This window comes from Bombina bombina, chromosome 3 (genome assembly GCF_027579735.1).
Source record: "Bombina bombina isolate aBomBom1 chromosome 3, aBomBom1.pri, whole genome shotgun sequence".
Taxonomy (NCBI): domain Eukaryota; kingdom Metazoa; phylum Chordata; class Amphibia; order Anura; family Bombinatoridae; genus Bombina; species Bombina bombina.
The window spans coordinates 1,237,339,227-1,237,586,588 of record NC_069501.1 but is presented as its reverse complement, the minus strand read 5'-3'; the positions used below and the strand labels follow the sequence as shown (position 1 = coordinate 1,237,586,588).

General features: G+C 40.3%; 2 protein-coding genes across 5 annotated transcripts in view; one reads left to right on the top strand and one right to left on the bottom strand.

Annotated features, from left to right (window-relative positions):
• The first annotated feature begins 4,409 nt into the window (after window positions 1-4,409).
• P4HA3 (prolyl 4-hydroxylase subunit alpha 3) lies at window positions 4,410-160,619 on the top strand. Its single transcript, XM_053708742.1, has 13 exons — window positions 4,410-5,062; window positions 55,968-56,110; window positions 60,730-60,953; window positions 79,549-79,698; window positions 114,089-114,140; window positions 120,532-120,698; window positions 127,607-127,783; window positions 129,298-129,362; window positions 135,523-135,682; window positions 136,095-136,157; window positions 136,496-136,564; window positions 150,207-150,303; window positions 157,565-160,619. The coding sequence occupies exons 1-13, from the start codon at window positions 4,860-4,862 to the stop codon at window positions 157,633-157,635; spliced, it is 1,641 nt and encodes a 546-aa protein (XP_053564717.1). The 5' UTR covers window positions 4,410-4,859; the 3' UTR covers window positions 157,636-160,619.
• An 86,173-nt stretch (window positions 160,620-246,792) lies between these two features.
• Window positions 246,793-247,362, bottom strand: part of PPME1 (protein phosphatase methylesterase 1) — a 188,222-nt gene continuing 187,652 nt past the window's right edge. For all 4 annotated transcript variants that reach the window (XM_053708738.1, XM_053708740.1, XM_053708739.1 and 1 more), the window contains exon 15: window positions 246,793-247,362. This exon is cut by the window's right edge and continues 65 nt beyond it. The gene's annotated coding sequence lies outside the window, so the exon portion shown is untranslated.

Here is a 247,362-nt window from a genome sequence, read left to right as displayed (position 1 = left end):
ACACCTAGATAGCTTTATGTCCCTTTAACAGAATGCATATGAGTCAGTTAAAGGGACATAAAGCTATCTAGGTGTAAGGTGCATATGAGTCCCTTTAACTGACTCATATGCACCTTACACCTAGATAGCTTTATGTCCCTTTAACTGACTCATATGCACCTTACACCTAGATAGCTTTATGTCCCTTTAACTGACTCATATGCACCTTACACCTAGATAGCTTTATGTCCCTTTAACTGACTCATATGCACCTTACACCTAGATAGCTTTATGTCCCTTTAACTGACTCATATGCACCTTACACCTAGATAGCTTTATGTCCCTTTAACTGACTCATATGCACCTTACACCTAGATAGCTTTATGTCCCTTTAACTGACTCATATGCACCTTACACCTAGATAGCTTTATGTCCCTTTAACTGACTCATATGCATCTTACACCTAGATAGCTTTATGTCCCTTTAACTGACTCATATGCATCTTACACCTAGATAGCTTTATGTCCCTTTAACTGACTCATATGCACCTTACACCTAGATAGCTTTATGTCCCTTTAACTGACTCATATGCATCTTACACCTAGATAGCTTTATGTCCCTTTAACTGACTCATATGCATCTTACACCTAGATAGCTTTATGTCCCTTTAACTGACTCATATGCATCTTACACCTAGATAGCTTTATGTCCCTTTAACTGACTCATATGCACCTTACACCTAGATAGCTTTATGTCCCTTTAACTGACTCATATGCACCTTACACCTAGATAGCTTTATGTCCCTTTAACTGACTCATATGCACCTTACACCTAGATAGCTTTATGTCCCTTTAACTGACTCATATGCACCTTACACCTAGATATTTATTTTGGCAGGTGACCAAGCTGAACAATTTACCCCGCACCCCCATCTCAAAATGAAAATGCACCATGAAACAGTGCAGCCTTTAAAGTCAAAATTAAACATGATTCAAATATTATTATTATTTGTTCTCTTGGTATCTTTTTTTGAAGAGCAGGGATGTAAGCTCAGGAGCATGCCCATTTCTGGAGCACTATATGGCAGCAGTTTTGCAAGAACGTTATCCATTTGCAAGAGCAGTAGATTGTAGCACTATTTCCTTTTTTAAGGCTTTATTACTTACCGTATCGCGCTCTGGAGAGTGCGCCAACCCGATGCTCTTCTTGCCAGGTCCCTGGCCACGCTGTAGCTTCAGAACATTTAAAGACATTTGAACAAAAACGAATGTAAATGTTTAACAAAAATTAGATCTTTGTTTCTTTTTAAACGAAATGAAAACGAATAGTGCAGGGAACGAATATTCGGGGAAATGAATTTCCTTGAATATTCATTATAAAAATTTAGTCTAAAACGATTTTGTTTCCCCTGCACATCCCTACAATACTTTATATTAAATGATTGCCTCATTAATCATTAAATTATACATAGGCTGTAAAGTGCCGAGTATTAATTGTATTTAAACTACAAATCAGTGTAGATACTGACTAGACAGAATTCACTTATAATATTAGCAAACTATTGTCCCTTGTTTTTCTTTTTGTGTTAGAAGCGTATTTATACTCTGATGCAGTTTACTTCTAGTATAAAAATTGCTTTGTTCCCTTGGAGTCCTTTGTTGAAGAGTTAATCTGGGTAGGCTTATAAGACTGGGCGCCAAAGTCTCTATCATAGCCTATGATGATTCATAGATAATCATTGACGTAAATTGTATATTTGTGTGTTTGTATATATATATATATATTATAATTTAATATTACCCTACAATTATATTATTAATCTTTTGATAAAATTCAGGAAAAGAATAAAGATTAATTTTTATGATTGATAAATTATATTGATGGTTTTTTTTATCAAAATAAAACTGAGGGTGAATTGATAGAGCAAGAGTATGCCAATAAAAAATCAAAGAAAATATAATAATACAAAACCTATAAACTATTACATTATTCCATAAATATTTTTTTACCTTTGACTTATATGGGGGAATAAGTTATCGAGCGCAATATTCCAAATTCGCGGTATTGTTCACAGCAGGGTGTGGTTATTAATTAAGTGATAAAATGTCACCACACAGTGTAGCTCGAGAGCAATAACGTTTTACTTTCAAATTATTATACAAACGCAACCCGATGTGAGCAAAAAGTTTACTTCTAGCGCAATTAGCACTCTAGCGTATTGAATATCTTAAGGAAATAAGTAACGGGACTCTTCTTTACTCTTCATCCAATAAAGATGGTAGTATATGCGTATAAGTCATAGTATAAAACTGGTTTACCCTTAATATGCTTCTAATTACGTTATGCAGAGTATAAAATGCAATGTTCTCTAATAAAAATGTTGTCTGATAGTTGGGGGAAGTATAATACTTTCCAAAATTATAACATTTTCTGTTATTTGTAAATATTAGTTAATTTTTCCAAGCACCTTACCCCTTGCTAATAAGATACCAGCATTTATTAAAAGACGCATAGATGCAAGAGAAGAAAGCATAATTCTGTCCCTGGTTAGAGCTCATCTTGAGTATGAAGTGCAGTTCTTGGGACCAATTTTAAAAACGAACATCGCAAAGTTAGATAAAGTTCAGAGAATGGCCATAAAACTAATGAGGGTAACAGGATTTAAACTATGAGAAGTTTGCCAAATTGGGGAACTAGGGATCAAAAAACAACTGAATAGCCCCCCATTTATCATAGCTTCAACTGTGAATTCCCCCAAAACTTATGTCAAATTCTGCGCATATTTTGCAGTGAAAAGTTATGTAGCTGTCAATTAATGAAAAATGCAGGAGAATTCGATGCGATCGAATGTTCGTTGTCAAGCCTTGTTTATCGGCTTATTTCAGTCTATTTTCCACGTAACAAGTGACTATCCGACAGAATTTGAAGCTACCAATCCTCCAACTTGTTCATCTGCGAATCGAACAACATCACAATCTGACTTGAAATCCGTGACCTCAGAGCTTGCAAATAAGGAAATAATCGTCAAGAGATGCCTCTCCTACAGTAAACATTATCATAGGCTAAAAAACGCTATAGCATTACATCTTTATTTCAGATTTCTGCTATACATTTAGTCTTAAACATGAATATTTCGTGTTATTGCTGCATCCTTATGAGACGCAGGAGAAGGCGACTGACCAGAACACGCCAACTGATCAACCAGTCCACGTGTTATTTATATAAAGCTAGACATAATGCTATTAGCGCCATTTATCTGCCTTTTAGTTTAGTTATAAATGTTTATTGATAAATGCAGCATGAGTTTTGCATAATAATTATTTACTTTTATCTAAAATGCAAAAGGTCACATAATTAATAAAAGTTATAATAAACATAGTTCCCATTTTATGTTTTAGATAAGGAAGTTTTAAGCGCTGTTTCCCCCTTGTACAAACATCTTTAAAGGGACATAAAACCCAATTTGTTTCTTCCATGATTTAGATAGAGCATGCAATTGTAAACATCTTTCTAATTTACTTCTATTATCTAATTTGCTTCATTCTCTTGAAATTCTTTGCTGAAAAGCATATCTAGAAAGGCTCAGAAGCTGATAATTGGTGGCTGCACATAGATGTCTTGTGTGATTGGCTCATCCATGTGCAATGCTATGTTTTCAACAAAGATATCTAAAGAATGAAGCAAATTAGATACTAGAAGTAATTTGGAACGTTGTTTAAAATTGTATTCTCTATCTGAATAATGAAAGAAAAAAATGGGTTTCATGTACCTTTAAAATCATTTTTAAAAAGACAAAAAAAGTTTCACACGTTTGCGTCTGATATAGCTAATAATAAATGTCACGTGGTAAATATTCAATTGATTTAGAATGAAGTCTTGATAAATTGGATACATCACGCCTAAAGTTATGAAGATATTGTTACACTTCTTGTCGAAATTGCCACAAGTTAATAAATAGGCTCCTTTATTATAACTTTGACTGCTGAACAGGCGAATAATGGCAGACAAACTTTGCTTTGATAAAGAGAGAGCTCTGCTGTGTGACATACTGTTCTTTACACATTCATAGGTGATTTAGAGCACACTGTAACATTAGAAGTTACTGTATTACAGTTTTTATTTGAAAAATCAATTTTTAGTTTACATTTTCCAACAGCCTCATAACAAAAAAACCCTCAACAATTTATTAATTAACAAATATAAACAATGATTTTCAAATACAATTGATATATTCATTAAAGTTAATTTATTGTGGGAAGAAATAAAGAATGGGAAGAACACACAACAATAGATGGTATAGAGCTGAGAATGAATGGAGCAATTAGTCTGCAGGGACTATCTCAGTTCCCCTCCTCCCAGCCCACACAGTCTGGGCTATCCCACAATTGTAGCCTTGCCGGGAGCAGCTGCCAGCACAAACCACACACTCTCTCTGTGCCAGCAGCTAATACTCAGAAACCTAACTTGCTACACATGGAGAGGCATCTGTTTCTCATACATTGGATTTCACTTTCTTAAAACATTACATTCATGTATACAGCCTGCTGCCTGCTATCTGGAGAAAGAGTGGAGTATTTAGCTGACATCTGAGAAGAAGGAATATTGCTGGAACAGTTGAGTTTTGTGCTGAAGACTTCATGACTGAAAATAATCTGCTATCTTCAAGAAATAAAAAGATGCAATAAAAAAGGACAAACTATCTGTTGTTCATAGACAAGTTTTTTTTTATGTCTTGTGTATTAGAGCAGTTATATGCACTATATGAGGCAGCACTTGCATCTCAATAGAAAGGGCTCAGTCTTGGTCTAGTACAAGTTACTGAAGAAAGGACGGTACCTAGAGGCTTCTTATAGAGTACAGAATAATAAGGTGCAGGAGCCATGCAGACAACGTTTCGGGGCTTTCATCTCCTTCTCAAGCTGACCACTGTATTAATTCTCCTGGGATTGTTCCGAGTTTTGTTAGCGGATATGTACAGCTCCATGCTAAGTATCCAGCAGGCTCTGACCACCGAGCGGGTCCTACTGCAGCACCTGAAGACTTATATCGAGCAGGAAAGTCACAGGCTCAATGACTTGAGAAGGTAATGTCATAGTTCTGGTTAGAATCCCTGGGTTTTTACGGAACCACCACAGTATAGAAGAATTTTTTAATGCACTCATTAGACAAATATATATATATATATATGTTATAATAACATGACAAGAACTTGTGATCTATTATTCTAATCCAGTACTGGATAAAACAGTAAAACTATACTTAAAGGGACATAAAACCCAATTTTTTTTTTCTTCCATAATTCAGATAGAGCATACAATTTTAAACAAATTTCCAATTTACTTCTGTTATCAAATTTTCTTCGTTTTCTTGTTATCCTTTGTTGAAAAGCTGGGATGTAAGGTCATGAGTGTGCACGTGTCCACAAAACTATATGGCAGCAGTTTTGCAACAATGTTATACATTAACAGGAGCACTAGACGGCAGCACTATTTCCTGTTATGTAGGGCTTCAGGCATGTGCACGCTACCTACCTAGGTATCTCTTCAACAAAGAATAACATGAGAATGATATAAATTTGATAATAGAAGTAAATTGGAAACTTTTTAAAAACTGTATTCTCTATCTGAATCATGAAAGAATTTTTTGGGTTTAATGTCCCTTTAAACATATTTTGAAATTAAACTGAAATTAAAGTAATTGCTATATATGCATCATAAATTAAAAATGAACTATAAAAAAGCTCTGTATACATTTACAAAGCATTTTAAACTGCATTTTTTTTTAACGTGTACATGCCCCTCTGAAAATCCTCTGAAGTGTTATATTCCCATTTAAGTGGCCAATTGGGGACTGAATACCTGTGTTTCTGCCAACTAATCACTGTGCATCATGTAGTAGTGTCAGGATTCTGCATTCTATGGAATGCTCCCAGGCCCATAATGTTCTTGCTTAAATCACAGAAAAAGCAGGCAAAATAAATAATGACCGTGGTTTGTAGTGTGTGTTTTTCCCCACTATGCAGAATCAAGCATTTTATGAGGAATTACATTTTTAGTTCAATGCCCCTTTAATAAAAAACAAGACACTCATATATGTAGTCTATTATTTCTTTTAAAGGGCATTCAGTCTCTAATTTAGTGAATGTAGCCTATACATCTCACACTGCAAAAAGCACATTTGATGTCTTACCCACTCATGATCTGAAAATCTGAAAAGTATTAATAATATATTGAATGCAGATTGGGTGGCAGTTTTTAGCTTAAAGGGACACTAAACCCAATTTTTTTTCTTTCATGATTCAGATAGAGAATACAATTTTAAACAACTTTCCAATTTACTTCTATTATCTAATTTGCTTCATTTTTTAGATATCCTTTGTTGAAGAAAGGGCAATGCACATGGGAAAGCCAATCACATGAGGCATCTATGTGCAGCAACCAATCAGCAGCTACTGAGCCTATCTAGATATGCTTTTCAGCTAAGAATATCAAGAGAATGAAGCAAATTAGATAATAGAAGTAAATTAAAAAGTTGTTTAAAACTGCATGCTCTTTCTAAATCATGAAAGAAAAAATGTGGGTTTCATGTCCCTTTAAAGTGGGTTTCATGTCCCTTTAAAGTGGGTTTCATGTCCCTTTAAAGTGGGTTTCATGTCCCTTTAAAGTGGCATGAAACCCAAAATTAGTCTTTCATGAGCCAGAGTGAGTGTGCAGTTTTAAACAACTTCAAATTGTCTTTGTTCTCATGGTATCTTTTGTTGAAAAGCAGGGACATAAGCGTCTGGAGCACTATATAGCAGCAGTTTTGCAAGAATGTTATCCATTTGCAAGAGCAGTAGATGGCAGCAGTATTTCCTGTAGTGCTCCAGACATCTACCTAGGTATCCCTTTATCAAACAATACCTTGGGAACAAAGCAAATTTGAATTTTAAATTTTGTTCTCTGTCTGAATCACAAAATAATTTTTTTTTTCTTCAGATCCCTTTAAATTGGATGTCATTTAAACAGATACTTTTCTCTGTTCTTTTTTAAGCAAATTCAGCTTTTTTATTGCTTGAACAAAAGTTTTTAAAAAGTGAAACTCCTTTAGGAATAGTTGTATTGTTGGCAGCGCATTAAAGGGATTTAGGTCATAGTTTGAAACTATTCATCAAACTCTAAGAATTCCTACACAAGAGACAGATATTAGACTCTGCTCAGAGTGTTCATTAGGCAGACTGTATTGATGATACGTGCAGTATATTTGTGCTGCTTTAATCAGGCTCTAATCTATAAGTACATTAAAGAGACAGTGAAGTCAGAATTCTAAGCAGCTTCACAATTTACTTCTGTTGCCTAACTTGCTTTGTTCCTTTGGTATCCTTTGTTGGAAAAACATATGTAGGTAGCCACAGAAATTGGCTCACCCAGTGTGTTCAGCTAGCTCCCAGTAGTGCAATGCTACTCCTTCAACAACAAAAAAAGGATACCAAGAGAATGAAGTAAATTAGATAATAGAAATAAACTGGAAAAAATGAGTGCACAATAAACACCAGGGGGCCGAATTATCAAGCTCTGAATGGAGCATAGTAACAAATCGACAGTTTTGACAATAAATGTATATTTAACAGATTTTTCTTTGAAGTATCTTTGTGTGATATTTTTTCAGCATTGATCTTACCTTTACAGCTATGAATCTGTGATGTTTTGCAAGCAAATACTATATAGAGTCCTAGGGGCCGATTTAACAGTGTGCGGGCGTACATCGATAAATGCCGACAGCATATGCTGTCGGCATTTATCATTGCACAAGCAGTTCTAGTGAAATGCTTGTGCAGTGCCGCCCCCTGCACATTCACGCACTAACGGCTGCTATCAGGGGATGTCAATCAACCCGATTGTATCCGATCGGGCGGATTGCTGTCCGCTGCCTCAAAGGTGGCGCATGAGTTAAGGAGCAGTGGTCTTAAGACCGCTGCTTCTTAATTCCTGTTTCCGGCGAGCCTGAAGGCTTGCGGGGAAACATATACTTGACGGGTTGATAAATCGACCCCTAAAGTGTTTTTGCAGAACTGACAAGCGCAAGCTTAATGTCAATACCACTTTATGAACAGACCACCATGCCAATACCAGATATCTAACTGTAGAGTAGCGTTTTGTTAGAGGCGCCCCAAAAAAGGCTGACTGTTAAAGTGGCTAGAATGTGAAAATTCAAGAAATAAAAATAATAATAACTACTCGAATGTGGAAATTCAAAAATACAAAAAATACTACTATAAATGAAAAAATATTTTTTATCTTAGTGCGAGTTACTATGTTAACTGTGTTAAATATAAACCTGGTTTGGGTAATCTAAATTAGAATTTAAAACTCAAAGAAATTTCCTCTTACGGACCCAATGTTCACTCTAATTGAAACTTACAGGAAAGAAAAAACTTACATTAATAGATAGAAATATAAATTTAATAAATATAAAAAGAAATTGACACTCAAATATCTCGGTAAATACTATGATTATTATAAAAATCAATAAAAATATAGACACCGGTGTCACTAACAATTAAAATTCAATTTACTGTTATTTATAACTTTGCATAAAAACATTAATACAATCATCTACTGATATAGGCGTCTCAAGAATATCTGCAACTATCAGCCATGTATTACATGCAGAAGAAAATTTCAGGCACTTGCGATGTATTCAAATGCTCAATAAATGTGTTCTTATATTCAGTGAAATTTAGGTAATAAGTCAGTTCATTAATTTTGACTCTCTTCTTCAGCGTGTGAATAATAAATCTTTAATGTCCAGGTCTGTACCGTAGTGTGTTTGGGTACAATGATGTTGAACTGTTCGATTGTTTCAACAGTTCAACATCATTGTACCCAAACACACTATATATTAAAAGCTCAGGCCCAGGTGCCTGGAAAAGTCTTGCAATCTGCTGCTCTACTGAGATTATAGCAGGTATAGGGTTGCCATCTTTTCTGAGAAAAAATACCAGTTATGCTCATTAGCATACATTTGCATGAATAATTATGCAGCATAAATCAAGAACTAAAGCCGCTAGGACTGATTTGAAATGATTATGTGTTTGTAATTAGATTCCAATAAACTTAGAATACGTTTGGCCATGATAGCATCTTTATTTCTATATTTCATTTTTATTTTCCACTTTGGCCTGATCCTTATAAATACCGGACATGTTAAAATACCAGCTGGGTGGCCAACCTAAGCAGGTATTGAGGGCATTCAGTGGCCATTTACACAAGTGTCAGGTCACCCTATTAAATATGCCCAGAATAAAGCAATATAGCAAATGGGAGTGAAAACTAAATAAATATTGCATGTGTATGTTGTCACGTACGCAATACTTCCACTCATGCATTTATTGTTGTTTCAGGGAACAATACAAGCTTGCAGTTTTTTACATCTCCGACAGCCATATTGTCTGGAAATGCTATTCAAAAACCATGCAGATGTGAGTGTGATCATGGGCTAAAGTACTAACTTGAGCCACATACAGCAATGTTATTGGATTACTGCTGCGCATCACATAATCAATAGAAAGTTCTTTTTTTTAATATAACTACTGTGCAGCGCCGAGTGGCCCAGGGACAATGGGGGGGACTGAACGGTGTACTTTTGGAAAGTATGGGACTGGTATGTTTACTGAAACCTCAGCGCCACTAACAATAGCCAGACACAGGGGAGTCACAAGGGGTTTGTAGTCACCCCTCCCCAGGGTGCCACCCGGTGCGGTCCTCACCCGCACCCCCTAGTGATGCCACTGTGTGTAATGGACACAAAAAGGTGCCTAATTGTGCTAAACTTGTTCCCTATCTGTTTGCTACAGAACTTCCTTGTGAGCAATGGGTCAGACAGAGCCAAGACAGCGTTAAACACAGAAACCTTATTCATGTGTGTTGTATGGCTTCAAATTTTCATCTGAGCACCCAGTTACAGCAATTACATATAACTTAAGTATAAATGGAAGAAATGTTACATCCTTTTATAGATACAGAAAACTTGTTTTTGTAAAATAACTGAATAAATGACAAGTCACAGTTTTCACTCAAAGATAAAAGCTTTCATACAGGGAGTGCAGAATTATTAGGCAAATGAGTATTTTTTTTTTTTATTTTTTTATTTTTTTTTTAAATAGTTTTTATTGTTTTAAAAGATAAATGAACATAAGAGCATCAAAAGCATGTACATACATATCAATAGTACATACAACAGGAATAACAAGATTAACCAGAGGTAGTATTATATAAAACAATCACATAAAATGAGGAGCACAAGAGAGAGAATGCTGGATGTTTAAGTCCATGTTTGGTGTCTGTTGGTCAATAATCTTATTCCCACCTCTCCATGGGAGGGTGCAAAAGTCCATTTGTTGTGGAAAAAGACCCATATTATTAATAACCCATATAAGTCAGCAAACTCCTTAGTGTATAGAGGTTTCTTCATCATAAATGTTCATACCAAAATTATAGCTTAAACATAGAATATGACAATCAGAAATGTTAACCAGATTATACATAGAAAAAAGAAAAAAAAAAGAAAACTGTGTCAAGCTATCCAAAAAGGGGAAAAAAAAAAAAAAAAAAAAAAAAAAAAAAAAAAATAATAAGGGAGGGGGGTATACATCGACAAGGGATAGGAGCGGGGGAGATTGGGAGGGTTCAGATAAGGGGAAGAAAGGGGGAATGGGCAGGAGGACATTAGTAGCACCGGTTACAGCTAACCTGAGGAACCTAAAGTCCCCAAAGTGTTTGTAGGGGGAATTACTTTGGGCGAAGTGCCCAAATTTGGGACTGAAGGTCTGTGGACCCGTGGACATGGGAGACATAGGACTCCATTCTTTTAACAAAATCCAGTATGTCCATCACTTGTTCCCACGAAGGGACAGTGCGTTGCAGCCACATACGCGCTACAGCTAATTTAACAGCTAGAAATAGGTAAATGCAGAATAGTTTCTGAGGTAGAGTCAATTTCCTAGGCAAGATGTGGAACAGGCATGAACTAGGGGACAGAGGTAAGTGGATATTCCCTGAAGAGCAGTATCGGATTGATTTTTGCCAAAGCGGCTGAATCTGACTGCAAGACCACCAAATATGTTGGGGCGTTCCCAACTCCTCGCAGCCCCTCCAACATTTGGGTGAATTGACTGCCGAGATTTTAAACAAGCGGATGGGAGTCATATGCCATTGTAGCATAACCTTGAGAAATAACTCGTACAGGGTTATGCAGTGTATAGCTTTCTTGGTTAATTGGACAGCCATCCGCCATTGTTGTGGTTCGTTTGAAACCATCAGGGAAGATTCCCATCGCCTTACTGTAGGGGATTTATAGAAAACTGGAGGCTTCATGAGCGTGAGATACGAGATGGACAGAAGTTTACCGGGGGATGTCATAGAGTCCCAGCGAACTTCCCAAGCGGTTTTAGACCTTAGTGGGCCCGCACCAAAGCCCCACGAGAGGAGAAGGCTACGTAGTCTCCAGAATTCAAAGTGCAATCGAGGAGGCGGATTAAACTTCCGAAGAAAGTCCTGGTAGTTTAGTAGCTTATCCCCTGCATAGAAATCTGCTATTCTAGTCAGCCCCAAAGCGAGCCATAAGTTGGGATGGGAGTCTGGCAATGACAATAGCAGCCCCCTAAGGGAATGCGATGGCGAGGGATGCGGCGCTACGGTCGAAAGGTTGCGAACCTTATCCCAAAACTGCAAATTTGATTTGACAATAGGATTAGTCAAAAGGGCTGGCGTCCTAGAGTGTCTAGGGATCCACACTAGATCTTGTAGGGTGAATCCAGCCGGAAGGGATGCTTGTTCAATCTCTGCCCATCGGCTCTCCAACGGCAGCTTCCATTGGGTTACATGAGAGAGTCTGGCAGCCTCATGGTATTTTAGGATATTGGGGGCAGCCGCCCCACCAGCCAGAAGAGGTTGTTGTAGAATATTAGTAGCAAGTCTCGGAGCCTTATTGCGCCAAATGAATTTGTTACATAGTTGTTGGAATTTGTAAATTGTAGATCTAGGAATCGGGATGGGTAGGGAGCGGAATAGGTAGGTAAGCTTTGGTAGGAGGCTCATTTTGAAGGCCGCGATTCGACCCAGCCATGACAGTGATGGGACATTCCAAGTGTCGGTCGATTTTTCAATAGTTGACAGTAAGGGATTGAAATTCAATTCTATCATCTTCGGAATACTATGTGAGAGATAAACCCCGAGATGTTTGATATGAGTCGTAGACCATGCGAACTTATAAGTGCGTTTCAGTTCATTAAGAGTCCCGTCTGAAATGTTAATAGCATATGCCTCAGTCTTGAGGACATTTAGCTTGTAGTAACTGACTAAGGAGAATTTATTCAGTAGGGAAAATAGATGGGGAAGAGAAGTAATAGGATCCGACACAAGCACCGTTAGATCGTCTGCAAACAAAGCAGTCTTCTGCTCCGTGTGATGGACACATACCCCTCGGATTAAGGGGCATGACCGGATGGCCTCGGCTAAGGGTTCCATCATGAGGGCAAAAATAAGTGGGGACATTGGACATCCTTGTCTCGTGCCGTTCGTTATTGAGAAAGTTCTGGAGCAAAACCCCAGACCCCTGACTACTGCCGATGGGGTAGAGTAAAGAGCCGCGATTGCTGTGATGAAGGGCTCCGGAAGACTAAAGCGCCGCAGCACCATATATTTCCAGTTCACCCTGTCGAAGGCCTTCTCAGCGTCCAACGACAGGGTGACACAGGGCAAGTGGGAACCATGAGCTTCAAGATAGACATTCAGGAGACGTCTTGTATTGTCTGGGCCTTGCCGATGTAGGACAAAGCCCACTTGATCTGGTCTGACCAGTGCTGGTAGTAAAGAATTGAGGCGCGAGGCTAAAATCTTAGCGTACAGCTTAACGTCTAGGTTCAACAGTGAAATCGGCCTATAGCTGCCACAAAGGGTCAAGTCCTTTCCCTGCTTCGGGAGAGTAATGATAGTGGCCTGTAAAAATTCGGCCGCAAAGGTGCCCCGTTTGCTTGCTAGCGTAAAGAAACGTCCTAGAACGGGAAGTAGTTGGGTTTGAAACTTTTTATAAAATAGGTCAGAGAAGCCGTCTGGTCCTGGTGATTTAAAGGCCTTAAGAGATTTAATAGCTTTTTTAATTTCTATTAGTGAAATGGGGTTCTGCAAAGAGTCAATGCAGTCTTGTGGGGCCGAAGGGAGGTTCAGCGAGGCTAAAAATGTCTCAATATTCTCAGATGTTGGAGGGCTAATTGAGCCGTCCTGTTGTAGATTATAGAGGGCGGCATAGTAATCTGCAAAAGCATTGCCAATATCTGTGGGTTTTATAACACACCGTCCATCTATCTTCAGCATGGGGATGCGCGCTGCCGCCGTTTTCTGGCGTAATCTATTGGCCAATAATCTATCAGCTTTATTACCCTTATGGTAGTATAATTCTTTAAGCCGTAGGAGTCTCACGGCTGTCCTCTCGGACTCCAACTGTACTATACGGGCCTTAAGATCCACTAGTTGTTTGGACAGTGTATCTGTGGGGTTCATTTTATGTTCCCCGGAAATCTTTCGGAGGCTCGTAGTGAGTTGTGCAAGGGTTTCTCCTTTGCGTTTTTTCTCGGCTGCTGCTATTTTTATAAACGACCCTCGGATATATGCTTTCAGTGCAGCCCATAAAGTGAAGTCGTCAACTTCACCATTGTCATTAGAAGCTAGAAACTCGGTAATGTCTTCAGCAATGGAAGCCTCCGTTCCAGGATTGGAAAATAAGTGAGGATGCAAGCGCCATGTTGCCGCTCGTTGAAGTTCTATGGAGGATCGTAAATTAATATATACAGGATCATGGTCGGACCATGGGCATTGAGGAATCCAAGTACGAGTCACACCATCCAGAAGACCCGGGTCACAGAAGAAAAAATCTATCCGCGAATATGAGCGATGTACTGGAGAGAAATAAGTATAATCCCGAGCAGTCGAGTTAAGGGCACGCCAGATGTCAAATAGATTGAAGCGGTAGATTAAGTGTCGGAATTGGTGCGATAATTCAGCCATTGGCTTAGGGAATTTGCGGGGGGTGTCCGATCGTCTATCCAGATTGGGGTCCCATATAAGATTGAAATCCCCGGCGAGGAGCAAAAGGCCCTGACGCAGAGTCTCCAGTTTCTGGAGAAACTTGCGTAGAGACCGAATGTGTTGTTTATTAGGTCCATAATAAGAGGCTAGCGTATACAGCGCACCGTCCAGTTTACAGACTAGAATCAGGTATCGTCCCTGAGGGTCAGAGTCGACAAAAATTTTCTCATAAGAGACATCTTTATGTATGAGGATAGCCGTTCCTCTTGATTTCTGAGAGAAACTGGCAGTTTCAACTATCGGATACAATTTAGACTGGATGGGTGTCTTTGTACCTTTTACCCAGTGGGTCTCTTGAAGGAAAACCAGGTGGGCCCGAGCCTTGGCTAAAGATCTAAGGCAGAGACTGCGCTTAGTCGGAGAGTTGAGTCCTCTCACATTGTGAGTGACACAACAGTATGGCATAGTTACAAATGTGCGTCCTCTCGCTATAGACTGGGGTCGGGCGGATTGTCAGGACAGTGGTGGGTAGTTGGGGAAGGGACAAAAAGGGCGGAGGACACGAAAGGAAGAGGGGAAGAAAAGGGAGAAAAAAAAAAAAAAAAAAAAAAGAAGGATTGTTTAGGATAAATACAATTCAACACAGTCTTATAAATAAAAGAAAATAATACTGGTATAAACAATATTCAAGTTAAAACGTACAAACAGTCAAATAAGAGTACAAGGTGCAGTATATAATCAAGATAAACCGCGTATGCAGTCTCTAGAATACTTTTCCAGAGTACTTTAAGTGGGGGGAGTGGTAGCCAGTGTTAGCTGGCAATTTAGTTATTAAATCTGCATCATTGGGAGAGCTTGACAAGGGAAAGAAAGAGTAAAGTGTGAATGGAAGAGAAGAGGGAGGGGTAAGTACACACACAGGCCCCGGATCCAGGGGGGAAAGATTGACAGAGTGGGTAGAAAAGAAAAGAGAGGGTCAAGATGGGATAAAAGGAAGAGGGAGAAGAGAAGAAGAGAAAAGAAAAAAAAAAAAAAAAAAAAAAAAAAAGGGGGGGAAGAGAAGAGGGGGAGATTGGGGGGAAATAGCATCAATTTCGGACCAAATCTATTAATGCAATAATAGTGAATGTTAAACATCAACATAACAGTGAGAATCTAAAGCAAAAGGGTAAACCAGCCCCCTGTTCAGCACCCCACCTCCACATCCCGAAAATCGCAGGTAGTTCGTCAACCCATCTAATAGAAGATGGGACTGATAGTATGCTAATGGTGGAGGAAGCATGCATCACAGGATGGCCCAGGTATTGCAAAATATATCAGCCAAGATGTGGCTCCACATAACCATACACCATATAAAGGGTAGTACAATGTAAGAAAACATCAACAGTATTGATATATTAGGCCATCAGTTGGCGGAATGTGTCCGCCCCGCCAACCGAGTAAACTTTTGTAGTACCCAACAATAAAATAACCGCTATGATAAAAACAACATATAATCTGTACATTGCAGTAAGTTCACGGCATCTTCAAGCACTATCAATTAAATACTAGAGAACTATTATGCCAGTTGGGAAGCACGATACTTCCCGGTGTTGCGGGCGGCAGACAATGCCCGAACCCATTGTAAGATAGATGGGAGGGGATGTCACCGAAAGAGGTACCGTGGAGCACAAGTGGCATGTACAACACAGCATACATTATCTGTAATTTAGGTGGATTAGACAGTAAATGACAAATCTGAGAGAACAATGCATATGAGAGCGAGGTCACCACAAAATGGTGCATTCAGTGATGCATCTCCATTATGCGGCCATCTCACGCTCTAGATAAACAAAGCATGCTAATAATAAGAGAGTAAAATATGCTCTTAAAATCTCAGGTGTTTCCCGGGTCCCCATAGCAACTAGAAAAGGTTATCCCCAGTAGGAGGTGAGACTTGGAGAGAAGAGAGAAGAAAAAGAGAAGGAAAAAAGAGGGGAAAAAGAGAGAGAAGAAGAGAAAAAAAAAAAAAAATGGAAGAAAGAAGGAAAGAAAGAACAAAAAGATAGTAAGTAGAATAGAGAGTAGACACATATACACTTTAAAATAAAATACTTTGCATATATCAAACCTAAGGAGGAGGGAAAAAAAAGAGAAAACATTGAGCAATGGAAAGTCACTTGTAAATTATATTGACAGATGGTTAGTGAGCAGTGGGGAGGTGGAGATGCTCCACCACCCCTATACCTCATGTGCAGTCATCGTCATCTGCTCGTGCCTGAGTAGTTGTAGCTAAGTCACTGGATGGTCTTTGGGGTAGAGGACCCCATTGTGGGACCATAGGGTTCAAAGAGCTTTGTAGTGGAGAGTCAGGTGAAGATGAAGATGTGGCACTCCATTTTTGCAGAAGGTTGTGACTTTGTTCGAGAGTGGTCACAATATACTGCTGGTTGTCCTTGAGAACAAAAAGTCTGGTCGGATGACCCCATCTGTACTTTATGTTGTTTGTCCTAAGAAACTTGGTGAAACTTCCAAAAGACTTTCGCTGCTGGAGGGTGTGGTGAGAGAGATCAGCAAAGATGTTAATGTCCTGAAATTGTTCAGGCAAGGTGGGTTTGGACATAGAGGCTCTTACTAACCTCTCTTTGTATGTGTAGAAGTGTAGCCGAACAATGACATCTCTTGGTTTATCAGTTGCTAGGCTTCTAGGGCGTAGAGCCCTGTGTGCCCTATCAATGAGTCCCTCATTTGGATTTGCCGGTGGTGCCAGATGATTGAAAAATTCAGAGAGGTGGGTGACCAAGTCACTAGAGGATATGCTTTCAGGGATCCCCCTGAGGCGTAGATTATTCCGGCGGGATCGGTCTTCAGCATCCGCCACTTTGTTTTCTAGCATAATAAGCTGTTCCGCCAAACTCTGGGCATATGCAAGGACATTACCCTGTTCAACTATCATGTCTTCCTGCTTCCTCTCAATTGTGTCCACTCTTTCAGAAGTAGATGTCAAATCTCGCCGCATCTCAGCCAGCGAGGCAGTTATTTGGGACTGAAAAGAGGAGTGATGTGCCTCAAGCAAAGTTTGCAGTGATGATAAAATAAACGAAGGTGTCACCGTTGTTGGGGCAGCATCTTGGAGGGCTTGGAGGGTATTGGATACTAAATCTGATCCATGTGTTGAGGTATTAGTGCTATCTTGTGAATCTTCATTTGTAGATAATATCATAGGATTGAAATGGTCCACCACAGTCCTTTTAGGGCCACCTACCGGCTTTGGTTTCCATTTGTTGGATTGTGCCATCTTCAGGACTTCAAATGGCACACCTGACAATTAAGAGCACAGGACACAGCTAGAAGATCAAAATTTTATAAACTGATGTTGCAGAGTAAGCCAGAGTAATGTGTATATGTAGTAGGATCCGGAGCCTGAGGGTCTTCCCCTCCCCTTAGGCAATACAATTAGCAGCACATTTTAGGGTAGAGGAGTGCTGTTGATTCTCTTAAGGCGATTCTTGTGTTTCACCTATGTTGCTGTTGGTGTAATATAGGATTTCCCGACCTCCGCTGGGGTAGTTGTCACTCAGGGTCAGGTATCATGTATGGCACCCTCCTGAGGGAGTGCCCCCTTTTGGGCGAAGCAGGAAAAAGGAGATGGGGTATGACCCGTCACCACTCAGGATAGCGGGAAAGGGAGGAGGGTGTCACATCTGGCCCTGGGAATCAATGAAGTCTGGTATTACAGCAGTACTTTAGAATAATGTTCACCATCAATTTTGGCACTGAGGGTCTTATCCAAAAAGAAAAAATACACAGCTGTACAGTAACTTGTAAAAAAAAAGGCCACAGTTCTTAATGTTAGTAAGAGAGCTTTTGCTGCACAGAGGCTAATGTTATCTGATTTAGGCGTGTGGAGGATCAGTATAGAGCAAAGTGTCCAAATATGAAGGCAAAATAAATGAGGTATATTGCAGTCTACACACTGGTAATTAGAGGATTTCACATTATAAAGAGCGGCAGTAGAGTGTGTAAAGATTTAAAGTAATGGTTTCCATTTGCCACCCACAGAGTTGTAAGGCTTATTCAAATAAAATCGCAGTGAGGTAGCAGTTGTATACAATGCTTCAACAGAAGGTAGAATGATGGCTATAAAACCAAATCTAAGGAACCGGGATTGAATGTCTCTTAGTGAAAGAAAGAAAAAAAAAGCAAGTTGTTGGTTACTTACAAACTGCCACGTGGGATGCCGTTAGGAGTGTTGAGTTTCTAGTACCATAAAAAACTGGTTGTTAACCAGTATATTCACCTCTCCCAGTGTGCTTGGTAGTCCGGTAGTTCAATGAGATGGTCCTGCAGTAATCAGGTGTAATTCCGCCATTGAAGGCTTAACTGCGTGTGCCGGTGTAGGCCGCGACCACGGCCTTTCCTGAAAATGGTCTGGAGCTCCCAAGCGGGTGTTATTTGCGATTGTAAATTTTTGCAAAAACGAGCAAGAAACAGTGCCGGGTGGTTGTAGTAGCTGCCCTAGATATATTTTGGGCAATTTCGCTGTATTTAGCAGGTTATATGAGCTAAAATAACACTTTTGTGGCCAGAGCTCTGTCTCCACACTTCCTACCAGTTTGGCTGCCGGCTCCGCCCCCCCGCAAATGAGTATTTTGACCACATCATCCTCTTTATGCATGTTGTCTTACTCCAAACTGTATAGGCTCGAAAGCCTACTACCAATTAAGCATATTAGGTGATGTGCATCTCTGTAATAAGAAGGGGTGTGGTCTAATGACATCAACACCCTATATCAGGTGTGCATAATTATTAGGCAACTTCCTTTCCTTTGGCAAAATGGGTGAAAAGAAGGACTTGACAGGCTCAGAAAAGTAAAAAATAGTGAGATATCTTGCAGAGGGATGCAGCACTCTTAAAATTGCAAATCTTCGGAAGCGTGATCATCGAACAATCAAGCGTTTTATTCAAAATAGTCAACAGGGTCGCAAGAAGAGTGTGGAAAAACCAAGGCGCAAAATAACTGCCCATGAACTGAGAAAAGTCAAGCGTTCAGCTGCCAAGATGCCACTTGCCACCAGTTTGGCCATATTTCAGAGCTGCAACATCACTGGAGTGCCCAAAAGCACAAGATGTGCAATACTCAGAGACATGGCCAAGGTAAGAAAGGCTGAAAGACGACCACCACTGAACAAGACACACAAGCTGAAACGTCAAGACTGGGCCAAGAAATATCTCAAGACTGATTTTTCTAAGGTTTTATGGACTGATGAAATGAGAGTGAGTCTTGATGGGCCAGTTGGATGGGCCCATGGCTGGATTGGTAAAGGGCAGAGAGCTCCAGTCAGACTCAGATGCCAGCAAGGTGGAGGTGGAGTACTGGTTTGGGCTGGTATCATCAAAGATGAGCTTGTGTGGCCTTTTCGGGTTGAGGATGGAGTCAAGCTCAACTCCCAGTCCTACTGCCAGTTTCTGGAAGACACCTTCTTCAAGCAGTGGTACAGGAAGAAGTCTGCATCCTTCAAGAAAAACATGATTTTCATGCAGGACAATGCTCCATCACACGCGTCCAAGTACTCCACAGCGTGGCTGGCAAGAAAGGGTATAAAAGAAGAAAATCTAATGACATGGCCTCCTTGTTCACCTGATCTGAACCCCATTGAGAACCTGTGGTCCATCATCAAATGTGAGATTTACAAGGAGGGAAAACAGTACACCTCTCTGAACAGTGTCTGGGAGGCTGTGGTTGCTGCTGCACGCAATGTTGATGGTGAACAGATCAAAACACTGACAGAATCCATGGATGGCAGGCTTTTGAGTGTCCTTGCAAAGAAAGGTGGCTATATTGGTCACTGATTTGTTTTTGTTTTGTTTTTGAATGTCAGAAATGTATATTTGTGAATGTTGAGATGTTATATTGGTTTCACTGGTAAAAATAAATAATTGAAATGGGTATATATTTGTTTTTTGTTAAGTTGCCTAATAATTATGCACAGTAATAGTCACCTGCACACACAGATATCCCCCTAAAATAGCTATAACTAAAAACAAACTAAAAACTACTTCCAAAAATATTCAGCTTTGATATTAATGAGTTTTTTGGGTTCATTGAGAACATGGTTGTTGTTCAATAATAAAATTAATCCTCAAAAATACAACTTGCCTAATAATTCTGAACTCCCTGTATACTTTTCACAGCAGTATACAAGTTTTTACATGTTTGTGTAGCACAGAGTTATGAATTGCAGCAATATACGCATATACAGTATATATGTGATTTAACCATGCCTGGACGATTTGCTGCATTTCTTTTTAAATAAGCAACAAAGTGCCCATAGGGCTTGTCCTGTATGGACTAATATTGTAGCAAAATATCTGTGTACTCAGATGACTGATCTTTGTGTTGCTGAAAGATATAGTCCAAGTTTATAGCACGTCCGCAGGGCACTCAGCAGGCATAGTAATGAGTGGCTAGGCTGTAAGTCAGATGCAATGAGCAGAGAACCTTCACTTTTATTGATTTATTCTTCTTTAATATTTAAAATGACAATGTCCCTCCAAAAACCATTCAGCCTATTCACTTCATCAACATATGTCCTGCATTGCAGCAGCATAATGCAGAAATCTTAGCCCTATTACATCTGACACTTTTCCTGTCCTACTTGTGTCTCAGTTCCTATAAAAGAAACTGCATTCAGAAACATCCAAACTCAAATATTATTTCTCCTTTTATGTCCCTTTAAAGCCCAGATTTCCAGAATAATGTATCATACACTGTGCATGTAACTAAGACTCGTCTGTGAAGGGTGCTGACCCAAAAACACAAACATTTTTTTCAGTGTGAAATCTGTATAAAAAAATAAATATTTGTATGACTAGACGACAGCTGTATTTTCCCCAATAAAGCAGAAATAGGTCAGGATTGTTTCCTAATTTACTTCATTTCCGAGTTAAAAGAGCTTAGAGATCTCATTAGTTTTCTGTTGGTTTTAGAGCAGGGTATTTAGTAACTCATAGAAAAATGAGTTACAAAGTCTGTAACAAAAAAGAGTGCTTTACCTCTACAATTATATAGGAAAATTTCTCACTGAATAATACAGGAACGATTTTTAACCATTCCTACTTTATCATTACTGGTTTAACTATTCAATCATACACGTTTAAAAACACTTAAACTCTCTAGCTATCAATATATAGCATAGGGGGTTGAATAATACCTCTGAGAATCATGTATCTAGATGTGAAACATTGTACTTGTTTTGTATAATATCAAGCAATTAGATAAAGTAAAGTCCCTGCTTGGACAGTTAACTTTAGCACAGCTGTTCAGTGTAATAGATTCTGTCTTAAGCCCCTTCTATAGTGGGAGCTAGATTAACGTTTAACTGACTTGTTTTAATATCATAGCATAATGTCTGATCTCAGAATATAACACACATTTACAAGCTATTGGCAATCAACAATTATCATAGGGAGTAAGCGGTTAAAAAATGAGAGTATGAACTCTCTGAAGCCAGGCCCCTGACACGTGTTTTGCTCACGCTTTCTCAGAGGGGTTACACGCCGGCTGTTTGGTAAATCTATTTACTGGTTTATAAGCCCCACCTTGTGTGTGGGATTGGATGATCATGAGGAATTATCTTGGTTTTGATTGGTATGACTGCATGTCAATCATGTTTAGGTATCCAATGGGGATACATTTTTCATTTGGAAGCCTTATGCTATACTCAGTTACAAGTTGCAAACTTATGCATGTTGGTTACGATAATATATGTTACTTTATCAGGGAGCTCTTTATGATGCTGTTGAAGAATAAGCTCTAAATTTTCTTATTGTACATACTTTCACTTGTGGTGTGTACTTTGTATTATACCACAGAGATATTGTTTGGCAATAGGACAATCTGTAGGGTTTTCAATCTATTTATTACAGGTTGGTATTTATAATGAACGTATTGAATACATCAGTAGCATGACAAAAATGACAGATGTTTTAAAGACAGAAGCAAGATTACGTAGAACACTGTATACCATTTCTGACATATTTTAAGAGTGTCATAGGAGTATGGTATCTATTCAAGTTGGTATTTCTCTACAGTTAAGTGGGTTGTTTATACATTTCTAGGGCAATAGATACCAGTGCTGTTTTGAAGAATTTTAAGGGTGCAGGAATAGATGTTTCCAAATATTATGTGAAAGTCAGTTTCTATGAATTTGTTACTTAAAAGTGTGTTGAAGAGAAGAGTGGTTGTGTGCACATATAGTTAAAGAGGTAGGTCACATAAATACAAATTATCGTAATAAAGTGAAGTGGATGGGAAGTATATGAAAAACTTAGTGATGGAGTGTCACAAATGAATTGCATTATTAAATATTGTGTATTGTTGCTTACAAAGTATGCATACTTGGATAGTAAAGTGTTAAGTAATTAACACAAATAATTATTTAGAGAATAAGTAAAAATATTCCTAGGAAAGGGATGAAATCCTTAATCAAACATTATTAAGTAAGTAGTAATGAGCTGCGGTCAATGTGCAGAATTAAATATATTTGGTTGGGATGTACTATAATTGTAGGTATACACAGTAATTGTTATATTCATTGAGTCCTTTTGGTTGTATGGAGTCTAATAGATATATCCATCTACATTCTGACTTTAAAATTACTTCTTCCAGATTTCCTTCTCTTATGCCCAGAGAGATTTTCTGTATCACAGCATACTTCAAGTCAGTGATTCCACTTTTGTGAATTTTTAGAAAATATCGTGCCACTGATGTGATAGTTTTGCCTTTGGGTACATCCTTTGTGGCATTTTTGATATTATTGGCAGGCTCCAAAATTCTTACTGGCTTCGCGGGTTGTCATGCCTACGTAAACGTTCTTGCATGAACAAAAAAGAACATAGATCACTCTGTCGACCGACATGTATGGTGTTGTTCTAATTTATGCATTTTGTCTGTTTTGTCAGTGATTTGTTTGATTTTAGTTACATATGTACATTCTGAACATGAACCACATGAATACATTCCTGGGTCTTTTGGTGTTTTCTTTGGGATATGAATGTAGTGGCTTTGAACCAATTGATCTTTTAGATTTCAGGGTCTTTTGTACCCTGTGGTTATTTTATGCTGCCCTATCATAGGTGCAAGCTTGGTATCATTTTGTAGTATGTGCCCATTTGTATTCATAATCCCAATATCTTTTGCATTTGGGGATTGTATGTGGTAATTAATCTTGGACATATTTCTTCTTGTTTTTTTGGCTTCAGGTTTTAATAAGTTGTTTCTATCTTGTTTTAAAGCAGCCATTCTGGCTGATTTCACTGATCGTTTACTCTATCCTCTTTGGATTAGTCTCTCCATCTTTTTAGTACTTTCTTGTAAATATGTTTGTACATTGGAGCAATTTCTTTGCAGTCTTATGAATTCCCCTTGGGGTATTGCTTTGAGTGTACTTGGAGGGTGGGCACTGGTATGGTGCAATAAGGTATTTGTAGATGTTTATTTTCTATACATTTGTGTGTCAATGCTGCCATCTTCATTTTTTCTGATGGTCTGATGGTAAGATCTAAGAAATTCACTGTACTTAAATCTGCTTGATAAGTCAGTTTAATGTTTTTATCATTAATATTGAGTATTTGTATGAATTTTTCCAATTCTGGTCTTAAAGGATTCCCAAAATCCAAGGAACAGATTTGCATATGTGGGTGCACATGCTGTCCCCATGGCTGTTCCTTGGACTTGGAGATAATATCGATCCTGAAATGTAAATACGTTGTGTGTTAATAAAAAAATTAGCATTTGCAGAATAAAGGCATTATGTTGTTGGTTGTTATTAGTATTGGTGGATAAAAAATAACTGATTGCTTTTAAACCATCATTATGGCGAATGCTGGTATACAGTGATTCAACATCCATAGTTAATAGCCAGTTTGTGTCTGTTACTTTGAGATCTTGTAGTACTTGTAACACTTCCATTGTGCCACAAATATAAGAAGGTAACATAGGCCTAGATTTGGAGTTTGGCGGTAGCCGTGAAAACCAGCGTTAGAGGCTCCTAACGCTGGTTTTAGGCTACCGCCGGTATTTGGAGTCATTCAAAAAAGGGTCTAATGCTCACTTTTCATCCGTGACTTTTCCATACCGCAGATCCCCTTACGTCAATTGCGTATCCTATCTTTTCAATGGGATCTTTCTAACTCCGGTATTTAGAGTCGTGGCTGAAGTGAGCGTTAGAATTCTAACGACAAAACTCCAGTCGCAGAAAAAAGTCAGTAGTTAAGAGCTTTCTGGGCTAACGCCGGTTCATAAAGCTCTTAACTACTGTACTCTAAAGTACACTAACACCCATAAACTACCTATGTACCCCTAAACCGAGGCCCCCCCACATCGCCGACACTCGATTAAATTTTTTTAACCCCTAATCTGCCGACCGCCACCTACGTTATACTTATGTACCCCTAATCTGCTGCCCCTAACACCGCCGACCCCTATATTATATTTATTAAGCCCTAATCTGCCCCCCACAACGTCGCAGCCAGCTACCTACAATAATTAACACCTAATCTGCCGACCGCAAAGAGCCGCCACCTACATTATAGCTATGTACCCCTAATCTGCTGCCCCTAACACCGCCGACCCCTATATTATATTTATTAACCCCTAATCTGCCCCCCTCAACGTCGCCTCCACCTGCCTACACTTATTAACCCCTAATCTGCCGAACGGACCGCACCGCTACTATAATAAAGTTATTAACCCCTAATCCACCTCACTAACCCTATAATAAATAGTATTAACCCCTAATCTGCCCTCCCTAACATCGCCGACACCTAACTTCAATTATTAACCCCTAATCTGCCGACTGGAGCTCACCGCTATTCTAATAAATGTATTAACCCCTAAAGCTAAGTCTAACCCTAACACTAACACCCCCCTAAATTAAATATAATTTTAATCTAACAAAATTAATTAACTCTTATTAAATAAATTATTCCTATTTAAAGCTAAATACTTACCTGTAAAATAAATCCTAATATAGCTACAATATAAATTATAATTATATTATAGCTATTTTAGGATTAATATTTATTTTACAGGTAACTTTGTATTTATTTTAACCAGGTACAATAGCTATTAAATAGTTAAGAACTATTTAATAGCTAAAATAGTTAAAATAATTACAAATTTACCTGTAAAATAAATCCTAACCTAAGTTACAATTAAACCTAACACTACACTATCAATAAATAAATTAAATACAATTCCTACAAATAACTACAATGAAATAAACTAACTAAAGTACAAAAAATAAAAAAGAACTAAGTTACAAAAAATAAAAAAATATTTACAAACATTAGAAATATATTACAACAATTTTAAACTAATTACACCTACTCTAAGCCCCCTAATAAAATAACAAAGCCCCCCAAAATAAATAAATGCCCTACCCTATTCTAAATTACTAAAGTTCAAAGCTCTTTTACCTTACCAGCCTTGAACAGGGCCCTTTGCGGGGCATGCCCCAAGAAGTTCAGCTCTTTTGCCTGTAAAAAAAAACATACAATACCCCCCCCCTAACATTACAACCCACCACCCACATACCCCTAATCTAACCCAAACCCCCCTTAAATAAACCTAACACTAAGCCCCTGAAGATCTCCCTACCTTGAGTCGTCTTCACCCAGCCGAGCCAAATTCTTCATCCAAGCGGAGCAAGAAGAGGTCCTCCATCCGGTAGAAGTCTTCATCCAAGCGGGGCAGAAGAGGTCTTCCATCCGATTGAAGTCTTCATCCAAGAGGCATCTTCTATCGTCATCCATCCGGAGCGGAGCGGCAGCATCCTGAAGACCTCCGACGCGGAACAACCATCCTGGCCTACGACTGAACGACGAATGACGGTTCCTTTAAATGACGTCATCCAAGATGGCGTCCCTCGAATTCCGATTGGCTGATAGGATTCTATCAGCCAATCGGAATTAAGGTAGGAATATTCTGATTGGCTGATGGAATCAGCCAATCAGAATCAAGTTCAATCCGATTGGCTGATTGGATCAGCCAATCGGATTGAACTTGATTCTGATTGGCTGATTCCATCAGCCAATCAGAATATTCCTACCTTAATTCCGATTGGCTGATAGAATCCTATCAGCCAATCGGAATTCGAGGGACGCCATCTTGGATGACGTCATTTAAAGGAACCGTCATTCGTCGTTCAGTCGTCGGCCAGGATGGATGTTCTGCGTCGGATGGAAGATGATGGCTCCCGAAGAAAGAAGATTGAAGATGCCGTTGATAGAAGACTTCATCCGGATCATGGACCTCTTCAGCTCCCGCTTGGATGAAGACTTCAGCCGGATCATGGACCTCTTCAGCTCCCGCTTGGATGATGACTTCAGCCGGATCATGGGCCTCTTTAGCCCCCCGCTTGGGCTTGGATCAGGACATCGGAGGAGCTCTTCTGGATCGATCGGTGAACCTGGTATGGTGAAGATAAGGTAGGAAGATCTTCAGGGGCTTAGTGTTAGGTTTATTTAAGGGGGGTTTGGGTTAGATTAGGGGTATGTGGTTGGTGGGTTGTAATGTTGGGGGGGGGGGTATTGTATGTTTTTTTTTACAGGCAAAAGAGCTGAACTTCTTGGGGCATGCCCCGCAAAGGGCCCTGTTCAGGGCTGGTAAGGTAAAAGAGCTTTGAACTTTAGTAATTTAGAATAGGGTAGGGCATTTTTTTATTTTGGGGAGCTTTGTTATTTTATTAGGGGGCTTAGAGTAGGTGTAATTAGTTTAAAATTGTTGTAATATTTTTCTAATGTTTGTAAATATTTTTTTATTTTTTGTAACTTAGTTCTTTTTTATTTTTTGTACTTTAGTTAGTTTATTTCATTGTATTTATTTGTAGGAATTGTATTTAATTAATTTATTGATAGTGTAGTGTTAGGTTTAATTGTAGGTAATTGTAGGTATTTTATTTAATTTATTTATTGATAGTGTAGTGTTAGGTTTAATTGTAACTTAGGCTAGGATTTATTTTACAGGTAAATTTGTAATTATTTTAACTATTTTAGCTATTAAATAGTTCTTAACTATTTAATAGCTATTGTACCTGGTTAAAATAAATACAAAGTTACCTGTAAAATAAATATTAATCCTAAAATAGCTATAATATAATTATAATTTATATTGTAGCTATATTAGGATTTATTTTACAGGTAAGTATTTAGCTTTAAATAGGAATAATTTATTTAATAAGAGTTAATTAATTTCGTTAGATTAAAATTATATTTAATTTAGGGGGGTGTTAGTGTTAGGGTTAGACTTAGCTTTAGGGGTTAATACATTTATTAGAATAGCGGTGAGCTCCAGTCGGCAGATTAGGGGTTAATAATTGAAGTTAGGTGTCGGCGATGTTAGGGAGGGCAGATTAGGGGTTAATACTATTTATTATAGGGTTAGTGAGGCGGATTAGGGGTTAATAACTTTATAATAATAGCGGTGCGGTCCGCTCGGCAGATTAGGGGTTAATAAGTGTAGGCAGGTGGAGGCGACGTTGTGGGGGGCAGATTAGGGGTTAATAAATATAATATAGGGGTTGGCGGTGTTAGGGGCAGCATATTAGGGGTACATAGGGATAATGTAAGTAGCGGCGGTTTACGGAGCGGCAGATTAGGGGTTAAAAATAATATACAGGGGTCAGCGATAGCGGGGGTGGCAGAATAGGGGTTAATAAGTGTAAGGTTAGGGGTGTTTAGACTCGGGGTACATGTTAGAGTGTTAGGTGCAGACGTAGGAAGTGTTTCCCCATAGGAAACAATGGGGCTGCGTTAGGAGCTGAACGCGGCTTTTTTGCAGGTGTTAGGTTTTTTTCAGCTCAAACAGCCCCATTGTTTCCTATGGGGGAATCGTGCACGAGCACGTTTTTGAGGCTGGCCGCGTCCGTAAGCAACTCTGGTATCGAGAGTTGCAGTGGCGTTAAATATGCTCTACGCTCCTTTTTTGAAGCCTAACGCAGCCATTCTGTGGACTCTCAATACCAGAGTTATTTTAAAGGTGCGGCCAGAAAAAAGCCAGAGTTAGATACGCAGGTCGTTACCGACAAAACTCTAAATCTAGCCGATAGTTAGGTATTCTCTTAGTCTCAAATCTATGTAGTTACTGGCTAGTTCATTTAAGTTTGCATTTCCTGATACTATGGGCCTTCCTGGTGGCTCAGATACGTTTTTATGTACTTTTGGTATGAAGAAGATTGTGGCCATCTTTGGATTGGTTTTCATCACATAATTTTTCTCTCTTTTAGTAATAATACCTTCTTTCCAAGTTTTAGTACCATTTTGTTGTATTGTTCTGTATATGTTTCATGTGGATTAAACATTAATTGTTTATAGCATGTTGTATTATTCAGTTGTTTTAGTGTTTCTGCTAAATATCTGTCTTTAGGCCATAGAACAATATTTCCGCCCTTGTCAGATGGTTTTACCAAACAACTGGCATGTAACCCATGTGAGGAAGCGTGAGCGAAACACGTGTCAGGGGCCTGGCTTCAGAGAGTTCATACTCTCATTTTTTAACCGCTTACTCCCTATGATAATTGTTGATTGCCAATTGCTTGTAAATGTGTGTTATATTCTGAGATCAGAAATTATGCTATGATAGTAAAACAAGTCAGTTAAACGTTAATCTAGCCCCCGCTATAGAAGGGGCTTAAGCAGACAGAATCTATTACACTGAATGACTGTGCTAAAGTTAACTGTGCAAGCAAGGACTTTATAATTACAGAAAGAGTATTAGCTAGATAGCTTTAATCACGGACACCCCACATATTAACAGGTCCTCTTGTTACAGTATTATTTCTGAATTATTTTAATAGCTGGCTAAAAAATATTGTTTGTATCTAACTGTTTGATATTATACAAACAAAGTACAATGTTTCACATCTAGATACATGATTCTCAGAGGTATTATTCACACACCTATGCTATATATTGATATCTAGAGAGTTTAAGCAGACAGAATCTATTATTACACAGAGCAGCTGTGCTAAAGTTAACTGTGCAAGCAAGGACTTTATAACTACAGATAGAGTATTAGCTAGATAGCTTTAATCTTATAATTTGACATCCCACATATTAACAGGTTCTCTTGTTACAGCATTATTTCTGAATTTATTAATAGCCGGCTACAAAAGATATTGTTTGTATCTGACTGCTTGATATTATACAAATCAAGTACAATGTTTCACATCTAGATACATGATTCTCAGAGGTATTATTTGCACACATATGCTATAAATTGATATCTAGAGAGTTTAAAGGGCCATGATACCCAAATGTTGAAACACTTGAAAGTGATACAGTGTAACTGTAAAAAGCTGACTAGAAAATATCACCTTAACATGTCTATGTAAAAAAGAAAGATATTTTACCTCAAAATGTCCTAAGTATTCAAACCCCATTGCAAAGGACTTTAAGCAGCAAATCAGTATGCCTGTCCCGGGACAGGCAAGGGAGTGAGACTTGTGCACACTCATTTTATTTCCCTATTCAGTTTAAGGAAGTTTACTATAAAATCTCATGAGAGTTGTGTGAAATCTCATGAGATCACAGCAAAAGAGTTCATGACCTCAGCACTGCTGATGCTGATTGTCTGCAGTTCATTTTTTCATTCTTTTTTTTTTTTCTTTTTTTTTTTTACCTGCAGCTGGACAGCAGCTGAGTATAACTTTTTACACAGCACTTACTCTGCTGAGCTGAGGAGATTGTGAGGTAAAATATCTTCCTTTTTTACATAGAGATGCTCAGGTGATATTTTCCTGTCAGCTTTTTACAGTTATACTGCATCAGTTTCATGTGATTTAGCATATGAGTATTATGTCCCTTTAAGTGTTTTTAAACATATATGATTGAAAAGTTAAACCAATAAAGATAAAGTATGAATAGTCGTTCCTGTATTATTCAGTGAGAATTTCTCCTATATAATTGTAGGGGTAAAGCACTCTTTTTTTTGTTACAGACTTTGTAAATCGTTTTTCTATGAGTCTCCTTAGTGCTATATTGCCCCCCTAACAGGTGCTTGTTGATTATAAAAAATATTTGGCACCTATAGGTACTTACCATTAGTACTACTTTACCTACTATCTTGTTACTATAGTATTTAGTAACTCAGCCTAAGGCTACTTCTTTATTCTAAAGACAAACATTTGCTTTTAGCAGGTATGTTTAATATGTCATCCTCATGCTAATTGTATCTTACACCAGATGCCAGAAGGCAAGAGATAGGAGCCTTTCATTCTACTCAACACAAAAATGTATGCAGGTCTATAACCTATTTAACCCATTGGCTGTCAATGAAGGCAGTCACATGGTTTTAACTGGAGATACTCTTGATTTCTCAATACTCAAATATCAAGCGCTAATGATATGGTTAAACGTTTTCAAGGTTTTTCATTATATGCATATGCTTGAATTTTAAAGGGACAAAGTCAAAATTAAACTTTAATAATTTAGATAGAGCATGCAATGTTACACAACTTTCCAATTTACTTCTATTATCTAATTATCTAATTTGCTTTGATCTCCTAGTATCATTTGTTTACGGGAATACCTAGGTAGGCTCAGGTGCACCAATGTACTACTGGGAGCTAGATGCTGATTGGTGGCTGTACATGTATGCCTCTTGTCATTGGCTCCCCTGATTTATTGCTCTAGCTCCCAGTAGAGCATTGCTGTTCCTGCAGCGACTGATGCCCAGAGAATGAAGCAAATTTGATAATTAGTAAATTAGAAATTTGTTTAAAAATGTTTGTAATTGTATGTTCTACTTCAACCTCCCTGTCGAAAATCCAACTGCCTCTTCTGCAAAACAACTTCTGCAACTCGCTTCCTCTTTCGGCCTTTCTCAATGGACTGACTCTCCCACTCCCTTGATCTGATTTTCAGCTAATAACGCACTCTCTCAAACTTCACAAATTCCCCTTCTCACTTGCAACATCACATCCCTCCCTACAACTCTCCCTCCTCCTATTCCTCACACCAAACTCCACAGAAGCATTAAGCTACTAGATCAGCAACAGTTCTCAAGCTCTCTCAAACCTCTCCTCTCTTCCATCTCCTTTTCCTGCCCTGACCAATTTATCTGCCATTACAATTCCACCCTTACATTGGTCCTTGACAATCTGGCCCCTCCTACCAGAGCTCGGAAGTCACGCACTCATCCTCAGCCCTGTCATACTCCTCTGACACAGTACCTACGCAGATGTTCCTCCACTGCTGAGCGACACTGGAGAAAATCTCGGAGCTCAGCTGAACAGCATGTTCATCTTGAACTCCTACTATTCTGCCCTTAACCTTTCTAAACAAGATTACTTCTCTACTCTTATCTCTACTTTCTTCAAACCCAAAACGTCTGTTCTCCACTTTCAATACTCTTCTCAGCCCACCCTCACCTCTTATTACAACTTCTCTCTCAGCTCAAGATTTTGCCAGCCATTTTATTAACAAAATTGATTCCATTAGAAACAATACATACTACCAGTCTCCAACCCCTCAAAAGCTTGCAATCATCCAAAACCACATAGCCATAAATTCAGCTCTTTCTCCCCTGTTACTGAGGAAGACGTTTCTGCCCTTATACTAACCTCTTACCTCACTACCTGTCCCCTCGATCCTATCCTGTCACAGATACACCCCTTCCTCTCTTCTACCGTTACCCCTATACTCACACACATTTTCAACCTCTCCCTTAGCACCAGTATATTTCCCTCATCTCTAAAACATCCACTGGTCACACCTATCTTCAAAAAACCTTCTCTCGATCCAACCTCCCCATCCAACTACTGCCCTATTTCCCTACTCCCTCTTCCCTCAAGACTTCTTGAAAAGCTAGTAAATGCACGTCTATCACATCTCCTTACAATAAACTCCTTCCTTGACACACTGAATTATTGATTTTGCCCTTGTCACTAGACAGAGACAGCAATCAACCTATTTACCAATGACCTTTGATACTGTTGACCACCCTCTTTTGCTCCGAACCCTCCAATACTTCGGCATTTGCAACACAGCCCTTTCATGGTTCTCTTCCTACCTGTCTAACCATACATTAAGTGTAGCCTTCTCTGGTGCATCCTCCGCCCCTTTACCACTTTCTATTAGGGTACCGCAAGGCTCTGTCCTTAATCCCCTTCTCTTCTCAATCTAAACGTCATCATTAGGTTCCTTAATAAAGTCCCATAGGTTTTAACATCATTTGTATGCTGATGACACTAACATATTTCCTTTCTGCACCAGACCTATCTCCTTTCTTACTAACGTGTGTCACTATCTTTCTCATATCTCATACTGGATGACCTCTCACTACCTTAAGTTAAAGCTCTCCAAAACTTAGCTCCTTATTTTCCCCCCTTCTTCCAAAATCTTCACCCCCAAATTTTTTATAACTGTTGATAACTCAATCATTACCCCAACCCCGCATGCCTGATAGCTTGAGGTCACACGACTCAGATCTTTCTTTCACTCCTCACATTCAATCTTTGGCCAATTCTTGCTCCTTCCAAATTAAAAACATCTCTAAAATTTGACATTTCCTTACACAACTAAGATTTTAATCCACTCTCTCATCCTTTCCAGCCTTGACTACTGCAACTCCATCCTCTCTGGTCTCCCTAGCTGCTCGCTAGCTCCTTTACAATCCATAATGAATGCCTCTGCCAGGCTAATCTTCTTTACACGTCGCTTTTCATCTGCTGCTAATCCCTTCACTGGCTTCCTCTAGAATCCAGAATTTAACACAAAATTGAACACAGAATTCTGACTCTGACATACAAGGCCCTCAATTACACTGCTCCCCCACATGGGGTAGATTTATCAAGCAGAAATGCTTGTGCAATGTTAAATGCTTATGCTGTTGGCATTTAGCGATGTCAGGTAGACATGATTCGTCACAGGGAATCATGTCTGCCCGCCACTTGATAATTCGGCCCCTATATCTCAGACCTTGTCTCCAGATACATTACTCTCTCTCCCCTCCCCTTCGCTCTGCTCACAGTCTCCTCCTATCTTGTTACCTCCTCACATTCCCGTCTACAGGACTTCTCCAGACTGGCCCCTATTTTGGGGAACTCTCTGCCTCGCTCCCCAATACTCTCCGCTAGTTTTGAAAGTTTCAAGCACTACCTAAAGACTCTATTGTTCAGGGATGCATATAATATGCACTAACCTTTCCAAACCCCAGTTCCTCTCCTCCTTTGTTATCCCCTTGAACCCCCTTAGCATGTAGCCTATGAGCTCAGCTGTTTGTAGATCACCTTCATAAGAGCTGACTACAATAGTGCGACACCCGGCAGGGCCCTCTACCCACATGATCCCAATAAATGTTACCTTGCATATCTCATAGGCGTCACTACAGGGGGGCTAGGGGGGGCAAACGCCCCTCCAAAATTTTTCTTTGCCCCCCCTGTGGCCCCCCCACCAGCGCCGGCACTTGCATAATCCTAGCTATGTGCCCCAGCAGGGAGGCGCAATCATGCAGCATAAACTGATATTTATGTTATGTAAATATTAGTTTTACTGTTTGAGGTGCTGCAGCACCACTCCAATACCCATGCTGGCTGCTGCTATATTCTAGCCTCCTCTACTTCAGTTCCAGCCAGGTCATGTTCCTACACAGTACAAGGAACATGACCGGAGACTGGAGAGGAAGAGGGAGGAGTCAGACTCAGCACCAGTGTGCAGAACAGATGAGCTACAGAGCGCGGGAAGGAAGAGCACCAGCAGGCAGTGACACTAGCAGCAAAGATGAAGATTTGTGGTAAATGTAAGTCACAGGGTTAATTTATACTGTTTATGGTCACACACAGCCTGCAATGAGGTCAGCCAGCACGGCTGCCCCATTAGCACAACAGCCGTTATTAGAACTTCCTGCACGGGTTGGTTTGCCTCAGTAATAAATTAGGAGCTGCAGAGACACTGGCCTAGATTTGGAGTTCGGCGGTAAAAGGGCTGTTAACGCTCCGCGGGTTTTTTTCTGGCCGCACCATAAATTTAACTCTGGTATCGAGAGTTCAAACAAATGCTGCGTTAGGCTCCAAAAAAGGAGCGTAGAGCATATTTACCGCAAATGCAACTCTCGATACCAGAGTTGCTTACGGACGCGGCCGGCATCAAAAACGTGCTCGTGCACGATTCTCCCATAGGAAACAATGGGGCAGTTTGAGCTGAAAAAAAACCTAACACCTGCAAAAAAGCAGTGTTCAGCTCTTAACGCAGCCCCATTGTTTCCTATGGGGAAACACTTCCTACGTCTGCACCTAACACTCTAACATGTACCCCGAGTCTAAACACCCCTAACCTTACACTTATTAACCCCTAATCTGCCGCCCCCGCTATCGCTGACCCCTGCATTACACTTTTAACCCATAATCTGCCGCTCCGTAAACCGCCGCCACCTACGTTATCCCTATGTACCCCTAATCTGCTGCCCTAACATCGCCGACCCCTATGTTATATTTATTAACCCCTAATCTGCCCCCCACAACGTCGCCGACACCTGCCTACACTTATTAACCCCTAATCTGCCGAGCGGACCTGAGCGCTACTATAATAAAGTTATTAACCCCTAATCCGCCTCACTAACCCTATCATAAATAGTATTAACCCCTAATCTGCCCTCCCTAACATCGCCGACACCTACCTTCAATTATTAACCCCTAATCTGCCGACCGGAGCTCACCGCTATTCTAATAAATGTATTAACCCCTAAAGCTAAGTCTAACCCTAACACTAACACCCCCCTAAGTTAAATATAATTTTTATCTAACGAAATAAATTAACTCTTATTAAATAAATGATTCCTATTTAAAGCTAAATACTTACCTGTAAAATAAATCCTAATATAGCTACAATATAAATTATAATTATATTATAGCTATTTTAGGATTAATATTTATTTTACAGGCAACTTTGTAATTATTTTAACCAGGTACAATAGCTATTAAATAGTTAAGAACTATTTAATAGTTACCTAGTTAAAATAATAACAAATTTACCTGTAAAATAAATCCTAACCTAAGATATAATTAAACCTAACACTACCCTATCAATAAAATAATTAAATAAACTACCTACAATTACCTACAATTAACCTAACACTACACTATCAATAAATTAATTAAACACAATTGCTACAAATAAATACAATTAAATAAACTATCTAAAGTACAAAAAATAAAAAAGAACTAAGTTACAGAAAATAATAAAATATTTACAAACATAAGAAAAATATTACAACAATTTTAAACTAATTACACCTACTCTAAGCCCCCTAATAAAATAACAAAGCCCCCCAAAATAAAAAATTCCCTACCCTATTCTAAAATACAAATATTACAAGCTCTTTTACCTTACCAGCCCTGAACAGGGCCCTTTGCGGGGCATGCCCCAAGAATTTCAGCTCTTTTGCCTGTAAAAAAAAACATACAATACCTCCCCCCCAACATTACAACCCACCACCCACATACCCCTAATCTAACCCAAACCCCCCTTAAATAAACCTAACACTAATCCCCTGAAGATCTTCCTACCTTGTCTTCACCATACCAGGTTCACCGATCCGTCCTGGCTCCAAGATCTTCATCCAACCCAAGCGGGGGTTGGCGATCCATAATCCGGTGCTCCAAAGTCTTCCTCCTATCCGGCAAGAAGAGGACATCCGGACCGGCAAACATCTTCTCCAAGCGGCATCTTCTATCTTCTTCCATCCGATGACGACCGGCTCCATCTTGAAGACCTCCAGCGCGGATCCATCCTCTTCTTCCGACGACTAGACGACGAATGACGGTTCCTTTAAGGGACGTCATCCAAGATGGCGTCCCTCGAATTCCGATTGGCTGATAGGATTCTATCAGCCAATCGGAATTAAGGTAGGAATTTTCTGATTGGCTGATGGAATCAGCCAATCAGAATATAGTTCAATCCGATTGGCTGATCCAATCAGCCAATCAGATTGAGCTCGCATTCTATTGGCTGTTCCGATCAGCCAATAGAATGCGAGCTCAATCTGATTGGCTGATTGGATCAGCCAATCGGATTGAACTATATTCTGATTATCTGATTCCATCAGCCAATCAGAAAATTCCTACCTTAATTCCGATTGGCTGATAGAATCCTATCAGCCAATCGGAATTCGAGGGACGCCATCTTGGATGACGTCCCTTAAAGGAACCGTCATTCGTCGTCTAGTCGTCGGAAGAAGAGGATGGATCCGCGCTGGAGGTCTTCAAGATGGAGCCGGTCGTCATCGGATGGAAGAAGATAGAAGATGCCGCTTGGAGAAGATGTTTGCCGGTCCGGATGTCCTCTTCTTGCCGGATAGGAGGAAGACTTTGGAGCACCGGATTATGGATCGCCAACCCCCGCTTGGGTTGGATGAAGATCTTGGAGCCAGGACGGATCGGTGAACCTGGTATGGTGAAGACAAGGTAGGAAGATCTTCAGGGGATTAGTGTTAGGTTTATTTAAGGGGGGTTTGGGTTAGATTAGGGGTATGTGGGTGGTGGGTTGTAATGTTGGGGGGGGGTATTGTATGTTTTTTTTTACAGGCAAAAGAGCTGAAATTCTTGGGGCATGCCCCGCAAAGGGCCCTGTTCAGGGCTGGTAAGGTAAAAGAGCTTGTAATATTTGTATTTTAGAATAGGGTAGGGAATTTTTTATTTTGGGGGGCTTTGTTATTTTATTAGGGGGCTTAGAGTAGGTGTAATTAGTTTAAAATTGTTGTAATATTTTTCTTATGTTTGTAAATATTTTATTATTTTCTGTAACTTAGTTCTTTTTTATTTTTTGTACTTTAGATAGTTTATTTAATTGTATTTATTTGTAGCAATTGTGTTTAATTAATTTATTGATAGTGTAGTGTTAGGTTAATTGTAGGTAATTGTAGGTAGTTTATTTAATTATTTTATTGATAGGGTAGTGTTAGGTTTAATTATATCTTAGGTTAGGATTTATTTTACAGGTAAATTTGTTATTATTTTAACTAGGTAACTATTAAATAGTTCTTAACTATTTAATAGCTATTGTACCTGGTTAAAATAATTACAAAGTTGCCTGTAAAATAAATATTAATCCTAAAATAGCTATAATATAATTATAATTTATATTGTAGCTATATTAGGATTTATTTTACAGGTAAGTATTTAGCTTTAAATAGGAATCATTTATTTAATAAGAGTTAATTTATTTCGTTAGATAAAAATTATATTTAACTTAGGGGGGTGTTAGTGTTAGGGTTAGACTTAGCTTTAGGGGTTAATACATTTATTAGAATAGCGGTGAGCTCCGGTCGGCAGATTAGGGGTTAATAATTGAAGGTAGGTGTCGGCGATGTTAGGGAGGGCAGATTAGGGGTTAATACTATTTATGATAGGGTTAGTGAGGCGGATTAGGGGTTAATAACTTTATTATAGTAGCGCTCAGGTCCGCTCGGCAGATTAGGGGTTAATAAGTGTAGGTAGGTGTCGGCGACGTTGAGGGGGGCAGATTAGGGGTTAATAAATATAACATAGGGGTCGGCGATGTTAGGGGTAGCAGATTAGGGGTACATAGGGATAACGTAGGTGGCGGCGCTTTGCGGTCGGAAGATTAGGGGTTAATTATTTTAAGTAGCTTGCGGCGACGTTGTGGGGGGCAGGTTAGGGGTTAATAAATGTAATACAGGGGTCGGCGGTGTTAGGGGCAGCAGATTAGGGGTACATAAGTATAACGTAGGTGGCGGTCGGCAGATTAGGGGTTAAAAATTTTAATCGAGTGGCGGCGATGTGGGGGGACCTCGGTTTAGGGGTACATAGGTAGTTTATGGGTGTTAGTGTACTTTAGGGTACAGTAGTTAAGAGCTTTATAAACCGGCTTTAGCCAGAAAGCTCTTAACTCCTGCTATTTTCAGGCGGCTGGAATCTTGTCGTTAGAGCTCTAACGCTCACTGCAGAAACGACTCTAAATACCGGCGTTAGGAAGATCCCATTGAAAAGATAGGCTACGCAAATGGCGTAGGGGGATCTGCGGTATGGAAAAGTCGCGGCTGAAAAGTGAGCGTTAGACCCTTTAATCACTGACTCCAAATACCAGCGGGCGGCCAAAACCAGCGTTAGGAGCCTCTAACGCTGGTTTTGACGGCTACCGCCGAACTCTAAATCTAGGCCACTGGCAGCTGACATTTACACACTGCTCTGAGAACTTAACCCTATACATTTATTAATCTGTGTGCACAGCAAATAGTGTTAAGTTCTCAGAGAAGTGAGGGTTTAAAGTGTAGTACTTTTTTTGCTTTGTTTATGTGATCTGTATGTACAGGCAAATGCAGGGCAAACATTTATTTTAAAATCTTGGAAATTTGTTTCTCTAGCAGATGTTCCTTTCTCTAGCACCAGAATTCACCTTCAACCTCCTCCCCTTACCCTAAATCACAGCCTTCACCCTTTTGTTCTCCTTAAGGTGGAATAGTAAAGTTGCTTCTCAGTTCTTGTATGTGTATATCTGTTTTTTTCCAGTTACTCAGCTTTCCAAAAGGATATAGTGCATCAAATGTGCAGTAAAAGAAATTGAGAAAAATCAAACAAATGGGGAGATAAGTGGACAATTGATTATTAGATGTCTTCATTATAGTTTTCTATGCACACTTTATTCTTAATTGTCTTCAGCTGAAAAGGTTAGATAACTAAAGCTTATGTATGTCTGCGTCTGTAACTGTGTATGTATATGTGTGTGTACTGTTGTAATTGTTTTATCATCTTTGTGTGTGTGTATGTATGTATGTGTGTATTTATGTATATATTTGTGTGTATGTATGTTTGTGTGTGTGTGTGCGTCTGTGTGTATGTATTTGTGTGTGTCTGTGTGTATGTATGTGTGTATTTATGTATGTTTGTGTGTGTAGTTATGTATATGTGTATGTATGTGTCTGTGTATGTATGTGTCTGTGTGTGTATGTGTCTGTGTATGTATTTGTGTGTATGTATGTTTGTGTGTGTGTAGGTATGTATATGTGTCTGTGTATGTGTTGTGTGTGTGTGTGTGTATGTATGTTTGTGTGTGTGTAGGTATGTATATGTGTCTGTGTGTGTGTTTGTGTGTGTATGTATGTTTGTGTGTGTGTAGGTATGTATATGTGTCTGTGTGTGTGTTGTCTGTGTGTGTATGTATGTCTATCTTCTATATATGTCCATGCATTTTATGTTATAAAGGAAGACATAAGATGCATTACTGTTGTATTTTTAATACTTGCGTTCCTTTTCCATTTATATCTGTGTTTTATCTTCTTATGAAAAAAATATAGACTGTTGTAATTGTTTTGTTGTCATCTTTGTGTGTATATACGTATGTGTGTATGTACGTATGTGTGTATGTATGCGCGTGTGTGTATTTGTGTGTGTGTGTATGTGTCTGTCTGTGTGAGCGTATGTATATGTGTGTGTCTGTCTATGTATGTATTTGGGTGTGTGTGTTTTTTCAGTGGTATGATTAAGTGGTGAAAATTATCAGTGCCCCCCCAGTTTTGACTGTGGTATCTTATGTGCCCCCCCTATATATTGTTCCTAGAGTCGCCACTGCATTATCATGCCTATGTTTATAGCATCTGTTGGTGCTCTACAAATAACTGATAATAATAATATATGAATCATGAAAGAAAAATGTTGGGTTTTATGTCCCTTTAAATGTAATCTTCAAACTTTATGATAATTTGAGAGTTTCAGTACTGAGTAGTATGGAAGCTCCAAAACTTGTCTCAAAATTGAATTTGTAATATCTGCCATCACTGTAAAACTTGCTGTCACTAACCGTTACCCACATGGTGGAGCCCATGGACCTGCCTTGAATGTTGTCCATGAAGAATTTCAAGTTTGACATCAAATAAAATAATAGACTTTACTACTTCATACTGGGCTTAAATAATTTGGCAAAACACCTCGCAAGATACTTCACAAAATCGTGGGAGTGTGGATTTTCCCCCTGATTCACTTTATGAAATGTGGACATATAAAGAAAAGAGAAAGCAGGAAGCGGGGCATATAGATGATATAGCTTCCGAACAGTGCCTGTCCTGCAAAATGTGAGCTCTGTGCACCCCAGTTATCCATAGGTAAGATGGCCAGGGGACCAAGCACAATTGCTTCTAATACTTATACTTACTACATAATAATTGTCTGAATAAATATAAAACTCAGAGATAGCTGCCCTGCCTGAGTTCTGCTTCAGATATGAGTGATCTGTGGGACAAGTTTAAACAAGGTGAGAGGAACAGCTGTTTGTACAGTACTATGTGGCCCCAGGCTTAGTGAGATTTACTGGGCCCCATCAGGACAAACCACATTAGGGAAACTACTAAACCTATGTAACAGTGCAAGAGGTCAATTTCCTACATGTGTTAAATTATAATGTTTAGATGAAGGCTACAATGGCATCATAAAGGCTAAGCCAAAAGGTATATTGAATGACTTGGCTATTGATACCAGTTGTGTATTTTATTGGCCTACAATTATCCTGTGCAGCAAACAGTGTTTAACCTGTCCAGCGTGCAACCGAATAAACCTTTTTAAAGGGACACTCAAGTCAAAATTAAACTTTCATGATTAAAATAGAGCAGCAACTTTAAACAACTTTCCAACTTACTGCCATTAACAAAATGTGCACAATCTTTTTATATTTATACTTTTTGAGTCACCAGCTCCTACTGAGCATGTGCAAGAATTTGCAGAATATACGTATATGAATTTGTGATTGGCTGATGGCTGTCACATGATACAGGAGGAATGGAAATAGACATAACTTTGAAATTTGTCAGAAAAAAATCTACTACTCATTTGAAGTTCAGACTGAGGGGTATATTTATCAAGCAGCGGATGCTGCTTATTCCACGTGAGCCTTCTGGCTCACCGGAAAACAGTATTTAGGAAGCAGCGTTCTTAAGACCGCTGCTCCTTAACTCGTCTGCCTCCTCTGAGGCGGCGGTCTGCCATTATCCCAATCAGATAAGATCAGGATGATTGACACTCCCTGCTAGCGGCCGATTGGCCGCGAATGTGCAGGGAGGCACTGCACAAGCATTTCGCAAGAAATGCTTGTGCAATGATAAATGCCGACATTGAATGCTGTTGCTATTTAGCGATGTTGGCGGACACGATTTGCTACAGCAAATCATTTCTGCACAACATTTGATAAATTGTCTTTTTATCATGTATTTGATAATTATGCAAATCTACTGTATTTACTGGTCCTTTAAGAATAATTTATCAGGTCAAGACTCACATCCCTCAGACTGTGGTGCCAGGGACCCCCCATGCCTGGTCCAGCAAGGCAGAGAGTTTGCTTGTGCTTGCCTGCCAGACGAGCAGCAAGTTACACTAATGATACGTCTTTATGAAAGTTACTGATGCTGATAATACATTAAAGAGTTAGATAGACAATGTACCTATATACACATACCTGATTCAATATTGTACGAATGTTACTAGGTCATGTCCGGGGGCAGATTTGTTTATTTTACTATGTGTTAATGTTTGATTTTATTGTATTTAGTTTTTATTGTCCAGCATGTAACACAGAACCTACAAGAATAAATGTTTGCTAATATAAATATTCTGATCTGTACACCTTATACAAGCCTAGCACACTGGGTAGCAAGTATTGTTTTATGTGTTTAGACACACACAGATACAAACATGCGCATACACATGCATACCCAAGCACACATACACATGCACACACAGCGCACACATGCACACACAACGCACACATATATACATACACCTTTACACACACATACAGACACACACATACAAACGTGCGCACATGCACACACATACGTACACATACATGCACCTCCTCACACACATACAAAAGTGCATACACAAGCATGCATACACATGCACATGCATATGCACATGCATACACACACATACAAACGTGCACATGCACACACATACGTACACATACATGCACCTCCTCACACACATACAAAAGTGCATACACAAGCATGCATACACATGCACATGCATATGCATACACACACATACAGACACACACATACAAACGTGCACATGCACACACATACGTACACATACATGCACTTCCTCACACACATACAAAAGTGCATACACAAGCATGCATACACATGCACATGCATATGCACATGCATACACACACATACAGACACACACATACAAACGTGCACACACGCACATGCACACACATACGTACACATACATGCATCTCCTCACACACATACAAAAGTGCATACACAAGCATGCATACACATGCACACGCATATGCACATGCATGCACACACATATACATACAAACACTTTCACACACACATACAAACGTGCACACACGCACATGCACACTCATACGTATCCATATACATATTCACACACACATACAAACGTGCATGCACACACTTTTCAACAGAGGATACTAGGAGAACAAAGAAAATTTGATAATTGAAGTAAATTAGAAATCTATTTAAAATTGCTGCTCTGTCTGATCCATAAAAGAAAAATGTTGGATTTCATATTTGTCCTTTTAACTAGTTAACAAATCTGTGGAACCAAAAATAGTCAGTATGTGCTTGCTGTTGAGACGTTAAACCAGCGGATTAAAAATAGTTAAATATTTTAGCTACACAACACTGTTATCATGGTAATAAATCTGACATTATTATGCTCATATATTTATAAAATTCCTAATATCTGATGTCAGTGAAAAAGTGGTCAGGCTCCCAGTTCCAAACACTTAGGCCTAGATTTGGAGTTCGGCGGTAAAAGGGCTGTTAACGCTCCGCGGGCTTTTTTCTGGCCGCACCATAAATTTAACTCTGGTATTGAGAGTTAAAACAAATGCTGCGTTAGGCTCCAAAAAAGGAGCGTAGGGCATTTTTACCGCAAATGCAACTCTCGATACCAGAGTTGCTTACGGACGCGGCCGGCATCAAAAACGTGCTCGTGCACGATTCTCCCATAGGAAACAATGGGGCTGTTTGAGCTGAAAAAAAACCTAACACCTGCAAAAAAGCAGCGTTCAGCTCCTAACGCAGCCCCATTGTTTCCTATGGGGAAACACTTCCTACGTCTGCACCTAACACCCTAACATGTACCCCGAGTCTAAACACCCCTAAACTTACACTTATTAACCCCTAATCTGCCGCCCCCCGCTATCGCTGACCCCCTGCATTACAGTTTTAACCCCTAATCTTCCGCTCCGTAAACCGCCGCAACCTACGTTATCCCTATGTACCCCTAATCTGCTGCCCTAACATCGCCGACCCCTATGTTATATTTATTAACCCCTAATCTGCCCCCCACAACGTCGCCGACACCTGCCTACACTTATTAACCCCTAATCTGCCGAGCGGACCTGAGCGCTACTATAATAAAGTTATTAACCCCTAATCCGTCTCACTAACCCTATCATAAATAGTATTAACCCCTAATCTGCCCTCCCTAACATCGCCGACACCTACCTTCAATTATTAACCCCTAATCTTCCGATCGGAGCTCACCGCTATTCTAATAAATGTATTAACCCCTAAAGCTAAGTCTAACCCTAACACTAACACCCCCCTAACTTAAATATAATTTACATATAACGAAATAAATTAACTCTTATTAAATAAATTAATCCTATTTAAAACTAAATACTTACCTGTAAAATAAACCCTAATATAGCTACAATATAAATTATAATTATATTTTAGCTATTTTAGGATTAATATTTATTTTACAGGCAACTTGGTATTTATTTTAACTAGGTACAATAGCTATTAAATAGTTAAGAACTATTTAATAGTTACCTAGTTAAAATAATAACAAAATTACCTGTAAAATAAATCCTAACCTAAGATATAATTAAACCTAACACTACCCTATCAATAAAATAATTAAATAAACTACCTACAATTACCTACAATTAACCTAACACTACACTATCAATAAATTAAATAAACACAATTGCTACAAATAAATACAATTAAATAAACTAGCTAAAGTACAAAAAATAAAAAAGAACTAAGTTACAGAAAATAAAAAAATATTTACAAACATAAGAAAAATATTACAACAATTTTAAACTAATTACACCTACTCTAAGCCCCCTAATAAAATAACAAAGCCCCCCAAAATAAAAAATTCCCTACCCTATTCTAAATTTAAAAAGTTACAAGCTCTTTTACCTTACCAGCCCTGAACAGGGCCCTTTGCGGGGCATGCCCCAAGAAGTTCAGCTCTTTTGCCTGTAAAAGAAAACATACAATACCCCCCCCCCAACATTACAACCCACCACCCACATACCCCTAATCTAACCCAAACCACCCTTAAATAAACCTAACACTAAGCCCCTGAAGATCTTCCTACCTTGTCTTCACCATACCAGGTTCACCGATCCGTCCTGGCTCCGATATCTTCATCCAACCCAAGCGGGGGCTAGACATCCACTGAAGAAGTCCAGAAGAGGGTCCAAAGTCTTCCTCCTATCCGGCAAGAAGAGGACATCCGGACCGGCAAACATCTTCTCCAAGCGGCATCTTCTATCTTCTTCCATCCGGTGCGGAGCGGGTCCATCTTGAAGCAGGCGACGCGGATCCATCCTCTTCTTCCGATGTCTCCCGACGAATGACGGTTCCTTTAAGGGACGTCATCCAAGATGGCGTCCCTCGAATTCCGATTGGCTGATAGGATTCTATCAGCCAATCGGAATTAAGGTAGGAATTTTCTGATTGGCTGATGGAATCAGCCAATCAGAATCAAGTTCAATCCGATTGGCTGATCCAATCAGCCAATCAGATTGAGCTCACATTCTATTGGCTGTTCCGATCAGCCAATAGAATGCGAGCTCAATCTGATTGGCTGATTGGATCGGCCAATCGGATTGAACTAGATTCTGATTGGCTGATTCCATCAGCCAATCAGAAAATTCCTACCTTAATTCCGATTGGCTGATAGAATCCTATCAGCCAATCGGAATTCGAGGGACGCCATCTTGGATGACGTCCCTTAAAGGAACCGTCATTCGTCGGGAGACATCGGAAGAAGAGGATGGATCCGCGTCGCCTGCTTCAAGATGGACCCGCTCCGCACCGGATGGAAGAAGATAGAAGATGCCGCTTGGAGAAGATGTTTGCCGGTCCGGATGTCCTCTTCTTGCCGGATAGGAGGAAGACTTTGGACCCTCTTCTGGACTTCTTCAGTGGATGTCTAGCCCCCGCTTGGGTTGGATGAAGATATCGGAGCCAGGACGGATCGGTGAACCTGGTATGGTGAAGACACGGTAGGAAGATCTTCAGGGGCTTAGTGTTAGGTTTATTTAAGGGTGGTTTGGGTTAGATTAGGGGTATGTGGGTGGTGGGTTGTAATGTTGGGGGGGGGGTATTGAATGTTTTCTTTTACAGGCAAAAGAGCTGAAATCCTTGGGGCATGCCCCGCAAAGGGCCCTGTTCAGGGCTGGTAAGGTAAAAGAGCTTGTAACTTTTTAAATTTAGAATAGGGTAGGGAATTTTTTATTTTGGGGGTCTTTGTTATTTTATTAGGGGGCTTAGAGTAGGTGTAATTAGTTTAAAATTGTTGTAATATTTTTCTTATGTTTGTAAATATTTTTTTATTTTCTGTAACTTAGTTCTTTTTTATTTTTTGTACTTTAGCTAGTTTATTTAATTGTATTTATTTGTAGCAATTGTGTTTATTTAATTTATTGATAGTGTAGTGTTAGGTTAATTGTAGGTAATTGTAGGTAGTTTATTTAATTATTTTATTGATAGGGTAGTGTTAGGTTTAATTATATCTTAGGTTAGGATTTATTTTACAGGTAAATTTGTTATTATTTTAACTAGGTAACTATTAAATAGTTCTTAACTATTTAATAGCTATTGTACCTAGTTAAAATAATTACAAAGTTGCCTGTAAAATAAATATTAATCCTAAAATAGCTACAATGTAATTATAATTTATATTGTAGCTATATTAGGATTTATTTTACAGGTAAGTATTTAGCTTTAAATAGGAATAATTTATTTAATAAGAGTTAATTTATTTCGTTAGATTAAAATTATATTTAAGTTAGGGGGGTGTTAGTGTTAGGGTTAGACTTAGCTTTAGGGGTTAATCCATTTATTAGAATAGCGGTGAGCTCCGATCGGAAGATTAGGGGTTAATAATTGAAGTTAGGTGTCGGCGATGTTAGGGAGGGCAGATTAGGGGTTAATACTATTTATGATAGGGTTAGTGAGGCGGGTTAGGGGTTAATAACTTTATTATAGTAGCGGTGCGGTCCGCTCGGCAGATTAGGGGTTAATAAGTGTAGGCAGGTGTCGGCGACGTTGAGGGGGGCAGATTAGGGGATAATAAATATAATATAGGGGTCGGCGGTGTTAGGGGTAGCAGATTAGGGGTAAATAGGGATAACGTAGGTGGCGGCGCTTTGCGGTCGGAAGATTAGGGGTTAATTATTTTAAGTAGCTGGCGGCGATGTTGTGGGGGGCAGATTAGGGGTTAATAAATGTAATATAGGGGTCGGCGGGGTTAGGGGCAGCAGATTAGGGGTACATAAGTATAACGTAGGTGGCGGTCGGCAGATTAGGGGTTAAAATTTTTAATCGAGTGGCGGCGATGTGGGGGGAGCTCGGTTTAGGGGTACATAGGTAGTTTATGGGTGTTAGTGTACTTTAGAGCACAGTAGTTAAGAGCTTTATAAACCGGCGTTAGCCAGAAAGCTCTTAACTCCTGCTATTTTCAGGCGGCTGGAATCTTGTCGTTAGAGCTCTAACGCTCACTGCAGAAACGACTCTAAATACCGGCGTTAGAAAGATCCCATTGAAAATATAGGCTACGCAAATGGCGTAGGGGGATCTGCGGTATGGAAAAGTCGCGGCTGTAAAGTGAGCGTTAGACCCTTTAATCACTGACTCCAAATACCAGCGGGCGGCCAAAACCAGCGTTAGGAGCCTCTAACGCTGGTTTTGACGGCTACCGCCGAACTCTAAATCTAGGCCATAGTCTGCTTAGTAATCAGAGTCCATTAGTCACACACATTTGTATCTGGCAGAAATGATAGCTTTGTATATGTATACATGTCCAAGGCTGATGTATAGCATTTAAAGGGAAATTAAAGGAACAGTCTACACCAGAATTTGTGTTGTTTAAAAAGATAGACAATCCCTTTATTATTACCCATTCCCCAGTTTTGCATAACCAACACAGTTATAATAATACAGGTTTTACCTCTGTGATTACCTTGGCCTCTAGTTATCAAGTCGTCAACCGCAAATACACTGGAATTCCGCAGCGTATTTGTGGCGAGGTTGAGTCGCCGTAGTTATCAAGCCCTACAGCCCGGCAAAAGTAGAATTTAGTGACGTAACATACAATCCGCCGGACTCAGTCCGACACAGATCGATGGTTACGTCACTACAGATGTTCCGAACGCAAGTTCGGCACAATCTGACTACTTTTGGTAGTTATCAAATACCTACCAGGTACGCTCGCCACTATTCTGGCCCAGCATACCTGGTTTTCAATCCGCCGCCCTGGAGGCGGCGGATCCCATAGGAATCAATGGGAGTCTGACAGCAGCGAGAGCTCATGTTCGCTGCTGCCCGATATCCCATTGATTCCTATGGGAAGTGTCTGCACCTAACACCCTAACATGTACCCCGAGTCTAAACACCCTTAATCTGTCCCCCCTACACCGCTGCCGCCTACTTTATACTTATTAACCCCTAAACCACCGCTCCGAGACCGCCGACACCTACATTATACGTATTAACCCCTAAACCACTGCTCCGCCACCGCCGCCACCTACATTATACGTATTAACCCCTAAACCACCGCTCCGACACCGCCGCCACCTACATTATACGTATTAACCCCTAAACCGCCGCTCCCGGACCCCGCCGCCACCTACATTATACCTATTAACCCCTAAACCTAAGTCTAACACTAACACCCCCCTAACTTAAATATTATTTAAATAAATCTAAATACATTATTCCTATTTAAAACTAAATACTTACCTGTAAAATAAACTCTAAAATAGCTACAATATAAATAATAATTATATTGTAGCTATTTTAGGATTTATTTTTATTTTACAGGCAACTTTGTATTTATTTTAACTAGGTACAATAGCTATTAAATAGTTATTAATTGCTGCTCATTGCTCCGTACTTGGTGCGCGGCTTCTTGACAGCTTTCTTGATAACTTTGGCGAACGTATTCAGGTCCGCGGCGGCAATGGTAGGCGAGCTAAGGCGAGTGTATTGGGCCGGCGAATGCAGGTAAGTAGACGGCATGATAACTAGAGGCCCTTGTATCTAAGCTTTTGCAAACTGACCCCTAATTTCAGTTCTTTTGACAGACTTGCATTTTAGCCAGTCAGTGCTCACTCCTAGGTAACTTCACGTGCGTGAGCTCAATGTTATCTATATGAAACACATGAACTAATATCTCTAGTGGTGAAAAACTGTCAAATTGCATTTAAATAAGAGGCGGCCTTTAAGGTCTAATAAATTAGCATATGAGCCTACCTAGGTTTAGCTTTCAACTAAGAACACAAAGCAAAGCAAAATTGGTGATAAAAGTAAATTGGAAACTGAAAATTGTTTAAAATTACATGCTCTATCTGAATCATGAAAGTTTATTTTAGACTTGACTGTCCCCTTAAAAACATTTTTTTTTCTTTCACAAGAAAAAAAACACTTTTCAGTTAACTTTTATTATCAAATTTGCTTCAAGTTCTAGGTATCCTTTGTTGAAGGAGCAGCAATGCATTGCTGGGAGCTAGCTGATCATACCAGGAGAGCCTATGACATAAGGCATATATGTACAGTCACCAATCAGCAGTTAGCTCCCAGTACTGTAGGGTTATAATATAGCATAAATAAAAAGAGAGAAGCGCTCAACCTGTGAATGAACAATAGCATAATAGCTTGTTCTATGGCTTGTTACCACCCAAGAAGCAGCCTCTTTTTGCTCAACATGTGCCGTTCACAGAGAAGAACTTTCCTGAAGCATATCAGTCTGATCCTGACTTAACAGTACAGTCCAGCCCCGAAATACCAGGCAATCCTTCTCTGAACGAGAGAAACAGCAAAACCCCAGACATACGTTTCGGCCTATTGTGGGCGTCGTCAGTGAGGTGCAGCCATATCCCTCTAGGCACACTGAGCAACGGGTCCACGTCTGGATTCCCACATCAGACTTAGGGAGACTTCCCTCTGGGTCATAATTTGCATAAATAAAAAGAGCGAAGCACTCAACCTGAGAACTAACAATAGCATAATAGCTTGTTCTATGGCTAGTTACCACCCAAGAAGCAGCCTCTTGTTGCTCAACATGTGCCTTTCACAATCAGAAGCTAGCTCCCAGTACTGTAGGGTTGTAATATAGCCCTTTTGATCTGGCCTTAACGTCTCTAAATTGTACTGTTAAAGGGACAGTGTAAACATAGTAAATAAGAACTGTTATGTATTTACTGCTCTGTGTATGTCCTAGTATGAAACCTAAGATAAAGGTTTTGGGAAAGGCCATCGTGTGAACCCATCTACCATATGTTCTGGGTCACCCGCTGTTCACCCAGTGTTTTGTTGGTTGTAGCTGATGTTGGCACTACACCTATCCCGATCTATCCCAGTCACAATGAACAGACAGATTACTTTATAAAACTGGGGGCGGAGCTAGCCACAGCACAGGTTGGACGTGCATGCACTGAACTCCTGAGATATATTATATATAATTGTTCCTTAAACTGAATATTTTGCTGCCTATTTGACCCAAAGTGTGGACACAGACAGTCTATCCCCTAATCCTGCAGACTACCTAGTGACTTTCAAACTCAAGGGCCCACTTTGAGGATTTTTTCAACCAACTTACTAGCTAGCTGTATACAGCCCTCTTGCTGAGCTGGGGGAGACCGCTATCTACGCTTCACGGGGGAGCTGTCCCATCCCAGACCTATTGGTCACTTTTAACAATATACGGAGCCCGTCTGCAAACTTGTCATCGACGAAGCAGTAACCTGAACAACTGTGGGCTCTAAGATCTCTCTATCTTTCAGGCCTCAGCGGTTCCCTGTCTCCGGAGGGTCGGGGCTCCGCTCCGGAGAACAGGATTCTGCTCCCTTGTTTTGCCGCCAGCCACCAGCTTACCATTTACTGAACTGTTCCGGAGAGCCGGGGATCCGCTCCGGAGCACCTGCCCAGCAGCTCAGACATCAGCCGTGAAAAGGTTACAGGTTCGGGTGTCCTACCTGATTCTACCCAGCAATACCTGAAGATAAGTGCCACTGTGAGGAGGTTACTAGCGGACACCCTCTTACCTTGACTGCTGCGGAAGAGAGCCGACTGGGACGAGCAGAATCCACTCCGACAATAGCTGGGCCTTACCGTTGCGCAGCTTACCCTGAAAGGCGCGAACTTCCGCCATCTTGGGTCTCAGCGCCCCTACATTTGCAGCTCCGTCACCACCTAGACAGAAGGAAACCAGAGGAGATCTGCTGCCACCACTGGACCGTTGCTGATCACCAGACACTCACCTCTAAGTGTACCGGCTAGAGCAATCAGGGGGTAAAAGCCTCAGGAATAACCGTCCATACTCCTCATCTACAAGAATCTGGCGGACGGATTACACCCACGCGGGAATAAAGGTACAGTCCCCTTAAAGTCTGGTGCCCACGAGTGTTAGCCTCATATCCCTACTCTTGCATAGCACTACAATTAAGCCCTGAAGTACTCCCTCCTCTTTCACTAAGCTCACTACCCTCTTGCCCTCCTCCTCACTGGGACCGCCATCAGACCAGCAATCATAGTCCCTGCTGACTTTTATTAAAAGCAAATAAAATAAAAGAGAGTTGGACACTGAGGGGGCATTACATCTGAAGAAGTGGTGTTACTTGGTCTCATTAGCGGGCCACTATTTATTTATTTTTTATTTTTTTATTTTTTTTCTTCCCCCTCTGGTAGCCTATAAAGTGTTTGGGAGGAATATATAGACACAAATAACCAGCACTCCAGGAGGACTCACATATACTGCAAGGGCTCTGGAAAATATAAAGTCCTTGAGTTCCCTGTCTTTACCTCCTGCTCATAAGGACATATTCTGTGTGCAACCCCCTACATACATTTCCATCCTGTCTGATCAGTTCTAAGTGATGGACACTGCATAACTTCTAGCTGCTGCGACAGCTTAGGTACCTTTGGGTTCATAGCCCAAAGTGGAGTGTAGTTTTATTTTGTTGCTGTGTTAACCATTTCTTGCTTTTTACAGGTCCTACCTACTGCGACTGACTTAGTTGAATTTTAAGCAAGTGTACCCTTTAATACCAACTCACCACACTTTCTCCCCTTTACTAACCAGCCACAAGTACTCCCACGCTTCATTCCACATTCTCACCTACAGGTTCTAGCACACAAGACTCACAACACATCCTAATATCCCTAATTGTTTAGGCCAGATTTCCTACTCTCTCCTCACTTCTTACCTGCTTGTGCATGCAAACTTAAGCTTCTCCTCCTGAGGCCTGTGTATATTCTAAGGGCATATTTGCTGAGGTTCACTCTGACTATTATTGTATTGTATTGGTTTTTATTGCATATTCAGCCCATTTAATTGAGTTATCGCGACAGAGGGCCCGTGAGCGGAGACTCTAGTATACTACCTCATATACCAAGGTGGGTTTGCCCTGTCACTGTAGGTGGTGTACCATCCTGCCCTGCCCACGCAAGGACTCTGTCTGAATATTTTTAGCGGGTGACCCCCCCTTTCTGGCCCAGCTTGTCTGGGCTGGTCACTTCCCTCTCCCCTTTTCCCTTCCGCAAGGTCGTATCCCCTATTCCCCGGCCAGAAGGGGACTTACCACAAACTTACCCATAACTTTTGGAGCGAATTTGCCTTTGACCTGTGTCTGGGAGGTCTCGCTGGCCCTTGCCCCCCGGTGGCGGCCTATCCTTTTACAAACTGGACCTGTGGTCATTTAATCCTTAGCAGGGTGGCCGTCATGGAGGGGTAGGGGTCGGGGAGGCCGTCTGGGCCCCTCTCTGTGTACTGTTTAATGTGACTTCTTGTTCATGCTCTTATTTTTGTAACCACCTGTGAATCTAACCTCTGGTGCCTCCACCGCTTGACCTGTCCTGTGTCCGCTTTTGTCCCATTGACTCTCTTTTTGCCACAAATTTAAAATGCCTCATATGATCAGACGAAACACAAAAACACCTGGATCAGTGAAAAAAACGGTGATAGATCACTTCTCCCTACCACGCAAGGAGCTGGAAGATGACTCCAATGACGGCCTGAGTGGGTCAGAGTCTCTAGGAGATGGCTCCCAACATGAAGCCTTGTTAAACCCCAGGTCTCAGCACTTCATTACTGAGGATACCCTTCAGAAGATGCTCGCTAACCAAACTCGCTTCATCACCAAAGAAATTCAAAAAAGATATTTCGGAAATTGGTGAACGGGTGGACTCCCTGGAAAGGCGACAAGATGATATCGTTACAGACCAATCAAACCTTTTGGCTTACTCTGAATCCTTGGCTGACCAGCTGAGTCAGCTTGAGTTTAAGCTGGCGGATGTCGAAGATCGGGCCCACAGAAACAATATAAGATTTCGGGGTATACCGGAGGACATTACATCAGCAGACCTGCAAGGTTTTCTCCAAGAGCTCTTTGGCAGCCTGTTGGGTCCTATGGAGGGTCTAACTGCTACTATTGAAAGAGTGCACAGAGCTCTACGCCCCAGTTCTGTCTCACAAGAAAAGCCAAGAGACGTTATAGCCTGTTTTCACAGTTTCCTCTTTAAAGACAAGCTGATGCAGGACGCCTTCCGTAAGCCTCAGTTACCAGAAAAATTTCAAGCCATCCAGCTTCTTCCCGATTTGTCGGCCCACACCTTACAATTCAGAAGGCAATACCAACCAGTTACACTGGCTCTCAGAAATGCTGGCATCCGATACAGATGGGGGTATCCGTCTAGGCTGCTGATTACAAGGGACAATCAAACCCATACAATCTCTTCACTGGCCCAGGGCACTGCATTGCTGGCACAGTGGGGTCTTACTAAAGGTGACACGACGGAATCCGTTCCCATTAAGGCGAAATTGAGGGCCACTGCTCCAGAATGGACCGCTAAGGACCAGCGCTCCAAGAGGCAAAAAACGCAGCAGACACAGGACTCTCTGGGTCCCCAAGATCCCTCCTCCTGAATGCAGGGCACCATTGGTCAGCAACAACATCAATCTGCCATCATGTCCTAACATAGGGCCCATCTTTTATGGATGGCCCTACAGCGACAATGGTACTTAGTTTGTACTGGACTCTTTGCGGCCCACGTTGGGTCTAACGTTAAAGTCAATATTATTATCTTTCCCTTTTGTAATTTATGTGTATATTTGCATTACCAGAGTTTATACATACTTTCTAATACTTTATGCGGTCAACCCAGCACAGGTCATTCATCTCTAAATGGGTAGGCATAGTATCACCTCCACTCTTTAGATAACATAAGTATTGTTTTTCCTTTACCAAGTTATGACTGATTTTATGTTTGCCTAGACTGCATGCTTTGTATCTTACTCAGGTTTGTTGTTGCTGTATGTACATATTCATTGCTGTTTTCACAGGTTCAATATATGTTTATGGACTTATCTGCTTCCTTCCTCTGTGCACAGGGGGGGGGCGATGGCTTCGGCTCTCTCTCTGTACCTATTCCTAGCTCCCCCCCACATAGGTAGCCCACGCCAGGGTTCCACTTAGGTGAACTATTTTCACCTCATTTCCTATCACAACACCTCAGAACTTATTTCTTGTCCTAATCTCCCCCCCTAACCTCCTTTCTCCAATTTCCATCCTATCCCTTGTCCTCAGGCCTAGGTCGTGAGATGGCGCACTCTTTAAAAGTGCTCACACATAATGTCAGGGGGCTTAATTCCCCCTTTAAAAGGAGTCTTTTGTCCCGTGAACTTAATTTCCACAATCCTGACGTAGTCTTCCTGCAGGAGACTCACTGGCAGTCGGGCACCCCTCAATATTTTCACTCTCGTTCCTATAAAGTCCTGGAATACTCACCCTTCTCCAAAAAGGCTAGAGGGACGGCCATCCTGCTTCACAACAGGATCGCCTACGAGCAAATTCATGCACTTACCGATCCCCAAGCCAGATATACAATTCTGGTTTGTAAACTGGACCATGTTCTTAATACATTGGTCTCCATCTATCTTCCCAACTCCCGACAGCCTGCATGTCTTCGTACTATTTTACAGACACTTGATACGATTAGGCAAGGGAGGGTTCTGATCGCGGGAGACTTCAACATGACATGGGAGCCAACTCTCGACCGCAAACAACTTCAAGCTGGCAGTAAACATTCGCAAGAGACATATGTCTCTGCCCAATTTAGGGCAGTAATGTCACAATATGGATACTTCGACATTTGGAGAAGTCTACATCCTAACGATAGGGACTTTACTCATTTCTCCATCCCCCACAAAACTTACTCCCGACTGGACTATATTTTCTGTCAGGCTGGGTCTTTGGATTCAGTTTCCCGCTCCAGTATCCCACTCTGCTCTTGGTCGGACCATGACCTTGTAACGGCAGATCTATTCCCCTCAGATAAAACACTTTCTAAATCCAATTGGTGCCTTCCTAGACACATTTTGGCCGATATTCCGTTAAGGGAGGAATTAAGACGGGATCTGGCTGAATTGTTAGTCTGTAATGACAACGGCCAGACCTCAGACGATATTCTCTGGGGCGCGATCAAGGCAACTACCAGGGGCCTTATCATTCGCAAACAAGGTGAACTGAGAAAGTTAGCAGTCCTTACCCTTGCACAGGCACACGCAAAACTCAGATCCCTGGAATCCCTCAATCGCGCTTCCATTAGCCTAGACGTAGCAGCGCAGATTGCTACAGTTAAGGAGCATATCAACCTCCTAGAGCTATGCCGTACACAAACTAATCTCAGCAAACTAAAACAATTATACTACTACAAAGGTAATAGACCTGACACTATGCTTGCTAATAGGCTTAGGCATAAGCATAGCAATTCCCGTATTTCCCAGATTAATTATAACGGTAAATTGCATAAGAGGCCCTCTCAGATTGGAGAATGCTTTGCTGACTTTTATTCCAAACTTTACAATATCGAAAATTCAGAGACTCTCACCCCCACTACTAGTCAGGACATCAGAGACTTTTTGTCCTCCGCTAACCTCCCCACTCTTACTACAGAGCAACAAGACTCTCTCACAGCCCCTTTATCTTTGGCAGAGATTAAGCAAACGATAAAAAATCTAAAACCCTTTAAGGCCCCAGGACCTGATGGCTTCTCTGCCCAGTTTTATAAGGTGTTTGTCAACGAACTATCCCCCTATTTGCAGAGGTTTTTTGCCTTAGCGAGTGAAGAAGGCTCCTCTGGTCTGATCCGTAACCGTATATCTATGTATGCTATTGATGTTTGTGTTTGGGACCTGCGTGTCCCTCATTGTTACTTCTATAAGTTTGAAAATGAATAAAAATCTTTAAAAAAAAAAAAAAACACCCAGTAGAAAAGGACTAGGCCCCAATATAATTTTACCATTACCCCAGAAGCTTACCCTGCAACATGCTATATGCTGATTGCTTGATAAGTGCATGCAATTATTTATATTTGTCTTTACCTTATCACAATAAATGCAAATTTTATTCAGATTGTATTTTTAAATGCTTTTAACACATGTATATTGTTTACAGAATTGCATATATTTTACAATGTAGTGCTTAATTGCAGAATGTGCACATATAAAATGACTTTAATATTCTTTTTAATGATGGATAGTGCATATGTCTTATATAAGCACTGTCAATGGTTCCCGCAAATGCTAAACCTTTTCTGTTTTAGAGTACATTTCCGTAAAGACATAAGACACATGGTAACTTATCCATGTCTTCTAGGTTCTATGAGAAGGTTGACGCATTTCACCATGGAGCAGACACTCCAATAGCAGACCCTATTCATGCCTACACCCTGTTAAAGAGGCTGCAGTTAGAATGGATGAATGTGGTACACAGCCTGGAGGCCAGCGAGAATATCCAAGGTAATGAATGGATGCTGCAGTGGTAGTTATAGTGGGGTGACCAGGTATCATTGAGATAAACTTTTATGTCAGATCCTTTTTTACGTGTCTTGCAGGACATAGAGTCAGTTACATGGAGGCAAAACTAGACAACACTAACAAAGTGCCATTGTATAAGTATATAAAGGTTATACAGTCTAACTCCTTCCCATCCCCTTCTTAATGCCTGCTGACCAATGGACATACAGTCATTATAGCTCTGCTGTTCCCACATGCCACTGCAACATGCACAATGTTATTTCATTGTAACACTGATTCATGCATATGTTGTCTATATGTGACCCATGCACACTTCATTCAGGTCATGTGCACAGCCCTCTACATTATATTAGAGATGTGCATTCGGTTTTGGACAAATGCACATTCGTCATGAAAATCTAAATGAATGCACCAGCGAAAATCGCCAGTATTCATCCGCTTCCTTTGATTTTTTTGTTAAGTGGTTAATACTTACCTTAATGTACTCTCCATGCTCTTCAGAGCACATTAAGGTAAGCATTGTAGCTACAGGTGAACTCTTCACATGTAGATTTGAAACATTAACCCCTTAATGACAACTGACGTACCAGGTACGTCATGCATTAACAAGCAGTTAATGACAATGAACGTACCTGGTACGTCAGTTGTCTGAGAGAGTGCTGGAAGCGATCGCAATCGCTTCCAGCAGCTCTCAGGGTATTGCAGTGATGCCTCCATATGGAGGCATCCTGCAATACCTTTTTAGAAGACTCCGATGCAGAGAGAGCCACTCTGTGGCCCTCTCTGCACCGGTAGCGATGGTGCCGGTTCGTTGGTGGGTGGGAGCGTAACAGGGAGGCGGGTGGGCGGCCCATCGCTACCAGGCATCCGGTTCCTAGAAGTGCAATGTGCACGCCGGGTGCCGGGAGCGTGCGGGGGGCTGCGCGCACATTAGCTGGCCACTGACACCAATGAGGAGGGAAGGGGGGGGGGAAAGATTTTTTTAAAAAATAATATAAAAGGATCTGGGAGGGGGATAGGGGTATTGTGGGGGGCTGCTACACTACAGAAAACATAAAAAAAAGCAAAAGAGCAAAAAATACTTTTGTTTTTGGGGCAAATTGGGTACTGGCAGACAGCTGCCAGTACCCAAGATGGCCGCAATTAGATAGGGGGGAGGGTTAGAGAGCTGGGGGGGGGATCATGGAGGTTGGGGCTAAGGCAGGAGTCCATCACAGCTAAAATATTTTTTTTTTTTTTATAAAAACAAAAAACAAACTCCTTTTATTTAGTACTGGCAGACTTTCTGCCAGTACTTAAGATGGCGGGGACATTTGTGGGGTGGGGGAGGGAAGAGAGCTGTTTGGGAGGGATCAGGGGGTGGGATGTGTCAGGTGGGAGGCTGATCTCTACCCTAAAGCTAAAATTAACCCTGCAAGCTCCCTACAACCTACCTAATTAACCCCTTCACTGCTGGGCATAATTTACGTGTGGTGCGCAGCAGCATTTAGCGGCCTTCTAATTACCAAAAAGCAATGCCAAAGCCATATAAGTCTGCTATTTCAGAACAAAGGGGATCCCAAAGAAGCTTTTACAACAATTTGTGCCATAATAGCACAAGCTGTTTGTAAATAATTTCAGTGAGAAACCTAAAATTGTGAAAAATGTAAAGTTTTTTTTTTATTTGCTCGCATTTGGCGGTGAAATGGTGGCATAAAATATACCAAAATGTGCCTAGATCAATACTTTGGGTTGTCTTCTAACAAAAAATATATACATGTCAAGGGATACCCAATGTAACTAGCGCTAATTTTGAAAAAAAGTGGTTTGGAAATAGCGAAGTGCTACTTGTATTTATGGCCCTATAACTTGCAAAAAAAGCTAAGAACATGTAAACATTGGGTATTTCTAAACTCAGGACAAAATTTAGAAACTATTTAGCATGGGTGTTTTTTGGTGATTGTAGATGTGTAACAGATTTTGGGGGTCAAAGTTAGAAAAAGTGTGTTTTTTTCCATTTTTTCCTCATATTTTATTATTTTTTTGTAGTAAATTATAAGACATGATGAAAATAATGGTATCTTTAGAAAGTCCATTTAATGGCGAGAAAAACGGTATATAATATGTGTGGGTACAGTAAATGAGTAAGAGGAAAATTACAGCTAAACACAAACACCGCAGAAATGTAAAAATAGCCATTGTCATTAAGGGTAAGAAAATTGAAAAATGGTCCGGTCATTAAGGGGTTAAAGGGACACTGAACCCAGATTTTTTTCTTTCATGATTCAGATAGAGCATGCAATTTTAAGCAACTTTCAAATGTACTCCTATTACCAATTTTTCTTCATTCTCTTGCTATTTTTATTTGAAAAGCAATAATGTATGTTTAGAAGCCAGCCCATTTTTTGTTCACACCCTGGGTTGTCCTTGCTGATTGGACAGCGCCACTAAACAAGTGCTGTCCAGTGTTTTGAACCAACAATTAGCTGGCTCCTTAGCTTAGATGTCTTCTTTTTCAAATAAAGATAGCAAGAGAACGAAAAAAATTGATAATAGGAGTAAATTAGAAAGTTGCTTAAAATTGCGTGCTCTATGGTAAAGATAAAAAACTACACTTTATAAACATATATTATTATTATTATTATCAGGTATTTGTAGAGCGCCAACAGATTCCGCAGCGCTATGATCATAGGTGGTATTATATAAAAACGATTACAGGTATCAAATGGGGAGAGAGGGTCCTGCCGAGAGTTGCACTGTTGTAGTCGGCTCTTTTGAAGGTGAACTACAAACAGCTGGGCTCATAGGCTTACATGCTATGGGATTTTAGGGGATAGCAGTGGAGATAGGAAGGTTAGTGTAGGTTGTAAGTGTCCCTGAATAGTAGAGTCTTCAGGGAGCACTTGAAGCTTTTAAAACTAGGGGAGATTCTTGTGGAGCAAGGTGGGAGCCAGTCTGGAGAAATCTTGTAGACAGGAATGTGAGGAGGTAACAAGAGAGGAGGAGAGTAGGAGGTCATGAGCGGAGCGAAGGGGACAGGAGGGAGAGTATCTGGAGACAAGGTCTGAGATATAGGGGGGAGCAGTACAGTTGAGGGCTTTGTATGTCAGAGTGAGAATTTTGTGTTTAATCCTGGAGGCAAGAGGAAGCCAGTGAAGGGATTGGCAGAGAGGTGCGGCAGATGAAGAGCGACGTGCAAGGAAGATAAGCCTGGCAGAGGCATTTATTATGGATTGTAAAGGAGCTAGGCGGCAGCTAGGGAGACCAGAGAGGATAGAGTTGCAGTAGTCGAGGCGGGAAAGGATGAGAGAGTGCAACACACACTTTTAAAAACACAGCTATGTCATCAGATATAAGTGGGTAAATCACTTCCACTTCCACATTTCAGAGATTTATCTGAAGTCTAGCTTAAAATTAAAAATATGACTGATGGTTGTATGTAGAGAGAAGATTTCTTGTGTAATAAAGCTGATTACAGACTCGGGCATGGGTTGTGAGGCAAGAGGGTGAAGGGGGGAACAAGAGGGCATGAAGACGGCATTGCAATTAGAAAAATGCTGCTCTAGGATTGGTTGTAGAGAGGATGAGAGTGAGGCAAAGTACATTTGCTTGGATGGGGTAAGATAAGTAGAATGTGACCATTACATTTAATAAAGTCTGCTTGAGTGTGTGACGTCTCCAGAGAAGCTCATACATGTGAGTGCCTATTGTGAGGTAACAAGTCAGCTTTGAATACCAAGACCAAGGCTTAGAGCATGTAGAAGTGAAGCCTACCAAGGACAGAATCTAGCAGTAAGCAGCTGTAGTGAGCAGCAGCAAGGCTGAGGCAGGCAATGGAGGAGATGGTTGAGATAAAGGGCATGGAGAGGGTCTGTAACTTTGAAGTTCCTGCAGATATAGAATAGCAGAGAACATTCTTTTTTAGATATAAGGGAAAGCTATTTAGTCCATTTAAAAAAAAAGAAATTAAAATATCTTTTTGAACACTGGTATTTTTCTTGGGAATTATTAGCTCACTCTGCATAACAATTGGCTGGACAGTGTCAATCAGACAGCAGCTGGCAAACAGATGTGCCTGAAGAAATAAATACAACATGGGATACGTTCTGTATATGTGAATAATATTTTCCCCATAGGCTTACAACAGGGGATTTATTTATTTTTGCTTATTTTTACAAGAAAAAATGGTTAAATATTGTTATGTAACATGTTGCTGATGATACAAGAGAGTTACTTATGCAAAGGGAAAATAATTCTGCTAAAAGAATAGCAGATTTAAGTTACTGGGAGCAAAGTGCACTTCTTTTATTACAAAGATATCTGTCTGTTATAATTAAAGGAATATGAAAGCAAAAAAATGTCTTTCATTTTTGGTTCAGCACCTGGCTAGCACAATTAACAAGCGCTGATCAGGTTCTGAACCAAAAATGGGCCATCTCCTAAACTTACATACGTGCCTTTTCAAATAAAGATACAGAGAACGAAGAAAAAATTTGATAATAGGAGTAAATTAGAAAGTTCCTTTAAATGTATTTCATATAGATTACTTAGTAACTGATGTAAAACTGAATGACACTAGAGGTTTTAAGATGCCTCATTGATATTTGTTTGCCTTACTACAGCCCTGCAGAATGGCTATGAGCAGGTGAGCAAGTATCTGCCCATAACTGAGGATGTTGAAGGTGCTGCCAAAGCACTTATGAGGCTGCAGGATGTCTACTCACTGAACGTGAAGGGTTTGGCGAAAGGAATGTTTCAAAGAGACATCAGCTCAGACCTTAGGTTCCTCTACAGCCCAGAGCAACTCTCTGCTATGTCTGCAGACGACTGCTTTCATATTGGAAAGGTAGGTACCCACAACCCTCACTGCCTTGCATATATGCCTGCACAAGTCCTCAGACCACACCCATGACCCTGCAGCTTCTGTTAGTTCTATTCCAACATCCATATTAATATCAGCCCCTGACAATTATCTGTCTACAACTGCAGGTCTCAGATCAGACCCATCGCCCTGCAGCATCTGGCCCCCACTGCAAGGACCTCTCCCACTGCTACAAACCTTCTAACTGCTAGATCGCTACTGTAATCACAAGATCCTGTCCACTGTAAGGACCTCTCTCACTTCTATAAACCTTCTAACTGCCAGATTGCTACTGTAACCACAAGATCCGTCCACTGCAAGGACCTCTCCAACTTCCATAAACCTTCTAACTGCTAGATTGCTACTGTAACCACAAGATCCCGTCCAGCTGCAAGGACCTCTCCCAATTCTATAAACCTTCTAACTGTTAGACCGTTACTGTAACCACAAGATCCCGTCCACTGTAAGGACCTCTCCCACTGCTATTAACCTTCTAACTGCTAGACTGCTACTGTAACCACAAGATCCCGTCCACTGTAAGGACCTCTCCCACTGCTATAAACCTTCTAACTGCTAGACTGCTACTGTAACCATAAGATCCTGTCCACTGTAAGGACCTCTCCCACTGCTATAAACCTTCTAACTGCTAGACTTCTACTATAACCACAAGATCCCATCCAGCTGCAAGGACCTCTCACACTGCTATAAACCTTCTAACTGCTAGACTGCTACTGTAAACACAAGCTTCCGTCCACTGTAAAAACTTCTCCCACTGCTATAAACCTTCTAACTGCTAGACTGCTACTGTAACCACAAGATCCTGTCCACTGTAAGGACCTCTCCCACTGCTATAAACCTTCTAACTGCTAGACTGCTACTGTAACCACAAGATCACGTCCACTGCAAGGACCTCTCCCACTGCTATAAACCTTCTAACTGCTAGACTGCTACTGTAACCACAAGATCCCGTCCAGCTGCAAGGACCTCTCCCACTGCTGTAAACCTTCTAACTACTAGACTGCTACTGTAACCACAAGATCCCATCCACTGCAAGGACCTCTCCCACTTCTATAAACCTTCTAACTGCTAGACTGCTACTGTAACCACAAGATCCCATCCAGCTGCAAGGACCTCTCCCACTTTTATAAACCTTCTAACTGCTAGACTGCTACTGTAACCACAAGATCTGGTCCACTATAAGGACCTCTCCCACTGCTATAAACCTTCTAACTACCAGATGGCTACTGTAACCACAAAATCCTGTCCACTATAAGGACCTCTCCCACAGTCCACTGCTATAAACCTTCTAACTGCTAGACTGCTACTGTAACCACACAATCCCATCCACTGTAAGGACCTCTCCCACTGCTATAAACCTTCTAACTGCTAGACTGCTACCGTACCCACAAGATCCCATCCACTGTAAGGACCTCTCTCACTGCTATAAACCTCTTCTAACTGCTAGACCGTTACTGTAACCACAAGATCCCGTCCACTGTAAGGACCTCTCCCACTGCTATAAACCTTCTAACTGCTAGACTGCTACTGTAACCACAAGATTCCGTCCACTGTAAGGACCTCTCCCACTGATATAAACCTTCTAACTGCTGGACTGCTACTGTAACCACAAGATCCTGTCCCCTGCAAGGACATCTCCCACTGCTATAAACCTTCTAACTGCTAGACTACTACTGTAAGCACAAGATCCTGTCCACTGTAAGGACCTCTCCCACTGCTATAAACCTCTTCTAACTGCTAGACCGTTACTGTAACCACAAGATTCCATCCACTGTAAGGACCCCTCCCACTGCTATAAACCTTCTAATTGCTAGACTGCTACTGTAACCACAAGATCCCGTCCACTGTAAGGACCTTTCCCACTTTTATAAACCTTCTAACTTCTAGACTGCTACTGTAACCACAAGATCCCGTCCACTGTAAGGACCTCTCCCCCTGCTTTAAACCTTCTAACTGCTAGACTGCTACTGTAACCACAAGATCCCGTCCACTGCAAGGACCTCTCCCACTGCTATAAACCTTCTAACTGCTAGACTGCTACTGTAACCACAAGATCCTGTCCACTGTAAGGACCTCTCCCACTGCTATAAACCTTCTAACTGCTAGACTGCTACTGTAACCACAAGATCCCGTCCACTGCAAGGACCTCTTCAACTGCTATAAACCTTCTAACTGCTAGACTGCTACTGTAACCACAAGATCCCATCCACTGTAAGGACCTCTCCCACTGCTATAAACCTTCTAACTGCTAGACTGCTACTGTAACCACAAGATTCTGTCCACTGTAAGGACCTCTCCCACTGCTATAAACCTTCTAACTGCTAGACTGCTACTGTAACCACAAGATCCCGTCCACTGTAAGGACCTCTCCCACTGCTATAAACCTTCTAACTGCTAGACTGCTACTGTAACCACAAGATCCCATCCACTGTAAGGAGCTCTCCCACTGCTATAAACCTTCTAACTGCTAGACTGCTACTGTAACCACAAGACCCCATCCACTGTAAGGACCTCTACCACTGCTATAAACCTTCTAGCTCTTAGATCGCTACTGTAACCACAAGATCCCTTCCACTATAAGAACCTCTCCCACTGCTATAAACCTTCTAACTGCTAGACTGCTACTTTAACTACAAGATCCCGTCCACTGTAAGGACCTCTCCCACTGCTATAAACCTTCTAACTGCTAGACTGCTACTGTAACCACAAGATCCCATCCACTGTAAGGAGCTCTCCCACTGCTATAAACCTTCTAACTGCTAGACTGCTACTGTAACCACAAGACCCCATCCACTGTAAGGACCTCTACCACTGCTATAAACCTTCTAGCTGTTAGATCGCTACTGTAACCACAAGATCCCGTCCACTGTAAGGACCTCTCCCACTGCTATAAATCCCCTAACTAAACAAGATGATAGCAGCACTCCTCTTCTTAATCAGTATAAATAAGGAGGGCTGCTGTCATCTTGTTTATTTGGAGCAGGCATGGTGTTTTAATCCTAATGCTCTAGTATCACATAGCTTATGTGCTTATGCTGCTAAAACAGTAATAACTTTTACTACCAACATTTTTGGTTATGGAAGTATATTGCAAAAATATGTTTATATACTTTAATGCCAATTTTAATTTTGACCTTTCTATCCATTTAAAAGGATGTGAAACCCCAAATGTTTATTTCATGATTCAGATAGAGCAGGGGTATCAAGCTCATTGTATCTGGGGGCCACAGGCAAAGTGTTCTTTTCCAATGGGGGCCACATGAAAAGAATCAGTGCTCTAGAACTGGATATTCTAGAAGCTGGAAGTGACATTTATCCAAGTAGTAGTGCATGATGGGAGTTGTAGCCCTCAATAGACATACAGTTGTGTATATTTTTGTTGTGAGTGCCAGAAAAGTGATCATTCTGGAACTGAATATATAGTAACATTTATCCAAGCAGTGCATAATTGGACAATGCGTGTTTATCTTTATATTTATCTTGTGAGTGCCTGTATAGAACTTCAACTTTATATATATATATTTATGGGGCCATTTACATAATAAACAAGAGAGGGCCAGATTAAACTATCTTTAGGGCCACATTTTTCCTGGGGCCGGTTCTTTGAGACTACTGAGATAGAGTATGTGATTTTAAACAACTTTCTAATGAACTTCTATCAATTTATCTTCATTTTCTTGGCATCTTTTATTGAAAAGCAGGGACGTATGTTTAGGAGCTTGCCTATTTCCGGAGCACTATATGGCAGGGATTTTGCAAGAATCTTATCCATTTGCAAGAGCACTAGATCGCAGCACTATTTCCTGCCAGGTAGTGCTCCAGATGTCTACCTAGGTATCAATTCAAAAAGAATATCATGGGAATGAAGCACATTTGATAAAATAAATAATTTGGAAACTTTTTTTTAAATGTTATGCTCTGTCTGAATCACCAAAGAAAACGTTTGGGTTTCAGATCCCTTTAAGTGTAGCAAATAAACGCATAAATTGTAACAAGCGGAACTAAAATAGCATTGCAGGTCTTGAACAGCTGTTCTCAGAAGGCTTTGTATTACAAAGAATGTAGATACCCAATACGTATAGCATACAAAGTAGTCCTAGTGTTATATCCTAACCAGATTGCTGTAGGACCTATCCAGTTTTACATACAGTATTTTACAAAGATCTGAAGAAATTTGAAGTCCTTTGATCATTTACATTACAGGTGTGTCTGGGAATAAGGAATAATTATATAAAATGTGCAGAACAGCTTAGGTTTGGATTTTTTAACAACTATTGTCTAGATTATGAGTTTTGCGGTAAGAGCTGCTCGGTGCTAACTTGCAAGTTATTGTCACCGCTAACCTCCCTATAGCCCGGCGTTAGCAGGCAAGAAGTGAGCGTAGAGCAAAATTGAGCTCCATACCGCACTCCAATACCAGCGCTGCTTTGAGCTGGTTTTACGTGCTCGTGCAAGATTTCCCCATAGACATCAATGGGGAGAGCCGGCTAAAAAAAGCCTAACACCTGCAATAAAGGAGCGTAAATCTCCGTAATGCAGCCCCATTGATTCCTATGGGGAAAGAAAAAGTTATGTTTAAACCTAACACCCTAACATAAACCCCGAGTATAAACACCGCTAATCTGCCGCCCCCGACATCGCCGACACCTACATTACAGTTATTAACCCCTAATCTGCCACCACCGACATCGCTGACACCTACATTACACTTATTAACCCCTAATCTGCCACCACCGACATCGCTGACACCTACATTACACTTATTAACCCCTAATCTGCCACCACCGACATCGCCGCCACCAGCCTACACTTATTAACCCCTAATCTGCCGCCCCAATGTCTCCGCCACCTACCTACATTTATTAACCCCTAATCTGCCACCCCCAATGTCGCCGTCACTATACTAAAGTTATTAACCCCTAAACCTAACCCTAAGTCTAACCCTGACACCCCCTACTTTAATATAATTAAAATAAATCTAATAATAAATTCCTATCATTAACTAAATAATACCTATTTAAAACCAAATACTTACCTGTAAAATAAACCCTAAGCTAGCTACAATATAACTAATAGTTACATTGTAGCTAGCTTAGGTTTTATTTTTATTTCACAGGCAAGTTTGTATTTATTTTAACCAGGTAGACTAGTTAGTAAATAGTTATTAACTATTTACTAACTACCTAGCTAAAATAAATACAAATTTACCTGTGAAATAAAACCTAATCTGTCTTACACTAACACGTAACCTTACACTACAATTAAATAATTTACATGATTAAATCCAATTAACTAAATTACAAAAAAAAACACTAAATTACACAAAATAAAAAATAAATGATCAGATATTTAAACTAATTACACCTAATCTAATAGCCCTATCAAAATAAAGAAAGGGCCTTTTGCGGGGCATTGCCCCAAAGAAATCAGCTCTTTTACCTGTAAAAAAAAATACAAACAACCCCCCAACAGTAAAACCCACCACCCACACAACCAAACTCCCAAATAAAATCCTAACTAAAAAACCTAAGTTTCCCATTGCCCTGAAAAGGGCATTTGGATGGGCCTCTTTTTTCGCCCAAAAGCCCAAATCTAAAAATAAAACCCACCCAATAAGCCCTTAATAAAACCTAACACTTACACCCGAAGATCCACTTACAGTTTTTGAAGATTTGATCCATCATCAACAAAGCCGGCAGAAGTCCTCAAAGAAGCGGCAGAAGTCCTCATCGAAGCCGGCAGAAGTCTTCATCCAAGCAGGCCGAAGTTTTCATCCAAGCCGGCAGAAATCTTCATCCAGACGGCATCTTCTATCTTCATCCATCCGGCGCGGAGCGGCTCCATCTTCAAGACATCAGGCGCGGAGCATCCTCTTCTTTCCACGGCGACTGAAGAATGAAGGTTCCTTTAAGTGACATCATCCAAGATGGCATCCCTTGAATTCCGATTGGCTGATATAATTCTATCAGCCAATCGGAATTAAAGGTGAAAAAATCCTATTGGCTGATGCAAAAGTCGTCAGATAGTGTGTCGGACTGAGACCGGCGGATCGTATGTTACGTCACAAATTTCAACTTTTGCCGGTCTGTAGGCTTTGATAAATAAGGCAAATCAGGCTCGCCACAGCGTATTTGCGGTTGACGGCTTGATAAATAGGCCTCTATGAGTGTAACTGTATTTTTGATCTGCTTTGTGACACATTTTTGTTTTGTGGAACAGTTAACCAAACCTCTGCGGACACGCTCAAGGGCTCATGTTTACTTTCAGATTGTAATACGAGCGCTACATCCGGCGAGCGCAAACTGCTGTGATAAACCCAATATCGCTTGCGCGTAACAGTTAGCACACCACTTGTAATCTTGTAACCAATATTGGCCAGCAATCTGCACATGCACAGACCTGAAAAACAAGATGGCGCTTTCTAACACTTGAGATCTTATATGTTTGAGCACTTATAACTTTTGTGTGCAATATTTTTTGGAAATAATTTTTATTAGACGGTGTCAGAGTATATGAATATTATGATGAATATTACATATGTGTACATATATATATATATATATATGTATATTTTATACACTGTATATGTTAGATGAGACCTCAGGATTAATTGAACATGAGTTTGTTGAACACAGCTTCTAATACACGTCTATCAGGATTGACGATCAGTAGAGCCTTTTTGAAGCACGACCCCTGTAGTGTAAAACACACAAACATTTCTTTTCTAAAGGAAATAGCTCAGTGACCCTATTCATTTGACTATATATGCAGATTTTTATAACTTCAGAACATTTGGTGAGGTGAGAAAAGAATGTGTTCAAGGACCCCTTTGGAATTTGACACGTGTGATACAACAGTTCTATCTCACTGAATCTCTATTTGAAGACGTACTGCAAAAACCCCATCTTGGGGGAAGGTGACACAAATAAAATTAAATACATTTTGCAAGGGGAACAATGCCAGTTTTCCATGTATGTTTGGAATGATTCATGATATATATATATTAAAATTAAGCACATTGTATTAGGTGGATGATTGCTGCAGGGGATATTTATATAGGAAATAAATTCAGATATACATAGAAATGATATATATGTTTTGAAAACACAAAAGATCTTACTTAGCCTCTGTGTGTTTAAGAACATGAATAGATGTTTATGGACCTGAAGAGAAGTGATCATTAACATTTATTTTTATTTCAGATCTACATAAACAGGATTTATGTATTCAGGAAGAAATACACAGAAATATTACATACTACATCTGGGTGAATGCAGTATATCAGGAGTTTTAAATACTACCAATCTGGAGATATAAAAATAAGCTGTTATTTGCAAAGAAATGCCAGAATACTGATACAATTATAATGCATTTTAAGCTAATAATTAACAGTGTTAAATTATTTTAATATAATGTTAGATATATGTGATGTCTCATATCAAAACGATCAGGAAATTAATCTGATGCCGCTTCACCTATAATTGATATTGGGAAAGACTGGTGCAAGACATTATGGCAGTTATTATACATTTTAAAGAAAGATGTTTTAATGTATAACTGTATTTCTTTGTCATGCTGCATTTATTTGTACTGTCTAATTATAATGCTGCCACCCGGTGTTGCCACGAGAGAACTACAGCCAGAAAGATTTTTGGCTGTTGGAAATGGGATATCCAGTTATCCAATAGAGGGACAAGGTTTCGAAGGGCCACCCATATTTCACACCAATGATTACAATAATAAGTTGTATAAAGAAGGAAGGAGAGAGACTGGTCTAAAAAGTTTTGTAACTGACTGAAACTGTTTTGCGTGGGACACAGTCAAACTATAAAAACAAAGTGGGCCATACTCTCCTATTCCATTGCAATTACACTTATTTTATATGAGGTGTGAAAAATCTTGAAGTTGGATATCATTTTGGGAAGTTGGATATCATTTTGGTAACGTATATATATAGAGTATAAGAAAAGGACTGCTAATTACATGTGATATTTTAAAGTCACTGCAGTTTAAAGATACGGTTTTCTGGGTTTTGTAAGATAAGTCATAGGCATAGCCTTTACAGTTAATAGATTTAAAGTGCAGATTATACTTTTAAACTGTATGCCATTGTTTCAGATAGCTCTTAGCCTGCCTATTTGTATGCAAACATTTAAAATAAACATTTATTATTACTGTATGTGGCAGAGTAGGATAAATTGCAGTTAAATAGCAGAATATATATATTATCCTATTATTTTATAAACACTGTTTAGAATTGTATTGCTTGGATGTTAAAAGACTTGTATATAAGGCTGGTTTCTTAAGATAAGCGTGTAGGAATTTTTGCATAGCATATTTAAATAACTTTCAAGCGCCTATAATATTATTTAGTTTCCTTTTATTGCAAATATACTTCAATATGTTCATGGATATTAACTAAATAAAAGAATTCAGGTATTTATATTAATTGTATGGTCTAGTAGATGCATGGTTGATTAGGGTTGCTATTTTTTTTTTATATTGTGTTTGTAACCCTGCCATAAACTGATTTATTATTTGGATAGCACTACTAAGATTCTTATAAATATACTGACATAATAATTGGAGGCACTTTGCATGAGATTTAATAATATCCATCATTATTGATATAATATATTTGTAAGTAAATAGAAATTATTATAAAAGAGAAAAAAAAAAAAAATCATATTTCGATATTAATATTTTGAAGATATATTTTTTTTTGAAAAGTTGAAATATTAATTTTCATATTTCGAGATTGACATTAATATCTTGAAATATTATTAAAGATTAATTTTGAAAAATTAATAAAAATATTAATTTTTCATATTTCAAAATTAGTCAAAAATATAAATTTTTCATATTTTCAAAGTTAATCAAAAATATTAATTTTTCATATTTCGGAATATTAATTTTTCATATTTCAAAATTAATAATATTTTTTTTTTGAAATATAAAATTTTTCTCTCTTTTTATTGGCAAAAATTGTATTAGCATTTTAGTTAAATAAATACTAAACCAATACAATAATGTCTGTAGCCAGAAGTGACTCATTTAATTCTATACATAGCAATGAAATTGGTCCCATAACCATACCTATTACTAAAGGTCAGGTCCTTAAGAAAGATATCTTAAGTTACCTTAAAGGGAAGTTTAATATTGCGGGTGAATTAAATGATTTTATGGATATGCTTGAAACTAGGGCTAAAAATATTACCGTTAATAATAATATGTGGAATGAAGAGAATGAATTCTTCCAGGAATTATTAATGATTAATCAATGCGAAGCTCCCAAAAAGCGAGACAAACTAATACTAAAATCCTGGCCCCTTTTAATATGCATAATTGACGAAATGTCGTTTTGTGTCACAGACAAACGATTGCAAATACAGGAGCTAGAAAATAGTATTCGTTCCTCGCGCAGACGCGAAGAGGGTTTAAAAATAGCCAAAAATAAAATGGATGAATTTGCCCAAAACCTAGCCACCTTAGATAAGCACAATATGGACTTAATCGCGCAGATACAAGATTTAAATAAACAGCTTGCGCAAAGCCAGAGAGAATTAAACGATGTAAAAAGGTCATATCGCCATAATGAAAACCCCTATATTAGCAATGAGAATAATACAGATAATGCTAACTCCTTTAGCGAACGCGTTAGGGACGAGGTACGAAAATATATAGAACAACATAGACAAATGACCCCTAACGGGTCAGAAGTAGATTTCCCAAATAGACAATCCCCTCAGGATGTAAATCCAGAGGACAGCTGTAGCGCAGCTGATGCGGGGGAGGGAAACTCTAACAGAGAATCCCAAAATAAGTCTGATAAAGTCTATGATTCCCATAAAATAATCACCTTCGTACAACGCGCAGTACCTATATTCTCCAATAAGGGAACAACATCTGTAATTGATCATTTACAGGCTTTTGAAAATGCGTTAGCTATAATGAATGTTACAAGTGAGAAATTGAAAATTGAATTTCTGCCTTGGGTATTTGACAGTAAGCATCACAAATTCTTTGTTTCACTAAAGGATATGAATATTCATTCCTGGAATGGGGTAAAACAACAATGCAGAAAAGAATTTGGGCAATATCGCACTAAAACTGCTGCGAAAATAGCGGTATATGGTTTAAAGTGTCGTGCGAATCAGAGTCCAATCGAATTCCTTTCTGTATTGAAAAATGCGTACAGTATGGCTGAAGATAATCCCAGATTTGATGGCTCAGAATTTGTAAATTTATTTTTTGAAGCATTGCCTACACCCATCAAAATCAACTTAGCTAGAGATTTTGATGAGGACTGCTCATTGGAATGGCTGATCAAAGAGAGTACGAAGTTATACTCTATTCAGCAGTCCAGTGAGCAGGGGGTTAAAAAGGAGTCAAAACCCAAAATTGTGGCAGAAACTAGGGTGTCACCTAGCCCCCTCAATTTGGAGTCTAACAAGAGGACTTATGCAGAGGTGGCCAGTCAAAACAGGCCATCTCCACAGAGGTTTAATTCTGCCCCTCCCCCTACACAGGTTGAGGCGCAGGGAGACTATAACCAAAGTGGGGGACATAATCAGGTGAATAATTACTCACAAAGAGAATACTCACCAAATAATTGGTATCCGCGCAAGGGTAGATACAATAGACGGCGAAGATATTCTCAGGGTAACCAGACACCCCAGGTATATAATGCTCCCCAAAGTACTAATGCTGAACAAGCTGAACCCCAGGGGCAACCACGCCAGAATAGAAATAGTGGCCCTGATTCTGAGGGAACCCAATGGTCCAGGAATCAGTACAATGGGGCACCAAGAGATAGGCCCAGGGGTAGAGGTAACTTGTACAATCAGGTAGATATGCTGTTTACCCAATTAAATCGGTTGAGCGAACAAATCGCTAATATGAGTCAAAAATCTACGGCTCAGCAACCGAACAATACTTTTTTAGGGGTACAGCCAGTGGTCAGCAGTGGACCACAGGCACAGTCATAAATACTGCAGTATCACCTGAAGGGGAGGGGAGAGATATACAAAATGTAGTAATAAATATCAATGATACTAATCATGTTATCTCCCCACAGACCGGAAACGGACAAATTAGCTGTGACAATGAGCGACATCAGCCGGGAAAAATTAACCAAACTTTTCCTCTGCAGTGTTCTCTTAACATTATTTCCACAGATGCAGTACACAAGAACCCAGCTGACCTTGTCATAGGGGAAACAGGTAGGTATGAAATTTCCTCTGCATCGAATGACACAGCGGATCTAGGTAAAACGTGGCGAAGCTCACAGATGTACAAGAATGCAATTTTATGTGTGAAATGGTAGAAACTGCAGGAAGATATTATGTATTAGTTGAGCTGCAAGATTCAGTCTCCAACCCTATCAGGGGATTAATTGACACTGGGTCACAGGCAACTATCTTATCCCACAGGTACTACACACAGCTAAATGAGCTAACACCCCACAAACCTAAAATAAGAGAATTTGACGGTTCTCTAATAGGTGTTGGGGGTGACTCCCTAAAAGTCTACGGTACTGCCTGGTTAAAATTTAAATTGGGGAACAGGGTCATAAGACACCCTGTCATTATAGTGGATCTGCCAACTGATCGTTTAATTATTGGTAGTGATCTCCTGAAGCGATTAAGCACCATAATTGATTGCATAAATAATATAATTTGGTCACAAGTTAAACGACCTATCAATTATGAAAAATCTGGTATATCTCACGCCCGACATAGCTGTCACGTGGTGGAAGAGAAACCAGATGCTGTAGAGATTCATTTCAGGAATAACTCTACACCTGAAATCACTATTCTACAAATAGATGATCAGACTCCTTTTAGTGGCTCTGATGGTAATACTTTTAAAATATCGCCTGGAAAGATAGCGAATATTTCCCTAGATAGCGATGTATTAACCATATCACTCCACAAGGGGGATCATAAAATCCCTAAGGGGGGAGGCCACACTCAATACCTCACAGGGATTGAGAGAGTTAAAGAGGATCTATTTATCCCTATACAAGTGCATGACCTTGGTAAAACCGAGTATGCTAAAATAAACTTAAAACAGGAAGCTAGCTATATAAGCGAAGGTTTATTAACGCAAATAGCTGAACCTAAAGTGATTAAATATCTTTCTCCCCAAGACCACAGTGTCAACGGCCTGGATGACAGGTCTGAAAGCTATAACATCACAGCTAAGTGCTTATTATCTATCTCTATTGGTAATAAGTCAATGAAGCACCTGTTTTTAGTTTTAAATACTCCCCATAATCAAATATACATTGGCAATGATATCTTACATAGATATGCCATACAAATAGATCTGATTAATTCTTGCCTTTGGAGCAGGTTAAAGGGGGACCCTGAAGTATTTCAGGATGAAAATGCAGCCCTAAAATCAAACCAACAATTGCCATATGCTGTGAATATGCAGGTATCTAGTGATGTTATAATTCCTGCTGGGGCTGATAAATTTATTTTACCCTTACAGGTAAAGAAAGGTCAGAAATTAAAAACTTCTGAAACACTGATTTGCCTCTCCCATAGAATACAAAATCTGGGTGTCACAGTAACCTACACTCCTATGGTGAATATTGGAACTGTTCCAATACATATTGTTGTGCATAACATGACCCCACAGGATATAACATTATCCAAGGGAACTACCATAGGATATGCACTGGAATCAAGTTATTACACTTTTGGATTCCAGAATAATGTAATTGGGCTAATACCTGAAGGATACTTAACTGAAGAACAATTAATAGAACAATCCTTTGCATCTATGCCAGAGGGTCTATTTAATATTCAGTCCATTTATCCCTTCAGCTCAGAGGAAGGCATCTGTAAAATTGAAGAAGCCTCTCTAGTGTTTGATCAGCCAATCAAACAGCAAGATTACCCCAATACCCAGAGTCAGGGGAGCAATGTAAACTATGGACAATGGCGTTTGTGTGCTGACTTAAGACAGCTAAACAAACGAGTATACATGTCTGGCTGGCCTGTACCATACATTGACCAGTGCCTAGCACAAATGCAAGGATCCAAAATATTCACTGCCATTGATTGTGCACAGGGATATTGGACCATAAAGGTACATGAAGAGGACCAATATAAGCTAGCATTCTCCTTCCAAAAGGTCCAATATGCATTTCAAAGACTTCCTTTTGGATACATAAATTCTGGACATGAATTTGCTGTGTTCATGCATAAGGCTATGCCTGATGCACTGGAAAGGGGGACCTTATCTTATGTTGATGATGTTTTAATCAAAAGCACAGACTTTGAAAAACACATCGCAGAGCTTAAACACGTCCTCAGCCAACTTAAAAGGGCAGGTGTCAAATTATCCCTGCAAAAAGCTCAATGGTGCCGCACTCGTGTAAACTTCTTGGGACATGAAGTTACCTCTGAAGGATTAAATCCCCAAAAGAAAAAGGTGGAAGCTATAGTGAATTCTAAAAACCCAACTAACTTAAAGGAATTGAGATCATTCCTGGGTATGACGAATTATTCTCGCAAATTCATTGATAATTATGCGGAATTAGCTAAACCACTACTACTTCTTCTAAAGAAAGATGTGAAATGGCACTGGAGTGAGTCTCAAGAGACAGCCATCAGAGAGCTGAAGAGAAAACTCACTCAAGCACCTTGCTTAGCGTACCCTGAAGGTGGCAAACCTTTCTTCTTAGAGACAGGTTACACAGATATAAGCATGAGTGCTGTGTTATACCAAAAGCATGATAATTTGAACAAAGCCATTGCTTATGCGAGCAAAAATCTATCCCCAGTAGAAATAAAATTTAGCGATTGCGAAAAAGCCCTCTTATCTACTGTATGGGCTCTACAAAATTTCCGCAGCTATATACAGGGCGAGAAAATTATTGTAGAAACGGCCCACCAGCCTTTGCTATATTTGCAAAGTGAGAGAATAAGAGATGGGAATCTGTCTAATAGCCGCATAACAGCGTGGACTCTTTCCTTACAAGGCTGGCCCTTAGAAATTCGCTACAAACAGAATAAAAAGAATCCAGTCGCACAAGGGCTTGCTGAGCTCCACGACTGTACTGCTAGAGATCCTGGGGAAGAATTATCAGAAGATGATTTTCTGGAGGAACAATTGCTTTCCCCATATAAAATATACAATGAGGACCATTGTCAAACATTACCTTGGGTGTATGTTGATGGTTGTTCTTACCACGCCACTATTGATAGTGAGCGCAGATTAGTCGCTGGCATTGGTATAACTTGGACAAATGGAGTCTCAAATATATCTGTAGGTTTCAACATTGGACCAAGATCCAGTCAAGTTGCAGAACTAACTGCTGTTTTCAAAACCATTGAAATGGCTATTGAACATGGTATTCATGAATTTGTGATCATAACTGACTCAAATTATGTACGTGACAGTTTTGTTGAATACCTGCCAACTTGGAAAAGAAATGGCATGCAGAAAAACAATAACAAACCAGTCAAGCATGGCAAGTTGTTCTGCGAGATTGATAATCTGGTGGTATCCAATGATTTAACCATACACTGGAAAAAGACCAAGGGTCATTCCAGAGTTCTAGGTCCTGATAAGGAAGGCAATGACCTTGCTGATTCATTAGCCAAACAAGGAGCCATAACTGGAGAACTCCTTAATATTGACCACTTAATGGGTGCAATTCAAGTAGAAGCCATTACCAGAAACCAGGCAAAACAACAGAGTGAGCCTAACTTGGTACAATGGAGTCAGGATTCTCCTAGTGAGGACCTGATCACTAGTCAAAAAGAAGACCCCATTGTAGGCATCTTCTATAAACACATAGAAGATCCTGAAAGCAACCCCATCTCAAAAGATGATTGTATTGGCAAAGAAGATCTGAGAATCTTAATAAAATCTAAATCACAATTCAAATTACAGGATGGTTTGTTAATTAGAACCTCCAAAACTGGCATCCAGCAGTGGGTAGTACCCACCAAGTTCAGAGGTCTAATGCTTCAACATGCCCATGATGCTCCCACATCTGGTCATCGCGGTGCCAAACTCACGTATGAAATATTGCGTGATTATGCTTTTTGGCCACACATGTTGAAAGATGTTCAAACCTACTGTCAAGGGTGTTTAATCTGCCCACAGTTCCAACCCACTGCACCAACGCATAGAGCGCCATTGCAGAAAAGGGGGATGGTAATGCCATGGTCAGATATACAAATTGATTTTATTGGTCCGGTAACAAGGTCATCAAGAGGTAACAAGTACATGTTAACAGTGACATGCCTGTTCACTAAATGGGTAGAGTGCATTAGTGCACCTAACAATAGTGCTGAAACATGTGCAGCATTGCTCATCAACCATGTATTTTCCAGATTTGGTTTGCCCCAAAGAATCGAATCAGATCGGGGGACCCACTTCACTAGCGAAGTAATGACAAAAATGTGGAAAATACTAGGGGTTAAAAGAAAGCTCCATATTGCTTATAGAGCTGCCTCAAGTGGTGGTGTAGAGCGTTACAACCAGTCTATTGTTAAAATCCTCAAAAAGTTTGTGAGTGAAACAGGTAAAGACTGGGATGTAAAACTACCTCTAGTCTTAATGGCATTAAGAGCAACTCCAAGTAGTGCTACCAAGATGTCACCTTTTGAACTGATGACTGGTAGAAGAATGGTTCTACCTCAGCATCTGCTGTACCGTACATCAGACCAAAACTTGATAAATGCTGCCAATACACATCAATATGTGGAAAACCTAAGAAAGCACCTGCAATATGCCTTTGCATTTGCTCAAAGGAATTTAGAAAGAGCCGCAACTGCCACGAAAACCTATTATGATCTCAAAACATCCAAAAAGGAATATGAAATAAATGATAAAGTTTATCTTTATAACTTTGGAAGAGATCAGGTTAGGGAGAAGAAATTTCTTCCCTCATGGAAAGGTCCTTTTGTCATTACTGACAAAATATCTCCAGTGGCCTATAAAATACGGATCCCCAAAAATGAAGGTTTCATAGATAAATGGGTACATATCAATCAATTGCGGGCATGTCATCCCAGATCCCAACTACAAGTCATAGAGGGAGAATGAAGTGTCATATCCCCAAATGCACTAAAGACATACTGTAATTTAAAGATGCCTAACTGATAAACATGAAAGCTCAAAATAACAAACTTTCTTCATAAGAGACTGTCTATGAGGTATACGGTTGATCCTCATCAAATACCACTGACTTTAAGCCAATTCAAATACATGTGTCCTACATCTATTTGAAGTTGGAAGGGGGATTTATGTCAGAGTATATGAATATTATGATGAATATTACATATGTGTACATATATATATATATATATATATATATATATATGTATATTTTATACACTGTATATGTTAGATGAGACCTCAGGATTAATTGAACATGAGTTTGTTGAACACAGCTTCTAATACACGTCTATCAGGATTGACGATCAGTAGAGCCTTTTTGAAGCACGACCCCTGTAGTGTAAAACACACAAACATTTCTTTTCTAAAGGAAATAGCTCAGTGACCCTATTCATTTGACTATATATGCAGATTTTTATAACTTCAGAACATTTGGTGAGGTGAGAAAAGAATGTGTTCAAGGACCCCTTTGGAATTTGACACGTGTGATACAACAGTTCTATCTCACTGAATCTCTATTTGAAGACGTACTGCAAAAACCCCATCTTGGGGGAAGGTGACACAAATAAAATTAAATACATTTTGCAAGGGGAACAATGCCAGTTTTCCATGTATGTTTGGAATGATTCATGATATATATATATTAAAATTAAGCACATTGTATTAGGTGGATGATTGCTGCAGGGGATATTTATATAGGAAATAAATTCAGATATACATAGAAATGATATATATGTTTTGAAAACACAAAAGATCTTACTTAGCCTCTGTGTGTTTAAGAACATGAATAGATGTTTATGGACCTGAAGAGAAGTGATCATTAACATTTATTTTTATTTCAGATCTACATAAACAGGATTTATGTATTCAGGAAGAAATACACAGAAATATTACATACTACATCTGGGTGAATGCAGTATATCAGGAGTTTTAAATACTACCAATCTGGAGATATAAAAATAAGCTGTTATTTGCAAAGAAATGCCAGAATACTGATACAATTATAATGCATTTTAAGCTAATAATTAACAGTGTTAAATTATTTTAATATAATGTTAGATATATGTGATGTCTCATATCAAAACGATCAGGAAATTAATCTGATGCCGCTTCACCTATAATTGATATTGGGAAAGACTGGTGCAAGACATTATGGCAGTTATTATACATTTTAAAGAAAGATGTTTTAATGTATAACTGTATTTCTTTGTCATGCTGCATTTATTTGTACTGTCTAATTATAATGCTGCCACCCGGTGTTGCCACGAGAGAACTACAGCCAGAAAGATTTTTGGCTGTTGGAAATGGGATATCCAGTTATCCAATAGAGGGACAAGGTTTCGAAGGGCCACCCATATTTCACACCAATGATTACAATAATAAGTTGTATAAAGAAGGAAGGAGAGAGACTGGTCTAAAAAGTTTTGTAACTGACTGAAACTGTTTTGCGTGGGACACAGTCAAACTATAAAAACAAAGTGGGCCATACTCTCCTATTCCATTGCAATTACACTTATTTTATATGAGGTGTGAAAAATCTTGAAGTTGGATATCATTTTGGGAAGTTGGATATCATTTTGGTAACGTATATATATAGAGTATAAGAAAAGGACTGCTAATTACATGTGATATTTTAAAGTCACTGCAGTTTAAAGATACGGTTTTCTGGGTTTTGTAAGATAAGTCATAGGCATAGCCTTTACAGTTAATAGATTTAAAGTGCAGATTATACTTTTAAACTGTATGCCATTGTTTCAGATAGCTCTTAGCCTGCCTATTTGTATGCAAACATTTAAAATAAACATTTATTATTACTGTATGTGGCAGAGTAGGATAAATTGCAGTTAAATAGCAGAATATATATTTTATCCTATTATTTTATAAACACTGTTTAGAATTGTATTGCTTGGATGTTAAAAGACTTGTATATAAGGCTGGTTTCTTAAGATAAGCGTGTAGGAATTTTTGCATAGCATATTTAAATAACTTTCAAGCGCCTATAATATTATTTAGTTTCTTTTTATTGCAAATATACTTCAATATGTTCATGGATATTAACTAAATAAAAGAATTCAGGTATTTATATTAATTGTATGGTCTAGTAGATGCATGGTTGATTAGGGTTGCTATTTTTTTTTTTTATATTGTGTTTGTAACCCTGCCATAAACTGATTTATTATTTGGATAGCACTACTAAGATTCTTATAAATATACTGACAACGGTGTTATTATGAGTTTAAGTGTACGTTGTAATGTATTTTGATGTGTTTTGTGACAATTAGATATGATAAATACTCAAAAGTATTACCACGTATTTTCAAGTGATTTGTCCCTGGACTGTAAAATGATGCAAATGAATGAGATGGCCTGCTTTATACTCTTACATGGTTATTAATGCAATACGTGCTCCCTGCAGACTGCCTATGACATGGAAGATTACTATCACTCTATACCCTGGCTGGAGGAAGCTGTAAGCCTGTTTAGAGCCTCTCATGGGAACTGGTTTACTGAGGATGAAGGGAGCCTGCAAGATGCTCTGGACTATCTGGCATTTTCCTACTATAAAGTAAGTTGTGACACTGTTGCCATAGTAAATATGGTTTGTATTTGTCATTGTCACTATCTTCTGTGTAACCACACTGGGAGTTTGTCTGGGAGTGTTGTGTGCAGGGCTGTCTGTGTGAGGAGGCTGTGGGTGGGTCGTGTGCAGGGCTGTGTGTGTGAGGAGGCTGTGGGTGTGTCTGTGTGGGTCGTGTGCAGGGCTGTGTGTGTGAGGAGGCTGTGGGTGGGTTGTGTGCAGGGCTGTGTTTGTGAGGAGGCTGTGGGTGTTTCTGGGTGGGTCGTCTGAATAACTGTGTGTGTGAGGAGGCTGTGGGTGTGTCTGGGTGGGTCGTGTGCAAGGCTGTGTGTGTGAGGAGGATGTGGGTGTGTCTGGGTGGGTCATGTGCAGGGCTGTGTGTGTGAGGAGGCTGTGGGTGTGTCTGTGTGGGTCGTGTGCAGGGCTGTGTGTGTGAGGAGGCTGTGGGTGGGTTGTGTGCAGGGCTGTGTTTGTGAGGAGGCTGTGGGTGTTTCTGTGTGGGTCGTCTGCATAACTGTGTGTGTGAGGAGGCTGTGAGTGTGTCTGGGTGGGTCGTGTGCAAGGCATTGGGGCCTAGTTATCAAGCCGTCAACCTCAAATACGCTGGAATTCCACAGCGTATTTGTGGCGAGGCTGATTCGCCTTAGTTATCAAAGGCTCGAGACCGGCAAAAGTAGAATTTTGTGACGTAAACTTCGATCCGCCGGACTCAGTCCGACACAGATCGATTCTTACGTCACTCCAGATGTTCCGCACACAAGTGCGGCACATTCTCACTACTTTTGCTAGCTATCAAAAAACTAGCAGGTACGCTCGGCACTTTTACGGCCCAGCGTACCTGGTTTTCAATCCGCCACCCCTGGAGGCGGCGGATCCCATAGGAATCAATGGGAGTCTGACCATAGCGAAAGTACAAGTTCGCTGCTGACAGACATCCCATTGATTTCTATGGGAGCTGTCTGCACCTAACACCCTAACATGTACCCCGAGTCTAAACACCACTAATCTGACCCCCCCTACACCGCCGCAACTAAATAAAGTTATTACCCCCTAAACCGCCGCTCCCGGAGCCCACCGCAAGCTACTCTATACATATTACCCCCTAAACCGCCGCTCCCGGAGCCCACCGCAAGCTACTCTATACATATTAACCCCTAAACCGCCGCTCCCGGAGCCCACCGCAACTATAATAAATGTATTAACCCCTAAACCGCCGCTCCCTGAACCCGCCGCAACCTATATTAAATGTATTAACCCCTATCCTGCCCCCCCTACACCGTCGCCACCTATAATAAATTTATTAACCCCTAATCTGCCCCCCCTACACCGTCGCCACCTATAATAAATTTATTAACCCCTATCCTGCCCCCCACTACGCCGCCGCCACTGTAATAAAATTATTAACCCCTAAACCTAAGTCTAACACTAACCCTAACGCCCCCCTAACTTAAATATTAATTAAATAAATCTAAATAAATTAACTCTTATTAACTAAATGAATCCTATTTAAAACTAAATACTTACCTTTAAAATAAACCCTAATATAGCTACAATATAAATAATAATTATATTCTAGCTATCTTAGGATTTATTTTTATTTTACAGGTAACTTTCAATTTATTTTAACTAGGTACAATAGCTATTAAATAGTTATTAACTATTTAATAGCTTACCTAGCTAAAATAAAGAGAAATGTACCTGTGAAATAAATCCTAACCTAAGTTACAATTACACCTAACACTACACTATACTTTAATAAATTATTCCTATTTAAAAATAAATACTTACCTGTAAAATAAACCCTAAGATAGCTACAATATAATTAATAATTATATTCTAGCTATCTTAGGATTTATATTTATTTTACAGGTAACTTTGTATTTATTTTAGCTAGTTAGAATAGTTATTAAATAGTTATTAACTATTTAATAACTACCTAGCTAAAAGAAATACAAAATTACCTGTAAAATAAATCCTAACTTAAGTTACAATTAAACCTAATACTACACTATCATTAAATTAATTAAATAAACTACCTACAAATAACTACAATTAAATACAATTACATAAACTAACTAAAGTACAAAAAATAAAAAAAGCTAAGTTACAAAAAATAAAAAAATAAGTTACAAACATGTTAAAAATATTACAACAATTTTAAGCTACTTACACCTAATCTAAGCCCCCTAATAAAATAACAAACCCCCCCAAAATAAAAAAAATGCCCTACCCTATTCTAAATTAAATAAATTTCAAAGCTCTTTTACCTTACCAGCCCTTAAAAGGGCCATTTGTGGGGGCATGCCCCAAAGAAAACAGCTCTTTTGCCTGTAAAAGAAAAATACAACCCCCCCCCAACATTAAAACCCACCACCCACATACCCCTAATCTAACCCAAACCCCCCTTACAAAAACCTAACATTAATCCCCTGAAGATCATCCTACCTTGAGTCGTCTTCACTCAGCCGAGCCACCGATGGAACTGAAGAGGACATCCGGAGCGGAAGAAGTTAATCCTCCAAGCGGCGCTGAAGAAATCTTCCATCCGATGAAGTCATCATCCAGGCGGCGCTGAAGAAAAGTCTTCGATCCGGCCGATGTCATCTTCAAAGAGGCGCTGAAGAGGTCTTCTATCCGGGCGAAGTCATCTTCCAAGCCGGGTCTTGAACCACCTTCTTCACCGACGGACTACGACGAATGACGGCTCCTTTAAGGGAAGTCATCCAAGATGGCGTCCCCTCAATTCCGATTGGCTGATAGGATTCTATAAGCCAATCGGAATTAAGGTAGGAAAAATCTGATTGGCTGATGGAATCAGCCAATCAGATTGAGCTCGCATTCTATTGGCTGTTCCGATCAGCCAATAGAATGCAAGCTCAATCTGATTGGCTGATTGGATCAGCCAATCGGATTGAACTTGAATCTGATTGGCTGATTCCATCAGCCAATCAGATTTTCCTACCTTAATTCCGATTGGCTGATAGAATCCTATCAGCCAATCGGAATTGAGGGGACGCCATCTTGGATGACGTCCCTTAAAGGAGCCGTCATTCGTCGTAGTCCGTCGGTGAAGAAGGTGGTTCCGCGTCGGCGGAAGGAAGATTCAAGACCCGGCTTGGAAGATGACTTCGCCCGGATAGAAGACCTCTTCAGCGCCTCTTTGAAGATGACATCGGCCGGATCGAAGACTTTTCTTCAGCGCCGCCTGGATGATGACTTCATCGGATGGAAGATTTCTTCAGCGCCGCTTGGAGGATTAACTTCTTCCGCTCCGGATGTCCTCTTCAGTTCCATCTGTGGCTCGGCTGAGTGAAGACGACTCAAGGTAGGATGATCTTCAGGGGATTAGTGTTAGGTTTTTGTAAGGGGGGTTTGGGTTAGATTAGGGGTATGTGGGTGGTGGGTTTTAATGTTGGGGGGGTTGTATTTTTCTTTTACAGGCAAAAGAGCTGTTTTCTTTGGGGCATGCCCCCACAAATGGTCCTTTTAAGGGCTGGTAAGGTAAAAGAGCTTTGAAATTTATTTAATTTAGAATAGGGTAGGGCATTTTTTTATTTTGGGGGGGTTTGTTATTTTATTAGGGGGCTTAGATTAGGTGTAAGTAGCTTAAAATTGTTGTAATATTTTTAACATGTTTGTAACTTATTTTTTTATTTTTTGTAACTTAGCTTTTTTTATTTTTTGTACTTTAGTTAGTTTATGTAATTGTATTTAATTGTAGTTATTTGTAGGTAGTTTATTTAATTAATTTAATGATAGTGTAGTATTAGGTTTAATTGTAACTTAAGTTAGGATTTATTTTACAGGTAATTTTGTATTTCTTTTAGCTAGGTAGTTATTAAATAGTTAATAACTATTTAATAACTATTCTAACTAGCTAAAATAAATACAAAGTTACCTGTAAAATAAATATAAATCCTAAGATAGCTAGAATATAATTATTAATTATATTGTAGCTATCTTAGGGTTTATTTTACAGGTAAGTATTTATTTTTAAATAGGAATAATTTATTAAAGTATAGTGTAGTGTTAGGTGTAATTGTAACTTAGGTTAGGATTTATTTCACAGGTACATTTCTCTTTATTTTAGCTAGGTAAGCTATTAAATAGTTAATAACTATTTAATAGCTATTGTACCTAGTTAAAATAAATTGAAAGTTACCTGTAAAATAAAAATAAATCCTAAGATAGCTAGAATATAATTATTATTTATATTGTAGCTATATTAGGGTTTATTTTAAAGGTAAGTATTTAGTTTTAAATAGGATTCATTTAGTTAATAAGAGTTAATTTATTTAGATTTATTTAATTAATATTTAAGTTAGGGGGGCGTTAGGGTTAGGGTTAGACTTAGGTTTAGGGGTTAATAATTTTATTACAGTGGCGGCGGCGTAGTGGGGGGCAGGATAGGGGTTAATACATTTATTATAGGTGGCGACGGTGTAGGGGGGGCAGGATAGGGGTTAATAGGTTTAATATAGGTTGCGGCGGGTTCATGGAGCGGCGGTTTAGGGGTTAAACTATTTATTTAGTTGCGGAGAGGTGCGGGATCAGCAGGATAGGGGTTAATAATTTTATAATAGAGGGCGACGGTATAGGGGGGGCAGGATAGGGGTTACTAGGTATAATGTAGGTGGCAGCGGTGTCCGGGAGCGGCGGTTTAGGGGTTAATACATTTATAAGAGTTGCGGCAGGGTCTAGGAGCGGCGGTTTAGGGGTTAATACATTTATAAGAGTTGCGGCAGGGTCTAGGAGCGGCGGTTTAGGGGTTAGTAACTTTATTTAGTTGCGGGGGGCTCCGGGGGCGCCGGTATAGGGATAGAACAGTGTAGTTTAGTGTGAGTGCTTAGTGACAGGCTAGCAATAAAGCTGGGAAAAAGCCGAAGAGCAGCGAGATCGGATGAGTGATAACTGTCACAGTCCGCTGCTCATCGCCCCGCGGCTTTTTGACAGCTTTATTTGATAACTTAGGCGTATTTTTTCAGGTCCGCGGCGGCGAAGGTAGGCGAGCTTAGGCGGGCGTATTGGGCCGGCGAAGCCAGAAAAGTAGACGGCTTGATAACTACCCCCCATTGTGTGTGAGGAGGATGTGGGTGTGTCTGGGTGGGTCATGTGCAGGGCTGTGTTTGTGAGGAGGCTGTGGGTGTGTCTGGGAGGGTTGTCTGCAGGGCTGTGTGTGTGAGGAGGCTGTGGGTGTGTTTGGGTGGGTCGTGTGCAGGGCTCTGTGTGTGAGGAGGTTGTGGGTGTGTCTGGGTGGGTCGTGTGCAGGGCTGTGTGTGTGAGGAGGCTGTGGGTGGGTTGTGTGCAGGGCTGTGTTTGTGAGGAGGCTGTGGGTGTTTCTGTGTGGGTCGTCTGCATAACTGTGTTTGTGAGGAGGCTGTGGGTGTGTCTGGGAGGGTTGTCTGCAGGGCTGTGTGTGTGAGGAGGCTGTGGGTGTGTTTGGGTGGGTCGTGTGCAGGGCTCTGTGTGTGAGGAGGTTGTGGGTGTGTCTCGGTGGGTCGTGTGCAGGGCTGTGTGTGTGAGGAGGCTGTGGGTGTGTCTGGGTGGGTCGTGTGCAGGGCTGTGTGTGTAAGCAGGCTATGGGTGTGTCTGGGTGGGTCATGTGCAGGGCTGTGTGTGTGATCAGGCTGTTGGGTGTGTCTAGGTGGGCTGTGTGCAGAGCTGTGTGTGTGATCAGGCTGTGAGTGTGTCAGAGTGGGTTGTGTGTAGGACTGTGTGTGTGAGGAGGCTGTGTGTGAGTCTGGGTGGGTCGTGTGCAGGACTGTGTGTGTTTGGAGGCTGTGGGTGTGTTTGGGTGGGTTGTGTGCAGGGCTGTGTGTGTTTGGAGGCTGTGGGTGTGTCTGGGTGGGTTGTTTGCAGGGTTGTGTGTGTGTGAGGAGGCTGTGGGTGTGTCTGGGTGGGTCGTGTGCAGGGCTGTGTGTGTAAGCAGGCTGTGGGTGTGTCTGGGTGGGTCATGTGCAGGGCTGTGTGTGTGATCAGGCTGTTGGGTGTGTCTAGGTGGGCTGTGTGCAGAGCTGTGTGTGTGATCAGGCTGTGAGTGTGTCAGAGTGGGTTGTGTGTAGGACTGTGTGTGTGAGGAGGCTGTGTGTGTGTCTGGGTGGGTCGTGTGCAGGACTCTGTGTGTGAGGAGGCTGTGTGTGTGTCTGGGTGGGTCGTGTGCAGGACTGTGTGTGTGAGCAGGCTGTGGGTGTGTTTGGGTGGGTTGTGTGCAGGGCTGTGTGTGTGAGAAGGCTGTGGGAGTGTCTGGATGGGTTGTGTGCAGGGCTGTGTGTGAGAAAGCTGTGTGTGTGTCTGGGTGGGTCGTGTGCAGTGCTGTGTGTGTGAGCAGGCTGTGAGTGTGTCTGGGTGGGTCGTGTGCAGGACTGTGTGTGTGAGGAGGATGTAAGTGTGTCTGGGTGGGTTGTGTGCAGGGCTGTGTTTGTGAGCATGCTGTGGGTGTGTCTGGGTGTGTCATGTGCAGGGCTGTGTATGTGAGGAGGCTGTGGGTGTGTCTGGATGGGTCGTGTACAGGGCTGTGTGTGTGTGGAGAATGTGGGTGTGTCTGGGTGGGCCGTTTGCAGGGCTGTGTGTGTGAGGAGGCTATGGGTGTGTCTGGGTGGGTCTTGTGGAGGGCTGTGTGTGTGAGGAGGCTGTGGGTGTGTCTGGATGGGTTGTGTGCAGGGCTGTGTGTGTTTGGAGGCTGTGGGTGTGTCTGGGTGGGTCGTTTGCAGGGTTGTGTGTGTTTGTGAGGAGGCTGTGGGTGTGTCTGGGTGGGTCGTGTGCAGGGCTGTGTGTGTAAGCAGGCTATGGGTGTGTCTGGGTGGGCCGTTTGCAGGGCTGTGTGTGTGAGGAGGCTATGGGTGTGTCTGGGTGGGTCTTGTGGAGGGCTGTGTGTGTGAGGAGGCTGTGGGTGTGTCTGGATGGGTTGTGTGCAGGGCTGTGTGTGTTTGGAGGCTGTGGGTGTGTCTGGGTGGGTCGTTTGCAGGGTTGTGTGTGTTTGTGAGGAGGCTGTGGGTGTGTCTGGGTGGGTCGTGTGCAGGGCTGTGTGTGTAAGCAGGCTATGGGTGTGTCTGGGTGGGTCATGTGCAGGGCTGTGTGTGTGATCAGGCTGTTGGGTGTGTCTAGGTGGGCTGTGTGCAGAGCTGTGTGTGTGATCAGGCTGTGAGTGTGTCAGAGTGGGTTGTGTGTAGGACTGTGTGTGTGAGGAGGCTGTGTGTGTGTCTGGGTGGGTCGTGTGCAGGACTGTGTGTGTGAGCAGGCTGTGGGTGTGTTTGGGTGGGTTGTGTGCAGGGCTGTGTGTGTGAGGAGGCTGTGGGAGTATCTGGATGGGTTGTGTGCAGGGCTGTGTGTGAGAAAGCTGTGTGTGTGTCTGGATGGGTCGCGTGCAGTGCTGTGTGTGTGAGCAGGCTGTGAGTGTGTCTGGGTGGGTCGTGTGCAGGACTGTGTGTGTGAGGAGGATGTGAGTGTGTCTGGGTGGGTCATGTGCAGGGCTGTGTTTGTGAGCAGGCTGTGGGTGGGTCATGTGCAGGGCTGAGTATGTGAGGAGGCTGTGGGTGTGTCTGGATGGGTCGTGTACAGGGCTGTGTGTGTGTGGAGAATGTGGGTGTGTCTGGGTGGGTCGTTTGCAGGGCTGTGTGTGTGAGGAGGCTATGGGTGTGTCTGGGTGGGTCTTGTGGAGGGCTGTGTGTGTGAGGAGGCTGTGGGTGTGTCTGGGTGGGTTGTGTGCAGGGCTGTGTGCCTGATCAGGCTGTGAGTGTGTCTGGGCGGGTCATGTGTGAGGAGGCTGTTGGTGTGTCTTGGTGGGTCGTGTGTAGGGCTGTGTGTGTAATCAGGCTGTGAGTGTGTCTGGGTGGGTCATGTGCAGGGCTGTGTGTGTGAGGAGGCTGGAGGTGTTTCTGGGTGGGTCATGTGCAGGGCTGTGTGTGTGTGATCAGGCTGTTGGGTGTGTTTGGGTGGGTTGTGTCCAGGGCTGTGGGAGTGTCTGGGTGGGTCGTGTGCAGGGCTGTGTATGTGAGGAGGCTGTAGGTCTGTCTGGGTGGGTCGTGTGCAGGGATGTGTGATCAGACTGTGAGTGTGTCTGGGTGGGTCGTGTGCAGGGCTGTGGGTGTGATCAGGCTGTGGGTGTGTCTGGGTGGCTCATGTGCAAGGCTGTGTGTGTGAAGAGGCTATGGGTGTGTCTGGGTGGGTTGTGCACAGGGCTGTGTGTTTGAGGAGGCTGTGGGTGTCTCTGGGTGGGTCCTGTGCAGGGCTGTGTGTGAGAGCAGGCTATGGGTGTGTCTGGGTGGGTCCTGTGCAGGGCTGTGTGTGTGAGCAGGCTGTGGGAATGTCTGGGTGGGTCCTGTGCAGGGCTGTGTGTGTGAGCAGGCTGTGGGAGTGTCTGGGTGAGTCCTGTGCAGGGCTGTGTGTGTGAGCAGGCTGTGGGAGTGTTTGGGTGGGTCGTGTACAGGGCTGTGTGTGTGAAGAGGCTGTGGGAGTGTTTGGGTGGGTGGTGTACAGGGCTGTGTGTGTGAAGAGGCTGTGGGAGTGTTTGGGTGGGTCGTGTGCAGGGCTGTGTATGTGAGCAGGCTGTAGGAGTGTCTGGGTGAGTTGTGCGCAGGGCTATGTGTGTGATCAGGCTGTGGGAGTGTTTGGGTGGGTCGTGTACAGGGCTGTGAGTGTGTGTGTGTGAGCAGGCTGTGGGAGTGTTTGGGTGGGTTGTGTACAGGGCTGTGTGTGTGAGGAGGCTGTAGGAGTGTCTGGGTGAGTTGTGCGCAGGGCTGTATGTGTGAGCAGGCTGTGGGAGTGTCTGGGTGAGTTGTGCGCAGGGCTGTGTGTGGGAGTGTCTGGGTGAGTTGTGCGCAGGGCTGTGTGTGTGAGGAGGCTGTGGGAGTGTCTGGGTGAGTTGTGTGCAGGGCTGTGTGTGTAAGGAGGCTATGGGAGTGTTTGGGTGGGTTGTGTGCAGGGCTGTGTGTGTGAGGAGGCTGTGGGAGTGTTTGGGTGAGTTGTGTGCAGGGCTGTGTGTGTGAGGAGGCTATGGGTGTGTCTGGGTGGGTTGTGTGCAGGGCTGTGTGTGTGAGGAGGCTGTGGGTGTGTCTGGGTGAGTTGTGTGCAGGGCTGTGTGTGTGAGGAGGCAGTGGGTGTGTCTGGGTGAGTTGTGCGCAGGGCTGTGTGTGTGAGGAGGCTGTGGGAGTGTCTGGGTTAGTTGTGCGCAGGGCTGTGTGTGTGAGGAGGCTGTGGGTGTGTCTGGGTGAGTTGTGTGCAGGGCTGTGTGTGTGAGGAGGCTGTGGGTGTGTCTGGGTGAGTTGTGTGCAGGGCTGTGTGTGTGAGGAGGCTGTGGGAGTGTCTGGGTGAGTTGTGTGCAGGGCTGTGTGTGTGAGGAGGCTGTGGGTGTGTCTGGGTGAGTTGTGTGCAGGGCTGTTTGTGTGAGCAGGCTGTGGGAGTGTCTGGGTGAGTTGTGCGCAGGGCTGTGTATGTGAGCAGGCTGTGGGAGTGTCTGGGTGAGTTGTGTGCAGGGCTGTATGTGTGAGCAGGCTATGGGAGTGTCTGGGTGAGTTGTGTGCAGGGCTGTGTGTGTGAGGAGGCTGTGGGAGTGTCTGGGTGAGTTGTGTGCAGGGCTGTGTGTGTGAGGAGGCTGTGGGTGTGTCTGGGTGGGTTGTGTGCAGGGCTGTGTGTGTGAGGAGGCTGTGGGAGTGTCTGGGTGAGTTGTGTGCAGGGCTGTGTGTGTGAGCAGGCTGTGGGAGTGTCTGGGTGAGTTGTGTGCAGGGCTGTGTGTGTGAGGAGGCTGTGGGTGTGTCTGGGTGAGTTGTGTGCAGGGCTGTGTGTGTGAGCAGGCTGTGGGAGTGTCTGGGTGAGTTGTGCGCAGGGCTGTGTGTGTGAGGAGGCTGTGGGAGTGTCTGGGTGAGTTGTGTGCAGGGCTGTGTGTGTAAGGAGGCTATGGTAATTTTTGGGTGGGTTGTGTGCAGGGCTGTGTGTGTGAGGAGGCTGTGGGAGTGTTTGGGTGAGTTGTGCGCAGGGCTGTGTGTGTGAGCAGGCTGTGGGAGTGTCTGGGTGAGTTGTGCGCAGGGCTGTGTATGTGAGGAGGCTGTGGGAGTGTCTGGGTGAGTTGTGTGCAGGGCTGTGTGTGTGAGCAGGCTGTGGGAGTGTCTGGGTGAGTTGTGTGCAGGGCTGTGTGTGTGAGCAGGCTGTGGGAGTGTCTGGGTGGGTCATGTTCAGGGCTGTGTGAGCAGACTGTGGTCTTATCTGGGTGGGTTGCAAGGCAGGTGCTACAATACAGGCAGACTAGGCGAATGCTTAAGGGCACCCCTGCAGGGGGAGGGGCGCCAATTTGGTGCAATATTTTTTTTTGTGTATATTTATTTTTTTGCTTTATAGTAGGAGCTATATACAGTGACATAATGGCTGGCATGGAAAGGGGTCTCCTGATACATAAGAAGGCAGAGAGTACAAGTCAGGCAGACCAGCTGGAACATCTCACTGCACAGCCCCTGCACTCTCTGTAACACATTAGTAGCTTCCATAAACGTTAGTAGAGCTGGTAACAGCAAGGGACCTCCACCCACAGTCTAATGGCTATTACTGTGGCTGTAAGGCGCTTGTAGGAACACTGATATCCTCTAACTTTTCATATCCTGCAAAATGCATAGGAACCCATCATCATTATACAGGGCTGCCTGTTCTGTTTTTTAGTGTATGAACTCTACACATCATTATACAGTGCAGCATATATGTTATCAGTGTATAGGTACTTTTTTTTTAATTATACAGTGCAGCATATATGTTATCAGTGTATAGGTACTTTTTATTAATTATACAGTGCCGCATATATGTTATCAGTGTATAGGTACTCTGCATTAATTATACAGTGCAGCATATATGTTATCAGTGTATAGGTACTTTTTATTAATTATACAGTGCAGCATATATGTTATCAGTGTATAGGTACTTTTTATTAATTATACAGTGCAGTATATATGTTATCAGTGTTTAGGTACTGTGTATTAATTATACAGTGCAGCATATATGTTATCAGTGTATAGGTACTTTTTTATTAATTATACAGTGCCGCATATATGTTATCAGTGTATAGGTACTTTTTATTAATTATACAGTGCCGCATATATGTTATCAGTGTATAGGTACTTTTTATTAATTATACAGTGCAGTATATATGTTATCAGTGTTTAGGTACTGTGTATTAATTATACAGTGCAGCATATATGTTATCAGTGTATAGATACTGTGCATTAATTATACAGTGCAGCATATATGTTATCAGTGTTTAGGTACTTTTTATTAATTATACAGTGCAGCATATATGTTATCAGTGTTTAGGTACTGTGCATTAATTATACAGTGCAGTATATATGTTATCAGTGTTTAGGTACTGTGCATTAATTATAGAGTGCAGCATATATGTTATCAGTGTTTAGGTACTGTGCATTAATTATACAGTGCAGTATATATGTTATCAGTGTTTAGGTACTGTGCATTAATTATAGAGTGCAGCATATATGTTATCAGTGTTTAGGTACTGTGCATTAATTATACAGTGCAGCATATATGTTATCAGTGTATAGGTACCGTGCATTAATTATACAGTGCAGCATATATGTTATCAGTGTATAGGTACTCTGCATTAATTATACAGTGCAGCATATATGTTATCAGTGTATAGGTACTTTTTATTAATTATACAGTGCAGCATATATGTTATCAGTGTATAGGTACTTTTTATTAATTATACAGTGCAGCATATATGTTATCAGTGTTTAGGTACTCTGCATTAATTATACAGTGCAGCATATATGTTATCAGTGTATAGGTACTTTTTATTAATTATACAGTGCAGCATATATGTTATCAGTGTATAGGTACTTTTTATTAATTATACAGTGCAGCATATATGTTATCAGTGTTTAGGAACTTTTTATTAATTATACAGTGCAGCATATATGTTATCAGTGTATAGGTACTTTTCATTATTTATGCAGTGCAGCATATATGTTATCAGTGTATAGGTACTTTTTATTAATTATACAGTGCAGCATATATGTTATCAGTGTTTAGGAACTTTTTATTAATTATACAGTGCAGCATATATGTTATCAGTGTTTGGGTATTTTTTATTAATTATACAGTGCCGCATATATGTTATCAGTGTATAGGTACTTTTTATTAATTATACAGTGCAGTATATATGTTATCAGTGTTTAGGTACTGTGTATTAATTATACAGTGCAGCATATATGTTATCAGTGTATAGGTACTTTTTTATTGATTATACAGTGCCGCATATATGTTATCAGTGTATAGGTACTTTTTATTAATTATACAGTGCCGCATATATGTTATCAGTGTATAGGTACTTTTTATTAATTATACAGTGCAGTATATATGTTATCAGTGTTTAGGTACTGTGTATTAATTATACAGTGCAGCATATATGTTATCAGTGTATAGATACTGTGCATTAATTATACAGTGCAGCATATATGTTATCAGTGTTTAGGTACTTTTTATTAATTATACAGTGCAGCATATATGTTATCAGTGTTTAGGTACTGTGCATTAATTATACAGTGCAGTATATATGTTATCAGTGTTTAGGTACTGTGCATTAATTATAGAGTGCAGCATATATGTTATCAGTGTTTAGGTACTGTGCATTAATTATACAGTGCAGTATATATGTTATCAGTGTTTAGGTACTGTGCATTAATTATAGAGTGCAGCATATATGTTATCAGTGTTTAGGTACTGTGCATTAATTATACAGTGCAGCATATATGTTATCAGTGTATAGGTACCGTGCATTAATTATACAGTGCAGCATATATGTTATCAGTGTATAGGTACTCTGCATTAATTATACAGTGCAGCATATATGTTATCAGTGTATAGGTACTTTTTATTAATTATACAGTGCAGCATATATGTTATCAGTGTATAGGTACTTTTTATTAATTATACAGTGCAGCATATATGTTATCAGTGTTTAGGTACTCTGCATTAATTATACAGTGCAGCATATATGTTATCAGTGTATAGGTACTTTTTATTAATTATACAGTGCAGCATATATGTTATCAGTGTATAGGTACTTTTTATTAATTATACAGTGCAGCATATATGTTATCAGTGTTTAGGAACTTTTTATTAATTATACAGTGCAGCATATATGTTATCAGTGTATAGGTACTTTTCATTATTTATACAGTGCAGCATATATGTTATCAGTGTATAGGTACATTTCATTATTTATACAGTGCAGCATATATGTTATCAGTGTATAGGTACTTTTCATTATTTATACAGTGCAGCATATATGTTATCAGTGTATAGGTACATTTCATTATTTATACAGTGCAGCATATATGTTATCAGTGTATAGATATATGTTATCAGTGTATAGGTACTTTTCATTATTTATACAGTGCAGCATATATGTTATCAGTGTATAGGTACATTTCATTATTTATACAGTGCAGCATATATGTTATCAGTGTATAGATATATGTTATCAGTGTATAGGTACTTTTCATTAATTATACAGTGCAGCATATATGTTATCAGTGTTTGGGTACTTTTCATTAATTATACAGTGCAGCATATATGTTATCAGTGTTTGGGTACTCTGCATTAATTATACAGTACAGCATATATGTTATCAGTGTATAGGTACTTTTCATTATTTATACAGTGCAGCATATATGTTATCAGTGTATAGGTACTTTTCATTATTTATACAGTGCAGCATATATGTTATCAGTGTATAGGTACTTTTCATTATTTATACAGTGCAGCATATATGTTATCAGTGTTTAGGTACTTTTTTTAATAATTATACAGTGCAGCATATATGTTATCAGTGTATAGGTACTTTTCATTATTTATACAGTGCAGCATATATGTTATCAGTGTTTAGGTACTTTTTTTATTAATTATACAGTGCAGCATATATGTTATCAGTGTTTAGGTACTTTTTTATTAATTATACAGTGCAGCATATATGTTATCAGTGTTTGGGTACTCTGCATTAATTATACAGTGCAACATATATGTTATCAGTGTTTGGGTACTTTTCATTAATTATACAGTGCAGCATATATGTTATCAGTGTTTGGGTACTCTGCATTAATTATACAGTACAGCATATATGTTATCTGTGTATAGGTACTTTTCATTAATTATACAGTTCAGCATATATGTTATCAGTGTTTAGGTACTTTTCATTAATTATACAGTGCAGCATATATGTTATCAGTGTTTGGGTACTTTTCATTAATTATACAGTGCAGCATATATGTTATCAGTGTTTGGGTACTCTGCATTAATTATACTGTACAGCATATACGTATGTTATCAGTGTTTGGGTACTTTTTATTAATTATACAGTACAGCATATATGTTATCAGTGTTTGGGTATTTTTCATTAATTATACAGTGCAGCATATATGTAATCAGTGTTTAGGTACTTTTCATTAATTATACAGTGCAGAATGTATTAGTATATAAATGTCATTATTATCACCATACAGTGACACTCAAATAAGTGTTAATTGAACTGGTACACTGGTCTGCATTTGGCAGTACTCTATTGCAAGTTAGTGTGAACTATTGTAGTGCTCGAAAAATGTATACTTATGGGAAAATGTATCAAAGTGCTTCACAGCTTCTGAGAACTTGAAGCTGATCTTGAAGAGTGAGTTTGCAACCACAAATTTAGCAAACAGTCTCTGCTTATTATCCTTGACGGCAGAGACAAATCACTTAAAGTTTGCTTGTTTGGAGTGATTGACAGGCCCTGCCCTCATGCATTTTGTTGCCCAAGAGCAGGGGGCAGGATTGAACACCAGAGTTCTTCTACTTTCTTTACTTTTGACAAGTGGCAATTGTAGGTGGCCAGTTCCTCTGCAACCTGATATTCAAAGTCCTTTGGTTAGCGTATGCCAGGTTTCACTTGCGTGCAAACTATTTACTTTCAATTTGTAGTATGCTCGCTACCGACATGCGCAATAAACTTACTTTTAGCAAAGTTTAAGCTCATGCGAAAACGCTAAATAGCACGCTATTTGTAATGTGGCCCTAAATGTACAATGAAATCACAAAAATATTCTTACAATAATAATAATAAATTATTTATCTGGTCTCATTACACTTTATTACTTTTTTGGCTGTTTGTTAGATATCATAAGAGAATGTGAGAATTAACAAATAGGGGCTGATTTATTATGCCCTGAATGCTGCTATATGCAGCTGTTTCCGCGCGAGCCTTCAGACTTGCCGTAAACATAAGTTAAGTCTTAAGGCTGCTGCTCCCTAAATCGTTCGCCACCTCTGAGGCGGCAGAGAGCAATCCGCCCGATCGCATACGATCAGGTTGAGTGACACCCCCTGCTAGCGGCCGATTGGCCGTGAATCTGCAGGGGGCGGCATTGCACAAGCATTTCACAAGGAATGCTTTTGCAATGATAAATGCCGACAGCGTATGCTGCCGGCATTTATCGATGTCTGGCGGGCATGATCGCTACAGCGGATCATGTCCGCCAGACACATGATAAATCGGCCCCATGGTCCTAAACAGTTCTTTACAACAATATGGATTTGATTAGTCAGTCAAAACATTGTTATTAAAGTAATGCAGATGGCTAATTTTTTACTTTAAAACCACAATGATTTTGCAATAAGAATAATTGCCCTTAGCAAGAAATTAGTCAACTATCAAGTTAAATAGAAACAGAAAAGCAACACTTTGTACAAACTCTTTATCAGTACATTATTTCCAAAATAGGAAGTTTTAAATAGCTCTGAAACACAGTGTAAGAATGTAAGATTGGTACTTTTGGTACTGCAGTATATGGTCATGAGGTCCAGATCACAGTTTCACAGTCAGTCTATGCAGAAATTCTATGTTGTTTCAGTTGACAATCTTAATCCACAAAATAGGCAATATTTTGGTAGCGTTAGAGCTATGGTTAGGGCTAGGATGATGGTGAGAGCTAGGGTTAAAGCCAGGGTAAATCGTTAGGGTCAGGGCTAGAAACTTTGGTTGGGGTTAAGGCTAGAGTTATGTATATAGCGGTAGTGGCAGAGTTATGGCTAGACGTAGGGTAAAGTTTAAGCTACTTAAAGTAAAGGCTAGAATTGTGATTTGTACTATGGTAACATTTATAGCTAAGGTTATGGTGAAGGGTAGTGTTATCGTTATGGTTAGGATTATGGTAAAGGTTTAGGCTAGGGTTTTAGTTAGAGTTAGGGTTAAGCTTAGAGTTAGATTTAAGATTAAGGCAAGGGTTTGGACTATGGTTAGGTTTAGCACTAAAATGATGGTTCAGGCTAGTGTTAGGGTTTAGGTTAGAGCTAGGGTACTGTTAGGGTTATGGTTTGGGTTATGCTTAAGGTTACGAGTAGGATTAGGGTTTGGTCTGTGGTTAAGTTTACAAAAAGATTATGGTTTCGACTAGGGTTAAGGTTACGACTAGGGTTAGAGTTAAGGCTACGACTAGGGTAAGGGGTTGTCAATGGTTAAGGTTACAACTAGGGTTAGGGTATGGTCTATTTTTAAGGTTACTACAATGTTATATTTCGGTTAGGGTTAAGGTTACAGCTAGGGTTAGGGTTTGGGCTATGGTTAAGGTTATGACTAGGGTTATGGCTTTGGCTAGGGTTATAGTTACAACTAGGGTTACGGTTTGGGCTAGGGTTATGACTAGTGGTATGGTTTGGGCTAGGGTTAAAGGGACACTCAATCAAAATTAAACTTTCATTATTCAGATAGAGCATGCCATTTCTCCAACATAGGTGTGTCCGGTCCACGGCGTCATCCTTACTTGTGGGATATTCTCTTCCCCAACAGGAAATGGCAAAGAGCCCAGCAAAGCTGGTCACATGATCCCTCCTAGGCTCCGCCTACCCCAGTCATTCTCTTTGCCGTTGTACAGGCAACATCTCCACGGAGATGGCTTAGAGTTTTTTAGTGTTTAACTGTAGTTTTTATTATTCAATCAAGAGTTTGTTATTTTGAAATAGTGCTGGTATGTACTATTTACTCAGAAACAGAAAAGAGATGAAGATTTCTGTTTGTATGAGGAAAATGATTTTAGCAACCGTCACTAAAATCCATGGCTGTTCCACACAGGACTGTTGAGAGCAATTAACTTCAGTTGGGGGAACAGTGAGCAGTCTCTTGCTGCTTGAGGTATGACACATTCTAACAAGACGATGTAATGCTGGAAGCTGTCATTTTCCCTCTGGGATCCGGTAAGCCATGTTTATTACGATTGTAAATAAGGGCTTCAAAAAGGGCTTATTAAGACTGTAGACTTTTTTTTGGGCTAAATCGATTGATTATTAACACATATTTAGCCTTGAGGAATCATTTTATCTGGGTATTTTGATATAATAATATCGGCAGGCACTGTTTTAGACACCTTATTCTTTAGGGGCTTTCCCAAAGCATAGGCAGAGCCTCATTTTCGCGCCGGTGTTGCGCACTTGTTTTTGAGAGGCATGGCATGCAGTCGCATGTGAGAGGAGCTCTGATACTTAGAAAAGACTTTCTGAAGGCGTCATTTGGTATCGTATTCCCCTTGGGGCTTGGTTGGGTCTCAGCAAAGCAGATACCAGGGACTGTAAAGGGGTTAAAGTTCAAAACGGCTCCGGTTCCGTTATTTTAAGGGTTAAAGCTTCCAAACTTGGTGTGCAATACTTTTAAGGCTTTAAGACACTGTGGTGAAAATTTGGTGAATTTTGAACAATTCCTTCATGTTTTTTCGCATTTGCAGTAATAAAGTGTGTTCAGTTTAAAATTTAAAGTGACAGTAACGGTTTTATTTTAAAACGTTTTTTGTACTTGTTATCAAGTTTATGCCTGTTTAACATGTCTGAACTACCAGATAGACTGTGTTCTGAATGTGGGGAAGCCAGAATTCCTATTCATTTAAATAAATGTGATTTATGTGACAATGACAATGATGCCCAAGATGATTCCTCAAGTGAGGGGAGTAAGCATGGTACTGCATCATTCCCTCCTTCGTCTACACGAGTCTTGCCCACTCAGGAGGCCCCTAGTACATCTAGCGCGCCAATACTCCTTACTATGCAACAATTAACGGCTGTAATGGATAATTCTGTCAAAAACATTTTAGCCAAAATGAACACTTATCAGCGTAAGCGCGACTGCTCTGTTTTAGATACTGAAGAGCATGACGACGCTGATATTAATATTTCTGAAGGGCCCCTAACTCAGTCTGATGGGGCCAGGGAGGTTTTGTCTGAGGGAGAAATTACTGATTCAGGGAACATTTCTCAACAAGCTGAACCTGATGTGATTGCATTTAAATTTAAGTTGGAACATCTCCGCATTCTGCTTAAGGAGGTATTATCCACTCTGGATGATTGTGACAAGTTGGTCATCCCAGAGAAACTATGTAAAATGGACAAGTTCCTAGAGGTGCCGGGGCTCCCAGAAGCTTTTCCTATACCCAAGCGGGTGGCGGACATTGTTAATAAAGAATGGGAAAGGCCCGGTATTCCTTTCGTCCCTCCCCCCATATTTAAAAAATTGTTTCCTATGGTCGACCCCAGAAAGGACTTATGGCAGACAGCCCCCAAGGTCGAGGGAGCGGTTTCCACTTTAAACAAACGCACCACTATACCCATAGAGGATAGTTGTGCTTTCAAAGATCCTATGGATAAAAAATTAGAAGGTTTGCTTAAAAAGATGTTTGTTCAGCAGGGTTACCTTCTACAACCAATTTCATGCATTGTCCCTGTCGCTACAGCCGCATGTTTCTGGTTCGATGAGCTGATAAAGGCGGTCGACAGTGATTCTCCTCCTTATGAGGAGATTATGGACAGAATCAATGCTCTCAAATTGGCTAATTCTTTCACCCTAGACGCCACTTTGCAATTGGCTAGGTTAGCGGCTAAGAATTCTGGGTTTGCTATTGTGGCGCGCAGAGTGCTTTGGTTGAAATCTTGGTCGGCTGATGCGTCTTCCAAGAACAAGCTACTTAACATTCCTTTCAAGGGGAAAACGCTGTTTGGCCCTGACTTGAAAGAGATTATCTCGGATATCACTGGGGGTAAGGGCCACGCCCTTCCTCAGGATCGGCCTTTCAAGGCAAAAAATAAACCTAATTTTCGTCCCTTTCGTAGAAACGGACCAGCCCAAAGTGCTACGTCCTCTAAGCAAGAGGGTAATACTTCTCAAGCCAAGCCAGCTTGGAGACCAATGCAAGGCTGGAACAAGGGAAAGCAGGCCAAGAAACCTGCCACTGCTACCAAGACAGCATGAAATGTTGGCCCCCGATCCGGGACCGGATCTGGTGGGGGGCAGACTCTCTCTCTTCGCTCAGGCTTGGGCAAGAGATGTTCTGGATCCTTGGGCGCTAGAAATAGTCTCCCAAGGTTATCTTCTGGAATTCAAGGGACTTCCCCCAAGGGGGAGGTTCCACAGGTCTCAGTTGTCTTCAGACCACATAAAAAGACAGGCATTCTTACATTGTGTAGAAGACCTGTTAAAAATGGGAGTGATTCATCCCGTTCCATTAAGAGAACAAGGGATGGGGTTCTACTCCAATCTGTTTATAGTTCCCAAAAAAGAGGGAACGTTCAGACCAATCTTAGATCTCAAGATCTTAAACAAGTTTCTCAAGGTTCCATCGTTCAAGATGGAAACCATTCGAACTATTCTTCCTTCCATCCAGGAAGGTCAATTCATGACCACGGTGGATTTAAAGGATGCGTATCTACATATTCCTATCCACAAGGAACATCATCGGTTCCTGAGGTTCGCATTCCTGGACAAACATTACCAGTTCGTGGCGCTTCCTTTCGGATTAGCCACTGTTCCAAGGATTTTCACAAAGGTACTAGGGTCCCTTCTAGCTGTGCTAAGACCAAGGGGCATTGCTGTAGTACCTTACTTGGACGACATTCTGATTCAAGCGTCGTCCCTTCCTCAAGCAAAGGCTCACACGGACATTGTCCTGGCCTTTCTCAGATCTCACGGATGGAAAGTGAACGTGGAAAAGAGTTCTCTATCTCCGTCAACAAGGGTTCCCTTCTTGGGAACAATAATAGACTCCTTAGACATGAGGATTTTTCTGACAGAGGCCAGAAAAACAAAACTTCTAGACTCTTGTCGGATACTCCATTCCGTTCCTCTTCCTTCCATAGCTCAGTGCATGGAAGTGATCGGGTTGATGGTAGCGGCAATGGACATAGTTCCTTTTGCACGCATTCATCTAAGACCATTACAACTGTGCATGCTCAGTCAGTGGAATGGGGACTATACAGACTTGTCTCCGAAGATACAAGTAAATCAGAGGACCAGAGACTCACTCCGTTGGTGGCTGTCCCTGGACAACCTGTCACGAGGGATGACATTCCGCAGACCAGAGTGGGTCATTGTCACGACCGACGCCAGTCTGATGGGCTGGGGCGCGGTCTGGGGATCCCTGAAAGCTCAGGGTCTTTGGTCTCGGGAAGAATCTCTTCTACCGATAAATATTCTGGAACTGAGAGCGATATTCAATGCTCTCAAGGCTTGGCCTCAGCTAGCGAGGGCCAAGTTCATACGGTTTCAATCAGACAACATGACAACTGTTGCGTACATCAACCATCAGGGGGGAACAAGGAGTTCCCTGGCGATGGAAGAAGTGACCAAAATCATTCTATGGGCGGAGTCTCACTCCTGCCACCTGTCTGCTATCCACATCCCAGGAGTGGAAAATTGGGAAGCGGATTTTCTGAGTCGTCAGACATTGCATCCGGGGGAGTGGGAACTCCATCCGGAAATCTTTGCCCAAGTCACTCAGCTGTGGGGCATTCCAGACATGGATCTGATGGCCTCTCGTCAGAACTTCAAAGTTCCTTGCTACGGGTCCAGATCCAGGGATCCCAAGGCGGCTCTAGTGGATGCACTAGTAGCACCTTGGACCTTCAAACTAGCTTATGTGTTCCCGCCGTTTCCTCTCATCCCCAGGCTGGTAGCCAGGATCAATCAGGAGAGGGCGTAGGTGATCTTGATAGCTCCTGCGTGGCCACGCAGGACTTGGTACGCAGATCTGGTGAATATGTCATCGGCTCCTCCTTGGAAGCTACCTTTGAGACGAGACCTTCTTGTTCAGGGTCCGTTCGAACATCCGAATCTGGTTTCACTCCAGCTGACTGCTTGGAGATTGAACGCTTGATCTTATCGAAGCGAGGATTCTCAGATTCTGTTATCGATACTCTTGTTCAGGCCAGAAAGCCTGTAACTAGAAAGATTTACCACAAAATTTGGAAAAAATATATCTGTTGGTGTGAATCTAAAGGATTCCCTTGGGACAAGGTTAAGATTCCTAGGATTCTATCCTTCCTTCAAGAAGGATTGGAAAAAGGATTATCTGCAAGTTCCCTGAAGGGACAGATTTCTGCCTTGTCTGTGTTACTTCACAAAAAGCTGGCCGCTGTGCCAGATGTTCAAGCCTTTGTTCAGGCTCTGGTTAGAATTAAGCCTGTTTACAAACCTTTGACTCCTCCTTGGAGTCTCAATTTAGTTCTTTCAGTTCTTCAGGGGGTTCCGTTTGAACCCTTGCATTCCGTTGATATTAAGTTATTATCTTGGAAAGTTTTGTTTTTAGTTGCAATTTCTTCTGCTAGAAGAGTTTCAGAATTATCTGCTCTGCAGTGTTCTCCTCCTTATCTGGTGTTCCATGCAGATAAGGTGGTTTTACGTACTAAACCTGGTTTTCTTCCAAAAGTTGTTTCTAACAAAAACATTAACCAGGAGATTATCGTACCTTCTCTGTGTCCGAAACCAGTTTCAAAGAAGGAACGTTTGTTGCACAATTTGGATGTTGTTCGCGCTCTAAAATTCTATTTAGATGCTACAAAGGATTTTAGACAAACATCTTCCTTGTTTGTTGTTTATTCCGGTAAAAGGAGAGGTCAAAAAGCAACTTCTACCTCTCTCTCTTTTTGGATTAAAAGCATCATCAGATTGGCTTACGAGACTGCCGGACGGCAGCCTCCCGAAAGAATCACAGCTCATTCCACTAGGGCTGTGGCTTCCACATGGGCCTTCAAGAACGAGGCTTCTGTTGATCAGATATGTAGGGCAGCGACTTGGTCTTCACTGCACACTTTTACCAAATTTTACAAGTTTGATACTTTTGCTTCTTCTGAGGCTATTTTTGGGAGAAAGGTTTTGCAAGCCGTGGTGCCTTCCATTTAGGTGACCTGATTTGCTCCCTCCCTTCATCCGTGTCCTAAAGCTTTGGTATTGGTTCCCACAAGTAAGGATGACGCCGTGGACCGGACACACCTATGTTGGAGAAAACAGAATTTATGTTTACCTGATAAATTACTTTCTCCAACGGTGTGTCCGGTCCACGGCCCGCCCTGGTTTTTTTAATCAGGTCTGATAATTTATTTTCTTTAACTACAGTCACCACGGTACCATATGGTTTCTCCTATGCAAATATTCCTCCTTAACGTCGGTCGAATGACTGGGGTAGGCGGAGCCTAGGAGGGATCATGTGACCAGCTTTGCTGGGCTCTTTGCCATTTCCTGTTGGGGAAGAGAATATCCCACAAGTAAGGATGACGCCGTGGACCGGACACACCGTTGGAGAAAGTAATTTATCAGGTAAACATAAATTCTGTTTTTAAACAACTTTCCAATTTACTTCCATTAACTAAATGTGCACAGTCTTTTTATATTTAAACTTTTTGAGTCACCAGCTCCTACTGAGCATGAGCAAGAATAAGTGTGTATGCTTTTGTGAATGGCTGATGGCTGCCACATGGTACGTGTATGCATTTGTGATTGGCTGATGGCTGTCACATGGTACAGGAGGAGTGGAAAAAGACATATCTTTTAAAATTGTCAGAAAAAAATCTACTACTCATTTGAAGTTCAGACTAAGTGCTATTGCATTGTATTGTTATCTTGCATTTGTTGACTGGTCCGTTACAGCTAGGGTTAGGGTTTGGGCTAGGGTTAAGTTTATGAATAGGGTTAGGGTTTGGGCTAGGGTTAAAGATTAGATTAAGTTTATAGTTTGGGCTAGATGATTATCAAAATAGCTTTAATCATATCTCAGTAATTCATAAATCCCCATACTGTGCATGTGAGCAATCACTTTTGTTGAAAGCCAACTCAAACCTTTATGTAAAGAATCACTTCTGCAGAAGAAAACTTAAATTGTTTCTCTAAAACTTCAAATCATATTCACTGCTTCTATTGTTCTTTTTTTTATTAACAAAACTATCAAAAAAGATTGTAGCTAAATTTAATAAAAATCCTCTAATTTACATCAAGGTCTTTGCTCTTTCACCCTTCTGTTATTCTTGCTACACTTATTAATGATAAGAAATATTTCCTTATGAGAGTTTTACATAATTTAGTTTTTCTGTAGATATTGTTTCTAAAAAATTCTAGCTGGCTCCTAAGTATAAATGCTTGTCCACCCCTGTGTATACAGTATATACATTTTAGCCAAGAAGAATTATTTAATTAAAGAGGTTGGACGATAATTTAAGTCCAAAGAATATTTCACTGGATTCAGCATGGAATCAGCATTTCTATATGAACGTCTGAGGATGAAATCTTTCCTATATCGTCTCTGTTTCTCTCTGTAACCGCAGCATTAAGCTGGCTATAGGCCAGAACGTTTCTGTGAGGAATAAATGAACCCAGGAGGTTTGTGCTGTGAAAATAATTTCCTGCTTTTAACTTCATTCTTGCTCTGTAGCCAAATGAAGAAATCCCTGAGAGCGCAGTGAGACTGATGAAAAGACAGTTTTATAGCCCTTACGCAATCGGCCATCTTTATAATATTATGTATTGATTTATCTATTTGTTTGTTTATATATTATAATGTGCCACTGTTTCTGCAGTGCTATAGGAGATTAAAATAAAATCATGCAATTTAAAACTGTAAAATGAACATTTAGGGCTAGATTAGTGGTGCGATGTTGCACACGGGCAATAAGGGGTTTATCGCGGGTCTTTGCTCATGTCGGAAGTATTGTGCGTATTACAAGTCAAAAGTAAAAATATTTGCTTGAGCACAATCAAATGTAATGCTCGTCTGGATAGGGCAACTTCAGAGCTCTGGTTAACTGTTAAAAAAATGCTACTTTTCTTTTTTTTAAAAAAGGGACCTCATGTTATTTTGGGGACAATTGGGTGACATTTAAATTTAACCCTAATTAACCAAAGGTCTGATCTCTGGGTTTGTTTTTAGTGTTAATTGTTATCACAAGCTCCAGGCAGCAATAACCAGCCACTTGTAATGGCTAGTTATTTATTGCGTGCCTGTAAACAGGCGAATTTGCCCGTTGCGGGGGCTTGATAAATTAGAGCTCCACTTGTAATCTAGCCCAAATAGTTTTATCGTAACATTTTTAATTCAAAACGATTTTATATGTTCTCTTTCCCATACAGGATAGAGTTTAATGAGGCTATAATGAAGCCATATGTGTATGCTAGAAGCGTGTAAGGTAACAATACGAACTGTCTCTGAAACATATGTTAAAATATGTGTGCGATTATATCAGCTTTATAACAAAGTATTTCTCACATAGGGCCTGATGAAAAAACGTTCCCAGCTTGGAGAGAAATTATAGTGCAGACTACACAGGGGCTGAACTTCCTGAATTCTAGACATGTGCATTCAGGAGTTTTGTTAACTGCCAAATGCAGAAGAAAGCAGCCACTCGCTACATTTGGCTTTTTTATGGAGCTGGATTTTATCTTGTCTGGATTTACACTGATCTTAGTGTGTTGCACTTTCACAGAAATTAATACGGCTCCGAAATTAGCCGGATGCTGCAAGTTAACGGAACTGCAGAATACACATATATCTACTGCTCTTCAGCTCCACCCTCCACTCCGCGCTGCATGTTCCTGGAAGAAGAAAGAAGAGGTTGCCGCTTGGAAGAAGACTTCATTGTATGGGACAGGAATTTCTCCACCGGACTTCAGGAACGGTGAGTACCAACCTGGGTTTTTTTTGTGGGTTTTTTTAAATTATTTTTTTATTTAGATTAGGGTGGGCATGTTGTAAAAGTGCTAAATGCCCTTTTAAGGGCAATGCCCAACAAATGCCATTTTCAGGGCAATGGATAGTTTAGGTTTTTTAGTGTTAGGTTTTTTATTTTGGGGGGTTTGGTGGGTGGGGGTTTTTACTGTTAGAGGCAGGGGCGTATTAAGGCATAGGCCAACAAGGCCGGTGCCTAGGGCAGCAGATTTTTAAGGGGCAGCAGAATTTTGAGTCCCTAGGGCCACTCTACTGAAATCAGGGCTGGGTGGCTAAATCAACCAATTAGTAATGACTTAAATGGCTAGCCCGGCTATTGCTATCCTATGGGATTGTATGTGGGTGCGCATGACGTGGTGACAGTGGAGGCGGAGCTCACTTGCGCAGCCTGGCCTGGACTGAGAGGGAATGCGGTATTCTTCCTGGCTCCACCGCGTGATTGAGACTCACACAGACTACACAGTGCAGTGTGCACTACAACGTGACCACTGTGAAACAGCATATGCCTTTCTCCCTTCAATATATCTTCATTGGGCATTAAAATACTAAACGGATTAGTCACTAAATACTTGTACATTTACTGTTTGTCTATCTGTCATACATGCAAAGAATAAGTATTTATTGCTGAATCTATACAACTATGTGACTTAAAACACAACTGAAAATATGTTGTATGCATTTAATACATTCAGAAACAATACAAGTATATACTTTATTATGATTGTATCATGTGACTTTATCCCCTAGGATACAATTCCTAAACCTATCATAACTACTGTTGTATTTTTTAAGTATTTTTAAAGGACAGTTTGTATATTCATTACATATTTATCCAAGCAGATATTTTGCTTAAATAACTGTCAATCATCAAAGAAGATGTTTAAGGTCAAACAACTACCTACTGATAAACTATCATACAGTGAAGGATATTTTTTTCTGATATAAACACTTTAATCATCTGACTTGCAAAATAATGTCTTTATATATATATATATATATATATATATATATATATATATATATATGTGTGTGTGTGACCAGAGTGAATGCAAGCCCTAGTGAATATCTACTTAAAAAGACATTATTTTTTTTTATTTTTTACACCCTGCCCCAAAAATATTATGTCTAAAAAAGGCCTTATACCTGGGGTGGGGTGAGGGGGGGGGGGGGCAGCAGAATTTTGAGCGCCTAGGGCAGCACAAAACCTAAATATGCCCCTGGTTAGAGGGGACTTTGTGTATTTTTAATGTAAAAGAGCTGTTTATTTTGGGGCAATGCCCTGCAAAAAGCCCTTTTAAGGGCTACTGGTAGTTTATTCTTAGAGTAGGGGGTCTTATTATTTTGGGGGGCTTTTTTATTTCATGGGGATTAGGTTTCATTTTGTAAACTTTGGTAATTTGTTTTTTTTTATGTTCTGTAATGTTAGCTTTTTTATTTTTTGTAATCTTAGCTTTTTTATTTTTTGTAACTTTAGTATTTTTTAGTTTATGTAATTTGTGTTAATTTAGGGGGTGTTAGGTTAGGGGGCTTAGTAATTTAATTAGTTATTTGCGTTGTGGGTTTTGGCGGTTTAAGGGGTCAATAGGTTAATTAGGTTTATTGCGATGTGGGGGTTTTGCGGATTATGGGTTAATAGGGTAAATAGGTTTATTGCGATGTGGGGGGTTTGCGGTTTAGGGGTCAATAGGTTAATTATGTTTATTGCGATGTGGGGGGTTTGCGGTTTAGGGGTTAACAGGGTCATTAGGTTTATTGAGGTGTGGGGGTTTTGCGGTTTAGTGGTTAATAGGGTAATTAGGTTTATTGCGATGTGGGTGGCTGACGGTTAAGGGATTAAGCGGTTAATTACGTTATTATTTTGCGATGTGTGGGTTTGCGGTGTATGTGTTAATACTTTGTGTGGGAGGTTCAAGTTTTTTTTTGTTATACTTCGTGTGGGCGGTGTTTTTTTTTTTTGGTAATGCTCCATTTGCCTTCACTGCATCCCAGTGGATTCCGAAAATGGCAGGGTGCTAACATTCAATTGAGGATGCGTGCGCCACTGCCGACGGCGACGGACATTGCAAACGCAATTATAGTATAGATACTTTTTACCCCTGTGATTACCATGTATCTAATTCTCTGCAGACTGCCCCCTTATTTCAGTTCTTTTGTCAGACTTGCATTTTAGCCAGGCAGTGCTGACTCATAAATAACTCCATGGGAGTGAGCACACTGTTATATATATGGCATACATTAAATAGTGCTGTCTAACTGTAAAAAAATTGTCAAAATGCACTAGATAAGTGGCAGCCTTCAAGCCTACCTTGGTTTATCTTTCAACAAAAATACCAAGAGAACAAAGCAAATTTGATGATAAAAGTAAATTGGAAAGTTGTTTAAAATTGCATGCCCTATCGGAATCAGTTTAATTTTGACTTGACTGTCCCTTTAACATTTTATTTTCATGCCATTCCTGCTTTAAATATTTATCTAAATATTTGGTTTAAAAAAAGCCTGTTTGATGATTGAAATTTATCAACTGATATTTTAATTTGAGAATGTTGAATATATATATATTTCTCTTGTTAAGTGTATCCAGTCCACGGATCATCCATTACTTGTGGGATATTCTCCTTCCCAACAGGAAGTTGCAAGAGGATCACCCACAGCAGAGCTGCTATATAGCTCCTCCCCTAACTGTCATATCCAGTCATTCTCTTGCAAGCCTCAACCAAGATGGAGGTCGTAAGAGGAGTGTGGTGTTTTATACTTAGTTTATTCTTCAATCAAAAGTTTGTTATTTTTAAATGGTGCCGGAGTGTACTGTTTATCTCAGGCAGTATTTAGAAGAAGAATCTGCCTGCGTTTTCTATGATCTTAGCAGAAGTAACTAAGATCCATGGCTGTTCTCACATATTCTGAGGAGTGAGGTAACTTCAGAGAGGGAATGGCGTGCAGGTTTTCCTGCAATAAGGTATGTGCAGTTAATATTTTTCTAGGGATGGAATTTGCTAGAAAATGCTGCTGATACCGAAGTAATGTAAGTAAAGCCTTAAATGCAGTGATAGCGACTGGTATCAGGCTTATTAATAGAGATACATACTCTTATAAAAATTTAATATAAAACGTTTGCTGGCATGTTTAATCGTTTTTATATGTATTTGGTGATAAAACTTATTGGGGCCTAGTTTTTTTCCACATGGCTGGCTTGAATTCTGCCTAGAAACAGTTTCCTTAGGCTTTCCACTGTTGCAATATGAGTGGGAAGGGCCTATTTTAGTGCTTTTCTGTGCAGATAAAAATACTGACAGAGACATCCAGCTTCTTCCTGCATGTTCCAGGACTTCTCTGGAGGGCTCAAAAGGCTTCAAAGTCGTTTTTGAGGGAGGTAAAAAGCCACAATAGAACTGTGGCAGTTGTTGTGACTGTTAAAAAAAAAAAAAAAAAAAAAAACGTTTTTGTCTTTTATTATTCAGTTTTGGGTATTAAGGGGTTAATCATCCATTTGCAAGTGGGTGCAATGCTCTGCTAACTTGTTACATACACTGTAAAAATTTTGTTAGTGTAACTGCCTTTTTTCACTGTTATTTCAAATTTTGACAAAATTTGTGTTTCTTAAAGGTGCAGTAACGTTTTTTATATTGCTTGTAAACTTGTTTAAAGTGTTTTCCAAGCTTGCTAGTCTCATTGCTAGTCTGTTTAAACATGTCTGACATAGAGGAAACTACTTATTCATTACGTTTGAAAGCCATGATGGAGCCCCATAGGAGAATGTGTACTAAATGTATTGATTTCACCTTAAACAGTAAAGATCAGTCTTTAACTATAAAAGAAAAATCACCAGAAGATTCTGACGAGGGGGAAGTTATGCCGACTAACTCTCCCCACGTGTCAGACCCTTCGCCTCCCGCTCAGGGGATGCACGCTAATATGGCGCCAATTACATCAGGGACGCCCATAGCGATTACCTTGCAGGACATGGCTGCAATCATGAATAATACCCTGTCAGAGGTATTATCCAGGTTGCCTGAATTAAGAGGCAAGCGCGATTGCTCTGGGGTTAGGAGAAATACAGAGCGCGCAGATGCTGTAAGGGCCATGTCTGATACTGCGTCACAATATGCAGATCATGAGGACGGAGAGCTTCAGTCTGTGGGTGACATCTCTGATTCGGGGAAACCTGATTCAGAGATTTCTAATTTTAAATTTAAGCTTGAGAACCTCCGTGTGTTGCTTGGGGAGGTATTAGCTGCTCTGAATGACTGTAACACAGTTGCAGTACCAGAGAAATTGTGTAGGCTGGATAAATACTATGCGGTACCGGTGTGTACTGATGTTTTTCCTATACCTAAAAGGCTTACAGAAATTATTAGCAAGGAGTGGGATAGACCGGGTGTGCCTTTTTCCCCACCTCCTATATTTAGAAAAATGTTTCCAATAGACGCCACTACACGGGACTTATGGCAGACGGTCCCTAAGGTGGAGGGAGCAGTTTCTACTTTAGCAAAGCGTACCACTATCCCGGTTGAGGACAGTTGTGCTTTTTCAGATCCAATGGATAAAAAATTGGAGTGTTACCTTAAGAAAATGTTTATTCAACAAGGTTTTATTTTACAGCCCCTTGCATGCATTGCGCCTGTCACGGCCGCGGCGGCATTCTGGTTTGAGGCCCTGGAAAAGGCCATCCATACAGCTCCATTGACTGAAATTATTGACAAGCTTAGAACACTTAAGCTAGCTAACTCATTTGTTTCTGATGCCATTGTTCATTTGACTAAACTAACGGCTAAGAATTCCGGATTCGCCATCCAGGCGCGTAGGGCGATATGACTTAAATCCTGGTCAGCTGACGTGACTTCGAAGTCTAAATTACTCAACATTCCTTTCAAGGGGCAGACCTTATTCGGGCCTGGTTTGAAGGAAATTATTGCTGACATTACTGGAGGTAAGGGTCACACCCTTCCTCAGGACAGGGCCAAAGCAAAGGCCAAACAGTCTAATTTTCGTGCCTTTCGAAACTTCAAGGCAGGTGCAGCATCAACTTCCTCCGCTTCAAAACAAGAGGGAACTTTTGCTCAATCTAAGCAGGCCTGGAAACCTAACCAGTCCTGGAACAAAGGCAAGCAGGCCAGAAAGCCTGCTGCTGCCTCTAAGACAGCATGAAAGAACGGCCCCCTATCCGGTGACGGATCTAGTAGGGGGCAGACTTTCTCTCTTCGCCCAGGCGTGGGCAAGAGATGTTCAGGATCCCTGGGCGTTGGAGATCATATCTCAGGGATATCTTCTGGACTTCAAAGCTTCCCCTCCACAAGGGAGATTTCATCTTTCAAGGCTATCTGCAAATCAGATAAAGAAAGAGGCATTCCTACACTGTGTGCAAGACCTCCTAGTTATGGGAGTGATCCATCCAGTTCCGCGGACGGAACAAGGACAGGGTTTTTAGTCGAATCTGTTTGTGGTTCCCAAAAAAGAGGGAACCTTCAGACCAATTTTGGATCTAAAGATCTTAAACAAATTCCTCAGAGTTCCATCTTTCAAAATGGAAACTATTCGGACCATCCTACCCATGACCCAAGAAGGTCAGTACATGACCACAGTGGACTTAAAGGATGCCTACCTTCACATACCGATTCACAAGGATCATCATCGGTTTCTAAGGTTTGCCTTTCTAGACAGGCATTACCAATTTGTAGCTCTTCCCTTCGGGTTGGCTACAGCCCCGAGAATCTTTACAAAGGTTCTGGGCTCACTTCTGGCGGTTCTAAGACCGCGAGGCATAGCGGTGGCTCCGTATCTAGACGACATCCTGATACAGGCGTCAAGCTTTCAAGTTGCCAAGTCTCATACAGAGATAGTTCTGGCATTTCTGAGGTTGCACGGGTGGAAAGTGAACGAGGAAAAGAGTTCTCTATCCCCACTCACAAGAGTCTCCTTCTTAGGGACTCTTATAGATTCTGTAGAAATGAAAATTTACCTGACGGAGTCCAGGTTATCAAAACTTCTAAATGCTTGCCGTGTTCTTCACTCCATTCCGCGCCCTTCGGTAACTCAATGTATGGAGGTAATCGGCTTAATGGTAGCGGCAATGGACATAGTGCCATTTGCGCGCCTTTATCTCAGACCGCTGCAATTATGCATGCTGAGTCAGTGGAATGGGGATTACACAGATTTGTCCCCTCTGCTAAATCTGGATCAAGAGACCAGAGATTCTCTTCTCTGGTGGTTGTCTCGGGTACACCTGTCCAAGGGTATGACCTTTCGCAGGCCAGATTGGACAATTGTAACAACAGATGCCAGCCTTCTAGGTTGGGGTGCAGTCTGGAATTCCCTGAAGGCACAGGGATCGTGGACTCAGGAGGAGAAACTCCTTCCAATAAATATTCTGGAGTTAAGAGTGATATTCAATGCTCTTCTGGCTTGGCCTCAGTTAGCAACACTGAGGTTCATCAGATTTCAGTCGGACAACATCACGACTGTGGCTTACATCAACCATCAAGGGGGAACCAGGAGTTCCCTAGCGATGTTAGAAGTCTCAAAAATAATTCGCTGGGCAGAGTACCACTCTTGCCACCTGTCAGCAATCCATATCCCAGGCGTGGAGAACTGGGAGGCGGATTTTCTAAGTCGTCAGACTTTCCATCCGGGGGAGTGGGAACTCCATCCGGAGGTGTTTGCTCAGTCTATTCATCGTTGGGGCAAATCAGAGTTGGATCTCATGGCGTCTCGCCAGAACGCCAAGCTTCCTTGTTACGGATCCAGGTCCAGGGACCCAGAAGCGACGCTGATAGATGCTCTAGCAGCGCCTTGGTTCTTCAACCTGGCTTATGTGTTTCCACCATTTCCTCTGCTCCCTCGACTGATTGCCAAAATCAAACAGGAGAGAGCATCAGTGATTCTGATAGCACCTGCGTGGCCACGCAGGACTTGGTATGCAGACCTAGTGGACATGTCATCCTTTCCACCATGGACTCTGCCTCTAAGACAGGACCTTCTGATACAAGGTCCTTTCAATCATCCAAATCTAATTTCTCTGAGACTGACTGCATGGAGATTGAACGCTTGATTCTATCAAAGCGTGGCTTCTCTGAGTCAGTCATTGATACTTTAATACAGGCACGAAAGCCTGTTACCAGGAAAATCTACCACAAGATATGGAGTAAATATCTTTATTGGTGTGAATCCAAGAATTACTCATGGAGTAAGGTTAGGATTCCTAGAATATTGTCTTTTCTCCAAGAGGGCTTGGACAAAGGATTATCAGCTAGTTCCTTAAAGGGACAGATTTCTGCTCTGTCTATTCTTTTGCACAAGCGTCTGGCAGAGGTTCCAGACGTCCAGGCATTTTGCCAGGTTTTGGTTAGAATTAAGCCTGTGTTTAAACCTGTTGCCCCCCCGTGGAGCTTAAACTTGGTTCTTAAGGTTCTTCAAGGAGTTCCGTTTGAACCCCTTCATTCCATTGATATTAAACTTTTATCTTGGAAAGTTCTGTTTTTGATGGCTATTTCCTCGGCTCGGAGAGTCTCTGAGCTATCTGCCTTACAATGTGATTCTCCTTATCTGATTTTTCATGCAGATAAGGTAGTTCTGCGTACCAAACCTGGGTTTTTACCTAAGGTGGTTTCTAACAAGAATATCAATCAAGAGATTGTTGTTCCATCGTTGTGCCCTAATCCTTCTTCAAAGAAGGAACGTCTTTTACATAATCTGGACGAGGTCCGTGCCTTGAAGTTTTACTTACAAGCTACTAAAGATTTTCGTCAAACATCTTCCCTGTTTGTCGTTTACTCTGGACAGAGGAGAGGTCAAAAAGCTTCGGCAACCTCTCTTTCCTTTTGGCTTCGGAGCGTAATACGCCTAGCCTATGAGACTGCTGGACAGCAGCCCCCTGAAAGGATTACAGCTCATTCTACTAGAGCTGTGGCTTCCACCTGGGCCTTCAAAAATGAGGCCTCTGTTGAACAGATTTGCAAGGCTGCGACTTGGTCTTCGCTTCACACTTTTTCAAAATTTTACAAATTTGATACTTTTGCTTCTTCGGAGGCTGTGTTTGGGAGAAAGGTTCTTCAGGCAGTGGTTCCTTCCGCTTAATCTTGCCTTGTCCCTCCCATCATCCGTGTACTTTAGCTTTGGTATTGGTATCCCACAAGTAATGGATGATCCGTGGACTGGATACACTTAACAAGAGAAAACATAATTTATGCTTACCTGATAAATTTATTTCTCTTGTAGTGTATCCAGTCCACGGCCCGCCCTGTCCTTTTAAGGCAGGTCTAAATTTTAATTAAACTACAGTCACCACTGCACCCTATGGTTTCTCCTTTCTCTGTTTGTTTTCGGTCGAATGACTGGATATGACAGTTAGGGGAGGAGCTATATAGCAGCTCTGCTGTGGGTGATCCTCTTGCAACTTCCTGTTGGGAAGGAGAATATCCCACAAGTAATGGATGATCCGTGGACTGGATACACTACAAGAGAAATAAATTTATCAGGTAAGCATAAATTATGTTTTTTTTGGCTTTTCCAGCAGTCCTAGAAAATTGTAAAAAACATCTCTAGTTTACGTTGAGTTTGTAGAATGCACACACACCATTTTTCTCAAGGACATTACTGGAATACTGTGATTCACCCAATTTTTATTTTTCAGAATTAAATTATATTAGTTTGTATTAAAAAAAAAGTTTGCTGTTTTATAGGCACTCTTCAACCCAATTTTATCTTTGATTCCTTTTCACAGTGTAACAATTATTATATATAGTGTGATCTGGAGAAGACACTCAATATAGTGTGATTTGACTAGACCCTAGAAACCATTCTAATGAGGGCTACTAAATGATATAAGGTCTAGGAAATAAAACATACAAGGAAATACTTTGTGATCTTAGTACATATAGCTCAGAAAAGTAAAGAACAGAGGTGATCTCACCAGCAGCACAATATTCTTAAACTGTATCTGTTCAGCCCCTGCTGCTGCAGCCCACAGGGACATCTCCTGGTAGACCAATCCATCCTTGCTAGCAACACTCATGGTTGACATATAATATTCGCTAGGAGGTTTTTTGAATGGGATATTATTTTTCTTCATTTTTTTATCAAGAACGTGTAAGATTATTTATGGTCACCTATAGTGTGGTGCTTTTATCCGTTAGCATTGATACAGTCTCCTAGTTACTATATAATGGTATTTGTTTTTTAGTAGAAATACACTAAATAGCATGTGTTTTTCTTTTTATTATCTTTGTTTTTATTTAAATCTCTATTGATTTTGTAAAAAAACAACAAGCTAAATAAACATTTAAATATAAAATAAGTATACCACTGTTCCAGAGATATTCTGGCAGCCCATACAGTAAAAACATTTATATATTGAGTGTCAGCATGAATTTTAATTTGTGAATTTCTTTCAGACAGGAAATATTTCTCACGCTTTAGATCTCTCCAGGGAGTGTCTGCTATACGGTATGTGATTGTAAGCTATGTTATATAATATGCAAAACGTTGAGAATATAACTAAGTGATTGAATGTTAGATAGAGTAAGATGATATGACTGGTTCTGTCTAATTAGGAATAAAATTAGTGTGTTATGATCTCTACAAATAGCATGAAATACACTTAATAAAGTTGCACTTGGTTTTTACGTATTAAATTGATATGAAACCCAAAATGTTTGTTTTGTGATTGAGAGAGATAGAATACAATTTAAAAAAAAACTTTCCAATTTACTTCAATTTTATAAAATGTGCTTTGTTCCAATGGTATTCTTTGTTGAAGAGATCCCTAGGTGTCTGGAGCACTACGTGATATGAAATAGTGCTGCCATCTAGTGCTCTTGTCAAAGATAACATCCTTGCAAAACTGCACGTGCACGCTCCTGAGCTTTTTTCGACAAAAGATACCAAGAGAGCAAAGAAAAATTGATAATAGAAGTAAATTAGAAAGTTGTTTAAAATTGCCTGCTCTATCAGAATCATGACAGAAAATTACCTTAATGACATCCAAGAGAAATTACTGTTTAAAACCACCAAACAGCTGACTGAATAACCTGTAAAAGCAAATTGTACTGTATCTTTGGAACTATTTCTCATGCACTTCTCAGGCTTCATTAAAGGGATATGGTGTCTGTAGATAACTCGCTTTCGCCTAGATTACGAGTCTTGCGTTAGCCTTAAAAAGCAGCGTTGAGAGGTCCCAACACTGCTTTTTAATGCCCGCTGGTATAACGAGTCTGGCAGGTACAGGTGTACTGCTCTCTTTTCTTCCGCGACTCGAGCATACCGCAAATCCACTTACGTAAATGGCGTATCCTATCTTTTTAATGGGATTTGCCTAACACCGGTATTATAAGTCTTGGAAAAAGTGAGCGGTAGACCCTCTCCTGTCCAGACTCCTACTGCATTTTAAAGTCAGTAGTTAAGAGTTTTATGGGCTAACGCCGTAACATAAAACTCTTAACTAAAGTGCTACAAAGTACACTAACACCCATAAACTACCTATTAACCCCTAAGCAAACATTAGTTAAATTTTATTAACCCCTAATCTGCCATCCCTAACATCGCCGCCACCTACCTACATTTATTAACCCCTAATCTGTCGCCCCAATATGGCCGCAACTATATTAAATGTATTAACCCCTAAACCTAAGTCTAACCCTAACACCCCCCTAACTTAAATATAATTTAAAATAATCTAAATAAAATTACTACAATTAACTAAATTATTCCTATTTAAAACTAAATACTTACCTATAAAATAAACCCTAAGCTAGCTACAATATAACTAATAGTTACATTTGTATCTAGCTTATGGTTTATATTTATTTTACAGGCAACTTTGTATTTATTTTAATTAGGTAGAATAGTTATTAAATAGTTATTAACTATTTAATAACTTCATAGTTAAAATAAATACAAATATACCTGTAAAATAAATCCTAACCTAAATTACAATTACACCTAACACTACACTATCATTAAATAAATTACCTAAATTAACTACAATTAATTACAATTAAATTAAATAAACTAAATTACGGAAAAAAAAAACAAATAAAAAATAAAAAATTAAACATTTTTAAAACTAATTACACCTAATCTAATCCCCCTAATAAAATAAAAAAGCCCCCCAAAATAATAAAAATCCCTACCCTATACTAAATTACAAATAGCCCTTAAAAGGGCTTTTTGCGAGGCATTGCCCCAAAGTAATCAGCTCTTTTACCTGTAAAAAAAAAAGACAATACCCCCCCAACATTAAAACCCACAACCCACACACCCAACCCTACTCTAAAACACACCCAATCCCCCCTTAATAAAACCTAACACTACCCCCTTGAAGATCACCCTACCTTGAGACATTTTCACCCAACCGGGCAGAAGTGGTCCTCCAGATGGTCCAAAGTCTTCATCCTATCCGGGTAGAAGAGGTCCTCCAGATGGCCAGAAGTCTTCATCCAGACGGCATCTTCTATCTTCATCCATCCGTAGCGGAGCGGGTCCATCTTCAAGATATCCAACGCGGAACATCCTCTTCTTCCGACGACTAACACTAAATGACGGTACCTTTAAGTGATATCATCCAAGATGGCGTCCCTTCAATTCCGATTGGCTGATAGAATTCTATCAGCCAATCGGAATTAAGGTAGAAAAAATCCTATTGGCTGATCCAATCAGCCAATAGGATTGAGCTCACATTCTATTGGCTGATCCAATCAGCCAATAGAATGCAAGCTCAATCCTATTGGCTGATTGGATCAGCCAATAGGATTTTTTCTACCTTAATTCCGGTTGGCTGATAGAATTCTATCAGCCAATCGGAATTAAAGGGACGCAATCTTGGATGACGTCACTTAAAGGTACCGTCATTTCAGTGATGTGCAGTCACTAGAGGCAGGTGAGGCAGTGCTTCACCTCTCATATGGGCAAAAATATATTTTTTTTATTGGCTTTAAAAAAAAAATTGTAAATTTTTTCCCCCAGCATTTTTTTTTCTCACAGCTATATGTTGTGCAATGAAGAGGCACAATCAGGTCTGCCCACCATTACACAACATGCTGCGCCATCTACTGGATGCAAGTGGTTAAGATCATTGAATGGCTCATTAACTGCTTATTTGAGGCAGTCCTATTTGGGCTGAACCAATCCAGTGAGAGGCATTAGTAAGTGGAACATAGGGTTGGGGCTGGATGTTAAATCATATAAAACAAAACAAAAACGCAAAAAAACAACTTTCATATATTTTGTTGCTGTCCTGTGAACCTGCTAGCTTTGCTAAAGTGAAAAAGAGAGTTCTGTTCTTCCCCTCTAAGTGCAGTGGAATGTGCCACTGTCACTTCCTGAATCCTTACAGAGCAGGAGAGAGGCACAGAGAGCACTGTTTCAGCCACATCTTATTAAAGTAAGATTTTACTGAAAGATTCTGTTAGTTAAAATGATCATTTAATGAATGTGGTTTAGTGTTTGTTTACTCTTTTATAGCAGGGTCGTTTTTGTATTTTGTTTACTCAAACTTTACACCCACTAACTTAGCAGCTTGCCTCTGTACTTCACACTAAATTATAGACTAATTTTCTGAACTCTCTGTAGCTCTGCTGTTTTATTACTTTAAAATGCAGTGGTCCCCCCCCCCCCCTTGTGTGTGTGTGTGTGTGTGTCTCTCTCTATCTACCCATCTCTCTCCTTATGTGTTGTTCTCCCCCATGGTCTCTTTCTCTCTCTGTCTCTCTTCCTCCCCCTCTGACTCTCATCCCTTATGTAATGAAAGAATCTATAAGCATAATTTGCAGCATTAAAGTAAAATGTATGTTTTAAACATATTTTAATGGGCATGGATTTCTAGATCTCATAATCAGAGCAAGCATTGTGTTATCTGGCAAGTGTTTCTGTTACAATCCTTTTAGACTAAAATCAGATGTTTACTAAGTTGACCAGTTTTCCAAGACACCATTTAAAGGGACATGAAACCCATATGAAACCCATATGCAAATTTAAATAACTTTCCAATTTACATCTAATATCTAATTTTCTTTATTCTTTTGATGTCCTTTGTTGAAAATCATATCTAAATATGCTCAGTAGCTGCTGATTGGTGGCTGCACATAGATACCTCATGTGATTGGCTCACCCATGTGCATTGCTATTTCTTCAACAAAGGATATCTAAAGAATGAAGTCGTATCCTAGCCACTGCCTCACCATCCTCTGACGTCCTTGCACGTCACTGCGTCATTTAGTGTTAGTTGTCGGAAGAAGAGGATGCTCCGCGTCGGATGTCTTGAAGATGGACCTGCTCCGGATGGATGAAGATAGAAGATGCTGCCTGGATGAAGACTTCTGGCCATCTGGAGGACCTCTTCTGCTCGGATAGGATGAAGACTTCGGACCGTCTGGAGGACCACTTCTGCCCGGTTGGGTGAAGACATCTCAAGGTAGGGTGATCTTCAAGGGGGTAGTGTTAGGTTTTATTAAGGGGGAATTGGGTGGATTTTAGAGTAGGGTTGGGTGTGTGGGTGGTGGGTTGTAATGTTGGCGGGGGTATTGTCTTTTTATTTGCAGGTAAAAGAGCTGATTACTTTGGGGCAATGCCCCGCAAAAAGCCCTTTTAAGGGCTATTTGTAATTTAGTATAGGGTAGGGATTTTTATTATTTTGGGGGTCTTTTTTATTTTATTAGGGGGATTAGATTAGGTGTAATTAGTTTTATAAAATTGGAATTATTCTATTTTTTTCTGTAATTTAGTGGGGTTTTTTTTCGTGATTTAGTTTATTTAATTTAATTGTAATTAATTGTAGTTAATTTAGGTAATTTATTTAATGATAGTGTAGTGTTAGGTGTAATTGTAACTTAGGTTAGGATTTATTTTACAGGTATATTTGTATTTATTTTAACTAGAAAGTTATTAAATAGTTAATAACTATTTAATAACTATTGTACCTAGTTAAAATAAATACAAAGTTGCCTGTAAAATAAAAATAAACCCTAAGCTAGCTACAATGTAACTATTAGTTATATTGTAGCTATGTTAGGGTTTATTTTATAGGTAAGTATTTAGTTTTAAATAGGATTAATTTATTTAATAATAGTATTTTTATTTAGATTTATTTAAATTATATTTAAGTTAGGGTAAGTTATGGTTAGGGTTAGACTTAGGTTTAGGGGTTAATAACTTTATTATAGTGGCGGCGACGTTGGGGGCGGCAGATTAGGGGTTAATAATTGTAGGTAGGTTGCGACGACATTGGGGGCGGCAGAATAGGGGTTAATAACTATAATGTAGGTTGCGGCGATGTCGGGGCGGCAGATTAGGGGTTAATAATATAATGCAGGTGTCGGCGATGTCGGGGGCGGTAGATTAGGGGTTAATAAGTGTAAGATTAGGGGTGTTTAGACTCGGGGTTCATGTTAGGGTGTTAGGTGTAGACATAAAAAGTATTTCCCCGTAGGAATCAATGGGGCTGCGTTAGGAGCTGAACGCTGCTTTTTTGCAGGTGTTAGACTTTTTTTCAGCCAAATCAGCCCCATTGATTCCTATGGGGAAATCGTGCATGAGCACGTTTAGCCAGCTCACCGCTACCGTAAGCAGCGCTGGTATTGAGATGAGATGTGGCGCTAAATTTTGCTCTCCGCTCACTTTTTTGCGGCTAACGCTGGGTTTAAAAAAGCCTGTAATACCAGCATTGTTTGTGGGTGAGCGGTGAGCTGAAACTGCTCGTTAGCCCCGCAAGCCTTACCGACAAAAACTTGTAATCTAGCCGTTTGTGTTTGTAAACATTTGTTTTGAAGCAAAAGGAGAGGCAATGAATGTAGAGGTCATTTTGCATATACTTTCCCAGAATCCACCTCTCCAGTTGGAACACTGTGAGTTAGGGCTTCTGTATAAAATGTGCAAGTGTGCTGCGCAATGACCTTTAATACATTTGTGTAATTCACTTAATAATATAACAGAACAGGGCTTCCTCCTGTTAGCCAATCATATTGCTGGTATATCTTGCTGCTTTTAATAGCTTAATTTTTTTCTTTATTGGTGCACTTAAAGGGATGCTAAAGCCAAATTTGCTCTTTAATGATTCAGACTGAGCAGTAATTTTAAGCAACTTTCTAATTTACTCCTATTATAAATTGTTCTTCATTCTCTTGCTATCTTTTTTTTTAAAAAGCAGGAATATAAAGCTTAAGAGCCGGCCCTTTTTTTGGTTCAGAACCTGAGTTACGCTTGATTATTGGTTAGCTAAATGTAGCCACCAATAAGCAAGCACAATCCTGGGTGCTGAACCTAAAATGGGCAGGCTCCTAAGCTTTACACTCTTGCTTTTTAAATAAAGATAGGAAGAGAACGAAGAAAAATTGATAATAGGAGTATATTAGAAAGTTGCTTAAAATAATGTGCTTTATCTGAATCATTAAAGAAAATTTTTTGGTTTAGTGTCCCTTTAATGTAGCATTAAAGATACAGTAAAGTCAAAATTACCCTTTAATTATTCAGATAGAGCACATCATTTGAAACTACTTTCCAGTTTATTTCTGTTATCTAATTTACTTTGTTAATTTGGAATAATTTGTTGAAAAGCATACCTAGGTAGGCTCAGGAGCAGTGATGCACTACTGGGAGCTAGCTTCTGATTGGTGACTGCACATATATGCCTCTTGTCATTAGCTCACCAGATGTGCTCAGCTAGGTCCCAAAAGTGCAATTCTGCTTTTCAACAAAGGATACCATTAAAAAAAAACATTTTGGGTTGTATGTTCCTTTAAGTGAGCATTTTGCATTGTAAATGAAGAATTTTACTTTGTAATGTTTTCTTACAATTGTTTCGGTAGGAATGCTAAGTATTGTCTCGCTCCATTTGATTCCTCAGATCCAGACAATGGAAGAGTGGCTCAGAATGTAGCAAAATACGAAAGGATTTTAGAGGAGAAATCTGAAAGTTCAGAGGTTGAAGAAGCCAAAGTACAGAGGCCTAATGTCACCCACCTAAGGACAAGAGACCTGTACGAAGGGCTGTGTCAGAATTTAGGATCCCAGGTATTCCTTATTTTCCAAAACAAATTATGTTCTGGACTCTTAGGCCTTGATATTTAAAGATTCTCCAGCTTTGAGACAAGTTATAGCTTAAACTTCACAAAGACTCAATTTTCAAAAGAAAAATGGCGGAAATCTCCAGCACGGTGAGATCTCTCTCATTTCTGTATGTGAAGCAGAGACATGCCCAGTGCAATATAGCACTGCATGATATGAGAGTATTGTTACACTTACACTTTGTGCTTTGTATTTTATTTTGCTATACATTTCAGATTGGGTCCTTTCAGTATTATTGTATTTAAGCTTTGCACTTTCTCATTTGAAGTTTAATACATTTAAATTTTGATCTAGCAGTGATTTTACAAATTCTTATTATGCTTTGAAAGTTTCTGTGTTACTTTAATAACTCGGGATCATACTTTACATATTTCTGTGTATCTTTTACAAATTACATTGCATCTTCTGTTTTCTCAATTGTAAACTGACAGTTTTAGAATGTGGGAGGGACAGGGAAGTTCCCTGGGCTGAAGAGGGGAGATCCCAGGGTATGTCTGAAGCTCTATCACAGATATTGTGAGCATTTTAAACAAGCTGGTCTCATTGATTTGTCTTGCCAGCTATATGCAGGTGAAGTTTGCTTATAATTCACACTGCACTTATTTTAACTAACAGAAAAGTAAAATATATTAAAATATAGACAAAAGCAAGCTAAATTGTAGCAAATGCATTGCAGTTTAATTTGGAATTGGTGCAAATGGAGCCTTTATATCAGCACCAGGGGTTCTCCTAGGGTTGCTAACTCGGCCATGTTTTCCTGCACACTTATGAGTTACACATGCTGCAGGGTGTGCAGAGAGGTACATGAATTGCACCCTGGACGTGTCAAAGACAAATGCTACGAATAGTGATCCTTAACAGCACTATTCATGTTCCTCCCTGCATACCCTACAGCATGTGTAACTCATAAGGGATAAACCTCCTATTACATCCTTACTTTATCTAAATGCATAACTTAACAATAAATACACAAACACCATGTTTGGGAGAAAGACCGGTCACGTTAACTTCTTAACCACGGCTAATACGCCAATATTAGGCAACTCTTTAATCAATAATAATAATAAATAGAACTTGTAGCAAGTTCATTCAACTGGTGGTGGCATCTACTCACTACCTTAACCCCTACTGACCGATGGCCAGGGCCCCTTTGGTGTCTGCAGCGAAGCAAAGGTTGTTCGCGCTCACTGGCAAGAGAGAGAGTTGGAATGTGTAGAGCTCTTCTGCCTGTGATACGCAAGGGGGAGGAACCCCTAGGTAGGCACCTAGTGGGCGTCACCTCCCCCGTCTTAGGCCGTCACTCTTCTCTCTATATACAAAATAAAATACAAAATAGAAAGTGCAAATGTTATAAAAATGTAATAAAATTTAATCTGAAGTGTAAACTGATCTAAAATAAAAAGCACAAAGTGTAAATACAGCAGAACTGTCATGTTATGCAGTCCTATATTGCACTGGGCTTGTCTCTCCTTCACATACAGAAATGCAGGGAACGCCCCTTGTAGAAGTATAGCAAAATCTGCCTTTTGAATATTTCACTAGTGATCTCTCAGTGCTGGAGGATCATTTTAGAATATCAAACCTGAGGGAGGTCTTAAATATCAGGACCTTAAACTTGAATACAACTTTAGGTGATCCATCAAAAATGCAAAATGATTTCCATATTTGGCCATTTGTCATTTTTCAGTTAAAGGGACATGGTACTGTAATTTTTTCTCAATGTCATCAATGAGAAATTTTACCTGCTGAAGTGTTTTTTGTTGTTGGGTTTTTTTTGGGGGGGGGAACTCTTTATTTTGACTTTTGAAATAGTTGTTTTTAGCTGTTGAAACCTTTACAATTTCAATTTTGACCATTGTTTCCCTTTAATGAAAAACAATTTTCTTCTCTTTTTTAAAAGTTATGTAATGACTACCAGTAAGTGGTAACTCCTACTTTAGTATGATCTTATCCAAGTTGTTAAGATTTTTATTTTTCTTACACTACTTTATTCCTTTCATACTTTACCTATAACTAGTTTGATCCTTATAATTTGAGCTCTCATAAGAGACCATTGATAAATGTATGTGGTCAAACAAAAGACTACTATGTGCATTTTCTACAAGTTTTAAAGGGACATTATGATGTGCACAACTACAAAATATTAGTAACTACTCACTATGTTATTGCAATTCATCCTGTTCCTGTAGCTCTTTACAAATCAGTTTTCCTGTTTTAACAGCTTAAAGGTACCATATACCGAAGCTCCGCCTCTTTTTGTACTGGGGGCAGCCATCTTGGAGTTGTTCTCACAGCCTGTGACAGAAGCATTGCACACTCACAGATCAGTTATTGTCTACTTTTTACACCTATTTTTTGCATTTTATACAGTTACACAACAATTATTTAAAAAAACACTCAACAATAATATAGAGCAATGCAGCCACAGCAAAAATGTAAAGCTCACATGATGAAACATACACAGTAACCTGAAGCACTTTATACAGCTGTAAAAAAAAAAGGCAATGTAACTGATTTGTGAGTGTGCTCAGCTTATGTCACAGGCTGCCTATGAGATTACCTGCGCTCCAAGATGGCGGCACCACCTACAAAGAGCCGGAGCTTCAGTATCTGGCACCTTTAAGCTAATAAAACAGGAGAACTGATTTGTAAAGAGCTACAAGAACACGATGAAATGCAATACCAATCACCTAGATTACGAGTTTTGCTCTAAACAGGGTGCGAAAATAACGTAAAAAAATTTGCGTTATTTCACTCTCCATAGCGCTGCCATTACGAGTTACTGAAAAACCTCCTTTATGGTGCGTTAAGCTCCATACCGTAGAAAAGCCAAGGGCTGAGTTTACGTGCTTGTGCACGCTTTCCTCCATATACATCAATGGGGAGAGAGTCTAAGAAAAAAAACTAACACCTGAAATGCGGAATGGCAAATCTCCGTAACACAACCCCATTGATGTCTTTGGGGGAAAGAAAGTTACATTTAAACCTAACACCCTAACATAAACCCCCTAGTCTAAACACCCGTAATCCACCGCTCCCCGACATCGCCGCCACTAATAAAAGCTATTAATCCCTAATCCGCCGCTCCCCGACATCGCCGACACTAATAAAAGCTATTAACCCCTAAGCCTCCACTCCCCGACTTTGCCGCCACTAAATAAAGTTATTAACCCCTAATCCACCGCTCCCCGACATTGCCGTCACTAAATAAAGTTATTAACTCCTAATCCACCGCTCCCTGACATTGCCGCCACTAAATAAAGTTATTAACCCCTAATCCACCGCTCCCCGACATTGCCGTCACTAAATAAAGTTATTAACCCCTAATCCACCGCTCCCCGTCATTGCCGACACTAATAAAAGCTATTAACCCCCAATACGCTGCTCCCCAACATCGCCAACACTAATAAAAGATATTAACCCCTAATCCGCTGCTCCTCGACATTGCTAACACCTAAATAAACATATTAACCCCTAAACCGCCGGCCCCAGACATTGCAAAACACTAAATTAAACTATTAGCCCCTATACCTAACACCCCCTTAAATTTAAATTAAAATTACAATATAACTATCTTTAAATAAATAAAAACTTACCTGTGAAATAAAAAAAAAACTAAGTTTAAACTATAAATTAACCTAACATTACTATTCTAATAAAATTTAAAAAATTACCAATTAAAAAAATCTGAATTACAAATTTAAAAAATCTAACACTACAAAAAAAATTAAAAAATCTGGATGAAGATGTTGCCACCTGGATGAAGACTTCTCGCCACCTGGATGGAGATGGATGTCCGGACTTTTTTGTAATCTTAGGGGCAATGAATAGCTTAAGGTTTTTTTAGAGTTAGGTTTTTTATTTTGGGGGGTTGATTGGGTGGTGGGTTTTACTGTTAGGGGGACTTTGTATTTTTTTCAGGTAAAAGAGCTAAACTACCAAGGGCTATTGGTAGTTTAATGAAGACTTCTCGCCGCCTGGATGAAGACTTCTCGCCACCTGGATGGAGATGGATGTCCGGACTTCAGGAACCGTGAGTAGCTATTCTGGGGTTAGTGTTAGGCTTTTTTTTTATTTTTTTGGGGTGGTTATTTTTTCAGATTAGGGCTTTTGGCAAAGTGTAAAAGAGCTGAATGCCCTTTTAAGGACAATGCCCATACAAATGCCCCTTTAGGGGCAATGAGTAACTTAAGTTTTTTTTAGAGTTAGGTTTTTTATTTTGGGGGGTTGATTGGGTGGTGGGTTTACTGTTGGGGGGGACTTGTATTTTTTTCAGGTAAAAGAGCTGTTTAACTTAGGGCAACGACCTATAAAAGGCCCTTTTAAGGGCTATTGGTAGTTTATTGTAGGTGAGGGTTTTTTTTTATTTTGGGGGGGCTTTTTTATTTTTATAGGACTATTAGATTAGGTGTAATTGTTTTTATTTTTATAGGACTATTAGATTAGGTGTAATTGTTTGTTTTTATTTTTGATAATTTTTTGTAATCTTAGTGTTTTTTTATTTTTTGTAATCTTAGTGTTTTTTATTTTTTGTAATCTTAGTGTTTTTTATTTATTAGAATAGTAATGTTAGGATAATTTATAGTTTAAACTTAGTTTTTTTTTTATTTCACAGGTAAGTTTTTATTTATTTTAAGATAGTTATATTGTAATTTTAATTTAAAGTTAGAGGGGTGTTAGGTTTAGGGGTTAATAGTTTAATTTAGTGTTTTTCGATGAGGGGCCGGCAGTTTAGGGGTTAATAGGTTTCGTTTGGTAGTTACGATGTGGGGGGCTGGCGGTTTAGGGGTTAATAGGTTTATTTAGTGGGGGGGGCGGAGCTTTAGGGGTTAATAGGTTTATTTAGTGGCTGTGATGTGGGGGGCCAAAGGTTTAGGGGTTAATAGGTTTATTTAGTGTCAGCGATGTCCGGGAGCTGCGGTTTAGGGGTTAATATATATAAATAGTGTTGGCGATGTGGGTGGACAGCAGATTATGGGTTAATAACTTTATTTAGTAGTCGCGATGTGGGTGGGCAACAGATTAGGGGTTAATAAGTTTAATATAGTGTTTGCGAAGTGAGAGGGTGGCAGTTTAGGGGTTAATAGGTAGTTTATGGGTGTTAGTGTACTTTGTAACATTTTAGTTAGGAGTTTTGTGAAACATTTTTGTTACACAAAATCCATAACTACTTGTCTTAGATGGCGGTATGGATCGTGTCGGTATAGGCTGTAACGCAAGCATTTTAGCCTCACCGCACAACCTGTAATACGGCGCTATGCAAAATCCCAAATTTTTTTGAGTACAGAATGGACGTTGCGTTACAGGCTAAAATGCTTGTGGTATAGCTATACCAACGCGACTCATAATATGCGTTCCCGGCCATTCCACGCGCAATTGCCAATTTTTCAGCGGTATAGCTGTACCGCAAAACTCGTAATCTAGCCGATAATGAGTAGTAACCATTCTAGGGTAGTTGTGCCCAGCAGTTTAATGTCCCTTTAAATCTTCCCAGGATAAAAGGGACATCAATGGAAGTAATAATGTTGTCCTAAGGCTTTATTTACACGAAACCCAAAAACATTTCTTCATCTTTCAGATAGGGTGTAAAATAAAAATAAACATTACAATTTATTTCTTTTATCAAATGAACTTTTCTGTCTTGCTATCCTTTGTTAAAAAGCTGGTAGGTAAGCTCAGGAGCGTGAATACATTTGCACGGGCTCTAGATGGTAGCAGTATTTGCTGCCACTCAGTGCTTTAGACACTCTACCTACCTAGGTATTTACTTTAACATAAAATGCTTTGAGAAATGTGATAAAAATGAAAGAAAAATCTTTGTTAAAGGGACAGTCTATACCTTAGTTGTCTTAAAGTCTTACCTTAGATTAAGCTGCTAATAGCATCCTGTGCCTCTTTCTATATCATGCAGCAGTAACAGTAAAAAAAGTTATTTTAAAATGACGATTGTTTCTGGTCACTTTGTAATGGCTGCCAAGCTCCGCCCACTGATGACATCATGATCTGGGCTGCATTAAATGCTTCACTAGTTACAAAAGACTCACTAATTAGATTTAACAGACTGTCAATGCTATTCAGCAGAGTGCCTAGATCGTGATGTCATCATCGGGCAGAGCTTGGCAGCCAATTCATAGTGTCCAGAAACAATATTCCTTTTAAAATATTTGTTTACTGTTCCTGCTGCATGATATACTGTAGAAAGGAGTGCAGCAGGCTATTTGCAGCTTAAAGGGACATAATACTCATATGCTAAATCACTTGAAACTGATGCAGTATATAACTGTAAAAAGCTGACAGGAAAATATCACCTGAGCATCTCTATGTAAAAAAGGAAGATATTTTACCTCACAATTTCCTCAGCTCAGCAGAGTTAGTGCTGTGTAAAAAAAATTAAAAAAATGAAGAAATTAACAGCAGGCAATGAACATCAGCAGTGCTGAGGTCATGAACTCTTTTACTGTGATCTCACGAGATTTCACTTAACTCTCATGAGATTTCATAGTAAACTTCCTTAAACTGAATAGGGAAATAAGATGAGTGTGCACGTAAGCTCACTCTCTTAGCTGTCCCAGGACAGGCATACTGATTTGCTGCTTAGAAGTCCTTTACAATGGGATGTGGCTACTGAGGAACTTTTGAGGTAAAATATATTTTTTTTTTACATAGAGATGTTCAGGTGATATTTTCTAATCAGCTTTTTACAGCTATCCGGAATCACTTTCAAGTGTTTAAACATTTGGGTATTATGGCCCTTTAATATAAGGTAAGACTATAAAGTAAATGTCAATTTTGATGCTAAAGTGCCCGTTTATCACAGCTGAAGTCACATATGATAAACTGTTTCTTTGATTCAGCCGATGCTCTACAAAGATCCCAGGATGTTGTGCTCCTATGTAACAAACAACCACCCTCGGCTAATACTCCAGCCCGTGAAGAGAGAGCTAGTCAGTCTATACCCATACGTTGTCCTTTACCATGATTTTGTCAGCGACAGGGAGGCTGAGATAATAAAGGGCATCGCATCTCCTTGGGTGAGTTGTCTGATTATGTATTCATCTCATATTTATACAAAGGCAATTGCTTTGGTTACAAAACAATCATGTCATCTTGCGTTCATTATATTTTATAGCACTAGAAACAGATCATACATTTCTTAACTGCGCTCATGCTTTCCCACAGTGACAAATATTTTCCCTGTTTTCTTTTCATATGCTGGCAGCTGCTTTGTTCACAGTTGGAAACAATTGCTAATCCTCTACCCAATTTAAAAACATTAATATTACCCTATACATATAGCTATTAAAGGGACATAAAACCTAAATCTTTTTATGATTCAGATAGAACATACAATTTTAAACAACTTTCCAATTTAGTTCATTTTCTTGTTATCCTTTGTTGAAAAGCAGGAATGTAAGCTCGGGAGTGTGCATGTGTCTACAGCACTATATGGCAGCAATTTAGTAACATGGCTATACATTAGCAAGAGCACAAGATGGTAGCACTATTTGCTGTCATGTTGAGCTCCAGATAGGTGCACGCTACCTATATAGATATCTCTTCAACAAAGGATAACACGAAAACGGAGCAAATTTAGAAATAGAAATAGTTGGAGTAAGAACTATTGCATTGTCTTTTTATTGTGCATTATGTGTGATTATGCAATTCTACTGTGATTAATGATCCTTTAATAGAGGCACTTTACCTCCAGTTTGCAGTTTTTACACGAGCAAAAGAAACTAGGTATTAGTGTTTAAAGGGACATGAAACCCTTAATGTTTCTTTCATGATTCAGATAGAGAATAAAATTTACTTCTATTTTCAAATATGTTTTCTTGTTATTCTTTGCTGAAGAGACATCTATATAGGTAGCGTGCACGTCTGAAGCACTACTTGACAGGAAATAGTGCTCTTGCTAATGTAGAACATTGTTTCAAAACTGTTGCCATATAGCGCTGCAGACTCGTGCACTCTCCTGCTTTTCAACAAAGGATAACAAGAAAATGAAGAAAATTTGATAATAGAAGTAAATTGGAAAGTTGTTTAAAATTGTATGTTTTATATGAAACATGAAAGAAAAATGTTAGGTTTTATGTCACTTAATTTCCCTACTAACTCTTTTATGTTACAGTCATATATACAGTATATATATATATATATATATGCATTGTGAACTCTTGCACATGCTCAGCAGGGGCTGGTGCCTCAAAAAGTGTGCAGATAACAAGACAGCACAAACTGATGCTGGAAGTAAATTAGAAAGTTTTTTAAAATTGAATGTTTTATATGAATCATGAAAGTTTAATTTTGGTTCTATTGTGCCTGTAAAGTCTATGGAGATGTTTATGTTGCCTCCAGTTTACAACAGCAAATACAACTAGGCCTAAAAACATTTTATGCACTTTGCTCTAATTAGGGGAGCGCCATCTTGGAACCTAGGTTACACTGACTGCTATTTATTCTATAGGAAGACAACAGAATTGTTTTGTATTACAATGTGTTTACTGTGTGTGATCTTTTTATTTACACCATGTTGTTTCTTTTTTAGTTGCAGAGGTCTGTGGTCGCCTCTGGTGAAAAGCAGTCAGAGGTGGAATATCGTATCAGCAAGAGGTCTGTTTAACATACTATACAATAATTGCTTTTCTGTGGACAATGCATACATATTCCACCTGCAGAAGAGGCAGAGAAGGCAATGCTGAGTAATGAGTTGTAGACAACCCAAGCAAAACAACCCAGGCAGTAATTCTGCCGCAAATCTAATAGAAACTCATGTTTTCTAGCAAGAAATATTTTGCATTTTTAATGTATTTTTATCTAAGAAGGTTTTTACTTAAAGGGCCATGATACCCAAATGTTGAAACACTTGAAAGTGATGCAGCATAGCTGTAAAAAGCTGACTAGAAAATATCACCTGAATATCTCTATGTAAAAAAGAAATATATTTTACCTCAGTAGCCAGATCGCAGTATGTCTGTCCCGGGACAGCTAAGGGATTGAGCCTTGTGCACACTCATCTTATTTCCCTATTCAGTTTAAGGAAGTTTACTATGAAATCTCATGAGAGTTAAGTGAAATCTCATGAGATCACAGTAAAAGAGTTCATGACCTCAGCACTGCTGATGCTGATTGGCTGCTGTTCATTTCTCCATTTTTTTAAAAATTTTTACCTGCAGCTGGGCAGCAGCTGAGTATAACTTTTTACACAGAACTTACTCTGCTGAGCTGAGGAGATTGTGAGGTAAAATATCTTCCTTTTTTACATAGAGAAGCTCAGGTGATATTTTCCTGTCAGCTTTTTACAGTTTTACTGCATCAGTTTCATGTGATTTAGCATATGAGTATTATGTCCCTTTAAAGATGTCATCTTTGTACCTTAAAGGGATGATAAAACCATTTTTTTTTCTTTAATGACTCAGATACAGCATGCAATTTTAAGCAACTACATTTAGCCATCAATCAGTAAGCTCTACCCAGGTGCTGAACCAAATATGGTCCAGCTCCTAAGCTTTACATTCCTGCTTTTCAAATAAAGATAGCAAGAGAATGAAGACAATTTGATAATAGGAGTAAATTAGAAAGTTGCTTAAAATTGCTGCTCTATCTGAGTCATTAAAGAAAATTTTTGGGTTTAGTGTCTCTTTAGCATTGTTATATGATAATATGTTACAGATATATAACCACCTTCAAATTAAAAGCTTGAATGTGGCAGACAACTTTCTCCTTACAATCTACAGGACAGCCCTGTTGTCTAGTTACTGATGCTCTTTCTTACACCCCTATCCCTGACAGCAATCTTGGGGGTTCTGTTATTCTACCTAGTTTAATATATATACAAAAATATGTTATATAAACCTAAATGTAATGCATGCTCCATTACTCATTATAAAATGTTTATTGGACATGAAGCTAGAGGTTTACGCAGCTTTCTGTTTAAATATAGTGTCCGTATTATTACAGAGTTTAAATTGTGACTCAAATACAAAGGAGCAGGAAAATTCCATTACTTAAATTTCCACAATGGTAATACCACACTTGCTATCAGTTCATTATATATACAGTATATAAATAGTAGATAGGCCTGCACTGTGACGTTTTGGGGTATTATCCCCTTCATCAGACAATACAAAATAACAGTGTACAACCTAACAACCACCGTACCTTTTAAACTAATCTAAGTGATACAGTTCCAGGTCATCACCTGTGTTGCCACTCACACCTGTAGCCAACAACAGGTGAAGACCCCCACCGTACTCCAAAGTGTCTATCTATATACAAAGTAAGCACCCAAAGTAGCTATACCATAAGACATATATACCACATAGGGAACAGATCCCATATAAGAAAAAGACCCAAAGCCAAATGTGATCATAGCTTGTTGAAACGCTGTGTGTGCCCTTTACAGAAGTAATAGGTTGTCATAGCAACCATAGTAAACAACTCTGACCCCCTAATAATGAGTCTGGCACAATATGACCAATCAACGAAGCAGAAAAATGGAGGAGCGTCCCTCAACCAACCAATGTCAGCAAGTCAGTACAATAGAACAACAAGGCAGCAAACGTATCGTATTGAGCCTAATCAGTACAGACAGCCACAACCTGATCGGATCATGATGACCCCATAAACATAGAAGTCATGTAGAACTTTGCTACGGACTAGCACTAAACATAGGGGTGCGGTACTCTGATCCAATCAGAGCATAGGTAGCTGGGACTTGATTACGAATGAATCAGATTAGTTTAAAAGGCACGGTGGTTGTTAGGTTGTACACTGTTATTCTGTATTGTCTGACGAAGGGGAAAAGCCCCTGAAATGTTACATTAAACAATTAAAATCCTGGAGAGTGCATCCCTTCTTTCTGCGCTTTTATATATATAAAGAAAGCAATAGGTGCAGCACAAATCAACAGTTCAGAAATAGTTAGCAGAGTGCACGGTAGCCAGAGGGTCCTGCTCACCTCCAATATATAAATCCAAAAGGAAAAAAGTAAATGGCTCCAGCACTGTTTTCTTTGAAAGTGAAAAAACCTTTATTAAGGTGACATAATGAACAGACAGCAACGTTTCGGGTAACGCAGACCCTTAATCATGCTATGGATTGCTTTGCAGCACAGCTTTAAATAGGCCAGATGGCTTAATTACAAACATATTAACTCCATATTGGCTAGACTTTTATTGACCATTGATAGAAATTACTACTGCCATCTACTGGGCCAATTCATGAATTGCACATGTATAAAATTTTAACAAAATTTATTTTAGTCCTAACAAAATGTTAAACACATAGGTAAAGTTAAACACATGAGCAGTGATGCAAAGTTTAATCATGATATCCAAAATTTAAAATACATATATATATATATATATATATATATATATATATATATATAAAGATAGAATTTATAAAAACAAATGGAGATCATAATCTCTATTCAGACCTACAGGATGTAGAGTTTTTAGTTGTTGAATCCATCATACCTCTCTCTGTTTGAGTTCAAGTTTCCTATTACCTCCTCTCCTAAGTTTAGGGATGTGATCTATTATTTGATACCTGAGTTGGCTAACAGTGTGTCCCATTTCAAGAAAATGGGAAGAGACTGGGAGAGTTTTATCTTGGCATCTGATGGAAGATTTATGCCCACTAATCCTATCTCTGATGGGGCGTGTAGTTTCCCCTATGTAGCTCCTCCCACAAGGGCATTTTAATAGGTAGACTACAAAGTCTGTATCACAGGTATAGTACCCATTAATTTCCCGAATTTTTCGGTCATTAATTTGTGCTATGTGTTTACTTTTTATCATAGCATTGCATTGTGCACAATGAAGACAAGGGTATGAGCCCTTTTTGGGGGTGGTAAGATAGGTAATCCTATTAGTGTTGGTACTACCAATGTCAGCCTTAACTAAGGTATCCCTAATGTTTTTAACTCGTTTATATGAGTGCATAGGAGGAACTTGAAATTCAGATATATGAGGGTTAAACTTACCCAAAAGATACCAGTGCTTTTTGATGATATTAGCAATATGATCACTATGTGTATTAAATTCTGAAGAAAAAATTATACGTTTGGTGTTCTTTTTTGATTTTACATTTTTCTCGTGTAAAACTTCATTTTTACATCTAGTGATCATAGATGGGGGATATCCTCTCTCTTTAAATTTGTTAGCCATTTCCTCAAGTCTAATTTCTTGCATATCTTTGTCCTGTACATTTCTAATGGTTCTTATGAATTGACTTTTTGGGATGGAAGAAAAAACTCTCTTAGGATGGTAACTATTATATTGTAGTAATGTATTGCGATCAGTTGGCTTAGCATAATGATCTGTTTTAAGAACTGAATCTTTTTTGTATATGATCATGTCAAGGTAATTTATAGAGGTGTCAGAAAAATTTAAGGTAAATCTCAAACTGTCAGTGCACTTGTTAAGGTCATCCACAAAATCTATTAAGGATGCAATAGGGCCCCTCCATACGCCAACTACATCATCTATATAGCGATTATTTTAGTTTTTTATTTTTATTTCTCTTTACCTAAAAGATTTCAGTTTGTTTTTCAATTGAGTTGTACAGTTTATAGGTCACATCAAAGGTGGAAAAAGTTCTGAAATGATTTATCTTTGTCTAATTTTTTTACATCACAGAAACCTGACATTTTAACAGGGGTGTGTAGACTTTTTATATCCACTGTGTATATATATATATATATATATATATATATATATATATAATAAATAACATTATTTTAATATTTAGCAATATTTAAACATATTAAAAACTAAAATATTTATAACGGGTAGCATTTATATTAACACATTAAATAATATACATAATAATTTAACAAAAAATAACTGTTATTTTGATTTATTTTTACTAAATTTTGATATTTTTGATAGATTTGTAGTCTTTAAGGAAATATTTTTCATGGTTCTACAGATTTTCTGTAATTCCACTAATGAACATACTTCCATTGTTCTAATTAAGAAATACATAGTACATATAACATTAAAATGATGTGTAACTTAAATAATCTCCAATACATTATTTTAAAATACAATTTTTTTATTAATAACTTTCAATAATCTATATTAAATTATGTTAAAAAGTTTCCTACATTTTTTTACTATGAACTAAAGCTATAAATAATTTAGCTGTTGTAAAGCAAGAATTTAAAAAATAATGACAATAAAATAAAAAAACCTATTTTTTACTTTACATATTTTATGAATATTTATAAAATAAAAATATATATATATTATGCCATTAAACATTGAAAATTTGTTTAAATGTAAACTGTGACTGCACAAGTACTAAAACTAATGTTTTAATTTTTAAGTGTTTTCTTAGGAAATCTTCTAAAATGAAATTATATGTAAAAAATTTAAAGCTGAGAAATGTTCAAAATGATGTAAATTTAAATTCTGTAATTGATGGCCAATAAAAGATGTAATATACACACTGTCATGAAAAATACGGCTGGTTCCAATATATTCCAATATATTTATGTATTGAAATATGTTATTATTTTCCCGCTGGTCTAAGAAAAACATCAATCAAATATGTTCAATAATTTAGAGAAAAGACACCTAAAATTTTTAGATATTTTAAAAAAAAAGGCTAAATTTAAATTGATGTTAATTTTCATGCAGTTAATAATCTGGCTGTTGAAAAAAAAAACGCCATTCAGCAATTTATAAAAAATCAGCACCATTATGATCATTGTAACTGGTAACGTCTTGCTGCATAGAAATGGGCCCCAATGCCTGCAAAACCTTACAGAACAAAAATGTACAAAAAAGCACCTTCTATAAAATAGACCACTGTAACATATGCACAAAAGAAAGCGTTAAAAAATAACCTCATCAGCTTTGTAATAGTGACAAATATTTCAAAGGGAATATGAAGAGTCTTTATGAATTCCATAAGCTTGAATAAGGTTTAGGTGAAAAAAATACTGCTATGCCTCTAGAACACCCCATACCGCCCACATCCAGCCCCTTGTTTGCTTTTGTGTAATGTAAAGGTAGAAAAAGGAAAAAATAAATGGAGTGAATTGGAAAAGGAAGAGAATGTGAATGAGAAGTATGCTGCACATTCCTCAGTTAGTGATAATGTCCTTAGGGACGTAGGATAGGAACAAAGTCTCTCACAGGTCAGGAAGATTATACAATTTGTGCTTTTTTAGGGTTGTAATGATTGTTTATTATTCATGTGGTACCTGCTCTTACTTAAAATAACTATTCAAACTGTGTTGCCCAACTGGTAGGGCTCTTTCTATAACAGGGCCAGGTGGTACCATGAGACTCAAGTAGCATATGACAGGAGTGGCACATAAAGTGAGCATATTCTGGATAAGCAATTTATTTAAGAGATATGGGGTCCATCAGCTGGGGACCAGCTCTTGTGTGACACTTGAATTTTAATATTTGAGACTGTTGACTATGGTTGGGTTTATACTGTAGTAAACAGATTTGTGTGTATGTGGGGGGGGGGGGGGTGTCATACTTGGACCAAGGCAGCACAATATTTCGATCCGGCCATGACAAGTGATTTGTACAAAGTCTTGTCTTCTGACCTTTACATTTAAAGGGACACTCAAGTCTAAATAAACTTTTATGATTCAGAAATTTGTATATTCACACTTTCTGGGGAACAAGATCCTACTAGGCATGTGCACAAGCTCACAGGGTATACTTGTCTGTGATTGTCTGATGTCTTTCACATGATGCAAGGGGCCAGAAAATGGGAGAAAAAATAATTTATTGTCGTTTAGTGCTTGGCTAAAGGACACTGCTCACCCAGTCATCAGGAAAATGGATAACCGCATTGCAGCTATTACTGGCCTAAATATTCTGCCTCCCTATGCTGAGTACCTACAGGTGGTGAATTATGGGATAGGTGGACATTACGAGCCTCATTTTGACCATGCCACAGTAAGTAGTAAATCAGCTTTAGGGCTGAGAGTTGCAAATGTAACCTTCATTTTCTACAAACTAATGAATTAATGAAGCATTTTCCTATTTATGTAGATTTATGTATGCAGTGGTGGGAAAATATCACTATAGTAAGTGGAATGATCGTATCTGAGGGGGTGTATGGAGTGGGGGGCAGCCGTTATGCAGAGATACCTGTGCCATGGGCCTCTGTGGGATTTATTTTCTGTGTCTATATCTCAGCTATAGGGTATTGCATTGGTGTTTCTGTGTAATCCCATGATTCCTTGCCCCATGTCACTTTCAAGCCAGGATTCTGTATTATTGTTACACATACATGATTCTTCTGGTATGTAAACAATTTGATTAACCCGTCCCACTAATTACAATGTGTCATTATCTATTATTTCAGTCCAGAAAGAGCCCCCTGTACAGAACAAACACTGGAAATCGCTTGGCCACATTTATGATCTATGTAAGTTACTTGTTGTCTGTTTTTGAATAGAGAGACAGTCATTTATAGGGTGCATTGGTCAAAGTTTATGGTACATTTATGCTTAAAAGCGCTGCGGAATCTGTTGGAGCTCTACAAATACCTGATAATAATAATAATAATAAAATAATGCCTCAAAATAAAATGAGCTTATAATGACTTTTTTTTAATTAAAATTAAACAAAAAACTACTATATGTTAATTTATTTTACTGTATATACTACTCAAATTTGCACAATTTTGCAAAGAAACACGTTTCTTCCAGTCTTACTTAAATGTATTACTATTTGTTATTATTCTGTTTTTATGGCACATTTCAGCTCAGTTCAGTGGATGCTGGAGGATCAACAGCCTTTATTTATGCTAATTTCAGTACCCCGGTGGTAAAGGTAAGCACTGAGCATCTTTATGTCACTTTAATACTGTGTTGCTTTCCTGTAATATTCCCCCTACCCCCAAATTAGCCTTTAAAGGGACATGACACCTCAAAGTTTTATTTCAGTATTCAGATAGAGCATACTATTTTAAACTTAGAAATGTACTTCTATTATTTAATTTTAGGTCAATTGGGCACTAAGCCGCCACCCCCTTCACTTGTGCACTCTGGAACTCTCGCTCTGTTTGCAACAAGCTCACTTCTATCCATGACTTCTTTATCTCTTACTCTCTCAACCTTCTGGCACTCACAGAAACCTGGCTCTCTGCTTCAGACACAGCTTCCTCTACCACACTGTCACATGGGTGTCCCCACTTCAGCTACACTCCCAGGTTTGATAATAGACAAGGAGGTGGTGTTCGTATTTTACTTTCATATCGTTGCACCAATGCACCTTTCAACAAATACAACCCATGTCTTCCCTCACATTTTCCTCATTCGAAACCCACATGATTCGCTTATTCTCTCCCCTCATTCTTCGAGACTTCAACATCCCTCTTGACAATCCCACTGCTTCCTCTGCAAAACAACTTCTGCAACTCACTTCCTCTTTCGGCCTGTCACAATGAATTTACTCTCCCACTCACAAAGATGATAACTCCCTCAATCTGATTTTCAGCTATTGATGCACTATCTCAAATTTCACAAACTCCCCTTTTTCCTCTTCTGACCATCATCTCCTAACTTGCAAGATCACATCCCTCCCTACAACTCCCCCTCCCTCTACCCCTCACTCCAAACTTCACAGAAGCATTAAGTCATTAGATCAGCAGCAGCTTGCTAGCTCTCTCAGACCTCTCCTCTCTTCCATCTCCTCCTTTTCCTGCCCTGACCAATCTATCTGCTACTATAACTCCATCCTTACATCAGTCATTGACAATCTGGCCCCACCTACCATAGCCCAGAAATCAGATCTAAGCCCTGGCACACTCCTCTGACACGATACCTACGCAGATGTTCCCGTACTGCTGAGCGACACTGGAGAAAATCTCGGAGTTCAGCTGACATTCTTCACTACAAGTTTATCTTGAACTCCTACTATTCTGCCCTTAATCTTTATAAGCAAAAATACTTCTCTACTCTCATCTCTATTCTTTCCTCTAACCCAAAATGTCTGTTCTCCATGTTAAATACTCTTCTCCACCCACCCCCACCTCGTAATACTACTTCTCTCTCAGCTTAAGATTTTGCCAGCCACTTCAATAACAAAATTGACCATCAGAAATGAAATCAGCTCTCAACATATTACCAATCTCCCACCCCCTCAAAAGTTCACAATCATTTAAAACCCACATAGCCATCAATTTAGCTCTTTTGCCCCTGTTACTGAGAAGGAAGTTATAGCCCTTATACTGTCCTCGCACCTCACTACCTGTCACCTCGACCACATCCCCTCACAGCTACTGCCCTCCCTCTCTTCTATCCTTACCCCTATACTCACAGACATCTTCAACCTCTCCCTCAGCACTGGTATATTTCCCTAAAACACACACTGGTCACACCTATCCTCAAAAAACCTTCTCTCGATCCTACCTCCCCATCCAACTACCACCCTATTTCCCTACTCCCTCTTGCCTTAAAAGCTTCTTGAAAAGCTAGTATATGCACGTGTTACAGAAGCATTAGTTATTTTGTTGTGAAGAGCTTATTTCCCAGCAGCAATGCCTGAACCAGCAAGCCAGCGCCTAAAAAGGGCTCCAAGAAAACCGTAACAAGTATCATTTCATAAAGAGTTAACTCTTTTTTTTCAGCTTTTAGAAACTATTGCCTAAATACACGTTTGCTGGCCTCAGCTCTAAGTTTAGTGATAACAAATCCCATTGTCTAATCACCTCTGGAGCCAGACTGCTAATTGATAAGATGAACTTGTAAACTTGTTATCTTAAGTACTGTAATCCTATTGTGGCCTGTCAAAGGACAGTGCTCTCTATCTAAATGTGTGATGGGGGATTTTGTGCTTCCCCCCCCTCTCCCCCTGGGAGTGCCCTGTGTGCATGTAACCTTAATAAAAAGCAGGCTGGGCATCCCAGTCCTGAGTTCTTGTTTGACCCTCAATCGCAGCGTTGACTCGTTTTTGTGGGCAGAAGGGTATCCTAGCTGTACTGCAGCTAAGGGAGATTATTCTATATTTGCGAGACTCATATAGAATACTATGGAAAGCAGCTTCTCCCCTCTTTAGCAATAGGGATCCAGGCTACTAAGCGGTCCATCTCTCAGCGAGACTAAGGGTAACCGTAACAGCACGTCTATCCCATTTCCTTACACTAAACTCCCTCCTTGACCCATTGCAATCTGGATTTCGTCCCCATCACTCCACAGAGACAGCAATTGTTAAAGGGACACTGTAACCAAAATTTTTCTTTTGTGATTCAGATTGAGCATGCAATTTTAAGCAACTTTCTAATTTACTCCTATTATCAAATTTTCTTCATTCTCTTGGTATCTTTATTTGAAATGCAAGAATGTAAGTTTAGATGCCGGCCCATTTTGGTGAACAACCTGGGTTGTCCTTGCTGATTGGTGGATAAATTCATCCACCAATAAAAAAGTGCTGTCCAGAGTACTGAAACCAAAAAAAAGCTTAGATGCTTTCTTTTTCAAATAATGATAGCAAGAGAACGAAGAAAAATTGATAATAGGAGTAAATTAGAAAGTTGCTTAAAATTGCATGCTCTTTCTGAATTACAAAAGAAAAAATTTGGGTTCAGTGTCCCTTTAAGGTTACCAACGACCTTCTTACAGGAAAATCCAACGGCTACTTCTCTCTGCTTATCCTCCTTGATCTATCTGCAGCCTTTGATACTGTCGACCACCCTCTTTTGCTCCAAACCCTCCAATCCTTCGGCATTTGCGATACAGCTCTCTCATAATTCTCTTCCTATCTATCTAACCGTATATTTAGTGTAGTATTCTCCAGAGCATCCTCTGCCCCGTTACCACTTTCTGTTGGGGTACCCCAAGGCTCTGTCCTCAGTCCCCTTCTTTTTTCAATCTACACATCATCATTAGGTTACTTAATAAAGTCCCATGGTTTTCAATATCATTTGTATGCCGATGACACCCAAATCTACCTCTCTGCACCAGACTTATCTCCTTCCTTGCTAACCCGTGTCACTAACTGTCTTTCTCATATCTCATTTTTGATGTCCTCTCACTACCTTAAGCAAAATCTCTCCAAAACTGAGCTCCTTATTTTTCCCTCTTCTTCCAAAACCTCCAACCCCCATTTCTCTATAACTGTTGATAACTCCATCATTACCTCACCCCGCATGCCCGATGTCTTGGGGTCACACTTGACTCAGACCTTTCTTTCACTCCTCACATTCAGTCCTTGGCTAAAGCCTGCCACTTCCACCTTAAAAACATCTCTAAAATTAGACATTTCCTTACACAAGACACAAGTAAGATTTTAATCCACTCTCTCATCCTTTCCCGCCTTGACTACTGCAACTCCGTCCTCTCTGGTCTCCCTAGCTGCTGCCTAGCTCCTTTACAATCCATAATGAATGCTTCTGCCAGGCTCATCTTCCTTACACGTCGCTCTTCATCTGCTGCACCTCTCTGCCAATCCCTTCACTGGCTTCTTCTTGCCTCCAGGATTAAACACAAAATCCTTACTCTGACATACAAAGCCCTCAAATGCACTGCTCCCCCCTAAATTTCAGTCCTTGTCTCCAGATACTCTCCCTCCCATCCCCTTCGTTCTGCTCACAATCTCCTCCTCTCTTCCTCTCTTGTTACTTCCTCACACTACCATTTACAAGACTTTTCCAGACTGGCTCCCTAAAGACTCTACTATTCAGGGATGCATACAACCTGCACTAACCTTTCCTAACTCCATTGCTTTCCCCTTGAACCCCTTAGAATGTAAGCCTATGAGCTCAGCTGTTTGTAAATCACCTTCATAAGAGCCAACTACAATAGTGCAACTCTCGGCAGGGCCCTCTACCCATTTGTTCCCTTTAAATGTTATCTTGTATACCGCCTATGTTTATAGCGCTGCAGAAGCTGTTGGCGCTCTACAAATACCTGATAATAATAATAAATAATAATTTCAGAACATAAGGTAATTTAGTTATATAGGAAAGAGGCTGCAGTATGTTGACTAACTCTTGCAAATATAAACAGGAGAAGTAACTCAATATTTAAAGATACAGGATTGTCTTAATACCAGACACGTGAAATATATCTGCACATCTATAAAAGGCAGAAAATTAAAATATGATTTACATGAGGCAAAGGATAATACAAGAATACAATCAAACTGCCTAGATACTTTAAAGGCAGAGTATGTTTGTTACATGCCCATGTAGTACTGAAATACAATTATTCTGCACATTTATAAAAGGCACAATCTGGCAAGAGATCGACTTTATTATTTTCTATTATCCACTGCTGCATTAAATTTGAATTTAGGTTTTACCCATTTTTAATCAGGAACAATAACATTTTGGATTTTAAAGTATTCACATTGAAACACTCCATAAACAAATGAGATGAGTGCTTAAAGGGGTATCCTGCCCAGTATCTATACTGTCTGTCTATGTGTCTGGGAAACTGGGCAGTTCTAGAAAATAATATTTTGGGGGCACATAATTTCTGTGTAAAGCTCTGGAGCGAGAGAGGCTTGTGGGTAGAGTTACAATTCCATGCGTGGAGTTAAAGGGACAGTAAAGTCATAATTAGACATTCATGATTTAGACAGAGCATACAATTTTAAACAACTTTCCCATTTACTTCTATTATTTAATATGTTTCCTTCTCTTGTTATCCTTTGCTTAAAGGTTTATCTAGGAAAGCTCAGGAGCAGCAAAGAAACTAGGTTCTAGCTGCTGATTGGTGGCTGCATATATATACCGATTCTCATTGGCTCACTCATGTGTTCAGTTAGAAACCAGTAGTGCATTGCTGCTGCTTCAACAAATGATACCAAGAGAATGAAGGAAATTTCATAATAGAAGTAAACTGAAAATTTGTTTAAAATTGTATGTTCTACCTAAATCATGAAATACTTTTTTGGGGTTTCATGTCATTTTAAGGTGGTTGGAGACAGAATAACTGGTGTTATGTGGGAGGAGCTACAAAGGCCATTGCCAGAGCTGGTTGTTGCGGGGACATAGATAGGTGACTCTGGGGCATATATAGATAGGAACGGGGCATATATAGATAGGAACGGGGCATATATAGATAGGAACGGGGCATATATAGATAGGAACGGAATGCAGTAATATTTACCCTTAGCTGAAGGGCTGCACCTTGGGAGTGCAGGCTAAAAGCCTAAAATACTTTACTTTTTTGTACTTTAACAGAACAACCAGTAATGGGGAAGGAGTTTTGATGGTCTGTGATGTAATTTGATTGGTCCAAGGGCAGAGTCTGTGCAGACCTTGTATGGTTTAGGCGATATTTGCTTTAGTTTAGTTTAGATGGTCCCAAGTTTTTGAGCTGAAATTGTGAAATATGGGAAGAAGGGATTAACATCTGGATTTGGGACAGTCCAGTAAAATGCAGGCAGCTCAACTATTACTGTATTCTGTACCTCTCTAAGGACAACTAACATTACAAATTGACAAATGTGATTTTTTTTCCATAGCACAGTATACATTTTTCTGCTGTCATGTCTAATTTAATATATAACTTGTATTTGTAAGGGGCATATAAGGGCAATAATTAAACATTCTATCATGTTAAATAATTTTATTGTTGCATTATTGCTTGCAGAGAACAGTGTATTTAAACTATAATGTATAATTTGTTTTCCCTGAATATGTTTCCAAAGTTATACCAGCTCAGGGATATTAAAGTAATCAAATAGGCCGAGCCTGCAGAAAAAACAGACCTGCTTATCTTATCTCTCTATACACAAAGGCTAAATACTTAGGTACTGAAACTGTAATTATCGGTGGTGTTAATAAGCAAAAGCAGCTAATTTAATACTAAACCTAATTGAAGAATATCTAATCCATTTAATATTTGGCAGCTACAATAAGTGATTTTAAATACTTTAAGGCCCTTTAACGTAATCTCTGGACCTGTAATCCACTACTGATCCAGAGCTAAACATACCACTGAGCCAATCAGAAGTGGCATATGTGCAAAGCAACGAATCATCAGCCATATTCATTTCAGAATCGGGGGGTCGATCCGATATAAAGCGTCGCCCGCAAAAGCCGGCGACGCCAATAATTGCGCGGATTTGGTATCCTATATACGGCGTAAGCTAGAAGTTACGCGCGTATATTTCTGCCGTCGCCCGCAGTTTTTTGGGCCATAGGCAGGTATACCAAACCCGCGCAGTTTGTTATCCAATATGCAGCGTAAGGACTTACGTGGCGAAAATGGAGAAAACTTACTCCATTTTCACCTCGCCACAAAAAGCAGCCGTAAGAAGCCTTACGCTGACTATTGGAGCCCCGTAACTCCCTAAACTAGCTGCTAAAATAAACCTAACACCTAACGCATGCGCAATGTCTATCTCCCTGTCAACCGCGATCTGCTAAAATAAACCTAACACCTAACGCATGCGCAATGTCTATCTCCCTGTCAACCGCGATCCCCCCCCCCCCCCCGAAATCCCTAATAAAGTTATTACCCCCTAAAACGCCGCTCCCGGACCCCGCCGCCATCTACATAAACTAACCCCCTACTGTGAGCCCCTAAAACCGCCGCCATCTACCTTATCTATCCCGTAATCTGACCCCTTACACCGCCGCCACCTATATAAAAATGATTAACCCCTAATTTAATCTACCTACCCCGCCGCCAGCTATGTTATCTATATTAACCCTAAGTATATTATAGTTAATATAGTTATTACATTATATATATTAACTATATTAACCCTAATTATATTAGGGTTAATATAGTTAATATAGTTACTATAGTATTTATATTAACTATATTAACTCTATCTAACCCTAACACCCCTAACTAAATTTATATTAAATTAATCTAATTAATTTATAAACTAAAATATTCCTATTTAAATCTAAATACTTACCTATAAAATAAACCCTAAGATAGCTACAATATAATTAATAATTACATTATAGCTATGTTAGGGTTAATATTTATTTTACAGGTAAATAGTTAATTATTTTAACTAGGTATAATAGATATTAAATAGTTATTAACTATTTAATATCTACCTAGTTAAAATAATTACCCAATTACCTGTAAAATAAATCCTAACCTAAGTTACAAATACACCTACACTATCAATAAATTTAATAAACTACAAACATCTATCTAAAAATACAATTAAATTAACTAAACTAAATTACAAAAAAAACCAAACACTAAATTACAAAAAATAAAAAAAAGATTACAAGATTTTTAAGCTAATTACACCTATTCTAAGCCCCCTAATAAAATAATAAACCCCCAAAATAACAAAAATTCCCTGCCCTATTCTAAATTAAACAAATTTCAAAGCTCTTTACCTTACCAGCCCTTTTAAAGGGCCTTTTGTGGGGCATGCCCCAAAGAATTCAGCTCTTTTGCATTCAACAAATACAATCCCCCCCCCATTACAACCCACCACCCACATACCCCTATTCTAAACCCACCCAAACCCCCCTTAAAAAAGCCTAACACTACCCCCCTGAAGATCTCCCTACCTTGTCTTCACGACACCGGGCCGAACTCCTGATCCGATCCGGGCGATGTCGTCCTCCAAGCGGCAAAGAAGAAATCTTCCTCCGGCGATGTCATCCTCCAAGCGGCAAAGAAGAATTCTTCCTCCGGCGAAGTCTTCCTCCAAGCGGCAGCAAAGTCTTCATTCTTCCGGCGGCATCTTCAATCTTCTTTCTTCGCTCCGCCAGATTGAGCTCGCATTCTATTGGCTGTTCCGATCAGCCAATAGAATGCGAGCTCAATCTGATTGGCTGATTGGATCAGCCAATCGGATTGAACTTGAATCTGATTGGCTGATTCAATCAGCCAATCAGATTTTTTTAACTTAATTCCGATTGGCTGATAGAATCCTATCAGCCAATCGGAATTCGGCGGACGCCATCTTGGATGACGTCATTTAAAGGTACCTCATTCCAAGTTTAGCAGTCGGCCGGGATGGATGCTCCGCGGCGGCGGAGCGAAGAAAGAAGATTGAAGATGCCGCCGGAAGAATGAAGACTTTGCTGCCGCTTGGAGGAAGACGTCGCCGGAGGAAGAATTCTTCTTTGCCGCTTGGAGGATGACATCGCCAGAGGAAGATTTCTTCTTTGCCGCTTGGAGGACGACATCGCCCGGATCGGATCAGGAGTTCGGCCCGGTGTGGTGAAGACAAGGTAGGGAGATCTTCAGGGGGGTAGTGTTAGGATTTTTTAAGGGGGGTTTGGGTGGGTTTAGAATAGGGGTATGTGGGTGGTGGGTTGTAATGGGGGGGGGATTGTATTTGTTGAATGCAAAAGAGCTGAATTCTTTGGGGCATGCCCCACAAAAGGCCCTTTTAAGGGCTGGTAAGGTAAAGAGCTTTGAAATTTGTTTAATTTAGAATAGGGCAGGGAATTTTTGTTATTTTGGGGGTTTATTATTTTATTAGGGGGCTTTGAATAGGTGTAATTAGCTTAAAAATCTTGTAATCTTTTTTTTATTTTTTGTAATTTAGTGTTTTTTTTTTTTTTGTAATTTAGTTTAGTTAATTTAATTGTATTTTTAGATAGATGTTTGTAGTTTATTAAATTTATTGATAGTGTAGGTGTATTTGTAACTTAGGTTAGGATTTATTTTACAGGTAATTGGGTAATTATTTTAACTAGGTAGATATTAAATAGTTAATAACTATTTAATATCTATTATACCTAGTTAAAATAATTAACTATTTACCTGTAAAATAAATATTAACCCTAACATAGCTATAATGTAATTATTAATTATATTGTAGCTATCTTAGGGTTTATTTTATAGGTAAGTATTTAGATTTAAATAGGAATATTTTAGTTTATAAATTAATTAGATTAATTTAATATAAATTTAGTTAGGGGTGTTAGGGTTAGATAGAGTTAATATAGTTAATATAAATACTATAGTAACTATATTTTTAATAGAGATGGCGGCGGTGTAAGGGGCTTACATTAGGGGTTAATAATTTTAATATAGATGGCGGCGGTGTTAGGGGCTCACTTTAGGGGGTTATAGATATAATATAGCTGGCGGCGGGGTACGGGAGCGGCGGTTTAGGGGTTAATAGCTTTTTTATTGTTAGGCTAGTGAGGGGGGATAGCGGATAGAGGGTTAGACAGTGCGGGCTATGTTAGGGAGGCGTGTTAGACAGTGCGGGCTATGTTAGGGAGGCGTGTTAGACAGTGCGGGTGTTTTAAACTTTAGTCAGGTTTTATAGGCGCCGGCAGATTCTAACGTGGCGCAAGTCACTGGCGACGCCAGAAATTTGTACTTACGCAGATTTCTGGACATCGCTGGTTTGTGAGACTTACGGCACGTTAGCATCTGACGGCGACTTATATGGGATGGCTCGAGTTGCGAGCTGAAACTGCGGGCGACGCCGGTTCCCTCGCTTGCGCCGCAAACTGCGATCGATATCGGATCGCGCCCCGGATGTGTATTGGTGCTCCAGAATATATTTAAACAATTTTTTTGTTCTACTTTTTATTGTGAGCATAAGACAAAAAAAAGAATTACAAATAAACATAAAACAATACAGACATATTAAGTCAAAAATAGGATAAAAACAGTTAATTGAAAAGACAATCTTACCACTGAAATTAAATAAAATGTCCAAGTCAATATTATTTAAATCTCAATGCCTTAATGCATGAATATATTTAAACTATATGTGTATCCCCTTCAGCAAGCAAATAGTACAAGAAGCAAATGCTCTCTAGTTCGGTTACAAATGTTCCAGACCTGCTCATCGTTCTGTGTCCAGGAGATGAGAGATCCTACTTTGGGGCTCTCAAATATGAGTGAGCTCACTTCCAAAAAAACAGAGATGGTTTCATAGATTTTCATCAGTCACAGCAGATCATTTCCACTGTTGATTATAAATATTATGTGCTTGTTTATTGGTCTCAAGGTAAACTGGGATTTTACTGTGAAGTGTAGAAACAATGGACAGAACTCCAGAAGGCTCAGTAATTCTTCAGATGGTGTCTGGTCTGGGACACGGGTTTCAGTTGGAGACCCAGAGGAAACTGACCCTAGAGGGTCCACAGTATTGTTTCTGACACATCTCTGTGTTGGTGGACATACCTTAATCTTACATTATAACTTTTTTTATTTCCTCAGGTTTTTACGATTTAGCTCTAGATAACAAATGACGCACTAAGTGTAGCACGAGTCGCAATATCAATATAGCAAGTGCAGTATTTCAAGTAGAAAGTAAACTTTACTGCTCAAGCACAAAATAAATTTAACATGACTGAAGACCTCATGTAAATGTAAGGGGTTAAAAAAAAATTGCACCATAAACAACATAAATACATTTAAAAATAAATGTTACACTCATATATACACTATTAAATCAAATGTATTTATATACAGTATCCCACAAAAGTGAGTACATCCCTCACATTTTTGTAAATATTTTATTATATCTTTTCATGTGACAACACTGAAGAAATGACACTTTGCTACAATGTATAGTAGTGAGTGTACAGCCTGTATAACAGTGTAAATTTGCTGTCCCCTCAAAATAACTTAACACACAGCCATTAATGTCTAAACCGTTGGCAACAAAAGTGAGTACACCCCTAGGTGGAAATGTCCAAATTGTGCCCAATTAGCCATTTTCCCTCCACTGTGTCGTGACTCGTTAGTGCTACAAGGTCTCAGGTGTGAATAGGGAGCAGGTCTGTTAAATTTGGTGTTGTCACTCTCACACTCTCTCATACTGGTCACTGGAAGTTCAACATGGCACCTCATGGCAAAGAACTCTCTGAGGATTTAAAAAAAAAGAATTGTTGCTCTACATAAATATGGCCTAGTTTTGTCAGAAGACCAAATTTTTGCCAAGACCCTGAAACTGAGCTTCAGCACGGTGGGCAGGACCATACAGCAGTTTCACAGGACAGGTTCCACTCAGAACAGGCCTCGGCATGGTCGACCAAAGAAGTTGAGTGCACATGCTCAGCAACATATCCAGAGGTTGTCTTTGGGAAATAAACGTATGAGTGCTGCAGAGGTTGAAGGGGTGGGGGGTCAGCCTGTCAGTGCTCAGACCATATGCCGCACACTGCATCAAATTTGTCTGCATGACTGTCGTATCCAGAAGAAAGCCTCTTCTAAAGATGATGCACAAGAAAGCCTGCAAACAGTTTGCTGAAAACAAGCAGACTAAGGTCATGGATTACTGGAACCATGCCCTGTAGTCCAGTGAGACAAAGATAAAGTTATTTGGTTCAGATGGTGTCAAGTGTGTGTGGCGGCAACCAGGTGAGGAGCCTACAGTCAAGCATGGTGGTGGGAGTGTCATGGTCTGGGCCTGCATGAGTGCTGCCAGCACTGGAGAGCTACAGTTCATTGAGGAATGAAAGCCAACATGTACTGTGACATACTGAAGCAGAGCTAGATCCCCTCCCTTCGGAGACTGGACTGCAGAGCAGTATTCCAACATGATAACGACTCCAAACACACCTCCAAGACAACCACTGCCTTGCTAAAGTAAGCTGAGTGTAAAGGTGATGGACTGGCCAAGTATGTCTTCAGCGCTACACCCTATTGAGCATCTGTGGGGCATCCTCAAATGGAAGGTGGGGGAGCGCAAGGTCTCTAACATCCACCAGCTCCGTGATGTCGTCATGGAGGAGTGGAAGAGGACTCCAGTGGCAACCTGTGAAGCTCTGGTGAACTCCAGGCCCAAGAGGGTTAAGGCAGTGCTGGAAAATAATAGTGGCCACACAAAATATTGACACTTTGGGCCCAATTTGGGCATTTCCACTTAGGGGTGTACTCACTTTTGTTGCCAACGGTTTAGACATTAATGGCTGTGTGTTGAGTTATTTTGAGGGGACAGCAAATTTACACTGTTATACAGGCTGTACACTCACTACTTTACATTGTCGCAAAGTGTCATTTCTTCAGTGTTGTCACATATATAATAAAATATTTACAAAAATGTGAGGAGTGTACTCACTTTTGTGGGATACTGTAAATATTATTAAAAAAAAGTTAGAAGGGTTCAAAGGTATATGATAAATGACAAGGAGAAAATGCCTGAAAATAAGAAAAATCATTTTTATTCATAATTAATATTTAATAATATATTTTAATATATACTGTAAATATTTTACATTCCAATGTTCTTCACATAGGGCAATATGTTCTATGTGTTTCTAAATATATCTGTTTATAGCTATACCTGTATATATTCATAGAGATATATAGGTATAGATACATATATCTATATAATGTCATATATATGTATATATATATGTATGTGTGTGTGTGTGTATATATATATATATATATATATATATATATATATATATATATATATAACATTTTATCCCATGTGAAGAACATTTGAATGTAAAATGTTTATTACTAACTTCAGGTTAGAGCAGTAGGTTGAACGTGTTGTCGGGTTAGTGTCCAAGTTATGGGAAAAGTTAACGCTGTCACAATATTTGAAGTCCTAAACTTAGCGCACATCGGGTTTCACTCGCGCTCTAACTTTTTACTTTCAACTTGTAATGTGGGTGCTATCCCACACGCCTTACAAGTTTACTTTTATCGAAATTAGCACTCCAGCATCAGCTCTTAATACCGCTCCAGTTGTAATCTGGTCTTTAATTGGAAATATTTTATGATCATTCAGTTTTTTATGCAGTTTTTGATGCTAACACTTGTTTATCTTTTATGTCAGTTTAAAGGGATATTGCACAGTATGAAGTTACCTTAGGTCACTAAAAGCAATATTTTGACCAAGCTAACTTGTGCACATTTTAAAAGTTGAAAGTAAATGAGTGCGCTCAAGCGCAAACAAAATTTGCGCTCATAGGTTAGTGAAGACCTTGCGTAAAGTGTAAGGGTTTAAATAAAATGTGCACCAAACACAACATAATTACATTAAAGTTGTTAAACACATATATACACTTTTTGATTAAAACAAATATTCATATCTCTATTAATTAAAAATGTTCTAAAGGTTAAAAGGTATATGGCCTAGTAAAGTTTGATCAGAAGGTTAAGAAAGGTAATAAGGGGCAAATGTGGCAGACTGGCTTCTCACAGTCATCCAGCAGACTGAACTTCCACCATACACCAACAATGTAGTCAGTAATCTTCTGGCAAAAGTCTCTTATAGCGGGAGATAGTGGATGAATAAATAGCAAGTGTAGTCTAAAAACTCACATTTATTAAAATCATTAAAACAAGCTTGTTGGAAATCCAGGACATTTATCCTAACAGATGAAGTTATGGTAGGGACACAGGGCAGGCCTCCTAACCAATGACAGTCCTGCAATATCCGGGATGGTCAGAAGTTATGCAATGTGAGATCCCTGCATATAATATACTGTACATCAGTTCATTGTGGTTTTATAGACATTAGTGAGAGATCTTTTAGCTCAGTTTAGATATCAGTGAGATCGTACAGTACAATTGTACATTACATCACACCTCTCTTATTTCTGTAGAACGCAGCTCTGTTCTGGTGGAATCTGCACAGAAACGGAAAAGGAAACGAGGATACACTGCATGCCGGCTGCCCCGTGCTGATAGGAAATAAATGGGGTAAGTTCTGGGTCATGTACAAAACACTTTGCTTGTCCCATTGCACACTGAGTCAACATTTAGAGGGACATTACAGGGGAATTAAAATCATTTTTCATATATGAATCAGAAATCAATTAATGTATTGCAAAATATCTACATACAAAATAAATGCTTTAAACCATTGATTGAATATGTTATTTTGTTACCAATATTTGCATTGTTTTACAGACCAGGGACACACTCCTTAAAGAGCCTTTAAAGGGGTTGTTTTTCTTATTTTCTTTGATGTGGCCAATTAGGAACAGAAATAAATGAGCACCTGACAAAAAGAGAAAATAAAATAAAGTGATGCTCTTTAGCTTTCTTAGGGCTAGATACGAGTGGAGCTCTTACGCTAGAATACCGTGACTTTAAAGCTCTGATTAACTGTTATACCTGAATAAAAAGTGTCATAAAAAATAAATATAAAATACAGTTACACTCATAATAACATTGGCAGGTAAAACATTTTTTAAAGAAATTGCATTAAAAAATATGAGGTCTCGGGTGTTAGAAAAAAGGGGCTTTAACATAGAGATACATACATACACATATCTAAATATGTACCTGTATGTTTCTGTGTATATATACAGTATATATATATTTATTTATTTATATATGTATGTGTGTGTACATGTGTAGTTATGTATCTAAATATGTACATGTATGTTTGTGTATATATTTATTTATATATATATGTATGTGTGTACATGTGTATTTATGTATCTAAATATGTACCTGTATGTTTGGGTATATCTACAGTATATATATATATATTTATTTATATATATACAGTTTGTGTGTGTACATATGTATTTAAATATGTATATGTATTTACAGACATATATATATACATATAGACACATATAAAACATATGTATGCCTATATAGATATAGATAAGTTCATTGGAGCCCTTTGCAGTTAGGTAGATAAAACACATTCCTGTGAAATATGGATATTCAATAAACATTCATCTAAAATAAATAAATAAATAAATATTTAAAAAAAATACATTAAATATACCTCTTGCCTTGGTAGAATGATATGGTTTGTGATAAAACATAAATGAAATGAATTTTGTAACCCTCTTTATTTTAATCACTTTAATAAAGGTTAAAGGAACATGAAACAGATTTTTTTTCTTTCATAATTAAGATAGAGCACATAATTTGCAAAACAGAATGAGAAGCAGTCTGCCAGGAACTAACAGCAGCATCAATAGCTTGTTCTATGGTCCGGTTGCCACCTGGTAGTAGCTTCTTTCTGCCCAATTGTGCTTTTCACAGAGGAAAACTTTCCTGTAGTATATCAGTCTGATCCCGCCGACATGGTCAGTCCAGCCCCGAAATACCAGGCAATTCTCCTCTGAACAAGGAACATGACAACCTCAGATGATCGTTTCGGCCTCCTTTGGGCCTTGTCAGTGAGGTGCAGCCATCTCCCTCTAAGCACATTGGGCAAGGAGTCCACGTCTGGTTTCCCCCATCACCCTTAGGGAGACTATCCCCAGGGTCATATTTACATATGCAAAACAGAATGAGATGCCTGGTATTTTGGGGCTGGACTGACCATGTCGGCGGGATCCGACTGATATACTACAGGAAAGTTTTCCTCTGTGAAAAGCACAATTGGGCAGAAAGAAGCTACTACCAGGTGGCAACCGGACCATAGAACAAGCTATTGATGCTGCTGTTCGTTCCTGGCAGACTACTTCTCATTCTGTTTTGCAGAGCACATAACTTAAAATAGCTTTCCAATTTACTTCTTTTAGCTAGATAACTTTGTTCTTTTACAACCCTTTGTTGAAAAGAATGCCTAGGAAGTCTCAGGAGCTGGCAGCGAACTGCTGATTGGTGGCTGCACAATTATGCCTCCTGTCATTGGCTTACTGATGTGTTCAGCTAGCTAGTCTTATGCTGCTCCTTCAAGAAAGGATACCAAGAGAATGAAGCAAAATTGATAATAGAAGTAAAAATTTTGGGTTTCATGTCCCTTTAAGTTTTAAACATTTTTTTTGCCCTTAAGAGTCTAAGGCTAAAGGCTCGATTCCGTTGAGCCATAAATGGTTTTGTGTGAGGTTGCAAAATAAAAAAAACTGCAATTACACTTATCAACACTTTCCTATGGTGCGTTTACCATCATTACGCGCGTTCCATAGAAAATAAAAGAGGTCAAAAAGTTCAAAATGACACCGGTTTCCATTGAACGCACAAACAGGTAAAACATTGTCGGAAGCTGTTGATAAAGTGTCATTACATTACGGCATACTGAATTAGGCGTAAAAGAGGAAAAATACGCTTTTTGAGGCCTATTTCCCCTTGAGATTTTAAAGTTTGCTAACATTGGTAGTGTTTTACTTTATAAATGTATTGCTATATGCAATATTTATTGCTGACCCATGTATAGGACTAGTTGGGGTTATGTTCCTATTTAAATATCAATATGTATTTACATATAAAAACATAATCAAGCAAATATATCCATAATTCCAACTAGGCATATGCCTAGGGCAGCACTAAATAATACATATTACATATGTCAATAAATTAAAAAATTAAATAAAACCAAAAAAAAAGTTTTTCCTTAAATAATTTTTTTTTTCACAAATTCAATGTATCTTTGTTTTGAGACCTACATAACTCCTGTGTTTTTCTATCTAGAGGTGATCACATGTAAGAAGTGCAGTCATTAAACGTAACTTTTATAGTATAAGGTCGGGTTACCATAGCAATAAATTTATGGCGCAAATTTTCGAGAAATCCAACATGAGATGGAAGCACTAATACAACATAAACTTATTCATACATGAAAAGACCAGCTGCACGCACAGCGCAAAATATTTCACTGGAAACCTGGTATAATATCAGAGCCATAAACTTCTTTTAGCTGTCGGTATCTTTGGTAGCTTACACATTCATAGTAACATAGTAGAGGAGGATGAAAAAAGACAGAAGTACATCGAGTTCAACCTATACAAATCTTAATATACTTACAAAAGAGCTCCAGTTGTGCTTAAATTAGTCCCATTAAAAATGGTGACCCATTTAGCACAAGCAATCATATCCCTGAATTCTGGTTCTAGCCAGAAATGTATCTATAGCATTTTAAATGTAATGTATCTAAGGAAGGTATTGGCATTCACTACCTCCTCAGGTAATGAGTTCCACAATTTTATTGCTCTTACAGTGAAAAAAACGTTTCTGTTGCAGGAGATTAAATCTCCTTTCCTCCAGCCTTAAATTGTGACCTCTTGTCACAAACAATTTTCTTGGAATAAACAAAGCTTCTGCCACCTCAGTATATGGGCCTTGAATATATTTATATATAGTAATCACGTCACTTTAATTTTAAAGTTTGATTTTAAAGGGACACTGAACCCAAAATGTTTTCTTTCTTGATTCAGATAGAGAAGGCAATTTTAAGCAACTTTTTAATTTACTCCTATTATCAATTTGTCTTCATTCTATTGCTATCTTTATTTGAAAAATAAGGCATCTAAGCTTTTTTTTTTGGTTCAGGACTCTTGACCGCACTTTTTTATTGGTGGATGAATTTATCCACCAATCAGCAAGAACAACCCAGGATGTTTACCAAAAATGGGCCGGCATCTAAACTTACATTCTTGCATTTCAAATAAAGATACCAAGAGAATGAAGAAAATTTGATAATAGGAGTAAATTAGAAAGTTGCTAAAAATTTCATGCTCTATCTGAATCACGAAAGAAAAAAATTGGGTTCAGTGTCCCTTTTAACTTTTTAACTTCCTATAAAAAAAAAAAAACGGTAGTACTAATTAACATGTGAATAGAATCTAAGAAAATTTTAAATATAATCCTAGAAAAAAATGTACAAATAGCCTAGATATTGGTATATAAGCTATTAGGTCTGCAGAATCTAAAGTTTACAAAAACATGCAAAAAGTTGGTGGAAAATGTTGCTAGATTGGAATCCTGCAGTTAAATATTTCCGTGATCAGAGACCCCAAGAATGCTGGGTGATCTTTAATTTCCCCATCAGCCAGTACCGATGGACTTAAAGGGACAATATACTCCAGAATTTTTATTGTTCAAAAATATAGATAATCCCTTTATTAACCATTCCCCAATTTTGCACAACCAACATGGTTTTATTAATACAATTTTTTACCTCTGTGATTACCTTGTATCTAAGCCTCTGCAAACTGACCCTTATCTCCGCTCTTTTGACAGACTTGCATTTTAGTCAATCAGTGCTGACTCTTAAATAACTCCACGGGAGTGAGCACAATGTTATCTATATCGTACACATTAACTAGTGCTGTATAACTGTGAAAAACTGACAAAATGCACTGAGATAAGAGGCGATTTTTAACAATTTAGAAATCAGTTTGAGCCTACCTTGGTTTAGCTTTCAACAAAGAATGCCAAGAGAAAAAAAGCAAATTTGATGATAAAAGTAAATTGGAAAGATGTTAAAAATTGCATTCCCTATCTGAATCATGAAAGTTTAGTTTTGACCAGCTGTATGGGGCATTTCACAAGGGAATTTTGAGGAATAAATATAGTAACATAGACTTCAATGACTTTATAAACCAAGTGACACATCTCATGTACAGTAGAGTCTCCAATAACCATATATGGGGGTACATATAGTTCCACAATCAAAAGTAAATGTGCAAATGATAAAGTCCTAGTAATAAAATAATCAAGCATTCAACTATATGTGCACAATAATATTATTATTATTATTATTCTTTATTTATAAAGCTCCAACAGATTCTGCAGCGCTGTCCATGGGTACAAAGATAAAAGTACAGTACAATACAATATAAAAGATACCAGACAAAGTTTAACAAACAAATACAGGGGGAATTGAGGGCCCTGTTCCCGTAGGAACTTACAATCTAGATGGGTATGAGGGTGAGAAACAGGAGGTGGGAACTGCAAAGGTGAGAATGATGTTAGTGTGGAGTTAGATGAGGGCAGCTATTAGGCAAGTGGAATTCATTTGTTACTGATTTGGAGATAGGTTTCCCTAAACAAAAAGGTCTTTAGGTAAATTAGTTTTTCCAGGACGTTTGAAGCTAGCGGAAGCAGTGATATGGGGCGGTAGTTTGCAGGAGAATAGGGGTCGAGGGAGGGTTTTTTGAGGATGGGGGTGACCTTTGCATGTTTGAAGGAAGATGGGAATGAACCAGTAGTAAGGGAAAGGTTGAATATGTGAGTAAGAGCTGGAGTGAGGGTAGAAGACAGAGAAGGTATTAGATGTGAAGGGATAGGGTCAAGTGGGCTGGTAGTGAGGTGCGAGGAAGACAATAGGGAACGCATTTCATTCTCAGTGGTTGGGGGGAAGGTGCTGAGAGTGGCGGAGGGGGTGGCCGGGGGCGGAGATGGAAAGTTGCAGTCTAGAGTGCCAGGGTTGGAGCTGACGACGTGAGGTTTTGCGTATTTGGGGAGGAGCAAAAGTGTCAAGTGCAGAGGAGAGAGTATTGTTATAGTGGGTTGTAGCAAGGTCAGGGCAAGATATCGTGGAAGTGTGGGGGAGGTGTTTTTGAATAAGGTTGGAGAGTTGGAGAGGATCCACAGTGTGCAGATTTCTACAGGTGCGGGGGCGAGGAGGAGAAGTAGGTTTAGCCTGTATATTAAGATTAAAGGTGTGCAGATGGTGGTCTGAGATGGGAAATGGGTGACAGGTGACGTCAGAGAGACAGCAGAGGTAGGAGAATACTAGATCAATAGAGTGTCCGTCGTGGTGAGTAGGGAATAGGGTGGATTGTGAGAGACCAAAGGAGTTTGCGAGTGAGAGAAGCTTAGAGGCAGGGAGGGCAGATGGGTTATCAATGGGGATGTTGAAGTCACCCGGGATTAGAGCAGGTGTATTTGTAGAGGGAAAGTGAGAAAGCCAGGCAGCAAAGTTATCAAGGAATTGGGAGGTTAGTCCAGGGGGGCGATAGATAACTGCCACCCTGAGGGAGAGGGGGGAGAACAGGCATATGCAGTGAACTTCAAAGGAGGAAAAGGAGATATATGGATGAGGTTGCAGGTGCTGATAGGAGGGGGAGAGTAATATGCCAACACCGCCACCATGTCTCTCACCTGGCCTAGGTGTGTGGCTAAAGTGGAGACCTCCGTGTGTGAGAGCAGCAATGGAAGCAGTGTCAGAAGATGATAACCAGGTTTCAGTAATAGCTAGAAGATTGAAGGCGTTAGAAACAAACTGGTCGTGAACAGTTGTAAATTTGTTACATACAGGGCGTGCATTCCAAAGAGCACAAGAAAAGAGAGGGGATAAGCGCTGTGGGTTAATAGAGATGAGACTGTTATGATCGTGTGACCTAGAGTTTTTGCAGTGGGGGACTGAGTGAGAGTGTAAAAGTGTGGTGATTGCTGCAGGGCCAGTGTTAGGAGAGACATCACCATCAGCAAGCAGTAGTAGGAGTGTGAGTTACAGAAGGTGAGAATGAGACTTGTAGGAGCCGGTATGATTAGACACAGGAGAGTTAGATAGGGAAGTATTTCTAAGGAGACAGAGTATTTCATGAGAGGACAGCATAGGGGATGAAAGAAGGGAGGGTGAGATGTGGATAGTGTGGGGGTTATTTTTGCTACAGGGAAGTGCAGTGAGTTTTAGGAAAAGGGCAGACAGAAATAGCAGAAAAGACATGGACATGGTGCAGGTGTCTAGTTAGTAAGTTGTACCTGTTAGTGGGACTGCAGTTTCCCCCTCCAGTTTCTAACTCCAGTTCTTAACTCAGCACTTGTAACACAGGCTCTTAGAAGCACAGGGCACACCTAGCCTTTGCTCAGCTGTATATAGTTATGAGATTTGTGTACAAATAGACTAGTTAGTAGACTGGAGTTACACACACTTGTAAATTAGATTGGGGGGGGCATATAGCTGGGGAAGCACACAGATATTAAACAAAGGAACTGATACCATATTTAAAGAAAAGTCATAAATTCAGACATCAGGAGAAATGCATGCCAGTGTATTACAAGCAGATTAAAGGGACATGGAGATTAAAGGGACATGGACAATATAATACCCAAATTCTTAACTCATCTCACATTTTACCATTTATGTAAAAAAAAAAAGTTACTTGTTAATCTGTTATTAATAAATTCTCAGTTTATAGGCAGAAAATGACATACAAAGGTATTAAATATTCAGTGTATTTATTTTATGAGTAGATACATTTAGAAATAGGAATTTGCTTATAAATATATAAATGTTTCTTTTTTTTTTTTCTTCTTTTTTTAGTGGCTAATAAATGGATTCATGAGCACGGACAGGAGTTCAATAGACCATGCTCAGTAAATCCTGCAGACTGAAGGCTCCTGAGTTGTAGTAGAAATTCAGAGACAGAGGTTGGAGATAGAGGACCTCCCAAGTCTGCACTAGCTGAGCAATTGGATTTCCCCCCAAGCTTGTTATAGCCAAGGAATGAAGAAAGAGGCACAAAGACAAAGTCTCAATAGCTAGATCTCCTTACAGAATCTGGCACCCAAAGCAAACAAGACGCACTGCAGTAAATTAACAGATTGTGTGTATCAAAGAGGAGATGAACAAATGAAGACAAGAAGTATTCATTGCTGTAAGAAAGTCTGGAGTGCAAGGACTGGGGCTTACCATGTGGTGCTGGCAATGGTGATAGATATTATTTGCTGCAAGGAATGACAGGGGGTGTCATGTGTCCTGGGGGTGCAGTGTGCCCTAGGGAATAGGGGAATCCATGTCCTATAGGAAAAGGGCGTTTTTTGCCATATGTAATTATTGGGTATCATAGGGATGTAGGAAATGGGGTGTGCTACAGAGAATGGGGGTGCCTTGTGTCCTAGGGGATGCAGTGTTCCTATTGGAAAATGGGCATTTTCCAATAGGAGGAACTGTGTACTGCAGGGAATTGTAGGAGCTGTGTGCTGCAGGAAATGGGAGGACCTGTGTACTTCAGGGAAAAGGAGGAGCTGTATGCTGCAGGGAATAGGAGGAGCTGTATGCTGCAGGAAATGAGAGGAACTATGTACTGCAGGGAATAGGAGGAGCTATATGCTGCAGGAAATGGGAAGAACTTTGTACTGCAGGGAATTGGAGGAGCTGTATGCAGCATCAAATGGGAGGAACTGTGTACTGCAGGGAATAGGAGGAGCTGTGTGCTGCAGGAAATGGGAGGAACTGTGTTCTGCAGGGAATCTTAGGAGCTGTATGATGCAGGAAATGGGAGGACCTGTGTTCTGCAGGGAATAGGAGGAGCTGTGTGCTGCAGGAAATGGGAGGAACTGTGTACTGCAGGGAATCTGAGGAGCTGTGTGCTGCAGGAAATGGGAGGAACTGTGTACTGCAGAAAATGGGAGGACTTGTGTGCTGCAGGGAATAGGAAGAGCTGCATGCCGCAGGAAATGGGAGGACTTGTGTGCTGCAGGGAATAGGAAGAGCTGCATGCCGCAGGAAATGGGAGGACTTGTGTGCTGCAGGGAATAGGAGGAACTGCATGCTGCAGGAACTGTGTGCTGCAGTGAATTGGAGGAGCTGTGTGCTGCAGGAAATGGGAGGAGCTGTGTGCTGCAGGGCATAGGAGGAGCTGTGTGCTGCAGAATATGGGAGGAACTGTGTGCTGCAGGAAATTGGAGGAGCTGTGTGCTGCAGGAAATTGGAGGAGCTGTGTGCTGCAGGGAATGGGAGGTGCTGTGTGTGCTGCAGGGAATGGAGGGTGTTGTGTGCTGCAGGGAATGGCAGGAGCTATGTGCTACAGGGAATGGGGGGTGTTGTGTGCTGCAGGGAATGGAGGTGTCTGTTGTGTGCTGCAGGGAATAAGGGTGTCATGTGCTGCAGAGAGTGAGGGTGTTGAGTGCTGCAGGGAAGGGGGGTGCTGTGTGCCGCAGGGAGTGAGGGTTCTGTGTGCTGCAGGGAATGTGGGGCCCTGTGTGTGCTGCAGGGAATGGGGCTGCTGTGTGTTCTGCAGGGAATGTGGGTGCTGTGAGTGCTGCAGGGAATGAGGATGCTGTGGGCTGCAGGGAATGAGGGTGCTGTGTGTGCTGCAGGGAATGGGAGTGCTGTGTGCTGCAGGGAATGAGGGTGCTGCAGGGAATGGGGGTGCTGTGTGCTGCAGGGAATGAGGGAGCTGTGTGCTGCAAGAAATGAGGGAGCTGTGTGCTGCAGGGAATGGGGGTGCTATGTGCTGCAGGGAATGGGGGTGTTGTGTGCTGCAGGGAATGAGGGTGCTGTGTGCTGCAGGGAATGATGGAGCTGTGTGCTGCAGGGAATGAGGGTACTGTGTGCTACAGGGAATAAGGGTGATGTGTGCTGCAGGGAATGGGGGTGCTGTGTGCTGCAGGGAATGAGGGAGCTGTGTGCTGCAGGGAATGGGGGCTGATGTGTGCTGCATGGAATGGGGGGTGCTGTGTGCTGGAGGGAATGAGGGTGCTGTGTGCTGCAGATAATAGGGGTGCTGTGTAATGCAGGAAATGAGGATGTTGTTTGCTGTAAGGAATAAGGGAGCTGTGTGCTGCAGGGAATGGTGGTTGTGGTGTGCTTTAGGGAATGAGGATGCTGTGTGCTGCAGAGAATGGGGGTGTTGTGTGCTGCAGGGAATGGGGGTGTTGTGTGCTGCAGGGAATGGGGGTGTTGTGTGCTGCAGGGAATGAGGGAGCTGTGTGCTGCAGGGAATGGGGGGTGCTGTGTTCTGCAGGGAATGAGGGAGCTGTGTACTGCAGGAAATGGGGGTGCTGTGTGCTGCAGGGAATTGGGGGGTGCTGTGTGCTGCAGGGAATGAGGGTGCTGTGTGCTGCAGGGAATAAGGGTGCTGTGTGCTGCAGGGAATGGGGATGCTGTGTGCTGCAGGGAATAAGGGTGCTTTGTGCTGCAGGGAATGGGAGGTGCTGTGTGCTGCAAGGAATGGGGGATGCTGTGTGCTGCAAGGAATGGGGGATGCTGTGTGCTGCAAGGAATGGGGGGTGCTGTGTGATGCAGGGAATGAGGGTGCTGTGTGCTGCAGGGAATGGGAGGTGCTGTGTGCTGCAGGGAATGGGGGTGCTGTGTGCTGCAAGGAATGAGGGTGCTGTGTTCTGCAGGGAATGAGGGTGCTGTGCTCTGCAGGGAATGAGGGTGCTGTGCTCTGCAGGGAATGAGGGAGCTGTGTGCTGCAGGGAATGAGGGTGCTATGTTCTGCAGGGAATGAGGGTGCTGTGTTCTGCAGGGAATTGGGTGCTGTGTGCTGCAGGGAATGAGGGAGCTGTGTGCTGCAGGGAATTGGGTGCTGTGTGCTGCAGGGAATGAGGGAGCTGTGTTCTGCAGGGAATGAGGGAGCTGTGTTCTGCAGGGAATGGGGGGGGTGCTGTGTGCTGCAGGGAATGGGGGGTGCTGTGTGCTGCAGGGAATGGGGGGTGCTGTGTGCTGCAGGGAATGGGGGTGCTGTGTGCTGCAGGGAATGGGAGGTGCTGTGTGCTGCAAGGAATGGGGGATGCTGTGTGCTGCAAGGAATGGGGGGTGCTGTGTGATGCAGGGAATGAGGGTGCTGTGTGCTGCAGGGAATGGGGGGTGCTGTGTGCTGCAGGGAATGGGGGTGCTGTGTGCTGCAAGGAATGAGGGTGCTGTGTTCTGCAGGGAATGAGGGTGCTGTGCTCTGCAGGGAATGAGGGTGCTGTGCTCTGCAGGGAATGAGGGAGCTGTGTGCTGCAGGGAATGAGGGTGCTATGTTCTGCAGGGAATGAGGGTGCTGTGTTCTGCAGGGAATTGGGTGCTGTGTGCTGCAGGGAATGAGGGAGCTGTGTGCTGCAGGGAATTGGGTGCTGTGTGCTGCAGGGAATGAGGGAGCTGTGTTCTGCAGGGAATGAGGGAGCTGTGTTCTGCAGGGAATGGGGGGGTGCTGTGTGCTGCAGGGAATGGGGGGTGCTGTGTGCTGCAGGGAATGGGGGGTGCTGTGTGCTGCAGGGAATGGGGGTGCTGTGTGCTGCAGGGAATGAGGGTGCTGTGTGCTTCAGGGAATGAGGGTGCTGTGTTCTGCAGGGAATGAGGGTGCTGAGATGCCTCCTACAGCAGGAATTTGTGATTTGCAATGTGCACAGGAAGCAGGATGACACACGGTACATAAATGAATAGTGCTACAAAGGGTGTGTTACATACCTCCTACTTCAGTAAGTGAGGGATGCACTGCTGTGTTTTCATTCAGTAACAACATCTACCCCAATAAAACCAATGGCTTCTGTTTGCCTGACGCTGCTACTTACAAACAGATTTATAACATCAGAGCTCTCAGTACTGTTTGACTTTGTACTTGGAAAGAGGATAACTCATATTAGTAACAATTTCACAGCCTGTTCATAATGCAAGAAAAGGAATAAGTGTTACAGATGACTACCCCAAGGTGCTGCTTCTAAACTACTCTGAAAAAAAAACATCTTGGTGAATAGAAGGAAAATATGCCACTAGCACTGGTACAGAGGGTGGTGCTGAAATGAGCCAGTGGGCATTGTGGTGCCCCAAAGGACCCGAAGGGATAAAATGCTTCATCAATGAACATCAAATTAGACATTGTAAATCATGTTCATAAAGAAAGAAATATTTTGCATAACCTGTAAATATTTCACTACATTTCTATAAATAAAGAAACTAAAAAAAAACTTTAAAGAAAATACAACACATGAGGTATATAATATACACACGTAGAAAGCAAAATCGCTACATCATTCACCTCTTACTTATATGGAGAACCTTCTGTACATTCGAGACCACTCTTGGACAACTGCTTACACATTTAAAGGTAAATAAGGTAAATAAATTGACTGTGCCTGCACACTCTATTGCAAGTCTCACGTCTAGCATCCTAGTTTGTTTAAGGGGCCATTTAATGCAGTTGAACTGAACAACTAAAAAGTATATAATAAAAAGACAATGCAATACTCTAAATTCTAACGGCTAGATTTAGAGTTTGGCGGCCAAAGGGGTGCGTTAGCTATGCATGCTTTTTTTCCCCCGCACCTTTTAAATACCGCTGGTATTTAGAGTTCACAGAATGGCTGCGTTAGGCTCCAAAAAAGGGAGCGTAGAGCATATTTACCGCCACTGCAACTCTAAATACCAGCGGTGCTTACGGACGCGGCCAGCTTCAAAAACGTGCTTGTGCACGATTCCCCCATAGAAAACAATGGGGCAGTTTGAGCTGAAAAAAAGCAGCCTTCAGCTCCTAACGCAGCCCCATTGTTTCTTATGGGGAAACACTTCCTATGTCTGCACCTAACACCCTAACATGTACCCCGAGTCTAAACACCCCTAACCTTACATTTATTAACCCCTAATCTGCCGCACCCGCTATCGCTGACCCCTGCATATTATTATTAACCCCTAATCTGCCGCTCCGTACACCGCCGCAACCTACGTTATCCCTATGTACCCCTAATCTGCTGCCCCTAACACAGCCGACCCCTATATTATATTTATTAACCCCTAATCTGCCGCCCCCAACGTCGCCTCCGCCTACCTACAATAATTAATCCCTACTCTGCCGACCGGATCTCACCGCTACTATAATAAATGTATTAACCCCTAAAGCTAAGTCTAACCCTAACACTAACACGCCCCTAAGTTAAATATAATTTTTATCTAACAAAATAAATTAACTATTATTAAATAAATTAATCCTATTTAAAGCTAAATACTTACCTGTAAAATAAACCCTAATATAGCTACAATATAAATAATAATTATATTGTAGATATTTTAGGATTAATATTTATTTTACAGGTAACTTTGTAATTATTTTAACCAGGTACAATAGCTATTAAATAGTTAAGAACTATTTAATAGTTACCTAGTTAAAATAATTACCTGTAAAATAAATCATAACCTAAGTTACAATTAAACCTAACACTACACTAGCAATAAATTAATTAAATAAAATACCTACAATTATCTACAATTAAACCTAACACTACACTATCAATAAATTAATTAAATACAATACCTACAAATAAATACAATTAAATAAACTAACTAAAGTACAAAAAATAAAAAAGAACTAAGTTACAAAATATAAAAAAATATTTACAAACATTAGAAAAATATTACAACAATTTTAAACGAATTACACCTACTCTAAGCCCCCTAATAAAATAACAGACCCCCAAAATAAAAAAATGCCCTACCCTATTCTAAAATTAAAATAGAAAAGCTCTTTTACCTTACCAGCCCTTAAAAGGGCCCTTTGCGGGGCATGCCCCAAAGAATTCAGCTCTTTTGCCTGGAAAAAAAACATACAATACCCCCCCAACATTACAACCCACCACCCACATACCCCTAATCTAACCCAAAACCCCCTTAAATAAACCTAACACTAAGCCCCTGAAGATCTCCCTACCTTGTCTTCACCACGCCGGGTTCACCGATCCGTCCACCGAAGTCTTGATCCAAGCCTCCAAAGTCTTGATCCAAGCCCAAGCGGGGGCTGAAGAGTGACGTCCATCCTCCGGCTGAAGTCTTGATCCAAGCGGGCAGAAGAGGACATCCGGACCGGCAAACATCTTCATCCAAGCCGCATCTTCTATGTTCTTCAATCCGATGACGACCGGCTGATCTTCAAGACCTCCAGCGCGGATCCATCCATCTTCACCGATGACTTCCCGACGAATGACGGTTCCTTTAAGGGACGTCATCCAAGATGGCGTCCCTCGAATTCCGATTGGCTGATAGGATTCTATCAGCCAATCGGAATTAAGGTAGGAAAATTCTGATTGGCTGATGGAATCAGCCAATCAGATTCAAGTTCAATCCGATTGGCTGATCCAATCAGCCAATCAGATTGAGATCGCATTCTATTGGCTGTTCCGATCAGCCAATAGAATGCGAGCTCAATCTGCTGCACCACCATGATATATTTTGCTCAGGGTGTAACATGACATTTTTTGGTTTTTCATAGCATTTCCAAAGTAAACATTCAAGGTGCCTTGCAGGAGAATTGTTTCTCTTCTGTGACAGCTCCACCTCCAGGCCACTTTGGTTAGGCCAGTTTGAACGATGTGCGCAGTGAGAGCACACCTATGCCTAATTTAATAGGCCTTAGACAGCCGCCGCCAAAAATAAACTAAACTAGGTGGACGGTCAAGGTCGGGATGGTATGGTGGTAGATGAAAGACAGATGAGGAACTGGAATACAAGTGCCAAACCTCATTTTAAAAGCTCCAGTGGCGCACAGGCTCCTGCCTTTGAAATTAACTGAAAGTGCTGTGGGGGAGGAGTGAAGAGGAGAGTAACACTGGGCAGAAATGTGACACTGGTGAAACCAAAGACCATGTCAGTCCTCAGTGCATAACTCCAAGTGCCATCAAAAATAACTCAGAGTTCCACACTCAGCACAAGAGCCATGGGTTGCTGACCCCTGTCCTAGGCAATCGGGATTAGGAGACTCATGGACAAGTCTGGTCAGTCTTTAATGGGTTGGACAGTACCAGGTATGGGTCATGGGTGACATGTTGGGGTGTGTTTCATTGGATAGACTTCCAGTAGAGGCAGAAGTGGCAACTAATAAAGTGGAATTAAAGAATGCCTGGAATATGTGTAGGGCTATCCTAATAATTAAAGGAATGTTAAAGCATATTTAAGCAAGTTAGCACTGGATTACAGATATTATGTATAGAAAATATTTCTTAAATCATTTAAAGGAATAGTCTAGTCAAAATTAAACTTCTATGATTCAGATAAAGCATGTAATTTTAAGCAACCTTCTAATTTACTACTAATAATAATAACAATAATAATAATTCTAATTCAATCCTTATCAATACTTGCTATTATTCTTAAATGTATAGCTGTCTTATGCCATAGTTTCCACCTCCTGCAAATTTTACTGTCTGTTTACTTAACTTATCTCACCCTGACCAGCCCAGATTCTAACTTTCCAATTGATCTTTAATTTGTCTTTCATTTAGCAATCAAGTAATTTAGTGGACACAGCTGACTTCCCTGCCTATATATTTAACACAAACTTGGGCTGTGCATTGCCTAGGTAGTGTGTATTGTTACAAGAACATACTGTATGTTCACATTTTTGAAGTGAACATTTTAGAAGTAAAGCATTAAGAAAATAATTATATAAGAATTGAACAAGGATAGGACAAGGGGCAATACACAAGGCAAGTACTTTTGTAATATTGTGTTTTATGTATCTCATTGTTTCCTTATGCAAGGGCTGCTGTAATACTGTGTCTTATGTGTTTAATTGGTTCCCACTTTTGAAAAAATGCTCAATATCTTCATATTCCTTTTTGCTACCTCTTGTCTCTATAACAAACTACATTACTCAATTACTCCTTCTCCCTCTCCACCTGCACTGTTCATTAGCCCATCTCTCGTAAACTAACCTTACTTTTGTACTCATGAACTTTACCTATTCCTAAATACTCTCTCTCCCCCCTGCACCGCGTCTCAAAAACAGTCTCATTACTGCAAATTTGTATCTGATCTCATGTCACTCTCCCTCTTGCTTATACTAGCTGTTGGTGACATCTCCCCTAATCCTGGTCCCCAACAACTTCCTAACTGTGCACATCCATGTGTACCGTTCCATAGACTCAGAAAACAAAACTCTGTCAACCTTACTCACATTCCTCTTGCATCTAAAACCACTACCCCTTTTACTTGTGCACTCTGGAACTCTCACTCTGTTTACAACAAGCTCACTTCTATACATGACCTATTTATCTCCCGCTCCCTCAACCTTCTGGTCCTAACAGTAACCTGGCTCTCTCCCCCAGACACAGCATCCACTGCTGCTCTGTCACATGGGGGTCTCCACTTCAGCCATACTCCTAGGTCTGGTAATAGACAAGGAGGTGGTGTAGGTATTTTACTTTCCTATTGTTGCACCTTTCAACAAATACAACCCATCTCTTCCTTCACATTTTCCTTATTCAAAACCCACATGATTCATATACCAACCCCCTGGCTCCTCAACTCAATTTCTAGATCACTTGGCTGCCTGGCTACCTTATTTCCTTTTCTCAGACACCCCTGCCCTCATTCTTGGCGACTTCATCATCCCTCTTGACAATCCCACTGCCTCCTCTGCCAAACAACTTCTGCAACTCACTTCCTCTTTCGGTTTGTCACAATAGACTGATTCTACCACTCACAAAGACAGTCACTCCCTTGACCTGATCTTTAGCTATCAATGTACTCTCTCAAACTTCACAAATTCCCCTTTTCCTCTTTCTAACCATTATCTCCTCACTTACAACATATCATTCCTCCCTACAACTCTCCCACCTTCTACTCCTCACCCCAAACTTCACAGAACCATTATGCGATTAGATCAGCAACAGCTTGCTAATTCCCTCAAACCTCTCCTCTCATCCTTCTCCTCCTTTTCCTGACCAATCTATCTGCCACTATAATTCCACTTTAAGAAGAAACACCAAAACTTAGGCGCTTGTATCTCCACAATCCTGTGTGTGTTGAGAATGTAGTTTTCTTTCATGTAATTAGCAAGAGTCCATGAGCTAGTGACGTATGGGATATACATTCCTACCAGGAGGGGCAAAGTTTCCCAAACCTCAAAATGCCTATAAATACACCCCTCACCACACCCACAATTCAGTTTTACAAACTTTGCCTCCGATGGAGGTGGTGAAGTAAGTTTGTGCTAGATTCTACGTTGATATGCGCTCCACAGCAAGTTGGAGCCCGGTTTTCCTCTCGGCGTGCAGTGAATGTCAGAGGGATGTGAGGAGAGTATTGCCTATTTGAATGCAGTGATCTCCTTCTACGGGGTCTATTTCATAGGTTCTCTGTTATCGGTCGTAGAGATTCATCTCTTACCTCCCTTTTCAGATCGACGATATACTCTTATATATACCATTACCTCTGCTGATTCTCGTTTCAGTACTGGTTTGGCTATCTGCTATATGTAGATGAGTGTCCTGGGGTAAGTAAGTCTTATTTTCTGTGACACTCCTAGCTATGGTTGGGCACTTTGTTTATAAAGTTCTAAATATATGTATTCAAACATTTATTTGCCTTGACTCAGAATGTTCAACTTTCCTTATTTTCAGTCAGTTTCATATTTGGGATAATGCATTTTAATTTAACATTTTTCTTACCTTAAAATTTGACTTTTTCCCTGTGGGCTGTTAGGCTCGCGGGGGCTGAAAATGCTTCATTTTATTGCGTCATTTTTGGCGCGGACTTTTTTGGCGCAAAAATTCTATTTCCGTTTCCGGCGTCATACGTGTCGCCGGAAGTTGCGTCATTTTTTGACGTTATTTTGCGCCAAAAATGTCGGCGTTCCGGATGTGGCGTCATTTTTGGCGCCAGAAAGCATTTAGGCGCCAAATAATGTGGGCGTCTTATTTGGCGCGAAAAAATATGGGCGTCGCTTTTGTCTCCACATTATTTAAGTCTCATTTTTTATTGCTTCTGGTTGCTAGAAGCTTGTTCTTTGGCATTTTTTCCCATTCCTGAAACTGTCATTTAAGGAATTTGATCAATTTTGCTTTATATATATGTTGTTTTTTCTCTTACATATTGCAAGATGTCTCACGTTGCATCTGAGTCAGAAGATACTACAGGAAAATCGCTGTCAAGTGCTGAATCTACCAAAGCTAAGTGTATCTGCTGTAAACTTTTGGTAGCTATTCCTCCAGCTGTTGTTTGTATTGATTGTCATGACAAACTTGTTAAAGCAGATAATATTTCCTTTAGTAAAGTACCATTGCTTGTTGCAGTTCCTTCAACATCTAAGGTGCAGAATGTTCCTGATAATATAAGAGATTTTGTTTCTGAATCCATAAAGAAGGCTATGTCTGTTATTTCTCCTTCTAGTAAACGTAAAAAATCTTTTAAAACTTCTCTCCCTACAGATGAATTTTTAAATGAACATCATCATTCTGATTCTGATGATTCCTCTGGTTCAGAGGATTCTGTCTCAGAGGTTGATGCTGATAAATCTTCATATTTATTTAAAATGGAATTTATTCGTTCTTTACTTAAAGAAGTACTAATTGCTTTAGAAATAGAGGATTCTGGTCCTCTTGATACTAATTCTAAACGTTTAGATAAGGTATTTAAAGCTCCTGTGGTTATTCCAGAAGTTTTTCCTGTTCCTAATGCTATTTCTGCAGTAATTTCCAAAGAATGGGATAATTTGGGTAATTCATTTACTCCTTCTAAACGTTTTAAGCAATTATATCCTGTGCCGTCTGACAGATTAGAATTTTGGGACAAGATCCCTAAAGTTGATGGGGCTATTTCTACCCTTGCTAAACGTACTACTATTCCTACGTCAGATGGTACTTCGTTTAAGGATCCTCTAGATAGGAAAATTGAATCCTTTCTAAGAAAAGCTTATCTGTGTTCAGGTAATCTTCTTAGACCTGCTATATCTTTGGCTGATGTTGCTGCAGCTTCAACTTTTTGGTTGGAAACTTTAGCGCAACAAGTAACACATCGTGATTCTCATGATATTATTATTCTTCTTCAGCATGCTAATAATTTTATCTGTGATGCCATTTTTGATATTATCAGAGTTGATATCAGGTTTATGTCTCTAGCTATTTTAGCTAGAAGAGCTTTATGGCTTAAAACTTGGAATGCTGATATGGCTTCTAAATCAACTTTACTTTCCATTTCTTTCCAGGGTAACAAATTATTTGGTTCTCAGTTGGATTCCATTATTTCAACTGTTACTGGTGGGAAAGGAACTTTTTTACCACAGGATAAAAAATCTAAAGGTAAAAACAGGGCTAATAATCGTTTTCGTTCCTTTCGTTTCAACAAAGAACAAAAGCCTGATCCTTCATCCTCAGGAGCAGTTTCAGTTTGGAGACCATCTCCAGTCTAGAATAAATCCAAGCCAGCTAGAAAGGCAAAGCCTGCTTCTAAGTCCACATGAAGGTGCGGCCCTCATTCCAGCTCAGCTGGTAGGGGGCAGGTTACGTTTTTTCAAGGAAATTTGGATCAATTCTGTTCACAATCTTTGGATTCAGAGCATTGTTTCAGAAGGGTACAGAATTGGTTTCAAGTTGAGACCTCCTGCAAAGAGATTTTTTCTTTCCCGTGTCCCAGTAAATTCAGTAAAAGCTCAAGCATTTCTGAAATGTGTTTCAGATCTAGAGTTGACTGGAGTAATTATGCCAGTTCCAGTTCCGGAACAGGGGATGGGGTTTTATTCAAATCTCTTCATTGTACCAAAGAAGGAGAATTCTTTCAGACCAGTTCTGGATCTAAAAATATTGAATCGTTATGTAAGGATACCAACGTTCAAGATGGTAACTGTAAGGACTATCTTACCTTTTGTTCAGCAAGGGAATTATATGTCCACAATAGATTTACAGGATGCATATCTGCATATTCCGATTCATCCAGATCATTATCAGTTCCTGAGATTCTCGTTTCTGGACAAGCATTACAAGTTTGTGGCTCTGCCGTTTGGCCTAGCTACAGCTCCAAGAATTTTTACAAAGGTTCTCGGTGCCCTGCTGTCTGTAATCAGAGAACAGGGTATTGTGGTATTTCCTTATTTGGACGATATCTTGGTACTTGCTCAGTGTTTACATTTAGCAGAATCTCATACGAATCGACTTGTGTTGTTTCTTCAAGATCATGGTTGGATGATCAATTTACCAAAAAGTTCTTTGATTCCTCAGACAAGGGTAACCTTTCTGGGTTTCCAGATGGATTCAGTGTCCATGACTCTGTCTTTAACAGACAAGAGACGTCTAAAGTTGATTGCAGCTTGTCGAAACCTTCAGTCACAATCATTCCCTTCGGTAGCCTTATGCATGGAAATTCTAGGTCTTATGACTGCTGCATTGGACGCGATCCCCTTTGCTCGTTTTCACATGCAACCTCTTCAGCTCTGTATGCTGAAGCAATGGTGCAAGGATTACACGAAGATATCTCAATTAATATCTTTAAAACCGATTGTTCGACACTCTCTAACATGGTGGACAGATCACCATCGTTTAATTCAGGGGGCTTCTTTTGTGCTTCCGACCTGGACTGTAATTTCAACAGATGCAAGTCTCACAGGTTGGGGAGCTGTGTGGGGATCTCTGACGGCACAAGGAGTTTGGGAATCTCAGGAGGTGAGATTACCGATCAATATTTTGGAACTCCGTGCAATTTTCAGAGCTCTTCAGTTTTGGCCTCTTCTGAAGAGAGAATTGTTCATTTGTTTTCAGACAGACAATGTCACAACTGTGGCATACATCAATCATCAAGGAGGGACTCACAGTCCTCTGGCTATGAAAGAAGTATCTCGAATTTTGGTTTGGGCGGAATCCAGCTCCTGTCTAATCTCTGCGGTTCATATCCCAGGTGTAGACAATTGGGAAGCGGATTATCTCAGTCGCCAAACGTTGCATCCGGGCGAATGGTCTCTTCACCCAGAGGTATTTCTTCAGATTGTTCAAATGTGGGAACTTCCAGAAATAGATCTGATGGCGTCCCATCTAAACAAGAAACTTCCCAGGTATCTGTCCAGATCCCGGGATCCTCAGGCGGAGGCAGTGGATGCATTATCACTTCCTTGGAAGTATCATCCTGCCTATATCTTTCCGCCTCTAGTTCTTCTTCCAAGAGTAATCTCCAAGATTCTGAAGGAATGCTCGTTTGTTCTGCTGGTAGCTCCGGCATGGCCTCACAGGTTTTGGTATGCGGATCTTGTCCGGATGGCCTCTTGCCAACCGTGGACTCTTCCGTTAAGACCAGACCTTCTGTCACAAGGTCCTTTTTTCCATCAGGATCTGAAATCCTTAAATTTAAAGGTATGGAGATTGAACGCTTGATTCTTGGTCAAAGAGGTTTCTCTGACTCTGTGATTAATACTATGTTACAGGCTCGTAAATCTGTATCTCGAGAGATATATTATAGAGTCTGGAAGACTTATATTTCTTGGTGTCTTTCTCATCATTTTTCCTGGCATTCTTTTAGAATACAGAGAATTTTACAGTTTCTTCAGGATGGTTTAGATAAGGGTTTGTCCGCAAGTTCTTTGAAAGGACAAATCTCTGCTCTTTCTGTTCTTTTTCACAGAAAGATTGCTATTCTTCCTGATATTCATTGTTTTGTACAAGCTTTGGTTCGTATAAAACCTGTCATTAAGTCAATTTCTCCTCCTTGGAGTTTGAATTTGGTTCTGGGAGCTCTTCAAGCTCCTCCGTTTGAACCTATGCATTCATTGGACATTAAATTACTTTCTTGGAAAGTTTTGTTCCTTTTGGCCATCTCTTCTGCCAGAAGAGTTTCTGAATTATCTGCTCTTTCTTGTGAGTCTCCTTTTCTGATTTTTCATCAGGATAAGGCGGTGTTGCGAACTTCTTTTGAATTTTTACCTAAAGTTGTGAATTCCAACAACATTAGTAGAGAAATTGTGGTTCCTTCATTATGTCCTAATCCTAAGAATTCTAAGGAGAAATCGTTGCATTCTTTGGATGTTGTTAGAGCTTTGAAATATTATGTTGAAGCTACGAAATCTTTTCGTAAGACTTCTAGTCTATTTGTTATCTTTTCCGGTTCTAGAAAAGGCCAGAAAGCTTCTGCCATTTCTTTGGCATCTTGGTTGAAATCTTTAATTCATCTTGCCTATGTTGAGTCGGGTAAAACTCCGCCTCAGAGAATTACAGCTCATTCTACTAGGTCAGTTTCTACTTCCTGGGCGTTTAGGAATGAAGCTTCGGTTGACCAGATCTGCAAAGCAGCAACTTGGTCCTCTTTGCATACTTTTACTAAATTCTACCATTTTGATGTATTTTCTTCTTCTGAAGCAGTTTTTGGTAGAAAAGTACTTCAGGCAGCGGTTTCAGTTTGAATCTTCTGCTTATGTTTTTCGTTAAACTTTATTTTGGGTGTGGATTATTTTCAGCAGGAATTGGCTGTCTTTATTTTATCCCTCCCTCTCTAGTGACTCTTGTGTGGAAAGATCCACATCTTGGGTAGTCATTATCCCATACGTCACTAGCTCATGGACTCTTGCTAATTACATGAAAGAAAACATAATTTATGTAAGAACTTACCTGATAAATTCATTTCTTTCATATTAGCAAGAGTCCATGAGGCCCGCCCTTTTTTTGTGGTGGTTATGATTTTGTATAAAGCACAATTATTCCAATTCCTTATTTTATATGCTTTCGCACTTTTTTATCACCCCACTTCTTGGCTATTCGTTAAACTGAATTGTGGGTGTGGTGAGGGGTGTATTTATAGGCATTTTGAGGTTTGGGAAACTTTGCCCCTCCTGGTAGGAATGTATATCCCATACGTCACTAGCTCATGGACTCTTGCTAATATGAAAGAAATGAATTTATCAGGTAAGTTCTTACATAAATTATGTTATATATCTGCTTGTTGGATCCAATTCCAGTTGATGATAGCCTGATTTTAAATCAAGTTTGGAGAAAACGTTTGCCTGGTTGAGATCATGAATTATATCATCTAATATTGGAGTAATGTGGCGCTCCCTGATAATGGCAGTGTTGGCTTGCCTCATGTCTATGCAAATTCTTACACTATTTAGGTCTTTGGGTTTTGGCATTGATACTATTGGGGAGACTCATGGAGTTGGCCCCTGCACTCTTTCGATGATTCCTTGTGTTTCAAGGTTCTTGAGTTCATCATCAACCTTGTGCCTTAGATGAAAAGGAATTCTTCTATGTGGTTGTATTTCAGGTTTTATATGTGGATTAATATGCAGCTGTACTTGAAAATCTTTCAATTTACCAATGCCATTAAACAAATGAGAATACTGCTGTACTAATTGATCTGCTACAGATCCTGTGCTCTTTCTATGTGAAATTGCATTCATAAGCTTTATAAGTTCCAAACTGGATGAAGTTTCAAAACTCAGAAGAGAAGAATTTTGACCTTTTACAACATAAAAGATAGTTGCTGTTCTGTTGTGTTTAAATGCACATGTGGCTGTAAATTTACCAATGACATTAAGGGGTTTAGTTGATCCATATGCATATATACGGCTAGATTACAAGTTTTTGTCGGTAATGGTGTACGGTGCTAACGCACAGTTTTTCATTACCGCTCACCTACAGTAACGCTGGTATTATGGGTCTTTAGAAACCCGGTGTTAGCCGCAAAAAAGTGAGCGTAGAGCAGAATTTACTCCACATCTCACCTCAATACCAGAGCTGCTTACAGTAGCGGTAAGCTGCTAAAACATGCTCGTGCACGATTTCCCCATAGGAATCAATGGGGCAGAGCCGGCTGAAAAAAAACCTAACACCTGCAAAAAAGCAGCGTTCAGCTCCTAACGCAGCCCCATTGATTCCTATGGGGAAAATACATTTATGTCTACACCTAACACCCTAACATGAACCCTGAGTCTAAACACCCCTAATCTTACACTTATTAACCCCTAATCCGCCGCCCCCGACATCGCCAACACCTGCATTATATTATTAACCCCTAATCTTCCGCTCCGGACACCGCCGCCACCTACATTATTCTTATTAACCCCTAATCTGCTGCCCCCAACATCGCCAACACCTAAATTATATTTATTAACCCCTAATCTGCCGCCCCCAATGTCGCCGACACCTACCTACAATTATTAACCCCTAATCTGCCCCCCCAACGTAGCAGCCACTATACTAAAGTTATTAACCCCTAAATCTAAGTCTAACCCTAACACCCCCCTGACTTAAATATAATTTAAATACATCTAAATAAATATTCCTATCATTAAATAAATTATTCCTTTTTTAAACGAAATACTTACCTATAAAATAAACCCTAAGCTAGCTACAATATAACTAATAGTTACATTGTAGCTAGCTTAGGGTTTATTTTTATTTTATAGGCAACTTTGTATTTATTTTAACTAGGTACAATAGTTATTAAATAGTTATTAACTATTTAATAACTTCCTAGTTAAAATAAATACAAATATACCTGTAAAATAAAACCTAACCTAAGCTACAATTACACCTAACACTACACTATAATTAAATAAATTACCTAAATTAACTACAATTAATTACAATTAAATTAAATAAACTAAAGTACAAAAAAAAAACCACTAAATTAAAGAAAATAATAAAATAATTACAACTTTTTTATACTAATTACACCTAATCTAATCCCCCTAATAAAATAAAAAAGCCCACCAAAATAAAAAAAATCCCTACCCTATACTAAATTACAAATAGCCCTTAAAAGGGCCTTTTGCAGGGCATTGCCCCAAAGTAATCAGTTCTTTTACCTGTAAAGAAAAATTACAATACCCCCCCCAACATTAAAACCCACCACCCACACACCCAACCCTACTCTAAAACCCACCCAATCCCCCCTTAATAAAACCTAACACTAACCCCTTGAAGATAACCCTACCTTGAGACGTCTTCACCCAACCGGGCAGAAGTGGTCCTCCAGACGGTCCGAAGTCTTCATCCTATCCGGGCAGAAGTATTTGTGGCGAGGCTGAGTCACCATAGTTATCAAGCCCTGCAGACCGGCAAAAGTAGAATTTAGTGACGTAAGATATGATCCGCCAGACTCAGTCCGACACAGATCGATGCTTACGTCACTCCAAATGTTCCGAACGCAAGTTTGGCACAATCTGGCTACTTTTGGTAGTTATCAAAGAAGAACCAGGTATGCTCCCCACTATTCCGGCCCAGCGCTCCTGGTTTTCAATCTCCCACCCGTCTGGAGGACCACTTCGCCCGGCTTGGATGAAGACTTCTCCCGGCTTCGTTGAGGACTTTGGCCCGGTTGGATGAAGACTTCTGACGCTTCCTTGAGGATGGATGTCCGGTCTTCAGAACTGTAAGTCGATCTTCAGGGAGTAAGTCTTAGGTTTTTTTTAAGGGTGTATAGGGTGGGTTTTATTTTTAGGTTAGGGTTTGGGCCTGCAAAAGAGCTAACTGCCCTGTTAAGGGCAATGCCCATCCAAATGCCCTTTTCAGGGTAATGGGGAGCTTAGGTTTTTTTAGATAGTATTTTATTTGGGGGGTTGTTTGTGTGGGTGGTGGGTTTTACTGTTGGGGGGGTTGTTTGTATTTTTTTTACAGGTAAAAGAGCTGATTACTTTGGGGCAATGCCCTGCAAAAGGCCCTTTTAAGGGCTATTGGTAGTTTAGTTTAGGCTAGGGGGTTTATTTATTTTGGGGGGCTTTTTATTTTGACAGGGCTATTAGATTAGGTGTAATTAGTTTAAATATCTGTAATTTGTATATTATTTTCTGTAATTTAGTGTTTGTTTGTTTTTGTACTTTAGCTAATTTAATTTAATTTAGGTAATTGTATTTAATTTAGTTTAGTGTTAAGTGTTATTGTAACTTAGGTTAGGTTTTATTTTACAGGTACTTTTGTATTTATTTTAGCTATTTAATAACTATTGTACCTAGTTAAAATAAATACAAACTTGCATGTAAAATAAAAATAAACCCTAAGCTAGCTACAATGTAACTATTAGTTATATTGTAGCTATCTTAGGGTTTATTTTATAGGTAAGTATTTAGTTTTAAATAGGAACAATTTAGGTAATGATAGGAATTTTTATTTAGATTTATTGTAATTATATTTAAGTTAGGGGGTGTTAGGGTTAGACTTAGGTTTAGGGGTTAATAAATTTAGTATAGTGGCGGCGACATTGGGGGCAGCAGATTAGGGGTTAATAAGTGTAGGTAGGTGGCGGCGATGTTAGGGACGACAGATTAGGGGTTAATAATATTTAACTAATGTTTGCGAGGCGAGAGTGTGCGGCGGTTTAGGGGTTAATATGTTTATTATAGTGGTGGTGATGTTGGGTGCGGCAGATTAGGGGTTAATAAGTGTAGGTAGTTTGCGGCGACATTGGGGGCGGCAGATTAGGGGTTAATAAATATAAAGTAGGTGGCGGCAATGTTGGGGGCAGCAGATTAGGGGTTCATAAGTATAATGTAGGTGGCGGCGGTGTCTGGAGCGGCAGATTAGGGGTTAATAAATATATTGCAGGTGTCGGTGATGTCGGGGGTGGCAGATTAGGGTTAATAAGTGTAAGATTAGGGGTGTTTAGACTCGGGGTTCATGTTAGGGTGTTAGGTGTAGACATACATTTTATTTCCCCTTAGGAATCAATGGGGCTGCGTTAGTGAGTTTTACGCTGCTTTTTTGCAGGTGTTAGACTTTTTCTCAGTCGGCTCTCCCTGTTGATTCCTATAGGGAAATCGTGCACAAGCACGTACGACCAGTTCACCGCTGACTTAAGCAGCGCTGGTATTGGAGTGCGGTAATGAGCAAAATTTTGCTCAACGCTCACTTCTTGTCTTTTAACGACGGGTTTGTAAAAACCTGTAATACCAGCGCTGCAGGTAAGTGAGCGGTGAGAGAAAACTGCTCGTTAGCACTGCACAGCTCAAAACGAAAAACTCGTAATCTGGCCGTTTATTTCCTGGTTCCTCACTCTAACCACTGTCCCCGCCACTGCTTCTTTGCAACAATTATATACATTTACAAGTCAGAGCACAAACTAGAAAGAAAGCATTATATATTATAATATAACAACAGACACCATACTAACTAGTCTACCTAGTTAAAATAAATACAAACTTGCCTGTGAAATAAAAGTAAAACCTAAGCTAGCTACAATGTAACTATTAGTTATATTGTAGCTATCTTAGGTTTGTTTTATTTCACAGGTAAGTTTGTATTTAGTTTTAAGTATTATTTATTTAATAATTGTGGCTTTAATTTAGCTCTATTTTAATTATATTCAAGTTAGGGGGGGTTAGGGTTACCATTAGAGTTAGGGTTAGGAGTTAATATAGTTTAATTTAGCTTGTTGCCTTGTGGGGGCTGGCGGTTTAGGGGTTAATAGGTTTAGTTCATGTCGGCGATGTTTCAGAACGGCGGTTTAGTAGTTAATAGGTTTAGTTAGTGTTGGTGATGTCGGGGAACGGCAGTTTAGGGGTCAATAGCTTTAATTAGTGATTTAGTTAGTGTTAGCAATGTTGGGGAAGTGCGGTTTAGGGGTTAATAGGTTTAGTTGATTTTGGGAATGTTTGGGAACGGCGGTTTAGGGGTTAATAGGTTTAGTTCATGTCAGCGATGTTTCAGAACGGCGGTTTAGGGGTTAATAGGTTTAGTTAGTGTTGGCGATGTCGGGGAACGGCAGTTTAGGGGTTAATAGCTTTAATTAGGGATTTCGTTAGTGTCAGCAATGTCAGGGAAGTGCGGTTTAGGGGTTAATAGGTTTAGTTCATTTTGGGAATGTTTGGGAACGGCGGATTAGGGGTTAATAGGTTTAGTTCATGTCAGCAATGTTTCAGAACGGTGGTTTAGGGTTAAAAGGTTTAGTTAGTGTCGGCGATGTCAGGGAACGGAGGTTTATGGGTTAATAGCTTTATTTAGTGATTTAGTTAGTGTCAGCAATGTCGGGGAAGTGCGGGTTAGGGGTTAATAGATTTAGTTAGTGTTGGCGATGTGGGGGGGTGCGGTTTAGGGTTTAATAGGTTTAGATACTGTCAGCGATGTCGGGGAATGGTGGTTTAGGGGTTAATATTTTTATTTAATTATTTAGACTTAGAGTTAGTGTCGGCGATGTACGGTTTACATTAGGAACAATAAAAAATTCCGAATATGAATAATGGATCAGAAAATTCAGAAACTAATTTATTAATTTTCGTAATTTTTCAGGATGTGTAGATTCGGAAATTCAGATGCATCCGAATCTCCGAATTTGGCAAAATTTGGCAGAAAAACAAATTCAGCTGAAACGAAATGCACATGTCTATTGCATACCCTAACTGAATCATAAAAGTTTAATTTGAGTTTAGTGTCCCTTTAACACTAATTCTCAGTACAGTTTACAAAATTTTGCAAACCAAGAGCAGTTCAGAGACACAACTCTAGGAAAAGCCCTGTGTAATTCATGTCCCTTGTCTCCTTTGCTGTGGAAAATATGTAAATAAACTTGTGATCTAATCACTGTATACCTTTTTGCAGGGTCAGATAACCTTTAACACAAACAGTTTGAACCTGGATCAATAAGATAAAAGCATCAAGGTGGGGAGCTGCAGGTCTCAGGGAATGTAGAATATAGAAACTCAGTTCACACCGCAAAAACAGTGTTAATAAGAATCTTGGAGGCGCCACCCAAGGCAGCTCTTCACAGGAAAGATGAATCTAGATGAAATAGGAAAAAGAAAGATGGCGCTACAATGGCGTATTATCTCAGGAGTGTGGTCCCTCTCACCACACACAATGGCCCCAATAGGATATATACTCACAAGCTTCAAGCACTTATCACAAAGTGCAATATAATACGGTCTTCAAAATTAGGAGCTTCCCAGCTAGCTCATATACAGGATCAGTGATGTCAATGGAGTCCACAGTGCCAATAATCACCAAACAGGAATCCCAATAAGAAATGCAATACACTTCAAAATTTATAGAAGTATAGAATACAAAAATGTATTAAAAAGTGCAATAAAGCTGTGGTATTCTGAGCTTTGTATTTAAGTAAACAAGTATTTGCACATTGGTTATAAAGGTTAGCTCTAAAATTAGAGCTTGTTGCTCTTTTTTGTAGTAATCAGAAAACAACTTCTATGTAGCCTGATTAAACAATATGAGACATTTAATATATGATGAATTTGTATATTAACTACTGACTTAAGTGTTAATAATTATAAGGAATATTTAATATAATATATATCTTATGTTCAAGATATATATATATAACCGGAGGCCACAGATGAAAAAGAAATACTGACAAGCTCAGAATCTGAAATGGTAGAAACAAATGATCCTTCTTACTTCACGCAATCACACACAGCCTAAAATATTTACAAGTTCAGACATTCCACAGACATACAATGTTTGTTCATATTGGATGTTGCAGGTAATAGGATATGCCCAATAATTCAGTATGGTAACAAAAAACAAGCAGATAAGAAGTTTAAAGGCTTTAGCATTGTTCGTGTACGTTACCACCTTGAGGACCGTGATATTTCTGTTACCGCATTGGAAGATCCGTGTTTGGGAGAGGCAGCGTGTGTGAATGTGGCTTACTTCCTGGTAGCGGTGAAAAAGTAGATCCGGCCGTTGAATGATCCAAAGTCGGTAATGATAAAGTAACGATTTGATCGTAAGAGATTCAAGACACAGCTAGAGTAAACAAAGTAAACCACCTTGCACAGGATACAAACAATAGGAGACCTGAGATAAGGAAAGCTACAACAGAGTAGCTAAGACTTCAATAATCAGGCAGTAAATGAGTGTTACAGGTAGTCCTTATATAGGGTGGAGACCAAATAGGAGGGGTTATAGTTAAAGGTATACCACATCTCCCCCCCTTCAAGGAAGCACCCCAGGGGTTTCCAAACTAGGTTTCTCAGGATAGCGGCGATGAAAATTTCGTAGAAGACGGGGAGTGCGAAGATCAGAATGAAGCTGCCAAGAGTTATCCTCCGACCCATAACCTTTCCATTTCACAAGATACTCTAACCTCTTCCTATGGATCCTAGAATCCAATACAGCTTCAACTTCATACTCCTCTCGATCATCAACGAGTATTGGAGGTGGTCGAGACAAGGAGAGAGACTGAGGTGAAGGAAGATATGGCTTTAACAGAGAGACATGAAAAGAGGGGTGAATCTTAAAATCCTGGGGAAGCTCTAACCTCACAGCATTGAGGTTGATTATTTTAGAAATCTTAAAAGGACCCAAATATTGATTTGCTAACTTTTTGCTAGGAACTGACAGTTTGAGATTCTTTGTCGAGAGTAGTACCAAATCTCCAATCTGATAAGCCGGGCTAGCAGTGTGATGGGCATCATATAACCTTTTTTGATAATCTTTAGCTTCCGAAAGATGTTTTTTCAGGATGTTAAGTCTTTCTTGTAGGGTAGTTGCGAAGTCCAATGCTGAGGGAGAGTTCACTTGTTGAGAGGACAATGAAATGGTAGTAGGATGATATCCATAAGTAACGAAGAATGGGGATAGTTTAGTAGATGTAGAAGTAGTATTGTTATAACAGAATTCAGCCAAAGGTAAATAGGATGACCAGTCATCCTGCAGATGAGATATATAACAACGAAGATATTGCTCAAGGGTTTGGTTGAGTCGTTCTGTAAGGCCATTTGTCTGAGGGTGAAAAGCAGTCGAGTATCTAGAATCAATTTTGATTAACTTACATAGGGATCTCCAAAAATTAGAGGTAAACTGTGTACCACGATCAGTTATTATAACTTTGGGCAGTCCATGTAAGCGAACTATGTTGTCTAGGAAAACGTGAGCTGTAGTGAAAGCTGTAGGGAGACCTTTTAGGGGAATGTAATGAGCCAGTCTTGTTAAATGATCAATGACAACTAAAATAGTATTGTAATGGTGGGATTCAGGTAACTCGACAATAAAGTCCATTGATATGGTACTCCAGGGTTTGTCAGGAATAGGCAGAGGAGATAAAAGACCTGATGGTCTTTTGTGTGTTAACTTGTTTCTGGCACAGGTATCACAATGTTTTACATAGTTTGTAATATAGGTATCCATGAGTGGCCACCAATAATTTCTCCTGGTTAGGTCTATAGTTTTAGAAATACCTGGATGGCCTGCTAGTGTCCCGTCATGGGTCTGTTTAAGAATAGAAGATCTAATTTGTTTGGGGATATATAGTTTAGAATTATGATAAAAAAGACCAGTCTTGGAATCTTTTTGACAGTCTATTCCATGTGGTGGTTCATGTTTTAATTCTTTTAATATCTCCTCTTCTAAAGGTGTTAATAAACCTATAATTTTTTCTTTTGGAATGATTTGGTTAATTTGATTATGAGTGTCTTGTTCATGTAATCTAGAGAGGGCATCGGCTTTGGTATTTAAATGTCCTGGTCTGTAGGTTAAGAGAAAATTGAAACGATCAAAAAATATAGACCATCTTGCTTGTCTTGCAGACAAGGTCTTACTTGTTTTTAGAAATTCAAGATTTTTATGGTCAGTATAAATCTTAAAAGGTAGCTTAGAACCTTCTAATAAATGTCTCCAGTGATCTAGAGCACGTTTTATAGCTAGAAGTTCTTTATCTCCTATGCTATAGTTTTTCTCAGCACTAGTTAACATTTTTTAATAGAAAGCAATAGGATGAATCTCAGTCTTGTTCTTATCTTGTTGTGATAAAACTGCACCGATACCTGAGTCGGATGCATCTACTTCAAGGATAAATTCTGAATCAAAATCTGGCATAACTAGAATGGGTGCTGTAGTAAAATTTTCTTTCAATTTATTAAAGGCAAGGCTAGCGGATTCTGTCCACTTAAATCTTTGTTTTTCACTAGTGAGTGTTGTTAATGGTTTAACGATTGAAGAGAAATTTTTTATAAACTTCCTATAAAAATTCGCAAAACCAATAAATCGTTGTACAGATTTTGTGGAAGTAGGAGTAGGCCAATTTAGAATTGCTGATACCTTCTCCGGATCCATTTGAATTTTGTTGGGACTGATGATGTAACCCAAGAATTTTATTTCTGTGACATGAAAGGAACATTTTTCCAGTTTAGCATATAGTTTGTGTTCTTTTAAACGAGTTAATACCCAGCGTACATGTTTTTCATGTTCTTGAGGTGTTCTAGAATAAATTAATATGTCGTCAAGGTATATTATGACACAAACGTCTATCAGGTCACGAAAGATCTCATTTATAAAAAACTGAAAAGTTGCCGGAGCATTACTCAGACCAAAAGGCATTACATTATATTGGAAAAGGCCATATCTGGTCCTGAATGCCGTTTTCCATTCGTGACCTTCTTTAATTCTAATCAAATTATAAGCTCCCTTTAAATCTAATTTGGTGTAAATAGTTGCACCAGTTAGACGTTCCAAAAGTTCAGGTATTAAAGGTAAAGGGTATCTGTTTTTTATTGTGATGTTATTTAATGCTCTATAATCAATAATAGGTCTTATGGTACCATCCTTGTTTCTTACTAGAAACATTCCTGCAGCTGCAGGGGATGTGGAGTGTGAAATAAATCCCTTACGTAAATTTTCGTCTAGGTAGTTTCTTATATACTGGAGTTCCTCTTGAGAGAGGGGATAGATCTTACCATGAGGGATTTTGGAACCAGGTATTATATCGATAGGACAGTCAAACTCCCTATGAGGTGGAAGGTTTTCTGCCTCTTTTAAATTAAATACGTCTGCCAAATCCTGATAACATGAGGGTAAACCAATATCAAGTGACGCTATGGTTTGATGTGGGTAACAAGTTTGGGAACAAAAAGCTGAATCTAATGTTACCTTATTTGAAACCCAATTTATGTGAGGGTTGTGTTTCTTCAACCAAGGATAACCTAGGATGAGAGTGTGCTGATGTATGGTTATGAGATCAAAAGATAAATATTCAGTGTGTCCCTGCAATGATGTTACAAGCAGGGGAATAGTATGATGTGTAATAGGTCCTTGTTCTATTAATGAACCATCTATCAACTTAATAGATACAGGATTTTGTTTACAAATAGTAGGTATTCGATTTTTATTTACATAAGTGGAATCAATGTAATTTCCGGATGCTCCTGAATCAATTAATGCCTTGGTTTGGATATTTTTCTGGTCCCACTGTAAAGAAATAGACAAAGTCATGTGTGTATCATTAGCTATGCTGTAAATAAAGTCACTGGTTTTTGTCTTACCATTCTTTTGTTTTTTCAACAAAGGACAAGTAGATACTACATGTTCTTTTTGAGCACAATATAAACAGAGATTTTCTAACCTCCTTCTAATTTTTTCCTCTGGTGGCAGAGGTCCTCTAAGTACACCAATCTCCATAGGGGTAGCACTGCCATGAGCTTTGTCATGACTTGTTGTGACTTGGTAAGGTCTTCTATATGAGGTATCATTAGAGGCCTTTTCTGCCCTCCTTTCTCTCAAACGACGATCTAAAGATGTACTTAATTTAATAAGACCATCAAGAGTATCTGGGATCTCAAGACGTGAAAGTTCATCTTTGAGTGTTTCAGATAAACCTAAACGATATTGATTTTTCAAACTGATTTCATTCCACTGAGAGTCCTCTGCCCACATCTGAAACTCAGTGGTATAATCTTCCACATTTCTCTTACCTTGTTTTAAAGACCTCAATCTCATTTCAGCATTTATTTGAGAATTTGAGTCTTGATATAGACTAGTTAAAGCAGAAAAAAAATCTTGTAATGAATCCAGGATATTGTTATTGTTTTCAAAAAACCTATTAGCCCAAGTCCTGGGTTCACCTTGTAGGAAAGATATTGTGGTACAAACTTTAATCCGCTCAGTATGATAAGTCTTAGGTCTAAGAGAAAATAATAAATTACAGGCATTCTTAAATTCCCTGAACTCAGAACGTTTCCCTGAAAAAGGTTGTGGATAATTAATATGAGGTTCAGGTGGGTCATGAGGTTTTTGTGTAGTAAAATCTTTAACTATAGTTTTAAGTGCAGCATTTTCAGTCTGCACTTCAGTCACAGCTCTTGCTAAATAATCAAGTTTAAGGTAAACATTATTAAACTCCTTTTTTATTTCATTAGGATCCATAATGTTTAATTAATTCAAAATTCGGTTTTAGGCCTGATTATTATGTGGTATTCTGAGCTTTGTATTTAAGTAAACAAGTATTTGCACATTGGTTATAAAGGTTAGCTCTAAAATTAGAGCTTGTTGCTCTTTTTTGTAGTAATCAGAAAACAACTTCTATGTAGCCTGATTAAACAATATGAGACATTTAATATATGATGAATTTGTATATTAACTACTGACTTAAGTGTTAATAATTATAAGGAATATTTAATATAATATATATCTTATGTTCAAGATATATATATATAACCGGAGGCCACAGATGAAAAAGAAATACTGACAAGCTCAGAATCTGAAATGGTAGAAACAAATGATCCTTCTTACTTCACGCAATCACACACAGCCTAAAATATTTACAAGTTCAGACATTCCACAGACATACAATGTTTGTTCATATTGGATGTTGCAGGTAATAGGATATGCCCAATAATTCAGTATGGTAACAAAAAACAAGCAGATAAGAAGTTTAAAGGCTTTAGCATTGTTCGTGTACGTTACCACCTTGAGGACCGTGATATTTCTGTTACCGCATTGGAAGATCCGTGTTTGGGAGAGGCAGCGTGTGTGAATGCGGCTTACTTCCTGGTAGCGGTGAAAAAGTAGATCCGGCCGTTGAATGATCCAAAGTCGGTAATGATAAAGTAACGATTTGATCGTAAGAGATTCAAGACACAGCTAGAGTAAACAAAGTAAACCACCTTGCACAGGATACAAACAATAGGAGACCTGAGATAAGGAAAGCTACAACAGAGTAGCTAAGACTTCAATAATCAGGCAGTAAATGAGTGTTACAGGTAGTCCTTATATAGGGTGGAGACCAAATAGGAGGGGTTATAGTTAAAGGTATACCACAAAAGCATAATAAAAACAAGCTGAACGCGTTTCGCAAGAAACTCTTGCTTCCTCAAGCAGCATACATTGACATCACACTTCAACAAATATATACACAATGTAGTTACAATTGTCAAACATTCATTGGTTACAGATTTCACATGGTTGTTTACACATACAAGTTTCACCTGATAAATCACAATAGATCACAAGCCAGTCATATAAAACGTAATGGATATTCAAATCCGCCAATAAAGAGGAGTAAAGTGAATAGGCTGCCATGTGAAATCTTATTTACGTCCCAGTAAATAAGATGGTGGAGCTCTCATTGATGATTGGTATTCCCACTGATGACCAGTGCGTGACCACTCAGCTTCTACAATAGGCACATCCTGTGACATAATCTGTAGGTAATATCCATGACTGATATGAGACTGTGATTGTGTTGTGGGTGGTGTAAATACATGGACCCTTTATGCCTGTCTTGGCTCCCCCTCAAAACCAATGGGAGAATATTCCTCTGGCCAGGAATTTTGCCAGGGGTCATATGGCAATTTTGGTGTCATCACTCCCGGGTCCTCAAGTGAAGCCATCCAACCATGCTCATGCCTGGGAGCACACTGTTTGTGCAGTTGCCTGAAGACTGGTGGTGACGGTTGTGGTGGTGGCATGGCTGTTTGTATCCTTGTGACAGGAGGTTCTGTGGAGGAGTTAAAGGATGAGAGGGATTAGAACAGTCAGATATATGTCCATGTAGGCATACAATGCACATTGATACATGCTAGGGCCTATACTGATTCACATGTCAAACTCTATAACATGCATGTGCACATTGTGAGTTGGTCTATGAGGGATTTGAATATGAGCAGTATACAAGGATGTGTTTCATACAATAGTTATGTGTATATTTCAATGATGAAATAATGTGTTCTTTAAGTGACACCATGGTCACACAATTTACTTTAGCTTGATCTAGGCACATAACCGGCTTTATTGAGCTAAATGTATTGGGATGGCTACAGTGTCCATTTAATGAAAACTCTACATGTGGCTTGTGGCCTGTGTTACTCTGAGTCATGTTAGTATTGCACTATTCCACCTCACATCATGAATTGCATTGTGTTACGTAGCAGTAATGTCAAGTATAATTGTAGATGTTTTTGTTAGTACGCCAAATACCATGCTCCTCATCGTGTACATGAATGTGTGATATTAAAGGATGTTATATCGCAACCACATATAATACAGGTGTGTGGGATGTTACTCACTAGCATGATGTGCTGTGGTTGCAACCCCTGAGTCACAAGCCCCTGGAAGTCCACGGACTACTGTGATACTCAGGGACCTGCGTATCATCTCCTGCCAGGTGTTGTACTCCATTTCCAGGGCTGCCCCACCACCTGTTCCCTTCTGCTGGAAAGCTTCCTGCCCAATCTTCTCTTTGACCCGCCTCTTACAATCATTCCACCTCTTTTTCAGGCCCTCTACAGTCCTCCTCTGCGGGGCCACGCTGTTGACGGCATCCTCTACCGCCATCCATGCAGTCCTTATTTTTTTGGCACTGCCTTTGTCATTCTCCTGCCTGAAGAGGTCACTGTAGTTGTCTATGATGGCCTGGACCAGGGCAACATTTTCATCAAATGAGAAGTTGGGACATCTTAACCTCTCATCCTCCATGGCCACTTGGCTTCCTCCCTGTGATGTCCCTGGCAGTGTTGGTTCCTCCCTATCCACTCCCTCCTCCACCTTCTGCCCCCATGTGCACCCACTGTCCCTCTCCTGGATGTGCCTGGTATCTGGGTCTCTCTGGCATCTCTCCTCCCATCATCCCTTCTGGCTCTCCCTCTCCCACTCCACTTACTCCCTGTTGGGGGGGCCCACTGCTCTTCCTGTCCTCTCCTATCCTCCTCTCCCCTCCTGCCCCCATCCCTACCTCTCCCTGCCATCCTCACACTAATCACACTACACACACTCCCACTCACTCCCAGTTTAGTCAAACAAAATCACAACCAAACACTCAGCCTATCACACTATAAAAATAAAATAAAATATGTGAGGTGTTAGAAAAAAAAGTGTGATATATTTGTATATATATGTATGCAATGTGTGCAATATGTCAGAATATGTGTAAGTAAGTGTACAAATTTACTCAATCCACCAGTGCGACCTATTTATTCTGTTTGCGCCTCTCTCTCTACTCTCACTAATCCTCCACTCCTGGGCGTGTGTTGTAACTCAACGAACAATCCAAACACGCACAAGAAAATGGCGGCTGCACATGGGTTTTATATATGATTTTTTTTTTTTTTAATTTAGCTTATACTTTAGCAGGAAATACAGACAGACTTGTTGCATTTAGGTTATTATATCTTGGCAAAATGTATAGTTCTGCATTTCTATGTTACTGTTTTTCTGTGACTAGGTTGCTAGTAGAGAGTATCTTGATATTTCTAAATCTGCTGCCAGCGATCTCATTACATTCACTATCAATCACCTGCTTGTCTTTTGTTTCGCAGAATTGCACAACTGAATTTGGTTTTCTTCATTTTCTGAATTTTTCCTAAGTAAATCAATCAGCAGCAGAAGGTCTGTCTTTTCATCTGACTCAGGGATGAGACCCCTCCCAACCCAGCCTGTGGTTCCTTGTGGATCAAATCTGACTGTGTGTCATCCTATTGCAGGATTTGTGTACAGGTCAAGGTCATATTGTGCCTTAACTTGTCAGATATGATTCATTTCCCCACACTAGACAGTCTGAGCTGTCTTTTGAGATTTTATTTAACTACTTCATTGCCAAAAAACAGTTGCAGATCTTTCTGCAGATCAACCAGCAAAGGGAAATGCAGAATATTCACACATTTATATTATAGGATTGCCACCTTTTCTTGGGAAAAAAATAACGGCAATGCTTATTAGCTTAAATAATTATATACCATATTTTAGGAACTAAAGCTGCTAGGACTAATTTGAATTGGTCATTAGATTCCACAATGATAGCATCTTTATTTTTATATTTAATCTTTATTTTCAACTTTGACCTGAACCTTAAAAATACCAGCCATGTTGTTAAAATACTGGCTGGGTTGCAATTTCTCTAGGGTGAGGGACAAAACACAAGTTTTACACAAAAAGAACTGTTGTTTAAAGGGATAGTCATGTAAAAAAATAAACTTTTATGATTCAAATAGAGCATCCAACTTGAAGCAATGTTCCATCTCATGCTACATAGAGGATCCAGGAAATTTTACAGGGGGGGACAAAACATATAATTCCCCAAACATAATAATTAGATACATTCATAGACAAAAAAAAAATGTTTTGGACAAATCATTTATTATAAAAAAAATGCTTTTTGCTTCTTCTGAAATAAGTTCAAGTGGTCATTTGATTCATCAGCCAAAGATGGACAAGATTATTCATTCATTAATGGAAATCCATTAACCTCTTATTTCTTATTATTATTATCATTTATTTGTATAGATCCGCAGAATTCCATAGCGCTGGGTACAACAAGGGGTAGACAATGGCAGAGATTTGTGGTAAGATACAGATAAATAACAGGTTAAACAATACAAGCTAGTACAGGAGGAGGGGGCCCTGCTACAAAGAGCTTACAGTCTACAGGTTGAGGGTGTAGAGGGTTTGGCGCATGGATTGTTGTTGCAACAGTCAAGGAAGTTCAAGATTTTGTTTTGGTTGGAATGAAAAACGCTTAGAGGAGAGATGGTAAACCTCTCTAAATAGGTCGGTTTTTAAAGAGCACCTGAAGCTATACAAGGCAGGAGACAGTCTGATGGAGTGGGGTAGAGAGTTCCAGAGGACAGGAGCAGCGCGTGAGAAGTCTTGGAGGAGAGAGAGAAATTGGAGGGGGGAGGGCCAGTGTTTAGGAAGGCCATTTGGGAGCAGGTTGCAGTAGTCAATAAGTGACAAAATTAGGTAATGAATTATTATTTTTGTAGTTTTTTGAGTAAGGGAGGGGCAAATTCTGGAAATATTGTGCAGGTGTGGACGGCAAGATTTGGTTAGCACTTGTTTATGTGGAGTGAAGGTAAGTTCAGAGTCAAGTGTGACACCAAGACAGTTGACCTGTGACGAGGAGTATCCAACTGTAAGAGAAATGTCAGGTTTGGGGTGTCTAGGAGAGGGGTGAATAAGAAACAGCTCAGTTATAGACAGATTAAGTTGCAGGTAGTGTGTAGACATCCAAGAGGAAATTACAGAGAGACAGTTAGTAATCTGGTTGAGTTATGAGGGAGAGATATTAGGAGAGGAAAGATAGATGTGGGTATCATCAGCATATAAGTGGTACTGGAACCCAAAAGAGATTATAAGTATTCCAAGGGCAGATATATAGATAAAAAGCAAGGGACCCAGGACAGAGCCTTGTGGTACTCCTGAGAGACAAATGATCAGAGGATATGCTGATAAAGGAAACTGTAAACAAGCCGTTTGAGAGATATGAAGCAAACCAGGAGAGGGCTGTGTCTCAGATGTCAAGTGAATGTAGGATGTGTAAGAGGAGAGGATGGTCAACTTTGTTGAAAGCAGCAGATAGATCCAGAAGAATTAGTTAGCAGTAGTGTCTCTTTAATTTAGCTGATAGCAGATGATTTGTTACTTTAGTAAGTGCAATTTCTGTCCAGAAGGGAATCAAGTAAAAGGTAGAGGTATTAGGCAGTTTCTGCGTAAATCTAGATCTTAGTGTATTTAACTTGCACAAGAGAATATTCAGCTCAGAAAAGAGTAGAAAGCAGCCTCTGACTTCCGCTTTCAGCAGTGAAGAATGCACATCTCTAGTAAAAAGTTAGTTTAGAGAAACTGAGTTAGTAGATTATAGATTAATTGTTCCAATAATTTGGATACAAACGGAACTAAGGAGATTGTCAGATAAGAGATAGTTAGAAGGGGATGGAGGGGTCAAGTTTTTTAGGATTGATGGGATTAATACATGTTTGAATGGATCAGGATATATACCCTATGGGGTAAGTGTTCAGGAAAGCAAAGTGGCAGCTGGACAGGAGCACAAACTATATTTTATTTATTTTCCATGGGGTCAGGATTGGCGAAGAGCAAATGTGAAACTTTTAAGGGCACTTTCACAGCCTATCACAAGACTCAACATTTGTGCCCAAACTGTAGAGCATTTCCTTCCAATGCCCTCTGTGTGTGTCCATGATTATTTATTGTCTATGAAACATTTTCAGATGAGCCTCTAAAAGCTATTACCATATACAACCATTTAACAGTGACAAACCCCATATGCACAGTATCAATGGCTCAAATCTCTTAGATTCAATACTTCTCATAGCAAAGTTTATTTCTGTTGGACTAGTGCAACTTTTGTGTTTTTGAGATAGAATAGGAATAAGAAGTTTCTGTCATTGAAGCAGCTGCTCTCATCTTGCAGAATTTGGGTCTCACACTATATGAACAGACTGTGGTTGTTCTACGGGGGCCACTAAACACCCACATTCATGTCCATAGCACCCGCAAACCTAATAGGTGCCATTTCCTTTAGACCGGCACGGTAGTGACTTTTTAACATGACCTGTGCGCTACGTACAACAAGTAGAGAATAAACAATATGTTCTGTAAGAGAAGGTAGGTAACCCAGTGCAAGAAGAGGAAATAAACAGTAAGGCAGCGTAGTTAGTAGGTACCCCTGAACTTTTACATGTTTGTGCACCCACATTTTATGAGAACAACAGACAATGAGGGACATGAAAACTTCAATAAACTGAATTTATTTGTTGTTTGTTTTGTACTGAACATACACAAGTGGTCACATTGATTTGTATACGTGTAGTAGTCTAACAGGGTGAGTATGTGCTAACACTGATGTCTGCAGTATGCATCAGACACACACACAAGTGGTCACATTGATGTGTATACGTGTAGTAGTCTAACAGGGTGAGTATGTGCTAACACTGATGTCTGCAGTATGCATCAGACACACACACAAGTGGTCACATTGATGTGTATACGTGTAGTAGTCTAACAGGGTGAGTATGTGCTAACACTGATGTCTGCAGTATGCATCAGACACACACACAAGTGGTCACATTGATTTGTATACGTGTAGTAGTCTAACAGGGTGAGTATGTGCTAACACTGATGTCTGCAGTATGCATCAGACACACACACAAGTGGTCACATTGATGTCTATACGTGTATTTAAGGCTAATAGGGTGAGTATGTGCTAACACTGATGTCTGCAGTATGCATCAGACACATACATAAGTGGTCACATTGATGTGTATACTTGTAGTAGTCTAACAGGGTGAGTATGTGCTAACACTGATGTCTGCAGTATGCATCAGACACACACACAAGTGGTCACATTGATGTGTATACTTGTAGTAGTCTAACAGGGTGAGTATGTGCTAACACTGATGTCTGCAGTATGCATCAGACACACACACAAGTGGTCACATTGATGTGTATACTTGTAGTAGTCTAACAGGGTGAGTATGTGCTAACACTGATGTCTGCAGTATGCATCAGACACACACACAAGTGGTCACATTGTATGTGTATACGTGTAGTAGTCTAACAGGGTGAGTATGTGCTAACACTGATGTCTGCAGTATGCATCAGACACACACACAAGTGGTCACATTGTATGTGTATACGTGTAGTAGTCTAACAGGGTGAGTATGTGCTAACACTGATGTCTGCAGTATGCATCAGACACACACATATCACAGTCGGCTCCCTGCACAGCAGTAGAGTGAACAGCTCTGTCTCTCACTGACACAAGACGCCTTTCACTTCGGGTCTCTGAAGACACCTGGGGACACGGCCGCCCAAGGCTGAGCTGCACAGCTCTCTGTGTACAGATTCTGGATCCCCAGCAGCATCTGGTAACCAGGCAGCAGCTGAGTCTGACAGAACATTAGATCTGGGACTATTATGCACTTAGGGCTAGATTTATCAAAGGCTAGGCGAACTCTGTATGTGCTTCGCTTGTAACTGCGCCCCAGCTCTCCTCCGGAGAAGCGCACATGTGCGCCTGAATTTATACAAAAAATAGACTTTGCGCAGGCGAGTTGGGGCATAATAATGATAAATTTCGCCTGTCAGAAAAAGCATTTACTCCCTATTTATCACAGTACATCCCTAAAAATATTTACGCCGCCATTTTTTGATTATTAAAAAAGCATTTTTTAGGTAACTATTTAGCTTATATTTATATTATATGATGTTTCTGTTCTGTTTTTGCCATATGTTGATAATTTAAGATCACAAAAATAAATATATCAATATATCGATATATTTATATATAAAACTGTTTGTACCCATATGCGCCTGTGGAAGCGCAAATTTCTGGCAATAACAGTCTCTTCTTGGTGCTGAGCCTTTGAAAAATTAGTTAAAAGAAGAAAGTACTGCATCACAAGATGTAAAAACATGTATTATAATGGTTTTCGCCTCAGTCTGTATGGCGAAATATACAACACGCAATTGAAGCCGACATTTCAGTTCCCTATTGGCACAAAGCAATGATAAATAAGAAACTGGGCGTATTTGAAGGTCGGGCTGTTAAATTACGCCTATTACTAACGTAAATTGTTGCACTCGGGAGCACGCCCATACACCTAGGCGAATGCAAGCGGAGTGCGAAGAAGTTTCTTTCAGATTTGCGCAATTATAGGCGCAGAGTGCTTTGATGAATATGACGATCAGTTTGTATGCGCTATTTTGGACGGAATTAAAGGAGAATGGCTTTGATAAATCTATAACCCCCCCTTATTACTCAATTACATGTAATTAGGACTGGTCTAGAAATGTAAATAAAGCTCTACTCAGGGAAATAGAGGGGAAAAGTGTAATTTTTGAAAGAAATAAAAAAAAGCTTTACATTAATGTCTGCTATATGGTTACATCTGACCCAGAGCAGATGAATACCCGTATATGTTTGCCTTTTAACTAATGGTTATGGGGAGAGTAACCGAGCATACTCTTACCCATAAGCACTAACCCGGAAGTACAAAGACAGCACAGAGGAGCCTGCAGAACACAACATGACCGTACGCATCATTATTGGTATCTTTATTGGCAGGACTGTACTGGGTCCAAAAATAGGCCCGGGCCTGTCACCTAGGTAGCCATAAAAGACCAGATCTCTCGTCATGCGTCAGACAGAAAATGTACTTTCTGGTTTACAAAATAAGCAGAATGTAACAGCTTTCCTTTTGTTATTTAGAGAGGGTGATATATAGCAGCAAGAGCCCGGCACACCAGGCATTTGCCCTGTACGCCCTATAGCCAATCTGGGCCTGATTTTTGGTATTACACAGACTGCAGATTTCGCTCACCATCTTGAGGCACTGGGAGCGACTGCTCCACCTAGGCTTAGGAGCAACCAAGAGTCTCCTTGAATTTAGCTAAAGAGCTATTTATTTAGTGATATATGTTATTATATATTATATGTAGTAGTTAAGCACTGCAAGAGATTTACATACAAAATAAATGTTTAAAAACTGTAATAGTTGTTTTCATTCCATGAATAAACCACTTGAGAACAGTATTGTTTATTTTATCTGACTTGCTGTTGCCAATAACGGTCAGATACTGATGTGATCCTCCACCAATCATTATCACAGTGCAAGGTTGCAGGATGTATTCCACTCTACAATGGGCAGTGTAAAAAAACACCATTTTAAGAAGCAACTTAAAAGTAAAGAAGGCAAAATAAAGCTCATTAAATTCAAAATGAAACTTTCACAATTCAAATAGAGAAAGCTATTTTTAAAAAAAACTTTTCAATTTATTTCAACTTCAACACCTGTATCCCCTCTACACTCTTGATCATTAGTTTTGATATTTGAAACCACAAATGTGACAGTCTACAACCATCCCTGGTGAATGAGCAATCATACATAAAGGGCACTGAACGCAAGCAGTACCTGCAGGGCACTGACTGTTTAACCCACTAGAGGCCAGTAGTATATGGGGGGCACTGACTGTTTAACCCACTAGAGGCCAGTAGTATATGGGGGGCACTGACTGTTTAACCCACTAGAGGCCAGTAGTATATGGGGGGCACTGACTGTTTAACCCACTAGAAGCCAGTACTATATGGGGGGCACTGACTGTTTAACCCACTAGAGGCCAGTAGCATATGGGGGGCATTGACTGTTTAATCCACTAGAGGCCAGTAGTATATGGGGGGCACTGACTGTTTAACCCACTAGAGGCCAGTAGTATATGGGGGGCACTGACTGTTTAACCCACTAGAGGCCAGTAGTATATGGGGGGCACTGACTGTTAAACCCACTTGAAGCCAGTAGTGTATGGGGGGCACTGACTGTTCAACCCACTAGAGGCGAGTAGTATATGGGGGGCACTGACTGTTAAACCCACTTGAAGCCAGTAGTGTATGGAGGGCACTGACTGTTTAACCCACTAGAAGACAGTAGTATATGGGGGCACTGACTGTTTAACCCACTAGAAGCCAGTAGTATATGGGGGGCACTGACTGTTTAACCCACTTGAAGCCAGTAGTGTATGGAGGGCACTGACTGTTTAACCCACTTGAAGCCAGTAGTGTATAGAGGGCACTGACTGTTTAACCCACTAGAAGCCAGTAGTATATGGGGGGCACTGACTGTTTAACCCACTTGAAGCCAGTAGTATATGGAGGGCACTGACTGTTTAACCCACTAGAAGCCAGTAGTACATGGGGGGCACTGACTGTTTAACCCACTTGAAGCCAATAGTGTATGGAGGGCACTGACTGTTTAACCCACTAGAGGCCAGTAGTATATGGGGGGCACTGACTGTTTAACTCACTAGAAGCCAGTAGTATATGGGGGGCACTGACTGTTTAACCCACTAGAGGCCAGTAGTATATGGGGGGCACTGACTGTTTAACCCACTAGAGGCCAGTAGTATATGGAGGGCACTGACTGTTTAACCCACTAGAAGCCAGTAGTATATGGGGGGCACTGACTGTTTAACCCACTAGAGGCCAGTAGTATATGGAGGGCACTGACTGTTTAACCCACTAGAAGTCAGTAGTGTATGGAGGGCACTGACTGTTTAACCCACTTGAAGCCAGTAGTGTATGGAGGGCACTGATTGTTTAACCCACTAGAAGCCAGTACTATATGGGGGGCACTGACTGTTTAACCCACTAGAGGCCAGTAGCATATGGGGGGCATTGACTGTTTAATCCACTAGAGGCCAGTAGTATATGGGGGGCACTGACTGTTTAACCCACTAGAGGCCAGTAGTATATGGGGGGCACTGACTGTTTAACCCACTAGAGGCCAGTAGTATATGGGGGGCACTGACTGTTAAACCCACTTGAAGCCAGTAGTGTATGGGGGGCACTGACTGTTCAACCCACTAGAGGCGAGTAGTATATGGGGGGCACTGACTGTTAAACCCACTTGAAGCCAGTAGTGTATGGAGGGCACTGACTGTTTAACCCACTAGAAGACAGTAGTATATGGGGGCACTGACTGTTTAACCCACTAGAAGCCAGTAGTATATGGGGGGCACTGACTGTTTAACCCACTTGAAGCCAGTAGTGTATGGAGGGCACTGACTGTTTAACCCACTTGAAGCCAGTAGTGTATAGAGGGCACTGACTGTTTAACCCACTAGAAGCCAGTAGTATATGGGGGGCACTGACTGTTTAACCCACTTGAAGCCAGTAGTATATGGAGGGCACTGACTGTTTAACCCACTAGAAGCCAGTAGTACATGGGGGGCACTGACTGTTTAACCCACTTGAAGCCAATAGTGTATGGAGGGCACTGACTGTTTAACCCACTAGAAACCAGTAGTATATGGGGGGCACTGACTGTTTAACTCACTAGAAGCCAGTAGTATATGGGGGGCACTGACTGTTTAACCCACTAGAGGCCAGTAGTATATGGGGGGCACTGACTGTTTAACCCACTAGAGGCCAGTAGTATATGGAGGGCACTGACTGTTTAACCCACTAGAAGCCAGTAGTATATGGGGGGCACTGACTGTTTAACCCACTAGAGGCCAGTAGTATATGGAGGGCACTGACTGTTTAACCCACTAGAAGTCAGTAGTGTATGGAGGGCACTGACTGTTTAACCCACTTGAAGCCAGTAGTGTATGGAGGGCACTGATTGTTTAACCCACTAGAAGCCAGTAGTATATGGGGGGCACTGACTGTTTAACCCACTTGAAGCCAGTAGTATATTGAGGGCACTGACTGTTTAACCCACTTGAAGCCAGTAGTGTATGGAGGGCACTGACTGTTTAACCCACTAGAAGCCAGTAGTGTATGGAGGACACTGACTGTTTAACCCACTTGAAGCCAGTAGTATATTGAGGGCACTGACTGTTTAACCCACTTGAAGCCAGTAGTGTATGGAGGGCACTGACTGTTTAACCCACTTGAAGCCAGTAGTGTATGGAGGGCACTGACTGTTTAACCCACTTGAAGCCAGTAGTGTATGGAGGGCACTGACTGTTTAACCCACTAGAAGCCAGTAGTATATGGAGGGCACTGACTGTTTAACCCACTTGAAGCCAGTAGTATACTGAGGGCACTGACTGTTTAACCCACTTGAAGCCAGTAGTATATGGAGGGCACTGACTGTTTAACCCACTTGAAGCCAGTAGTATATGGAGGGCACTGACTGTTTAACCCACTAGAGGCCAGTAGTATATGGAGGGCACTGACTGTTTAACCCACTTGAAGCCAGTAGTGTATGGAGGGCACTGACTGTTTAACCCACTAGAAGCCAGTAGTATATGGAGGGCACTGACTGTTTAACCCACTTGAAGCCAGAAGTATACTGAGGGCACTGACTGTTTAACCCACTTGAAGCCAGTAGTATATGGAGGGCACTGACTGTTTAACCCACTAGAGGCCAGTAGTATATGGAGAACACTGACTGTTCAACCCACTTGAAGCCAGTAGTATATGGAGGGCACTGACTGTTTAACCCACTTGAAGTCAGTAGTATATTGAGGGCACTGACTGTTTAACCCACTTGAAGCCAGTATTATATGAAGGGCACTGACTGTTTAACCCACTTGAAGCCAGTAGTATATGGAGGGCACTGACTGTTTAACCCACTTGAAGCCAGTAGTATATTGAGGGCACTGACTGTTTAACCCACTAGAAGCCAGTAGTATATGGAGGGCACTGACTGTTTAACCCACTTGAAGCCAGTAGTATATGGAGGGCACTGACTGTTTAACCCACTTGAAGCCAGTAGTATATGGAGGGCACTGACTGTTCAACCCACTAGACGCCAGTAGTATATGGAGGGCACTGACTGTTTAACCCACTTGAAGCCAGTAGTATATGGAGGGCACTGACTGTTTAACCCACTTGAAGCCAGTAGTATATGGAGGGCACTGATTGTTTAACCCACTTAAATGCAAGTAGTGCATGGATGACACTGACTATTTAAGCCATTTGAAACCAGTTGTACAGAGAGGACACTGACTATTTAACCCATTTGAAACCAGTAGTACATGGAGGACACTGGCTATTTAACCCATTTGAAACCAGTTGTACAGGGAGGACACTGACTATTTAACCCATTTGAAACCAGTTGTGCATGGAGGACACTGACTATTTAACCCATTTGAAACCAGTAGTAAATGGAGGACACTGACTATTTAACTCATTTGAAACCACTTGTACAGGGAGGACACTGACTATTTAACCCATTTGAAACCAGTTGTACAGGGAGGACACTGACTATTTAACCCATTTGAAACCAGTTGTACAGGGAGGACACTGACTATTTAACCCATTTGAAACCAGTTGTGCATGGAGGACACTGACTATTTAACCCATTTGAAACCAGTTGTACAGAGAGGACACTGACTATTTAACCCATTTGAAACCAGTTGTACAGAGAGGACACTGACTATTTAACCCATTTGAAACCAGTTGTACAGGGAGGACCCACTTAAATGCAAGATGTGCATAAAATACACTGCTTGTTTAACCCACTTTAACACCAGTAGTGCATAGAGGGCTTCAAGAAAAAAATACAAGTGACTTTTAACCCTCACAGAAGTTAATACCAATTGCAAAGCAGTAAGGCATGGGCGGAGCTTTTCTGTAATTAGCGGTAAGTTTCTTTCTCTAACTCACAGTTCCTCTCACAGTAGTTGCTGATACTGGTTCCTTACAAATACAGTGGTTGCCAGTGATGAAGGTCTCCACCAGTGATAAGCAGCATTCAGTGTAAGAGATAATACAACATAACTTCTTACTGCTAAGTAATCATTTTAAAGGGACATTAAACACTAAATGCTAGGTAGAATGAAGCATTCAAAGAAAAGATTAGTCTGAGAATAACAAGTAGTTGCATTTTTTTAAAGTTTCATTAGCTTTTTAAATATTGACTAAATAAGTGTACATTTTTAGTGTCTATAAAACAATGGGAGCTGCCATGTTGTAACTTAGGTTACCTTCTCTGCTGTCCAATTAGGTACAGTTATAAATAGGTTACTAGATTGTGCAGCCAATGGCTGTGTGGAATATAACAGTGTTCTGCACTACCATTTCTAACAGGAACTGAAAAGCTCACAATATCAGAATGGAATTACAGAAAAAGGGGACAAAATTAATAATAAAAAACGTTTACATATTCAATTTATCATTTTATTTTACTATCTCAAAGTGTTTAATGTCCTTTTTACTTTATAATTTTTAAAAAGAAAACTCAATATATACTTCAAAGTTGCTTTGTAAACTGTTGCTTACTGTTTGCACTGGGAATATTCTTTAAGAATATTTATTTCATCCTCTTTACAAAACAATGGGAGAATATAAAAAAAACTACGTTTGTAGAAATAAATAAAATCAGAAAACAATATTGTAAAAATCAGAGTGGCTTATAAAGCTTTACTCAATTTGATTATCATGCAGGAAAAGAATGAAAACCCAAATAACCTGACCAGTTAGCAGACTGTACAATGGAGCAGAGGCGACATCTAGTGGATATAAACAAAATTGCTAGATCAAATATAATAGAGAACGCACACAATTTAAAGGGACATAAAACCAAAAATGCTTCTTTCATGATTCAATAGAACATACAATTTTAAACAACTTTCCAATGTACTTCTATTATCAAACTTTCTTAGTTTTTGTGTTACCCTTTGTTGAAAAGCAGGGACGTAAGCTCAGGGGTGTGCATGTGTCTGCTGCATTATATGGCAGCAGTTTTGCTACGTTATACTGATTATCGGCCCGGGAGGCAAACGGTGCGAAATGCGCCATTACTCTGTGACATCATAAGAATAAGACCTACTAGAAAACGCCAAGCACCGAAGACAGCCGCTAGACACGGATCCGGACTGCTGTTTGGTCTGGTAGGAGCCTGGAAATGCTTCCGCATTGACCCGCAACTAAGCAGACACAGTACAGCCAGGGGCGTATTTAGGTTTTGTGCTGCCCTAGGCACTCAAAATTCTGCTCCCCCCCCCCCCCCCCACCCCAGGTTTAAGGCCTTTTTTTAGACATAATATTTTTGGGGCAGGGTGTAAAAAATTAAAAAATGTCTTTCTAAGTAGATGTCCACCAGGGCTTGCATTCACTCTGGTCACACACACACACACACACACACACAATACAACAGTTATGGTAGGTTTAGGAATTGTATCCTAGGGGATAAAGTCACATGATACAATCATAATAAAGTATATACTTGTATTGTTTCTGAATGTATTAAATGCATACAACATATTTTCAGTTGTGTCACATAGTTGTATAGATTCAGCAATAAATACTTATTCTTTGCATGTATGACAGATAGACACACAGTAAATGTACAAGTATTTAGTGACTAATCCGTTTAAGTATTTTAATGCCTAATGAAGATGTATTGAAGGGAGAAAGGCATATGCTGTTTAACAGTGGTCACGTTGTAGTGCACACTGCACTGTGTAGTCTGTGTGAGTCTCAATCACGCGGTGGAGCCAGGAAGAATACTGCATTCCCTCTCAGTCCAGGCCAGGCTGTGCAAGTGAACTCCGCCTCCACTGTCACCACGTTATGCGCACCCACATACAATCCCATAGGATAGCAATAGCCGGGCCAGCCATTTAAGTCATTAGTAATTGGTTGATTTAGCCACCCGGCCCTGAGTTCAGTAGAGTGGCCCTAGGGACTCTGCTGCCCCTTAAAAATCTGCTGCACTAGGCACCGGCCTTGTTGGCCTATGCCTTAATACGCCCCTGAGTACAGCCTTCCATTGCTATAGATCCGTCAGCCTAAAAGCCCACAGGAGAACTTACATCACTCTGGCAGGCAACTTGCTCTGGAGGGTTGGGGCTTTGATCTGGAGCTTATTTTGACTGCAGGGGTGAGCAGAGAAACAGCAGGTGGACTGGAGCTGGCTTGGGAGACACTAAGCAGAACAAGCTACGTAGAGAGCTAAACGTGAGTAAGCAGTGGGGCACTTTGAACACCGGAGGGGGACAGCAATTAGTAAGAAACTGCTACACCAGCACCTATAACCAACACTTATAAGTAGCAAATATACTTCTGCCCCATATTGAGAACAGGCAGTGTGCCAGTGGTGTTGAGAGGCACCCTCCCCAGTTTCACCTAACCTCTCTTGCTTGCACCAGCTTTCCTAGCAGAATTGAACCAGCAGTGTCCTAAGGATACCTCAAGCACAGCTGCATACCCCTGTGATTTAAGTAGGTGGTGTCTCCTCTCCTCCCTGAGAGGGAGCAGTAAATACTTTGGGGACTACTAGTGATACTGCTGGGAGCTTATTTCTACCAGTATGCTGTCTTACTTACACTTGCAATTGTTTCAAATGTCCTGAGCAGACGCACATCAGTGACCAAGTTTTGTCTTCACAAGGGTGAGAAGTACCTCCCTAGATCCAATTTACTCCTGCTCTCATTGATCTTCCCAGCAGAGACTAGTACCAGTTGTGTCTTAAAACTATCCTGCACCTAGTCAAGCATACCTGCACCCCTTGTTTTGTGTCTTCCGGGTGGATGGTGTTCAGTCTCCTCCATTTCCCGCTAGGCAGCTGCTAGCGGGTCATATCCTCTCATCCTTTTTCCTACATTGTCCTGAAGTGACAAATTCCCCAGGAGAGGGAAGCGCAACAAGAACATTCACTGGTGGAGAAGTAGAGGAGGAGAAAGAAGAGTAACAACTACATTGAGGCAGCGGGGAGTTGTGAAGATATTTGATAAGCTTACTCTAAGGCCATTCAGTTCTATGGTCTTCTGAGCTCCTTTTTCCACTAGATCCTCCTCTCGAAATGATGGCAGCTTAAAGTGTCCTGTTCTCCCCCCCCCTCCCCCCTCCCTGGAGTGGATAGCATTAAACAGTCAGGCACTATATTACGATAGCCCTTAAAGTGGTGCTAGGACATTAGTGTTACCCTGGGCCTCTGCCCAGAGATTCAGAATCTTTGTTCCAATAACATATACGTTACCATGTCCCAGCAAGCAAGGAAAAAACAGAAAGGCAGCTTCAGGGCTAAGAAGACTGTGATTGACCATTTTCAGCCTCATAGAGATCATGATAATATAAGGTCAGATGATGAGCAGTCTTTTCCTCCAGATCTATCTGATGATCATCTAGAAAGTAGATTCTCAAACTCAGCTACTCCTGGGAGGGACCTAGGTGAGGCCTCCACCTTACCTCTTGAATCCATAAAACGCATGTTTGAAAACCAGAACCAGACTCTTACAAGGCGCTTTGATAAGCTGGAGAGGTCCTTTGAAGATTTGCGGAGGGATATTTCTTCTATCAACGAACGTACTGACATAATAGAAAGAAAGCAAGAAGACCTCATGATGGATCATGCTAACTGGATCAGTCACACTCATAACCTAGCAGATCAGGTCTCATCTCTTGAAGCAAAAGTAGTGGACCTGGAGGACCGCTCCAGGCAAAACAATGTGAGACTTAGGGGGATCCCTGAGTCAGTACCCCCACAAGAGCTGGAAGAATATGCTTTGCGCTTATTTCAATCTTGGGCCCTGCTGCTGGAGACTTTGGGAGGATAGACCGGATTCATAGAACAGCAAGATCAAAAAATCTCCCTCCTGGCAAGCCTAGGGACACTATAGTTCATTTACATTACTATTCATATAAGAACAAATTAATGAGGGCAATGCTATGCTCTCCACAGTTTAATGGACAGTTCAGAGATGTCTCCCTATTCCCAGACCTCTCTTCTTATACCTTGTTACAGAGGTGAAGTTTTTCGTATGTCACCAGAGCCCTGAGAAATCATCAGATTAGGTATCGATGGGGGTTCCCGACCAAGCTAATTATTACCAAAGACAGAGCACAGCATACCATCTTAACTCTCCGGCAGGGACAGGAGCTACTGAAGACATGGCATCTTGACCAGCAGGATCGTGGGCCCCTTGACTCACCATGGAGACCTATTAATGGCCCGGACAACCCTAACCACTCACATAGGGGGAATCATGGCCTAAGGGCAAATGCTCCAGATGGAATCCTGCTGACCCACATTCTAACACCTGAGTGGGATGGATGTTTGGATGGTTAATGCCATCTGGTACACCAAAAGGTATCTGGGCCTAATGTGGTCCATGGGCTGGACGTCCCAAGACCGAATACTTATTTTAAAAGTTAAGTTTAGTCTGGTTGTGTCTAGTTTACATGCTACATGTTTTATTGCTGAGGCATAGGTTTATAAATGACCACGTGTTCCTGCTTGATCATGTGTTGATGGTGGAGGCTGCCCGCCTCATTTGGCTGGGACCAGTGTTTTGGCCTTGGGTCAGCAATACATGATCGGGGGTGAATATTGGAGGTATGGTTATTGAAAGCATTGTTCAATGTATTTTTCTTATACACTGTCACAGAAAAAGGAGTATAATTAACATCTAAATTGTGGCTTGCCTTTAGAAGATTCATACTCTCCCCTTCAGTGGAATTCTTGGGCCCCCAGCGAGCCCAGTAAAACCTTAGTCTAGCCGATAGGCAGTAGGCTATAATGTATTCTCGGCTGGCCATGGACTGCTTCTAAATTATTCTATTAGGATATATATTTTCACCTTTATGGTGCTTAGGTGGTGCTCCGTAGTCGGGTGAGAATACCAATAGTTTGGGTATTATATATGTTGCCTAATATGTTCTTTATTTTATAACTGTATTATTTAATTATTTAATGTGCTTAGTACTTGTATTAGCGGTTGTAAAAAAAAAATAAAAGGGGGTTAGGGATTGAAATTCAAGCTCGCACCCTATGCACATATCACAAGGTAACACAAGTGATTCGTGAATACCAAAATCTAGAATTTGAGAAGACAGGGAGTCTGAAATTGCATGCTAAAACTTTCCTGTGTGCCCCCGCCTGAACATGGACTGATACAGGAGACGAGTTTACTCGCTCTTCTTTTGGTTAATACTTCTGCCCTCGGGCTTCATGAGCAGGCACTCCTTGAGCAGGTGGGGTCAGCGTTTTCAAGATGGGTGTTTTGCAGGGCATGACTGTACACCAACTAGAGATGGCGTTCCTGGGGGTGGGCTAGAGTTTTATTATTTCAGAGAATACGGTGAAATATCACCTCTGCTCTGGTGGCCCTTGTGGCTACTCCTTGTGGACGTCTCCTAATACTAGGCTATGCCTTTGGGAGAGTAATGTTTTGCATATTGAACTTGCTATTCTGTAATCTATTTTCAAATATATTTAGAATGTCTATGTTGAGATTGTGCTTGACTGTCTATTTATTTGGATATATTTATATTTATCCGTATGTTATTGTACAAACTTTTACAAACTTACGGTTAGGGGATTTTTTTTAAGCCCTCCGCATATAAAAGGCAGAGTTAGGTAGTCTCTGCCACACTCGAGGCAACAGTTTCTCCCCCCCCTTTTTTTTCTTCTTCTCTCCTCTGTCCCCCCCCCCCCCCCGTTGGTTTGACCTCACCATGAAACTCTGCACTCTAAATACCTGGGCCTACATGGATTGGTCTGGGAGACTTGGGAGGGGTGGGAAAGGGGGAGAGACCTAGGACAAAATTAGCAAGAAAAAAACTTTGGGCTACACATCTTGGACTGATGTTGTGTGCTAGACCGTTTTGGTCCGGGGGGATTTGGGAACAAGAAGTTGTAGAAATCCTTTCAGCTCTCCTAGAATCCAGGGGGAAATTAATGTTCGTAACATTTCCTATCGCCTGCTAGTTGAACTTATTTATGACTAGATGTTTGTTATGTGGATGTCTAGAGATCTGTTTATTTCTCTTCTGAATTTCTACAAAAAACACAGGTCTCATATGTTATATCTGTTAGAAAAATGTTTCCACATATGGGAATGTAATATTATAAAAGAAGTTGCTTCATATGGCCAATTTCCTATTTCTAAGGATTCCATACTGATTACACCATCTAGGACATGTCTGTGTATTAGATATGTGAAGTTTGATGTATGCTTCTAGGCATGTTGCCATTACAATGTTTTTCTTTATCGTTATGTGTGTTTACCATTGCTACCTCAATAAAAAGTATTTAAAAAAAAACAAAAACATAAATTTTGCTTACCAGATCATTTCCTTTCCTTCCGTATGAGGAGAGTCCACAGCTTCATTCATTACTTGTGGGAATACATAACCTGGCCACCAGGAGGAGGCAAAGACACCCTAGCCAAAGGCTTAAATATCTCCCCACTCCCCCAGTCATTCTGCCTAGGGAACAAGGAACAGTAGGAGAAATATCAGGGTATAAATGGTGCCAGAAGAAAAATAAAAGTTATTTAGGTCCGCCCAATGAAGTAACCGTTCCTTGAAAAAGGAGGATTAGGACACAAGGAAGAAACCACAATCTCCTGATTGATGTTGCGATCAGACACAACCTTAGGGAGAAAACCCAACCCAGTACGAAGAACAGCCTTATCAGCATGAAAAACTAGGTAAGGAGGCTCACATTGCAAGGCAGCCATCTCAGAGACTCTGCGTGCCGAAGCAATAGCCAGTAGAAAAAGAACCTTCCAAGACAGTAATTTAATGTCAACCGAATGCATGGGCTCAAACCTTAAGAACTAGATTTAAGCTCCAAGGAGGAACGGTAGGTCTAAACACAGGCCTGATTCTAGACAGAGCCTGAACAAAAGACTGTACATCAGGAAGCTCAGCGAGCCTCTTGTGCAATAACAAATATAGATCTGAAATCTGTCCCTATAAGGAACTAACAGCAAGGCCCTTCTCCAAACCATCCTTGAGAAAGGAAAGAATCCTGGACACCTTGACCTTATGCCAGGGGAATCCACGCTCTTCACACCAGAATAAGTAGGTCTTCCACACCGTATGATAGATACGGCGGATGACCGGCTTTGTAGCTTGGATGAGAGTATCAATCACTCTCTCAGAAAAACCTCTCTTGGCTAGGACTAAGCGTTCAATCTCCACGCAGTCGACCTCAGAGAATCTAGATTCTGATGAACAAAAGGACCCTGTTCCAGTAGATCTCTGCGACAAGGTAACCTCCATGGACGAGATAAAGACATCCCCACCAGGTCCACGAACCACATCCTTCACGGCCACAATGAGGCAATTAATATTGCTGAAGCTTGTTCTTGCTTACTGCGGCCCACTACCCGAGGGAGAAGTGGTAACGGTGGAAAAATGTAAACTGGATTGAACCTTCAAGGTACTGCTAATGCATCTATTAGATCCGTCTGAGGATCCCTGGACCAGACCCATATCTGGGTAGCTTGGAATTGAGCTGGGATGCCATGAGATCTATCTCCGGCGTCCCCCATCTGTTGCAAATCTCCGCAAACACCTCGGGATGGAGAGACCATTCCCCCGGATGAAAGGATTGTCTGCTGAGGAAATCCATTTCCCAGTTGTCTACACCCGGAATGTGGATCGCTGACCGATAGGACCAACATGAATTTGTTTAAGCACTTTAGGTCCAGAATCAGGGGAAATGTACCCTCCTTCTTTGGGACCACAAAAAGGTTTGAGTAGTACCCCAGACCTCTCTCTGCTAGAGGTACCGGCACATTTACTCCCAGGGAGGAGAGATCCCTCACGAACCCTAGAAAAGCTTCTTGTTTTTCTGGTCTTGAAGACAGGTTTGATAAGAGGAATCTGCCCCTGGGTGGATGAGATTTGAAACCTATCCTGTAACCCTGAGCAATGACCTCCAGAACCCAAGGGTCTTGCACGTCCTGAACAAAGAGGGATAGTCTGCCCCCAACACGATCCAGCAACGGATCGGGGGCCGCCCCTTCATGCCGATTTTGTTTTGGCAGGCTTCTTGTTCTGCTTGGATTTATTCCAAGACTGAGAGGGTTTCCAAGTTCCCTTGGACTGTTCAGGCTTTGCGGAAGGCTGCTGGCGTTGGGATTTATCCGAACGAAAGGGATGAAAATTAGGACCCTGTCCTTTAGGTTTATTCTTCATATCATGCGGTAGAAAGGCACCTTTGCCCCCAGTAACCGTGGATATGATTGAGTTCAGGCCTGGACCAAAAAGAATCTTCCCCTGATGTCTTGGCATTCAGGTGAATGATCTGCATATTTGCATCATGGATAAAAGAATTAGCTACCCTCAAGGCCTTAATTCTTTCCTGGATCTCTTCAAGGGGACTTTCCACCTCGATCATCACCGATAAAGAGTCACACTGATAGGTAGCGGCTCCAGCCACCGCAGCAACCGTCGCTGCCGGTTGAAACAAATACCCTGTGTGCTGAAACATCTTTCTTAACAGAGTTTCTAGCTTCTTATCCATGGGCTCCTTAAACAACAAACTATCATCAAGCGGGACAGTAGTGCGTTTAGCAAGTGTGGAGATAGCGCAATGCACCTTTGGCACGGAACCCCACAACACCAATTGAGAGTCCGAAACTGGGAACAACAAGAAGAAGGGAAAAAAGAACATCCAAGTCTCTCCCATTCATTCTAAAAAAATGTTGCCATCTTTACGGGAACCGGGAAAGTCTGTGGCACCACCCTGTCCTCATAAACCTTATCAAGTTTAGGAATAGTAGGTTCCTCTGGTAATTTAGGTTCTGGAACATTTAAAGTAGCCAACACTTCCTTTAACAGAAAGCGTAAGTGCTCAATCCTAAATCTAAAATCTGGTTCCTCTGCAGCCGGAGGTTTAGAGGCAGCAGATTACGACCCAGAAAGAGCATCCTCTGAAGTATCAGTGGCATCCTCATCAGTGGATAATCTTGTATCAGATAAATGCAACAAGTTGGTAGATCACCCCTGGGAAGGATGGCAATATTTGACCTTTCACTTGCACTTAGCAGGGCGAGGTAAAGCACTGAAGGCCACAGACACTGCCGTGTGTAGCTATTCAGTAAAGTCTGGCGATAAGAGGGCCCCTCCTGAAGGAGGATTAGCAGTGCAATGGGAAGCTGCATGTGTAATAGGAGATGAATGCAGGTATTGCACCTCATGGGACAGAGACCCCTCAGAGGTGGACGGCTCAGTGGTACTAAACATCTTGGATTTCTTAGATATAAGTACTTTATCAAGGCATGTGGAAGGAGTACCCTTTAACGTATCAGAGTCCTCCATAGCTTGCGCCTTTAAGATGAACAATAGAAAAAGATAAATGACACCTTTATACCCCCAATGGCTGGGGCACTCACCACCTCCTATGACCCAGGCCCCACAGAGAAACCGCTTTGTCTCCTGTAAATCGTACGGTCAGGAAAGAGGAAATCAATGAGACCACACCCGGTCACGTGGTGTGCCATGTAGGACCATTCCTGCTCCTGGAAGACGCGCGCCAAACCTAACAGGCCTCGCAGCTATCCAAAACAAAATAAAACCTGAATGTTCCAACATCTACCTGAGCCTCATCTCAAACATGTCGCAGCATAAAACATAATAAAGCAAATTATGCGTAAATCCCCCCTGTTCAATAATCCCCTTCCGGAGATATTAACCTTTGATTCCATACATATAAAAGGAGTCACACTGTGACCCTATCTTCCTGCATTATCATATGAGTATAAAATGAATAGAACTTACCGGAACCACCGCGGTGGAACACACAGCCTCTCAAGTTTGACAGTCTTGTAGCATCCCTCCTGACATGGACTTGAGTGATAGAATCAGGCAGTGAAACTAGTAAACACTGCTTAGGAGCTGTTAATACGAGTCTGGATGGGTTCGCAGAAAGACTCTCCCTGCATCTCCAGACCCTAACATTTGTTAATGCTCTCACTGAGAGGCTGACAGGACTACTTAAAACTCCAGTCCCATACTGTCATATCTCAGTATTTGTTTCTCTATACTTCATGCTTATCACTTCTTACTGTCTCTTTAAACATAATATCACATGACCTTAATGCCTATATAAGCCCTCCTCTCTATTTCAACTGTGCTTGGTAATTTGAATTGCAATGAGGAGAGGAATATACCTTTCAAGAAGCTCTGACAAGTGTTTTGCTAACCTTCTATCATTCTGCCAATGTTCTTTTGAATTTCAGGACTGCAATCCTTAGCTCAAGATCGCTAACTGACACTCAGCGTGTCTGCAGGAGTTCAGCGTCTGACGTCATCAGCACTCCGGGAGTCAGTGTCGCAGCTCCTCTCTCCTGTCGGATTCAATTCTACTATCACCGGACAGCTCATTCAATAGCTCAGTAAGGGCACTACAAGTACTCTCCGGACAACAAGTTAATGGTATCGTACATTCCATAAGTTAATACCATAGTAATGCTGATCTCATATTAATGCAAAGACTGTTTAAAATAACAACTCAAACTCTTGCCTATTCGTTACTGTTGGAATGCTTGCCTGATTAACATCCGCTGCCTATAACTTAACTACTCTTGCATGCTGCATATCTTTCTAACAAGCCTGCTGTTTCTCTGACTAAGTTTGTATTTGTACTTTATTACACTAACCATCTAAGTACTGTAAATTGGTGATATACTACATTATGAATGAAGTAATAACAACAGAGCTACATTTACATGAAAGCTAAGTTAAAACAAATCTTTCTTATAAGAGACTTTCACAATATCTTTGGCATTTAGTTAATACTTATTTTGGAGAGTCCTTGCACATTCAGTGTAACAGCCTACAAACTGATTATTGTGCTTATCTCCTACAACTAAAGTTAGTTGTAATTTACTTTTGACCTAAACAGGTCACCCCAGTTAATGAGCAAAACAAGGTTCCTAGTTTAACAAGGTAACCTAGGTTTGGTGTGAGACTGAGTGGAGTAGATACAACTGGGTTCTCATTAAATATCCAACAAATCCTCACACATACCGAAGGGTACTAGCCTCCATAAGAGACTACTCCAAGTCTTCCGACACTTCTCTGCCATCCTCCTGTGACAAAAGGCAAAGAATGACTGGGGGATGAGGGGTGTGGGGGAGGTATTTAAGCCTTTGGCTGGGGTGTCTTTGCCTCCTCCTGGTGGCCAGGTTCTGTATTCCCACAAGTAATGAATGAAGCCGTGGACTCTCCTCATATTAAGAAGGAAAATCACAGGGGGCAAGCTTGATACCAAAGCACCAAGAGCTCCTGACTATATACTAAATGTAAGAGCTAATATCTTTATTTATCTGCAATTTTAACATTGACAAAACTACTGAAGAATACAGGGACACTATCACTATTCACATTTATCCTGACCATAGAGTCATAACACAACTTTTCAACCACCAAATGAGCTTTCTTGTGGTGGGGCCTAAAAGGTTAGAAGGGTGTTGCTATCTGAAGAAGTCTGAACTGCCACGCATCAATTTCTCAAGCTGACGGGGTTACTGAAGTTATTACTATACGTTGTTACAGTCACAGCTACTTTATTCAACCCTCTACAACTTTACACATGGAGGAAATTTCGCAAAGCCTGCAAGTCATCTTCGATAACTTTGAAGGGGCAATGCTCAGAAATATTCACAACCTCCTACCGACAACTCAGAATGAGAAGTTGCCGACTAAAGCCTCTATACCACCGCCTCAGGAAGTGCCCTTGCATACCACAAAACAGAAACAAAACGATGGGCGCATTAAATATATATGGACTGACCTGACCATGTGGGATGCGGCCAATCCCTGGGTACGGGTCTGAGATTACCTAATCTACCATGCTGGAGATTTAGCTGACACAAATGGTGAGCCACAAGGCAACATAGCGTCTCCATATATTTTGTCACGGTCGGAAGTGAGGGGCCCTAACTTAACTTCTTGACTGGAAAGCATCTAGCGCCTGTCTGGCAGATGAATATGGAAGAAATTGCCTAAGGTCTACACGGAGAAGAGAGATGTGTGGCAGTGGCCTTACTACCAGCATATTACTCCCAGACAGCTGGGGACTCTAACCTACAATTTTGGATGAAAGCCTACACTACTTCTATAAAAAGGACGAAATCCTGCACAACTCCGTTGAAACAAGCCACAAAAAAAGATGGAGTGGGGTAGAACCCTAAGTCCCACAGAGACTTCATCTTTTGGTTAATGCGACTGTATTCTTAATTTCAGATTGTAATTATAGTTGATTAGCACTTTGAATTTAGTTTTGTTACCAAATGCTTATTCCATACAACAAACTCAGTACATATGTTCTGTTTAGAGTGTCGTATTAGACAGTTATAGAACTTACTAAAAGTGTATTTATTATAGGGAACTAGTCTGTCATAACCGGTTGTTCTTTACAAAATTTCATTGGAATGTTTAGAGTACGCTGGCATATAAGACAGAGGTTGAAGGTTCTTTTTTAGGTTTATTAATTTATACTAAGTAACCTCCTAAAAAGACGTCTAAATATTCATCAGGCTACCCATATAATTTGATCACGTCCATAGTTACATCTGTTATGTTAACATATATGTTTGGACATGATACCACAATCTCATTGCAAAACTATGTGACAACCCTGAAGCATTGTTATGACTACACTCATACACTCTACTCATACCCAGTGTGAAAGTCCTAGTAGTGAATTATTTGGAGGCTCTGCGTAAATCTCAACTCTTACCACTAGGTGGGACTCAAAGCTTAGCTATAGATATAGGTGTAATGCAGAACTCATCTATTATCCTATATGTGTGGGAGTGATCTTTATTTCTGGGATACATATATATAACATTAAAGGAGAGTGGCTATTGTGACCATTACATTGTGAACTTGTGTTATTTCAATGATGAAAGTGGAAAGTTAAATAGTATCAATATTAGCTTTGTCTAATTGCATATTATATACTGTATTACATTTTGTCACATAGTTTAGGAGGGTATCATAGTATGTTATATTACTAAACTGATGTCTCTTAGATGGTAGATTACCTGACTCCCATATTTTTGATTATTTAATCATTCCTATCCTCCTTAACATTCCAATTCATTTTTACCGATAGCTCCGCCTCCCCCCCCCCCCCCATAGTTTACATGCTAAACACAGGAAATTATTACCCATGGCTCACATCCCTCAACAACTATTACATATAATTTACTTTCGAAGCAACCACATGGAACAGTGACCAGCAGACTATAATAATGACTCTATGACCATTTCACTGGACACCACAAAAATTATTCCATAATTTGCTTCTGTACATATATATCCCCTACATATATATCCCCTTCCCCCTTGATCTAGATAATACTATTCCCAAGTTTCCATATTTTTCATGTTCTTGGTCCAAAAGTGACCACCTATTGGTTTGGGAAATAATACGTTATAAATACTAAAGAGGTTAGACATTAAATATTTAGGATCATTCTTCTTAATCAGATGTGCTTATGTTTAAAAATATTTATTCCCATTTTATGCTATACTATACTAAAGGTGTATTGTTGAACAACTTTGTACCACATGTTGGAATCTGGGTATAAATAATGGACTTTATCTGACAGTCCTACCAATGTGTAGACATATGCTTATGTCCATAACTGTATTGTAAGCTTGTTTCTCTTATAACCTCAATAAAAATATTTTTTTTTTTTTAAAAAAGAAGGAAAATCACATGACAGTAGAAGCTCTATAATGTCAGCTCACTTATCTAGCTGTAGCTTCACTGATCATTTCTACATTTAGCAAGAAAACAAAGAAGTTGTTTGTTGTTTTAAACACAAACTGTTTTACGTTTAGTTCAGCATACAAAATACATATACAAGTATTTCAAACAATTATTTTGTTTTTGTTTACATGTCTAGGGACGTACCCCTAGCCTCATGAGTATTTTTATCTTATCCCTGTTTCTGGGGTAAATTAGTACAGATATAAATGATTTTCTGCACTGTTAAAGCAACCACTGTGCAGAATGTTGTAGGGGCAGAGCACTAAATCTTGAAGCGTGCACTCCAGTATCTCAGGGAGCACGAGAAATGTTTCAGTTAGATCACAGGAAAAGTGGGCAAAATAATAATGAAAGTGTATTTCCAAGTTATATTAATACAAATAATTAAGGCTTTAATGGGACAATTACATTTTGAATTTATTATACCTTTAAAGTGACTGACCATAGTATTATGGTTTATTCCTGGCTTGGTGGAGACAAAGCCCAACATTTGGTGGTGGTGGGGGGGTTGGGGTTATGCACTACATTCTCCATAGCTTACAGAAAACAGTTGAAGAAGACATTTTACTTGTGTGATCAAAGAGAGAAAAAGAGGCGCCTCATGGGACAGTATCGTAGCAACCAGGAATGTCACACAATGAGACGACACATAATGTGATATACTCACAAGGATAGCGGCATATGAGGATGCCTAGTAGAGCGGGACGGGACTTTAGGTCGCCCGACAGACAAACACTGCAGTGCGTGGAGACGTCAGGTCACGGGGCCCGTTCAGCCAATCATCGGCATCAAACGTAAAAGCTGTTCCGGGAGTAGCCAAAGTCAGGCTTCACAAATAGACAGGCAGGTCAACGGACCAATCAGGATAATGATAACGAAGAGCAAGAAGTGAAAGATAAAAAACTCGTATTTATTGATTTATTTTAAAAACATATGGCAAACAGCAACGCGTTTCTCGACCTACTGGTTGTTTCAGCAGGCCTGATGAAACGACCCGTAGGTCGAGAAACGCGTTGCTGTTTGCCATATGTTTTTAAAATAACTCAATAAATACGAGTTTTTTATCTTTCACTTCTTGCTCTTCGTTATCATTATCCTGATTGGTCCGTTAACCTGCCTGTCTATTTGTGAAGCCTGACTTTGGCTACTCCCGGAACAGCTTTTACGTCTGATGCCGATGGTCTGTGGCCGCTGATTGGCTGAACGGGCCCTGTGACCTGACGTCTCCACGCACTGCAGTGTTTGTCTGTCGGGCGACCTAAAGTCCCGTCCCGCTCTACTAGGCATCCTCATATGCCGCTATCCTTGTTAGTATATCACATTACGTGCCGTCTCATTGTGTGACATTCCTGGTTGGTACGATACTGTCCCATGAGGCGCCTCTTTTTCTCTCTTTGATCATACAGGTATCCACCATTACTATACAAGAGTGCTGCCTGCTTCTCCGGAAGACTCTGGGAACATCCACTATTTGAACGCCTATATGAACTTTGCGCACCTCATATAGAGACTTTTTCCACTCTATACTTGTTATTTTACTTGTGTCTCTGGATATGTAGAGTCTTTATTTACCACACCAGTTTGGGTTAAGGCCAGTTAGACATTTTTGGAAAGCAGAGAAAATCATTTACAGCATAATTAATCTGGTTTTCAATTACTAATGTTTGTCCTAAAGAGTAATAGTTTTATTAATGTTTGACAAAAATATAGTTAAACAAGAGGAACAGCAATGGTGTTAACTTATAACATAGTACATGAGGTTGAAAAAAGTAAGGAGTCCATCGAGTTCAACCTATACAAATCTTAATATACTTGCAAAAAAGCTCCAGTTGACCTTTAATTATCCCATTACAAAAAGGTGACCCATTTAACACAAGCAATCATATCCCTGAATTATGTTCCTAGACAGAAATGTATCTAAACCATTTTTAAATGTATCTAAGGTATTGGCATTTACTATCTCTTACGTAATTCTCTGAACTTTTTCTGTCGGCAATGTCTTTTTTTGAGATTGGTCCCCAAGCCTGTGATTATATCATTGAGGGTAAAGAGTTTTTCTCATGTGAGACTACACACACTTTTTTTATCAAAGGGTGCATCAATTGCTCAACGTCTTATGTTGTGTACCTCATAGAGTGCGTTGAACATTCAAAACAATATGTTGGCATGACTAGTAGAGATGTCCGGACTCGTAACCGGGAACATCTGGGTTATATCAAATATGATAAACCATGCTCTGCCCTTTCAAGGCACTTTTTAGAGGTGCACAGCAAGGACGTTAAATCTTTCGAATGGCGAGCGATTGAAACAATACGCTTGCCTCCTAGGGGAGGTAATAGGGACCAACTGTTGGCAAGGCAAGAGGTTTACTGGATTATGAAACTCTGGACACAAATTCCACATGGATTTAATTCGGAATTTGACATTATCAACCATTGGAAATAGAGGATCTGTATTCCAGTGAACCTCTGCCTTGCCTACATACTTTCCCAGTTTATCATCCTTTCTAGTTAAGCTCTTGACAATATGAGGTGTATTTTTGAACATACTTGTAAATTAAATAGGGGAATTTAATTTAACTATTGAATTGCTGTTTACACCTAGTCAGAATAATAAACAATGTTTGTGCGTTAGATTGTGTATTTACAAACATATATACATTTTTTCTGTGCTATGATGCTTAGACATAATATTGTGCACATGTGCAGTTGGTCTAGCAAGATGAATCTGACATAGTGTCTTTATGGTTATATGCTTGTATACATACTTTTTTGTATATACCTTTGTACGGATACATATTCTGGCTTAGTTTTTTGTTTTGTTTTTTTTTAATAGTTTTTAATGAGGTCAGAATTTTGTCATACAAAGAAAATATAATAACATTGCATAGCATTGCGTGGTTACATTCCAAAAAAAAAAAAAGACTTATGGAAAGATACATCATATAAAGTACATATTAATAGAACATATGCAATTAACAGTATCCGCTATATCAATAGAGCATGATGTGGATTACATGTAACAAACAACGTCTATTATCTGTATGCTATAAAGTTCTGAGAAGAAACAAACGCCGGAGAGGGGAAAGAAAAGGAAAACACGTTAAAATACAAATTTTGGTACATATATAAATCTGTAACCTTGCGTAGTCACATTTCTCCAGGACACATAGTAAGGTACATCTTATGAATTACATAGTAAAAAAGCATATGCAATTAGCAACATCTGCTACAGCAAGGAACATAAAGTGAACGTTTGTATACAGTAAATTATGTCTGCCATTTATATGATATAAAGCTCTGCGACTGAACATTTGCTAAAAAAGGAAAAGAAACACATGCCAATAGTCATCTAAGCCTTCTATGGGGAACAGGAGGCCACGCTTGGACCTCATATTTTATAGAGTAATAACATGGACCGAAGGCTATATTAAAGAGAGGAGACCACTTGTGGATCTCATTATTTAGACCTCAGGTATATTTTATTATTTAGTTATAAGGGTAATATGAAAGGGGACAAGATAGTTGTCAATCAAACAGTGGTGATCTACCGGAGGATTCCAGCTGGTAGCAATATAGCTATAAATCAGGCTTAATATAACAGTCCAACTCCACAGTAAGCAGCTGGACTGTGTGGCAATTACATATATCCTAAGGAAAACATAGGCTTAGAACCTGTAAAAAATCCATGTATGCGACTTATATATGGTATTGTAGTAACCTGTGGTTCCTTGAGCAATATGTTAAGCTAAGGGGGAGAGATACCCAACTTGGCCTACCAGTCATATACTAAAGGTGAAATGGAGCTGCTGTAGTAGGAACATTAATAAGCTGGTTATCACACCTATGTATTCAATAATAAAAAAGAAAAGAAAAACCTCCTCCCATTGAGCAATAAAGTTAAAGGTCTGCCATCCCGGCCGCAGATAACAAAACCCTAGAGCTCTATAAGTGAGAGTAGGGAGCAAGAACTCTTAAAAAGAAAAAGCTGGAGGAATTGAATTAAAATACCATTGAGGAATAGCTATGGTTTTTAAATGAGTGAAACCGTTAATGCTTGCCCCATAGACACATAGCAGGTAAACATTCATCACCCATATAAAGCAAATATTGAAGTGAATAGAACTCTAAATATAAAGCTAAGGGTCACTTCTGTAATCGTGGTTGCCATAACTGCTGGCTCTAACTAATATGTACTACGAAAATATGAGTATAAATTACCCCAATTACTTGCATAAAAGTCTGTGTAACGTTGATTGTCCTAATTGGCAGAAAACCTTGGGCGTTCGCTACTATGAGCCAGAGATATGGGAAACGTTAACCCACCCCAGTCCTCAAAACATCTATGCAAAGTTTATGATGCAAAGAACCGCAATGAGGATCCGAGCATGCTTGCCTGTATATGCGTCTCCACAACCTGGAGTTAGTTCCAAAAGTAGGTGAAATTATTGGTGGATTGAGAGCCACGCTAAATGACTGCCGTTTATGCCTCGGAGCCAGCACCGCAACCTGCAGTATCGCAGCAGCCGACACCGGGGGCCAGGTAGGCCCGTCTGATTGCTCTGGACAGACAGATTAGGGTTCTTCAGGAGAGACAAGGACAAAGCAGTAGGCGGCTGGGTTAGCTCGGTTAGGCTTGATACAGAAGTGTCCACATGATTCTCAAGAGTAGCTGGAGCGGGTGTTCTCACTAAGCTATGTTGATTCGTTGAAGACAGTGCTACATTTGTTAAAGCAGGGATCATCTTATCCTCCATAGTAGGAAACAGCTCAAGTACTGGGATGTTGTCTGAATCCAGGCAGTTTGGCTTAGTCTCGTCGTCACCATTTCCCCAAGCTATAATAAGATCGTTCTCAAGCCTTGAAAAATGTGTATTTAGCAGATTAACAATCTTTGTAAAAAGGATAGCTTCAATGGGCTCCATCCGGTATTCCTTATAATAAAGTCCCCTTTTGCTATGTGCAAGATTAGTCCTTTCCATGTATTCTAGGAGTGCCTTGCGGGGAATCCCTACCTTTTAACAATAGGAGCACCGAGGTGTCCCACCGGGGGGCGTTAGGTGGAAGGCCGCAACCTTTGTGTTACTCCGGTGTGCTGAGTTTGTTAGCGAGACCAAAAAAAGTGGTATTGAGTGAGAGAGCTTGCTTCAGATGTGAATCATTGATCAAGCAAATTGCACGATGTAGTGTTAGGATGAAGATTTTAAATAGATTAGTGCTGTAGTTTGAAGAGACTAACACTCTTGCGACCTGTCATGGCCGCTGCCCGGAAGTTCCCCCCCATCCTGGCTTAGTTTAACATTTTGTCATCATATGCTTCCAATATATAAACATATGCTGTATCAAGAGTTAGCTGGATCCTTATTGTCATTATTCTTCTAGTGCTCACCTAAGGTCATACAAGTTGATATTATGTTGTTAATATTATATTTTTATGCTTAGCACCATATGTATATTATCATACAAGCTTTTTAGTACTAAGATTGTGTTGCTTTAAGTGTATAATAGGTTAAAAGGGGTGTGTTTAACACCAACCAATGACCTGTATTGAACAATCCTTTTAAATGGCATTCACCTGTGCCTATCCAGGTTTATGAGTACGGCAATCGCCGAAACACGTAAAACCATTCACTCTTTTGTGTGCTCCATGATGTTATTTTAGTTATTTGCCAATAAAGCCTATTTTTTTATATATTTTGGATTTTCGGGATAGTTCTCTTTTTTTATGTACCCAGAACTGCACTCCATACTTAAGGTGAGGTCTTACCAGGCATTTATAAAGTGACAGAATTATGCTTTCCTTCCTTGCATCAATGCCTCTTTTAATACATGCTAGTGTCTTATTAGCCTAAGAAGCATCTGCCCTGCATTGTGAGCCCATCTTTAACTTGTAATCTATTTCTACTCCCAAATCCCTTTCCTCCTCTATTTGGCTAAATCTAGTCCCATTTAAATAATCGATTACCTGCTTATTTTTACTTCCAAAATGTAGAACCTTGCATTTTCCCATATTAAATCTCAATTTCCATGTACCTGCCCATTCTTCTAATTTTTGTAGAGATGTTGCTATTTAATCCTTGCTCCAAGTCATTAATAAAAATATTTAAAAGAACAGGGCCCAGTACTGATCCATGGGGGACTCCATTGTTTACCTTTGTCCAATCTGAGTATGATCAGTTTACTACTGCTCATTGCTCCCTGTCTTATATCCAGTTATTTATCCATGAACTTACATTTTCAGCTATTCCCAGTCCCATCATTTTGTACATTAATCTCTCATGTGGCACTGTATCAAAGGCATTTGCAAAATCCAAGTATATCACATCAAATGATTCCCTTTTATCTATATTTTTACTCCCTTCCTTGTTGAATCTAATTAGATTAGTATGATCTATTTCTCATAAAACCATGATGATTTGAACTCATAATCTCGTTTACACGCATATACTCATCAATATAATCCCTTCACGTATCTTCCTCACCATCAATGTCAAACTAGCTGGTCTATATCTTCCTGAATCAGCCCTGCATCCCTTTTTTTTCCTCTTTACGCCAGTCCTGGGGTATTATGCCTCAGGATAATGAGTCTTGAAAAATTGAGTAGAGGTTTGTTTATAACAGTGCAAAGTTCTGTAAAACCCTTGAGTTCTAAGGGTAATGGGGGAAACCAGAACTGGACTCCTTGCCGAATGTGCTTTGAGGGATATGGCTGCACCTCACTGACGAGGCCCAAAGGAGGCCGAAACAATCATCTGGGTTGTCATGTTCCTTGTTCAATTGCTTGGTATTTCGGGGCTGGACTGATCATGTCGGCGGGATGAGACTGATATACTGCAGGAAAGTTTTTCTCTGTAAAAAAGCACAATTGGGCAGAAAGAAGCTACTCCCAGGTGGCAACTGGGCCACAGAACAAGCTATTGATGCTGCTGTTCATTCCTGACAGGCTGTTTCTCTTTCTGTTTTGCATATGTAAATATGACCCTGGGGATAGTCTCCCAAAGGGTAATGGTGGAAACCAGATGTGGACTCCTTGCCCAATGTGCTTAGAGGGATATTGCTGCAACTCACTGACAAGGCCCAAAGGAGGCCGAAACGATCATCTGAGATGGTCATGTTTCTTGTTCAGAGGAGAATTGACTGGTATTTCGGGGCTGAACTGACCATGTTGGCGGGATCAGACTGATATACTACAGGAAAGTTTTCCTCTATGAAAAGCACAATTGGGCAAAAAGAAGCGACTCCCAGGTGGGCAACCGGGCTATAGAACAAGCTATCGATGCTGCTGTTTGTTCCTGGCAGACTGCTTCTCTTTCTGTTTTGCATATGTAAATATGACCCTGGGGATAGTCTCCCTAAGGGTAATGGGGGAAACAAGATGTGGACTCCTTGCCCAATGTGCTTATAGGGATATGGCTGCACCTCACTGACGAGGCCCAAAGGAGGCCGAAACGATCATCTGAGGTTGTCATGTTTCTTGTTCAGAGGAGAATTGCCTGCTATTTCGGGGCTGTACTGACCATGTCGGCGGGATCAGATTGATATACTACAGGAAAGTTTTCCTCTGTGAAAAGTACAATTGGGCAGAAAGAAGCTACTCCCAGGTGGCAACCGGGCTATAGAACAAGCTATTGATGCTGCTGTTCGTTCCTGGCAGACTACTTCTCTTTCTGTTTTGCATTTGTAAATATGACCCTGGGGATAGTCTCCCTAAGGGTAATGGGGGAAACCAGACGTGGACTCCTTGCCGAATGTGCGTATAGGGATATGGCTGCACCTCACTGACGAGGCCCACAATAGGCCAAAATGATCAGCTGAGGTTGCTTCTCGGGCCTTTGGTTTGGATCAAGTGCAGTTTTCTGTGCTTGGTCTTGGTTTGCTGCCTGGAGACCTGCTCCTTCGGCCTGGGGTCCTTTCCCTTTTGGGGTTTGGGCTCCTGCTGCTATTGGGGGGGTGGCTACTCCTTAGGCGTAGAGCAACTGGGTAGTAGGGCCGTCCCCTTGGCCTTGTGGCATCGTCCCTGGACTTCAGCCACATGCTGCTTTTTGGGGGGGCGCTCTGAAATCCAGCCTAAAGAGGCAATAGGGCAAATATGGCTACCAATGTGCCAAATGTTCCCCATACACTTCGGGTGTTGATTTCTGAGGACTTTCGAGAGAAGATTGGTTTGGCTCATGTCCAGCAGGTGGTTTTGGAGGGTGTTTTGGAGATGCCAAGAGCAAGTTTGCATTGTGTTCAGTCATTCCCTTCAAGAGGGATTTTTGATGTGGCTTTCACCGATGAGCATTATTTACAGACCTGCTATCAACGGACTATTGATATGGCTGCTGCTCCAGAGTTGGTTGGCATGAAATTTGTTGCCTGTGTGCAGAGGGAAAGAAGAATCCTGGTGACAGTACATATATACAACCCTTGGGTCCCTGATGTGGAAATTCGTCTGTTTCTTTGTCGCTACTTTGATGATGTTCAAGGAGGTAGCAAGCTGAAGAATCAGTTTGGGACTTTTAATGGAAAGCGCAGGTTCTGGGTGCGGTTTGTGCCTGATGAATTAGGTATTGGTGGAAAGAAACACCCTCCACAGACTTTCGCCATTGGTGGAAATAGAGGTTTCCTATACTATGATGACATGCCTCTTTTTTGCCATAGTTGCAACCTGTTGCTGAAAATTGCCCAGGTGCCAGATGTCGAAATTGCGGTGAGGAGGATCATCTTGTTGCCCACTGTAGTAAACGCCGGACCTGTGACCTGTGTGGTTCTTCAAGTCATCTGTGCAGGATGTGTCCTTTGATGATGTTGCAGGGGCTTGATAGAGTGAAGCCTTCCTATGCTGATGTTGCAAAAAAAACATCTTCAGTTGCAGTTGAGCCATCTGTGAATGAGGAGGAGGTCTCTGATGAGGCATTGAACTCTATATTACCTCTTTTGTGCAAGAAATCTGCATTTGGGGTCCCTGTCGGAGAGGTGTCTGATGCTCCTGTAGTGGTTCCTGTGGCTGAGAAGGTGGAGGAAGCCCAATCTCATCTTCAGGAAGTGGATCTTGCTACATCTAATGTGATAGCTGCTTCAGATGTTCTTGAAGCCCTGTTGCCCAATTCTGTGGATGATACTGTTGCTGTTCCTGGGACAGAGAATTTTTCCTTCACTGAGTCATCTTGTGATGCTGCTCCTGATGCTGTTCTTGGTGAAGGGGAGAACATTGATTGGTTTGCTGTTGTGTCCTCTAGTTCTGAGGAGGATATGGACACTGAAGGGAAAAAATCTGCCTCCAAGCGAAAAATAGATGCGGATTCTGATGGATGGGAGAGTCCTGATTTGAATCTTCCAGTAGTTAAGGGTGCAGATCCAGATACTACAAGTGATGCTGACACTTTGATTTCAGAGTTTCCTTCTGTCTCTACTAAAGACGTTCCTTCTGACTCAAGCCAGTGTATAGGTGACTTTTCTGATGCCTCTTCTGTTGGTTATCTAGATAAAAGAGATGTGAACCAACTTGCTGAAGTTACTGGTTATGAGGCTGGCAAGGGGGAGCCTAGGAGGTCGGAACGTCACAGAGGCAGATTTAAAGGATCTCCTTTGAGTCCTAAGAAAAAGAAAGGAAAGAAGAAGTCCTGATGTTATTTCTTTTTTTTGTTTTTCTTTAATTTATTTTTGTGATGTTTCTGACCATTTCTTCCCTTAATGTCAGGTGTATGACAACTATAGCAAGGAGAGCTGCAATTTTTAAATTATTATCTGTATGTTCTGCTAATATTTTTTGTTTGCAGGAATGTGGTCTCTCTGAACATCCTAAATGTGCTGACTGGGAATATGGTCCTAAAGTATGGTCTTGTTCTTCTGATAGGAATGGGGGAGTAGGAGTTTTGTTTAAGGGGTTTAGTTTTTCTATCCTTAATGTAGTTCATATTGTCCCAGGTCGGGTACTTTTGGTTAGTTTTAGTTTTTGTGGGACTGTTTTTCGTTTGTTTAATGTATATGCTTCTCCAAATAGGGTAGAACGTTTGCTTAATTTTGAAACTTTAAAGTTTTTCCTGCCAGGTCGAGAGCCAACTTTTTTGGTTGGGGATTTTAATTGTATTATTAAGAATGGGGACAGAGAGGGTGGGAGTGATTGTAGGGTGGATAGCTCAGGGAAGTTTTTACTTGATTTGCTTAAATCTTTTGGTTTGAAGGATGCCTTTGTGTCTGTTTCTTTTTCAGGGGAGGGTTTTACTTTCTTTAGTGATAGTGGTGGGATAAAATCTTGAATTGATTTTTGTTTTTTATCTAAATTTTTATGTGTTGATGATTTTTCTTTAAAGAGGATGCCCTTTACGGATCATGCCTTTTGATGTGTAAGGTGAATTGTGATTTGAAGATCAAGTATGGTAAGGGTGTTTGGAAACTGAATGTGGATTTGTTAGAAGATGAGAAGTTTAAGCGTCAGTTTGTTTGGATGTATGAAAGGTGGTGTGAAAGAAAATGTGATTTTAGTAATGTGCTTATGTGGTGGGAATGGTTGAAGGTGGAAATAAAGAGGTTTTTTATTAAGAAAGGCTGTGAGAAAGCTAGAATGGAGAGGGAGTTGTATGATAAATGGTATCTGAGGTTGTTGTATTTGTATGAATTGAGAAATTGTGGTATTGATGTGCATGAGGAAATTGCTGAAGCAAGAAAGATAATTAAAAAGTGTATGCATGAAAAAGGAAAGAAAATTGTTTTTATGGCAAGATTGGAGAAAATGGAAAAGGATGAGTCTTGTAGTAAATATTTTTTTAAGAAAGCTTTTGAAGGAAAGACTGGTTTTGTTAGTGTTTTTGATAAGGTTGAGTGTGAAGTTAATGGTACGGATGGTGTTTTGCGTGAAGTTCATGAGTTTTACAGTGAGCTGTATAAAGAAAAAACAAGAGATGTTTTATTGGAAAATGAGTTGTTGGAAAACATTGAGGTTAAGTTGGAAAAATATTATAATGATTTGTTAGAAAGGGATCTAAGTTTGGATGAGATTGCAGAGGTTGTTAGGAGTTTTAAGAATGGGAAGGTACCTGGTTGTGATGGTTTGCCTGTTGAATTTTATACTTGTTTTTGGAATTTGATTGGGGTGGATATGTTGGATGTTTGTAAGTTTGTTTTTAGAAAGAATGTTTTGCCTGTTTCAATGAGGAAAGGTTTGATTGTTTTGTTATTTAAAAAGGGTGATAAGAGAGATTTGAGGAATTGGAGGCCGATTACGTTGTTGAATGTTGACTATAAGGTTATTGCAAAGGTGTTGGCAAATAGAATGCGTGGAGTGATTGGTAAGGTTGTGGGTGAAGAGCAAGTGTGTGCTGTTCCTGGGCATCAGATTTCTGAAAGTTTGTTGTTATACGTGATGTACTGTGGTATGTGAGGGAGAGGATGAGGTCTGTTGCTGTTGCTATTGTGGATTTTGAAAAAGCGTATGATAGGGTAGTGCATGATTTTATGTTTCATGTTTTAGAACGTTTAGGTTTTTCTGGTAAGATTATTGGATGGTTTAAATGTTTGTATAGTGATATTGTGAGTCAAGTCCAGGTTAATGGTTTTTTGACTGAGGAATTTTGTGTTAAATCTTGAGTGCGTCAAGGATGTCCTTTGTCTCCTGTGTTATTTGTATGTGTCATTGAGCCATTATTAACTAGTTTGACGAAGGATAAATTAGTTAGAGGTGTGAGTGTTCCTGGTAGTAATGGAAGGTGTTTAATAGTGATTGGGTATATGGATGATGTGAGTGTGGTATGTGAGACTCAGGCTGGTTTGAGGAGGGTGAAAACTTTAGTTGAATGTTTTTGTATGGCAAGTGGTTTCAGAGTTAATTGGAATAAGTGTAAAGTTAAAGTTTTTGGTAATGATAGGGAGATTGATTCCTGTGGATGGCCTGTGACTGAAGGTGCAATTGAGGTGTTGGGTGTGAAATTTGATGTGGATTTGAAAGGCTTGAAAAGTTGGGAGAATGTTTTTGAAAAAGTGAGTAGAAAACTTCAGTTTTGGTCTTTAAGGACTTTATCTTTGGAAGGAAAAATGTTAGTTATTAAATCGGTTTTGATCCCTATTATGTTATATTTGGCGTTAGTTTTTCCGCCACCTGAGAGGATTTTTCGGAGAATTTTGAGAGTGTTGTTTTCTTTTTTCTGGAGTTCTGGTATGGAGCGTTTGAAAAGAGATGTTGTTGTTAAGAGTAAGAATGTTGGTGGTAAGGGTTTTCCAAATGTGGAGCGATTTTTGGCTGTGAAATATGTTAGTAGGTGTGTGGTTCTGAGTGGTAAGGATAGCATGGCTGGTTGTATGGTAAAGTATGCTTGTGGAAATGTTTTAAGACGATATGGTTTATTTGAGATTGATAGAAAGAAACCGGTATGTTTTGCTGTTCCGTGGTTTTATGTAAGGGTGGAATGTTGGATTAAAAAATATGGTTTGGAGAATGTTAGTAGGGAAATGTGGTGTGCAAACAGAATGGTGTTGAAAATGTTGGAGAAGAAGGAAGGTCTTGAGTTGATTGGGGGTTTGAATGAAAATGAATGTGTGTTAGTATGGAAAAATGTGTGTAATAAGTATTTGATGAATAGGCAGAAAGATATTAGTTGGATGAGTGTGCATAAGTGTTTGCCAACAAGGGATTTTCAGAGAATGCGTCGTTTAGTGGCTTCAGAAGTGTGTCCTAGAGATGGTTGTTTTCAAAGCGAGAGTGTTATTCATTTGTTTTGGAATTGTGAGTATGCTAGGGATGTTTGGAGAAGTTTGAAAAGGATGATTAAGGGTTTGACTGGAGTGCAGTTTTTTACTTTTAATATGATGATGTATGGTTTGTGTGGAAGTGGTGTGGAAAAGGAGAAAGCAAGATTGATATGGTTGTTGGCATGTTGTGTGAAGGAGGTGTTGTGGGATGTGCGTAATATTTTGATTTTTAAGAAAGAGGTAGTTACTGTAGGTAATTGTGTGGGTATGATCCGTGGGAAGTTGTTTTTGTATTTTTCTTTTGATAGGAGGAGATATGGGGAATTAGATTCTGAAGGCATCTGGAAGACAAAGAAGTGGAAGGATTGGATTATTTAGGTTTTGTTTTTTTTTTCCTCCAGTTTGTTTTTGTCTGTATTTGAAATATGTTTAATTTTATTTTGTGTGATTATTAAAGTTTAATGTTTGCATTTTGATTTTTTTCTGATGACAAAAATTTGGGTCAATATTTCAGTTTTGTAACAAGAGATATTTTGTTTGCATTTGTTATTATGATTTTATTTTGTATATATGCATATGATTATTTTTCTAATAAAAGAATTACGAAACGATCATCTGAGGTTGTCATGTTTTTTTCTTCAGAGGAGAATTACCTGGTATTTCGGAGCTGGACTGACCATGTCGGCGGGATCAGACTGATATGCTATTTGGCAGAAAGAAGCTACTCCCAGGTGGTAACCGGGCCATAGAACAAGCTATTAATGCCGCTGTTCATTCCTGGCAGACTGCTTCTCTTTCTGTTTTGCCTATGTAAATATGACCCTGTGGATAGTCTCCCTAAGGGTAATGGGGGAAACCAGATGTGGACTCCTTGTTCAATGTGCTTAGAGGGATATGGCTGCACCTCACTGACGAGGCCCAATGGGGCCGAAACGGTCATCTGGGGTTGCCATGTTCCTTGTTCAGAGGTGCAGGGCCATAGAACAAGCTATTGCTGCTGCTGTTCATTCGTCGCAGACTACTTCTCTTTCTGTTTTGCATGTGTATTCTATCTGGGCCTGAAGTTTTATTTACCTTAATATTATCCATTTTTTCCCCCGATATCCTCTAGAGTTAACCCAGTTCTGGTATGGGCTTGTATGTTCTAGTTTGTTCCAAAGTATCTCCCATTGGTTCCTCTCTTGTGTATACTGTAACTATGTTAATCATGCTACCCTTCACACATTTGAATATACCTATATTGTCCTTCTTAGATTTTTATTTACTTAAAAACCTTTTAGGGTTTGACTTAGAATCCTTTGCAATTAATCTTTAATTTTCAATTTTGGCTAATTTGATTGCATTTTTTGCATGCTTTGTTACATTCCTTATTTATTTGGTATGTTGAGTATGTACTTTTTTTCTTTGAATAATTTAAATGCCCTATGTTTTTTCCTAATTTCTCAACCCATTTTTATTTAGCCACAATTTATTTTAATTTTATAACCATGTGGTATGTATTGATATCTTTATTTATTTTACAAAGTTTTAAATGTTATCCATTTATCCTCTAATTTTTATTAGAGAATACTTTTCCCCAATTTATGTTATTAAATGATTTCTATAAACCATTGAATATTTGTTTCTTAACATTAAAACACTTAGTTGAACCCTTCCAACACTGCTTATGGAAAGTGATTTAAAATGTGACCGTGTTATGATCACTGTTATCCAAATGTTCTTTGACTTATATGTTTGATATTATATCTGTATCGTTTGATAGCACTAAATCCAATATAGCTTTATTTCCTAGTTCGCTCCTCTATTAATTGTGACAAACAAGAAGTTATCACTAGACATTTAACCTTTTAACGCCGTTATATTCCGTCACAATTACACTGGGCTTTAGTGCTGTTCTGACAGAATAGAACGTCATAACTTTTGGCTGTCCTAAAGCCAACTGCACTTCCATGATGTGACCGCGGTCTGGAAGGCGTGCCCTAGCGTCACAGGGATTTGCCCCTGACCCAATCCCATCATTGAAATCTCACGATCACATGCACGATCGCAGGATTTCAATTTGCTTACATCGGAACGTTGTTCCGATGTAGACAAATTAACCGGTCATCAAAGGATTAAAAATCCATCTCCCTTATTTGTATCACTAGTTTAATTGGCCCAGTTTATGTCGGGCAAGATAAAATCTCCCATAATTAGAGCACTGGTATTATTAGTAGCCTTTCCTATTTGCAGTAGTAGTTGTTTCCTCTATGTCACTAATGTTAGGGGACGTGTAGCATGTTCCTTGTAATATTTTTTTTTTTTTTTTTTAGGATTTGTTCCACAGAGTCTCTACTTTATCACCTGTATCATCATAAAGATTTTCTATTATTGTCAGCTTAATCTACATAATTCCTCAACCACTTTTATTACTCCTGCCCCTCATAAATATAACCCTCTAAGTTAACTGCCCACAGTCATGTGAATCATCCCACCAGGTTTCAGTTATATTGATATCATAGTCCTCTTATGCAACTAAAAGTTCCAGCTACCCCATTTTACCCGTCATGCTTCTTGCATTTGCTGTCATTTAATTTTCATTTGATTTCTGCTTCTACTTGGTGCACTTTCCTCCAAATTTTCTAAGTGTGTCCTTCTGTCATCCCTTCCTTGAGATATTCTAGGAGTTACATATGCACAGACTGATCGGCCTGTCCTATTATGCTTGGAATGACCCTCCCCCCCCCCCTTTGCCTAGTTTAAAAGATTATCTAAGCATGCTACCATCCTTTTCCCCCAACTCACCTGCACCCATGTCATTCAGGTGCAATCCATCCTTACAGTTCAAATTGTACCAAAGTGAAGTCAGCCCAGTCCTCTAAAAAGTCAAACCCCTCTTTTTTTATACCATGTTTTTAACCAGGAATTAATATTCATTCCTTCTGCCTTAGCACATCTCTGAAAATATTACCTTGGAGGTCCTTGCTTTAAGCTTGCTACCCAACTCCCTAAAGTCATTTTTTAGGACACTCCATCTCCCGCTGATGACTGCAGAATCAGACCTAGATCCCTTTAACAATCTATCACTATGCTCCACAATATGCTTAACACAAGCCACTGGAAGACAGAAAACTGTTCTATTTAAAGAATCTTGATGACAAATTATGCTATTAACCTTCCTAATAATAGTCTCCTACAACCAACATCTGCATCAGGCCCAGATTTGTATGCCCCAATTCCATGACTGAACTGCTCACAATAGTATGCCACTCTTCCATGACTAAAGAACTGCTCACAATAGTATAATCCTCTTCCATGACAGAAGGACCATTCACTATACTAGGCAGAACAGCCCTCTCTGACATTACCACCCCTCAACTGATATCTCCAACATTTTCACTCAATCTGGCAAATCTGTTGGTGTGTACCAGTTCAGAACTCTCCTGTCTCTTCCACTCACTTTTACGTCCCCTTCTACTGTGATCCAGCAAATCCCTGGAGTCTCCTCATCTGAATAATCTCCATTTGCACTGCTAGAACCATGAACAACCTGCCCAGTCATATCCATTTCCCTTTCAAGTGTCTGAATATCACCCAGTTTTGCAATTTGCTCCTCCAGAACTCTAATACAAGTTTCTAAAGAAATTATATGCTTACACTTGCCACAGACATATGATCTCTGAAGTGGCTGCTCCAGTGATGCAAACATATGTGCCCCTCCTATGCATGTCTGCATTTGAAGTATTAAGAGAATAACAAATTATGCTTACCAGATAATTTATTTTCCTTTTGTACAGGGAGAGTCCACAGCTGCATCATTACTTATGGGAAATACTAAACCTGGCCACCAGGAGAAGGCAAAGACACCCCAGCCAAAGTCTTAAAAACCTCCCCCACTTCCCTCATCCCCCAGTCATTCTGCCGAGGGAACAAGGAACAGTAGGAGAAATATCAGGGTGAAAAAGGTGCCAGAAGAAACAAGATAAAATTTAGAGTCGCCCATCGAACACGGGCGGGAGCTGTGGGTTCTCCCTGTACAGAAGGAAAGGAAATTATCTGGTAATCATAATTTATGTTTTCCTTCTTAATACAGGGAGAGTCCACAGCTGCATTCATTACTTGTGGGAAATTATACCCAAGCTACAGCAGACACTGAATGCTAACGGGAGGGTAAAAATAGAGGCGGCCCCCATCTGAGGACACAACAGCCTGCAAAAACTCATTCTCCCGAAGGTTGCTTCAAAAAACTCTTTGGAAAAAGAAAGCAAGGAGGACCAAGCAGACGCCCAACAATCAGATCCATAGAGATCTCATGCCAGAGACCCAAGATGACGTCACTGCTCTCGAACTGAGCTGAAAACCTCTGCGAAGGCTTTTTCCCCGCTGTCTCCTATGTCAAGCAGAAGACACTCCTCAACTAAAAAACTAAAAATAAGGAAGTCGACAATGCCTTCAGACCCTTGCACTTCCCAGATACAAATATTCAACAGAGAAAACTATCTAATCTTATGTAACCTGAAAAAGACATCAAGGCATGATTCCCTAAAAATGGAAAACCTTTTCCTTCTAGAAAAGGAATAGGACATATAAAAATAAACAACCACAATCTCTCGATTGTAGTCACAAATAGACACAACCTTAGGAAGAGAACCTAACCAGGCTCGTAGAACAGCCTTATTATAGAGGAAACCCCAATAAGGTGTACGTATTGCAAGGTTGCAACACAGAGACTATGGCACGTAGACACAATCTACAGATGAAGTAGATCATTGAAGATAAAATTCAGAGACCACCTCCTACACAGGTACAAAAGTAGCCCAATGCAACCCCCTAAGGATAAGATCTAAGCTCCAAGAAGGAGCATCAGATTGACTCACCGGCCTGAACGCAGTCATAGCCCAGAAGCTCAATGAGCCTCTAGAGCAGAAGAAACAAACAGGGCCGAGAAACTGCCCCAACAAGTAACAAGCTAGGAAAAGGTCCTTCTCCAGATCATCCTGGAGGAAGAAAAGGGAACCCTGGCAGGTCAGAGAGTGCCAGGACAAATCTTGTTCTTCCCGGCAAAGGGGGTCCTCCAACCCTAAAATAGATGACAAGGAACCAGCTACGCAGTGAAGGAGAGAACCGTAACCTCTCAGAAAAAGGCTAACCAACCTCTCGCAGTCCGCCTCAGAAGAATAAGATTTGATGACGCAAAGGGGCCTTGACCCAGCAGATCCCTGTGACAAGGTAACCCCCATGGAGGCGAAGGCCCGAAACCGCGACTACGATCTCGTGGACACAAATGGAGCAATCAGTCTCACTGATGCCTGCTCCTGTCGGATCGAGCCATCACTTGAGAAAGAGTGATATGGCAGTAGAAGAAAAAGGGTTGAATTGGACCTCCCTAAGGATTCCTGAACCATGACCCATTAATGGGTAACCTGGGATAGGTACGGACGTCCTGAAATTCTCGATCAGCGTCCCCATTCAGATACAAACATCCAAAAACCTTCGGATAGAGACCCTATCCCCAGATCCAGGGAATGGTTGTAGGGAACATCCGTCCCTGAAGATCACACTCAGAGAGTGGATCGCTGACAACAAGCAGTAGTGGGCCTCCACCACCACCAAACTCGAGATACTACCCTCTACTCAGTAGAATCTCTCCTTCTCAGAAAGAGATCTAGGCCATTGAGAGAAAAAGGCTGACTAGAATCCATATACTGGGACGAACCCAAAAGACCAAACCCTCAGAGCAAAATGCATGCCTGAGTAACTATAAGAATAATCAGGAGGGAATCTCCCGAATCCACGGTCCCCCATAGGACACACTCTCCCCAACTGACAGGCTAGCGACTTAAGTCAAAAACCGCCCCAGGAGAAGTCCATCAGGACAGAACACTGGAGAACTATTCTCCCAACCGTTATTCCAGGTAAATCTGATAATACAGATTCAAAACGGCGCCATGCCGATGTCTCGGCCCCAGCTGAGATGAGACCTGTGAAAGGAAAGAAACCCAAGAAGGCCCCAGGACAAAAACATCACCCTCCCCCACAGAGCCAGCGATGGCCTAAAGGGGGTCTGGAGGGCACAACCCGATGAAGTAAACTCTAACTTCACAAGATCTAAGGAAAAATCTTCCTGTCTAAATGGACCAAATTAGCATCCAGGGATCCACCGTGGCGCCTACCCAGAGAACTCTGCTCTAGATCCATCTCTGAGTATCAAAAAAGACAGATGAAAGTCCCTAAAGGTCTTCTAACGGATTATGGTAAGTAAACCAGAATCGCCAAGACCAGGGAGCTACAGATAAATCTGTAATCAGGATACTGCCAAATTAAACTCCAGATCCCCCCCAAAAAAACTAGGATCAGAAACGAGGTTTACTGGAAGAGACGGTCCGTAAGAACCGGATTTTACTCAAAAGGAATTAAAAAGGAAAGATATCCTTATCGACAGTGATCCTGCAGAGGTCCTGAACAAAAAGGAAGAGAGAGAACCTTATATTCTCCCCCCAAAAGGAGACATAATAAGCTCTGCTTAAGTACCATAGAACCCAAATAGGAAGGGAGACCCCTCCCTTATTTGGACCATAAAACAACAGTGGAATGAAAATATTCTCACACTGCGATAAGTACCGGGACAATGACTCCAAGAGTCACCCAAAAAGCTTCCCTCTCTCTGTCAAAAGACAAAAACAGAATTTATGTTTACCTGATAAATTTCTTTCTCCTACGGTGTATCCGGTCCACGGCTTCATCCTTACTTGTGGGATATTCTCTTCCCCTACAGGAAGTGGCAAAGAGAGCACACAGCAGAGCTGTCCATAAAGCTCCCCTCAGGCTCCGCCCCCCCAGTCATTCGACCGACGGTTAGGAGAAAAAGGAGAACCATAAGGTGCAGTGGTGACTGTAGTTTACAAAAAATAAATTTAAACCTGACCAAAATGCCAGGGCGGGCCGTGGACCGGATACACCGTAGGAGAAAGAAATTTATCAGGTAAACATAAATTCTGTTTTCTCCTACATAGGTGTATCCGGTCCACGGCTTCATCCTTACTTGTGGGAACCAATACCAAAGCTTTAGGACACGGATGAAGGGAGGGAACAAGTCAGGTAACCTAAACGGAAGGCACCACTGCTTGCAAAACCTTTCTCCCAAAAATAGCCTCCGAAGAAGCAAAAGTAATGAATTTGTAAAATTTGGCAAACGTATGCAGTGAAGACCAAGTCGCTGCCTTACAAATCTGTTCAACAGAAGCCTCATTCTTGGAAGACCATGTGGAAGCCACAGCTCTAGTAGAGTGAGCTGTAATTCGTACAGGAGGCTGCCTTCCAGCAGTCTCATAAGCCAACCGGATGATGCTTTTCAGCCAGAAAGACAGAGAGGTCGCAGTCGCCTTTTGACTTCTCCTCTTGCCAGAATAGACGACAAACAAGGACGATGTTTGTCTGAAGTCTTTAGTGGCTTTTAGATAAAACTTTAAAGCACGAACCCCATCAAGATGGTGTAACAGACGTTCCTAGTTAGAAACTGGATTAGGACACAGAGAAGGAACAACTATTTCCTGGTTGATATTCTTATTGGAAACCACTTTTGGAAGAAAACCAGGTTTGGTACGTAAAACGACCTTATCTGTATGAAACACCAGATAGGGTGAATTACACTGCAAAGCAGACAATTCAGAAACTCTTCTCGCAGAAGAAATAGCTACAAAAAAACAAAACTTTCCAAGATAGTAACTTAATATCTATGGAATGTAGAGGTTCAAACGGAACCCCTTGAAGAACCGAAAGAACTAAATTTAGACTCCATGGAGGAGCCACAGGTCTGTAGACAGGCTTGATTCTGACTAAAGCCTGTACAAACCCTGAATATCTGGCATGGCTGCCAGACGCTTGTGTAACCAGACAGAGCAGATATCTGTCCCTTAAAAGAACTAGCTGACAGACCTTTCTCCAATCCTTCTTGGAGAAAAGATAGTATCCTTGGAATCCTAATCTTACTCCATGAGTAACCCTTGGATTCGCACCAGCAAAGATATTTCCACCATATCTTATGGTAAATTTTCCTGGTGACATATTCACCAGGTCTGCATACCAAGTCCTGCGTGGCCACACAGGAGCTATTAGAATTACCGAAGCCTTCTCCTGCTTGATCCTGGCTACTAGCCGGGGGAGAAGGGGAAACGGTGGAAAGACATAAGCTAGATTGAACGACCAAGGCGCTACTAAGGTATCTACCAATGTCGCCTTGGGATCCCTGGACCTGGACCCGTAACGTGTAGCTTTGAAGTTATGACGTGACGCCATCAGATCCAGATCTGTAATGCCCCATAGCTGGGTCAGCTGAGCAAAAAACCTCCGGGTGGAGGTCCCACTCCCCCGGATGGAAAGTCTGAAGACTCAGATAATCCGCTTCCCAGTTGTCCACTCCTGGGATGTGAATTGCTGATAGATGGCAGGAGTGATCCTCTGCCCATTTGATGATCTTGGACACCTCCCTCATCGCCAGGGAACTCCTTGTTCCCCCCTGATGATTGATGTACACAACAGTCGTCAAGTTGTCCGAATGAAAACTGATGAATTTGGCCTCCGCTAGTTGAGGCCATGCCTGGAGCGCATTGAATATCGCTCTCAATTCCAAAATGTTTATCGGGAGAAGAAATTCTTCCCGAGACCATAGACCCTGAACCTTCAGGGACTTCCAGACCGCGCCCCAGCCTAAGAGGCTGGCGTCGGTCGTGACAATGATCCACTTCGGTCTTCGGAAACTCATTCCCTGAGACAGGTGATCCTGAGACAACCACCAGAGCAGTGAGTCTCTGGTTTGCTGGTCCATCTGAATCTGGGGGAGAAAAATCTGCATAATCCCCATTTCATTGTTTGAGCATGCACAGTTGCAATGGTCTTAAATGAATTCGAGCAAAAGGAACCACGTCCATTGCCGCAACCATTAGTCCTGTTACCTCCATGCACTGAACTATGGAGGGTTGAGGAATGGATTGAAGAACTCAACAAGTGTTCAAAAGTTTTAGTTTCCTGACCTCTGTCAGAAAGATTTTCATTTCTACCGAGTCTATTATTGTTCCCAGAAAGGGAACCCTTGTGAACGGGGACAGAGAACTTTTTTCTATGTTCACCTTCCACCCGTGAGACCTTAGAAAGGCTAGAACAATGTCCGTATGAGCCCTTGCTTTGTGAAAAGACGACGCCTGTATTAAATGTCGTCTAGTTAAGGTGCTACTGCAATGCCCCTTGGCCTTAGCACCGCTAGAAGGGACCCTAGCACCTTTGTGAAAATTCTCGGAGCAGTGGCCAATCCGAAGGGAAGAGCCACGAACTGGTAATCCGAATGGTTTCCATTTGGAATGATGGAACTCTGAGTAATTGGTCTAGGATCCTTAAATCCAGAATTGGCCTGAAAGTTCCTTCCTTTTTGGGAACTTCAAACAGGTTTGAGTAAAATCCCAGTCCTTTTCCTGCTGTTGGAACTGGGTTTATCACTCCCATTTTTAAAAGGTACTCTACGCAATGTAAGAATGCCTGTCTCTCTATCTGGTCTAAAGATAAGCGAGACAAGTGGAACCTTCCCCTTGGAGGAAGGTCCTTGAATTCTAGAAGATACCCCTGAGAGACAATTTCTAGTGCCCAGGGGTCCAGAACATCTCTTGCCCAGGCCTGAGCAAAGAGAGAAAATCTGCCCCCTACTAGATCCGGTCCCGGATCGGGGGCTACCCCTTCATGCTGTCTTGGTAGCAGCAGCAGGTTTTTTGGCCTGTTTACCCTTGTTCCAGCCTTGCAATGGTTTCCATGCTGGTTTGGGCTGGGGTGCATTACCCTCTTGCCTAGTAGCTGTAGAGGTAGAAGCCGGTCCGTTCCTGAAATTGCGAAATGAACGAAAATTAGACTTATTTTTAACTTTGAAAGGTCTATCCTGTGGAAGGGCATGGCCCTTTCCCCCAGTGATATCTGAAATAATTTCTTTCAACTCTGGCCCGAATAGGGTCTTACCTTGAAAGGAATATTAAACAATTTTGTTTTGGACGACACATCCGCCGACCACGATTTTAGTCAAAGCGCTCTACGCGCCACTATTGCGAAACCAGAATTTTTCGCCGCTAATTTAGCTAACTGAAAAGCGGCATCTGTAATGAAAGAATTAGCCAACTTCAGGGCGTGAATTCTATCCATGACTTCATCCTAAGAAGTCTCCTTTTGGAGCGAGTTTTCTAATTCCTCAAACCAAAAAGCAGCTGCAGTGGTTACAGGAATAATGCAAGAAATTGGTTGAAGAAGAAAACCTTGTTGAACAAAAATTTTCTTAAATAAACCTTCTAATTTTTTATCCATAGGATCTTTGAAAGCGCCACTGTCTTCTATTGGTATAGTTGTGCGCTTAGCTAGCTTTGAAACTGCCCCCTCTACCTTAGGGACCGTCTGCCACGCATCCCTTCTGGGGTCAACAATGGGGAACATTTTCTTAAATATAGGAGGGGGAACAAAAGGTACACCTGGTTTCTCCCACTCCTTATTCACTATATCCGCCACCCTCTTAGGTATCGGAAACGCATCAGTGTGTACTGGGACCTCTAAGAATTTATCCATTTTACACAATTTTTCTGGGACAATCATCAAGAGTAGCCAGGACCTCCTTAAGTAGAGCGCGGAGGTGTTCTAGCTTAAATTTAAATGCTATGGTATCAGGCTCTGCCTGCTGAGAAACTTTTCCTGTGTCAGAAATTTCTCCCTCAGACAAGCCCTCCCTCACCGCCAAGTCAGATTGATGTGAGGGCAATACAGATAAATTATCCTCTGCGTATACTTGCTCATTTTCTGTATTTAAAACTGAGCAATCACGCTTCCTAGGAAAGCTGGCAGTTTGGATAAAAATGCTGCAATAGAATTATCCATTACTGCTGCTAACTGTTGCATAGTAATCGCAATTGGTGCGCTAGATGTACTGGGCATCGCCTGCGCGGGCATAGCTGGTGTTGACACAGAAGGAGAGGAAAGCAAGCTATTTTCACTACCTTCAGCTAAAGAATCATCTTGGGCTATATTTTTAAGTGTGATTGTACTGTCCTTAAGCTGTTTGGACGCTATGGCACACTTCACACATAAATTTAATGGGGGAACCACCTTGGCCTTTGGACATACAAAACATAGGCTATCTGAAGACTCAGACATGTTTAACAGACTTAAACAAAACTATAATGCAATAAAAATTATTTTTGACAAAAATGTTACTGTCTCTTTAAATAATTAAAAAGCACACTTTTTTACTGAAATATCAAAAAACCATGAAATAAACATCCGATTTTAATGAAATTTTCACCACAGAGTCTTAATGCTTTGAAAAGATTGCACACAAATTTTCAGATCAATTAACCCCTTAATGCACACTTTTTTACTGAAACATCAAAAAACCCATGAAATAAACATCCGATTTTAATGAAATTTTCACCAGAATCTTAATGCTTTGAAAAGATTGCACACAAATTTTCAGATCAATTAACCCCTTAATGCCCAAACCGGAGTTAATAACAGTTATTAACCAGGTTAACACACTACAGTATTAGCCACAGATTTCACTGTAGCCTTTTACCTTCATTAGGGATTATTTTAGCAGGAAATAAGCCTCCCTGGAGTCTTTTATGATGCCTCTTGACTCCCCACATGAAGCTGCATGGATTGCCTAGGCAAAAACAACTGCACAATTTAGGCCTAAAGATGAGGCCTCCTCCCTCTTCATTCTAGAGTGGAGGGGCCTTTCTGACTAGATTTAGGTGTCCAAATAAGTGCCAGGCCGAAATTAAACCCCAAAAGTGTTTTAAAGTCTGAAAAAACACCTTATTTATAGTGAAAAACATGCTAAAAAGCAATCGATTTTAAAGCCCACAATAATGTCAACCAGCATAGAGCCCTAAATATAAGCCATCATTTTATACAGAGTCTATTAGAAAAAAAAAAAATGGCTTAGCAATCCCAGAGGGAATTTCTGACAGTCTTCTAGCATTACATGGTCTTGTTAGAAACATGACTGATCATACCTGAAGCAGATAAGCCTGCAAACTGTTCCCCCCAACTGATGTTCTCTGGTTAACAGTCCTGCGTGGGAACAGCAATGGATTTTAGTTACTGGTGCTAAAATCATACTCCTCTCAACAGAAATCTTCATCACTTTCTGCTGTAGAGTAAATAGTACAAACCGGCACTATTTTAAAATAACAAACTCTTGATAGAAGAAATAAAAAACTACAACTAACACCACATACTCTTTACCACCCCCGTGGAGATGCTACTTGTTCAGAGCGGCAAAGAGAATGACTGGGGGGGCGGAGCCTGAGGGGAGCTTTATGGACAGCTCTGCTGTGTGCTCTCTTTGCCACTTCCTGTAGGGGAAGAGAATATCCCACAAGTAAGGATGAAGCCGTGGACCGGATACACCTATGTAGGAGAAATCAAGAGAAGAAAAACTGCACAGAAAGGCAGGATGGGAAGCCTAGCTCCGGCCTCTAGGACCCCGGGATCCGATATGATTCATAATCAAGTGCCCATCCAAGATATTGCCTAAACCAATTCCTTCCTGTCATCTAGAATAGATGGACCTGCTCTGCCTGGACCGGAATAGCTAGCACTAACTCCTCCTCGCGAGGAGAAGAAAAGAGTAGACTTAACCGACATATCTGTCAGAGCAACTCAAGGACTAAACAGAAAATTCTGAAGTTCCAGCTTATGCTAGAAGACTGAGAATAATCCAAATCAACAAGTATAAGCTCCATGGCTTAAATCTGTCTCAAAAATATCGAGGGAATCATCACCTCAAACTGAAACCAAAATGCTTCCACAGGAAGTCTCCAGAAATCGTGACAACCGAAGTCGTCAGAATGTAGTATCCCATATGACGAAACGTCTTCCTAAAAAGAGTTTGTACAACAACCAAGAGCTCTAACCAAAAAACTATCCTGAAACGGAATAGAAAAAGAAAATAGGCAAGTGCACAAAAGTGATAGCCAGGAAGGAATGTGCAAAATCAGGTCCTGCCTGTCATACGACACAAAACCCCCTAAAGAGTTAGGAACTGGGATTCGAGAAAGAATAGGATCTCCATCCCTCTTCACTCGTCTAATCAAGATCGCTATCTGATTTAGAGGACTGAGATTCGCCTGAGGGGTCAGTACTCGGAATCTCTAACATCGCCAAAACTTCTCTCAGAAGCAAGCACAGGCGTGCCATTCTACATCTAAATGCTAAATCCTCTTCAGTCAGAGGAATCAAATCAGCAGACTCCGACCCTGGAGGTCCTACCTCTGAAGCCTCAGAGGGAACCACATCCCCAGATGACTGATCGGATACAATCATCAATTTACACGACCGTCCCTGGGCAGGAGTGCATGGATTAACCCTTCGCTTGCACATAGCAGGAAGAGGCAAAATCGCTAAGGCCGTAGAGATGGCCATGTGGATCTGCGCAGTAACATCTGGTGAAAAAAAGCCGAAGGAGCAGCGGTACCTGGGGAAACTGCACGTGTAGGAACATGAGGGAAGTGGGGGAGGTATTTAAGCCTTTGGCTGGGGTATCTTTGCCTTCTCCTGGTGGCCAGGTTCATTTAATGAATGCAGCTGTGGACTCTTCCTGTATTAAGAAGGAAATCTATCTTTTGAGTATAATAAAGAATTGCCATTTTTGCATGTAATGGTTATAAAGGACAGTAAATGTAATACTACTGAGAATTTTAGAAAAAAAAATACAGCTACATAGTCGCTTACATGTATCTAGTCACCACCTTGAGGCATTAAAGAGAGGCATTCTTATTGGACAACACCTATGTTTTATGTTTAGTCAAATAAGTATGAGGTTCATGTGTCAGAAATGTACAATAGGTTTAAAATAAAATAAAAAGATTATTCTAAAAAATGTCTAAACTGCAATTACCATGGCAAGAAAAACAGATAAATTACTTTACAGTGTGAAACAAACAAAAATGGATAATAAATTAAGATTTGCTCGGCCTTTGAATAAAATAAGAAAAATATTGAGAGGCAAATGGCAGATTAGATATTTTATTAGTTGTAGAAAAGAAAACAATATATTTGTTACATTGATCTTGCCTGTGTTTAACTTGGGTAAAATGAAGAGAATGCTTAAAGGGTCAGTAAAGTCGGATCGAACAAGCGATTTTAAACAACTTGTCAATTTACTTCTATTAACTATTTTGCTTTGCTTTCTTAGTATCCTCCTAAATGTATGTAGGCTCATCGGACTTTCTTTCCTTCCAGATAGGGAGAGTCCACGGCTTCATTCCTTACTGTTGGGAAATAAAACACCTGGCCACCAGGAGGAGGCAAAGACACCCAAACAAAGGCTTAAATATCCCTCCCACTTCCTCATTACCCCAGTCATTCTGCAGAGGGAACAAGGAAAAGTAGGAGAAACATTAGGGTATAAATGGTGCCAGAAGAATAAAAATAAATAGGGGACCGCCAATAGACAAGAAAAAACGTGCGGGGGCCGTGGACTCTCCCTGTGCGGAAGGAAAGGGATTTATCTGGTAAGCATAAATTATGTTTTCCTTCCTAAGATAGAGTCTCCATGGCTACATTCCTTACTGTTGGGAAAACTTTACCCAAGCTCCAGAGGACACTGAATAAATAATGGGAGGGGAAGAGGCGGACCCTATTCTGAGGGCACCACAGCCTGCAAAACTTTTCTCCTGAAAGCTGCTTCAGCCGAAGCAAAAACATCAAACTTGTAAAATGTTGAACAAGTATATAAGGAGGACCAGGTAGCCGCCTTACAAATCTGATCCATAGAGGCCTCATTCTTAAATGCCCAAGACGAAGCCACTGCTCTAGTGGAATGAGCCGTTATCCTCTCAGGACGACGATGTCCCACTGTCTCATAAGCTAAGCGGATGACACTCCTTAACCAAAAAGATAGGGAAGTCTAAGTAGCCTTCTGCCCCTTATGCTTCCCCGAATAGACAACAAAGAGGAAGATTGTCTAAACTCCTTAGTAGCCTGAAGACAGAACTTCAAGGCGCGAACCACATCCAAATTGTGAAGTAAGCGTTCCTTCGATGAAGAAGGATTAGGACACAAGGGAGGAACCACAATCTCCTGATTGATGTTGTGACACAACCTTAGGAAGAAAACCTAATTAAGTATGTGAAACTGCCTAATCTGCATGAAAAATCAGATAAGGGGGCTCACATTGCAAAGCAGAGATCTCAAACTCTGCGCGCAGAGGCAATAGCCAATAAAAAGATAACAATTTAATGACAACGGAATGCAGAGGCTCAAACGGAACCTGGTGCAAAACCCGAAGAACAAGATTTAGGCTCAGAGGCACCCGCTTCCCCAGAGGGCTGATCTGACCCAGACGATCCCTCACCTGGCAAGCCCTGGTTCACCGAACACGGACAGAATCACTAACGTCTCCCTCCCTGGAAGACGTAAATGCGCCAATGCCAAAGAAATGGCCATGCGGAACCGTGCCGTAACCTCTGGAGGAAACAAGCTGCCTTCCGGAGAAGGGGTAACGGCATTAGGGACACCTGCTTGCGTAGCCAAGGAAGGTTCTAGGGTACTCGCTACACACGGTATATAGGGGGCACCCAGGGGCGGATGGCTCGGCAGACTCCAAGTTCCCTGGATCGGGAGAAAAGAGCACTCTAAAGTGGCATGCGGAACATAACTGATGGGCATGGATTACCCGGGCCATTTCATACTCTTCGCAAAAAGTATTATCTGAATCAGAGACATCCGTCTCCAAAAAATTAGAGTCCTCCATAACTAGGATAGCAATTATGGATAGGAAAGAAAAAATAAAACAGCACCTTACACCTCCAATGGCTGGGGCACTCACCACCTCATATGACCCAGACAACTAGCAAAACAGACTCTGTCGCCACGCGGTCAGGAATACGGAAATGGTGACTAAAAACGTGACCATGCCCGGTCACAAGGTACACCGTGCAGGCTAACAAAAAATGTGCCTAAGCCACAAGGGCTGTGAGGCCTGACCAAAGAAGGGTGTTATGTTCGGATATAGCCGCAAGTCATATATCACTACACATTAGCAGACAGAATCACATAAACATGATTAAAGTCCCCCCCCTGTTCAATAACCCCCCTCAGGAGATATTAACCCTCGATTCCATAAGATAAAGGAGTCCCACTAAGACCCTGACTTCTTCGCTTACTTTACACATCTTAAGTAAAATGAAACAATCTTACCGGAATCTACGCTGTAGAACAGGAACACGGCCCTTCAAGTGTGACAGATAGCCTCGCTTCTGACATGGACTTGAGCGAACAAAGCAGGCAGTGAAACTCATCAACGCGGATTGCCAAGGAGCTGTTAATATGAGTCTGGATGGTTTCGCAGAAAGACTCTCCCTGCATCTCCGGGCTCTAACTTTCATCCAAGCTCTCACTGAGAGGCTGACAGGACTACTTAAAACTCCAGTCCCATTCCGAAGAGTACTACCCTCCATAAGAGACTATCTTTAATCTGCCAACTTCCTGTGACGAAAGGCAAAGAATGACTGGGGGATAAGGGAAGTGGGGGAGGTATTTAAGTCTTTGACTGGGGTGTCTTTGCCTCCACCTGGTGGCCAGGTTCTGAATTCCTAAAAGTAATTAATGCAGCTGTGGACTCTCCCCGTTTAAGAAGAAAAAGGAAGAACCAATTCTTTCCCATTCGTTCTTAATAATGTTCGCTATCTTAACCGGCACAGGAAAAGTCAAAAGAACTTTGTAAACTGTGTAATTTAGGTATCATAGGTTCTTTAGGCAGCACGGCTTCTGGAACCTCTAACGTAGACAGAAACTCCTTTAATAAAAAACGTAAGTGCTCAATTTTAAATCTACAGGACGGTTCCTCCGCAGCAGGAGGCTTAGACGCTAAGGACTCCAACCTCGAAAGTTCACCCTCTGAAGCTACAGAGGTTAACTCATCATTGGATAACTGGGACATAATAGCTAAATCCAATAAATATTTAGATGACTCCGGGTCAGGAGAGCTATGTTTAACCTTTCTCTTGCGTTTGTTAAAGCGAGGTAATGCACTGAGGGCCGCAGACACCGCCGTTTGTAATTGCGCAGCAAAGTCTGCAAGAAGAAGGCCCCCTACGGATGGTGGATTAGATGTGCTACGGGGAACTGCATGTGGAGTGGATAATGTAGCAAGGGTAGTATCTCACGGGACACCGAGTCCTGAGAGGTAGACGACTCAGAGGGACTAAGAGCCTTAGCATGCTTGCCTCCCTTCTTAGACTTTATAACAGTGTTAAGGCATGTGGAACATAATTGAGTGGATGGGAAAACCACAGCCTCCTCACAATATAAACAGGTATGATTTAGTACAGAAGGAGTACCTTCTAACATGTTAGAGTCCTCTATAGCTCAGGTTATACCCACAGAAGAACACAAATAAAAATGTTTTTTTATTATAGAAAACTGCACCTTTATATTCCCAATGGCTAAGGCACTCACCACCTCCTAGATCCAGACAGTTAACAAAGGAAACGCTCTCCTCAGGTTCAAGTCTCAGCCGGAATAGAGGAAATGAACATAGACCACACCTGGTCACATGGAGTGCAAGATAGTACTTCCCCTGTTATTACAAGTACAGCAAGTAATAGGAGCTTAAAAGTGAAACCTGTTTGTTCCAACCAAAAACACAGTCTATCAGCCCAGGAAAAAAAATCACACAAAGCAGCATGTTAATAATTAATACACTGATTAATTAACCCCAACTGTTCAATAAACCCCCTTCAGAGGATATTAACCCTGGATCCTATCAAGGTATAAAGGAGCCACACTGTGACCCTGTTGTAGCGTTTTATGTGTAAAAATTGAAACAATCTTACCTCAAGGATCCAAGCTGTGGAATAGAACACAGCCTCTCAAGTGTGCACTTATAGCAGCGCTCCTCACATGGACTTGAGTGAGAGAAAGCAGGCAGTGAAACTCGTCAACACTGATTACTTAGGAGCTGTTAGCAATAGTCTGGATGGTTTCGCAGAAAAACTTTCCCTGCATCTCCAGACTCTAACTTTCATCAATACTCTCACTGAGAGGTTGACATGACTACTTAAAACTCCAGTCCTATCTTGAAGGGCAGATACCCTTTTTTAGGACTCTCCGAATCTTCTGCCACTTCTTTGCCACCTCCTAACGTGACGAAAGGCAAAGAATGACTAGGGTAATGAGGAAGTGGGAGGGATATTTAAGCCTTTGGCTAGGGTGTCTTTGCCTCCTCCTGGTGGCCAGGTGTTGTATTTCCCAACAATAAGGAATGAAGCCATGGACTATGTCAGGATATCTGAGAGTGTTATTAAATAATATATATATTATTTAATATGATAAGACCAAATAATTAATTTATATATGAAGCTGTTTGTATCAGCTTGATTACTATAAGTTGCAGTCCTTTGTCAGATGGTCTGTCATGGTAACAGACCCCCCTTTTTTGTTAGTCAAGGACTTCTAAAGAACAAACATTTATCCCAAATTATAAATGAGATGAGATCACTTCAAAGGATATTTTGATCACTGCCTGGAAATGTGTAATAAGATTCCCTATCAGATCACCAGCCCCCTTGTAGGAAGAAGAGAGCCTAGAAATCTGAACCAAGAGACAAATTTCAGGTAACAAAGTGAAGAGGGGGCGCCCTGAATGGTGATTAAGTGTATCAAAAATCAAAAACTAAATTATCAAGACAATAAGTCTTTCAAAATACCACAAATGTAGTGAGAGATAGGTGCAATATAGTGTAGAGATATACAATGATGGAGGTAAGTGCAAGACCAGCTATAACATTCAATACATTGCTATAAGCAAAAATAAAAACGATAGTAACAAGTGATATTCAGATAAACTAGGAGAAAATAAAAGTTACATGAAATTAGAATGTGGTTTTTGTTCAGATACAATATTAGATCATTATGCCAGAAAGTGAAATATTAAGAGCAATATATTGATGGAAAAACATAAAAACACTTATGTGATAAATTTGTATATAAAGTCTCTGGAGAGGAGATGGAGGCAGCAATCTGTGGAGATCCAGGCAAGGATCCAGGATCAGCAATCTAAAGAGACAAGAAGAGACAGATGCGCCACATGGCCCAATATTGTTTGGTCCAAAACTTGTAGATAATTAGGTAAGAGATGAACTCACATTTATGAGAGCACCTCAATCAGTGCTATAGAGGCAGTCTGGGATCTATTCGGTCACCCAGAGGACCAACTCCCCGCACAGGATGTAATATCTGTATAAAAACAGAAAAAAGGGACACAGGGTGCCTAATATGGCCTAGTATTGTTGGTACAAAGGTGACTGGGAGTCAAGTAATAGGAATGATACTCACAATGTTGATAGCATCTCCCTTGATGCTATAGGGGCAGGAAGGGATCAATACAGTCACCCAACAGACTTGTAGCCAGGCACTTAGGATATAGGCAGTGTTCCAAAGGTCCAGCAGCAGTCAGGAAAAAAACAGATAATTCCTCAGCAAACTGGACAAGTCGCAGGAAAAAGGCAGCAAGTGTTCAAAAAATATATATGGTTTTATTTATAATATTAAAATCACAGGCAACGCGTTTTCTCAGCTTCCGCCTGATGAAACAGCCATTGGCTGAGAAACGCGTTGCCTGTGATTTTAATATTTTAAATAAAACCATATATATTTTTTGAACACTTGCTGCCTTTTTCCTGGGACTTGTCCCGTTTGCTGAGGAATTATGTTTTTTCCTGACTGCTGCTGGACCTTTGGAACACTGCCTATATCCTGAGTGCCTGGCTACAAGTCTGTTGGGTGACTGTATTGATCCCTTCCTGCCCCTACAGCATCAAGGGAGATGCTATCAACATTGTGAGTATCATTCCTATTACTTGACTCCCAGTCACCTTTGTACCAACAATACTAGGCCATATAGGCACCCTGTGTCTCTTTTTTCTGTTTTTATACAGATATTAGATCCTGTGCGGAGAGTTGGTCCTCTGGGTGACCGAATAGATCCCAGACTGCCTCTATAGCACTGATTGAGGTGCTCTCATAAATGTGAGTTCATCTCTAACCTAATTATCTACAAGTTTTGGATCAAACAATATTGGGCCATGTGGCGCATCTGTCTCTTCTTGTCACTTTAAATTTCAGGCAAAGTGACCATTCACCCTTCAGTGCAAATTGGTACATGCTGCGTTTTCAATACACAGACCCCAAACTTTGTCACAGTTTAGATCTTAATAGCAGACTGTGTATTTTGAAAGCATAAAGATTTAAGTTTGGACAAATTATCTATATAGTTTTCAAATATTTAATATGTGCCTCAGACTGTCCAAATACATTGTATAAATGTGTTAAAAATCTCAGAATAATGGCATTTCTTTTTTTTATTTCCAGATATTTGAGGAACAGATTGGGGCTAATAAATGCTGTTACAGAAGTGCCTACCCTGAGTCATATCATATAGTTATACACAGAATATTTATAATAACTGGAAAGGATGACAATTGTAAACTGTAAGCACTGCTCCTCTCTGACAGCCTGCTTATTTATCTTAATTTGTTGGCCTCTAAGGCAAAATATTACCATAGACATCAGTTTAAATTGTGACTATTAGTTACACTGTTGGCTTACTAGCTCTAATTGTAAAGGGAGCAATCGTAGATATATTTAATAACCTAAACATAGTCCTAGTTGTTACTTTTGGCTATATCTGCAAGTGGTTTATTTGTCTCTGATCGAAACAGCGTTAATTGATAAATATCTTTACTTTAACTTATTGAAATAGTAAGCATACTCTATATGTACTGTCAGCCTAATACTAAACACTGACATCGCAGGTTCAGACACTTTATATAAGACTCATGATGTATTCACTATAAAGAACCATGCACTAACCAGTATGCTTTGTCAACCTATTATGTACTGACACAACAACGTCTGATACGCTATATAGAAACTGTGATATATTCACTTAAAAGCACTAGGCATTTAACTGACAAGCTCCGAATCTCAATACAGATCCCAGTCAACATTTATGGGATATGATGTTTGTGATATAGTTTAAGTGGACAACTGATCCATATATATAATCCACATACTTTACGGAGCTACAGCCTTAAAATGTAATTGATATTTAACTACTATTGAGTCTGTGGTTAAAACACTTATTGTAAAGAGCTATATAAACCGGGCTTTATGACACAGATTGATCACTGTGTCATATCAGAGAGGAGTTTTGTGTGTCAATCGTCACTATGACACAATTTTATTTGAACCAATTTCAGTAGTGGATTTCACCACTCTCTTTTTTAGATATTATGTTTGCATAAAAGTTACGTTTAAATCATTACATAATACACCACACAAGTATACACAGAATTGTTTTTTTCTCCAAACAAGTGTGCCATATTATGCCTCTCTTTTTCTGTCCCTTCTCCCTTTGAATATCGTGATACATATGAGCATAAGGCACTACCTACTATAATACCCAGGTTTAATTTTAGTAGATCACAGGAGTTCTAACCCATCCCCCCCCCTCCTTCCTAGGGGCTCTAGGGAATCAATATTTCATATATCAACAACTCCCTATCTTAGGAAGAAAAATGGTGCAATTTTATTTAAAAAAAATAATCCAAAAATATGGTCAAAAACAGCTTGTAACTAACACAGATCAAAGAATGGCTTGACCTGTTAATGTGGATACACAAACAACCACTTTACTACAGTGGTGCGCACAACGTCACCTCAAAATAGCAAAGTGGACGACGTACACTAGCAGAAGACCATGCAGCTAAGACAAGGTAGAGGTGTCTACAGCTACACTGATCACAGGAACCATTTAATGAAGATTGGAATTTTTTTTTGCCAGCTATGAAACGTTTATTCCCACTGTATAAGGTAAGGTTGGAGTTTAGTGTAAACAACCATAGATCTATGGATCCATCCTATTTTGGGGTCAACAGAGGCAGGAGGTGGGGTAACAATGTGTGGATGGTTTTATAATGGAAATATGTAATGACCTAATCAAATTCAAATGAGCATGATTAGAATGTCACTGTATAGCTAAGCACCATTTTTCTCAAAGCATTATTGCTGACCATGAATGTTTTTCTATAGCCATAACGACTGCAAAAGGACACTCATGTCAAAAAGCCCACACTTTTTAAGAAGGTTCAACAGAAATGATAATGAATTTAGTTCACTCCAAAGGCTCAGGCCTCAAAACAATGCATTAGGACATTTTTGGGGTGATATGGGATCGGTTTTGTAACACGAACATGGATTAATATATTTTTTTTTTAGAAATTAAATAATTTTAAGAAGTGGTTTTAGCACCTTGTTGAACCCAGAAGACAAAGATAGTGCTGAAGGCAAAAGGTGTTTTACATAGTACTAGAAAGGAGTACCTATCAAAGTGGCCAACTAGTGTAAATGGAATAAATACCATCCCTCTCGATGTCACAACACCTGAATGATAAATTTGAAAGATTTGTATTAAAAAAAAAAAAGTCAGTGAGTTGTACATATCCAGTACTATAAATAAAATTTTTATTTTTTTAGGCAAATTATTACATCTTCCTTCTACATGTGCAACAAATTTTTTGCTTGCTGTGAAAGGAGCTTGCAATTCACTGGTTTTAGTAATATCCCTTATTTAATATTACAATGCACGGTTAACCTCCCTCCTGCTCCATCATCAAGGTGACACCTTTAGTGACAGTTTGTCATTCGTCTGCCCAAACCAACATAAGCATTTGCAGGAAGTAGAACAACAGGATCTAGAGAACAAGGTTTAGAGGTTGCAATATGGCTATGCAAGATTTTATTCAACCTTTTTGCTGTCGGATGCATTTGTAGACCATCCTCCCGACAGTCAGTTATTTCTGCATGAGAACGGATCAGATTTACACTGCATGAAAGGCCTCGGAAAGGCACATTCTTGGAGATGGCCGGAAGATGTGTCGTCCTCACACAGACAGCGGTATATTAATGAAAATAAACAAACATGTACACTTTGTTGTGCAGTTGTTTTGCAGGTACTGGCAGAATCCAGCTCCTTGGTTGGACCAGGGTTGATGGCGAACACTGAGAACATC

Bases quoted from the DNA above. Each gene is read 5' to 3' on its own strand.
- P4HA3 (XM_053708742.1), top strand. From the start codon at position 4,860: ATGCAGACAACGTTTCGGGGCTTTCATCTCCTTCTCAAGCTGACCACT. The intron at 56,111-60,729 runs GTAATGAATGGA...GCCTTACTACAG, and splicing joins GGCCAGCGAGAATATCCAAG to CCCTGCAGAATGGCTATGAG. The intron at 129,363-135,522 runs GTCTGTTTAACA...ATTGTCGTTTAG, and splicing joins GAATATCGTATCAGCAAGAG to TGCTTGGCTAAAGGACACTG.